The 288,358-nt window shown below is 43.3% G+C and overlaps 2 protein-coding genes across 2 annotated transcripts in view; both read left to right on the plus strand.

Annotated features, from left to right (window-relative positions):
• The first annotated feature begins 75,689 nt into the window (after positions 1-75,689).
• RAB3B (RAB3B, member RAS oncogene family) lies at positions 75,690-237,530 on the plus strand. The gene is made up of 5 exons (XM_077453337.1): positions 75,690-75,956; positions 116,836-117,063; positions 215,589-215,707; positions 229,706-229,830; positions 236,668-237,530. The coding sequence occupies exons 2-5, from the start codon at positions 116,836-116,838 to the stop codon at positions 236,847-236,849; spliced, it is 654 nt and encodes a 217-aa protein (XP_077309463.1). The 5' UTR covers positions 75,690-75,956; the 3' UTR covers positions 236,850-237,530.
• A 30,372-nt stretch (positions 237,531-267,902) lies between these two features.
• NRDC (nardilysin convertase) overlaps positions 267,903-288,358 on the plus strand; it is an 89,860-nt gene continuing 69,404 nt past the window's right edge. The window contains exons 1-6 of the mRNA XM_077450241.1: positions 267,903-268,180; positions 280,031-280,277; positions 281,938-282,019; positions 283,513-283,666; positions 286,503-286,576; positions 286,672-286,767. Coding sequence (XP_077306367.1) covers positions 267,918-268,180; positions 280,031-280,277; positions 281,938-282,019; positions 283,513-283,666; positions 286,503-286,576; positions 286,672-286,767 — 916 coding nt within the window. The 5' untranslated portion in view covers positions 267,903-267,917. The remainder of the gene's footprint in view (positions 268,181-280,030; positions 280,278-281,937; positions 282,020-283,512; positions 283,667-286,502; positions 286,577-286,671; positions 286,768-288,358) is intronic.

Genomic DNA, 288,358 nt, shown 5'->3' on the forward strand with positions numbered 1-288,358 from the left:
ATAGCTTGAATCATAGACAGCCGCTTATTACATTTGTCCAACGATTGACTGCTATTGTTGGTTGTTAATTGCAAGTGAGTGAGCTTCTAAAATTCTCCTACATTAATGTCTGGTACATATACAATGAGATTATTGGGCGAATGATCGTGGGTGTTTTTTTTTTTTTTGTTTGTTTTTTTTTGCATGCTCATTTTCAGATTGAACCTGAACAGTTTACTAAAGACACAAATTCTCGTACGGCAGAATAAAAATTTGGAAGTGATGTAAAGTGTTGCAGTGGTATTTGTATTGCATTTTCGAATGACAACTGTACTGATTAAACAGAAATCATACGATCTGGCATCCTACAAAAAATGTTTGCATGTCCGATCGGATAATATCAGATGGACTGTCGAGATCGGGTCTTAAGAGCTTGATGGGAGATCCTGTACTAACGATTCGCTATATTAGTATAGCGATCTCCTCCTCTTAGCTATTGTGTTCTGACAACACACAGCAACAACACCATTGGCTGGGAGGGCTGATCAGATGCCAAATGATATTCGGCCCCGGAGTATGGCCCTTTTAGATCAGTGTTTCTCAAGGCGCCCCAACAGGTCATGTTTTCAGGATTTCCTTCAGATGAAATGGCTGTGATGATTACTAAGGCAGTGAAACCGATCGAATCACCTGTGCAAAATAATGGAAATCCTGAAACCGTGACCTGTTGGGGCGCCTTGAGGACTGGATTTGAGAAACGCTGCTTTAGACCATAACCCCCATCCAACCAAGACCTCCATCTCCCGTGCTGCTGTGGAAACAATGGCACCAATTGTTGGACCAGTTTTTCATACTTTCATCATGCTTGCCGAAAAAGACCCATGCTAGCCAATCGTGCTACAACAAAGCCATACAATGCTGTATGCACCATTAACATTCAGTTTTCAAAGGCTATATATCTACAGACCCCTGTTAAAATGTCAGGTTTCTGTGATAGTAAAAAAAAAAAAAAAAAAGACAGTACTTTTTCCACCTTTTTTTTTAATGTGACCTATTGTCAGGGCTGGCTTAGCCCTTCCTCCTCTGGGCTGGCCGCTCAGCTGTCGGCTAATTGCCAGCTCTCCTCTCTCTTCAGTTACCAGCTGTTCCCGATGATGCTCGTCTGGCCTGCCTATATAAAGTCTTCCAGCTCATTTCTCCTTTGCCTTCACGTTTGGTCACATCACTAGGAACCATCTCCTGCTGTTGTTTCAAGACTGGCTTGCTAACATCCCTCCTGGGTTCCATCCTGCTTGCAGTTGCTCTCCATGGATCCCTGGTGTCTGGACTGGCTGATTACCCGATCTGGTTTATGAACTTTGGACTGGCTGACTACCTGATCTGGCTACTGGACTCTGGCTTGCTTGACTATGCTTTTTCCTATTTATCTTTTTATTAATAAACAAGTGTGATTAGATTGTACTTCTTCCTTTTCTGTCTGTTTCATGGTTCCTGACACCTATAAACTATACAACTTAGTTGAACAACAAACTGAAATCTTTTAGGGGGAGGGAAGTAGAAATAAAATAGCATGGTTGCATACGTGTGCACACCCTTAAACTAAAGCTTTGTTGAAGCACCTTTTTGATTTTTATTACAGCACTTTTTTTGGGTATGAGTCTATCAGCATGGCACATTTTGACTTGACACTATTTGCTCACTCTTTGCAAAAACACTCCAAACCTGTCAGATTGTGAGGGCATCTCCTGTGCACAGCCCTCTTCAGATCATCCCACAGATTTTCAATCGGATTCAGGTCTGGGCTCTGGCTGGGCCATTCCAAAACTTTTTAATCTTCTTCTGGTGAAGCCATTCCTTTGTTGATTTGGATGCATGTTTTGGGTCATTGTTGTGCTAAAAGATGAAGTTCCTCTTCATGTTCAGCTTTCTAGTAAAAGCCTGAAGGTTTTTTGCCAATATTGACTGGTAGTTGGAACTGTACATAATTACCCTATCTCCCAGACATATGAAGAAAACGGGAGATTGTCACATGTACCAAACAGCCAGTACTTGCCAGATATTCCTGCAGCTCCTTGAGAATCCATTCACACAGGGGCAACTTTGGATACGACTTGAAGTCGTCCCAAGTTGCCTCAAGTCACGCAACATTATAAAATCAATGTAAGTGAATGGATTAATGCACACTACTGAAGTCGCTCTGACTTCAGAAAAGGTTCCTGTACTACTTCAATCCGACTTCTAGGCAACTTGTACCCATTGATTTCAATGGAAGTAGCCTCCAAGTCAGATCCCCTGTCTTAACTGAAGCAACTTTCCAGGAAGTAAAAAATGGTTTTCTAGGCAAACCCCTCCCTCCCACGGAGCTGATTATTTTGTGATTGGCCACAGGCAAAGTCCCATCCTGGAGGCAACTTTAAGTTGCCTCAAGTCATGCTGTGATTCATACTCATTCAAGTCATGTTCAAGTTGCCTCCCAAAGTCTTGCTGGAAGTCATGTTGCATGGACTCTGAATGTTGCTGTAGGCCTCTTGGCAACTTCCCCGACCAGGCTTTTCATCAAGTTTGGAGGGATGTCCAGTTCTTGGTAATGTCACTGTTGTGCCATATTTTCTCCACTTGATGATGATGACTGTGTTCCACGGTATATCTAATGCTGACTGATACCTTTTTTAACAATGAGATCCCTCTGATGTTTTGGAAGTTCTCTGTGGACCATGGTTTTTGCTGTAGGATTCAACTAAGAAAATGTCAGTAAAGACCTACTAGAACAGCTGAACTTTATTTGGGGTTAATCAGAGGCACTTTAAATGATGGCAGGTGTGTACTGACTCCTATTTAACATGAGTTTGAATGTGATTGTTTAAGTCTTCACACAGCTACATCCCCAGTTATAAGAGGGTGTGCACACTTATGCAGTCACATTATTTATTTTTAATACTTTTATTTTTATACTTCCCTCATCACCCCACTAAAAGATTGCAGTTTGTTTTTTAACTGAGTTGTACAGTTTATAGTACACATTAAAGTGGAAAAAGTTCTGAAATCTTTTAACTTTGTCTCTTTTTTTTTTTTTCATCACAAAAAGCTGACATTTTAACAGGGGTGTGTAGACCTGCTTTAAACAAAATTAAATATATATATATATATATAATATCTCCACTGTATTGTATGTGTATATATTATTATTATACAGATTTTATATAGCGCCAACAGTTTACGTAGTGCTTTACAACTTGCGGGTAGACAGTACAAATACAATAGGAATCAGAGGGCCCTGCTCATTAGAGCTTACAATCTAAGGTGTGTGTATATGTGCATATATAATAAATTGACATGGCCTATATCTGTTTAGAAGAGAGGAAGGTGGTATGTCCCTCTTCACTAACTTGCGCTGCAGTCTGTAAAATCTGATCTGCCTTCCATTTCTGTAAATTACACTGCAGAGCTCTAAAACAAAATAAAAAAACACCTATGCCTGTAAGTGGCAAACAAATATTTGTAAAAATGTCCATATTTACCTGATTAAAAGGAATTTAAAATTAATACAGCTTTTATTTTACCACTAAAAAATATAATACATTTCCATTACAGCCTAAGAAAATTTCATTCATAAATTAATTCATTCATCGTTGTCTTCGTTCCCAAGAGTTATTTTGATTTACCACCTAACCTAGCAATGAATTTATATTAAAATAAGGAAGGAAGCAAGTCAGTTGCTTGGAAACCTGCACTAAATCCCACACAGCTTGTGTACAAAAGGTCACAGGTAAGAGGCTTTTCCTGGAAGATCTATTTATAATCTTGTTTGTCAGTCGGAGTCAGTGTGCTATAGCGTCACCTTATGGGGGAGGTCACAATGCAGGATACACCTGTGTAATCGGCTGCTATTTCCACGCGTGAATGTACAGCCCGTTACACCTATTTATTTTTTTTCTTCCTGTGTCTTGTTTTCATTACATGGCGGTATGCAGTTTACTTTTCCAAATCCACAGCTAAAAACAAGAAAAGATGGGATATTGTTTTAAAATTGGGAGCTATTGTTATGAGTAAGTATGCATGTACACCTAATAGTACAACCTGGAATGCATTTTTACTACTAGCCTTGTGCCCCTCAACTTTTGGCTCTAGAAGGGTGTGTTCCGCTAAACTCAACCATGCCAACTCAAACATACTGTAGCGTGCAATGTTCAAGTTGAATTTAAAAATAACATAAACAATCCTGAGAACATGGTGTGAGTAGCTCCATGACTACGCTTTCTGGCAGGTACTCCTTCTGAAGACCCTCTTTTCCCCTAAATAGCCCAGAAGCAGGACCTTCCTACAAAAGACATACAGTTCCACACTTGGGAAGGGGATGGTAAACCAAAGGAGCAACAGGACTGGGTTCAGATATATGTGAATTGCTTTAAATTGAGCCGGTTTACAAATGTCCGGAGTGGCTGCGGCATGGTTTGAAAAAGCGTCCTGTCGGTTTTTGGGCCTGGTTCAGGTACGAATTCAGGGAAAAATACGCCCCTGAACCAGTGAACGGAAAAGCATGGGACTGCAAACAGGCGCTAGAAATGTGTGAACCCAGCCTTACACTTATTACACCCTGACAGACATTAGGGCCAATTCCCCAAGCTCTAACAATTGCTAATTGGCATAACAACCATTATTTTCAAGAACAACTTAAATCGATTATAGTTAAAGCAATCAACATGGTATAGAAATGTTAAAAAGTGCACATGGTCCACAGTGAGTCCCTAGTATTGTGCCACAATAAGATATAGTTCATAAATCTTCCAAAAAGATGTCTTCCATGAAATACACTTCACCACATGAGAACACACACACACCGCCACTACAACCAGCTTACCTTACTATTATGACCTACTCAATATTAGGTTGTTATGTGCCTGTCCCTTTAAGGGAATACTTGCTATATTATGCAGTTGGATTTGTCCCATCAGATCTCCCATAGATATATAAAATTCCAGAAGATGATGCTCAAAAATTAAATCTAAACAATCCTAGTGTCCATAAAATTATTGTTTACATTTAATTGCATCATCCTCTGAAATTTTTATTTCTCTGGGAGATCTGATGTCTTGATGAAAGCATTCTAACTGAATAATTCAGCAAAGTACTCCCTTTGGGACAGGTACATAGGTAATAGTAGGATGAGCTGCTTGAGGTGGCGGTATGTGTTCTCACGTAGTGAAGTGTATTTCACAGAAGACCTCTTTTCGGAAGATTTATGAAATGTATATTATTGTGGTACTATACTCGGGGGTCCTTTCACACTGTGCTGGAGAGATGCCTTTGCTATGCATGTCTAGTGCGTTTTGTGGTAGCCTGTGAAAAATGGACATGTGTGTCAAAAACACCAAATGCGGTGCAGTTTTACAGCGATTTCCATTCATTTCAATAGGACAACAGAGGGGGTGTGTCAGGGCTGGTCTGATCATTGGAGAGCACACTGAGTTCCCAGCACAGCTAGAGAACTGACCATTGTGTGCTCTCATGCCTAGTGTGGTCTGTTTTTATTAGGAAAGCAGAGGGACTGGCAGGGTCACCAGCAATTTCACGCAAAGGATGCAATACAAAGAGAACAAGATACTTTCTCATACAAGTACACGGTACAGCAGGCACATATCAGGACTATAAAATTTTGGGTTTACATACGCTTTAAGGGCTGTGCTACAGTTTTTGTATTTTTTTGTTTTTCATTATTTTCAAGAATGATAGCTAATGAATGGCTGAAAAGGACAGTTACGTGGCTCTGAATAAAGCATGAACGACAGGTTCGTATATTAAACTCTTGGTTAATGAAAAAGCTTGCCTGTGCTCTCCCCACCATCGTAGTGATGCTACCCCATAAAAAAAAAAAAATTCTTGCAACCCATCCATCATTGACATGGATAATCTTTACAAAATATGTCCCTGTTGATAGCAGATGGAACAGTCAACTCTACTTTGGTCATCTCTCCAGAATTTAATACATTTTCTCAGGAGGGTGACTTCTCAATGGTAGCTTCTGATTGGTTACCAGTGCAGGTCAACCAGACTCTTGTATTGTGCAGTCACTTTCTTTGGTGGCTATTTATACTCCGTTGTGGAAGAAATGCTGTCAGCAGCAGCAGTGATCGTGTTTAACATTCTATTTATTTCAGGTACGTATATAGCATTGTCAATTTACGCAGCGCTTTAAATATATACATTGTACATTCACATTAGACCCTACCCTCATGGAGCTTACAATCTAAGGTCCCTAACTCGCATATGGGTAAAGAATGTAGCGCTCAAAACAAATTCATATAGAACAATAAACTTGGGTGCCGATGACGCATGTTAATGACAAAACGTTGGGTGGAGCCACGTGTGACGCAGGACGCAGACGGATGTTAGTATAGCGGCTACCTTGTCGGTTAGAATCGATGGTCGCTTCTTTCCATTATGCCCATAGGATTTTACAAGATTTGAGTGTATTTTCATTTTCTCTAAATAAATGCTGAAATGATTTAGATGCTTGCGCAATGAGCGTTGTCTCTCTACTCTTTATATCCATATGATTATCGAGCTCTGGTTTGAAGCATTACCTGGCTCTATTCCTTGCTGAGAGGAAGGCTTCCACTATTCTGCTGTTTGGGTTGGAAGGATCATTTTCAAGCCATCACCTATACTCAATTTATGCACATAACCCATGCACTGACGGTAAGGGTCAGTCTTATTGGGTGAAGGTGACGGGTTCCTGTCTCATCTTTTCATCGTTTCTGCATGCTAATGGTGGATGGTGATTCCTTTCTAGCTGGAGGATTTTTGCTTGCATTATTTATAATTCAGCTTTATTCATTTGGATGAACTTTTTAGAGACTCTTTATTGTTCTATATCAATTTGTTTTGAGCGCTACATTCTTTACCCATATCCTGTATCCAGCAATATTGTGTAAGCAGCTTATCATACTTTATTTCTATTACGCACAACAAATCATTTGTTATATCCCTAACTCACATACATACACATACTAGGGCTCATTTTAGACGGGATCCAATTAACCTACCAGGATATCTTTAGAGTGTGGGAAGAAACCGGAATACCCGGAGGAAACCCATGTAGGCACAGAGAGAACATGCAAACTCCAGGCAGGTAGTGTCATGGTTGGGACATAGGGAACATGGGGGTGCTGAAGCAGGGCAAAGTGTATCACCGTTTGAGCACCTTAGGTTGGTATGACTTTGTAGGTGCTATAACTGGAGCAAGACCCTTTCATTTGGGGCTGCAAGCACAAGACCTCCTTACAATAACCTCTTCATGTCCGTGAAGCACGAACAAGCAAGAAATTCTGTAGATCAAAATTGGTATGACCGCTAACATGCTTACATGTAACAAAAAGTGTCTGACCCTTAAGATCTACTATGCTGGCAGTCATTTAGCAGAGTTAAGTGATTTAACCTCAAAAACTATGGGGGTTATTTACAAAAGGCAAATCCACTTTGCACTGCAAGAGCACGAGGAAGTGCAGTCGCTGTAAATCTGAGGGGTAGATCTGAAATGAGTAGAAGCTCTGCTGATTTTATCATCCAATCATGTGCAAGCTAAAATGCTGTTTTTTATTTTCCTTGCATGTCCCCCCTCAGATCTACAGTGACTTTGCTTCCAAGTGCACTTGCAGTGCAAAGTGGATTTTCCTTTAGTAAATAACCCCCTATATGTCATATATCAGATGTATAGCTCTTACAGCTCAATGTTCTATTAAAGAAGGATGCTTGGAATAGGGCATATTTTACAATGTTTATGATCAAATAAATGACATAGCTTTTATGCCCTCTTACAAAGCTGACAATGACCTGCAAAACAGGTTGGATTAGGTGTGTGCAGTCTGCAACCCTATGGTCCACTTAAAGTTTTACTAAACATACAACAGTAAAATCGATCTGTATATACAGTAAAGCATGCTGGTTATACTCTCTGTGAAACCTAAGGGGTTAATCCTCTGCATTGTGTAAAAAGGCTGTTTGATCCTGTCTTCTCTGATCCTCCCCTTTTACTGTCCCCAATCCATCTTCTGAAAGAACAGAATCCTAGGAGGCACTCTGCACATGCTCAGTTTGGTGTGTATGGCTAGAGAGCTTTTTTTTATTTGGTAAGAGTGCATGTGATCGGCACAGGGCCAATCAGCATTTTCCAAATGGAGGATCAGGGGTCATGCACCCTCACAGGACAGTCAGAGGAGAATTAAAACTCCTCCTACAAGCTTTAACCAGCCATTGATAGAAGTCACAAGACTGCTATACACTGCTGCTGAGACCAGGTATAGTAAATACAGGGTCCTGGGGTTAGTAACACTTTAAATTCTGATCTTTTTCTTCTCTCTTCCAATGTAATTTCTTCCAAAACCATGACATGCTTTGAAAATAGTATGGTGGTGGGTGCAACATTGATCTTAGGTGACCTCTAAATTTGCCACTCATTACCCTGCACTAGCCGTAAATAAAATATTGACCCACTACCTTTCTTGATTTCCCCCACATAAAACATGATTGTGATTGTAGCATTTGTAATTACATTAAGTTTGGATCACATCATAGGGCCTGTGTAGATGGATTCTGGGCTTGTGTGCGGGATCAGTCTGAGATCTTTCAGAATTCAGTGATGTGCAGTCTTTTGTCCGAGCCAGGCAGGTTTTGCATTTCCATATACTACCATGTGTATTTCAAGATCCCTGCCTGGCTTGGACAAAAGACAGTTGAGACAGCTCCTAAAGCACTTAGTCACAGTATTGTAAGATTCAACTGTTATTGTGGATTTATAATATAAATCCGCATTGTTTTGGCAGGTTCCATAATTTATTGACCTATGACCTATATGAATGACTGATCTGTGAAAGTCTGGCAGACCTTTCTGGAGTGTAAATTCACAATTGGCACATTCAGTGGAGTTTTTGATGTGTGGATTAAATGCCTAACAATTATACTGCCACTGAACCTTTGAATTCAGTTTGGATTTGAAAGCTTAACGCTAGGTACAGTGCCTTGAAAAAGTATTCATACCCCTTGACATTTTCCACATTGTGTCATGTTACAACCAAAAACATAAATGTATTTTATTGGGATTTTATGTGATAGACCAACACAAAGTGGCACATCATTTTGACGTGGAAGGAAAATGATCAATGGTTTTCAACATTTTGTACAAACAAATATCTAAAAAAAGTGTGGCATGCATTTTTATTCAGCCTCCTTTACTCTAATACCCCTAACTAAAATCAATTGCCTTCAGAAGTCACCTAATTACTAAATAGTCTACCTGTTTGTAATATCAGTATAAATACAGCTGTTCTGTGAAGCCCTCAGAGGTTTGTTAGAGAACCTTAGTGAACAAAGCGTCACAAAGGCCAAGGAACACACCAGACCGGGGAGGGATAAAGTTGTGGAGAAGTTTAAAGCGGCATTAGGTTATAAAAAAAAAATATCCCAAGCTTTGAACATCTCACGGAGCACTGTTCAATCAATCATCCGAAAATGGAAAGAGTATGGCACAATAGCAACCCTACCAAGACATGGCTGTACGCCTAAACTGGCAGGCCAGGCAAGGAAAGTATTGATCAGAGAAGCAGCCAAGAGGCCTATGGTAACTCTGGAGGAGCTGCAGAGATCCACATCTCAGGTGGGGGAATCTGTCCACAGGACAACTATTGGTCATGCTCTCCACAAATCTGGCCCGCATGGAAGAGTGGCAAGAAGAAAACCATTTGTGAAAGAAAGCCATAAAAAGTCTCGTTGGCAGTTTGCGAGAAGCCATGTGGGGAACACAGCAAACATGTGGAAGAAGGTGCTCTGGTCAGATGAGACCAAAATGTAACCTTTTGATCTAAAAACAAAGTGATTTGTGTTGCGGAAAACTTATGCCCCGTACACACGAGAGGGATTAAGTCTGACAGACCTCCAAAGGAGTTCCGCCGGAGTTCCGACGGTGTTCCGACGGAGTTCTGGCGGACTTTTCGACCGAACGGACTTGACCACACACCATCACACCAAACTCCGACGGAGTCGAACGTGATGACGTACGACTGGATTCGACGTAGGAAGTTCATAGACAGTAGCCAATAGCTGCCCTAGCGTCGGTTTTAGTCCGTCGGAGTAGCACACACACAAGCGAATTTTTCGAAGGGGACCGGGTCCGGCGGAGTTCCGTCGGGAAAATTTGAAGCATGCTTCATTTCTAAAGTCCGTCAGACTTTAGCGAAGCTAAAGTCCGTTGCAGCCCACACACGATCGGATAGTCTGACGGACTCAGTCCGTCGGAGTTTGGATGTCGAAAAGTCCGCTCGTGTGTACGGGGCTTAACACTGCACATCACCCTGAACACACCATCCCCACCGTGAAACATAGTAGTGGGAGCATCATGTTGTGGGGGTGTTTTTCTTCAGAAGGGACAGGGTAGCTGGTCAGAGTTGATGGGAAGATGGATGGAGCCAAATACAGACCAATCTTAGAAGAAAACCTGTTATGCTATATACACGAGTGGATTTTCTGTCGGAAAAAATCTTGGATTTTTTTTTTTTTACAGAATTCCGCTCAAGCTTGGCTTGCATACACACGGTCACACAAAAGTTCTCTGAACTTTCAACCATCAAGAACGCAGTGACGTACAACACTATGACGAGCCGAGAAAATAAAGTTCAATGCTTCCGAGCATGCGCCAAATTATTTACAAGCATGCATAGGAATTTTGCGCTTCAGAATTGCTACAGATGTTCAGAATTTCCAATCAAAACTTTTTACGACCGAAAAATTGAGAACCTGCTCTCTATCTTTTGCTGGCGGGAATTCGGCTAGCAAAAGTCCGATGCAGCATATACACAGTCGCATTTTCCGACCAAAAGCTCTCATCGGTCTTTTGCTGGCTGAATTTCCGATCGTGTGTATGTGGCATTAGAGTCTGCAAAAGACTTGAGACTGGAGTGGAGGTTCACCTTCCATCAGGACAATGGTCCTAAACATAAAGCCAGAGCTACAATGGAATGGTTTAGATCGGGGGTCAGCAAACAGTAGATCGCCGACAGGTGACTGGTAGATTTCGGTCTGGGCTTGGTCACCCACCATTCCAGAGCATCAAACAGAGTGCAATGTAGAGGAATTACTTGTAAAGTTTGAGCTGTAGTAGGGAGCAAGAACCACATAAGCTGATACCTCCTCTGGAGGGCTGGCTCCTGTCCCAAGCGGAGTGATACCAACTGCACTCCACCTCTTATCCCGGCTATCAGTCTCCAGAGTGGTGCCAGCACAGAAAAGAAGAGATCTTCAGGTCAGTGTGAAGCAATACACTGGGCATATTAGTATAGGGCTGCTTTCACACTGATGCACTGCAGTTTACCCACACTGCCAGTGTAGTGCAGTGTACCTGCAGCTTTCCTGCAGGTTTGCTGCTCTTAGCCATAGACTTCTATTATATCCTACTGCTTTACTACCACCAACTTTTTATGTGTGAACGAGCCCTAAGTGTGCCACTGCTGAATGCTACTAAGGGCTCATTCACAAGTGCAGCAGGTACTGCTGCTCCTCTGGAAAGTGATCCGAGTGTGTGTTGGCAATTGGTGAGGAGGCAATACGTTGCCTCCTAACCACCTGGTTTAAAAACCATGTTTGCCAAGCAATGTACGTGCTTGCGACATGGTAATACTGCAATTAAATCAGGTGATTGCCCAAGGATCTTTGACTTCTCCTGTGTCATTCAGGTAGATCTCCACCTCTTTAAGGCTGCCTACCCCTGGTTTAGATCAAAGAATATTCATGTGTTAGAATGGCAAGACTTGAAAATTGCTTTTTACAGATGATCGCCATCTAATCTGACAGAGCTTGAGCTATTTTGCAAAGAAGAATGGGCAAAAATGTCACTCTCTAGATGTACAAAGCTGGTAGAGACATCCCCATAAAGACTTGTAGCTGTAATTGCAGCAAAAGGGGGTTCTACAAAGTATTGACTCAGGGGGGCTGAATATAAATGCACGCCACACTTTTCACATATTTATTTGTAAAAAATGTTGAAAACCATTTATCATTTACTTTCCAATTCACAATTATGTGAACAATAAAAGGCAATTGGGAGTTCTAGATGTGCAGCCATTTCTTTCTTCTTTCCAAGTTTCCCATGGAGGTGGGCCGGGGCTGGCACTCTATTAGACTCCCCAATTAGTCTCTCATGACACACCTTGAGCGGCGGTTCTTTTTCTTGTATCACAATTATGTGCCACTTTGTGTTGGTCTATCACATAAACTTCCAATAAAATACATTTGCATTTTTGGTTGTAACATGACAAAATTTGGAAAATTTCAAAGGGTATGAATACTTTTTCAAGGCACTGTAGATATAAAAGACGCAAATAAATTCAGAGCTGAAGTAAGTACCTGAATCGCCCTCCTGCAGTCTCTATATTGTAAATCAGAAGTGTGAACGGAAGAAGAAGCACAAGGCTCAGTTCATGTGCTGACAGAAAGAGAAAGCAGAGAGACAGAGAGCTCAGCTCGTCACTGTGCTTCTTCTCCTTTCACTTTTCAGTCACAGGCTGGGTCAAGTCCATAATGACCTGGGCTCAGAGAAGGTGGGTTGAATGATGCATACTCCTTGCTGGCTTTCACGTGCATAAAGCCTAATGTAAACAAAATGACAGAGATAAGAAGTCTCTCACAGCTGCCAATCAAATTCAAACCTGCCTTGGAAGTTTGAATGCGTTTGGTGATGCAGGAAGCATAGAAATGGGCACTTCCAGTGACCATGTGAGATGGTCTCTAGGTTTGTGCTGCAGTAGATTACACAGATTACAGAAAACTGCAGAAACTGAGCAGTGTACTGATTGCTCCTACTTTTTGCTTTTGAGTGTTTACTTTACTAAAAATCAGACAGAGGTTCTAACCCTTCTCCATTTTTCTTTTGTTTCTGTCCCTGTCCCGATTAAAAAACATTTTCAATCACTTCCTATCCCAGATACAGGTATTAAAGTGAATCATCCCAATAGCCTGACAGTAGTTCTGACATTTCCCTCCAAATAAATAAATCATTTTAGATGTTTAGTATTTATAATGTGTTCATTCTTTACATGTGACCCACAGATTTTTGTTGTTTGGTTGGTTCAGAGTGGTAGAAGCTCAGAACCTGCCAATGGGTTGAGCAGCTGTTTAAGATTTAGGTTAAATATGGAAACCCCCTTTAGTATGCCCACTTCCCCAGTTTATTTGTAGCATCAAGTAATCATAAACTTGGAAAAGTGCGTAGAAACCTTAACGAACTGCACATACTTGTCTTCCTTCGGTCCATTTATAGATTTGTATTTTCAACACAGATTGAGTTTCCGGACTGCCAGAGCCTCCTATCTGAAATCATTAACACCAAATGCGTCATTGGCAATTTTCTCTGCAGTGTAGGTTTGTCAAATTATTTTAACACATTTATAGGAGCTACATTTGTTGTATCCCTTCACATTAGCTTTTGAATTTTGTAGTACATGAGCAGAGGAGTTGTTGCAGGGGTCACAACAGGCATGCCCAGTTGGGGGAGTGGAGCTCCTGCGTTACCCCCTACTCCAACATGTTTAGAGAACTCATGACTATTCTCACCCTCCAAATTCATGTATGTCTATTTACCTGTACTTTTTCTTTTCATCTATTAACCACTTCAGCCCCAAAAGGATATGTCCCTTTAATGACCAGGCCATTTTTTTGCGATACGGCACTGCGTTGCTTTAACTGACAATTGTGCGGACATGCAATGTTGTATACAAACAAACTTTATGTAATTTTTCCCCCACAAAGAGAGCTTTCTTTTGATGGTATTTGATCACCCCTGTGGTTTTTATTTTTTGCTCTATAAACAAAAAAAAGACTGACAATTATGAAATAAAAACAATATTTTTTACTTATTGCTATAATAAATATCCCCCCCCCCCCCCCCCAAAATGTAAAAAAAAAAAAAAATTCTTCATCAGCTTAGGACAATACATATTCTTCTATATATTTTTGGTAAAAAAAAAAAAAAAAAAAATCGCCATAAGCGTATATATTTATTGGTTTGAGCAAAAGTTATTGCGTCTACAAAATAGGGGATGTATTTATGGCGTTTTTATTATAATTTTTTTTTTTTTTTACTAGTAATGGTGGTGATAAGTGATTTTTTGTGGAACTGTGACATTGCGGCAGACAGATCGGACACTTTTTTGGGACCAATGTCATTTATACAGTGATCAATGCTAAAAATAGCCACTGATAACTGTATAAATTACACTGTCAGGGAAGGGGTTAACACTAGGGGGCAATCAAGGGGTTAAGTGTTCCCTAGGAAGGTGTTTCTAACTGTGGGAGAAGTGTTCTGACTGGGAGCAGAGAGAGATCGCTGTTCCTGATCACTAGGAACAGATGATCTCTCTCTACTCCCCTGTTAGAAAGGGGATCTGTTTGTTTATATTGATAGATCCCCATTCTGTCTCTCTGTGAAGCAATCATGGGTGGCTGGCAGACATTGCAGCCGCCGCCACCGGCATCACAGTGCAGTTGCACGTCCCTGCTATTGCTCTTAAAGCAGCCATGCCGACCTGCTGCAGTATAATGACCGCGGCTGGTCGGTCAGCGGTTAATCAAGACCACAGAGACATTTGAGTGACAGGTCAGGGGATTTGGAGCAGCTTTGGTGCTAATCGGGTAAGTATATGGAGAAGGTAACTGAGCAGAAGTGGTGTTGTGGGATGCCTTAGGTGAAGGAGTGGTCATCAGAGGACCAGATATTATTTTCATACCACTTTGACCCACCCATCAAAATATAGGCAGGCCCCAAATTGACAATATGGCGATTGGGCATCATGGCAGGTGTGTCAGCATTTATTTTGCAGCCTATATGAGCTACTACATGTTGCAAGCCCTCTAACAATACAATTTAGTACATTTAAAAGACCTATTTTAAGCACTCTTTGTATCCAAGAGCACTAGTATCCAAGCACTCTTTGTATCCAAACCTAAACATAAACCCTTTTGAAGAAAAAAAACATTCTGAGCCTCAATAATAAAGCAACACTGTGGAGTAAACACTGTCATGTCCAATAGGGAGCAGCATGTCCATTTTCTCCACTATAAACAGGCTCTATATTGTTTGTAGGGGCCCTTTTATTTTAATGGTCATATACATGTATGACTCAAAAGGGAAAATTAGAAACCCCACCACCTCCCTAGAATGTCATATTTACCAATGCTCGAGAAAGGCACAGGTACAGCACATCTTCCACTTTATCCCAATGGGTGGGAAGAGTCAACAAGTGATTCTTTCATCTAATAGATAAGCTATTATTTTTTTATTACACATCAAACCAGTCATATCATTATTTCTTCAGGATAATTTCCTTTTTTAAAACGGTTTATATAAATCTTTGAAAAAAATGTAAAATTTTAAAGAGACAATTCACCTTGCCCTGAATGGGCCAATTAACAAGGTCTTAAAAACCCACCCTTGACCCAATTATACTTACCTTCTTGACACTCCCTACCCTTCACTTCCTCTTTTAGAGCTTGGAGTAAAAATAGTGTAACCTCTGTATCTCATGGTGTTGGAGCATATACAGGATTGAGGACATCATCCTTATCATCATGGGCCTAATGATTGGCCTCTCAGGTCACAACACAGAATCCTTTAAGGTGGTCATATGCTCCCAATGCCCTGAAACTTTGGTATTTTTAGTATAAGTGTGTCAGGGACTTAAATAGCAGCAGATTCTCCTTAAAGTGGACATCCAGCCTATTCCTAACTAAGCTTAAATGAAAGGAAAATGTATATACTCTCAGTGCTGGCTCAGCCCTTCCTCCTCTGAGCTGGCCACTCAGCTGTCAGCTAATTGCCAGCTCTCATCTCTCTCCACAGTTAACCAGCTATTTGTGGATCTGCTTGTCAGTCCCGTCTACTTAAAATGGTGTTCCACACACATAAAAAAAAAAATGCTTAAAATTCCTTAAAAAAAATTTGGATTTTTTTTAACTCACCTCTAAATGTCTGTTGCTAGGGGATCCCTTCTAGTCTGCCTACTTCAGTGCAGGAAGGGCTCAGCTCCACCCCTCCCTCTTGTCGGTCATCTGGGACACGTGACATGTCCCAGATGACTGCGCGGCCAATCACGAGAGGAGGGGGGATGAGCGGGGCTTCGTTCCCCCGCATTGCTGGATCCTGGGACAGGTAAGTGTCTGATTATTAAAAGTCAGCAGCTGCAGTATTTGTAGCTGCTGACTTTTTTTTTTTTTTAAGGGAAACTCCTCTTTAAAGATCTCCAGCTCACTTCATTCCTGCCTTCACCTTGGTGACATCAAAAGAAACCATCTCCTGCGTTCCTGTTTAACCACTTCCCGACCGCCGCACGACGATGTACGTCGACAGAATGGCACGGGCAGGCATATGGGCGTACATGTACGTCCCTGCCTTCCCGCGGGTCGGGGGCCCGATCGGGCCCCCGCCCGGTGCCCGCGGCAGTCGGTATTCGTTCGGGAGCGATCCCGGACGAGGGGACGGCCATTCATTCATGGCCACCCCCTCGCGATCGCTCCCGACGAATAGAAAGTCTTCGTGACATCACTTCCTCTCCTGTAATGTAAACACAGGAGAGGAAGTGATGTAATCTCTCCTCCGTGTCGGTATTTTTCGTTCCGACACCGAGGAGAGAGGATCGGTGAGTTGCACCAACACGACACTACACAGTAGAACATGCCAGGCACACTCACAACCCCCCGATCACCCCCCCAATTACCCCTGCCCCCCAGTCACAGTGACACCAATGTCATTTTTTTTTTTTTGCATTGGTGTCATTTGTGACTGTAATAACTGTTAGGGCAGTTAGGGTTAGCCCCCTTTAGTTCTAATGTACCCCCCTAACCCCCCCAATAAAGGTTTAACCCCGTGATCACCCCCCGTCGCCAGTGTCACTAAGGCTGGGTTCACATTGCAGCGGTTTATGAGAACGAATGTGATTCGCACCGCACTGCAGTGCAAATCACATCCGATCTCTGTGCGATTCGAGTTCAGCCATTCGCCGCACCCGCCGAAAATTTGCACGGGACCCTTTTTTTGGTCCGCAGCAGAATCGGATCGCATGGGTGTTCACACCATGCGATCCGAGTTTGCAGATCGCACTGCGATATGCAAACTGATCTGGGGGTGTCATTAACATTTCACTGACACTCCCAGCAGTTCGCATAGGGCAGTGTGAACTGCCGCCGGGAGGCATGCGATGCGGGAACCCGCCGCGGATTCGTGGCGTTCCTGCATCACTCCAGTGTGAACCCAGCCTAATAAGCGATCGTTTTTCTGATCGCTGTATTAGTGTCACAGGTGACGCTAGTTAGGCAGGTAGGTATTTAGGTTTGCCGCAGCTTTTTATAGCGCCAGGGACCCCCATATACTACCGCATAAAGCCCCCTGATTGCCCCCTAGTTAACCCTTTCACCAGTGATCACCATATAACTGTTACAGGTGACGCTGGTTGGTTAGTTATTTTTTTATAGTTTCAGGGCACCCGCCATTTATTACCTAATAAAGGTTTGACCCCCTGATCACCCAGCGGGTGTCATTTGTGACTGTAATAACTGTTAGGGCAGTTAGGGTTAGCCCCCTTTAGTTCTAAGGTACCCCCCTAACCCCCCCAATAAAGGTTTAACCCCGTGATTACCCCCCGTCGCCAGTGTCACTAAGGCTGGGTTCACATTGCAGCGGTTTATGAGAACGGATGTGATTCGCACCGCACTGCAGTGCAAATCACATCTGATCTCTGTGCGATTCGAGTTCAGCCATACAGATAGTATGGCTGAATTCGTGTCGCACCCGCCGCAAACTCGCACGGGACCCTTTTTTTGGTCCGCAGCAGAATCGGATCGCATGGGTGTTCACACCATGCGATCCGAGTTTGCAGATCGCACTGCGATATGCGAACTGATCTGGGGGTGTCATTAACATTTCACTGACCCTCCCAGCAGTTCGCATAGGGCAGTGTGAACTGCCGCCGGGAGGCATGCGATGCGGGAACCCGCCGCGCATTCGTGGCGTTCCCACATCGCTCCAGTGTGAACCCAGCCTAATAAGCGATCATTTTTCTGATCGCTGTATTAGTGTCACAGGTGACGCTAGTTAGGCAGGTAGGTATTTAGGTTCGCCGCAGCTTTTTATAGCGCCAGGGACCCCCATATACTACCGCATAAAGCCCCCTGATTGCCCCCTAGTTAACCCTTTCACCAGTGATCACCATATAACTGTTACAGGTGACGCTGGTTGGTTAGTTATTTTTTTATAGTTTCAGGGCACCCGCCATTTATTACCTAGTCTCACTAGTGTACCCCTAAATTTAGGGGTGTCTACTTTCCAAAATGGGGTCATTTGGGGGGGGGTTTGTGCCATCTTGGCATTTTATGGCCTTCAAAACTGTAACGCCCTTAGAAAGCCTGAAGGCGGTGCTTGGTTTTCGGGGCCCCGTACGCGGCTAGGCTCCCAAAAAGTCCCACATATGTGGTATCCCCGTACTCAGGAGAAGCAGCAGAATTTATTTTGGGGTGTAATTTCACATATGCCCATGGCATGCGTGAGCAATATATCATTTAGTGACAACTTTGTGAAAAAAAAAAAAAAAAAAGTTTGTAATTTTCCCGCAACTTGTGGCAAAATATAAAATATTCCATGGACTCAACATGCCTCTCAGCAAATAGCTTGGGGTGTCTACTTTCTAAAATGGGGTCATTTGTGGGGGTTTTGTGCCATCTTGACATTTTATGGCCTTCAAAACTGTAATGCCCCGTACACACGAGCGGACTTTTCAACATCCAAAGTCCGTCAGACCGAGTCCGTCAGACTATCCGATCGTGTGTGGGCTGCAACGGACTTTAGCTTCGCAAAAGTCTGACGGACTTTAGAAATGAAGCATGCTTCAAATTTTCCCGACGGAACTCCGCCGGACCCGGTCCCCTTCGAAAACTCCGCTCGTGTGTATGCTACTCCGACGGACTAAAACCGACGCTAGGGCAGCTATTGGCTACTGGCTATGAACTTCCTTATTCGAGTCGGGTCGTACGTCATCACGTTCGAATCCGTCGGAGTTTAGTGTGATCGTGTGTGGCCAAGTCCGTTCGGCCGAAAAGTCTGTCAGAACTCCGTCGGAACTCCGGCGGAACTCCTTTGGAAGTCTGTCGGACATAAGTCCTCTCGTGTGTACGGGGCATAATAGGTAGTGAGGAGTGAAGTCAAATATTTACGCCCTTAGAAAACCTGAAGGCGGTTCTTGGTTTTCGGGGCCCCGTACGCGGCTAGGCTCCCAAAAAATCCCACACATGTGGTATCCCCGTACTCAGGAGAAGCAGCAGAATTTATTTTGGGGTGTCATTTCACATATGCCCATAGCATGTGTGAGCAATATATCATTTAGTGACAACTTTGTGAAAAAAAAATTAAAAAAAATTAAAGTTTGTAATTTTTCCGCAACTTGTGGCAAAATATAAAATATTCCATGGACTCAACATGCCTCTCAGCAAATAGCTTGGGGCGTCTACTTTCTAAAATGGGGTCATTTGTGGGGGTTTTGTGCCATCTTGGCATTTTATGGCCTTCAAAACTGTAATAGGTAGTGAGAAGTGAAATCAAAAATTTACGCCCTTAGAAAGCCTGAAGGCGGTGCTTGGTTTTCGGGGCCCCGTACGTGGCTAGGCTCCCAAAAAGTCCCAAAAAGTGTGGTATCCCCGTACTCAGGAGAAGCAGCAGAATTTATTTTGGGGTGTCATTTCACATATGCCCATGGCATGCGTGAGCAATATATCATTTAGTGACAACTTTGTGTAAAAAAAAAATATATTTTTTTTTTGTCATTATTCAATCGCTTGAGGCAAAAAAATAAAATATTCAATGGGCTCAACATGCCACTTATCAATTTCCTTAGGGGGTCTACTTTCCAAAATGGGGTCATTTGGGGGGGTTTTGTACTGCCCTGCCATTTTAGCACCTCAAGAAATGAGATAGGCAGTCGTAAACTAAAAGCTGCGTAAATTCCAGAAAACGTACCTTAGTTTGTAGATGTGACAACTTTTGCGCAAACCAATAAATATACAATTATTGACTTTTTTTTTACCAAAGACATGTGGCTGAATACATTTTGGCCTAAATGTATGACTAAAATTGAGTTTATTGGATTTTTCTAATAACAAAAAGTAGAAAATATCTTTTTTTTTCAAAATTTGCGGTCTTTTTACGTTTATATCGCAAAAAATAAAAATCGCAGAGGCAATCAAATACCATCAAAAGAAAGCTCTATTTGTGGGAAGAAAAGGACGCAAATTTTGTTTGGGAACAACATTGCATGACCGCGCAATTACCAGTTAAAGCAGCGCAGTGCCAAATTGTAAAAAGACCTCTGGTCATTTACCAGCAAAATGGTCCGGTCTGAAAGTGGTTAAAGACTGGCTTTGATGAAATCCCTTCTGGCTCCTTGTCCTACTTGCTGTTCCTCTACCAGGCCGTCCCTGCTTCTGCGCCAGTCTTTGTGCAGATACCCACCTTGAGTATTATCTCTGTAAGAGTTGTGTCTGGTTTTGCTCCGCTTCGCCAGCGATTTGGGGACAATCTAGTTCAATGCAGAAGGTTTCTCAACCAGGTTGAGATTTACTTTGAGTTGCTGCCCCAGGCATTTCCCACGGACAGAAGTAAAGTAGGTTTCATGATATCTTTGCTTTCTGAGAGAGACTTGGCCTGGGCAAACCCTCTATGGGAGACACAAAAACCTGTTGTCTTGAGTTACCCTGATTTTGTGGCCTCCTTAAAAGGGTATTTGACGTTCCCGCACGCTTCCGCTTCTGCTGCCAAGTGCCTCATGTCCATCAAACAGAGTACGAGAACTGTTGCCGACTATGCCATTGAGTTCCGTACTCTGGCAGCAGAGGTTTCTCAGAACAATGAGGCCCTCGTGGCTGCTTTTTCTCATGGTCTCTCGGATTCCATCAAGGATGAGATAGCAGCCCGAGATATAGCCAGTGAGCTGGTGAGCTTGATCTCGTTTGCCATCCTCTTTTGACTTGCAGAAGCCTCCTGTACGTTTGCCTCCGAGCTTTGCAGTCCCACCGGTGCCTCCCTCACCTCCCATGCCTCCTGGTACCGAGTCGGTCAGTGAAGATGAATTCATGCACTTGGGCTTCACGCGTCTCTCTGCGGAAGAGAGAGCCATTAGGAGGAGGGAAAGATTGTGCCTTATTGCGGCCAGGCAGGTCACTTTTTGAAGTCTTGTCCTACACGTCCAGGGAACGCCCGTACCTTGAAGGTCCTTAGGTGGCATTGTTTTTTTCCCCAGTTATCCAGAAGGATAAGCCCCTGGTTTCGGTCACCATTTCATGGGCTGAGTCGTCCATCGAGATACAGATTCTAATCGACTCTAGGGCTGCAGGCCTGTTCATTGATGCTGCCTTTGTATCGCAGCACTCGATTCTACTGCAGCTGCGTGACACTCAACTTGCCATTGAGGCTCTTGACAGGAGACCTCTACAGCCGGCCCATGTGACTTATGAGATGGTTCCATTGTCCATGGCCATAGGGGCTCTTCACCATGAGACAGGCATGTACTGGCCATCGGGACTACCGGGAGTTTCCCGGTGGGCCGATGGCTCAGTGGGCCACTCTGATGTAAGGGGGCTGGTGATGGGACACTCTGATGTAAGGGGGTGCTGATGGGACACTCTGATGTAAGGGGGCTGGTAATGGGACACTCTGATGTAAGGGGGCTGGTAATGGGACACTCTGATGTAAGGTGGTGCTGATGGGACACTCTGTTGTAAGGGGGCTGGTGATGGGACACTCTGATGCAAGTGGGTGCTGATGGGACACTCAAAATGTAAGTGGGCCGGTCTGGATGAAGTCCAGGGCCAAATTTCTGTCCCAGTCCAGCCCTGCCATGAGATATTCCAAGTTCTTTCCTTACCTAGGTTTCCAATGGTTATTAGTTATCCTTGGTTACAGAGAGGCACAACCCCTCTTTTGATTGGCTCTGTGCTGAGGATCTCTCCTGGTCACCACAATGCAGTAAGACCTGCTTCCAGAACTTAGCCAAGGTCCTGTGCACCTCTTCACTCTCCTCCCTGACGGAGGAGTACCGTGATTTTAGCGTTGTCTTTGACAAAGGTAGTTTGCCTCCACACCGGCCTTATGATTGTGCAATTGACCTTCAACCTGTCAGTCTTGGAGGATAAGGCCATGGAGGAGTATGTTGCAGATGCACTTTCTCACGGTTTCATCCGCAAATCCTTGTCTCCTGCTAGTGCTGGTTTATTCTTTGTGAAGAGGAAGAGGGGTGAACTGAGACCTTGGATTGATTATAGAGGTCTCAATCATTTCACGATTAAGAATGCCTACCCAATCCCTTTGATTACAGAGTTATTTGACTGCCTCAAGGGCGCAACGGAGCTTGATTTGAGAGGTTCATACAATCTTGTGCAGATTAAGGAGGGCGACGAGTGAAGAACTGCGTTTAATACCAGAACAGGCAATTATGAGTACCTCGTAATGCCTTTTGGCCTTTGTAACACCCAGACAGTTTTCCAGGAATTTATTAACGATGTCATCCGAGATTTGTTGCAGTTATGTGTGGTGGTTTATCTGGATGATATACTATATTTTCCAAGTCTCTGGAGAGCCATCACACAGATGTCTGTCGTGTGCTTCAGAAACTAAGAGAGAACAATCTCTATTGTAAACTGGAGAAGTGCAAGTTCCATCGTGAACAGGTTAAATTCCTGGGATGAAATTTCCACTGCTGGTTTTTCGATGGACCCAGAGAAACATTCAGCAGTTCAACAGTGGCCCTGACCCGTGGGTTTATGACCTCTGCAGAGTTTCCTGGGCTTTGCCAACCATTATCGGAAGTTTATTCTTAACTTCTCATCTCTGCTCAAGCCCCTGACTGATATGACCAGAAAGGACGGTAACCCACAGAGTTGGTCTCTGAAGTCCATTAAGGCCTTTGAGAGTGCCAAGGCTGCCTTTGTTTCTGCTCTGTGTTGGCACATCCTGATCCACCGTTGCCTTTTATCCTAGAAGTTGATGCTTCTGAGACTGGAGTTGGAGCCCTTCTGTCTCAACGTCCTAACTCTGAGAGCGCTATGCATCCATGTGGCTACTTTTTCAATAAATTGTCACCTACAGAGTGCAATTAAGAGATTGATGACATTTTATTTTTTTCATTGGTGATAATTTTAGCCCTGAAAGAATGGAGACATCTCCTTGAAGGTACCACTGTGCCGGTTCTCATTCTTACTGACCATAAGAATCTCACATTCTTGTCTGAGGCTAAGCGCCTCTCTCCCAGAAGGATGGGCTCTTTTCTTGTCGAGTTTTAATTACATTGTCTCATTCTCACCAGGTACTAAGAATGTAAGGACCAGTGCCTTGTCATGACAATTTTCCCCCACTTCCAGGTTGGAGTCAGTTCCGGTTCCTGTGATTTCTCCTGATCGTATTCTGGCTACTGTTTGCACCAGTCTTACTTCTCCTTTGGGTGACAAAATTCTTGCTACTCAGGTCCATGCTCCTCCCGAGAAACCCTGTGACCGCTGCTTTGTCCCAGAGAGTCTCCATACTGCCATGCTCCAGACTTACCATTCTTCCAAGGCAGCTGCCCACCCTGGGAAGAATCAACTTGTTTGGGCCATTTCCAAACAATTCTGGTGGCCTAGTCTAAGGGCAGCTGCCTTTCGTAGCTGCCTGTTCCGTGTGTGCCCAGAGTAAGACTCTAAGACACCTTCCAGTGGGCCTCTTACAACCCATACCCAATGGAGAGAGGCCCTGGACCCATCTGCCTTGGGAGTTGGGTAACTCCACAATGAAATCCAAAGTCAACACTGTTATGCTTATGGTGGTTGACCGGTTCTCAAAGATGTGTCATTGTATTCCACTTAAGAAGCTGCCCACTTCTAAGGAACTGGCTTCCATTTTTGCTCGAGAGATCTTTCGCTTACATGGGCTACCCAAGGTGATTTTTTCGGACAGGGGTAGTCAGTTTGTCTCCCGGCTCTGGCGAGCCTTTTGTGCACAGTTGGGAATTCAGCTTGCTTTCTCCCCTGCGTATTACCCGCAGTCTAATGGTGCTGCAGAACGAGCCAATCAGTCCTTGAAGCAATTCCTACGTTGCTATATATTTCTGACCATCACAACTGGTCAGACCTATTACAATGGGCTGTTTTGCTCAGAACAGTGCCTTGAATACTGCTTCCCGATTGTCTCCGTTTATGGCAAATTATGGTTTCCAACCTTCCATATTGCCTGACTCCTTTTGTTCCGCAGAGTAGTCCTGCGCTGGAGGAGCATCTCCGTGGTCTTCATATCACTTGGGCACAAGTCCAGGAGGCTTTGAGTCATGCTAATGATAGATACAGACTCCATGCGGACCGCAGACGTCTGCCTGCACCTTCTACCAGGTTGGGGACAGGGTCTGGCTGTCATCTTGCAACTTCCGACTTCGCGTTCCCTCACTGAAGTTCGCAACTCGGTTTATTGGGCCTTTCCGTATCCTTCGCAGGATTAACCAAGTGGCTTACGCAATGGACCTTCCTCTTAGTATGCGCATCCCAAATGTGTTTCATGTCTCCTTATTGAAACCGTTGGTCTGCAACCAGGTTTTCGCCTTCCTCTGGATCAATTGTGGGCATAAAATTGGGTATTTGGATTGTACGATTATTTTTTATTTTATTTATCTGTTTTTAAGGTTGAACTGGATGGACTTGTGTCTTTTTTCAACCTGACTAACTATGTAACCGCTTTACCACCTCGGTGCCACGTCCTCACCCTATACAGGTTGAGAACCATGAGAAGTATGAGGTACAATCCATTGTTGACTCCCGTAGGTTCCGTGGGTGCATACAGCACCTGGTGCATTGGAAGGGGTACGGTCCGGAGGAACGCTCCTGGGTCTCATCCTTGGACGTACATGCTCCCGCCCTCCTTCGTGATTTCCATAGACGTTATCCCCTCAAGCCCGGTGGTACTTACCTGTTCTGAGAGTGGTCCAGTCCTGTCATGTAATCTTTCCAGCAGCCAGGTACAGTGAATAAGAGAGATCGTCGACAATGGCTGCAGTGCCTGGGCACTGACATCACCCCTAGGCTTACTATGGGGCATCCACTGAGAGCTGAGCATGTGACTGGACCTGATTGCTCTCAGAATAGGTAAGTATACACATTTTCCTTTCACAACGTAGATAGACTGAGGTTTAGAAGGTGTGGTGGGAGCAGGTTTAGGCTTAGTTAGGAATAGGCTGGACTTACACTTTAAGGGCTCTTGCACACTGCAACTCAAAAAAAAGCTGCTTTTACAATCATTTTAACTTTTATTTCTCTGCCTCCAAAAGGATTTTTCTAGATTGCTACATAAAAAGGAAACTGATATTTATCTAATAATAGAGTTTTAGCTATCAAACCACACATTATTTATTATTTCCATTTCTCTATTGGACAAATGGAAATGGTGGTGCAATCCCAATACCAGATGGAATGGGAAAACAACAGTAATATGCTCTGCACACAATGGCCTGTTTCACATGTTCAGCTTGTATAAGAGCTAATTTTGAGGGACTCGTTAATGATTGAAATGGTATCACTGATCCCTTTTTAAATGTGGGCACCATGTTGGCCCTACATCAATCCAAAGTCTTTACCAAGTTACTATAGACAGTGGCGCTCCATCTATTAGGGGCAGACGGGCGCCGCTCCCCTATCCGTGTGTCAGGCCCCCTAATGCGGGGCGTCGGACACATGGATTCCAATGGGGCTTTATTTTTGAAGCACATGATTAAAGCCAGAGGCTCTAATAGGCTTCAAAAAAGGGTGGTCTTGAGGCGCAAAGCACTGAGCCCACCCAGTTGTGTGACAATAGCGAATGAATATTCGCTATTATCACACTGATTCTCCTCCCGGCCAATCAGGAAACGGTTCCTGAGATCCTTTTCCTGACTGGCAGAAAGAGAAACTATCCTATTGGCCTAGGAGAAGGAGGGAGGAGGTGACGCAGGGAAAGCCCGACCGACTGACCCTCCATCCGTCACAGAGGAGCGGGGTGGTCCACGCTCTATAGACTGTCATCCCCCTCCAGCCGGAGCTCAGTATGGAGCCAGGGATGCCTGTGTGCTGTGCCCGCTGTACCCATCCCCTGCCAGGGTAGACTTCAAGATGGAGGGGAGACAAGGAGACCGGGACATGGAGGAGGGAAGCCGTCGCCAGTGTGCACCCTTCACCCAGAGATGGCAGCATAATGGTTTTATTGTTCATTATGGAAATTGTCTCAGACAAAACATATTACCGTATATACTCGAGTATAAGCCGAGATTTTCAGCCTCTTTTTTGAGGCTGAAAGTGCCCCCCTCGGCTTATACTCGAGTCATCGCTGTCTGCCCGCTCGATCAGCGTGTCGAGCAGACAGACAGCGGCCATTCTATAATTCAAAAGCCGCGCCTCCGGCTCCGCCTTCGCCTGTGATAGGCGGAACACTGAATTTCCCAGCAGCCTGTGTTCCGCCTATCACGGACATCGTATCATCCTCGTACTACGGACGAGGATGATACGATGTACGTGATAGGCGGAACACAGGCTGCTGGGAAATTCAGTGTTCCGCCTATCACAGGCGAAGGCGGCGGCGCAGCTTTTGAATTTTACAATGGCCGCCGAGGCGCCGGGAGGGCACGGGACGGAGGCAAGGCAAGGCACGGCACGGGACGGGACGGGACGGGACGGAGGCAAGGCACGGCGGCGAGGCACGGAGGCAAGGAGGCTAGGCACGGGACGGAGGCTCGGGACAAAGGCTCGGGACACAGGTAGGCTGGACACACACACACACACACACACACACACACACACACACACACACACACACACACACACACGGATGGATACACACACACACAGGGATGGATGGATGGATGGAGACACACACACACAGGGATGGATGGATGGATGGATGGAGACACACACACACAGGGATGGATGGATGGATGGACACACACACACACAGGGATGGATGGACGGACACACAGGGATGGACGGACACACAGGGATGGACGGACACACAGGGATGGACGGACACACACACAGGGATGGACAGGCATGTCTTACCCTCGGCTTATACACGAGTCAATAAGTTTGCCAGTTTTTTTGGGGGTAAATTGGGGGCCTCGGCTTATATTCGGGTCGGCCTATACTCGAGTATATACGGTAGTTACAAAATGGTCATGGTGGTGCAAAGACTACCTGGTCACAGGGGTCATGTCACTAAAAAAATGGAATTCACCTTAGTGGACACCAGATAAGCCCAATCAAACTTATGGGAATTGCCATCATTTATGGTAGCACGCTTTATTTTACCACTAGAAATGTAAGGGAAGGCTAGGAATGTAAACAGATAAAGGCAAGAATATATTTTGATTTCTGAATGGTGACGTCCTTTTGTACATTTTATTTACCATACACCAGGCGATGATTAATATTTTTTAAAGAGGTTCTTCATCCAGGTTTTCAAAAATTAAAAATCAACACCTTCAAAAACTGTAGCTGCTGACTTTCAATAAACAGACACTCACGTGTCTAGGTATCCACCACCATCCTCACTAAGACTAGTTCTTCCCTGGGCTTCAGGTCCCTGGTGCCTACATGTTAACTGTGGGAAGCCAGCCCTGTGATTAGTCCCGCAGCCTCCTGGGACCTGTAATGTGTTCCAGAGGTTGTGGGCAGGAAGGGGGAAGTACCTGTTCTCCCCAAAAAAATATAATGCTGAAAGTTGAAGAGGACAGAGGTCGAGGAAGAGTGGAACTTCCCCTTTTGGGTGAAGCTCTGCTTTAACTACTGCTAGAATGCACTCGTGGAGGCAGCATAGGGACTGTTTTATGTGTAGAACTACTTATCAGCTGTATAGACCTCCAAACCAGAAAAAAAATATTATTGAATTTTTCTTGAACTGTACAGAACCTTCTGATTCGGCTTAGTGACTCCTGCATACCCTTTTCCCTTACCTTGCTATATTTATCCACAAAAGGCAATAAGAGAAGAAAACAAAGAAAAACGTGACTTGTACAAGTTGTACATTTTGAGGCGTGGTGCATTCCTCTCTAAACCTAGAAGCTGCCAAAGTGTTTTAAGGTAAGTCCATCCCTGGGCAGAGGAACTAAAAAAATTAAAGAAACAAAAAAGAGACCAGTGAGCACCACAAGATGCAGAAGGAACAGCAAGCTGTCTGGTGCGTGTATTGTTTTGTCTCACACAACCCACTCATACGTGCTTTGACAAATGTGATTTGACAGTCACTATCTCAGACCCACTTTAGCAGGACTGCCTTCCATGTCAATATCCAACTATGAGAGGAAGTGAATGCAAGAATCACTTTGATGGAAAAAAAAATAATGTTGACAGCCACTGAAGCTGGGACTGTCTCTGCCACATGCTGCTTATGCAGCAAAATGCTATTTTTATTCAAGTTAATTTTCACAAAATGTAGGAAAGAATTGCCTCTGCCTACCTGCATTGCCTTATAACGAAAATTAGACCTTCAGGAACCCACAGGGGACAGACATTACAGCTCGTGTTTATTGTTTAACTCAATAGAAATGTCATATGCCAAGCAACAAGAAGCACTTGGCACTGCTCAAAAGTGCATGCCAACAGCAGCCTTTAGGCACTCGTGTATAGAACTAGAAGCTTTTTCTTTTTCAAATTTTGGTTAAAAAAAAAAGGGATAATTATAAGTCCTGTCAGATTCTTTGCTATCTGTGTCCAATTAGGGAGATTTCCCTTCAATTTGTGTCCCATGGCCAAAGCAAAAACTAAGAGGAAATCCCTCTTATGCCGCGTACACACTATTGAGATTCTCATCGGAAAAAGCTCTGATGGTTTTCCCGACGGAATTCCGACGGAATTCGGCTCAAGCTGTCTTGCCTACACACGGTCACATCAAATTCCGATCGTTTATAACGCGGTAACGTACAACACGTACGATGGGACTTGAAAAAGGAAATTCAATAGCCAGTAGCCAATAGCTTCTGTCTCGTAGTTGAATCTGAGCATGCGTGATTTGTGGCGTGTCAGAATTGCATACACACGATCAGAATTACCGATAGAACGTTTTTCCGTCGGGAAAATTGAGAACATGCTATCAATGTTTGGCTGGTGGAAATTCGAACAGCTAAATTCCGATGGAGCATACACACAGTCACATTTTCCAGTGAAAAGCTCTCATCGGTTTTTTTCAGGCTGGAATTCCGATCGTGTATACGCGGCATTAGTCAACAGAACTAGTGTCACCATTGGGAGATTTCTCTTTATTCCTATTCTGGTGACAACCCAAAATTTAGGATTTTCTTTAACTTTTTGCATGTTTGTCTGTTTGGGCATTGTACAGTGTTCATAGCCTACTCATTTGAATTGGCTGCCTTAATGTAACAGATGCTATTACATTAGATGAGAATGCAGAGGTGTAAATAGGTCCTTACTGGTTTGTGAAGCAACATGTAAGCAGATGAAAGGTTCCTAATTTCTACATCACTTCAAACTTTGTGGGTAAACAAAGTTTAGGAAAAATTTACAGCAGCATGCAGCTGATAGCATATCAATACGTATTGATACTGCAGAAACTGCCACGTCAGCTCTGCCCGAAGCCTCCAGAAGTTTCTCCCCATCCATTCAACTGAGATTGCATTTCTTTTCTATGGTAATAGTGATTTTAGGAAAGTCTAATTTGAGACTTTGTGGGTAGTGGCAAGATGAAATCGTCTCTAGTAACAGGAATGACACCGTATGTAGTCATAATGCTTGTCAAGTCTCCTGAAATTTCACCCAATTTTGCCCTTTGCAGGACATAGAAGCCAGACATTCAACACTCCTGGAAGTTGGAACAGCTGCTGGAAAATAAGTATTCACAGTCTCTTTTTTTCAGTTATTGCTTGGCTTAGTAACGTCTCCTGAAAAAAATGGCTGCACTGGCACATTTTTTTTTTTTTTTTTTTAATGCCACATCAGCGAAACTTCATCTGAGACTGTAAATCAACTTGACGTTCATTATTGTCTCTTAAAATTAATCTTCACATCATTGTGGCTATTTTCTTATTACTTGTTTATAAAGTTTAATAAAAAAAATGTTTATAAGACTTTTATTTCATATTCTTAAAACTATTCTTACATCCTACTCCCAATTTTTCACTAAGGTTATACTACTTCCCCCCCCCCCTCCTCCCTTTATCCCCATGTCAGTAGTGTCCCTTCTTCTAGTAACCTAGTCTTTATGGTCTTAATTGCGCGGAGTAACTCCAGTCTCGCTTAAATTGTTTCCAACCTCTCCATTTTTTTACAAATGTTACCCTTTCCTCTTCTTCTCTCAAACTCAGGCTTTCCATATTATATATTTCCTCGACCGCATCTACCCACTCCCATGTTGTTGGGCACTCCACCTCTCGCCATTTTCTAGGGATCAATTTTTTCGCGGCGTTTAATAAGTGCGGGATAATTGTATCCTGATATTGTTTAACCCCGCCCTCCGTACCATGAAAAAGTACAATCCAGGGGTCTGATTTCAATGTTGTTTGAGTTATTTCTTTTATCATTTGGAGAATCTTTTCCCAGTATACCTTAATTTTGGCACACTCCCACCAAATATGTGTCATGGTACCTGTTTTCCCGCAGCCCCGCCAACACTCGGCGGTCCTGCCTTGTTGATATTTAGATAACTTATCCGGAGTATTATACCAACGGGAGATAAGTTTGTAGTTCATCTCAGCTGTTTTATTATCCCTTGCCGAACAGTGTGTCATTTTCAGTATTTTATTTATTGTTTCTTTACCCTTTTGTGACCCCAGTTCCCTTTCCCATTTATTTATATATGGCGGCGTTTCTTTCCAGCTAGTCCGCATCAATAGCCCGTATAGCTTTGAGATTATACCCTTTGCTCTGTCGGCCATACATAGTTGTTCCACGCCTGTCAGATCTTCTTCAGATCTAATCGGCTGGGGTAATTTTTCAATGAAACGGGTCAGCTGGAGGTATCGCCACCTATCCCTTCTCATAAATCCCATGTGCACTAAATCTTCATGTGGGAGAAGTTTCCCCTTTTTAATTATATCTTTTATTTGTGACCCCTCGAATCTTATCCAGTTCCCTCCTATCACCCTTCTACCAGGGGGGAAGTATTCGTTATCTTTTAAAGTTATCAACGGTGAATTATAGTGTCCATTTAATCTTTTGTACTCCTTATCCCATATCTTCAATGCAATCTGTGTTAACTTATTTGTGTCTATGTCTAGTGCCCTCTTATTTGGTGGATTCCATATTATCTTATTTAATTGTGCTTTACTATATATATATTCTAAGTTTACCCATCTTTTTTCCTCTTTTTTTTCCCTTTTCACCCATTCGACAATTCTTGATAGAACTACCGCATGATAATAGTATTGTAAATCAGGGACCGCTAATCCTCCCCTCCCTTTTTCTTGTTTTAATACCCCGTGGGAGATCCTGGGTTTTTTATTGTTCCATATATATTTACTCATTATTGATTTTAGTTTTTTGAAATAACTAGAAGGGATGTCAATCGGCAACATCTGGAGTTTATATACAATTTTTGGGAGAATAAACATTTTAAACACATTTATTCGACCTATCCATGAGATCGGTCTATTACTTGCTCTTCTAAGTTCAGTTTTTATTTCATTTAATAGAGGGATAAAATTTAAGCGATATATCTTATCCAGGGTATTTGCCAATTTTATTCCAAGATATTTCAGGTCTTTAGTCCATTTAAATTTACACTGTTCTTGGATTGATTGTATTTCCAGCGGGCCTACATTTATATTAAGGATTTCAGATTTTGTTTGGTTAACTTTAAAATTTGATAGTTTCCCATATTCCTCCAGGGCCTTTGTTATCTTAGGCAGAGAGACTTCAGGGTTACTTACATAGAACAATACGTCGTCTGCGTATGCTGCAAGTTTGTGTTCCTCCTGCCCTGCCTTAATTCCAATTATTTCCGGGTTGTTTCTGATTGTCGCGAGTAGGGGCTCTAACGAGAGCACAAAAAGAAGGGGTGAGAGTGGGCATCCCTGTCTGGTCCCATTTTCCATCTCAAAGGAAGAGGAGGGCAACCCATTGATGTTTACAGTCGCTGTAGGGTGATCATACATCATTTTAATCCATCTGACCATCCTAGGACCGATGCCCATTTTATCCATTGTCTGGAACATGAATTCCCAATCGACTCTATCAAAAGCCTTTTGGGCGTCCGTTGACAATAGCAGAGCCGGGGGTTCCGTCTTCTTCCTTTGAGATAGAATCAGTAAGGTTCTTACCCCATTATCCTTTCCCTCTCTTCCAGGTATGAACCCAGTCTGATCCGGGTGTACCAATATATTCATTACTTTTTTCATTCTTTTTGCTAGCACCTTAGCAAACAGTTTAATGTCCTCATTTAGGAGTGATATTGGTCTATAACTGGCACACTTGGTCTCATCTTTTCCCTCTTTTCGTATGATCGTTATTGATGCAGATAACGCCTCTTTACTCATAGCGTACTCTGTCCCAATCCCGTTCATATACTTACAGAGTTTCGGTATCAAAATATTCTTGAACCTTTTGTAATAGCTACCGTATATACTCGAGTATAAGCCGAGATTTTCAGCCTCTTTTTTGAGGCTGAAAGTGCCCCCTCGGCTTATACTCGAGTCACCGCTGTCTGACTGCTCGATCAGCGTATCGAGCAGACAGACGGCGGACATTAAAATTCAAAAGCCGCGCCTCCTTCTCCGCCTCCGCCTGTGATAGGCGGAACACTGAATTTCCCAGCAGTCAGTGTTCCGCCTATCACGGACATCCGTTCATTCTCATACTACGGACGAGTATGAGAGGATGTCCGTGATAGGCGGAACACAGGCTGCTGGGAAATTGAGTGTTCCGCCTATCACAGGCGGAGGCGGAGGCGCGGCTTTTGAATTGTAGAATGGCCGCCGAGAAGAGCGGCGATCCTGGAGCGGCGATCCATCGGCACGACACGGGACGGAGGAGGCACGGGACGGAGGAGGCTCGGGACGGAGGAGGCTCGGGACGACGGCGGCTCGGGACGGAGGCTTGGGACACAGGTAGGCTGGACACACACACAAGGCTGCACGGACACACACACACACACACACACACACACACACACACACACACACACACACACACACACACACACACACACACAGGGATGGATGGATGGATGGATGGATACACACACACACACACACACACACACAGGGATGGATGGATGGATGGATGGATGGATACACACACACACACACACACACACACACACAGGGATGGATGGATGGATGAATACACACACACACACACACACACACACACAGGGATGGATGGATGGATGGATACACACACAGGGATGGATGGACGGACACACACACAGGGATGGATGGATGGATGGATGGACACACACACAGGGATGGATGGACGGACACACACACAGGGATGGACGGACACACAGGGATGGACAGCCATGTCTCACCCTCGGCTTATACACGAGTCAATAAGTTTTCCAGTTTTTTGGGGGTAAATTGGGGGCCTCGGCTTATATTCGGGTCGGCCTATACTCGAGTATATACGGTAATTGTCAGACCATCTGGTCCAGGGCTTTTCCCAGGGGCTGATTCCGCTAGTGCCTCATTTATTTCTATTTCCGTTATGGGATTTTCTAGATATTCTTTATCAATTTCACTAATCCTGGGGAGTCTCGCCTTGTTTAGATATTTATCAATTTCTTTTAACTTATCTTTTTTATTTATTAAATTATTTTTTACCGCATATAAATTCCCGTAATATGTTTTAAATGATTCGGCTATTTCTTTTGAGGAGTATACTATGTCCCCGGTTTCTGTTTGGATTTTCTCTATGTAGTTCATGGCTTTTTTCTTTTGAAGCATCCTAGCTAAATATTTAGTGGGTTTATTTTCATCTTGATACCTTATTTTATTAAGCTGGTTGTAATATTTTTGGGTTTCTTGTTCCATTAGCCCCCGTAGTTCTTCTCTCCTGGTCATTAATTTTTGGTATAACTTTTTATCTGCAAACCCCTTTTTATGTTGTTGTTCTATTCTGAATATTTCCTCTCTGAGTTTATTACTCCTTTCTATGCGTTCTTTTTTTTTCTGCGAGCCTCGTGCGATCAAGATCTCTCGAATGTACGCTTTGTGAGCATCCCACAGAGCTCGCCCGGAGATTCCTTCGGTCTCATTAATCAGAAAGTACTTCTCTAATTCCTTACTCACTGCTTCCCCCCCCTCCTTATCTAGGATCAGCGTGTCATTTAGTCGCCACCTAGAGGCACACTTACTTTGTCCGGGAATCTGCATTTTCATTTTTATAGGCGCGTGATCTGACTGTGTTGTTATTTCTATGCTTGTTTCCAGTACCATCTCTAGGGCTCTGTGTTCTACTAGAATGTAATCAATCCTTGAATACGTCCCGTGTGCTGGGGAGAAGAATGTATAATCCATTATCTTAGGGTGCTGTGCCCTCCATACATCTACTAACTGGTTTTTCTTTAGGTTTTGAGTTAACCTTTTTAATTGAGTACTACTCCTTCCCTGCACTCGGGACGAGCTATCAAGTACGGGATCTAGGCAAAAATTCAGATCTCCCATAATGACTACATGGCCGCTTTTGAATTCTTGTATTTTGGTCAATATTCCCCTCATAAAATTTATAGGATTTTTGTTTGGGGAGTAAATATTAGCCAATGTATATCCAATATTTCCTAGTTTTCCTTTCAGGAATAAGTATCTTCCTTCTGGGTCTGCTTCTCTTCCTTCTACGGTAAATCGAATATCTTTCCCAAATCCTATCGCTACTCCTCTTGCCCTCTTTGAGATCGTATCCCCGTAGTACCATTTCGGATGGTCTTTAGAGTAAAGCCTACTCCTTGACGTATGTGTTATATGTGTCTCCTGAAGAAAAATCACCTCTGCCTTTAGCTGTTTTACTTCTACTAGGATTTTATGCCTCTTTTTTGCTGTGTTAAGCCCCCTGACATTATAAGACAGAAAGTTTAGTTCCATTTTCTTTTTATCTATATTCTCAATTCTGACCATATTCTCTTTTTTATTTTTTTTTTCCTCTTTTTCCCCCGCAGGGTTTCACTACTGACATCTCCCTCCTTTCCCTTCCCTCCCCTTACCCACTTTACCTCCCACTTCCCCATCCACCCCCCCTAACCCACTTTCCCTCCCCCACCCCCTCCCCCCCCTGTGTTGGCCATCCTACGGCCCTCGACTTATCAGTTGGCCTCCAATCTCTGGCCATTTCTAAGTCTTTGCGCTCTAAGGTGGGGTTCGCCTAATGCCTCCTTTCCCTCCCTACTTTGACGTATCTCCTTGTAGGGGTGGGAATGGGGCTGCCCCCCCGGCCGGTCCGACCTCACGTCTCCCCCCACCTCTCTTCCCCTCCCTCCCCCCCCGGTCTCCCCCAAGGTCCCCATCTCTTCCTCTTCTAATTTATCATTTAAGATTGGTGACGATTAGGGTATTTCCTCAAGCTCGTCTGTCCAGCCGGGAAGACTTGGAGTTTGAATCTCCAGTTTTTCACAGAATTCTCTTAATTCTTCAGGGAAGCTTAGTTTAGCTGTTATTCCATCTTTAAATGCCAACAGGCAAGCCGGAAAGCCCCATCTATATCTAATGTTCCGTACTCTCATCTGTTCCAAGAGAGGTTTCAGAAGACGTCTTCTGGAAAGGGTCTCAAATGCTAGGTCCGGGAAGATTTGTATTTCTGTTTCCACGTATTTTAATGGGGATTTTCCCCTTAATTTCCTCCAGATCTCCGCTTTATCTTCATAATGTTCAAACCTTACGATAATATCGCGGGATCTTCCCCTTCCTGTTTCTTCAGATCCCATCCTCCCGACCCGATGTACCCTCTCTAACGAAGGGAGTGCCCCCTCTACATTGTCTAGTGTGGGGCGAAGTATAGCTTTCAAAACCTCCCTTAAATCTTCTTTCTTGTTCTCTGGGACATTTCTTATTCTCAGATTTAGTCTTCTATTTCTGTTTTCCTGGTCTTCGAGTCGATAGAGAATTCTTCTCTGGTTCTGAGAAATTAATTTGACTTGCATCTGTACTTTGTTTAATTTCTGTTCTTGATTCTCAGTTCTTTCTTCCACGGCTTCAACTCTCGTTAGTAAATGGCCCAGGTCGCTTCTTAACATGCTAATATCTGATCTTATAGAGTTCTCCAATTTTTGGAGCATCTCCCTCATGGCCCCTTTTGTTATTCCCAGATCATCCATCCTGTGATCTTCACTTTTACTTAGTTCCAACTCGCTCTCAGTTGTCAATTCATCTCTAGATTGATCTGGGGTCTCCCCTGCTGTTTTTTCCGCCCCCCTATTTTTTCCGTGGTTTGGAGGAACCTTTTCCTTCCCTCCTCCTCTCGGGCTGGCTCCTTGAGTCATATACTGTTTTATAGTGCTTTCCATGGCGGCATTTTTTGGTATCTTGGGGCCCCCCTTAGCGGATTGCTTTGAGGCTCTGCTCATTTTACTTTTTTTTGTTTCCCGTGGTCGTCTCCCCAGTTTGTTGATCTCCTGACGTTCTCTTTCACAGCTAATAGTTTTACAGCAGAGATTTTCCTCCAATCTGCCCCTTAAGTTGATTTACCAGGGTAGTACCCCTTGGATGTAGTTGAACGGTTTCCTCCCCTGAATCTGTCGGCCTAATACTTCTGTCAATATTTCTCCTCCTAATTTGTGGTCAGTCAGGGGCAAATAATTTCTGACCCAGACCTTTTCTCTTTTTTTTTTAGAGACAAGAGGAGAGAGTCAACATTAAATTATGTGGCACCCCAGTCAGATTCTATCGAACCATTCAGAGAACCATTTAAGAGAAAGTAAACGCGGAGAGTACTGAGCAACTAAACGTATCCGTCCGGTGCGTTCCTCCTCTGCGTTTCCTGCCCTTATCCCTCCTGGTGACCTTAATGGGCATCCACCGGTTAATAGTCTACATGTGTTCAACTCAACTATTTCCAACACTTTTATCCCTTATGGGATTTCTTGCTTATTTCCGTTCACTCAACAGTTATTTCAATATAGGTCATATACAGAGAAATGAGAAAAATGCCAGGCTACTGCCCAGCTTATCTGTTCTAAGTGTTATTCCCCAGTTATTCCCCAGTATATCCTGGAGCTGTCCTCCTGAGTAAACACATATAGCGCATATAAACCGTCCACTTTGACCTTCACCAACAGCTTTAAATATAGGAAGTTTTACATACAATTTTATTATACTTGCTGTTCTTACTTCTTGCTGCTGGGATGGCCCTCCCTCAATTTATTGAGTTTTATGCAACTGATGGAAAAGAAGGAAGGAGAGAAGGAAATTAAATTTCCTGCCATTTGCTGCTTATTTTATCAATTGCATTCAGACATATGTTTCCTGTACATATAGAATGTATCCCACCGGACTACAGCCATCAAACTTATCTGTTTGTTCCAGAGTTGCCCAGCTCGTTTTCCGGTGTTTCTCTCCCTCCTAAGCTCCTGGCTTCTCGGCGTTCCTCCGGGGGACCCGTGGGGGGGGTAGCGGGGGGGGGCGGAAGTTTATCGTGTCCTGGCCGGCAGGCGGGCAGGTGCCGGAGTAGGCTCGTACATCTGTAGGCTCATGCTGTAGTACGTCGGAGCTTCCCGGAGCCTCTCACTCTCCGACCGTCTCCTATCTCTTCCTCCGCACGTCCTCTCCGGCCAGCCTCTTCAAACCCCTCCCTCCGCAGTGAGCGTATCTATGTCATCCCCCCAACCAACTTGGTGTTAAGTTCGCTGCACTGGCACATATATAAATGATATTAAATCACAACAAACACATAAATTAATAAAAGTCCAAAAGTGTTGGTTATAAGAAATCCACCGGGAAAATCTTTCTTTATGAATTCAAAATGCAGCAGCCACCATGTGAAAAGGAAAGCTACTGAGCAAAAGTTTAGACCTCACATTATAAGAGGTCTAAAACAGCATTTAGATTAAACAGGATTACATCTGGATGGATGGATGGCTCCAGACTGCTTGATCATAAAGCTGTCAATGCCTCAAATCTCTCTCATGAAGATACTATACCACAGGATGACTCAATCCCATCTCACCACCACAGGTACATACCAAGGAAAGACAAAAACATTTTATAGTGAAGTGCTGTATGTTATTTTATTAAAAACAAAACCAAAAAGGTACTCACAAATATAAGAGCATATGTACATTAAAAGACTGCACCACCAGTACTCAGGGCGGGCATGTTGACGTCACCGCTATTCTCCGTCCAGCATACGTTTCGTTCAGTGGAACATCTTCCTGGGGTGTCTAATGCAACAGCAGCTGTATGGAGGTATATGCATAGGCAATGTTTGCACTCACATTATTGCTTCTATAAATTCTACAGGCCAAAGAAACAGGAAGGAAGGCAGTCTGCTCTAAGTCTCCAGCGGACTCCTGTACACAGGAGGATGTGTTTTTAGTGGGTAATCTCCTGTCTTACACCCACAGGTTTCTATCGGAGGGAGGAAAGAACAGACTCCTTCCTCCAGCAGCTGTCAAGTTCCCTGCTCTGTCTCACTGGAATGATACTGCTGTCGCTCCCGTTAGTGAGGTGGCTGCAGTGCGCCCCTTCCTCTTCACATAATACTGTGCCCAGGGTTCCTTGTGCCCAGGGCGCACGTTCCTTGTGCCCACCCCTTGTCCCAGTTCTGGACCCAGGTACACCCAACTACTGTCCAGAGAAGTCTGGCCAGAAGTGGTCTTCATGGAAGAATTGGGGCAAAAAAGCCATACCTTTGACTTGGAAAAAAGGCTAAGCCACTTAACTATGCACAAAAATCATCTGAACTTGGGTGCAGAAAAATGGCAGCACGTGCTCTGGACTGATGAGACAAAATTTGAAATATCTGACTGTAGCAAGAGGCAGTTTATTCATCAAAGGGCTGGGGAGTAGTACAATAATGAGTGTCTGCAAGCAGCAGTTAAGCATGGTGGAGCTTCCTTGAAAGTTTTGGGCTGCATTTCTGCAAAATGAAGTTGAAAATTTGGTCAGGATCAATGGTATCCTCAATGCTGAGAAATACACATGTGATTAGCTCTAAATGTATTCTGTAGCAGAATAATGACAAGTGATGGTTTGGCCTCCACAGAGCGCTGTTATCATCATCAAGTCTGTCTGGGATTGCATGAAGAGATAGAAGAATTTGAGGCAGCCTACATCCAGAGAAGATCTGTGGTTAGTTCTTCAAGATGTTTTGAACAAACTTCCTGCCGAGTTCCTTTCAAAAACTGTGTGCAATTGTGCCTAGAAGAATTAATGCTGTTTTAAAGGGTGGTCACACCAAATATTGATTTGATTTGGATTTATCTTCTGTTCATTTACTTTCCATTTTGATAACTGATAAAAAAATAAATGGTTAACACTTCTAATTCTGAAAGCATTCTTACTTTACAGCATTTTCCACACCTGGCAAAACCTTTTTCACAGTAGTGTACTGTATATATATATATATATATATATATATATATATATATATATATATATATATATATACACACACTATTGCTGCATGTTGGGTGGTGATGTTACCGTTTAAGTTGACCTGGCAGTTATGGTGCCGTATATATATATATATATATATATATATATATATATATATATATATATATACTGTATATACACATATGTGTGTGTGTATATATATATATATATATATATATATGTGTGTAAAAATTGAATGTGGTTACAAAGCTTTCATCTTTTAGTCTTGTAATTGTTTTTATAGTTTGTAGGGTGCCATGGGTCACAATCATTAAGGATTACCACCATGGCCAGATTAGGAGTGGGGGTGAGTGGACAATTTCCCATGGTCTTTAATGTGAGGTTTCTAGAATCCTACCTGCATCTATTAATAAATCTGCCCCCCATCATATGAAAATACTAATTTAAAAAGAGTTGGGAAAAAGCTATCCTGGTCAGCTATAGCCAGCTAGGAGGATTAACTATATTTTATTGTGTAGAAAATGAATTAGCAGGCAGATGGAGGAAAGTACTGGGGAATACCCAGTTTGTGAAAGCATGTCAGTATTGAGACAGATGACAGTGACACTTTATGGTTTTGTGTTTCATCTTCTTGACTTTGTGTCTCATCCTTATACCACTGTGTCTTGTCTTCTTGGAAGGTTATGGAATGGCTCAGGCATAATTCCAAGACACTTTGGCACAGAACTTCTTGAGAAACTGAAGATTTTCTATGGCAACATATTTGAACAGCAGAGGGCATCTGAGTGTAATGGTAATTAAAAACATAAAACAGTGGACAATTGGCAACTCATACTATATTGAATTGAATTCTCTTTAAGCGCTTCAGCCCCAAAAGATTTTACCCCCCTCCGTGACCAGAGCACTTTTTAAAATTTGGCACTGCGTTGCTTTAACTGACAGTTGCGTGATCATGCGACTCTGTACCCAACGAAAATTTGCCACCTTTTTTTACACAAATAGAGCTTTCTTTTGGTGGTATTTGATCACCTCTGCGGTTTTTATTTCTTGCGCTATAAACAAAAAAAGAGCAACCATTTAAAAAAAAAAAAAATATATATATATATATATATATATATATATATATATATATATATATATTATTATTATACAGGATTTATATAGTGCCGACAGTTTACGCAGCGCTTTACAACATTGGGGTAGACAGTACAATGCAATACAATTCAAGACAAGGGGAATATTTTTTACTTTTTGCTATAATAAATACCCCCAAAAATGTTTTTAAAAAACAAATTTCTTTATCAGTTTAGGCCAATATATATTCTTCTACATATTTTTGGTAAAAATATTCGTAATAAACGTATATTGATTAGTTTGCACAAAAGTTATAGCGTCTGCAAACTATGGGAAAGATTTATGGCATTTTTATTTATTTTTCTTTTTTACTAGTAATGGTGGTTTTGAGGTACTGCGACATTGCGGCAGACAGATCGGACACTTTTGACACATTTTTGGGACCACTGACATTTATACAGCCATCAGTGCTATAAAAATGCACTGATTACTGTGTGAATGTCACTGGCAGGGGAGGGGTTAACACCAGGGGGCGATCAAGGGGTTAAATGTGTTTCCTAGTTAGTGTTTCTAACTGTATGGGGATAGGACTGACTGGGGTAGGAAGCATATCGTTGTTCCTACTTGCTAGGAACAGACGATATGCCTCCTCTCCCCTGAAAGAACAGGTGATTTGTGTGCTCACACACACAAATCCCTGTGCTGGCACCCGTGCCCGCCGACCACGCACATCGGATCCCCTGCCGTGCCGCCTCCGGCGGCTCTTAAAGGGAACAACGTACCCAATCGTTGTTTTGCGCAGCCATGCCATTCTGCCGACGTATATTGCCAAGTGCTTAATTAAAGTGTCCTCTAATGCTGGTAAGCTTACATCCTTAACTTCAAGGTGGTGGTTCTAACAAGAGGTAGTGGTGGTGGAATACTGGTCACTTATGTTCATATGGGACTTTGATGGGATTCTGCAAGTGAACTGTTCTTCGTGTGGATAATTTATGTATCGACACATGGATTGTGCTATTTGTTTTTTTCTTCTTTTTACACGTGTATTTGGTGTGTTTCCAATTTAGCATATGGCGTGTTATGAACTTGTTTAGCACAACACTTTGTTTATATATGTTCTAATACTATGACAAATATCTCATAGAGTCTATTATAATTTATAATTTTTTAAAATTTTTGTTATTTATTTTGGTAGACAGGCACGGCTTTCTTTTCTTTTATGCAGTTAGACATTTTGTCCATTCAAAACATGGGAAAATAAATAGTGTAGGGACAGAAATTGGGTAGAAACATCTTTATTTGGCATTCTTGGATCAAACTTAATGCCACCCTAAAAGTGGTCGTTGTTGCCACTGTACATGAAGGAAATAAATAGTGTACATAGTGGAATTAACTAAAACTTACCTGATCTGTTTTGGAAGTCTCTGACATGAACTTTAACCTGTTTAAATTGGCTAAATTGCTCGCCCTGGCAACGGAGGTGGTAGGTACCGCTACCTTTGCAGGTGGAATCGATGACTAATAAGCACTTTCCTTTGTGCAGTTGTGACATAAAAGCATGAGCACACTGAGTCTTCAGCAGTTCTTTGTTACAACAATGCAGGAAGAAAAAAAAAAACAGGTGTTTTCGGGAACCTGGATAATTGGTAGTCATTTTCTAGTGTTTGCTGGTTTGTGAGGTCTCGTTGCAGTGGAGTTGATTTACTAAAATTGGAGAGTGCAAAATCTGGTGCTGCTGCGCATGGTTGCCAATCAGCTTCTAACTTCAACTTGTTACAAAAAAAAAAAACCTGGGAGCTGATGGCAGTGGACAGTTTAGTACAAAGAACTTCATTTCTTCAGCGCACTGAAATATGAAAGGTTTGCAGTTCGTCAAACATCTTTCAATCATTTCAAATATATGTACTAGACATGTGTGGTTCGTTTCGTACGAATCTAAAATTCGTGCAAATTTCCAAAAATTCGTACATTCGGAAGCATCCGAAATACGAATTTCTATGCTTCCGAATTGTATACGAAATACGAAATTTGGTTGGGGAATTTCGGGTTCCAAATTCCGTTACAGCGGAAACGTGACTGGTGTTTTGTTGACCAATCAGAGGTTTTCTTCTGCTGCTGAGTGAGGGTTGGGAAAATTACCTTTTTTAATATGGGAGTGGGAGACTGGTACTGGTAATCGATGGGAGATTCAGAATCAGACAAAATAAGAATGTTCGTTAATATCCTTTTATTATTGTCATAATAATTATGGTTATTCGTTATGATAAAGCTAAAAATCTAAGAAGTGAGCACAGCACAGGGATGGTGGGAGCCCCTCATAATGAGCACAGCAGGGGGTAAAGTCCCAGGAGGAAGTCGGCACATCACAGGGATGGTGGGAGCCCCTCATAATGAGCACAGCAGTGGGTACAGCCCCAGGAGGAAGTCGGCACAGCACAGGGATGGTGGGAGCCCCTCATAATGAGCACAGCAGAGGTACAGCCCCAGGAGGAAGTCGGCACAGCACAGGGATGGTGGGAGCCCCTCATAATGAGCACAGCAGGGGGTACAGCACCAGGAGGAAGTCGGCACAGCACAGGGATGGTGGGAGCCCCTCATAATGAGCACAGCAGGGGTACAGCCCCAGGAGGAAGTCGGCACAGCACAGCGATGGTGGGAGCCCCTCATAATGAGCACAGCAGGGATACAACCCCAGGAGGAAGTCAGCACAGCACAGGGATGGTGGAAGCCCCTCATAATGAGCACAGCAGGGGTACAGCCCCAGGAGGAAGTCAGCACAGCACAGGGATGGTGGGAGCCCCTCATAATGAGCACAGCAGGGGTACAGCCCCAGGAGGAAGTCGGCAGAGCACAGGGATGGTGGGAGCCCCTCATAATGAGCACAGCAGGGATACAACCCCAGGAGGAAGTCAGCACAGCACAGGGATAGTGGAAGCCCCTCATAATGAGCACAGCAGGGGTACAGCCCCAGGAGGAAGTCGGCACAGCACAGCGATGGTGGGAGCCCCTCATAATGAGCACAGCAGGGATACAACCCCAGGAGGAAGTCAGCACAGCACAGGGATAGTGGAAGCCCCTCATAATGAGCACAGCAGGGGTACAGCCCCAGGAGGAAGTCGGCACAGCACAGGGATGGTGGGAGCCCCTCATAATGAGCACAGCAGGGGTATAGCCCCAGGAGGAAGTCGGCAGAGCACAGGGATGGTGGGAGCCCCTCATAATGAGCACAGCAGGGATACAACCCCAGGAGGAAGTCGGCACAGCACAGGGATAGTGGAAGCCCCTCATAATGAGCACAGCAGGGGTACAGCCCCAGGAGGAAGTCGGCACAGCACAGGGATGATGGGAGCCCCTCATAATGAGCACAGCAGGGGTACAGCCCCAGGAGGAAGTCGGCACAGCACAGGGATGTTGGGAGCCCCTCATAATGAGCATAATGAGTCGATGACTGCCATATTGAGAAAGGTATTTTTTGCTTTTTAAATTCATCATAACGAAAGTTCATAATTGTTGTGAAAAGTTAATGAACCTAATGAAAATTCGTATTTTGTATGAATCCAAATTGAATTTCAGACACGAATTACGAAATATGAATTATTGGCTATTACGAAACAAAACAAAACAAATTTATTGACAGCGCACATGTCTAATATGTACTGTATAGCCAAAACTTTTTTTTTTTTTTGGATAGATTAGGTAAGGAATTTAAACTCCTACAGTTTATTTCTTTTTTGATGTTTGTGTGTACCATTGGGCAGCATGAAATAAGAAGAAATCTCTACAAAGTGAGGTATAATCTCCTCTCAGACAACTCACACCACAAAAGATGTCCATATTGGAATTTTTACACGTATTTCTTGTTCTGGTGACACCTGCAAAATGTTGGATTTCCCATCACTTTTATCACAGTGACCACCAAGATAAATGGAGGGGCTGAATTCACCCAGGCAGGACCCAGACAGCTGTAAAAACCTGACAAGGGTTCTAAACTAGGGATGGGCTCATTCACCTCTGTCGCTATAGGCATTGTGGAGAAACATATGTTCAAAGGTCACAACAAAGGCATTGCAATCTCAACCTCTTAATGATTGCTTTTTATGGTAACAGAATCCAGGCAGTAGGGGCGTTGCTAGGTGGCAAAAGACCAGGGGCTTCAGTCCAAGCTGGGAAATGGAGGGGGGAGGGGTTATGTGGTGGTGTATGTGACGCAGGTTTTTTTTTTTTTTTTTGCTGAGCTGTGACCTACCTGACCTACTTACACTGACCTACCTGACCTACATACACTGACGGTAGTGACCTACATACATTGACCTACGTACATTGACGGTAGTGACCTACCTACACTGACCTACCAACATTGATCTACATACACTGACTGTAGTGACCTACCTACACTGACATACCTACACTAACGGTAGTGACCTACATACACTGACCTTCCTACAGTGACCTACATACACTGACCTACCTACACTGATGGTAGTGACCTACCTACACTGATCTACCTACACTGATGGTAGTGACCTACCTACACTGACCTACATACACTGACGGTAGTGACCTACCTACACTGACCTACCTACACTGATCTACATACAATGACGGTAGGGACCTACCTACATACACTGATGGTAGTGACCTACCTACACTGACCACCTACGCTGGCCTACATACACTGACGGTAGTGACCTACCTACACTGATGGTAGTGACCTACCTACACTGACCTACATACACTGACCATAGTGACCTACCTACACTGACCTACATACACTGACGGTAGTGACCTACCTACACTGACCTACATACACTGACTGTAGTGACCTACCTACACTGACGGTAGTGACCTACCTACACTGACCTACATACACTGACGGTAGTGACCTACCTACACTGACCTACATACACTGACTGTAGTGACCTACCTACACTGACGGTAGTGACCTACCTACACTGACCTACATACACTGACCGTAGTGAGCTACCTACACTGACGGTAGTAACCTACCTACACTGACCTACCTAAACTGACCTACATACACTGACGGTAGTGACCTACCGACACTGACCTACCTACACTAACATTTACATACACTGTTTGACCTACCTCAGCTCAGCCATGGTGTGCGATGTCACAGCAGGCAGTCAGTCATCAGAGGAGGAGCCGAGAAGGAGAGGAGAGCCACCCACCCAAACGCTGAGCAGGAATGTGGCGCGGCGACCGCATTGTAATTCCCCCCTTCTGGAGCCTGCAGCGCCTATGATGAACATAACACATCCCGCGGTCTCGGCATTGGACCAGTGGGACGTCCATCATAGGCATTGCAGGCTCCAGAAGCGGGGGCCTGCTATGGCACTCAGCCACACTCGGCAGCGCATGGGATCATATAGGTCCCGGCGCTCGCTGCTGGGGGCTAACAATGGAGAGCTGCATGCCTGAGACTCTGGGCTTTTCGGGGTCACATTCAGGGTTACTAATACTAATACTAATGTTACTTAGCAGATAGATGAAATAGCAGTTATAGACAAAATTTTAAAGTGGTGTAGTGCTATTTCTTACCCCTAGAGGGCCCAGCATTCACTAAAGAAGCTGCAAGCTGATGGTACTCTCTCCTATAAAATGAATGTACAAATAACCAGTACTATCATATGTATAGCAGTAAGTCCTATTGTTTGCCTACAATTTATGTCACTTTAAGGAGACACCATGATTAATTCTATATTAAAAAACAAAACTCTATTAGATATTTCAGAACAAACAGGCTTTGTCAGTGGTTAATGTGAGTTTGCTGGAAAAATTTAATTTCTATTAGAATCTTATGCATTTAGCCAGAACTAACAAGGCTTTTATGACATTATCCTGCTTCTTTATGCCTTGTGCATCCAATGCACACAAGGCCCGAAACTCCATTCACACCTGAGTGTCAGTTTCTTCTGGTGTTTTTTTTCAGCATCTGACAATTTAATATACAGTAACCTTACTTGAAAAATCCCCTTCAATGTTGTGAGTGCTGCCTGTCTGCTGGTTGCCCCTTTCCACAACTTCCTGGATTCCCTGTATGCTTTGCAGCTTCTCCTCTGCTGTTTACTTTCCATTGCTAAGGACTACATATCCCATGGTACAAACCTCCCAACATTTTGAGATGGAAATGAGGGACACCTATTAACAAAAATATGTAGGCATAGGGCACACCTTCTGCCATGCCCCCTTAACGACTTGCCTACAGGGCACCTATACCCCCTTCCTGCCCAGGCCATTTTTCAGCTTTCAGCGCCTTCGCACTTTGAATGACAATTGCGCAGTCATGCTACACTGTACCCAGATGACATTTTTATAATTTTCTTCACACAAATAGAGCTTTCTTTTGTAGGGACTTAATCACTGCTGGATTTTTTTATTGTTTCCAAAAAAAAAGACCAAAAAATTTGAAAATAAATATTTTTTTTCTTAGCTTCTGTCAGTAACTTTTGTAATTAAGTAATTTTTCTCCTTCATTGATGTGCGCTGATGATGCGCACTGATGGGCACTGATAGGCTGAAATGGTAGGCATTGATGAGGTGGCACTTATGGGTACTGATGTGGCAGTACTTATGGGCACTGATTAGGTGGCACTGATGAGGAGGCACTAATATGCCGCACTGATGGGCACTAATAGGTGGCACTGATAGGCGGCACTGGTGGGCACTGATAGGCAGCACGGATAGGCAGTACTGATTGGCACTGATGGACATTGATGGGTGGCACTGATGGGCGACACTGATGGGCATTGATGGACAGCAGTGATGGGCATTGATGGGCAGCACTGATAGGCGGGACTGATAGCCAGCACGGACTGGCATCACTAATAGGTACTGACTGGTGGCCCTTGTGGGCAGTAGTGGGTACTAATTGCTGGAAGCGGTGGGCACCGATTGCTGGCACTGGTGTGCACTCATTGCTGGCACTGATTTGTGGCACCAGTGTCGCTATTTTAATCAGGGCACTGATGATCAGTGCCCATTACATGTGTAGATGTCTCCTGTGAGGAGATGCCGCTGATCGGCTCTCCTCGCCACACACTCTATCAGTGTGAGGCGAGGAGCGCCGATTACCAGCATCTCCGTGTTTACATGTGACCAGCTGTGATTGGATACAGCCGATCACATGGTTAATGAGCCACGGACGTGGCTTTTTACCTAGCAACGCAGCCTGGCCGCGATCGCCGTTCTGCGTGACCCCGCGGGCGTGCGAGAGCGGCCATTCTGGAACACCGTCATATGACGGCGTCCCAGAACGAGAGCCGCACCACCCCGCCATCATTTGACAGCGGGTGGGTGGCAACTAGTTAAAGGAGAACTATACAAAAAAAAAAACGATTAGTTAAACCCACAAGTGCTTTTCTTTTTTTTTTACCACTACTATTAATTTATATTGGCTTTTGAAATTTACAAATGCAGCAATTTAGAAATTGGATGAAAGGTTTAGCGCTAGGAAACACTTTTTGAAAGATAAAAAGTGTATTTTATATACAAGTATAGAGATCAGACCAAAATGAGGGACAAGTGAGGAGGAAAGAGAGACAGAGGGACTTTGTTCCAAATCAGGGACAATTGGGAGCTATGCATGGTACATTGCTGCCTGCAAGCAGTGATTCCTGTACTAACTTCGCCTCCTGAAACGCCTTCTCTCAGCACTTCCGTGGTTCAGAAGGCAGACTCTGTGAAATGTGTGACACAGTTGTGCTACTCACAGGGAATAGTGACTACGTGTCACAGAATTCTAGACAGTAAATGTGTGGGAATCTTCTTTTGGTGATATTTAATCACCACTGGGCTTTTATTTTTTGCTATAAAAATGAAATAAGACCGAAAATTTGGGGAAATTTTTTTTTCTCTTATAACAGTTTGTAACTAAGTAATTTTTCTCCTTCACTGATGTGTGCTGATGGAGGGTCACTGAAGGGCACTGATGTGGTGGCACTAATATGCTGCGCTGATGGGCACTGATATATGGCACTGATGAGCAGGCACTGAAAGGCAGCACACTGATTGGCATCACTTATGGGCACTGATTGGCATCACTGCTGGGCACTGTTGAGGCTGCACTGATAACCAGGTCACTAATAATCAGTGCTCTGATTATCTGTGTAGATCCCCCGTGTGAGGAAATGCACCTGATCGGCTTTTCTTTCCTCACATGCTGTCAGTGTGAGGAAGGGAATGCTGATAACCATAATTTTCTTGTTTACCTGTGATCAGCTGTGATTAGACACAGCTGATCACATGGGTAAAAAGCCTCGCCATCAGTTACTTACTGCGATTGGTGATGTGCCATGTCCACTCCCAGGGACAGAGCACACCACAATAGCTTCAGTGCGCGCTGAGTGGGACAAAATCCTAGGGTGACGTCCCAGAACGAGAGAGCCATCACCCACCCGTCATTTGACAATATGGCAGGCTGGAAGTGGTTAAAGTGGTTCTTAAGGCAAAACATTTTTTTTACGTAAAAGTAAAAAACATTTTCCATTTTACTGTCCTCCCCCCACCTGCCGAAATACATACCTGAGTCCTCAATCAATCTAGTGCTGTGCATGAAATAAAAAACAGTGCAGCGCTAATCACATGAATAAAAAAAAAATCATATAAAGCAATAAGTACAATAAAAATTGTGACTATAAAGTGCTAACAAATATTGAGAACCAGTGTAGTAACACACATAGAACTATGAAAATAATGTCATTATGTAAATTGAAAAGACACAAATAATGTAAATAACTATGATCATGAACACGTGACTATCACACATGCCCACAAGGTGTGTGGGCTGGAAAAAAGTGCAGTCCAAAATGCAAAAAATTATATTTGTAGTGAAAAGGTCCAATTAAGCATATAGAGCAGATGGTCTAGACTCTAGACGGTAATCCAAGAAATGATGAAGAGGTTCCAAAAGACACCATAGAGGGTCACCACCGTGGAAGGGTCTACCACCAATAAGACATGAGGGGGCTTACCGGAACATGTGGACCTAATGGGCTTCTACCTAATGGGTCTAAACAGGCAGTGGTGTTGAACACCTGGTATAGACTCGCCATTCTGGACAAACATTAACCGCTTTGGGGGATAAGCGACTTCCACTGTAAAAAATTGCAGCAAGTCAGACACACAGCTATGCAGGACCATCAAAGTCGATTTCAGAAGTAGATAAAATCCTTTCACCATCTCTCTATTAACACATGAATCCAAGGAGGAAAACTGAAGACTCAACATAGTGTAATACCATATGGCAGGAGTTTAATTGAAATAATGTAGAACATTCACTTTTCAATAGATATAAAAGCGCACATCGGAATATTCCTTGTAGACATCAAGACAGGAGGTAATGGCATAAAGAAGACTTGGATCAAACGAGTTTCGTCTTAAACAGACATCATCTGGGGGTGTCAAACTGTCTTTGCCATTACATTTAAATAGGAAATATTTTAGAGCACACCCTTATCATCCTGTGCGGCGCATATTCCCCCTGTTTAGAACCCTGATATTTCACCAAATAAAAAAATGTTCTGCTTTTTTCTCCTAAATTTTTTTTAAAAATATTACTAAAAAAAATACAATTGTAAAAATGTATATAAAATAAAATAATACAAACTACTGACACCACCCACTGCACTAATGACACCAATGTCTGCCCTTATGACACCATCCACTGCTCTATTGACACCGTCAGTATATATACACATGCAAACATGCATATGGGTTTGAGCTTTGGGGTGCTCACCCTAATGCAATAATTGGCACACACATAGGGTATTAGGGTTTACATCTACTTTAACTAGGGATCCCATGAATAAGTCATTATTCATATTGGGATATGGTCTTTTTGAAGCCTCTGGCATCAGGCATGAAACTTGAAAACACTTCCAGGCTGACATTAAAGGTCTCACAGTTTAAAAGAGAAATTCTTTCCAAGCTTTGAAAGCACATGTAACAGGCTTTGTCATAAACCGACATGTTGGAATTTAACTCTCTGATCAGATTTGTATCTTCATAAACATGGAAATCTATATAAGCCACCTCGGTGATCCGCACACTCTCGTTTCTTTCCACTCCATACACAGAGTTTTGTTTTCATAACAGACTTATCCCATGTCCTGAAAAAACCCTCCTTTCCAATCCGTAATCACTAACTTCATCATTTGCACTTTTTCTTGCAGCTCTGAGTTGCCATTTTTTTTTTTTACACTTTTAACGAAAACAGCCCTGCCTTGCTGCTTTGGAATAAATTTTATTTGGTGCCCGCACTTCATAAATACCCAAGCTATTTTGGGAAAAAATCAACCACTTCATCCCCTTCCTGACCAGAGCACTTTGTGTCGCTTTAACTGACAATTGCACGGTCGTGTGATGTTGCACCCAAACAAACTTGATGTCTTTTTCTCCCACAAATAGAGCTTTCTTTAGGTCGTATTTGATTTAGATTTTTTGCGCTATAAACAAAAAAAAGCGACAATTTTGAAAAAAAAATCTTTTTACTTTTTGCAATAATAATAATGCCCAAAAAATATATAAATATATAAAAAAAACTAATTTCTTTCTCAGATTAGGCCGATATGTATTCTTCTACATATTTTGGTAAAAAAAACGCAATAAGCGTTTATTGATTAGTTTGCGCAAAAGTTATTGTGTCATTTTAATTTTTTTTTTTATTAGTAATGACGGCGATCTGCGATCTTTATCGTGACTGCGACATTATGGTGGACACATCAGACACTTTTAAAACTATTTTGGGACCATTGTCATTTATACAGTGATCAGTGCTATAAAAATGCACTGATTACTGTGTAAATGACACTGGCAGGGAAGGGGATAAACACTAGAGGGCAATCAAGGGGTTAAGTGTGTCCTAGGGAGTGATTCTAACTGTGGGGGGGATGGGCTACCACTGACATGACAGCGATCACTGCTCCCAATGACAGGGAGCAGCATATTCACTAGTCATGTCACTAGGCAGAACAGGGAGATGCCTTGTTTATCCTCGTTCTGCCGCTCCGTGACATGATCGCGGGCCCCCCGGCAGACATCGAGTCTGCAGGACACGTGGGCGCGGTCACGGAGTTCACGGCGGGCTCGCTCCCACAATGCCGCGATTTAAATGATACGTACCTGTACACCCATTTGCCCAGCCGTGCCATTGTGCCAACGTACATCGTCATGCGCTGGTCGCCATGTGGTTAATATATACCATAAAAATATAGTAGTTAATCAGTTGATTGTGTTTAAAATAACTGTATAAAAATTATCTCTATTGACAAAGTATACTGTAAATAAAGAGCAACCTTTTTTTTAGTTTCGTGTAGAGGGGTTAGAACAAATGTTAGGTTTTCATTGCTGTTTGTGTTCCCATTAGGGAGATTCACCCTCTTTATTTGTCATGTTTTCCATTATCATGGAAAGTAAAAGAAAATGCCAAATTTTGTGTTGTTACCAGAACGGGAATAGGGGGAAATCTTCGGGGGCAATAGATATTGTGACCCTGGTAATAACCAGAAATTTCCTCTATTTGAAGGGCTTTCCTCTCACTGTTTTAGCTATGGAACAGGACATGAAGAGAAATCTCCCCAATGGGACACAGATGACAAAAAAACCTGCCAGGGGTTTTAACCTTAAAAAAGTTTTTCAATTAGTTCTAATTTAAAGAATAATTCCAGACATCGGTATGTTATACAATTGTATGTTACATAGCTACATTGGTCAAGCTTGGACCAGTGTTGCCTAATGCCTGTGGAAGCTGGAAATTCCATAGTAGACACTGCTAGTGATCTCCACTCCTCTCTTGCATTGTGAACAAAAGAGGTCCCCTGCTCGTCACGGGCACCATTTAGAGAATGCTTTGCACTTTCTCTGACTGGATGAGGTGTAGACTGTGATGTCACTACCCTGCTCACTTGTGGGGGTGACCAAACTTGCTGCATCTGCCCTCCTGTGTATGACCTGGCTTGTACTCTCACTGATCTCTAGTTCTTGTCCTCCTGTTGTGACCATGGCCTGTGTTTTGGACTTTGCTTTCGGCATTCTGGTTTGTTACTTTGCTGCCTAGCTATTTTTGACCTTGGCCTGTATACTGACATCATCTCTGCCTTATGATTCTGTACCTTGCTGCCCAGCTTCTAATGATCTCAGCTTGTATCCTGACACTGTCTTTGTTTTCTAATTTGGTACCTCGCTGCCCAGCTGTTACCAACCTTTGCCACATGTCCTGGCTATGCTTCTGCATCCTGCTCAGGTGCTGTTGTGTACCTGCATCTGGTTCCTACCCAGTGGACTGCAGTTGTCCAGGAACATCTGAATAGCACTATGGGCCCCTGGGCAATGTAATGCACTGGGACCCTTACCAGCCTGCCCCAATGTATACACCTACTCTCAAAAAAGAAAGTATAAAAAGCTGATAAAATTAAACATATAATTATTAGTACTTTAAATCAAATAGATTTTATACAATAAGAAAACATGGCATAAATCAAAGACTAATCAACACAAAGGGCACAGTACAGAGGGGGAGACAGAAGGGCTCAGTGGGGGGGGGGGGGGGTCAGGAGAGTACAATGCTGAGATCAGGATGGTACAGTACAGGTTCCTAGGACAACTTTGTAAAAAACGTGACTGTCCCAGCAAAATCCGGGACAGTTGGCAAGTATTACGTAATGCAAGATTATCAGGGGGCTCACATGCACTTGGAGCCGCCCATGCATTAAGACAGCCTTGTAGTCACCTGACCCACATATCTGAAAGCCAGTACTACCTGCCACATCTAAGGGTTGTTGTGAAAGAGGTGTAAATAAGCCCCCCTTTCAGTTTTGTCTCCACCACATATGTGACAGATGCCATGGTGGAACTCCACTTATCTGCAGTTTCTTTGCAAAATCTGGAGAAAGTAAGTTATCTCCAACTCATAAGGTATCTGCAGAGCTGCAGAGTACAGATCAACTTTGCATGTGTCATAGAAGTGGGTCTAGGAAATCTTATGAAAATATATGGTATGATTGTTGGTAGAAGTTCTCATGGGCAGAGCCTGGTACCAAGCTGTTGGTGTGAAGTTCCAAAGAGAACAGAAACCCCAGAGTTGCAGGAGAACATTTGTGGTCAGCTGAGGTGGTTGGGCAGTGCTCACAAGTGGGCAGAATACATCCCTGGTTCTGTAGCTCTTTGAAAGTTAACTTAGCAACAAGAGAGACCTATGTGAGCAACAAAGGAGGGTAGAGTACTTTTGGGTATGTTTCTGTATAGGGATGAGCCGAACACCTCCCGGAACATGCGAACAAGCAAAAATTTGTGCGAACATGCAAACACTGTTAAAGTCTATGGGACACGAATGTGAAAAATGCTAAGTTTAAAGGCTAATATGCAAGTTATTTTCATAAAAAAGTGTTTGGGGCGCTGCCCCAGGGGGGAAAAAGTTTTAAAAACAGCCGTTTTTTCAGGAGCAGTGATTTTAATAATGCTTAAAGTGAAACAATAAAAGTGAAATATTCCTTTAAATATCGTGCCTGGGGGGTGACTATAGTATGCCTGTAAAGTGGTGCATCTTTCCCGTGTTTAGAACAGTCCTTGCACAAAATGACATTTCTAAAGGAATAAAAGTAATTTAAAACTGCTTACCTGCTTGCGGGTCCCGGCAATATAGATGAAAATCATTGAGAAAAATGGCATGGCCCCCCCACCAGCCCATTACCAGGCCCTTTGGGAACCCCGCACCCGCATTTAAAAAAAAGGCGCGGGGCCCCCAGGCCCTATATACTCTGAACAGCAGTATACAGGCGGTCCCCGGGTTACAAACAAGATAGGGACTGTAGATTTGTTCTTAAGTCTAATCTATTTGTAATTTGGAACAGGTACATTTTTTAAGTGTAGCTCCAGCCAAAAAATCTATTTTTAAGCTTTTTGGATAACATAGGGAAGGGTTATCACCCCTGTAACATTTGTTTAGCTGTATGTGCCACTGTTCAGAATATTTTCCTTCACTTTCTGTCCCAATGACAATTGGCTTTTGAAACATTTGTGTTATTAGTGAAGCAAGAATTGGTGATAAAGCATCAGTGGAGACACCTTTTTCCCATATTAACTCTTACAGGAGAGAATTTCCCTTCCTACGGGTAGATTTTCTCTCACGTTCTGTTATCTCCCGCCATTTGTAAGTGGGAGTCGTTTGTAAGTCGGATGTTTGAAAATAGAGGACCGCCTGTATATACTATACGGCCTGCCCTATACACTCTGTGGAAAATTGGGCCTTAGGTTGGGGTGGTTCTGGAACACTGTAAGCCCTCACAGTTACTCTAGGTGGGCGCTGGAACAGGCCCTGCTGTGAAATATTATATCAAGAATTGTAATTACATGCCCCTGTTAAAACAGGAACATAAAAATTGGGCCTGATGCGGTGGTGGTGGTGGCATAATACTGTAAAGCCTCACAGATACTTTTGTTGAGTGCAGCAACAGGCCCTGCTGTGAAATATTAGATCAAAAATTGTAATTATGTGCCCCTGTTAAACGGGCGGAAAAATTGGGCCTTAGGCAGTGGTGGTGGTGTCACAACAGTGCAACCCCTCACAGATACTCTTGTTGAGCGCAGGAACGAGCGCTGCTGTTAAATATTTGATCAAAAATTTTAATTATGCGCCCCTGTTAAACAGGGGCAGAACAATTGGACCTTAGGCGGTGATGGTGGCACAAAACTGTAAAGCCTCTCAGAGACTTTTGTTGAGCGCAGGAACAGGCCCTGCTGTGAAATATTAGATCAAAAATTGTAATTAGGTGCCCCTGTTAAACAGGGGCATAAAAATTGGGTCTTAGGCAGTGGTGGTGGTGGCACAACACTTTAAAGCCTCACAGATACTTTTGTTGAGAGCAGGAACAGGCCCTGCTGTGAAATATTAGATCAAAAATTTTAATTACGTGCCCCCATTAAACAGGGGTGTACAAATTGGGCCTTAGGCAGTGGTGGTGGCACAACACTGTAAAGCCTCACAGATACTTTTTTTGAGCACAGGAACAGGTCTTGCTGTGAAATATTAGATCAAAAATTGTAATTACGTGCCCCTGATAAACAAGGGTAGAAAAATTGGGCCTTAGGCAGTGGTGGTGGTGCCACAACACTGCAACCCCTCACAAATACTCTTGTTGAGCACAGGAACGAGCCCTGCTGTTAAATATTTGATCAAAAATGTTATTCACATGCCCCTGTTAAACAGGGGCAGACAATTTGGGCCTTAGGCAGTGGTGGTGCCCAGAACCAAAAATATTCTTAAAATCTATCATCATGAAGGAGGAATAGGATAGTCACTCAGCATAATAGGATAGTCACTCAGCAAATGGGATCCCACATCCATAGAAAAATCAATCGGTTACATCAGCATCAGGTGCTTGGTAGCTGGTGATCCAAGACTGATTCATTTTTATGAATGTGAGATGATCAACAGAGTCTGTGGACAGGCGCACTCTGTGATCGGTTACAAAGCCTCCAACAGCACTGAATGTGTGCTCAGAAAGAACGCTGGATGCAGGAAAGGCCAGTAGCTCAATTGCATATTGAGCAAGCTTTGACCAGTGGTCCATCCTCAAGACCAAGTAACCCAGTGTATGTTCTGTTGGAAAGGTCTCCAAGCCTGATCTTGCCCCTAGATATTCCTGCACCATGTAATTCAGACGCTGGCGATGGTTGCTGGAACCAATCAGACCTTGGCGCTGAGGACTGAAGAATTGTCTGAAGGCATTGGTTAGCTGGCCACCTTCTCCACTGCTCTTTTTGTGACTGAACGAAGCCTCAGCAACACATTGTCCAGCACCAGTAAGTTGTAACCTCCCAGGCTCTGGAAACACATTGCAGTGAGTGTCTGCCTCTCCTTTGTGGCCTTCCGGACATGCTGTAAATTTTGTTAAGCAAAACCACACTACACTGTATTGTGTACTGTGTACACCACCAGAAAATTAGTAACAACTGCACTAGGGGTGCACGGTATTGTGTACACCAACAGAAGTGTAATAACAACTATGGGTGCACTGTACTGTGTACACCACCAGAAAAGTAGTAGCAACTGCACTATGGGTGCACAGTATTGTGTACACCACCAGAACTCTTATAGCAACTATGGGGGAACTGTATGTATTGTGTACTGTGTACACCAACAGAAAAGTAGTATCAACTGTATTAGGGGTGCACAGTACTGTGTACACCAACAGAAGTGTAATAACAACTATGGGTGCACTGTATGTATTGTGTACATTATGTTGGTGTGCCTTCCTCATCGGGGATTAAGATCCACCTTTCCATATGCTCCAGGTGTTACCAACAGGAGAACCACAAGTGCATTTGACCCACTGCCCTATGGTACGTGTGTCCATCACCGCTGGTAAGTGTATCCTATCGTGTGCCTATAGTGTCTTGGGATTCAAGTGATACACTTCTGTCTGCACCAGGGTTCAGGAAGGGAGACTCCTATGAACTTTTTCACTATTTTTAACTATTGTTATACAGTATATAGTTATAGCACCCACGTGGGTGGGTGACTTTGTTTTTCACACATTTGTTGGATATTGTTTTACATTTATATGTATGATTTTCACTTCATTGTCATGTATATATGCATGGCCTTACTTTTATAAGCGCTACACATTTATGTTTCACATATTGGTTCTTTTCAACAAATGGTTGTCATAATTCCTCCTCCAAAAATGACACAAGTGTGGAAATGGTTTTATTTATTGTTTAAATACATTCTCAAAGGGAAAAAAATATAATTATTTTATATTGATGACGGTAATCTTATGGTCCTCAAAGGGTTAACAGTATAACAATACAATATACATACTATATATTGTATGTGCAATGGAATATCACCTGAATATCACCTGAAGCATGACCTATAGGACAATGAAAGGTTGCAGGTAGTCACACTCTAAAGGGGAACCCCAGGGTGGCATATTCAACCTTTAAATCCTAATGAGAGATCAAACAGAAATAGGATAGTGTAGGGCCCTTTAAATAGCAACAACAGCAATGTCCGAGGTGCAGGCCTGATAGTCTTCACCGGCAGATGGAGCTCATTAGATTATATTCAATAAGGCACAGGGTTATGGTACTCCTTGAAATAGTTTTAGGTAAAGGTGTCTATGTACAGTGTTCAAAAAGAAGTGCAGTAAAGTGTTCCCAAGGTAAAGGTGTCTATACACAGTGTTCCAATAAAGTACCCAGGACAAGATTGCAGAAGATGGGCAATCCTCTCACCAACAACTGGACCAAACTAGATGCCTTGCGATCATCGACCCGGAAAGAGACATCTGTTCATGAAACCACCAGCTATGACTCACAGGTGTAAAAGGTGGACAAACGTGATGTCAAGCTGCTGAGTGGGTGCCGTGTAGATGTCTGATGAACAGCAAGCAGGTTGTAGGCCCTCCGAGTCCGGGCTGGAATCAATTTAACACAGCGTGGTAGGCCGCAGCCTCTCCCTCCCTGTCATGGAGAGATGTGCATCACACAAGCCCAGGAAGAAGAGAACGCAAGGCAGATCTCCTGACTCCTTTACAGTCTCTCCCAGAAGTCTCCTCGAATGGTAGCAAGGACCCTGGGATGTGCAGTCCCGGTCTATGGTTATGCAATGGAGTCCCCGGCCAGAAAGACTATTAATCCCACAATCCATTGCGTTGGGCTCACAGCTATGATGACAGTCACTGGCGCCCAGCATTAAAGGGACACAGCTATAGATGAGGGATGAGAGAGCACATAATATTACACTTATAGTCTACCATCACTACATTGGCAACAAAGGACTTTAGCTGTGTAATGTGTGCTGAAACCGCCAGTTATTGTCCTCATTCAAAGCTGGTGTAATGGGTTAGTGGATAGAGCGTTGTCACCCTATGATAGGAAGTGACTAAACAAGGATGTTTATAGCAAGATCACCAGTTTTTACTTTTATGAAAGTTATGGATTTAAAAATATTGAAAAACTCTTTGTAAATTACACTAAAATGTTAAAGAATATAAGAGATTTTAATGACTGCATTGAAGTATACGTTAAAAATTGCTTTGCCTGTACCAGTTATTGCTAGCTGTAATTTTGTGAATTGGGTGACCACACAGGACATCTACAGGGGCCTCCACAGCTGTAGTATATTTCACGTACCACAGAATAAAATGATTTTCAACATACTGTGTATTGTGAGGCCACCTAGACCTATGAATGATCTCACAATCAATAAAGAGAGTACTGGGGAGGAGACAAGCAGCACTAACAGATGCTGCCTACACTGCTTATCTTATAAGGAGATAACAGTGATCAGGAAGGTTCCTGATATACTCTTCCTGAAGACAGAGTGTGTTTGGCATGGTCCTCCTACAAATGTGAGATAAGTGGCCAAAAACTTCATTTATGTCTGTCCATTATATGAATTCTTCAGCCTTTCTGATTTTCATTTGTGCCACTTACTCCCACCACATCCCTTCAAAGTTTTGGGAGCATGTTAAGTGGTAGGACAACAACGCAGTAATGCAGGTTGTATGCCCATATTTTGTTTTAATTTTTTATTATTAACTACAGGTTCTTTCAGAGTCAGACATGTGGATTGCTTTTCAGAGTGCAGTATAGCATTGTCTGACAGGAGTTCAGGAGGCGCTACTGTCCCACATCCCGATGCCTGTTTTTTTGTTTATTTTTTGTTTTTAATTCCTTATTTATGGAAGGTGAAAATACTGTACATCCACAAGTATATGCACAGAATTTCACCATATCAGAGGCATCATAACAATTGCAAACACGTTACAATCTGCAAAGTGACAACCAATACATCAATACTTTCACTCAATAAGTAGAGAATTACCCAAAGACAGTCTCTGAGATGGGAGGTCTGCATATGAAAAATATTATCAGCCTTGCCAGCGGGTGGGGGGTGGGTGAGTATGAAAATCGCACAAAAGTTATATAAGTGTATGAAAAAAAATAGGAAACCAGAATCACAGAAAAAGAATAGAGAGGAAGAAAGAAAAAAAAAGGGGGTGCAAGGAAGGCAGAGATGTGTCTCCCTAGACCGATGCCTGATGGGGAGGGACATGTGTCCAGAGTCTCCTATCAGAAAACTGGAATTGGGTCCAGTAAAACCGTGCTCCCTGCTTTCTCAAGGACCTCAAGGGATCCTGATGCCATTTCCTGCCCAATACTGTAAAAACATACATAAGAGGAAGCAAACGCCTAGTGCATTACACAAACCATTTATTAAAAACACACAACAGTGTTATACGCACAAAACTGGAATAAAATCAAGCCTGCCAAGTATATAGCTCCAGCAGGTGAGTCAGGTATCTCATCTGATGTCTTACGTGTTTCAGGGGACAGACCCCCTTCCTCAAAGCTATTTAATGAATGTTTTTTGTGGTAACGCACTAGGCGTTTGCGCTCTCTTGTGTATGTTTTTACAGTATTTGGAAGATCGCCCAGTCTGCATCCTTGAAATGATTGCCCACCATAGTCTTCTTTTAGGATTTCACTGGACTAAGCACAGGATGGTTTTCTATTCATTTACTGGCCTGACCCCCTGACCTACCATGGGGGTTAAATTGGGTTTCCAATTGGTTTGAATAAAAGTCCTAGCCGCATTTAGATGATGGATTACAAGGTAGTGACAATATTTCTGTTTTGGCAGAAAACTAAGATGTAAAAGGCATGCAGTAGGGTCATCTGAAAGGGATAATCCCATAACCAAAATATTTTTTGGAATCCCCACATCTCCAACAATTAGGAGTTTACTTGTTTTTTTTTTTTTTTTTTCGAACAGCAATTTTACATTTTGGGACTGCGCCTCAAATGCAAGCCAAGCGTTTGGCACTTGCAGTGTGACCTCGGTGACCTCAATGGGTGGTGCTGCCTGTCAATCTCTGCAACCCAAGCTAAAAATGCAGTGGCTGTGTACAGCCCTGTCAGGCTGTAATGTTAGAATTGGGGTGGGTGCCAGGGGGTTGTAAAACGATGGCTTAGCTACCTGTTTTTACCACCCCCCAGCCACCTGTGTGAAAGAGCCCCACAGCTCAAAAAAAGAAGCATATCAAACTTTTTACAGACACATCTTCATGACAAAATTAGACTGCCCAGAAAGATCAAATATTTCATATGTATCCAGTTTATTACAATTATCTGTATCAGTAGGATTTTGGAAATTATATTATGTATTAACGTAGATCGGAGGTGCTCAGCCTGTGGCCTGCAGACCTCCAAAACAGGGAAAGCACATGCTCGAGGTTGGCAACCTGTTGATTGTGATCTGGGCTTGTCGACCCGCTATCTCAGAGCATCAGAGTGTTAAGCTAGTGCCAGCAGTGGAGGAATCAGGTGGATGTAGATGGAACAATAAACCCCCGAATGCCGATGCTTCCTCTATAGTGCCGTCTACTGTCCCAGGTGGAGTGATACCAAATGCACTTCGCCTGGGATACTTCTAGCAGCCTGGATATGGGGAGCGATGCCCACAGAAGCTGGAAGACGAAAAGAAGGTCAGTATATTAAGCATCACATGCACTGTGCTTTTGCAATGGGAATATTAGCACATATAAAAGGGTTAACAACTTTTAGACTGCTTTCACACTGATCCGCGGGTGCAGCACAGTGCACCTCTGGATTTCCTGCTGGTTTGTTATAGATGTCTATTATATCCGGCGGGTTTGGTGCGCTTTCCGAAAGTGCGCCACACGCTGAAGATGTAATAGAGATCTATGGCAAAGAATATCTTACCCACAGGAAAGCTGCAGGTGCACTGCGCTGTACCCCTGGTGCAGGTAAACTGCAGTACATCAGTGTGAAAGCAGCCTTATAGGCTGCTCAGGACAGAAAGGGCTCAATTACATTTGCAGTTTGGGGGTTACAGTGTAGGCGCATCCCCATTGCTAGGAAGGACTTTTACTTCTTTTGGAGTTGGGCTTTAAATGCTCATTCACACCAGCTATGTTAGGCTGTGTTTAGGAGCAGACTGACTCATTGGGCACTCGAGCATGGGCCGAGGGCCCGTGCCACTAGGGGGCCCGTGATAGCCTCTGCATCTGCAATACATGCAGCATCTAGCAGGGATCATGACGCATCTGTGATAATACCTCTCACAGCGCGCTGCTCCTTGCCGGCACTTCCTTCCCTCCCGTCCACCCCAGGTGCTTGTACATGACATCATGTGGGACGGATGAGAAGAGAGGAGGTGCCGGCAGGGAGCAGCACGCTGTGAGAGGTATTTAGGCATCGGGTGACCGTGAGGCGCTGTTTTTCTTCGCTAGAGTCTGGAGGTACCATGGCCGCCATCATGGGGGTGGTTGGCAGACAGTACAGGTGGTGTAGGGGGCCCGGGCCTCAACAGGACCGCAGGAGGCCCGTGAAATACTCCCAGTCCTCCTGTGTCCTCTCCCCCTACAGTGTCCTCCAGACCTCCAACCACAGTGTCCCTCCACAGTGTCCTCCGACCACCCACCCATGTGTCTTCCACCAACCCACAGTGTCCTCCTGTGTCTTCCACACCCCCATGGTGTCCCCCTGTGCCTTCCCCCCTCCCCCCCGGTGTCCCTCCCCCGATGGCTGCCCTGAGAGACACTGTGCTGAGTCTGGAGGATCCCAGTGCTCTGCTGTGTGCCCTGTGTTTTGGTTTATGCCCTGCTATTTGGCCTGCTGCATGCCCTGTGGCCTGTGATGTGCCCCATGCCCTGTGATGTACCCTGCTGTGTACCCCCCGGAAGTGCCATACTGTGTGCCACATGCTCTGTGATGTGTCCTTTGCCCTGCTATGTGCCCCATGCCCTGCTGTGTAATGCCCCATGTGACCTACTGTGTGCCCTGTGATGTGCTCTACTGTGTATCCCATGCCCTGTGATGTGCTGTGTACTCCCTGATGTGCCCTACTGTGTGCCCCATGCCCTGTGATATGCCCTGCTGTGTACCACCTAATGTGCTCTGTGACCCATGATGTCCGCTACTGTGTGCCCTGTGATGTTACCTACTGCGTGCATCATGCCCTGTGATGTGCTCTGTGCCCTTCTGTGTACTCCCTGATGTGCCCTGTGGTGTGCCCTGTGCTTTGCTGTGTACCCCCTGATGTACCCTACTGTGTGACCCATGCCCTGTGATGTGCCCTGCTGTGTACCGCCAAATGTTTCCAATGATGTGGCCTGGGATGTGCCCTACTGCATGCCCTGTGCTCTGCTGTGTACCTTACTATGTGCCACATGCCCTGTGATGTGCCGCATGCCCTGCGGTGTACCTCCTGATGTGCCCTGTGATGTGCCCCGATTTATACCCCATGATGTGCCTACTGTGTGCCCCATGCCCTGCTGTGTACTCCCTGATGTTCCCTGTGCCCCCTGTGATGCACCATGCCATGCTCAATAATGTGCCCTGCTGTGTACAGCATAATAAACCTTGCTGTGTGCCCCGTGATATGCCCTGCTGTGTACCCCCTGATGTTTCCTGTGCCCCTGTGATGCACCATGCTTTGCTCAATAATGTGCCCTGTTGTGCCCCGTGACATGCCCTGCTGTGTGATCATGCCCTGTGCCCTGCTGTGTACCCCCTGATGTGTCCTACTGTGTGTCCTGTGATGTGCCTCATGCCCTGTGATGTCCTCAGTGCCCTGCTATGTACCCCCTGGTGTGCCCTTTGCCCCATGATGTGCCCTTTGATGTGCCCTTTGATGTGCCCTAGTGTGTGCCCCATGCCCTGTGTTGTTCCCTACTGTGTTCCCCTTGATGTGCCCTGTGCCCCATGATGTGCCCTGCTGTGCGCCTCATGCCCTGTGATGTGCTTGTGCCCTCCTGTGTACTTACTGTGTGCCCCAATGATTTATATAGGTGGGGCTTTGTGTGGGTGTGGCTTGCGTGTGAGTGAGAACACAGGGGGCCCCATGATCTACTATTGCCCGGGGTTGTCAGTCCACCCCTGACTGTGTTAAACAGTGTTGCCCGACGTGATCCCAATGCAAAGAAAAGACAAAAAGCCTTGCTTTGTATAGGGCCTGTTCGCATCAATGTGCTGCATTGGTGTGTGTTGCAGTAATATGATGCAGGTATTTATTACAAGTATTTATATAGCGTCAACAATTTACTCAGCGCTTTACATATATAGTGTATGTAGCACCCTGGGGTTTAGTCAGGTAGCTCCTCACAAATTTACTTGCCAGGAGTAGTTATCTTGGTCGATTGATAGAGATCTATTGATTTCTCCCTAAGTTTGGCCTTGCACTTTTCTCTTCTACCATTAGGTGGCGGGGTACTTGGTGGTACTAGATATGAGAAGGACAACCCAAGGTCAGGTTATGAGTATATAAGGTATCTCAGTCAATGGACAGGGGTTTTCTTGAATCCCTTGGCCTGCTGAGAGAACCTATATATTTGGCTGAGGTCAGGTGATTTATGTTCTGTGCCACCTGGACGGCTGTCTGGGTGGACGTGTGTTGTACACCCCGAGCTGCTAGGCCGGAGATTGGGCCTATTCCGGGGATACCTGGCTTCTAGGCTGTGTGAGGGCCTATCCAGAAGTAAAAAGAGCAGCACAGAGTTGGGATTGCGGCTTGTAGTCCAACCAGAAGTGACGATTCTGCCGATGGGAGAACCTGTCGTGGTCAGAGGTAGAGGGGAAGCTGTTGCCACAAAGGGACCAACCACCTTCACCAGGGACCACAGTGAGTAACTGAAGAAAGTACCGGAAACACATTCTCCATGAGAGGGCACGGTGGAGAATCTGGAAACTTCAGGTGGTGATCAAGTCAGGGACCCAACCTGTGGAAGAGACGCTTGCAGAGTAGCCTTGTGTGTCAAATCAGGGACCTTGACGGTTAGCAGGGGTGAAGCTTGAAAAGTATTTGAAGTGCCAAGCTAGGGACCCAGCAGAGAAGCGTGGGTGACGCTTGAGGGCATACCACCACAAACCTTGGAGGAGCTCAAGGGATTGAGAGTCAGTGAATCGGAGGGTCTAGTGAGAGACCGAGAGCTCAGTGTTAAAGAGCTACAAGAGGCAGTTGTATTGGAACTGAAAGGACTGTTACGTTTGAGTTAAAGAACTGTTAAAGACTATTACCACAGGAGAAAGCATTCCTTCATGTGCAGATGTGGCATCTTGCTGGGGCCTTTCCCTGCATGTCTGTCTTCCTATTGAGGTCTCACAGTCTGCCAATTGAATCTATAACTACTTAAGGGTGTCCTGGCTCTAACTCTCTTTCTACCAAAAATACAAAAAGCACTGTCAAAAGAAATAAAACCTCTTTTACATCCAAGAAGTGTCTGGCGCCCAATGACTTTCACCATCTTTGCACCCACTATGCCTCACAAACCACTATATATTGAAGGATATCTGCTATGTTTGGCCTTGGAGGTCTTCAGACTGGACAAGGCCGTAGACTTTGCTACATGTAAATTCCCTGCTCTCAAGGAGTTTACCATTAAAGTCTCTACCGCACATGTTACATTTTCTTGCAACCCAGCAAGTTACAATGAGTGGCAACATTTTGCAACACACTGCTGCTGATAGACATGAATGAAGTGTAATTTAAATAGATGCTTTAAAGGGAGATGCTTTATAAGGCAGCGCTTCACTGCCTTTCACCCTCTCTGTGGAGGACTTGGTGCTTGGAAAGTCCATATGTCTGTACAATAAGGTAGGCAGCTGACTGTCTCCGCTGTAACCAGCTTGGCTATTGATTCTATTTGATTTTTTATCAAGGTATTCAACAGAGCTAACCTGCGGTCCTTGCTTGTGGTCTGTTTTTTGCTTTTTACTTTTACTAGATCTGATATACCTCTTTGCACTGCAAAGTTAATTTGATTCTTGATCTGAGCGGCCGGGGGATACCTCTCCTCTCTCTTTATGAAGCCGCAGATCGGCTACGGCAGCCCCTGTCCCCTTCTTTTGGGTTCATTTATCCAATTGATCCTATCAGGTAATTACTTCAGATTATTTATGCATTTATGAATCCCATGAATAAGTCTGATATGACGAAACATGTCGGGGGCGTGGCTATCTGGTGAATATTGAGCTGACATACACGGAGCTGGGAAGGAGGTACAGGACTAAGTGGACTGAATCATCTGATCTGAAGGCGCCTTTTTCGAACGGACCTGCTGTGTGGGACCAGGCGGGACGCACGAGGAGGGGTGAGATCTAGCGATCCAGTATCTAATAAGTCCGCTGTGACCACCAATGCCCCGACGTACTCAGAATGTTGTTGTGGAGTGGATTTGTGAAGCAAGTTTCTTTATCCTTTTGAAGTGATTTTACCCTTTTTAGTTCATGTGAGTGCATAAAGAGTGCGATTTTTATATTAAAGAGTGATTGCAGTATTACACTATTGGGGTCTCCCTCTGTGATTTTTCTTTGAGGTATTTATATATACACATTGAAGTACGCAATTGGAGAAGATTAAATCGGATGTGCTGATATCTGAAATACATCTTGAGAGATCTGTTGCAAGCCCTTTTGCCTCACACGAGAGTGTAAGGCTTAGCATTTGGTGAGTTTTTTCACGAAGGGGGGCTATTGAGCACGGATGGTGTGGTGAAGGAGTCACGTGTATAAAGAAATTTAAACACTGGAGATTTGTTCACGCTTCTTTAAAAAGACTCTTTATTTGATATTATATGTTTTTTTTTGCTTTATCTATTTTGCTTTATTTTTATATATAAATTTTTTTATATATACTCTAGATTTTCTTATATTCGGTGGATGGACTATATTCACGTTTGTTCATTTTTGTCACTGTACACTTAATCTAAATGAAAATTTGGGTATCTATTTAAGTGTTTATTAATTATCACATTTTGTATGATGTGGGATAGGATTTTTTAGAAGATTAGGGAGTGTTGACTGAAAGGCACACAGGTAACAGCGCCACGTGCAACCAATTAGTTAATTGTATCTTTAGCACTAGTTTGTATGCACCTTTATATATTTTGATAGTTTGTAAGAAGTGGCAGCTAAGGTGTAGAATTCGTGTCATTTAAGCGCTGTGGTGATACACCTGGTAAAGGGTTTGGCGTGTGTGTATCTTTAATCATTTATGTATTTTGCATATATTCTGTTGAAATCGCTAAATTTGCGATTTCAAAGAGGAATATAATTCTTTATAAACTATAGGGGGTTTTGTTCCCTTTTTCTGATTTTGTACCTAGACTGATATTCTGAAGCGTTTCCCTGCAAGCACCTATAGCCCGCATGTTCCCCATCCACCACTGAGGCTCTGCATTTTTGCTATTATTCTATACAAGGTTTTTTTGATTGAATTATCTTGTGAATATACAGTGGGTGAGTATGTGATCTTCCAGCCCCTTTGACCCTGAACGACCTAGATGCCCTGTTTTTTGTGTATATATATAAACTTATATTTATGATTTTTTTGTAGTAATCATATCTATCTTTTGGCTTCTTTTTGAAACCTTGATTTTGAACATTGGAACATGCACTCTATATTCAACTAATTCTCTTTATGTGTTTATCCATACAGTATTACACTTGTCAATGATATTTAAAGCTCCTGAAGAAACTTGTCTATGAGTGAAACATGTTGAGCACCATATCACATTGACTGAGTTTGAAAATGATTCTTCAAAATCTCCATGTATTGTATGGATCTGTATTTGTGTCGATAGTTTTGTTTTAGCAAAATGTGTAACTTTTGTGTATAATAAATTTCTAAGAATTTTTTATTCAAAGTTCTTTTTGAGTGATTACTATGTGATTTTCTTTATTATATGTAATTTCTGATACCGTTAAAAGTCCCTTGAGGTTGGTTACCTCTCCCCATGCTTTACATTTTATAATGTAATTTAAATACAGTTAAACAAAAGAAAAGACAGCAAGCTCCACAATGCGTGTAACAGTGCAGTTAGCTCGCCATAACGCAAAAACAAAAGTAGTAGTACAAAAAAGTAACTATGGAACCTGTTCTTTTGTAACCTTCTGCTTTGTGTATAAATGACCTTGTACTGAGAGGTTCACTTTAAAATACAGTTTTCTGCTGTTTCCCACCCTTCTAGAATTTAGTGTTGCTGATCATCTTCAATCTCTTTCAGGACCTTTCTACCTACGTGCTCTCTCTACAGCATTAGCTGCACGTCATTGCTCTAGATCTCCATTCACACTTGTGCGACTTGCCATGCAACTTTGGACATCAAAGTCGCATGACAAGTCGTTCCCCATGTTTTTCAATGATAACCATTCATATAAGTGGGACTTAAAGTTGCAGCAACTTCAAAGTAGTTCATGCGCTATTTTGGTCCGACATTGCATAAAAGTCATACCTGAATGTTATACAATGCAACAGTTGTGCAACAGTTGTCCATTATCACTGATCAAAGCCAAAATTGTATCCAAGTTGCACCTATCCAAAGTTGCGTCAAAGTTGCATTAAAGTTGCCTTCCAAAGTCTACGCAACTTTGGAGTCCTACAACTGTGAATGGAGCCTAAACCTGCTTTCTGATAGAGACAATGGTGGATCAGATCTACACCGTGTATAGCTTGTTAGGGTCCTATTTGAAAGAATGACAACATAGAAGCACAAGTAGGAGATAGTTGTCACACCATAACAATGCCTTAACAATTCCTGTACTACTTTGGTCCGATTTTCATGCAACTTGAGGGCTATAGCCTTCAAAGTTAACCCTCAAACGCTGCATGAAAGTCGTACCTAAATGTTATACAATGCAACAGTTATGCAACAGGTGTTCATTATCACTGGTCAAAGCGAAAGTCATATCCAAGTTGCACCCATCCAAAGTTGCACCAACATTGCACTCCAAAGTCTGCACAACTTTGGAGTCCTACAAGCGTGAATGGAGCCTAAACCTGCTTTCTGATAGAGACAATGGTGGACCAGGCCTATACCATGTATATCTTGTTAGGGTCCCAGTTGAAAGGAAATGTTATTTCATGATATCGCTAATGTCATGAGGGGAGGTGTCGTGGGGGGGGCTTGCTGATTCGGTCGGTTTTTGCTGCTGGACACAGCTATATTATATGTAGGAGGGGGGTTTGTTCTGGGGGGTCTGAACTAAAATGGAGGGATGGGGGGTGGTTTGTCCTGAGGGGGTGTCTGTACTAATGGAGGGAGGGGGGTGGTTTGTCCTGAAGGGGGGGCGTCTGTACTAATGGAGGGGGGGTTGTCCTGAGGGGGGTCTGTACTAATGGAGGGTTTGTGGTTTGTCCTGAGGGGAGTCTGTACTAATGAAGGGGGGTAGTTTGTCTGGAGGGGAGGTTGTCCTGAGGGGGGTCTGTCCTGGGGAAGGGTCTGTATTAAAGGAGGGGAGGGTTTGTCCTGAGGAGGGGGGTATGTACTAATGGATGGGGGTGTTTGTCCTGAGAAGGGTCTATACTAATTGAGGGAAGGGGTGGTTTGTCCTGAGGGGGAGTCTGTACTAATGGAGGGAGGGGGTGGTTTGTCCTGAGGGGGGTAGTCCTGAGGGGGGTCTGTACTAATGGACGAGGGTTTGTCCTGGGGGGGTCTGTACTATTGGAGGGGGGTTTGTCCTGAGGGTGGTCTGTACTAATGGAGGTTTTTTTTTTCCTTAGGGGGGTCTGTACTAATGTAGGGGGGTGGTTTATCCTGGGGGGTCTATACTGATCAGGGCCGTTTTTAAGGCAGGGCAAAAGGGGCAGCTGCCCTGGGCCCTGTCATTGTTGTGGGGCCCAAAGCAGCTGCTTCATACTTGCCAACTATCCTGGTTTAAATTCCCTCGTCTCTTGAGGTTTTAGTCCTGTGCTGTGTCCCGATATCTCTGTGTGAAGTGCTGCTACTAATGCTGCCCAGCTCTGCCTTATTGTTGTGTAAAGATGACTCACCTTCAGACCCTGTGTTTACATGTAAATTACCGGCATTCATATGTAAATAGGGGCAGCCAGCGGCATTGATATGCATATCATACCCCCCTGAGGTCATATCCACAGTAATCTCTAGCAACCAATCAACAAGCAGAAATCATGTGCTGTAACCTTTAGCAACTAATCAGTGAGCCATAATGTGTGCTGTAACCTCTAGCAACCAGTCAGTGAGCGGTAATGATATACTGTAACCTCTGGCAACCAATCGCAATAGCTGCCTTATCTGATTCAGTAAACCTATTTTGAGTCTAGCTGCTATTTATTGTATGTCTCAGAGCAGGTAGAGAGCAAAACTGCATGGGGGGGGGGGGGCCCAAGAAAAGTTTTGCCCAGGGTCCAATCAATTTTAAAGACGGCCCTGATACTGATGGAGGGGGAGTATGTACTGAGCGGGGTCTATACTGAGGGAGGGGGGTCTATACTAATGGAGGGAAGTCTGTACTAAGGGGGGTCCATACTGGGGGAGGGGGTCTATACTGATGGAGGAGAGTCTGTACTGAGGCTGGTCTATACTGATGGAGGGGGGTCTATACTGATGGAGGGAGGTATATACTGATGGAGGGGAGTCTGTACTGAGGGGGTCTATACTGATGCAGGGGGTCTGCACTGAGGGGGTCTGTACTGAGGGGGGTCTGTACTGAGGGGGGTCTGTACTGAGGGGGGTCTATACTGAGGGAGGTAGGGTCTGTACTGAGGGGTGTCTATACTGAGGAAGGGGGTCTATACGGAGGGAGGGGGGTCTATACTGATGGAGGGGGGGTCTGTACTAAGGGGGGTCCATACTAAGGGAGGGGGGTCTATACTGATGTAGGGGGGTCTGTACTGAGGGGGGTCTGTACTGAGGGGGGTTTATACTGAGGGAGGTAGGGTCTGTACTGAGGGGTGTCTATACTGAGGAAGGGGGTCTATACTGATGCAGGGGGATTATACTGAGGGAGGGGGTCTATACTGATGGAGGGGGGGTCTGTACTAAGGGGGGTCCATACTAAGGGAGGGGGGTCCATACTGATGTAGGGGGGTCTGTACTGAGGGGGGTCTATACTGATGGAGGGGGGTCTGTACTGAGGGGAGTCTATACTGATGGAGGGGGGGGGTCTGTACTGAGGGGTTCTGTACTGAGGGGGGGTCTATGCTGAGAGAGGTAGGGTCTGTACTGAGGGGGGTCTATACTGAGGAAGGGGGGTCTATACTGATGCAGGGGGTATAGTGGGGGGGTCTGTACTGAGGGAGGGGGGTCTGTACTGAGGGGCAACTATATCTGGTGGATGGGGGATGACACCATGTTTTACTGCACTGGGTGACACGTGGGCAGGTTGGATTTAATTTTAATCAAGTAAATTTAAATCACAATTACAAGAGCAACTGTCATCTCTGTCCCACAGCTGCTCCTCCTCTGAATCGCTGTTGACTCACTAACAGTCCCATTCACTTTAATGGGACGGCTGGTGATGCAGCAGTGACACAACAAGTTGAGGGACGTGGTGGCAGCGGTGAATGGGATGCCCGCTAACAGATGCTGCCATGATAGATCTGAAATGACAGGTGCTCTTTAAATGTAAAGACTCATTCTTGCTGGTAGATAGAATCTTTAATATTTTGCAAACAAACCTAAGGTTTCCTATTTAGAATAATAAGCTGTCGACTTAGTAAAACAGCGATATCAGAACCAATTAGATCATACAGTTTGTAAAATACTGTATCCGTAGATTTGCAAAACAATGGAATAAAGGAATATTCTTGAACTTTTTTTTATCTCACGATTACTGGATTAATGTGCCATTGTGTGAATGCATCAATGCTATCTCAGCTTGCAGAGCTTGGATTTATTGAATGAGTTTACCAAAAATTTAAATATTGCAGAATATGCAGCCTCATGCTACATAACTAAGCTCTATTCCATACTGAATAAACTAAATTATGTATTTATCATAAATGGAAAACTATCTTTAAATTGACTTTTACTCCAAAAGCATTTTATTGAAATAAATTTGATAAAAAATAAATAAATAACAGATTTAAACAAAAAAATCTACAATTTTTTTATTTCATTTCATCCATTTTTATCCATACTGATCCTGGGACAGGTAAGTGGCTATTTATTAAAAGTCAGCAGCTACAGTTTTTGTAGCTGCTGACTTTTAATAAACAGCCACTTACCTGTACAATTCCACTTTAATATCACTATAAGATTAGCATTTCATTGGTTCAAATCTATTAGTCTTAGAAACGATTTCCCTGTATGATATCTATGCAACATCACTGTCAGTGGTCACAAAAAACATCTTTGCCTTTAACAGACTGGATTTGTAAATGCAATCTGCAGAAACTACTATCAGCAATTGAATGTGTATAGTTCAGCTTTACATTTTGTTAGAACAAAGCTATGGGAGCGTTGGGGTCACTTTACACAATACAACCTGACCGTCCAATTTTTGTACAACTTTTAGATTTACCAAATCCAAATAATAAGAAGACCTACAGTGGGGATCGAAAGTTTGGGCACCCCAGGTAAATATGTGTATTAATGTGCATAACGAAGCCAAGGAAAGATGGAAAAATCTCCAAATGGCATCAAATTACAGATTAGACATTCTTATAATATGTAAAAAAAAAAGTTAGATTTTATTTCCATCATTTACACTTTCAAAATTACAGAAAACAAAAAAATGGCGCCTCCAAAAGTTTGGGCACCCTGCAGAATTAATATCTTGTACTGCCCCCTTTGGCAAGTATCACAGCTTGTAAACGCTTTTTGTAGCCAGCCAAGAGTCCTTCAATTCTTGTTTGAGGTATCTTTTCCCATTCTTCCTTACAAAAGTGTTCCAGTTCTTTGAGATTTCTGGGCTGTCTGTCACGCACTGCTCTTTTAAGGTCTATCCATAGATTTTCAATAATGTTGAGGTCAGGAGATTGTGAAGGCCATGGCAAAACCTTCAGTTTACACCTCCTGATGTAATCCCCCGTGGATTTTGAGGTGTGTTTAGGATCATTATCCATTTGTAGAAGCCATCCTCTCTTTAACTTCAGCTTTTTCACAGATGGCATCAAGTTACCATCCAAAATTTGCTGAAATTTTATTGAATCCATTTTTCCTTCTACTCGTGAAATTTTCCCTGTGCCACTGGCTGCAATACAACCCCAAAGCATGATTGATCCACCCCCATGCTTAACAGTTGGACAGAGGTTCTTTTCATTAAATTCTGTGCCCTTTCTTCTCCAAACATACCTTTGCTCATTCCGGCCAAAAAGTTCTATTTTAACCTCATCGGTCCACAGAACTTGTTTCCAAAATGCCTCAGGCTTGTCTATATGTTCATTTGCAAAGTTCAAACGCTGATTTTTGTGGTGAGGATGTAGAAGAGGTTTTCTTCTGATGACTCTTCCATGAAGACCTTATTTGTACAAGTATCTCTTTATAGTGGAATAGTGTACCACAACTCCAGTGTCTGCCAGATCTTTCTGGAGGGATTGTGCAGTCAAACGTGGGTTTTGAATTGCTTTTCTCACAATCCTGTGAGCTGTTCTGTTTGATATTTTTCTTGGTCTTCCAGATCTTACTTTAACTTCCACTGTTCCTGATGACTGTCATTTCTTAATTACATTCCGAACAGAGGATATTGACATCTGAAAACGCTTTGCTATCTTCTTATAGCCTTCTCCAGCTTTGTGAGCGTCAACTATTTTCAGTTTCAGTTTTCTAGGCAACTGCTTAGAAGAACCCATGGTGCTGATTGTTGGGGCAAGGTCAGATGAGTCTGGCCATTTAAAACCTTTGAGATTGACATCACCTGGTCTTCCCAGACGATGATTGAGAACAATCCATGACACTGGCAGGTCTCAGCTTTGCAAAGGGGGCAGTGCATGCTATAAATTCTGCAGGGTGCCCAAACTTTTGCAGACACCATTTATTTGTTTTCTGTAATTTTGAAAGTGTAAATGATGGAAATAAAATCTAACTTTTTTTGACATATTATAAGAATGTCTAATCTGTATTTTGATGCCATTTGGAGATTTTTCCATTTTTCCTTGGCTTCGTTATGCACATTAATACACATTTTTACTTGGGGTGCCCAAACTTTCGATCCCCACTGTATGTACTCATCCAAATCAATTTATATCCAATCAGACAAGCCCTTGCACTACATAGTTGTTGGTAGGTCTAATGGAGATTGTACAACCAGATTGTGACCAGTGTGGTAAACTTAATGCCCTGTACACACGGTCAGACTTTCTGATGGAAAATGTGCGAATTTCCAACACACAAAGTTTGAGATTTGGATCTAAAATTTTCCGACAACAAAATCCGATAATTTAAATTCCAATCATGTGTAGACAATTCCGACACACAAAGTGCCACGCATGCGCCGAATAAATTACGAGACGAAAGCTATTGGCTACTGGCCCGTATATAGTCCCGTCATACGTGTTCTATATCACCTCATTCTGAACGATCGGATTTTCTGACAACTTTGTGCGACCGTGTGTATGCTAGACAAGTTTGGGCCAAAATCCGTTGGAAAAAATCAGACGGATTTTGGTATCGCAATGTCCAACCGTGTGTACAGGGCATTAGACATACAAAGATGATGTAATATGAACACAACCCTAAACAATTAATTGCATTTGTAATAAATCAGGCAGACTCTATAGTTGCTGGTAGATCTAAACGAGATTGTACAATCAGATTGAGCCCCCATTTTCATTGGCTGCAGCATTGAAATTGTGGGACTTCATCTGAAATCGCACTTATTTAAAGCCGCACTTCTGGTGCGACTTTGGAGACATCTGTGCTTCATGCAGAGATGTCTATTGAAGTTGTACCCAACCCCAAATCACCAAAAGTAGTGCATGTACTACTCTTTGAAATCGATGCAGCACCTCAAACACTGTCATTGCTGGAAATAGGATGTGACTTGTCATGCGTTTTGACCTGTCAAATTGCATGACAAATCGCTCCAATGTGAGCGGGGGCTGAATAGTGTATGCATACATTTAGGGCTTGTTTACACTTGCTTTACTTCCTGAAGAACGATCCACGTTCGCATCACTCTTCAGAGAGCATTTGATTGGCGGTGTGGAGGTGTCGCATCGCCTCCTCCCCACCTGTGTTACCCCCCCCAATGGCTAGACTACCGCGCCGCAACTGCATGCGTGCCACTTGCAATGCGCCTCTTATGAGGGGGTATCGTTCTTGCCATGGCCGCCAAGCAAGATATTGTGGCTGCAACATATGTACACCCCGATCACTGCTTCTGCGGTTAAAGGGGGGAGTGGTTGAGGGGCATTAAAGATGTGGCTCAACAGCAGGGTTTTACTGCCCCTCCCAACTGCAAATGTAAATGTGTCCTTTAAGAGGTGTTGCCATTTAAAAAAAAAAAATAACAGCTTCTGACTTTTAATAATCAGACACTTACCTATCCCAGGGTCCAGCGATGTGGGGGATTGAAGCTCCGTTCGTCTCCCCCTCCGTTAGGCAGCGCCAGAATTGTAACTGTGGGCGCCCGGCTGTGTCTTCACAGCCAGGCACCCACTGCACATGCGCGAGCGGCGCCGCGCCATGATTGGCTGCGCAATCGTCTGGGACCTGTCACGTGTCCCAGATGATTGACAAGAGGGAGGGGGTAGAGTTGAGCCCTTCCTGCGCCAAGGGGAAATGATGCCACGAGCCCAGGCACTGAAGGAGGCAGACTACGAGGGACGCCGTAGCAACAGCCATTGATAGGCGAGTTAAAAAAAATTCCAAATTTTTTTTTTTTTTTTTTGGGTGCAACTCCACTTTAAGCCTACTACATTACAATCTGATTTTACAATCTCCTTGATACCTACCATCAGCTATGTAGTACAAGTGTCTGCCTGATTGGATACAATGTGATTGGATAGATAAGGTAGATCCTTATGTAGTTTTGGTAAATGGACAGTCATTGTACAAAGATTGTATGGTCAGATTGTAACGACTATGGTGACCCTTAAAAAAACTAGTTCCATACATGAAGTGTAACATCAGTTGCTGTGGCCACAAGAAATGTAAAACAGATTCTTTTTCTTTATTACATTTAGCACAAGGAGCAATAATTCTGGCAGTGGCCGCAGCTCCTTTGTAAGCCACTGTAGCATGCACCTTGCACAGACAGGGTTAATTGTGGCAGCTCTCCCCCTGGGATGCAGAACTGGGTGGCTTAGATACACCCTTCTGACGTCATGACAGCTGGCCACGCCTGGAAGGGTTTGCTCCTTGTAAACCTGAGCTGATTATATGAAAGGGGATTTAAACCAGAAGAGAGAGAATGGAAAGTTGCGTACGAGATATGGCCAGGGCTGATCACTAGGAGGCTGGGATCTGACTGCTTGCAGGGAGAGCTGGAGCTGGCAGCATTACAGTAGGGTCAGATAGACAAGACTAGAGGGGGGATTCATTTCACACCAAGGTGGGCTCAGAGCAAGACAGACGTGCCTCTCAGGAAAAATAGAATCCACAAGAAGGCTCCCAGGAGACCAAGGTAAGAAACTTTCCGGACAATCTGTAATAGCTGCTGGGGAACTACAACCCCCAGCATGCACATACTGTTCTGCAGGTCCCTGAGTCCTGCTTTATTCTTGTTAAAAACTTAGCTTTTTCTATTAACTGATCATTTACCTGCACAGTGCATAAGATATGGAATTCTCTTCCACAAGCATTGTTATCAGCATCGATCATTTCCAAAAACTATTAGATGGGCACCTTAGGGACCACAACTTACAGGGGTATACAATGTACTATTAACATATAAGCAAATAATACAGGTTGGACTAGATGGACTTGTGTATTATTTCAACCTCACCAACTATGTAACTATGTAAGAAGGAGTTTGCTTAAGCCCCATCAGATTTTCTACTGATTTTTTCCTTCAAATTTACTAAAACCTTAGGAGTTTCAATTTGTATGCAATCAGGCAGGCCCTTGCACTACATGGTTATGGTAAATCTGAAGACAAAAATCGGCAGAAAATCTGATCGTGTGTATGGGGCTTTAGTCTATCCTAATACATCACAAAGGTGTTCTATGAAGCTCATCACACACATTACAATCTGATTGTAACATTTCTTTTAGACCTGTAGGGATCTGCCTCGTATTACATTGTTTCGGTAAATTTAAGGTTGATTGCACAGAAATTGTATGGTCAGATTGTAACATGTTTGGTATCCCTGACATAATGATTTTAAATTTATATTTCTACACTAATTATTGTAAATGTTTGGAATGTGGCTCTGCGTTCATGCTACTTATGTTGCTTTGCTGTGTTTTGCTAATCTAACACAGTTCATGTATGTATATAAGTCATTAATCTGGGTTGCCAACCGCCATTAAATTCACGGACAGTCTGTAAAATATGTGATTTTCACAATAAGCGTATATTGATTGGTTTACGCAAAAGTTATAGCGTCTACAAAAGGGGATAGTATAGTTTTATGGCATTTTTATTATTATTATTATTATAATATATATTCGTTTTTTTTTATCATGGCACTGTTTTGGGACCATTGTCATTTATACAGCAATCAGTGCTGTAAAAATGCACTGATTACTGTGTAAATGACACTGGCAGTGGGCAAGGGGTTAACCACTAGGGGGCGATGAAGGGGTTAAGTGTGTCCCAGGCAGTGATTCTAACTGTGGGGGGGAGGGGCTACCTAGGATATGACAGCGATCACTGCTCCCGATCACAGGGAGCAGTAGATCTGTCATTACACTAGGCAGAATGGGGAAATGCATTGTTTACAAAGGCGTCTCCCCGTTCTGCCTCTGCACACCGCAATCGTGGGCCGCCAGAGAACAATCAAGTTCCCGGGACCCGTGGGCAGGCACTCGCAGCGTGCAGTGGGCGCACACCCGAAAGGTGGAAAAAATTTAAAGGGACGTACCTGTACGCCTATTTGCCTGCCTGTGCCATTCTGCCGACGTAGATCTGTGTGCGGCGGTTGGCGAGCGGTTCAATTTCATGACGGTTGGTAACCCTGCTATTAATTACTGTAGTCCAGACTTTCTCGACCAGAATACCTCCAGAGCAGCCTTTCTCAATCTTTTTGCCCCAGGGGAACCTTAAAAATGTAAAGCTTTTAGTTCTTGGGGGATCCCCTTCTAAAACAAAAATTACCGTGGAACAGTGGGATAATTGTGCTTACATTTGGTGGCCAATGAGAATACCCCCCTTTATAGTGGTGGTCCAATTTTCCACTCTTACAGGCAGGTAAAAAGATTATTGGTGCCATGTTGCTGGCTCTGCCAACTGGCATTGGCCCCAGAACTATGCAGGCACCATCAAATGGGAGGGCAATGAGCCACAGCTCAAGGAACCACTAGAAACCTCTGGAGGAACCCTATGGTTCCACTGAATCCTGGTTGAGAATGGCTGCTGCTGGTGTTGGGGCCCTTTTACAATGGCTTGTCCATTGATTGATTCCCCTGATCCCCACTGAGCAGGCAGATGGCAGGTCCGTCTCCGCTCACTGTGCAGAGACAGACCTGTCAAAGCCTCGCTGTCCTCTATGGAGATCGGATGAAAACAGACCACCTGTCAATTTTCATCCAATAGGGTTTCCATCCGTCTGGATTTCACAGACAGGATCGGATCTGATATCGATCGGCGGATGTCAGCGAACATAAAGAGACATGGAGCGTCTGATCAGGTCCACCTGAAAAACTGACAGGTGGACATGATGGAGCGCCCATGTGAAAGGGGGCTTAAAGGTTCTTTGAGCTGTGGCTGATTGGCTTCTCATCTGATGATGCCTGCACAGTCTCAGGGCCAATACCACTTGGCAAAGCCATGAGCATTACGGATGGGTTAAGACACAAGTCCAAACTCGCATGAGCTATCCTACCAGGAAGCTGTCACTGCAGACAGCCAAATATAAGTGGCCGGGGCATTCCTCTCCCCACAGCCCCACATACATAAAGGGCGGGGAATGGTTCCACTACATTTGATTGGCTGTCCACAGTGATCGCTTCCTGGCAGGATAGCTCAGGCATATTCAGACTCTGAACATGAGCTCATCCCTGATGAGCATGACGCCCATTCTGACTACCATTGTAAGGTTACATTCACACAGGCAATGGGGGTCAAATAGTATTCTGCGTTCAGAGATAGTAAGGACGCTGCAGCCTATGGACGCTGATGCACTTTGTTCTATGGCCGCATACAAACTGGCTGATTAGCTAAAACCAATTTATGTGCAGCAAGAAGCTCCGCAGAAACGTGTCTAGGGTCAGTCAGAGCCTCTATTTGCATATAACCCCTCAGATGAGTGGCTACACGCGCCACCAGCCATTGGTTTGTACAGAATACAAATCTGACAGCTGTTGCTGTTCACACACACACACACTGTATGCATGCAGCCTTTAGAACCATGCCAACAATCTACTGATTATTGCCAGCGGCTGCTCATGTTAATGTATGTCACAGGGGTAATTTTCACTGGCCACCAACATAAGGGGCATTTTCCCAACAATCCCCAATGAACTTATTTTAGCAGGGGTTCCCTGGGACCTGAACATGATTTTAAGGGCTCCTCTGTGACAAAAAAATAAAAATAAAAAAGTGGTTGCCCTGGCCATTATTGGAAGTAATGAGATGAATGTGTACTACAGTCTTACAGCTGTAGAACAAACATACGATCAATTAAAAGTGTTCCTGTACTGCACAAAGAAGTAATTATCTAAGATGAGGAGGTTGAGCATTTCTGGTCTGCTTTCTGGAGGCACTGTTGGAGCCTCTGAAGGTTTTCTGCAGGCTGTGACTTTCTGAAAGTCAGTATTTGCATAGACTAAGGTGTGTCCTCAATGTACCCTATGTAATAGCACCTGGACTTGTAAGTAAATCACATTGTGGAATAGGGAAGTTCAAGTTGAGACTCCTCTATTTACACCAGTATCTCTGCCCGCAGGCTGGTTGTGATAAGCAAAATACAATTCAGACAAGATCAATACACTACTGCTCCAGGCTGGTCCATCATGTCCGCACGGCAACGGGTGCGCATCCAGCTCATTGCTGAGATAGTAATAAACACGATATGTGGAAGACCGAAATCCAGTAACAAAAGACTTCTTTATTGGTACAAATCCATTAAAGCCAATACAACAGGAAAATTGAGACTTCTATTGTAATGGTTTTAATGGATGTGTACCAATAAAGAAGTCTTCTTTTACTTTAGTGTGGTCATCCACTATCTTGTTCAAGGTAGGATACAGCACATTATAGTACCCAGCATCCACCACTTAGCCTAAATATATTTTGTCTTTTTTTTTCTTCCTGCTTTGTATATAGTGAATTTTATGTATTTCTTTTGAAACTGGTGTTATGCACTTACAGGGATATTTCTGTCAAATTAAGCCAACATGATTGGAGCTTTAGATAATCAATCGTCAATCGTCTATATCTGTGGTGCAGCAGTCACCCCTCTCCCCAGTACAGGCATCAGGAACCTGACCGTCCAATGAACATGTGTGGAGCTCTGTGAATTATGACTGCAATGCATTGAGATTATGGAGAACCGAACAAGCTTACTAAGTTTTTAGCACATGTGCAGCACTTCCTGGTTAACTACAGATCACTGGTTGATCTGTAACTCAGTGGATGAATTAGACATTATTGCAGCCCCCCCCCCCCTCCTAAACAATGTAACAAAATATTTTTTCTTCTTTTAGTCTGCCCTTTCTCCCCCATCCGCCAATCTTGTCTAGGTGAGAATGGTGTCTCGTCTGTTCTGAAGCCTCTTGGGATATGCACATCATGTATCCCAGGATACTTCAGGTTCCATACAGTGGGCCGTAGAAGGACGGACCCGGCTGTATGTCTTCGGGGAGGACCGGGCTGCCTGATCCAGGAAGAGGCAGCCAGTACCTGGTGACATCAGCAATGAAGAGGGCAGAACAAGACATGGCTTGTGACAGAGGCATGGTGGATCATAGCAGGACATCACTGGATTGGCTGGGTAAGTATGAGATTTGGGCTTAACACCAGGTATAGAGGCAAGAGGCATGTAAACCTTTTTTTAACCACTTCCTGACCTGCGTACGCCGATGTACGTTGGAAGAATGGCATACCCGGGATTGTCTCACCGGGAGGAAGAACGGGATGATGCTAATTTAAACAAGCATCTCCCCGTTCTGCCTATTGACAATGTCACTGATCTCTGCTCCCTGTCATTGGGAGCAGAGATCAATGACGTGTCACACACAGCCACGCCCCCACAGTTAGAAACACTCCCCAGGACACACTTAACCCATACACTGCCACCTAGTGGTTAAACCCTTCACTGCCAGTGTAATTTACACAGGAGTGGCACTGGGGTTGCCAGAACTAAGTTGTTTGAGCTTCAAGATTACATTGAATTAAACTCTCTGGTTTTCAGATTAAACATCAAAGGATTATATGCAGGCACCTGATGTCATATGTTGTTGTCTGATTATATTTACAGGGTTACTATAAAGTGAAGCTTTCATGATAGCGATATGGGAGCTGCCATTGGAAATGGTCCAAGTTTTGATCAAAAGTCTATGGACCCAAGCAAAGATCAAAAGTTCAATCAAAGGTCCAAGGTCCAAATCAAAGATCAAAAGGTCCACGTTTTGATCTTGTCATCCTGCTTTTAGTGAGTCCTGTCCTGACTTTACTGGCTGCATACTTTTTTTTTTTTTAAAGTAAGTGCTTCATGAAGTAGACAGCAATGGCAGTTACCTTATTTCTCTTCCGACAGGTCCTGATGGTGATGACTTTGAGAAATGTCAGCATATACATAGGGGATATGTAAATCCTATGTAAATGCTGATGTTCTAGTAAACTCCTCTTGCTGTGTGCTGGAACTCCGTTTAGCTCAGTGGATGTTGTGTGACAGTACCTCAAGGTCAATGTGCAAATGCAGCTTGCTTTCAGATATATTTGAGATCAGATTGCGACACTTCTCAGATCATTCAGGGGTTCATTAACAGGTTTATTTCATCTGCATTTGTTAGCCTTTTATCCATTTCCTAAGCTGCATAAGTCTGCTTCAAGCTGCTTTTCCATTCCTTATGGACTTGTATAAATAGAGAGGCAGTTCTGATGACATCAAAAGGCCATTGACACAGTCCCTATACCTCCTATTCCATTAAAGTTGGGTTCACACCATGTGGCCCCCAGTAGGGTTCTGGTGCATCCTGGTTCACCGTTTCACCATTTCAGGTTCAATTTCAGCCAGAATGTTTGGCTGAATTAAGACCTGAAAAGGACCAAAAGACGCAAATGTAGAAATTTACACCTGAGCCGCAGCGGAGATATGCGAACCAACTCCATAGAGAGCTGGTCAAAATCTCCTTCTATTGTGAATTGGATGGTGTGAACCTAGCCTAAAACGCTGGTTCATATTATTTTGTTGTCTAATGACAGGTTCACTACTAAATATATTTAAAAGGGAAATTCAGGATTAAAAAAAATTGAAAAACATTTATACTCACCTAGGTGGATGCAGCATTGATCTGATTCTGCATCTGTCCCCCACGGGTTCTGCAGTGAGAACTGAGCGATCAAACAATGCTGATCACTCAGTTCCCCCCTCCGCTCTGAGTAGAGAGTTGTGGCTCTCTGCTCTCCTCTCCATTGCTCACTGGAGCGTTGGGCTATAGAGGGGGCGGGAGGGGCTGGCTCAGTCTCTCAGTGGATCACTGAGAGAGGATTAGTTGGCTGGTCCAGGCTTCTGAGTGGATCCTTGACCATATGATTGGAATCTTTCCTGAGCCTGAACTGGCTGAGTGACATCAGCCAACAGCGGGCTTTAGCCAGCTGTCGGCTGAAAACCGGTCACAGGAGTGCAGAACGAACTGCACTCCTGTGATGCATATCCAATACTTTGGCCATACATCTCCTTTAACAGAATTCTATAGTCACAGCATATACTTTAATTTTATACATTGTAATAAAAATACAAACAATAGTTATTTTGATAATCCCAGTATAAACGTACTTGAAAAATCTCCTTTCATGTTGTAAATTGTGCCTTGTCTGCTGGCCGTCTTCACAGCTTCCTGGATTCCCTACATGCAGCTTTTCCTCTGCTGTTTACTTTCAACTCCTAAGGGTTCATTAAGACGTGTAGGAAATATGAGTGCCCATTAACGCACCCAATGCATCAAGATGCGTTAACGGCATGTTTCTTGTGTATATTTGACATTTTTGCACCACGTTAAAAAAACTTTGCCAGACAACCCCCCGTGTTAGTTTTCTATTGTATGGACTTTTGCATTATCATCTCGGCTAGTAACGCTTTCTTTATTATTATTCTTTATTAAAGGGAAAGAAAAAAGTCTCCAAACATTATAACATACATATCTTAGTAATAATAGTAATTCATTCCTATCCTACAAGATAAACAATATTATTCAACAATATATTCTTCCATATCATCGAAATCAACATATTAATCTGGGTATGTTAACCTTCTCAGTCATGAACTCTTGAACAAACGTAACCTAATCCCAGTTTCTTAATCTAGAGTTAGTACAGGCATACCCCACTTTTAAGTACACAATGGGGTTTATTTACTAAAGCTGGAAAGTGCAAAATCAGGCTCACTTCTGCATAAAGAAACCAATGAGCTTCTAACCCCAGCTTGTTTAATTACGCTTTTGTACTAAAACCTGGAAGCTCATTGGTTTCTATGCAGAAGTGAGCCTGATTTTGCACTTTCCAGCTTTAGTAAATAAACCCCATTGTGTACTTAATAGTGGGGTATGCCTGTAACGCTTTCTAAAAACATCTCAAATATGTTGTAAATGTCATAGAGGCATTTGTTGCACATTTGCAGCATGGTTGAGGCACATTTACATTTACATCAATAGAAGTGTTTGGGAAGCACGTGATGGTAATGCGACCATGTGAACAACACTAGGCATTGCAATTCATACAATTTTGACAGGCGTTCATGAAGCTTCAAAAATGCTTAATGAAATACCTGCTTTTGAAGCTAGTGTAAACTTAGTTGAAGAACTACATATCCCATGGTACCATGCTGTCCAAAATCAGTGATTCCTATATTGACTCCGCCTCCTGAATCTCCTCCTCTCAGCACCTCTGTATTTAAGAAGTGTGTGACACAGCAGTGCCTTCTCACACTGACTGAGTCACAGAATTCAAGGAAGTAAATGTTTGGAGATCTTCACAATGCATTGCTCCCAACTGTCCCTGATTTCGAGGGACTGTCCCTGATTTGGCGCAGTGTCCCTCTTCCCCCCTCACTTGTCCCTCATTTTGATCTGATCTATATAGATGTATATAAAATGCACTTTTTATCTATCAAAAAGTGTTTCCCAGTGCTAAACCTTTCATCCGATTTCTAAATTGCTGCATTTGTAAATTCCAAAAAGCCAATATAAAGGAATAGTAACGGTAAAAAAGCACTTGTGGGTTTAACCAATCTTTTACTTTTTGTACAATTCTCCTTTAAGGGCGTGTCCTATGCCTGCATACTTTTGCTGATGGGTGTCTCTCATTCCCATCTCAAAAAGTTGGGAGGTGTGATAATGTACGTTTACAAACTTCAAGATCCTTCAGAATAATGTGATTAAGCAAGAAATAATCAAAGTACAATGTGGAAATAAATGAAATGCTTTATTAACCACTTGCCGACTGCCCTTTAGCAGTTTTACTGCTACAGGGCGGATGCTATGTGCAGGATCGTGTGTGTGTGCGTGCTATATATGTATGTATATATAGATATATATGTATGTATGTGTGTATGTGTGTATGTGTGTATGTGTGTATGTGTGTATGTATGCAGGTATGTGTGTGTGTGTATATATTCACACCATCCTAGCCAATCAGTGGGTACTGCAAACTCTGTGTGCTGGCACCTGCCTATCATCCTGTAGAGAGGTAGAATGTCAGCCTGCCTATGTAAACAAGAAAAATTGCCGTTCTGACAGGAAAAAAGGCATGGATCCCATATTCCTGCAAAACAGGGACATGGATCCATGTCTTGCCCCAGTAGAAGCACTCCCCCCCACTGTAATAAAACACAGGCTAAGCACACAGTTAACCCTTTATTTGCCCCTGATGTTAACCCCTTTGCAGCCAGTGTCATTAGTAAAGTGACAGTGCAATTTATTTATTTATTTTTTAGCAATGATGACTGTATTAGTGTCACTGGTTCCCAAAAAAGTGTCAGTTAGTGTCCGCTTTTTTGCTACAATATGGCAGTCCCACTATAAGTTGCTGATTGCTACCATTACTAGTAAAACAAAAAAAAAAATATCATAAATATATTGCATAGTTTGTAGACGATATAACCTTTGTGCAAACCAATATACGCTTATTGGGATTTTTTTTGTACCAAAAATATGTAGCTGGATACATATTGGCCTGAATTGATGAAGACATATATATATATATATATATATATATATATATATATATATATAATATTTTTTTTAATTCTCAGTCTTTTTTTGTTAATAGCTCAAAAAATAAACGCAGAGGTGATCAAATACCATAAAAAAAAAAAGCTCTATTTTGTGGGAAAAGAAAGACATGAATTGTACAGAGTTGCATGACAACGCAATTGTCAGTTATAGTAGCGCAGTGCCCTATTGCAAAAAAGTGGCCTGGTCATGAAGTGGGGGGGTAAATCTTCTGGAGCTGAAGTGGTTAATCAGGTACACTTGTTGCATTCATCTAACTCTGTCCTGATGCCACACTGGCACTTGTCTCTCCTCCTCCTTCCTTGTTTCTTATATGTGTAATCTCGGGGGAAATTGCCACATGAGGATGACGCTTGTTACTGTAGGGTGCTGTAATGTATATTCCTACATTCATTGAATGTGGGGCTAAAATGGTTAACTAAGAAGTCTACAAGGTGAGCGTGTTGGTGATGGCTGACATCAGTTAATGAGTAAACAGCATGGGGGATTTAAAGGTTGTATTTACCAATACTTCAAAGTAATAAACAGGTGATGCTTTCCCTATACTGCAATAATTAAATACTCTGTAGAAATTACACTCACCAACGTTTCTGAAAGTAACATTTCTTGAATGAATCGGTCTCATTATTTATTATGTCTAAATACCGCTAATCAAAGGCTTTAAAGTGAAGTGCGTGTGCTGGAAGTGACCTGGAAGTTTGCAGATTTCATAATACATTTCAGGCATACTGGCATTAAAAGTAATTATGAATCCCTCTGTGCCTCGTGTACAGTGAAGTCAGCTTGTTTTCTAACTTGTTTATATATTATTTTTTAGACTTTGATTTGTAAATGCAGAAAAAGGCAATCTTGTGTAGGTCTCCGGGATATTGGCACTATACACTGAAGATCAACATTAGAGAGCAATCTACAATTTCCTAAATTTCAAGGTCACTGCCTCGTCCTGTTTGAAATGATCTAAACAGGAGTAAAAGATCAGTTTTGTTAAAGGATCACTAAAGGCAAATATTTTTTTTAAAGAACAAACATGGACCTGATCTTTCCAGCGACGAGAACGAGCACAGCAGCTCCAGCCACTGTCTCGGGTCCTCATTGGATAGATTGATGGCAGCAGCCATTGGCTCCCGCTGCTGTCAATCAAATCCAATAACACAGGGGGCGGGGGCCGAGTCCTGCTGTCTGTGTCAATGGACGCAGCAGCAGGACTCGGGAGTGCGCCCCGCACGGGCGCCTCCTTGGAATGCGGGTCCCTCAATGGGCCACTCAATGCGGGGAGGAACCAGGAGCGCAGCTGGGGGAACCCAGAAGAGAAGGATCACGGCCAGTCTGTGCAAAACCCTTGCACAGAGGAGGTAAGTATACCAGGTTTGTTATTTTAAAAAAAAAACACCTTTACCTAGCAGCCTAACTATCCACTTTTCTCTGACTTTAAAAGCTGGTGAGTCGTTCTAAAGTGACTGAAACCCTCCAGCAGCAGGTTGTCCAGATGAAGGCCAAAGGGGTGACCCTTTCCACCATAGAGATGTTTGTCATTCCAAATCTGTGATTTCTACAATATTGCTTTTTTCCAACGTCACTCATTCAAGTCCCCCAAGAAGGCTGGTCGTCCACGAAAGACAAATGCAAGAGAAGACAGGATAATGCGGAGAATCTCAATAGGCAATCAGTTCAACACTGCAGCTGTGATTGCTCGCCAGTTCAGTGCCCAACAGAGTAAGGATCTGTCTCGTCATACAGCGTCTCCCCGTTTAAGAGACTTTGGATTGAAAGCCCGCTATGCAGTGATCAAACCTCTCATTAGCAGACAGAATCAAAAGGCTAGACTAACCTTTGCATGTTGTGTGGACAGAGACAAACTGGTCCAAAGTTTACTTTAGTGATGAAAGCAAGTTTAATTTATTTGGTTCTGATGGGGAAACATTATGTTCGTCGTTAAACTGGGGAAAGGCTGAACTCAAAGTGTGTAAAGAATCCACGGAAGGATGGAGGGGGTGAGTCATGGTTTGGGGAATGTTTTCTGCAGCAAGAGTTGGGCCTCTTATACAGCTACATAGCAGAGTGAATACAAATACAGAGCCCCACCCCCCCATTTTGAGGGCATGCAGCCTGGTAAGGTTCAGGAGGGGGGGGCTTGCTCGTCCCCTCCCTTTCCTGACCTGCTGGGCTGCATGCTCAGATAAGAGTCTGGTATGGATTTTGGGGGGAACCCCACACCATTTTTTTGGTTTTACAATCAGCTGGGAAACTCGCTGACAGCTAATGACTCATTGGTTGTTCAGGACGTGGCGGCCGACTTTCCAGCCCCCTCCTTGGCAACCAGCTAAATACAGTGTAAAAAAAAATGTCAGTGTTTCTGCAGTGCTTTTTGCGGCACTGGCCGTCTTTTTGGACATGCAATTTTTTCCCGAAAATTGCCTGTCCAAAAACACGGCAAGTGCCGCAAAAAGCACTACAGAAACTTTCAAAAGCAACATGCATAGATCTGAATCGAGCCTGAGAGACTCATGATGTCCAGTCATTCAAAGCAAGGACCTGTAGTCATGGGTGTCTGCAGGTAGGGGCAATGGAGGTCAAGTCCCTCCCCCCTTCAATCAGGCATTGAATCGGCACTGTTAAATTTAGCACATTGGCATCGCTATGGGGGTGCGGGCAGCCCACACCCAGGTGCCACCCGCCAATCAGGTGACACCATTGAGGTGCTGTCAAGCCCCCCCCCCCCCCATCAGTGTAGTGTGACTGCAGTCTCTTTTCTCTGCTCAGTCCAGCAGAACTTGGCGTAGCTGTGACAGGAGAAAGGCGAGCTGCGGGCTGTCAGAGGTTCTCCCCCCTTCTCCTGTCAGGGAAAAGAAACGGTGGCTCTCGCTAGGTTCGCCACCCAGCTTCCTGCCCACTCTGTTCCTTCCCCTTTGGCCATAACTGAGGGCCAATCAAAGGAGACTAGGAGAGCATCATGGGGTATGTAGTCTCGAAGATTGGCGGTTCCATTTTTCACAGGGAGGAGCCACACTGCCGAGTGCCACCAGAGAGAGAGCCGAGCACCACCAGAGAGAGCCACACACCGCCCAGCGCCACCAGAGAGAGAGAGAGAGAGACTGAGCCACTGCCTGGGTACAGACATGCTACACTACTGACCAGAGTCTCCCCCGGGGAGCCCAGAGTAAGCGATCGTCCATCCGGAGGGATCACTGCTCTTGTTTCGCTGGGACTGGTAAAAGGGCCATATCGGCCATTATCTATAACTTATCCTAGGGACTGTACTACATCTGCAGTCTCTGACCATGATAATGTGATAATGACATTGTCGAAAAGGGGCAGCACATGGGTGACCCTAAAATGATGCTGCCCCCCCCCTGAAAAGTTCTGCGGATGCCCATGCCTGTAGTATCTACCACCCCACCCCTAGCATTCTTCCTAGGTAATCCTAATTTTCCTCCTGCTTTTAGAAATTGTAACCCTTTCCCTCTATGGAAATTATATAACCTCACTACTTTCAAATCTCAGATAATAATAAATTTCGCTCTTTCACTGAACTATGTGCAGTACATAATCTCCCACTATCAGAATTACCGAAATATGTTCAAATCAAAAAATTGTAGCACAAATTCTATTCCCTAACTCTACAAACTCCTTAACTCTCAATTTGAGCAAATATGTATTTCCTCACCAAGAGATAGAGGATTGATCTCTCGCATTTATATCATTGTTTAAATCAATTCTCCCTCTCAGAAAAATCAAAACCAATGCTTCAATGGGAAATCGACTTCAATATCAGATTGGAACACCATGATACAGAACCTATTAAAATATACCCGGTCAATATCAGTCAAAGAAACAGCCATCAAGCTGCATAATACCAGATAGTATCTAACCCCATATAAAAGAAACTAATTTTACCCATCTGCTTCACCCACATGCTTCAGGGGATGTCCAGATCAAAGTACTTTTACACACTTTTTTGGAACTGCAAAGTTCTGAAACCCATATAGCAACAAGCAGCTACCAAAATTGAACAGATAATGGGCAAAACAATTGCCCTCACCCCTCAGATGTGTTTATTGTTTGCATCTCTACCAGATTTACCCACACACAATCGATTGATACCCACCTTGTTCAATTCCATTCATTGGACAATAGCTTTTAATTGGCGTTCAACAACCGTTCCATGGCCTCAGATGATAAACAGAATGGAACAAATAAAGCTCTCGGAACACATCCACCATACACTTTTTGACACCACGCACATTTTTTTTTTTTTAAATGGATCCCCTGGGACATAACATTACCTTAAAGTGGTTGTAAACCCTTACAGACTACTTTGTGCTACAAGTAAGCCTATAGCCAGGCTTACCTGTAGCTACCCAGGATACCTCCTAAGCCTGCATGGTTTAGAAGATGTCCCCTGTAATCGTATGTGCCAACGTTATTGGGACATGCGCACTGACACAAACTGAAGCAATGGCCAAAAGTGAGTGTGCCGTTACCACGCACATGTGCGGGAGTGACATCATTGCGAGCCCCGATACCCGGAAGTAACCCTCGGGAGTGAAGTCGCCGGCCGGTGCTGTGTACGGCCACCGCAGCCTTTGATCTCAGGTGAGTATTACCTCAGGTGAGTATTGATCTCAGGTGAGTATTACATAATGAGCTAGTATGCTATGCATACTAGCTCATTATGCCTTTGTCTTTCAGGTGTTAGGTTTTTTGTTTTTTCAACATGGGTTTACAACCACTTTAATATTTCTTGATATATTCTTATTCCAAATGTCATAAAGAGAACGCTATAATAATATACAACCTTATAGATGACGCACAATATATTTCATTCCCATTGTTCCGCTGTTCTATTGTTGCTCTATATGTACGCATGCCTAAATTTGAAATGCATATATATATATATATATATATATATATATATATATATATATATATAATATATATATATATATATATATATATATTATTTGTATTCTTTTTATTCTTTTACAGTAATAGTTTGTAAACAAAAAAGCAAGGGCCTGTAGACTTCCTACTAATTGAGTGTTGTAACCTTTAGAAATGTTAATTGTAATCCTTCTCCGTGCTACAATCATTGCTGTTCTCTAATTTTCATCATTGTGTTTTCTACAGAATGAAGGTTTTTTTTTTTTTCGTTTTTTTTTCTCTAAGTATATTGGTTATTTTGAAAAACCCTGTTCTATTAGCATGATGTAGCCACAACAAAAATTCCATCAAATGGTGAACAATGAAGATTCTATTATTTCAGAAGAAAATAGTGTTTATAAATTGTTCTCTAATTTTGATCTCCAGTGTAGATACATAGTTCCAGTGCATCAGATGCTTCTTCAGTTTGTATTATGATCCTTAGTAAACACAAGTTTCATGGGCCCTGTTCAGCACACAGTGCAGACTGAACACAAAGAAGTGCACTGGTGCTGGAAACCACTTACCGTCTGCATCAAAGCCCGCATTTACAACCACCATTTCAAAAAGGTTGGGACGCTGTGTAAAATCTACATAACAGAATACAATGATTTGCAAACCTCATAAACCCATATTTTATTCACAATAGAAATTAGAAAACATATCAAACGTTTAAACTGACAAAATGTACCATTTTTTTAAGGGAAAAATTGTAATTTTGAAATTGATGAGAGCAACACATCTGAAAAAAGTTGGGACAAGGCCATGTTTAGCACGGTGTAGCATCTCCTCTTTTAACACTCTATAAACATCTGGGAACTGAGGAGACCACTTTCTGGAAATTTGGGAGAAGAATGCTATCCCATACTTGCCTGATATATAATTCTAACTGCTCAACAGTCCTGGGTCTTTGTTGTATTTTTCATTTCAAGATGTGTCAAGTATTTTCTGTTGTTGAAAGGTCTGGACTGTAGGCAGGCCAGTTAAGCACCCGATGAAATCATGCTGTTGTAATAGATTCAGTATGCTGTTTAGCATTGTCCTGCTGAACAATATCCAAGGCCTTCCCTAAAAAAGGTGTAAACAGGATGAGAGCATATGCTGCTTTAAAACCTGGATATATCTTTCAGCATTGATGGTGAATTTCCAGATGTGCAAGCTTCAAATCCATACGCACTATTGCACTTCTATGCCATCAGAGATGCAGGCTTTGGAACTGAACACTGATAAAAAGCAAGAAGGTTCCTTACTACTTTAGTCCGGAGGATGCAGCATTCATGGTTGTCAAAACTGTCAAATTTTGATTCTTTTGGCCACAGAACAGTTTTCCACTTTGCAATATACCATTTCAAATGAACTTTGGCCCAAAGAAGACAGCGGCATTTCTGGATGGTGCTCAGATATGGCTTCTTCTTTGCATGGCCAAGCTTTACCTTGCATTTTTGGATGGCACTGTGAACTCACAGACAATTGGAAGTATTTCTGAGCCCATGCAGTGATATCCATTACAGAATCATGCCTGGTTTTTAATGCAGTGCTGTCTGAGGGGCCCGAAGATCACAGGTGTCTAATATTGCATTTCAGCTTTATGCACAGAGGTTTCTCCACATTCTCGGATTCTTCAGATGATATCATGTAATGTAGATGATGTTATATATAAGGTCTTTGTATTTTACGTTTGAAGATTTATTCTGAAATTGTTGACAATTTTTAGACACAGCTTTTCACAGATTGGTGAACCTCTATCCATCTTTACCTCTGAGACACTCTAGGGCAGTGATGGCAAACCTTTTTGAGCCCAAGTGCCCAAAACAGCGACACAAAACCAACTTATTTATTTCAAATTGCCAACACAAAATTAAACCTACCAGCGGCTCTGTACAGAGGATGGGACTGATCATCCCTCTGAATGAGCCCTAAGGGACCAAAAAAAGTACAATTCTGCCAGAATACAGGGTTCAGGAATGTGTTTTGCTCAGAATACAGGGTTCAGGAATGTGTTTTACTCAGAATACAGGGTTTAGGAATGTGTTTTGCTCAAAATACAGGGTTCAGGACTGCGTTTTGTGCAGAATGTATGTTGCACTGTGCAACATAGACTGACCTACCTGACACATACTTCCTGCACTACACACACACACACACGCGCGTGCACGCGCACGCACGCACACGCACACACACACACACACACACACACACACACACACACACACACACACACACACACAGTGCAATGTAGATCAGAGGATCCATCCTCCTCCTTACCTCTCCATGGCCTCATCATCCATCACATCAGTGCTCTCCCCAGCACCGGTCAGGCAGTATTGCAGGAGTCCCCACCATCCAGCTGCTCCTTGGTGTCCCAGACACCGGGAGGTCAGCTAGCATCCACTGCTCCTCTCCCATGGCCATGGCTGCTCCGGGCACTGCCCCTCCCCCTCCGCTGTTTTACAGATCGCAGTGCATTTGCCAGAGGGACAGGTTGTACAAAAGTAGTCCTGGGGCAGGGGGAGCTGGAATCACCAGAGATGTAGGGGTCCGGGGGAGGCAAGTAGCACAGACCCTCGCGATGGCAGAGGAAAATTCTACACCCCCCTAAATGTTGCAAAAGTGACTGCCTGGGTGGGGGATTTCCCCCCTTATGCTGGCGGCATGCTGCGTGCCCACAGAGAAGGTTTGGCGTGCCAGCTATGGCATCACTGCTCTAGGGGAATTTACTAAAACTGGAGCAGCCAGAATCTGGAGCAGGTGTTCAAAGCAACCAGCCAGCTTCTATCTTCAGCTTGTTCAGTTAGGCTTTGAAAATGAAAGATAGAAGCTAATTGGTTACTGTGCACAGCTGCTCCAGTTTTTAGTAAATTTCCCTCTGATTCTCTAAGATGCTCTTTGTATACCTAATCATGTTACTGCAAAATATTCTTCCAGCTTTTTCTTGTTAGCACCACTTATTTTGCCAGCTTTTTGTTGCCCTGTACCAAATTCTCTGAGACATGTTGCTGTCATCAATTTCAAAATCATCTTATTTTTTTTCCTTAAAATTGTATATTTTCTTAGTTTAAACATTTGACCACCACCTAAGCTGCATGAGCCGGCTTCAAGCTGCTTATGCATTCCTCGTTGACTTGTATGAGGTGAGAAGCAGTTTTAATGCCATTAAAAGCCTATTTACACAAGCCCCATACCGTCCCTCCTATTCCATTTAAAAAGCTGGTTCATATTGTTTTATCTACTGACAGGTTCACTACTAAATATATCCACTTCAGTTCCGTCACATTTTTCCCCTTCATGGCCAGGCCATTTTTTAATTACTTGCCACTGCGCTAATTTAATTGGCGATTGCACGGTCATGCAATGTGGTCCCAAACAGAATTTATATATTTTTTTTACACAAATAGAGATTTATTTTGGTAGTATTTGATCACCACTGGGTTTTTGACTTTTTTGTGAAAAAAAAAAAAAATTGGAAAAAAAAACAACAATATTTTTTACATTACGCTATAAAAAATTTTTTTTATAATAAAAAAATAAATCCCAATAAGTGTATATTGATTGGTTTGTGTGAAAGTTATAGCACCTAATACTATGGTGTATGTGTGTGTGTGTGTGTATATTTATCTATCTTTTTTTTATTTTACATTTTTTTTTTTCTTATACTACTAATGGTGGCAATCAACGATTTATAATGGGACTGTGATAGTGCAGTGGGCAATCTGACGCTGGGGGGAACTTACATCACCAGTGACATTAATACAGTGATCAGTGCTAATACTATAAACTGTCACTGTACTAATGACACTGGCTGGGAAGGGGCTAAGATCTAGGGCAATCAAAGATTAAATATGTGCCTAACTATGTATAAAGTGTGCTGCTTTTACTAATTGACCTCTAAGTTTCTCATGCGCACCCTTAACAGCAACACAATGCTAATGGGACCATGTGAGCAACACTGGGCATTACTATTCTCTCAACTTTGGTAGGCGTTCATGGAGCTGCCAAAAATGCTCATGGAATGCCTGTGTTCCCTCAGATTAGGTGACCCATCAGATTTGGTAACGGAAGTGATGTTACCAGCAAAAATGCTTATTGCGCATGTGCAATGTGTTCCACCATGGCCAATATGTGTTCCAATAGGGTTCCTATTCTGACACACGAAAGTGGCAGCGGACATCTTGTTACACCCAGTCAAGTCTGGAATTTCACTCTTGTTTTAGCAGTAAAGTCAGCTTATATAGGGGAATACAGTATTGTAAATCTGTGATGCTGTTTTCGCGTTAAATTTGAAAATCCGGGGCAAGGCTGCAGTCAGAAAGTGGTGATGGCCATCTTGGTACACCCTCAGTCAGTTGTGTTGATATAGTGTATTCCAGTATATGTAAACTCAGTTTTAATGCTAAAATAAATGTGGCATTCAAGACTTGCTTGGGTGTAACAAGATGTCCGCTTCCACCTTTGTGTTCTGTCAGATTAGGAAACCTATTGGAACGCATAGCGCAGTATGCATATTTTGTGTTAACATCACTTTCGTTATCAAATCTGAAGGGTCGTCGCATCTTCAGTATCAAATCTGAAGGGTCGTCGCATCTTACGGAACACCTGCTTTTAAAGCTAGTGTAAGCTTGGTCTAAGAACTACATATCCCATGGTACTTTACTGTCTGCAAGCAGTGAATCCTGTAGTGACTCCGCCTCCTGTAGCTCCTCCTCTCAGCACCTCTGTAGTTCACAAGGCAGGTTCTGTGCAATGTATGACACAGCAGCGCCTACAAACAGGACATAGCGACTACGTGGAAGTAAAGGAAGTAAATGTGTGGGGAGCTTCACAATGTATGTTTACAAACCTCAAGATCCTTCAGAATGAGTAGGCAAGACATAATCTAAATACAATGTGGAAATGAATGTAAGATTTTACATTTTGACCATAGATGCACTTTAATAATCAGGTACACTCATATATTCATCTATCTTTATTGTGATGCCACACAGGCACTTGTCTCTCCTCTTTCCTTGTTTCTTATGTGTGTGTAACCTCGGAGGAAATTGCCACATGAGGTCTATGCTTGTTATTGTAAGGTGCTATAACGCTTATTCTTACAGCTGCAGTGATTGGTGAACTATATGCGGCCTGTAAATGCACAGCCCTGGCAGATGGATCACACGACACCTCAGCACTGAGTGGCCTTTCACTTTTATGAATGCCCTTCCTTCCTTCCTAAAGGTAGATATACTCACTCAAGTCCCCTCTTTAGGTCCCTTGTCATCACCAGCCCTGGGTAGGGGGACCGCTGATCCAGTTCTGCGTTTGCCGCCAACCCCCCAAAACTGTCGATCCTGCATGATGATGTTGTCCTCTTTTGGATACTGAGAGAACCTCACTGCTGGACAGCCATGTCATGTCAACTGTCCATATCATGCAGGCACTGATTTGGATACCTAAAAAAGGACCCTTCCAGGAAGTAAATAGAAGAGGAGAAGGCTCAGTGCTGCAGCGCCACGTGACTACCACTTAAGGTATATAAAGGGCCTTTAGCTAGAGAAATTACATTTTTTTTTCTTTACAGCAATCAGATAGAGGGGGGTGATAGGTGAAACCCACCTCAGAGTGGAGCTTTGAAAGGTAAGTTCACCTTAACCAAAAAACGGCCTATATCAGTAAGAGGCCCCTCTAGATAAAAACAAATCGTGCAGCTTTGACCAAAGTTAAGCTGGCCATGCACCATACAATTTTCTTATTCAATTTCCTTTAGATTTACCTTTAACTGTGTAGTACAAGGGCCTGCCTGATTGCACACAGTGTGAAAGTGTTCAGATTTGACCTCATATTATATGGTTTTGGTAAATCTAAAGGAAATCTATAGAAGAAAATTGTATAATGTATGGCCAGCCTTAAAGTGATTCTAAAGGTTGCAATAAAAAAAAAAAAACAAAAAAAAAACAAACATGTTATACTTACCTGCTCTTTGCAATAGTTTTGCACAGAGCAGCCTTGATCCTCTTCTTTTTGGGTCCCTCAGCGGCGATCATGTCTCCACTGAGTGCCCCAAATAGCAAGCCTATTGCTATGGGGGCACTCGAGCAGGCTCGCTCCCGACATTGTCAAATCACACACAGCGTAGCTCGGCCCTGCCCCCAGCTCTCTCCTCATTGGCTCACTAGCTGTGATTGACAGCAGCAAGAGCCAAAGGCTCCTGCTGCTGTGTGAGCCAATGAGGAGTGAGAGACCCAGGCAAGATGCTGCTCTCATGCACATCGCTGGATCGAGGTGGGCTCAGGTGAGTATAAGGAGGAGCTGCACCCAGAAGATATTTTATACTCTAATGCACAGAATGCATTTGATGTAAATTAAAAAACAAACAAAAAAAACCTGCTATAGAACCACCTTTTTATTGCCCTTGCTATTGGTGTAGGCCTTTTACCTCCTGAAGCCTAACTGAAAAATTCACAGAAATGGCATTATCCTATCCTGCATGTTGCTAGGGTGTTACTTCTGTCGTAGTGGCTCTGACCTCAGCAAAGCTGTGATGGAGGAGATGGTGGATCACACAAGTGCAGGAACTTAAAGCAGAACTTCAGTAATTTTTTTTTCAACTTTCCAACTATTAAATCGTCTGCCCTTGTTGTTTTAACTTTAATTTTTTTTCCTGTCAGTAAATACCTTATACATCCCACTTCCAGTTTCTTGTCTGCTCTCTCTCTCACTCTCCTGAGAGTTTGCCAGGAAGGGAGGGGTGGATGAGTCATGAGAGGGCTAATGAGAGCTGCAGAGCTGGAGGTGTCTGTGAAAATCCAGGAAGTGAACAGGCATCAGCTTCAGCTGCCCACAATTAAAGTGGTTGCAGCCAGACTCAGTGAAAGGAGATCTCTGCAGCATATTTGGCGAGTACAAAATCACAGTATTTATTAAATAATATGCAAAGTGGTTGGAGGGAAAACTACTTAAAGTGTATCTAAACCCCCCGCCCCCCGGAAAAAAAAAAACGTAATGTAATGCAACTTACCATTTATGAGATGTTGTGGCTGCATTCGTTTTCTTTTTTCAGTTTTGTTTCCATTATTTTCCATTGGTCATCTTGATGGCAACACACTTCCTGTCCTAGGATGACAAAGGTTTTTCATTGTACATATTCTCATGGTTTTTAAGATGGGAAGCACCTCTGTCAGGGTCCCACCCAACCTCATGTCCTGGTTGGTGCTACTCTTGGCCTTTTGAGATGTGCCTTGCAGCAACCTATTGCAAAGCCATGGATGGCTCTGAAGTACACCAAAGCTATCTGTCATATCACAGTTCACCCACAACCCTTCAGTAGAAAAAAACTGTATTTAACTTGTTTGGCTTAGTAAGTAGAAGAAATTGGCCAAAAGCACCACTGCATGTATCTTATTTCACCATCATTATGCCAGAAGTCCACAGTAAGGGTGAGGCGCATGTGATCCTCTCCCCACTATCACTCAACCGAGTGATGGGCGACAGCAGAAGAACGCTCTTCCAAGCAGCTGTTTGGGGGTTTCCTGTGGTCATATGAGTGACCTCTGGAGTTTTTTTCTTCTGGGTATTATTTGGCTCCAATAGTTCATCTCTCCATCATGCGCTCAGCAACACACTGGTTTCCTTTTCCCTCACCACATATGTACTGCAGCTTTGAACAATTGCTCCATTCCTGTCTCTTCCCACAAGTTTAACTTTGTAGTACACATGCGGTGGTAGCACAAGACCTTCCCGGTGGTGATTAGGTCTGTGGCAACTTGAGTCAGGGAGGGTCCTTGGAGTTGGTCCCTTTTTAAGAATGTGAAGATTTGGCTACCCGAGACAAATTTTTGAAAAAAATGTTCTATTGGCACAAATTTACTTATTCTGATGAATATGGATCCATCCTGGAGCATTCAGAGATGCCGTTGTCACCGGATGGGGATAGGCGCCATTAAACTCCTTAAACTTCTATTTCCCTCTCTCCTCTTTCACCCTTCACTTCACTATCCTTTTCTGCTCCTTTATTTTTATTTTATTTTTTGTTGTTGTTCTGTGTCTTGGGTGCTATTGGGATACTCCCTTTTTATGGTATGCTTTTTGCATACATCCATATTTTTTATTTTTTTTCTGTTTCTTTTCCATTTTTCTGGTTGGAAAAAACGAAGAAACGGAGAGTATATTATACACACCTGCTTGGCTTGATTGTACTACTATTCTATGTATTTAGGAATGTGTTCTGTTCTCTCTACTGGTTGTGTACACCCTAGCTAGCTCATTTCAGGGGATTGGGGCTCCCCCTTCTTCAAGCTCTAATAGTGTTAGATTTCTTAGTCTAGGGTACTGCAGTCTGTGTCCTAATATGATAATGGTGTTTTTGGAGTGTCTGCTGTGCCTGCAGTCACAAAAAGCCAGCTGTGATATGGTGCGCCAAAGCTGGCTGTTTGTCACTGCAGGCACAGCAGACACTATGGAACACCAAACTCAGCCCAGTACTAATCTTTTGACATTTTGGTCTATTTAGGCTGTACCATATCCTTAGCTGAAGGAAGTATGTACTCTGCGTCTCTTGTATGTAAGCCCTTTATGCTGAGAATATCCAGGGTTCGCCTGTCTAAATGTATCCTGTGACACCCCATTTTTTTCACACCCTCCTAATTAAACTCCCACCCACCCAAAACAGTGTTTTAAGCTGCCAGTACTATAACAAAAAATGTTAACCTGTAAGAAACAAAACGCACATTTTGCTTATCTCTGTTTGTTTAGTACTAAATAAAAGTGTCCATATCGTGTCCAGAAATATTAGCACTTGGTTTTCTGGTATAGTGATTTACCATGGAAAGGAATCAAGAGTTGACACTGTGATTATTAATATTGCATAGTTAGTCAGGTTGAAAAAAGACACAAGTCAATCTAGTTCAACCAAAAAATAAAAAATACAATCCCATATGCACAATCCTTCACCCACAGTTGATCCAGAGGCAAAGCATGATCCAATTTTCTACAGCAGGGGAAGAAATTCCTGCCTGTTGCCCCGAGAAGCAATCGGATTTTCCCTGGATCAACTTTACCTATAAATGTTAGTACCCAGTTATATTATGTACATTTAGTAAAAAATCTTTTTTTTTAAAAACAATCTACTGAGCTTGCCAAAACCATCTCCGGAGGGAGTCTATTCCACATTTTCACAGCTCTTACTATAGAGAAACCTTTCTGTATTTGGAGATTAAACCTTTTTTTCCTCTAGACGTAAAGAGTGCCCCCTAGACCTCTGAGATGACCTTAAAGTGAATAGCTCAACACCAAGTTCACTATGTGAACTACTTCTGTATTTGTACATATTGCTCATATCCCCCCTTAATCTCCTCCTCAAGAGGAAATAGATTCAGTTCCTCTAATCTTTCCTCATAGTTGAGGTCCTCCATGGCTCTTATCAGTTTGGTTGCCCTTCTTTGCATTTTCTCCTGTTTCCCAATATCCTTTTTAAGAACTGGTGCCCAAAACTGAACTGCTGTCACAAGAGCCACATACCTGATGTGAGACCGATGTAGTGGGGAGGCTTCCCTTACACCTCGAGTTCTTGAAGCCTCTGGAGATGGAAACAGAGACTTGGTGGACACCAAGTGGCATGGGTGCCAGGGGTGCGGAGCACCATGCAAGCCTTATGCTGGCCATACACTATACGAAAAATCGGCCGAACTTCAGCCATTAGACCGTTCATTTGTTTTTTCAGGCAGTTAATGGGCACAAAATCAATACGAAGGACGAGTTTGGAAATTTTCTGGCGAACGAACAAATAAATTGAAAGGTTAATGTGTTTCCCGTCCGACCTGTCTGCACTAGGCATAGGCATATGTAAAAAAACAAACATAAAATTTATTTATGACCACTGAACGATTTATTGGTCATTACATGATGGCAGCATCATTTGCGCTCAAGGCCGAACGTTCGTTTTTCAAAACTGGGTTTGCACGATTTTTCGTATAGTGTATGGCCAGCATTAGTCCGAGATCCTAGCCAAGGTCAAGTACAGTTTGGCAAGGAAGTGTAAAAGGGTTAATCAGAAGAAGAGTGGTCGAGATCCAAGCCGGGGTCGGTTCCAATCTGGCAGCTGAGTACAAAGAAGTGGAATGGTCAAGGTACAAATCCGGGGTCAATGGTAAGCAGCAATCAAGAGTAGTCAAATAGGTTTCCAGGTCACAAGTTCAGACAGATCACATACTAGCACAGGAACAAGGGGGGACTGAAGATAATCCAGCAATTTGGCAGTGTCTGGGCTGGGCTGGGTTTATATAGGGATGTTTGAGGTCACTTCCTGGGCATTTTCCTGCCTTTTTCCATCAGGTTGAGGTCACTTCCTGTGTACCTCCTGGGGATTTTCCCGCCTTTTTTTATTAGGTTGCGGTCACTTCCTGTGCGCATCCTGGACATTTTCCTGCCTTTTTCCATCAAGTCTTCTGCGCAAGTGTGGGTTGGCTCACTGAGGCATCTTTGGTGCATGCTCAGTTGGCACGGATTTCCTCTTGCGGCAAAGCACCATTGGTGCATGCGTAGTAAGCCCTGGACTCTCACAACTGCACATTCCAGATGAGGTCTTACTAATGATTTGTACACAATGATATAAATCTCGCGTTGGAAACCGCAGCTTGGCACTGAAATCCAGACGGATGGAGACCCGATTTTTTTCATCTTCCTGGATCAGATGAAAATGGACAGACTCCGTTTTCATTTGATTTCTCCTTAGAAGAGAGCGGGGCTCTGACAGGTCTGTCTCTGTACAGTGAGCGGAGATGGACCTGTCATTCACCTGTTCAGTGGGGATCAACGGATCGATTCCCCCGCTGAGCAAAACGGAGTCCTCGCAGGGATCTCAAACTGGTGGCCCTCCAGCTGTTGCAAAACTACAAGTCCCATGAGGCATTGCAAGGCTGACAGTTACAATCATGGTTACCACAAGCAGAGGCATGATGGGACTTGTAGTTTAGCAACAGCTGGAGGCCCGCCAGTTTGAGACCCCTGCCTCAGAGTGTACCTAATAAATCACTATACCGGAAGTTGATGTGTGGATATTTTTGGACACTCATTTTTTGTTTAAAGGATAATTTGTTGCCTATATTTGGCACGGGTGTATATACTGTATATTTACATTTTATATATGGTGAGATTGCATTTTGATAGACAATGTATAACAGTTATATAAGAAATATTTTATTTAGCTCCTGTCTAAATATATTACACTTTACTCTTGGATACTGGAATTTTGACACTGAAAATTGTACAGAGATTGCCTGTACAATGTAGAATTGACAAGCTTGTGCTTTCATGCATCAATCAGCTCCCGCTGTACACAATATTGTTAGTTGCTTATTGCAGGTGATTAACACAGAAGCATTTTCAGCTTCCCATCTGGTGTCTGTAGAGCTGGATTTATTTCCAGTCTGCTGCTAGGTAAGCAGTAATTATATCAGTTTAGTTCAGGCTGCTTTACAGCTCTGTCATGTATTTGAGCTCATCAGTATAAGGAAGCATTTTATTTAGGGCCCCTTTAGTGGCTCCAGGTATTGAAGCAAGAGACAGCCAGGGGACTAGTATTTTGAAAATCAGCTCAGCAATGTTAGCCTACATATTTGTTTCCTAGAACGTGTTTCTTTTCAGATTTATATTTTTGACGTTTTTTCCAGAGTAACATTTTGACTGCTCTTTAACACATAGGAGTGTATGTTGCTTGTGTAATCAGATGCAGTGTCTTCCCACCAGTTCTCTTGTCACTTTTAATGTTGCAGGAATTTTTGTTTGCCATAACTCCGGGGCTTCTTGGCGTTGTCACTGTTTATTCTCATGAACTACTGTAGTTGCATAAAGAATCTGTTCTAAAACCTAAAAGCCTGTTCCTGTATTTGATTCATGCAGTAGAAATAATGCTGTGGGGTGAAATGACCATGAAATGGCCCCTAAAGGGTCATTGGTTGACAGGCATGGTTCTAAAAAGCCATGAGAGCCATAGGCAAGTTTGGGAAAAGGTCATCAAAGAGCAATGCTTCGGGAACCCAACTGAAGAGAGAAAGCACTAACTCTTCCTTTTCATGGATATTTATAGGATCAAATACTGTAGATAACAAAATTCTATCCTCAGTTCTGTTTGAGGGCGTTTGTTTGGGACCAACGCTTTTGTATTGCTCTGGTCCTTTGGCTCTGTTTCTTGCTTGCTATAAATATACAGTTAAGCCCCATACACACTATGTCCTTGTACACACGGTCAGAGAATCCGTCAGAATGTGTCCTATCGGACCGTGTTGTCGGATAATCCGACTGTGTGTGGTATGCATCGGACTGTTTCCGTCTGAATATCCGTCGGACCAAATTTTCAAACTTGCTGGAAATATTTTCCAACAAACTGGTCCGATCAGACACACTCCGATCATGTGTAGAGAATTCCGATCGGACAAAGTGCCACGCATGCTCAGATCAAATTCCTACATCAAAGCTATTGGCTACTAGCCTGAACGTAGTCCCATCGTAACGAAATTACGTCATCACGTTCTGAAAGATCGGATTTTTCCACAACTTTGTCCGACCGTGTGTATGCAACAGTTTCGGTCAAGATCCGACAGACAAAATCCGACGGATTTGGTTGTCGGAATCTCCGACCGTGTGTACAAGGGCTATCAGTTTTTCTGCTGATTTTTTCCTTCAGGTTTACCAAAACCATGTAGTGCAAGGGCCTGTCTGATACATACAAATTGAAACTCCTAAGGTTTGACCTCATATTATATGGTTTTGGTAAATCTGAAGGAAAAACTCAGCAGAAAAACTGATAGTGTGTATGGGGCTTTAAAGATTACTAGCTTTCTATTCTTTTACTAAACAGTCAAGACCAAAATGTTTTTCTTTTTTTATATATAACAGAGCAGATAAGCCTTTCCTACATAAGAAATTCTTTAAGGTTTGGTAATTGATAGTAAGTTCCCTAGGCCCCTGAAACTTGTACCTTCAAAAACCTGTCACCAGTGGCAGAAATTGCTCACCCAACAGCCCCTGTGTGAGAACACATTTTGAACCCCCATTTAATTGCTACCTAAGTACAAACACTTATTTGTATTGATGAATAGATAGACTGATGTAGAGTAACCTGTATGATAGAGGGAGAGGGTCCCAGCACCTGCCCAATTCCTATGTACTGTAGTATAAATAGGCTGTTGAGTCCCAAAGGGCCCTTTTTAACTTATCATGGTTTTAAAGGTATCTTACTTAACATACTGATCTTGTAGTGTCTATGAGTATTTCTTTTAATGTGTGGACCCTCTTGAATCTTAGGCTAAGGCCGTACACAAAACTTCTGCCCAAGTTGACATAAATCCTACTTCCTTCTGACAAAGTGTATCTAAACCTAAGAACAAAAATGACATGACTTGCAGCCTGCCTTTGCTTAGATACAGTGGCTGGATTTTTTTTCCACAGTCTTTTTTTTTTTTCTTTATTTCCACCTGATGATCCTGCCAGGAACAGACTTTCTGTCCTAGGGTGACAACCATACATTGTCTAGGAGGAGCAGCAATGTAACTCTAGGAAGAGGGTTAGGACTGTATAACACATCCCCCACTCACTGCTACAGTATGTTACATCAATCTAAATAAATACAGTATCTCACAAAAGTGAGCACACCCCTCACATTTTTTGTAAATATTTTATTATATCTTTTCATGTGACAACACTGAAGAAATTACACTTTGCTACAATGTAAAGTAGTGAGTGTCCAGCTTGTATAACAGTGTCAATTTGCTGTCCCCTCAAAATTATTCAACACACAGCCATTAATGTCTAAAACGAGGCAACAAAAGTGAGTACACTCCTAAGTGAAAATGTCCAAATTGGGCCCAAAGTGTCAATATTTTGAGTGGCCACCATTATTTTCTAGCACTGTCTTAACCCTCTTGGGCATGGAGTTCACCAGAGCTTCACATGTTGCCAGTGGAGTCCTCTTCCACTCCTCCATGACGACATCACAGAACTGGTGGATGTTAGAGACCTTGCGCTCCTCCACCTTCTGTTTGAAGATGCCCCACAGATGCTTAATAGGGTTTAGACCTGGAGACATGCTTGGCCAGTCCATCACCTTTATCCTCCGCTTCTTTAGCAAGGCAGTGGTAGTCTTGGAGGTGTGTTTGGGGTCGTTATGTTGGAATACTGCCATGCGGCCCAGTATCTGAAGGGACAGGATCATGCTCTGCTTCAGTATGTCACAGTACATGTTGCCATTCATGGTTCCCTCAATGAATTGTAGCTCCCCAGTGCCGGCAACACTCATGCAGCCCCAAACCATGACACTACCACCATCATGCTTGACTGTGTACAAGATACACTTGTCTTTGTACTCCTCACCTGGTTACTGCCACACATGCTTGACACCATCTGAACTAAATAAGTTTATCTTGGTCTCATCAGACCACAGGGCATGGTTCCAGTTATCTATGTCCTTAGTCTGCTTCTCTTCCCTACTCTGTGTCCATCAACTGTTTGCAGGCTTTCTTGTGCATCATTTTTAGAAGAGGCTTTCTTCTGGGACGACAGCCATGCAGACCAATTTGATGCGGAGTATGGTCTGAGCACTGACAGGCTGACCCCCCACCCCTTCAACCTCTGCAGCAATGCTGGCAGCACTCATACGTCTATTTCCCAAAGACAACCTCTGGATATGGTGCTGAGCACGTGCACTCAACTTCTTTGGTCGACCATGGTGAGGCCTCTTCTGAGTGGAACCTGTTCTGTTTAACAGCTGTATGGTCTTGGCCACCATGCTGCAGCTCAGTTTCTTGTCAATCTTATAATAGCCTATGCCATCTTTATGTAGAGCAAAAATGCAAAAAATGTTATAGTATTTTTTGTAATGATTTTTTTCTAGCAAAAACAAAAGATCTATGAAAGAAAACTGTAGAATAATAATAAAAAAAATAAAAAATTTGGGGGAAAAAGTATAAAATGGCGCACAGGAAAAAAAAACTGCATATAATATACTTTAGGGAACTGACCCTAAATTCATAAACAAAATGGTGTTCTATGCTGAGTGGGTATGAAAAGTATGCAAAGTCCTCTTTCGACATCACATTTCACAGCATGAATTTCTTATTGCGAATTACTGGAGATTGTGAAAACGCAATATGACACAATTCTTATTAGCAATTTAAAAGCTGCACTTATTTCACAAGCTTTGTGTGAATTAAATGGAAGAAGTGTAATGCCGGTTCATCAGGAAGGTTCATAATCCATGCAGGTCTGCTTCTAAGATACAAAGGTAGATGTGCTCTGTAGTTAATGAAGTATAAAAAAAAAAATCCAGCCATGTTTCATTGGCATGACAACTGGTATGGGCAGGCTAGTCTGGTTTTAGAAGCATGATCTTTAAATGGGGGTCTATGGAAAAGGTGAAAAACATAAAAATAGAGGGCTAGCATTTGTATCCAGCTGAATTATTAATTTGACAACGGCATCCTTCTAAACTGTTCCTCTAATGTTCGTGGCATTTTTTTTTTCTTTTTAGAATTTTTATTTTGGCATCTTTTTATATGAAATTGTTTGTTGAGCGTATAGTCCAGTGATTATGAAAGGATAAATCTGTACTGCTTACATCTTTTATATGAAAAATAAATTGCTATTGCGGGGCTTAAAGTGTGTTGTTGTGTGTACTTCCAGCCGCTGATTTAATCACTTACTGGGTATGCAGCTTCTTTAACTTTAATCCTTGCCTATGTTTCAGTTTAGGTTGGTTTCCTGTTTCAGGGTGGCTCCTTTCTCTGGCAGCATCCTATGGGGGGGTCACCTTTGCATGCAGAGTTCCATCTCCCTACTCTGTGTCCATCAATAGAAATACACAGCCCCATAGCCTGGGATCGCAAGGCCCTCCCCTACTCCTCCTGCCCCTCCCTCTTCCTCCTCCCCCTCTTTTTTACAGACTAACAGACAGACTCCAGGCTGCATTGTCCATGGTTAACTAATTTTCTGTGACTGGAAGGTTAGGGAAATGGCTGTATAGTGCAAGTGCTGGGGTAAGAATTTTAGCAAATGGTTTACTGGGAAAAGTTCATTATATTGTGCTCAATGTGATCTGCTAGATAACCCTGAGGGTTTAATACTACGTTATAGAGTATTTTAAAATCATTATAATTTCCACATTGTAGTTTATTTTTTTTCTAGCCTGCTCAAAATTAATTTGAACAACAAAAAGAATTTAATATAACTTGTGTTACTAAACCCAGGACCCTGCATCCACTATATCTGGTCTCCCACAGTACACATAACATGGAAATGCAATACTTTTAGTGAATGCAAACTGCTAAATACCTATTATCATCAGCAGTGTATAGCAGTCTTGTGACTTCTATCAGTCTCTGTTTAAAGCCTGTAGGAGGAGTTTTCATTCTGCTTTGACTGACCTATAAGCCTGCAGGACCCTCAGTGGACAGTGCTGATTGGTCCTGTGCTGATCAGAAGCACCCCCCCCCCCCCAAAAAAAAGCAATATACACCAAACTGAACACATGCAGCTTGTCCTAGCCTCTATCAGGAGATGGTTTGGGGGCTGTGGGAGAAGGGGAGGAACAGAGAAGGCAGGGTTAAAACTTCCTTTTACACAATGCAGAGGATTAACCCCTTTAGGTTCCACACTGAGTAGAACAAGCATGCTTTACTGCCTATGCAGACGGATTTTACTGTTGTGGGTTTAGTAACACTTTAAGTTTTATTTCAGAGTAAATTTTTCACTTGGAGCCAAACTACAGGCAAAACTTTTTGCATTTCTTTTGTATACAGTGGAGAGGGGTTGTAACACAGGTTACATAGTAAGAATAACCGTCTAAAGGGTTAGATTTTTGTTTTAACATTTGTAGAAATCTTGTTCGTCAAAACATTATTCTTTCTTTCCATTATTGGATCAACTAATGTCAGGGATCAGGTTTGGAGATCAGTAGCTATAGCAGTAGAAAGTTTTTCACTGACCAGTAGGATAGGTATCGTGGTATTCTTGCAGGCTCATCTGAGGTGTGGGGTCTAAACACTAACTGGTATTCACCAGAGCTCCTAATGTTGGAGATGGGTTTTGCTGCATGTTAATACCAGGTCGTGTTCCTCAGGATTGCCCTACAAGGAGGTGAGAAAGCCAGGGTCCAGTAGCAGATATAGCAGGTGGGGATCAAGCAGAAGAGTAGTGAGTAAACAAGCCAAAGGTCAGTAACAAATGGTTGCAGGTTGTGATCAAGCAGAAGCATATTCGAAGAACAAGCCAAAGGTCAGTAACAAGTGGAAGTGAAGATCATGACAGCTGTGGGTATACTGGGGAAGGTACAATAATCTGTCAAACCGTGCAGAGACATGACTTAAATTATGAAGTTCTTGGGAAGAGCGAAGAGTTCAAGGTTCAAGAGAAACAAGAGATAAGGCAAGATTGTCCTAAGAGATCAGATAGGGAGCTGTCCAGCATCTCAGGTGGCACAGAGAGAAGAGCTACAGCTGGATTCTTCTATCATCCTTCATTTTATCGTTTTGACAGATTTCATAATAAAAATCAGCACATTAAAATAACCAGTTTTGCAAACAGTATTTACATCCTAGCTTGTACAGGATTCATGTTCATCTTCTTTACCCAGTGGGAAATGTTAAAGTGACTGTCACAAGAATCGATATTTAAGTTAAGGACTCTCTCTAAAGGAGACATGTTTCTTGCTGCCTGCACTGTTTTCTCTACACCACAGATAAAAATTACGCAGAACCTGACATTTCCAGGGGGGTTGGACTCTTCACCCCCTGCTGCGCTCTGTGGTTACTCTCACTGACCATTTCATCACTACAGGATACAGTAGTGATGTAGGGGCCAGCGGATCAAACCATGGAGTGCAGCAGGGGGTGAGGAATCTGACCGTTCCCAGAGTGTTGGGTTCCTAGTTCCCCTCTACACTTTAGTTTGTTCAGGGTCTACAGCCGGTGGTTTCTCCTTACTTCTGCAATGGTCAATGGCGTGGGCAGCAGGAGATGTGATTCCATGTCTTCTTTGCATGAGGTTCTTTAAATTTAGCCACAGAATCACTTTAAAATGTTGTGCGTTGCTGACGAGGAACATGAAGAGTTGTTGGCTACTATTGCTGACTTGTTTTGGAAGCGCAAACTCCACATCTGTCACTATTAGGAGTCGGTGACCTAAATAAACATAGATTTATCAGATGTGGTTATCTGGTGTGATGTTACTTCTTTGTTGTTCCACAGCACTGTCCAGTAATTTGGGCTTTGTTTGCACAACATATACAGAGAAAATTGTTCTGGGAGTGCTTTGCCAGCATTGAGAGTACTTGTCCCTTATTCAAACTGATCTTGCAGTTACAAGATTAGCATTCCTTTTGTTTCCTCCTTTCTCAGCTAAAGGTTTTTGGGCATGATCAAAGATTTTGTTTCTTTTTAAAGTAAACCTGTTGATGGACAAATACATAGACTACCACTGCTTACCTGCAGCAGTTAAACTTGCTGCCTGGCTGTTATTTTAGGCCACTGCGGCTGAGTTGTTGACCTAGAGCAGACATCCTGATCAGTAAAGGCTCAGAGTACTTATCTGCCACCTGTTACAGGTCTGTGACTCCAAATTTTGAAGTTAGAGAGTTAAAACTATCTCTCTAACATATCAATCTCTTGCCACTTTTCCTATCATTTAACTTGCTAATAAAAGCATTCTGATACCCTACCAGTTTCATTATTGCTACCATTCCTGGAACCAAGCCAGGTTGGGGGGATATATGGCTACTGTCAACCGTCAAGAGCTAAGTTCATACAGACCCACCATTTGTAGGAGAGCTAGGTGTGAATGCCACTTGTGTTCTCAGAAGAGGGTTGGAAGAAAGCGGGAGCTACAGAAAAAAAGATAGAAGTATTTAGCTTTGCATCTTCTTCCTTATGTAACATTTTGACAGCCTGTCACAGTCCCAGTTGAGAATATGCTTGTGAGGGGGGCCTCCCTTGGACCTCCAGCTCAAGCACTCCTGGGCATGAAATGGCTTGGAGAATAGAAAAACCAGAAGCAGCTGGGGCCCTGTCAGTGCAGAGATGTCAGTGTCTGATTATGTTTAAAATGGTGGGTACAGAAATTGGGTTTGGCACATGTCAGAGGCAGAGCTGAGTTATGGCAAAGTCTGAATACAAGCCACGGTCAGCAACAGGCAGGCAGAGACTGCATAAAGATGGCAGATGAGGACATAGGTAGGTTAAGGTCAGGGCCTGCATCGGCTAGGCAAAGATGGTGCCATCTTACCTATATTTATAGTATATTTATATAGAATATATATATCTATATCTATATATATATATATATATATATATATATATATATATATATATATATATATATATATATATATATATATATATATATATATATAATTATATCTGATCAGCCGTGACCATTTGAGGGCTTGAAATATTGGCAGATAACAACTTTGGTATATTTTATTAAATCCCATGAGAAAAAAAAAACTCTTGCAATCCCAGTTAATTTCGTTGACTAAAATATTTTTGGCAACTAAATTAATACAATTTTAGTCGACTAAAATACAACTAAAACTAAAATGACATTTTAGTCAAGACTATGACTAAAACTAAATTAAAATTTGACATCAAAATTAACAGTACACTAGCACATATGAATAAGAAGGGGGCATCTAGGCATCTACTAAGCTGCTAAAAGAAAATAAAAATTAAGAAAGGCATATATATATATATATATATATATATATATATATATATATATATATATATATATATGGACACCAGGTCATGGGTAGAAAGAAAAGATCTAAGTGCTCACCGCTTAAGTATAAGATTTCCTTTTTGTGTTCAAACACAAACTACTCACATAAATATGATAAAAACACAGCATGCAAAGCCGACAATCATGTTAGTTCTGTAGGGCAGCAGCGGGTGACGTGATGCGTAACTCCTCCCCCGTACCCGTTACATTCAATCAGATCTTCGACGTCACTGGACTCACCCCCCTTCCCTTTGTTAGCAGATGGAGGCACTTGGGGAAGGGGGAGGAGTCCAGTGACTTCGATGTCCGTGACGTCACCGGATCTCCGACGGAACCCCTTTATTCTAGGATAACCTATAGATAAAAGACAAACAAAAGGGTTTACAACCACTTTAATGCCTGTTCCTGTACCTTCAAGGCGTAACAAGTATTTGACCCTTGCAATATAGAGGAGCCATACTGCAACAGTAGATTATTTTTCCTATTCCCTGGAGTTGGTCTTGAAAGATTTAATCACATTTCTGAACATTTCTAACTTTCTTTTGGGAAAGCGTTAAATCAGTGGGTTTATTTCCACTTTAAAGCAGAACTAAAGCCACGAACACTTACTTCTTCTCCAGCAATCAGATGTATTAGATCGACGAACAACCAGGCATCTCCTCCCTGGTTTCTTTGGCCGTCTTTATCAGTTGGCATGGGATAATGTACCTTCTGCGCATGCACAGGAATTTATTCATTCTGGCACTCATGCGCTGTGCCAAGAATGTACCTTGAGTTACAGAAGTGCAGCCCAATGTACATTGTAAAGGAGATTGTGAACAGGAAGGTAAGTTTATCTTATTGCTGAAAACACATTACATGTCTCTTCTGTGATAAATGGCCTACCTGCTCTTAATTTGTTTTTACACTTTAGTTCTGCTTTAAGCTTCTGCTCCCTGCTCCACAATTTTGTTTGACGACTGGGTCCTAAAAGTGACTTACAATAATTTTTACCAAATTATTCCATCCCTATAATCCTGTATGCATTCTGCTGTAGTTAGAGGGTTAAATGACACCTTCATCAAATCATAGAAATTAGATGTTGATTAGGGCTGGAAGCTCTATCGAGCTCATGAATATCGCTAGATGAGTAATCATGAGCCAACGAAGCTCATTAATGAAGCTGCTGTTTTTATTAAATGGCAGCACAATTGCTACTTTGGCCCCGGAATGTCTCACATTAACTCTTTCACCCCCTGAAATGATGATGCTGTGCAGAAGTGTTCTGATTTGTTTTTTTGTGATTTAATACTTAAAGTGGTTTTAAAGGCTAACTTTTTTTTACCTTATTGCATTCTCTGCAAACAAAAACAAAACCGATGTTGTTGAAATGATAAAAATGCTCTAGTATACAGGAGCGGACTGACCATTCAGGGCCCCGGGCCACTAGGGGGCCCCATCAGGGTTGCCAGCCTCAGTAAAACCAGAGACAGTATGTAAAAATCAGTGTTTTTTTTTTTTTTAAATCTGCCTATGAAATTTCCCTTACCGACGTCCTTTTGGTCTATCTGTGTATATGTGTGTGTATTCCTGAGATGTGTCATTAAGGTTTTGAGGCTGATGTTTGGTAGCTCGAACCTTCAGCTCCCGCCACATATTTTCTATGGGATTAAGGTCCAAAGACTGGCTAGGCCACTCCAGAACCCTAATGTGCTTCTTCTTAACCACTTAACAACCGGCCCATAGCCGGCCCAACGACAGCTACAGGGCAGTTGTTTAACTCTGGGAGGCCATCATATGACGTCCTCCCAGAATTCCGCTCTCGCGTGCCCCCTGGGGCGCGCACACGAGAGCATCCGTGACCGCCGGGTCCACAGGACCCGCCGCATCACGGATCACGGTAAACGGCCGCTCATCGCGGCCATTTACCACGTGATCGCTCCGTCAAATGATGGAGTGATCACTTGTAAACAAACCGGCGTCATGTTATGACGCCGGTTCCTCCCTCCCCCTCTCTGTACCAATCGGTACAGCGGAGGGGGAAGAGATCGGTGTCAGCAGCGATGTGGGCTGCATCTGCAGTGCCCACATCGCTGCTCACCGAAATTTAACCCCTCAATTCCCTGCCAATACTCTGCAATGCCAGCTAATACTCTGCAATGCCAGCTAATACTCTGCAATACCCACCAATACTCTGCAATACCCACCAATACTCTGCAATGCCAGCTAATACTCTGCAATACCTGCTAATACTCTGCAGTACCCTCCAATACTCTGCAGTACCCTCCAATACTCTGCAATACCAGCTAATACTCTGCAATACCAGCTAATACTCTGCAATACCAGCTAATACTCTGCAATACCCACCAATACTCTGCAATACCAGCTAATACTCTGTAATACCCGTCAATACTCTGCAATACCCACCAATACTCTGCAATACCCTCCAATACTCTGCAGTACAATTCCAGCCAATACTCTGCAATACCCTGCCAATACTCTGCAATACCCTGCCATAAATTGCCATACCCGGAGATACCCAGCCATACTCGGAGATACCCAGCCATACTCGGAGATACCCAGCCATACTCGGAGATACCCAGCCATACTCGGAGATACCCAGCCATACTCGGAGATACCCAGCCATACTCGGAGATACCCAGCCATACTCAGTGATACCCTGCAATACCCAGCCATAGACATCCCCCCCCTCCCGCCGCCCTCCAGTGCTTCTACCGACTCGCCAATACGATCAAAGCCAGAATCTTTTTTTATTTTTTTATTTCAGGCTTCCCAGCTTAGAGGTGAGATATGGGGTCTTATTGACCCCATATCTCACTGTAAAGAGTACCTGTCATGCCATATTCCTATTACAAGGGATGTTTACATTCCTTGTAATAGGAATAAAAGTGATCAAAAAATTAATTTTTGGGGAAAAAAATGTCAAACTAAAATAAATAAAGTAAAATGAACAATAAAAAAAAAAAAATGTTTTAAAGCGCCCCTGTCCCCATGTGCTTGCATGCAGAAGCGAACTCATACGTAAGTCCCGTCCACATATGAAAACGGTGTTTCAACCACACATGTGAGGTATCACTGCGAACGTTAGAGCGAGAGCAATAATTCTAGTCCTAGACCTCCTCTGTAACTCAAAACATGTAACCAGTAAAAAAAATGTAAAGCGTCGCCTATGGGGATTTTTAAGTAGCAACGTTTGGCGCCATTCCATGACCATGTGCAATTTTGAAGAGTGACATGTTGGGTATCTATTTACTCGACGTAACTTCATCTTTCACATTATGCAAAAATTGGGCTAACTTTACTGTCTTTTTTTTTTAAAGCGCAAAACAGTTTTTTTTCCAAAAAAAAGCATTCGAAAAATTGCAACGACCATCATTGTATTCTCCAGGGTGTTTGCTAAAAAAAAATATATAATGTTTTGGGGTTCTATGTAATTTTCTAGTGAATAAATGATTTTTACATGTAGGAGAGAAATGTCAGAATTGTCCTGGATGCTCCAGAACGCCTGATGGCGCTCCCTGCATTTTGGGCCTCTGTATGTGGCCACACTGTGTAAAAGTCTCACACATGTGGTATCGCCGTACTCGGGAGTAATAGCAGAATGTGTTTTGGGGTGTAATTTGTGATATGCATATGCTGTGTGTGAGAAATAAACTGATAATATGACAATTTTGTGAAAAAAGTAAAAGTAAAATAAATCTTGATTTTGCAAAGAATAGTGGGAAAAAATGACAACTTCAAAAAACTCATCATGCCTCTTACTAAATACCTTGGAATGTCTTCTTTCCAAAAAGGGGTCATTTGGGGGGTATTTGTACTTTTCTGGCATGTTAGGGTCTCAAGAATTGAAATAGGCCGTCAGTACTTCAGGTGTGATCAATTTTCAGATATTGGCACCATAGCTTGTGGACTCTATAACTTTCACAAAGACCAAATAATATCCACCAATTTGTACTTATTTTTACCAAAGATATGTAGTAGTATAAATTTTGGCCAAAATTTATGAAGAAAAATTACTAATCTGCTAAATTTTATAACAGAAATCAAGAAAAAATCTTTTTTTTACAGAATTTTTGGTCTTTTTTCTTTTATAGCACAAAAAATAAAAAACCGAGCGGTGATTAAATACCACCAAAAGAGAGCTCTATTTGTGTGAAAAAAAGGACAAAAATTTCATATAGGTCCAGTGTTGCATGACTGAGTAATTGTCATTCAAAATGTGAGAGCACCGAAAGCTGAAAATTGGTCTGGTTATTAAGGGTGTTTAAGTGGTCAAGTGGTTAAAGCAACACCATTGTTGCCTTGGCCGTGTGTTTTGGGTAATTTTCATGCTGGAATACCCATCCATGACCTATTTTCAATGCTCTGGCTGAGGGAAGGAGGTTCTCACCCAAGATTTGATGGTACATGGCCCAGTTCATTGTCCCTTTGATCCAGTGAAGTTGTCTTGTCCCCAAAGCATAATGTTTCCACCTTCATGTTTGATGGTGGGGGATGGTGTTCTTGGGGTCATAGGCAGCATTCCTCCTCCTCCTCCAAACACGGCGAGTTGAGTTGATGCCAAAGAGCTTGAATTTGGTCTCACCTGAACACAACACTTTCACCCAGTTCTCTTCTGAATCATTCAGATGTTCATTAGCAAACTTCTGATGGGCATGTACATACACTTTCTTGAGCAGGGGTATTTAAGTCCTTTACAGCATAGTGTGTTACCAACTGTTTTCTTGGTGACTATGATTATCCCGTGTAGATCTGGGTTGATTCCTCACTGATCATCGGGACTCCATGAGGTGAGATCTTGCATGGAGCCCCAGATCGAGTGAGATTGACAGTTATTTTGTTTCTTCCATTTGCAAATAATTGCACTGTTGTCACTCTCTCACCAAGCTGCTTGGCGATGGTCTTGTAGCCCATTCCAGCCTTTTTGTAGGTCTACAATTTTGTCCCTGACATCTGTGAACAGCTCATTGGTCTTGGCCATGGTGGAGAGATTGGAATCTGATTGATTGCTTCTGTGGACAGGTGTCTTTCATACAGGTAACGGCTCGTTACCTGTATAAAAGACACCTTGGAGCCAGAAATCTTGCTGATTTGATAGGGAATCAAATACTTATTTCACCCATTACAATGCAAATCAATTTATAACTTTTTTGAAATGCTTTTTTCTGGATTTTTTTTGTTATTCTGTCTCTCACTGTTAAAATAAACCTACCATTAAAATTATAGACTGATTATTTATTTGTCAGTGGGCAAAGGTGCAAAATCAGCAGGGGATCAAATACTTTTTTTCCCACACTGTAGATAACACAGCCTGTCAGGACACACAATATAGTTCCGCAGTGCTTGGAATGATGCAAGCTGCAGATTATGGGCTTAAAATAAAAATGAACCCAGTCACTAAAATGTCATATAAGCTTTAACATGTAATTTGTGCAGCTCCTCTATAGATACAGCGTGATGATTGAGCGTTGTCACTCCAAGACAGGAACTGTGTTACTGGCAGGATCACCAGAAAAATAAAAGGGAAATGAGCATAAAAAAATTGAATACAGCCACCTCATCTAAGAACTGGTGAGCTGCAATATAGTGTAGCTATGGGGTTGGGGTTGCTGAATATTGTGGTTCACCTGTCACCCTGCCCGGCATCCATCTCCCAGACACTTGGAGATCTAGAACAGTCCATAAGCTTTGTTTTTTTGTTTTATTTTATTGAGGGGACTGAACTTGGATGGGGAAAGGGAATTTTATGGGATGCCCAAAACAATTCAGTTTAACTTGCTTGGGACTACTATATACACTCCTGTATATATATACTCCAGTCTTCTCTCCAACACAACTCTTGCTTAAGACCTCTTTTTCTCATTCCTCCAGCACTTCACTTGCAGCAGATTCCCGGACCAGCTAGCACCACATGGTTAGGCCTGACACTAACTCAGCCAGGCCTCAGTGAATTGCCCTTTGCAGGCAGAGGCCTTGGGCCCCTATGATGTAGAAATATTTCCGGTGCTAACTGTCCTCTACTCAGCTACTGATCCCAGTAAACCCTCTTCAGGCCCTGCCAGCCCTCTTGCCTGCAGCTGCCTCTTTCCACTGCCCTTCCCACAGTCCACTCTTCTGGTTCTGCACCCATCTCAAACTGCAAACTCCCAATTCTCTCAGGTGTGCCTCCCCAGTCCTCCTGACTGTGCTTCACTCACCAGCCCTCCCTAGTGCGACCAGTTGTCCTTCCTGAAGTCTATTAGCAGTGCTCCCTCTCTCACTGTCCTCTCCATGCTCTCTCATGTTGTGCCTCTCCTCAAGTATCTCTTCTCATCCTGGCTGCACCTGAGCCCAGGCCCAAGATCACCCCCCAGACTGTGGACCTCCATGTGGGCCCCGACAGTATCCACACTCTCACTCCCAGATTTTCCACTTGACAACTCCTACCCAGCTGGGTTGACCCTGAGTATTTAAGGAGGCCTTTCCCCTGCCAATCCCAGTTGGGGATTGGTCAAGGCTCTTCAGAATATCCCAGACAGCTCCACCTCTCCCCCCTCTCTTTCTAGCACTTTCTAGAAAGAGGGAGGTGACAGTGATGCTACATGTAAGTCACCCAGCCCTGTCCTGAGACACTCCCAGCCCAGAATGAAAAGAAACAGGCCTAGCCACCAGCTAGGCCTGCCTAAATTTTCCTACTCTATGAAAAAATCTAATCTCTAGCACAGGGGTCTCAAACAGGCGGCCCTCCAGCTATTGCAAAACTACAAGTCCCATGAGGCATTGCAAGGCTGACCGTTACAAGCATGACTCACCCAGGCAGAGGCATAATGGGACTTGTAGTTCCACATCAGCTGGAGGGCCACCAGTTTGAGACCCCTGCTCTTGCACCTACCTAACTAGAAGGTGCTACAATAGTAAATCTTTGTTCTTGGGTTTATATATACACTTTTAATGTTTGCCACTTCCTAAACATGAATGTCAACTGGTTTCCAAATGTTGCAGTAACAATACCTTCATATGTGGTTTTACCAGAATGGGCAATATTCACTTCAGTATGCCTTTGACATGGTAGAATAATAGAAGGTATTCCAATGTTTTTGTATAGATGTAGCTGGGCCGTGTAGCGCATTTCTCTCACTCCTGTGTGGAGATCTGCACCCTACATGAGGAATGTCTTGGCATGCTTCAGTTACTTTGTTTAGCCCTCCCTTTAAACCTCACCTCTCATTACAACTTTCATCTTCTGTAGTTGTTGCTTTCTGTGCAGAATTCATAGTTCCCCAGCCTGTGATTTCTGACTTTGTGTGTTGCAGATGGCCTCAGCCACAGATGCGAGATATGGACATAGAGATGTCTCAGACCAAAACTTTGACTACATGTTTAAACTTCTGATCATTGGAAACAGCAGCGTGGGGAAGACCTCCTTTCTTTTCCGGTATGCCGATGATACGTTCACATCTGCCTTTGTTAGCACGGTGGGAATTGACTTTAAGGTGAAGACTGTATACCGAAATGACAAGAGGGTGAAGCTGCAGATTTGGGTAAGGATATACTTTTTAATGCATTTTTTACCTCAATCTTTTTCTTTTATGTAAAGAAATGGGAAAACGACCTCTGTCAGGTTTTACTGCTTTGCGGGGCTTCCTTTTGAGAATTTTCCCTTTTTGCTTCTTTTTCTGTAGATAGTGTTTTAGCAGGCAGAAAGTGAGGGAAAATCTGCAACAGGGGAAAGGATAACAATGAAAAGCTGACGGGGTTCTAGCATTTACATAAAGCCTAAGTTTACCTTAAATTAAAAAAATCAGCACAAGGGACATGACTTGCCTTCATTGAGATGTGTCCATTATGCTGCTGAGTCCTCCTTCCTCCAATGACCCAGATCCCCCTCACTGCTGTAATCTGCCATTGCAGCGGGGAATAATAGAACCAGGGGGTTCAAGAGTGCCCAACTATATGCTCCCTTTCTACCCAGCTGCTTTATTTATAGAAGCTGGTGCTTCAACTTCTATGTATAAAACACAATCTATGAACAGAGGGGCAGACCTATCGTTCATCTGCCTGTCCTCCATTCATAGGTCAGGTTTAATTCATAGAAGTGTTTGTAATTCATAGAACTGTAATAATAGCTTCTGTGAATGGAGCGGCCTGGTGGAAAGGGTGAGCTCATCAAGAGTACACCGGTATCTCTTGATGAGTACCTGTGATAGCCACTTAGTTCTGTTAACCCCTGCTGCACCAGAATATTACGGTGGTGGGAGTCATCAGAAGACTTCAGCAAAAGGAGGACACAGCAGCACAATTAAGTGAAAAATTGGTGTTGCGCTCCCAAATAGTAAAAGGACTACTAAATACGAAACATAACTTTCAAGTGGATATCATAAATATAAATAGTGTGAATAAAAAGCTAAAAACAAAAATCAAAGTGCACATGTGCATACCATATCTATCTAATGTTAAGATCAAACATAAATAGAATAAATAGATAAATAAAGGAGTAGTTGATGTGTCAACAACAAAATAAACAATCGTGCTGTGGTAAAACAGTGATCCACAGAAATAAAGTGCTAAAGTGCATATAACAAATCAACTTCAAAAAAACAATTCTGTTATTCAGGGTGACCAATGAATAGTCCAAACGTGAATAATACAGTGAAATATCACAACCAATAATAAGGTTAAATGGTACAATTGTGTGTTCACAGTGCCAAGCCAACTCTCTCCATTTGGGTGATCTCCACGTGTTTGAATGGGCACACCAGGTAATTACCTTACTGCTGTAAGGTATACAGCCAAATAGCCTCTAGCAAGGGACACTTGGATTCAGGAAAAAAGGGGCTTCACACTTCACTAGCGTCACCGTCATCCATCAGATTCCTCCGTGGGTAATATCAGCATATACACTCAAGGATTAGATAGAGCCCACCATAGTGTAGTAAATTAAATAAAACCAAGATTATTAAACAATATAAAAACTACTCACAAGGCTAGGGCAGATAGAACGCACAGCAAACAAGACAGCAAACCAGACTGCGAGCGTACCGCTCGGGTGTAGACGTCACTTCCGGTATTCAGCAGCACAATTGACACATCTTAATGAAGGCATGCAATTTCCTTTGTGCTCATTTTATTTTGTTTTAGGTAATATTAGTATTTAAAGTTTATCAAACATATTTTTTTCGTTAATAGATTAGGTGAGGGTCTTTTTTTTGCCATCTGTGTCCCAGATTTCCACTCACTTCCTGTCCTGTAGACTAAATGGGAAGTGAGCAGACACCTTTCCAATGTAAGAAAAGTCCCCTCTTACTTGTCATGGGAACAAGTGTTCACATTGAAAGAATTGAAATTGTTTTTTATGTTTGTTCCCGCTGACATTGGTGATCAAAACAATTCGGAATATTGCTGGAAATACATATCATGTTGTATAATTGTGGGGAGGTGTATAGTCCCAACGCGAAGTGCAAAATCAAACATATCAAACGATCAAAAGAGAATTACTGTTCATACGGATGGAGGCCCATCAAAGACACACAACGTGGAGCCAAGGACAGGCACAGACCAAGAGGAGAAACCGTGCCTAAAAGGAGCAGCCCAGGGCACACAGGTGATATACACGAGGGAGAAGGAATAAGACTCGCAGCCCCTGATATCTCCACTGTTCTATACAAGAAATGCACTATAGCGGTAGGAAGGAAACATCCAAGTTAATCCCCGTATGTGTAGATATAGGAGAATGGCATATGTCTTTTGTTCAGCATAACACCTGCGCCTGTTTCCCATACCAGCCTGGCAGTAACTGGTCCACCCCTGTCCTTGGCTCTGTGTTGTGTGTCTTTGATGGGCCTCCACCCATATGAGCACTAATTCTCTTATAATCGTTTTTGCATCCAATTCACAATAGTGTGAACCCAGCCTCCAAGTCTCATGAATTAAGCCCCATGCACACTATCAGTTTTTCTACTGTGTTTTTCCTTCAGATCTACCAAAACCATATAATATGAGATCAAACCTTAGGAGTTTCAATTTGTATGCAATCAGGCAGGCCCTTGCACTACATGGTTTTGGTAAACCTGAAGGAAAAACTCAGCAGAAAAACTGATAGTGTGTGTGGGGCTTTAAACTATTTTTGTACACAATTAGGAATATTATATCTCCTTAAAGCGGTTGTATACTGTTTTTTTTTTTTTTTGTTTTTTTTTTACTTTTACCTACAGGTAAGCCTATAATAATGCCGCGTACACACGGGCGGACTGTATGGCGTACTTAGTCCGTCGAAACACATTTCAGCGGACAGTCCGCTCGTGTGTGGGCTTCAGCAGACTTTTTCAGCGTGCAGTCCGGCGTACTAAGAATTTCGGATTTTTCGAAATTCTGTCCGTCGTACTTTGGTTTCAGCGGACAATCCGCTCGTCAGTATGCTAGTTCGACCGACTAAGAATGGCGCATGCCCAGAAAGGATTTACACGGCGGAAGGGTGCTTTGCTGTGTATTGGACTTCCTATTTCTAGTCCCGTCCTACGCGCTGTACACGTCATCGCGCAAGCTTTCGACGGACTGTTTGGGTATCCGTGTGTGGTCAAGTCCGTTCAGTGGAAAGTATGACGGACTGTCCGTCGGATTGTATGACGAACTAAGTACGCCATACAGTCCGCCCGTGTGTACACGGCATAAGACTTACCTGTAGGTAAAAAAAATATACCTTTATGGTTTAGGAGATATTCCCCTCGCACAGGGGATTTTCGGCTGAAAACCCTGCAGACGCCGGACTTTGCCAGAAAGAAATCTCCCGTGCACATGCGCGGGAGTGACGATATCGTGGCTCCGGCAACTCACAGAGCCAGAGCCCCGAAAGCCATGCTGAGGGGAACATGTCAGCTCCCTCGGCGTGGATCGTCTGAGATATCAGGGCCTCGTTCTAAGGTAAGTATTTCATAATGAGCTAGTATGCGGTGCATACTAGCTCATTATGCCTTTTCCCTTGCAGGTCAGAAAAAAATAATAATTCAGCGGGTTTACTCCCGCTTTAATAGGGATACAGACAGCAATAAAAAACAGACAAAGGTTTTCTCCCTTCAACACGCTATTCAAATCTTTTACAGTAGTTATAGTATAACTTAAAGCATTTTACTTGTCTGTGTTGCTGTCGCTTTTTGTCCTAGGGACAACTTTTTTTTTTTACCAGACAGTAAGTGAACCCTCTTCAGCTGAGCCTACAATAGAAGTAAAACCTGACAGGGCTTCTAGTCTTTGAATGAATGAATAACTTGTAAAGCACTAAACAAATGCGAACTTAATTGTCTCAAGGCGCTAGATTAGTCCTGTGTTGTCAAGCAACTGAGAAGAGGTGGATCTTGAGTTTTTTCCTGAAAGCCAGATGGTTTTCTTCCATGTGGATGTGGGTCAGTAGGGCGTTCCATAGCCGTGGTCCTTGGACTGCGAATCTCCGTCCTCCCCTTAATTTTTAACGGGATTTGGGAATGTGGAGAAGGTTTTGGTTAGATGAACGAAGGCTGCAATTGGGTGTTTTTTATTTTCTCACGTAGGTATTGAGGAGCATCTCCATATGTGCATTTGTGGGTGAGGCAGAGGGTCTTAAATGTGATCCGATTTTTTTTATGGTTAGCCAATGTAGGCTCCTCAGGGAAGGGCAGATGGACTCCCAGGGTTTTTTTCCTGTTATCAGTCTTGCTGCTGTGTTTTGGATGAGTTGTAAGCGCGCAAGTTGATATTGGGGAAGCCCTATGTAGAGGGAGATTGCGTAGTCGTGAAATAATGACTGTTCCAACTACCGCTGCTTTGTCCTCTTTAGGAATGAAGGGGATGAGTCTACGTAGCAGGCGGAGGAGATGGTGGGATCTGCTGACTACTGATCCTATTTGTGCATCCATTGACATTTCAGGGTCAAAAATGACTCCAAGACTATTGGCCTTAGTCCTTGGAGAGATGGTCTGTCCAAAGATGGTAGGTAGTTTTGGTTTGCGTGTAGGATAAGAAGCTCTGTTTTCGATTCGTTGAGTTTGAGGGAGTTAGTGGTCATTCAGTCGTCTATCAAAGTGAGGCATTTTCCTAGTTGCTGATGATGGTCTTTTTGTCCGGTGATACGAAAGTAGAGTTGCGTGTCGTCAGCGTATGAGTGGAAGCAGAGGTCTGATATTCTGATGATTTTGAGTGGGCGGATGTATATGTTGAAGAGCACTGGTGACAAGGGAGATCCTTGAGGGACTCCGCAAGAGATTGCCCGGGTTTCAGAGGTGAATGCTCCTAGTGTCACTGTCTGAGAACGATTTCCTAAGAAGGATGCGAATCATTGTAGATCTGAATCTGTGACTCCTGCTATTTCTATGAGGCGGATGAGTAGATTATTGTGGTCCACTGTATCGAACGCTGCACTGAGGTCCAACAGTACCAGGAGACATATATCTCCGTCATCTGCTTCTTCGAGGGCGTCGTCTCATATCTTGAGGCGTGCCGTTTCTGTTCCATGGCCTGGGCGGAAGCCTGATTGCAGCGGGTCCAGGAGTTTGTGTGTGTCCAGGTGGCGTTGTAGCTGTTGTACTACCGCTTTCTCCATAATCTTGGAGATGGTGTTAAGGCTTGTTATCGGTCTGCGGTGGTTAAGGTCCTGAGGGTCGAAGTTGGGTTTCTTTAGCAGGGGTTTGATGGTGCCTTGTTTTAGGGCGCCTGAAACCATCCCTTTATCAAAAACAACAACGAAAAATAATTTTAGCTACAGATAAACTATCAAAACTACCATAATAGACTGTCAATCAGTTTTGCATTTCTAATGTGCTATTGTAAATAGGAGTGGAAAATTAGAGATGAATGTAGGCTACTGTTGTGGACCCCTTCCTATGAAAATGCTAGTTTTGCCTGGCCATCAAGCTGAGAATTTATCTTCAAAACAATTCAGAGTCATTCACCTGAAACAAGTACAAAGACAGTATGAAATTACTTTTATAGCTTTAATTTGCCGCATGTGTGTAGCGGGTTTGTGACCAAGAACTGATGTAGCCAGACATAGCCAGATAACATTTTTCTTTCTGACCACCTGGACATGTTTCCATTTGTGTTTCATCAATGGGATTAAAAAAGCAATTGCAACCTCACAGAACCCTTCTCTGTACATATGAGCAGACAGTTTATATGGCCTATGTGTACTTAGAATCTTAGGAACCATATCCACTATTTCCTTACCCTAAACTTTTTAGAAAACTAAATTTTAAATTTTACCATTATTCACAATTAATACTTCTAGCACTTGGCAAAAAACAAAACAAAAAAAAAACACACACAGCAGGTGCTTTCCCTATGAGCACCACCCATTTTATTTTTGAAACAGGACACCAAAGATGCTGCATGCAGAACTTTTCAAAATGCACTGCACCCGCAGTGTACTGATGTGAAGAGTTGCATGGGATTTAAAGGGAAATATTTTCATTGTATTTTTGATGCACTTTAAAGCTGCGTTTTAGAGCAGCAAAAGCGCATCAGTGTGAAAGGGACCTGATGGGTTGCTATAGAATAGGGTGGCTTTATAGCTGAACTCCATCTTTTGTTATACTTTACATAGTTTGTTTGGGTCAGCTTGGCCCAAACAAACTATGTCCCTCACTAACATGTGAAGCTGCTGGATGTGCGGTATAAACTGTATTGAGCTGTGGCTAAATACAGCATACCGCACTGTGTTCTGGGTTCGAGCCAAGAATTCCAGTCTTGTACCCAGAAAAGCGGCAGAGTTTTGATGTCACAGCCTCTCTCGCCAGTCAGAGGAAGCTTTGTATTCATTGATAGAATACATCACTTTCTGTGAATGGCTGATCGCTGCTGTTCTGCCATTACTAGTGTAAAAAAAAAATTTAAAAATTCATAATTGTATACCATAGTTTGTATACGCTATAACGTTTTCATAAACCAATCAATATACGCATATTGTTTTTTTTTTGTTTTTTTTTTAACAAAAACATGTAGCAGAATACATATTGGCCTAAATTTATGAAGCAGGATTTAGTTGTCAGAATGTCCTACCGTGTGTACAAGGGCTAAGGCTTGCTGAAAGATTTGCAAATACTTTCTACTGAAGCCCATATGTACAAGGCCTAAAAGATATGAGTGTGAGCTTGCCAGCAAAATTCCAAAACTGAAAGTCCAGTATTGGCTCGGTTTGCCCTTTAACTCTATAGTAGGCAAGTATGGTGACCATGTGCCTCACATTGTATATATGGAGGATGTCCTGTGACTGAACCTGTAATAAGAAAATGCTGCTGAATGGCACTTGCTCATGAGAATGTATGGATGAGGCCTGGTTAATTGTCAATTCCTTTTTTAACCCATTGTGGGGCCAAGCACGCACCAGCATGTAAAGAGCTGGTTGCATCTTCTATGTTTACACTTTGCTGAACTTCCTGTAGTATCTGTTTTATTTCTACTCCAGGCATGTTATGTCAGATTGGATTTGGTTGAAGAATCTGTGTTTGCCTTATATAGGCCTGCTCAGATCTGCTGACTTCACTAAAACTGAGATGTATCCTTGTCAAAGGCGAGTTCACAGCAGAAAGTTTTTCTAATAATTCCTATGACCTCATACCCTGCATTCACTTCAGATACAATGTGATGTTTGCTGACAGGCATTTTCCTATTTACAGCTCATCTCTAGTCAAAAATGTTTTCAGTATTGGATAGAGTAGTAGGAAAAGCTTTTTGGTGACCATTGTGACTGGAAGAGAAAAATGTGAAATCCAGAATTGTATAACTGTAACTATAGAAGGAGGTACCGTATATACTCGAGTATAGGTCGATCCGAATATAAGCCGAGGCCCCTAATTTACCACAAAAAAATGGGAAAACGTATTGACTCGTGTATAAGCCGAGGGTGAGACATGCCTGTCCATCCCTGTGTCCATCCCTGTGTCCATCCCTGTGTCCATTGCAGCCTACCTGTGTCCTGTGCATGCCTCCGTGTGCCAATCTGCAGCCTCTGTGTCCTTCTGCAGCCTCTGTGTGCCATTTTGCACCGATCTGCATGTATAAAAAACATACGGTGGCCATGCCAGGATTGCCGCACCTCTCCTCCTCGTCTGTGACAGACGGCGGCCATTCCACTGTTCAAAAGCCGCGCCTCCGTCTGTGATAGGCGGAACACTCAATTTCCCAGCAGTCAGTGTTCCGCCTATCACGGACATCCTCTCATCCTCGTCCGTAGTATGAGGATGAGCGGATGTCCGTGATAGGCGGACCACTGACTGCTGGGAAATTGAGTGTTCCGCCTATCACAGACAGGGAGGCGCGGCTTTTGAATAGTGGAATGGCCGCCGTCTGTCACAACCACTTGAAAACCACTTGCTTCTGGGTCCACTCAGTATGAGCGCCATTCAGGGTATGCATTGCATTATTCTCTGATTGGACAAGATGGAGAGCGTTAAGTCATCACTCTGCCTCTCCACCTTGTCCAATCAGAGAATGCTTTGCATTCATTCTTAAAATGCTAAACATTCTCTGAATGGCAACCATGCTGAGTGGCCGACCTCTTGTATTCACAATGCATCAGGCCAGCCACTCAGCACGGGATGCGGATCAAGTGGACATCACTGGAGTAGTGATATCTACTTCAGTGATTTCCATCTTCAGTGAGGCATCAGCCAGGTATCTCATATACATAGATGCATTGGTCCAAAGGGGACCAGTGTAATATGTATAAAATATCCATACCTGGCAACCCTTTCTCATTCAATAGGCTTATGGGACCCTTCCTGTAGGAGATGGCCCTTTTGCTCCCCCTATATCCCGGTCGCCCCCCCCCCCCCTTTAACAACCGCTTGCTTCCCCCAGGCCTACAATCTCATCAGTTTCGATGGTGGAAGGACAAGGGACTATAGGGGCAAATACTACCCCCTTGAAAGTTTTCATCCACAACAAATTCTACATTACTTACTCTCTTTGAAAATTGAGTGCTGATCTTGCAACGCAAATGGTGTTTGAGAATAGAATGTTTGCAAGCCACATTGCAACGGGTTGTATTTCAATGATGTACAGACTCTTTGTCGCCCCATCCTCCAAATTGCCCTATCACTTGGCATGGGAGAAGGATCTTAACTAAGTCTGCCGATGATGCGGATTTGTAGACCTGAAACACTGGTATACATAAGGGTATGAATGTAGCACTGGTAGAGGCGAGCTTTAAGGTTTACTCCAGGTGGTATTTAGTTCCAGAATGCCTCTCAAAAATGTTTCCAGGTTCTTCATCTTCGTGCTTTCAGGGGGTTGTGGGCAGATGGGGACACCCCTTCATATATGATGGACATGCCCTAAGGTTAGATGATTTTGGGGACATGTCCACTCTTTGATATATTCCGTTACATTGGTTAATATTGTTAGGGACACTCGGATTGCACCGTTGAACATGCCAGTGGATAACATTCCAAGACATAGCAGAACCTGATTTACTTTATATTTTTAGGGTCCAAAATTGCCATTGCAACAGCTTTGAAGAGCCAATTAATCGACTTTGTCCTGTTGAAACAAAAGTTGTCCTTGCTTATACTTAATAAACAAAAAATGTGAGCATCCTACTGGATAAACAAGCACTTTTTGATAAGATATGGAAGCCCCAGCTTTCTTATTTACAAGTAACAGATGTTTAATAGCAATATGTGGTTGGTAGGGAGCTTCTGGATAGACAGGGTTTTTCCTTTTTTCTCTTTCACTTCTCTTTTCTCCTTTTCCCCTTGTCTTTTTTTTTTTTCCTCCCTCCTCTCTTTCTACTTTCTTTTTATTTATCAACAAAGCTGCTTATTGTGTAGTCCTATTGATACACCTTTTTGATGGATGAATATCCTCACTTTAGGTATACCTGTTAGGGCAGCCACTCACAAAAACTACCACTATCTGGTCCTGGCGTCATGGTTAGCTGCTCCGACTAGACTACTTTATGTTTCTTTAGCAGGTTTTATGTCTATTGTTTTCCTTTTATATATTGACCATGGGATTATCGATAAGTTTAAAAAAATGGGAGATTGTATACCTTCAATCTATTTTTTTCATACTGGGTGTACACTAAGCGCTGGTTACTCATAACAATTTCAGGGTGCTTTTTCTTTTCCAGTTCTCCTAACTATATTTCCAGAATGTGCTGGATGTATGAAAATATATTACAGTTGGTTTCCTATTTTGTAGCTCTTTATGATATTTTTCTGTTGAAAAAAACAAAGATTTAGCTTTAACTAAATCGATTACAACAGAAAATATCCATACCTGGATTCCTCTTAAACCTTCCCTACTCTATCTAACCTATAAAATGTAAAATAGAGATAGACTTTAATTGATACCTCCTCATTAAAATAAATTGAATCTGCCATTGATGACTCCCATCAAAGCTAGTTGCCTGGCTGTGTCTGGCTTCAATATTTGGACTTTCCAGATCTGTGTGCTTATTTGTATCTCAGAGTAAATTTTGAACTCCTAACTAGCATACTTGTTCTCAAAGGACTTGGAAAGCACTGAAGTCATTGTATTAGCATGAGAGCCAAGGAACTTCACTATAGTCTTTTTAAAGCTGAACTCCAGGCAATCTGATAAACAGTGGAACTTCTTATACGGGTATCCGTATTACTAACCAAAGGATTTGTATTTCTGTTCATCCAGTTCTGATATTTACAGTGCTCTGGTACACAGCACAGCCCTCTCTGAAAAAAGATCTGCCTTTTCTCTTCTTCAGTTAAATTAGCATGGTGTACTCTGCAAGTGCAGTTGCTCCAGAGTTTAACAAATGAGGGAAAGCTCTGCCAAATTCCATCATCACGTGTAAGCAAAAATTCAGTTTTTTTTTTTTTTCCTTGTATGTGATTAGGTATTCTTTGCAAACTGAAACTTCATCTCATTTACTAAGCTCTAAAGCAACTGCACTTGCAAACTGCACAGTCTATTTGCCTTTAGTAAATACAGCCCATTGTCTGTACATGGAGTAGTGAAAGCAAGAAAGCAAATGTTGATTTATAGTTTTAACTAAGCATTGCAAAATTGTTTTGGCAACTTTGACATATTGCCTGGATTCAGATAATTAGCTCAACTTAGATTATGGCATAGATTTGTGAATCATCTGCTAATATTTACTTCAGCTAACTGGATATTGTATTATTTTAATCCTTACATTTGAAGGACTATGAACTATGACCACATTTGCCTCCTGCCTTGCTTATACTGGTATATGGCATGGGTTATGTTCAATATGTCATCCTTCATTGTATTGCCCACAATGTGGTGTTTAATGGGGTGCTGTTTCGGATCAACTTTTTGCTGCCTGCAATTTGTGTTTTTATTTTGTAATATGTTTACATTCACACTTCTATAGTTATAAAGAGAAATTCTGCATTGCAATAGTCTCCCCATATGCTTGGAAACAATGCTACTTGATGGCCAGCAATGGCAGTGTGTGGGGTTGAAGGTGGGGATTCAGATCCTAGAGACTGCTGTTGCTGTTGTTTGTTTTTTTTTTTTTGTTTTTTTTTTATTTAATGAAGACCTCCATTATAGTTAATGGTGACCTCTTCTTTCAGAAGAGAAGAATTTTGAAACACATCCAAATGCTATCCATGTATTTAAAGCAAACCTGTGCTCATTCAGGTCAGGGCAACAAATTTGCTTTTATGTCCCCAGGTCTGTATTATGAGCATTTGTCCTTGAACGCATGGGGCCTTAAACACGAGCACCACTCAGTTCAGCACTCAGCTCTGTCCAACCACAGCATGCTATAGACTTTGACATGGTACAGGTGGCAAGGCTAACACTACACTTCTCCCTCCTGGAAGCACTAAAATGCCAGGAGGAATGCACACAAGCTAGAAGACCTTGTGTCCATGGAGCTTATGTGACAGCCCTTGGAAAAATCCTTAAGCACGAGTGCTGTTACATGAGAGGAAGGAAAATTTGTTACATGCTCTTTCATACCTGGAAGTACTGAGTATTTTCTTCGCTCCTGGTGGCTGAATGGAGCTGTAGCCAAGTGAAGCAAAGGAGAATATAGGCTACTGGGAGGAGTTAATTAAAGCAAGCCTTCACTCTAAAGGGCATGTTGGGCTGCCCTGCTTCCTCCCCCATTCTCATACAAATGGAATTTAAGTGCTTTATTTGTGCTGCAAAGAAACATTTCTACAATTCTCGCCTAGGCGATAACTTCGCCCTGTCCCCTGCATGTGCAGTTGTGCCACAAGGCTCCTGAGAGCCCTGTGGCACATCTGTACAGGAGGAGAAGGAGTATAGCGCCAGAGCATGAGAGGGGGTATTAAATAGAAAGGTTATGGCGCTAAACCCAATTAGTGGTGTGTTGAATTAACCTATCGCCACAAATTAGTGTTGTTGAGAAAATGCTGTATGCAATTAAAGTGCAAATGCTTCCTAAAAAATACAATCAGTATTAAATCAACATATGTATCCCATCATAATTAAATCCAAAACCATGAAAATACAATCAATATTGAGTCATCATATATGTGTCAACATACTATAAGTGAAACCAAAAATATAATAAACATTCACTTAGGTCATTGCAGGTATACAAAATGATAAAAATTCTTTCAGACAGCCTAAGAAATACTACTGGTATCCTTCAGTGTTCTTATTCAGAATAAAGAACTGTGCAAATAAGTGCAAAGAAAGTGCAAAAAGGCTAGGGATCAGAAACCAGGTTCAGCCAATAGTCGCATAAAGATGCATGTGTGTCCAATATGTGTCCAATGTTAATATTTGGCTGATAATACTGCCACCGCAGACTACTGCTGTAATTGATACGTGAAATCAATAGGGAACGTTTCATCCACTAATGCAAACAGTGCGGGTCTTCAAATAGAAACCTTCATCCCCGGTGCGCCACTCAGTGCTGTAATATGTAAATGCTCTCACCAGAATTTATGCCCCTTATGGGGCTAGATGGACCTTCACAATGTAAGCCACTGTGTATCGCTCTCTGGCTGCTGCTGCTGGTGCACTGGGTGAGGTTTCACTGTTCCGTTCGTATAGTCTCCAACGTTAATTATACATGAGGAAAGACATATCCATAGTGTAATACGTTCATAACCAAATCGTTTGTTTATTTGTATTAAAAAACGACTCACATTTAATATTAAAAGCATATGCATGTAAAAAACTCCGCCGTTCGCCTCTATCCGTTCAGATGGGTGCACGCAACGTGGCCACGCCCTACGCGTTTCGTCACTCTGACGTCCTCTGGAGCGGCCATATTGGTGCACCTTACGATCTAAATAGGGTGCAGTGCTCCACTACGCCTGCGCTGAAATGACAGCGCCATTTTAGATGTGGAATGCCCTTAATCTACTAAACCTGAATACAATTCCTTCCCCCTCCGTCCGTAACGCCCTTGGGGATATTAACAAATTAAATTAGCCTCGGAGCACTGCAGCCTACCTTTGTTTATACCTTTATAAACCGTACCCAATATTATTGACATCCATTAGCATTATCCAATTGCTATTGTTCATATTTTAAAACCTAAACTTAAAACTCTATTCGGGAAAAAAGTGTATAATTGCTTCTGCCTGGGGGAGACCTAACTAATAACTCCCAGGTAAAAAGGAAAAAAGGCAAGGGGAAAGGAGGAAAAAAAGGGAGAGAAATATTTGGATCAATGACGTCCTGTTGACTAGTTAATATTAAAAGGGGACTCATAAGAATTCTAAAGGACTTGTATAACATTACTTAATAAAACATATATAATAAAATATATATGCAAATATGCAAATTTGAACATGAAATAGAAGATGTATAGACTATAAAGGTTTATTAGGAAAGTTTTTTAAGAGGAAGTTTTTTTAGAAGGAAGTTTTTTAAAAAGTTTTTTTTAGAAGAGGGAACCTTTCAGTAAGCAGGGGACTTTTTATGCATGTATAAGTGTGGGGAAGGTCTATTTGAGACTTTATTATTTCCTCACCTATGGTAATTGTGGTACTTTTGACTATGTGTTGCCCAGCTATAGTCGATTTTGAATCCGAATAGGGAACCTTTAGATTATTATTGCTCCTAATTAGGGATTAAGGGCAATTCTTACTTAAAATATGTCCAATCGTTTGACCATACTATAAAATTTAAAATTTAAATCAAAGGTATGTCCTAACCCTCAAAAATATATATATATTGGGGTGTTCATGTACCTGATGTGTTTTTTGTTAATGTGTGACTAGCTTATATGGCAGACACTGTTACTTATCCATGTCTTGCTGTAATTCTGACACATATAATGTATTTGTATGAATAACATTCGACCCAAACCGAAAATTAAGAAATGAAGCTTGTAAATTGTCTAGTGTTGAGGCTAGATCTATATTCATTCCCCCTGGCTGGAGAGTGTCTAAGTTGAAAATCCATTTTGTTTCGTTCCTGGATATTTTAATTGTTTTGTCCTCCCCTCTCCAGTGGCCTCTAATTTTATCTATTCCATAGAAAATCATTTGTCCGGGGTCCCGATTATGGAAGTCCCTGAAGTGTTTGGAAACACTGTGTTTCTGGAAGCCCTTCTTAATATTTGCGATATGTTCCCTTATCCTGATCCTTAACTCCCTAGTAGTCCTGCCCACATATTGCTTGTGGCAGGGGCACTCAATAACATAAGTGACGTGGGAGCTATTACAAGTGATCAATTCTTTGATCTTATATTCTTTTCCATTCGAGGTGGATTTAAAAGTGGTTTTCTTTTTCTCGGTCTTTTTGCTGTTTCTGCAAGGGAGGCAATTTCCACACTTATAGAATCCTTTCAAGGTCTCAGAGATTCTTATTTGTTTTGGTGGGTCCACCACATTTTTCACTAATTTATTTCGGAGTGTTGGGGCCCTTCTGTAGATGAACCGTGTTTTTTTCGGCAGTATAGCCTGGAGTGAACTGTCTGCCTGTAAAATCGGCCAATGCTTTTTGATGACATGTTCCACATCTTTGTGTTGCCTATTATACCCTGTAAGGAACGCGATACCCTGAAAATTTTGCTTTGGTTTTTCCTTTTTATCTTCTAGCAATTTTTTCCTATCCATACGTGTTACTTCATTTTTTAATTTTCGGAGGTTTTCTTCCTTGTATCCTTTCTTCTTAAATCTTTCTATGATGGTTTCCGCCTGCTTGTCAAATTCGTCACTTTTGCTGCAGTTCCTGTACAGTCGTAGAAGCTGACCCTTGGGTATATTCCCTAGCCACCTGGAATGATGGCAGCTATTTGTGGGAATGTACCCATTGCGATCTGTGGCCTTGAAGAAGGTACGGGTGCCGAGGTTTCCTTCATGTTTGTAAATTTGGAGGTCCAGGTAATTTACGCTCTGAGTGTTATATTTTCCTGTAAATTTGATGTATATGTTATTATTAATCTCTTCAAAGAAGTCCTGCAGTTGTTCTGGCGTGCCTCCCCATATCAATACGATATCGTCTATATATCGACGGTATAATTTAAAATTTTGCCTGTGTACTCCATAAATTTGTTCTTCCTCCCATCGGTTCAAGAACAGGTTCGCTACACTCGGAGCATACTTTGCCCCCATTGCTACACCTTTCGTCTGTGTGTAGAAAGTTCCATTATACCAGAAGTAGTTAGAAGTCATTGCCATCCTTAGGCCTTCAATAATGTATTTTATCTGCTCCTGTTTTAAATCCGATAGTTGTTGCAGTGCCCACTCGACACTGCTAATGCCACCCTCTTGTTCGATGTTTGTGTATAACGATTCTACATCTATTGTCACCAGTATGTCGCTTTCGTTGATTGGGATTCCATTTAAATCCCCTAGTAATTGCTTACTGTCCCTTAAATATGACCTTCCTTTTATTACCAGGGGTTGCAGAAAACTATCCACATACGCCCCTAATCTGGAAAACAAAGAATCAATCCCACTTATAATAGGTCTCCCAGGTGGATGAGTTTTATTTTTGTGGAACTTAGGGACATAATATATAACTGGGGTCTTTGCTGCCTTTGGGAGTAGATATCTTGCCTCTTTTTTATTCAGAATGCCTAAATTCTTACCCTTTTTTATATATTTCTTAAGTTTGGTTTCATATTCTGATTTTGGATTTTTCTTCAGCTTCTTATATGTGTTAGGTATATTCAACAAGTTCTCCATTTCTTTCTCATAGTCTTGTCTATCGAGTATGACAAGACCCCCTCCCTTGTCTGCGGGTCTAATAATAATCCCCTTTCTTTTTTCTATTTGTTTAATGGTTTCCCATATCCTTTTTCCTTTAGTTTTCCTGACCTCTACGTTCTTTAGGTCATGTTCAACCATCTTCTTGAAGACCTTAATATTTTCATCCTGTTGGACTTTGGGATTAAAGGTTGAGTTGTTTCTTAATTGTGAGTGCTGGTAAACTGTATTGTTATCTTCCTTTGTATGGGAGTTCCTGGTTGCAAACATTTTTTTGATGTTAAGTTTCCTCACGAATCTTTGGAGGTCTATGTATGTTTCAAATTTGTCCAATCCCTTATCTGGGGCAAATTTTAAACCCATATCCAGCACTCTAAGCTCTTCTTCCGTGAAGGCCGCCTTACTTAAATTATAAATGCCCTCCCCTACTGTTCCCTTCTTCTTTTTCTGGAGGCCTCCTCTCTTTCCTCGTGTACGTTTTCTGCTCTTCTGCCTTGTGTCCTGTATATTTCTTCCCCTCTTTGGTTCCAGTGACGATCGTTTCCCCCATAGTTCCTCCTCACGTTGTCATCTCTGGTCCATCTCGGGTTCCACCCACCATTTCTTCTGGGGGGCCCATATTGTTGGTTCCTTATTGGATATCGGAAAGGTCTCCATTCTCTCTGAGGGCCATGTCTCGTATCTCTCGGGCCCGGTGGTCTGTGTTCCTGTCCCCTGTGAAAAAAATCTCTTTCATATCTTCGGTTTCTAAATGGGGTATATTGTGGGTATTCCCTTAGGGGGGAATATCTGTTATGGTGTCTCGGAATGTTAGGTGTGTAGGGAGTATGGTTACCCCTGTATATATCTTGTTCATATTCCCCTGGTATCCTCCCTTCTGGCCTCCTATACACTGGTGTATGGGGGATATCGGTTCTTGTTGTTCCATCCTGTGTTTGTGTGGGTTGATCCCACTGTTGTTCAATATCTTGGATTGGGTTTTCCCTGGATTCTTCCATTATGGATAGTTCATTGTCTTCCTCATTATAGTTACCCTCTATTTGCCATTTATAAACCTGCTGGTTTTTATAGTCCAGCACGTCCCTCTTGAATTTCTTTTGTTTCCTTTGTTGTACTTCCTTGTCATACTTCTTTATGTGCTCAATATATTCTGCTGCTTCCTTAAATGGTATAAGTTGGTGCCTGAGTTGTGATATCTCAGTTTCTATGTTCTTTAGTTTATGTTGGTGTCTGATCACTATTTTCTGTAGAAGTGCTGTCTCGTGCTGATTAAAAAACTTGTACCACTCTTCCATTAAATGCCTATAATTTATTGCATCGTTTGGGGAGACATCCCATCGTAACCTTCTAGGTGTTATTTTTTCCGCTATATACATTTCTAGAATGGCCACATCCCACCATACTCTCAATTGTTTCTCAAGACTGTGTTTCAGATGTTTAAATAGGCTATCCAGGTCCTGCTTAATGACCACGTGTTCCTGATTAAATACCTCCACAAGATTTACCGTTCTACTAGTAACATATTTAAAAATATCCATTGCTGCAACTTGAATTGGGGCCTATTAGGCCCCCTTTGGTGTATATAAATAAATAAGTAAAGTCGCGCTATGGAAAAAACACCCTAATTGTATGAAAACAAAAAACTCCAATGTGATAAGAAATTGTGGTGGGAAAAAATGTGAAAAAAAGTGAAAAAAAGTTTACAGGGTTAGAGCTGCCTATACCTGAAGCCCTCACTTCCTTAATAGGGAGGGGAGGGTATGGTGGGATGTGGCCATTCTCGAAATGTATATAGCGGAAAAAATAACACCTAGAAGGTTACGATGGGATGTCTCCCCAAACGATGCAATAAATGATAGGCATTTAATGGAAGAGTGGTACAAGTTTTTTAATCAGAGCGAGACAGCACTTCTACAGAAAATAGTGATCAGACGCCAACATACTCAGGGACCAACGTATACCATTTAAGGAAGCAGCAGAATATATTGATAGGGAAAAGGCTTTACAAGAGCACATAAAGAAGTATGACAAGGAAGTACAACAAAAGAAACAAAAGAAATTCAAGAGGGACGTGCTGGACTATAAAAACCAGCAGGTTTATAAATGGCAAATAGAGGGTAACTATAATGAGGAAGACAATGAACTATCCATAATGGAAGAATCCAGGAAAAACCCAATCCAAGATATTGAACAACAGTGGGATCAACCCACACAAACACAGGATGGAACAACAAGAACCGATATCCCCCATACACCAGTGTATAGGAGGCCAGAAGGGAGGATACCAGGGGAATATGAACAAGATAGATACAGGGGTAACCATACTCCCTACACACCTAACATTCCGAGACACCATAACAGATATTCCCCCCTAAGGGAATACCCACAATATACCCCATTTAGAAACCGAAGATATGATCCCTCCGCACGCCAATACATCAGTCCGGTCGCACATTTCGGCATCGCCGACATCCCAGCGCATCGGCGGAACACTGCCAGCCGAGTGGGATCCACCGCTGCTACGATGGACAAATACTTAGTCCCGCTGCAGCCTCCGGCCTCCACGCCGGATCCATCCAAGATGGCGCCCGCGGCCTCCGGCGCTCCAGGACATGCGGCGCAGAGAGAAGGTGAGCGGATTGCTATACAGGGACACGACATGCCTCCGTTCTCCCCGCCGAGTGACTTGTCCCCGTGTCTACCCCGCTCACTTTCCATGGCCTCGCTGGACAGCCCGGACCACAGCAGCCTGCCACCCTGGTTCCCTCATAACTCCCAGCTGTCCCAGAGACCCTCTCGCAGTGGATGCCTCACCCCCGGACCGCACGACCAGGCTGCTCACGCCTCAGCCACACAGGGGGCCACTCCGCTGCCTCCTACACAGGCATTATTGGGGGACAAGACCATTTTGACTTTACTGCAAAACCTTCCCACTAAAGATGACTTTAGCTGTATGGCAGCCAGGATTGAAACGACCTTGCGACATGAAATCGCAGGGGTCAAACGTGACGTGTCGGCTACGAACGAGCGGGTGACCACCCTGGTATCGGATGTAACCTCCCTGACCACTAATGTTACTGACCTGAAAGTCGCTCATGATACCCTTGCTGACAGAGTCGCACAGTTGCAACTCCTAGTTGATGACCTTGAGAATCGCAACCGCAGACGCAACATCAGGATCAGAGACTTGCCCGAAGCCACGGGCCAAGCAGACCTCAAAGCCACAGTTACAGCTATATTTAACGCCTGTCTGGACCGCGCTGCTGACACAGTAATAGCCATTGATAGAGTCCACAGGACCCTGGGTCCCAGGAACCCCACAGAGAACCGGCCACGTGACGTTTTATGCTGTCTCCACAATTACTCGGTTAGGGAGGATGTCCTGCAAGCGGCGTGGCGCAAAGGCAGCATTGACTTTGACGGGGCCCAAGTCACCCTTCTGCCGGATATTTCCCGCAAGACCCTCCAGATGAGACGCTGTCTGCGACCCCTCCTGGAACACCTAACTGAACGGAGGATACCGTACAAGTGGGGTCATCCGTTCCACCTCATAGTGCGCAGAAATGGGAGGCCTCTTGCGCTACGCCACCCTTCAGAGGTCCCGTCCTTCCTGGAGGCTTTGGACCTGCCCTCGGTTCATGTCCCCAACTGGTTGGCTCCAGTTGTTCCCCAGGGAGCTGTGGCCCCGACGAGCAACCCCTCAAACAGGCCGCAGAGAGTGAGACGCCACCGTCGATCCCAACGCCAGAGATCGCAGGCCCCTCAAGATCATGAACCCTGAAAGAATACAGTAATCTTCCGCTGTTCCTGTGTTATACCCTTTTTTTCTTTATTGTTTTCTTTTTCTCTATCAATATAGGTGGCTGGAGCATCCAGCTTTGTGTTATATACCTTGCAACGGGTCATTGCTCCCAGCGACCCCACAGGGGGAGAGGAAAGACATTGCAAGACCAGTGATGGATGCGGCGCTTCCTGGACGAGGCCCTGGGATACTGGCGGTACTGTTTACCATTCTAGAAACTGTTTATCTACAAGTGCCCTAGTCTCGGTGCTCTTTTTGTTTTTGGACTGCCTGGGGGTGCCTCCCGGATGCCCCTGGACGGCGTTCCTGCTCCCTCCCCTTCTCCTTCCCCCCCCTCCTTTTTTTTTTTGGGGGGGGGGGGTGCCTGGGTGGTATAAAGTTATCTATACTCTGTGTTGCAAAGTTCACTATGTTGGTCTAATTATGCATTGTTCTACTGTTGTTGACTGCCTGATACTAGCTGCGGTGATGTTCTATGATGTGTTTGATGTCGTAGTTACGATGCCAAAGAAGCTCCGTGCACGCCCGACTGCGGCTGCATGGACCATGGGCTGCTGGAGGGGTACTGCACCGACGAGTTCCTCCCACTGCAGTGCCTTACCTCTTCCCCCACTAGGCCCTTCTGCCCTAACCGGCAGGTTCTCTCCGATAGGAGCATTAGCAACTCCCTGATCTATCCTCCCCCTTCTACCTTCTCCCTCCCTGCTAACTACTGCTTTTCCTCTTTCTCCTTTTCTTCCTCGGTGTTTGAACTCTATTTCTACTACTGACTCTGGTGGGGACCTCCGGCCGGGTACCACTGCTGTCATGGCCCTGAAGCTGGTTTCCTGGAATGTGAAAGGGCTGAATGTACCTGAGAAAAGGTCCAGCTGTCTAACAGAATTGTGGCGGATGAAGCCCCAAATAGCTTTCCTCCAGGAGACCCATTTCAGGACAGACCAAATACCCCGGCTTTATAGTAAGCACTTCCCACTGGCCTATCACAGCACGTCACCTACCTCCAAATCGAGAGGAGTGTGTGTTCTTCTTGCTAAAAACCTGCCGTGGCGCCTGTTAGCTGTCCAAGCCGATAGTGAGGGGAGATTTCTTTTCATTAAGGGAACTCTCCATTCGCAAACCTTTACTCTGGCCAATCTGTACATGCTGAATGTGGACCAGCTGCCGGCCTTGGAAGCATGCTTGGATGCTCTGGCTGCATTCTCAGAGGGTACTTTGATTGTCGGAGGAGACTTTAACCTCACCCTAGACCCCCGCAGAGACTCCTCTTCGGGCACTTCTGCGATATCTGCGAGAACACGTTCCCACATAAGAGATCTGCTACACTCTCACCGACTGATTGATGTGTGGCGTACGCTCCACCCACAGGATAGAGACTATACGTTCTTTTCCTCCGCTCATGGTTCTTACTCACGTATAGATATGTTCCTAGTCGCCCACAATGCTATCCCGGCGGTCACAGACGCTCAGATAGGCCACATAGCCCTGTCCGACCATGCTCCGATCTCTTTGATGCTGAAGCTGCACCAGGAGTCCCGTGGTCAGTCCTGGTGGAGACTGAACAAGTCTCTCCTGAAGGACCCTGAGACCCATGCAGACCTACTTAGGGAAATAGAAAGTTACTTTGAACATAACCGTGATTCTGTTTCCAACCCCCTCATGTTATGGGCAGCTCATAAATGCTACATTAGGGGCATTCTTATTAAACATGGTCATAGACTTAAAGTGGCCAAAACTGAGGCTCTCTCCAAACTTATTGCCAAGCTACATGCGTGTGAACAACGACACAAATCCTAGCCGACTGCTGCGTTGGAGGTGGAGGTGAGGGATCTTAGAGAACAAATCAGAGATTTCTCTCTCTTTCAGGCTAGAACCAGACTTATGTGGGTCCGCAGGACGTACTATGAATATGGAGACAAGTGTAGTAGGTCCCTAGCGAACTCCCTGCGTACCCAACGCAACGCGTCCTTCGTTCCGACCATAGCTTCCCCCTCGGGGGTTAAGCTTCATGATTCCAGGGAGATAGCAGAGTGCTTCCGATCTTTCTATGAAGCCCTTTATAACTTGCACCCCCGGGACTCGGGAGACGCCCCCCAGGCCAGCACAGCGGCCATTGACGAATACCTAGCTTCGGCAAACCTCCCGTCGCTGACACAGGAAGAGATAGAGCTTCTCTCGCAGCCAATCTCCCCGGAGGAATTGTCGGCAGCGTTAAAAGACTCACCAAAGGGCAAGGCACCAGGCCCAGATGGGTTTACGGTCCCTTACTATAGGGCCTTCCTCTCTCTGTTATCCACGCCGTTTGTGTCAGCTTTTAACGCCCTATTGGAGGGCCAGACCTTCCCGCCAGAGCTGTTGCAGGCCAGCATCTCGGTCATACCCAAACCGGAGAAGGATCCACTTCTCTGCGCAAACTACAGGCCCATCTCCTTATTAAACTGCGACCTCAAGCTCTTCACTAAGATACTGGCGGAGCAGTTTGCGCCCATTCTCCAACGCCTGATACCTCTGGACCAGGTAGGGTTTGTTCGCAACAGGGAAGCCCGTGACAACACGACCAGGACAATCAATGTTATAGAACGCGCCAGACGCCTTAAACTGCCGATTATGCTGCTCTCTGTGGACGCAGAAAAAGCGTTCGACAGGGTGAGCTGGCCTTTTCTGCTAGCCACCCTGCGAAGCCTGGGTGTACCTCCCCCCATGCTTTCATGGGTTACAGCTCTTTACTCGTCGCCGACGGCGGTGGTTAGGGTCAATGGATTTGCCTCGTCGCGTTTCACTATTGGCAATGGAACGAGGCAGGGGTGCCCGTTGTCCCCCCTTCTGTTTGTCCTATCGCTTGAACCCTTGCTACACCATATCAGGCAGAACATAGACATCAAGGGACTGGACACCCCTTCGCATCACCACAAGGTCGCAGCCTTTGCTGATGACCTCTTGTTTTATGTCTCGGAGCCTCACATTACATTGCCGAATCTCTTAGCGGAAATAAGACGATATGGCACCCTGTCAAATTTTAAAATTAACTTACAGAAATCGGAGGCACTCAACGTCTCCCTGTCTACCAACGCCCAGACGAGTTTAAGCTCTAATTTTCCCTTTCGTTGGGCAACCGAGGCTATACAATATCTAGGTACCAAGGTTCCACCGGACCCGCATCTGATTTTTCAATTGAATTTTCGGCCGCTCCTAAAAAATTTTGCCGTAGATCTAGAGAGGTGGTCAAAGTTGGCGACCTCTTGGTTTGGGAGATGTAACGTGCTCAAAATGAATGTAATGCCCAGACTCTTGTACCTCTTACAAGCCTTACCGATAAAAATCCCCCAATCATTTTTTAAAGCCATGCGCACCATCTTTATTCGCTACGTATGGCAGGGCAGGCCTCCAAGACTCAGCCGAACATTACTGCTCAGACCAAAAGACAAGGGAGGGATTGGCCTCCCAGACCCGGCATGGTACTATACGGCGGTACACATGAACAGAGTAGTCGACTGGTGCAGACACCTGAGGGATAAGCTGTGGGTTCGTCTGGAACGTGAATCCGTACCATTTCCAATTGAGGGTTTGCCCTAGAGTGGACCGGGCTGGTCGGGAGCAGCACGGGCGCACCCTCTCATTGAGCCAACGCTACAAGAGTTGGACAGATATTTTACGCTGACGGGCGTACCCAGTTTCCCTTCGCCCATGACTCCTATTATTGGACACCCACGCTTTGAACCAGGCATGACGGAAAAATCTTTCCGCCTCGACCCTGGCCAGGACTTTGTGCGGGCCTCTTCTTTTCTCGGCCCTGGGACGTGGACAGCAGTCTCCACTATGTAGGAGGCGTTAGCAACCACGGCCCTGGGACAGTGGAAACTTGCCCAGCTCTCCCACTTCTTGAAATCCTTGCCGAACAGTGGCAAGTTCCGCAGACCCCTAACATCGTTTGAGGAGATGTGCTCAGGAGAGGGACCGACCCGAGGGTCTCTTTCCCTGTCATATCGCATCCTACTGGACCAACTCTCCCGGGGTAATCTGGTGTTCTTGGAAAAATGGGAGCGGGACCTTCGTATCCGGCTCTCGCCAGACCAGAGGAGCCGCGCGCTTCTATTTGCGCACAAGTCATCCCTATGTAGTAAATACCAGGAAATAGCTTATAAGATTTTGACCCGATGGTACAGGACCCCCACTGTCCTGGTGGCTATGTTTCCCGGTCACAGCCCTTTGTGCTGGAGATGCGGTGAACAGGCCAGCACGTTACTACATATTTTCTGGGAATGCCCACAACTGACCCATTTCTGGAGACAGGTTCTCAATATCATTTTTGACCTCACAGCTGTCGATCTCCAGAACAACCCGGCGGCGATCTTCCTCAATCTGACCCCACTCTCGAGCAAGAGGTACCATAAGTCTCTCTTAAAACATCTTCTGAGTGCGGCCAGGGCATGTATACCTAGCGTGTGGAAGCAGCAGGCCGCTCCAATGGTGTCTCACTGGTTTGCGAGAGTTAGCGACATCTACCGCATGGAACAGCTCACTTCGGCGTTGGGCGACAGGGAGGAGGAACACACTGCTCGATGGTTGCCCTGGAGCCTGTTCAGGTTTTCCGACGCTTACAGATCCTATCTGTAGGCTCTGACACGTATACAGGGGGAAGGCCCCGGCCGTGGGAATCCATCGGAGTCCTCCTTCTTTCTATCCCTTCTCGTATTCCACTCTGGTTCACTCTCCCCTCCTGTCTGCTCCGTAGCACTGTTCACCCCCTATAACTTTCACTCTTTCTACCCCCATCCCCTTCTCCTGACTGTTTGCTCCCCCCTCTTTCCCTATCCCCTAATTCCCAAGTATAATTAAAATACACGGTGATTGCAAGGATCTTTCCGTTTTTTTTTGTCGGTTTCCCAGCCAGGGGTTGGTGGCCCTCGGGAGGGTCCCGGCTGAGCTCTCTGCCCAATAGAATGAGGGTGACCGTTGTTAGAGGCCCCTCGGCCTGGGCCTGGAGGGGAATCGCTCCGGGGACTGCCCTGATTTGTAAGTGGACACTGGGGTGCCGGATCATTAGATTGAGATAACGTGGTGGTTTAGCCACGGCTGGGGCTACTGCTGTCACAAATTGATAGGTTTCCCCAGATCCCCCACAAAGTATTGACTATATATTTTTGTTAAACTGGAAAACTGAGTGATCTATGTCTTTTACAGTTTATCTATGTATTACCTGCAATCCGTAAATAAAGAATAAAAAAAAAAGAAACCGAAGATATGAAAGAGATTTTTTTCACAGGGGACAGGAACACAGACCACCGGGCACTAGAGATACGAGACATGGCCCTCAGAGAGAATGGAGACCTTTCCGATATCCAATAAGGAACCAACAATATGGGCCCCCCAGAAGAAATGGTGGGTGGAACCCGAGATGGACCAGAGACGACAACGTGAGGAGGAACTATGGGGGAAACGATCGTCACTGGAACCAAAGAGGGGAAGAAATATACAGGACACAAGGCAGAAGAGCAGAAAACGTACACGAGGAAAGAGAGGAGGCCTCCAGAAAAAGAAGGGAACAGTAGGGGAGGGCATTTATAATTTAAGTAAGGCGGCCTTCACGGAAGAAGAGCTTAGAGTGCTGGATATGGGTTTAAAATTTGCCCCAGATAAGAGATTGGACAAATTTGAAACATACATAGACCTCCAAAAATTCGTGAGGAAACTTAACATCAAAAACATTTTTGCAACCAGGAACTCCCATACAAAGGAAGATAACAATACAGTTTACCAGCACTCACAATTAAGAAACAACTCAACCTTTAATCCCAAAGTCCAACAAGATGAAAATATTAAGATCTTCAAGAAGATGGTTGAACATGACCTAAAGAACGTAGAGGTCAGGAAAACTAAAGGAAAAAGGATATGGGAAACCATTAAACAAATAGAAAAAAGAAAGGGGATTATTATTAGACCCGCAGACAAGGGAGGGGGTCTTGTCATACTTGATAGACAAGACTATGAGAAAGAAATGGAGGACTTGTTGAATATACCTAACACATATAAGAAGCTGAAGAAAAATCCAAAATCAGAATATGAAACCAAACTTAAGAAATATATAAAGAAGGGTAAGGATTTAGGCATTCTGAATAAAAAAGAGGCAAGATATCTACTCCCAAAGGCAGCAAAGACCCCAGTTATATATTATGTCCCTAAGGTCCACAAAAATCAAACTCGTCCACCTGGGAGACCTATTATAAGTGGGATCGATTCTTTGTTTTCCAGATTAGGGGCGTATGTGGATAGTTTTCTGCAACCCCTGGTAATAAAAGGAAGGTCATATTTAAGGGACAGTAAGCAATTACTAGGGGATTTGAATGGAATCCCAATCAACGAAAGCGACATACTGGTGACAATAGATGTAGAATCGTTATACACAAACATCGAACAAGAGGATGGCATTAGCAGTGTCGAGTGGGCACTGCAACAACTATCGGATTTAAAACAGGAGCAGATAAAATACATTATTGAAGGCCTAAGGATGGCAATGACTTCTAACTACTTCTGGTATAATGGAACTTTCTACACACAGACGAAAGGTGTAGCAATGGGGGCAAAGTATGCTCCGAGTGTAGCGAACCTGTTCTTGAACCGATGGGAGGAAGAATAAATTTATGGAGTACACAGGCAAAATTTTAAATTATACCGTCGATATATAGACGATATCGTATTGATATGGGGAGGCACGCCAGAACAACTGCAGGACTTCTTTGAGGAGATATAATAACATATACATCAAATTTACAGGAAAATATAACACTCAGAGCGTAAATTACCTGGACCTCCAAATTTACAAACATGAAGGAAACCTCGGCACCCGTACCTTCTTCAAGGCCACAGATCGCAATGGGTACATTCCCACAAATAGCTGCCATCATTCCAGGTGGCTAGGGAATATACCCAAGGGCCAGCTTCTACGACTGTACAGGAACTGCAGCAAAAGTGACGACTTTGACAAGCAGGCGGAAACCATCATAGAAAGATTTAAGAAGAAAGGATACAAGGAAGAAAACCTCCGAAAATAAAAAAATGAAGTAAAACGTATGGATAGGAAAAAATTGCTAGAAGATAAAAAGGAAAAACCAAAGCAAAATTTTCAGGGTATCGCGTTCCTTACAGGGTATAATAGGCAACACAAAGATGTGGAACATATCATCAAAAAGCATTGGCCGATTTTACAGGCAGACAGTTCACTCCAGGCTATACTGCTGAAAAAAACACGGTTCATCTACAGAAGGGCCCCAACACTCCGAAATAAATTAGTGAAAAATGTGGTGGACCCACCAAAACAAATAAGAATCTCTGAGACCTTGAAAGGATTCTATAAGTGTGGAAATTGCCTCCCTTGCAGAAACAGCAAAAAGACCGAGAAAAAGAAAACCACTTTTAAATCCACCTCGAATGGAAAAGAATATAAGATCAAAGAATTGATCACTTGTAATAGCTCCCACGTCACTTATGTTATTGAGTGCCCCTGCCACAAGCAATATGTGGGCAGGACTACTAGGGAGTTAAGGATCAGGATAAGGGAACATATCGCAAATATTAAGAAGGGCTTTCAGAAACAGTGTTTCCAAACACTTCAGGGACTTCCATAATCGGGACCCCGGACAAATGATTTTCTATGGAATAGATAAAATTAGAGGCCACTGGAGAGGGGAGGACAAAACAATTAAAATATCCAGGAACGAAACAAAATGGATTTTCAACTTAGACACTCTCCAGCCAGGGGGAATGAATATAGATCTAGACCTTAATTGCTTCTTAACTAATTTCTAATAGTTGGTAGCCTGCTAGCCCCAACACTAGACAATTTACAAGCTTCATTTCTTAATTTTCGGTTTGGGTCGAATGTTATTCATACAAATACATTATATGTGTCAGAATTACAGCAAGACATGGATAAGTAACAGTGTCTGCCATATAAGCAAGTCACACATTAACAAAAAACACATCAGGTACATGAACACCCCAATATATATATATTTTTTTATGGGGTTAGGACATACCTTTGATTTAAATTTAAAATTTTATAGTATGGCCAAACGATTGGACATATTTTAAGTAAGAATTGCCCTTAATCCCTAATTAGGAGCAATAATAATCTAAAGGTTCCCTATTCGGATTCAAAATCGACTATAGCTGGGCAACACATAGTCAAAAGTACCACAATTACCATAGGTGAGGAAATGATAATGTCTCAAATAGACCTTCCCCACACTTATACATGCATAAAAAGTCCCCTGCTTACTGAAAGGTTCCCTCTTCTAAAAAAAACTTTCTAAAAAACTTCCTTCTAAAAAAACTTCCTCCTAAAAAACTTTCCTAATAAACCTTTATAGTCTTTACATCTTCTATTTCATGTTAAAATTTGCATATTTGCATATATATATTTTATTATATATTTTTTATTAAGTAATGTTATACAAGTCCTTTAGAAGTCCCCTTTTAATATTAACTAGTCAACAGGACGTCATTGATCCAAATATTTCTCTCCCTTTTTTTTCCTCCTTTCCCCTTGCCTTTTTTCCTTTTTACCTGGGAGTTATTAGTTAGGTCTCCCCCAGGCAGAAGCAATTATACACTTTTTTCCCCGAATAGAGTTTTAAGTTTAGGTTAAAATATGAACAATAGCAATTGGATAATGCTAATGGATGTCAATAATATTGGGTACGGTTTATAAAGGTATAAACAAAGGTAGGCTGCAGTGCTCCGAGGCTAATTTAATTTGTTAATATCCTGAGGGGGTTACGGACGGAGAGGGAAGTAATTGTATTCAGGTTTAGTAGATTAAGGGCATCCCACATCTAAAATGGCGCTGTCATTTCAGCGCAGGCATAGTGGAGCACTGCACCCTATTTAGATCGTAAGGTGCATCAATATGGCCGCTCCAGAGGACGTCAGAGTGACGAAACGCGTAGGGAGTGGCCACGTTGCGTGCACCCATCTGAACGGATAGAGACGAACGGCGGAGTTTTTTTACATGCATATGATTTTAATATTAAATGTGAGTAGTTTTTTAATACAAATAAACGAACAATTTGGTTATGAACGTATTACACTATGGATATGTCTTTCCTCATGTATAATTAACATTGGAGACTATACGAACGGAACAGTGAAACCTCACCCAGTGCACCAGCAGCAGCCAGAGAGCGATACACAGTGGCTTACATTGTGAAGGTCCATCTAGCCCCATAAGGGGGCGTAAATTCTGGTGAGAGCATTTACATATTACAGCACTGAGTGGCACACCGGGGATGAAGGTTTCTATTTGAAGACCCGCACTGTTTGCATTAGTGGATGAAACGTTCCCTATTGATTTCACGTATCAATTACAGCAGTAGTCTGCGGTGGCAGTATTATCAGCCAAATATTAACATTGGACACATATTGGACACACATGCGTCTTTATGCGACTATTGGCTGAACTTGGTTTCTGATCCCTAGCCTTTTTGCACTTTCTTTGCACTTATTTGCACAGTTTTTTATTCTGAATAAGAACACTGAATGATACCAGTAGTATTTCTTAGGCTGTCTGAAAGAATTTTTATCATTTTGTATACCTGCAATGACCTAAGTGAATGTTTATTATATTTTTGGTTTCACTTATAGTATGTTGACACGTATATGATGACTCAATATTGATTGTATTTTCATGGTTTTGGATTTAATTATGATGGGATACATATGTTGATTTAATACTGATTGTATTTTTTAGGAAGCATTTGCACTTTAATTGCATACAGCACTTTCTCAACAACACTAATTTGTGGCGATAGGTTAATTCAACACACCACTGATTGGGTTTAGCTCCATAACCTTTCTATTTAATACTCTCAAAATTTCCCTCCCCTCCCTATTAAGGAAGTGAGGGCTTCAGGTATAGGCAGCTCTAACACTGTAAACTTTCTTTCACTTTTTTTCTAATTTTTTTCACATTTTTTCCCACCACAATTTCTTATCACATTGGAGTTTTTTGTTTTCATACAATTAGGGTGTTTTTTCCATAGCGCGACTTTACTTATTTATTTATATGAGAGGGGGTATACTGGATTGGATAGGCGAGTGTTTGTGTTTTTTTTTGTAAACAATTAAAATAGTTTTTTTGGGGGGGTTTGGCTATCAGTATTACATACCACTGCATTAGCTGGTCAAATGCAATACCCAGCAAACTGCACACTACTGATTTCTTATGATGTTATCTGGATATTTCTGAAACATTTAATCTGACCCGTAATATGGATCCTGTATGTGCAGATTATACCCTGAAGGGGTTAATGATGAAAATTTTGTTTTAATAAAAGAACTTCATGTCTTAAAATAAAGTATTATCATATTCTGCCATTTGCAGTCCTTAATGACTATACATTATCTCAGGCATATAATGAGCATTGTGATTAAGCCAGGGATCACCCGTATCCTCACCTCTGCCGTCCAGTGAGGGGGTGTCTGCTCTGCCATTATTGCGTCACGCTTATCTAATCATTTTCTTTGCTTGATTAGTGAGTGATTGTGTTAGTCCCCCTCATATAGCACAGACCATCACCATGTCACAATGGTCAAAAGATGCTGCTGTAAAACATTTACCAGTCATATTCCTTCTGCATTTCCAGTATCTGCTGTGATGATCCTCCTTTTAACATTTGTTATATCTTTAGAGGATTGCAACTTGAAGGACAGTAAGAGTAGAGATCATCTATTACAATGTTTAAAGAAGCTCTGCACATCTCAGAAAGACTAGTCATATTGGGGTTGGTTTACTAAAACTAAAGAGTGCACTGGTGCAGCTATGTGTGGTAGCCAATCTGCTTTTAACTTAAGCTTGTTCAATTAAAGGGGTAAAGGTAAATGTTTTTTCACCTTAATGCATTCTATGCATTAAGGTGAAAAAACATCTCACACTGCCTGCGCCCCCAGCCCTCCCGTTTTACTTACCTGACCCCTCGAAAGTCCGGCTCTCGCCCCTGCCGTCCTCTTCACCGCTCAGCCTGGCCACTGATTGGCTGGAGTGGATGGATTGACAGCAGTGCAGCCATTGGCTCGCGCTGCTGTCAATCACATCCAATGATGCGGAGCGCCGGGGGCGGGGCCGTGTGATACAGCGAGCGGCTATAGCCGCCGGCTGTATCACAGGAGCGCGCCCATAGGTGCTTCTCGCCATGCGAGGGAGCTTGCATGAATGTGAGAAGTACCTGCTGGAGGAAGCGGAGACAGCCACCGAGGGACCCCAGAAGAGCAGGTTTGGGGCCACTCTGTGCAAAACAAGCTGCACAGTGGAGGTAAGTATAACATGTTTGTTATTTGTTTTTGTTTTTTTACTTTACAATCCCTTTTAAGCTTTGACAATAAAACCTGGAAGCTGATTGGTTTCTCTGCAGAGCTGCACCAGATTTTGCACTTTCCAGCTTTAGTAAACTACCCCCTTGGGTGTCAAGGTTATAGCAAGCCGGGCTTGTACTTTCACAAGTGTGAACCCTAAGGCAACTTACAAATGGGGGGTAAGTCTGAAGAGCTCGTAACACTATTTTTCTAAAATTTGTTTTTCATTGTTCACATTTTTTTTATGCTATAAGTTAATACTAGGCAAGCCATTGCTTCAACTATAGTAATCTTTGTTGCCAATCTCATACTCTGCCTACTCTGACTTTCTAGTTTTACCATAGCTTTTGTCCTTTAAAAAAAAAAAATGTGTGGTGTGTGTGGTATATATATATATATATATATATATATATATATATATATATATATATATATATATATATATATATATATATATATATATATATATATATATATATATATATATATATATATGTGATAATAAAAACAACAATCAATAGTGGTTTTTGACAATCTAATATAAGCTTGCTTGAAATATCTCCTTTAATGTTGTGAGTTCCGTCTGTCTGTCGGCTGTTTCTTTACACAACTTCCTGGATTCCCTGCATGCTTTGCAGCTTCTCCCCTGCCGTGTACATTCAATTTCTAAGGATTACATATCCCATGGAACCTTGCCGCCTGCAAGCAGTGATTCCGGTATGGACTCCACCTCCTGAAACTACCTTTAGCTATGTAGTTCAGAAGGTAGGCTCTGTGAAATGTGTGACACAGGGCATATCACAGAATTCTAGGAAGTAAATGTGTGGGGATCATCAAATATTTACAAACTTTAGGATTGCTCACTTTATAAATTATTGTTAGTACCTTGAATTGTATTTGTTGGGTGAGTGGAAGCCAGTGGAGGGTTTGGCAGAGAGTGGTGGAGGACACTGAATGGTTGGTAAGGTGGATGAGTCTTGCAGCGGCATTCATTATGGACTGAAGGGGGGATAGTCTATGTAGAGGTAATCCAATGAAGAGGGAGTTGCAATAGTCGAGGCAAGGCGAGAGATAACCAGGGAGTGAATTAGAAGCTTGGTGGTGTCATTAGTTAAAAAGGGGCATATTCTAGAAATGTTGCGGAGGCTAAGGTGGCACGATTTGGACAGGGATTGGATGTGGGCCTGAAAGGACAGTTCACAGTCTAAGGTTAACTCTAGCTACCTGGCATATGTGGACGGACTGATGGATGTGCCACTGATCTTTACAGAGACATCAGGGGAAGGGGCACGTGGGAGAGGAAATATTAAGAGCTTGGTTTTAGATTCAGATTCAGTTTGAGGAAGTGGTTTGACATCCAGGCCAATGTGTCTGTTAGTAAATCAGTGATGCATGAGGAGACTGATAGGGTGATCTGAGGGGCAGTGAGTTGGGTAGATTTGGGTGTTATCGTCATAAAAAATGGTAGTGGAAGCCATGGAAGGCTATCAGCTGACCCAGGGAGAACTTTAAGATCGAGAATAGTAGAGGACAAAATCCCAATGGTAAGAGGAGTTGGAGAGGAAGAAGTGGAGTTGTAAGTGACACTGAAGGTGCGGTGAGATAGGTAAGATTCGAGCCAACGGAGAGCACAGCCATGGAGACCATTATTGAAGTTGGCTAGGGATTAGGGTATTATTGGATGTCCACTTGATCAGAATAGTGTAACTCGGGGACACAACTATATACAGTCTGTATATATACTTCTCCCCTACCTCCAGCACAATCTTGCTTGTAGAACAACAACTCCGAGGACCAGCTGGCACTGTATGGATGGTCTGACAAGAGCACAATCAGACCATAGCAAATGCCCTTTGCAGGCAGGGACCACGGGCCCCTTTGGTAGTGTAGCAAAAAATCCTAGTGCCCAGCATCACCTCCTCAGGCACTGCCAGCCCATCTGGCTGCAGCTGCCCCTTTTCCTAGCCCTCCACAGTCCTCCTAGACTGACTCTGCATCCATCCCAAACTGCTTTCCTCAGTCCTCTCAGGCATGCCTCTCAGTCCTCTGACTGTAACGCTCACCAGTCCACCTGGCTGTCTTCCTCCCTGGAGATTTGCTCGGCAGTGTTCCCCTGCGGTCTTCCTCCTGTTCTCATGCCTCCGATCAGGACACCTCTGTATGTCCTGAAGAGGGTCCCTTCCACACCCGAGCCCAGACCTGAGGTCCCCACCCCCCCTCTCCCCAGACTAGGGGGCTACCCTCAAGGGCCACCGACAGCCTAACACCTGAAGTCCACTGCCCTGCCAACCCATCTGGGGATTGGTCAGGGCCCTCAGAATACTCCAGGCAGCTCCTCCTCTGCTTCTCTCCCATCCTTCTAGAATCTTCTGTAAGTTTCTAGAAGTAGGGGGGTCCCAGAGATGCTGCCTGAGAGTCACCCAGCCCTCTCTGAGTCACTCAAACCCTGACCTAAAAAAACACACAGGCTTGGCTGCCAGCCAAGCCTGAACAATTTACCTACTCTAACCAACAGTACTATTCTAGCACGCTAGAGGTGCTACATATATGCTATATTTTTTATTTGCTTTTTTTTTTCTACGAAAGTGGAAGTCCCATTTAAAATAAAAATTCCTGCTTGTGTCTCCACCACCAGTGAAAAAATTGCCGCTCACCTCTGAGATTTAACCCCTACATTTCCAGAAAGGTCATAAAGTGCTTGTCCCCTTCAAGGGCTAAATCTCCTGACGTTCACTACGTAGCCTCTCTCATTGTCAGCACAGGTACATGCATATAAAGATAGAGAAAAGCAAGACCTAGTGTTCTCTATTTAAATTTTAGTTTAATCCTGCTGAAAATAAAAATCCAGAATAAGGAACAACACATAACCGGCGTCTTGCTGGGAGCTAAGATGACCATGGGTTGTGTCATGCCTTTGGCTACACTCCCCTATATGCATTATGTCCAAGGTGGGGACGTCTTCAGTAGCTTTATACAGTAACTATGAATGGAGAAATCCAAGAGAAATGGGCTCAAATATTACCTTTTCCAAAGAAAGTGCTGCTCCATGTTCCCTTCTATGTTGACACCAGATCTAAAAGTGTAGTCATTTGCGTTCTATACTAAAGGGGAGGATTAGTATAATAAGGCTCTGCCCGAATTCCGACAAATTCCTGATGTGCATCCGTGGTACACCCATGGAATGCTTTACCTACATCAGCCATTTACAAACGGCGCTCTCAAAACCTTTGACACACACACTGTGGAATTTACACTTCCCAGACATATGCACCTGCAAATCAAACACGCAGCTCGTACACAGTTTGCCTCCTCCCCCCGCCACCTACTCCCAATGTCATAATGGCAATAGTTAAAAACACGGATCCCCAAAAACGAATCTCAGCATTTTACAATACACTCACCTCCCCGACGGCTACAAAACTAGCATATGGTCTCAAACCCCGCTGGGAAAGGGTGGTGGGTCCAATGGAGGATGAAGAATGGGAAGAAGCATTGGGAGCGTGTAAAATAGTCTCCCGTAAATTGTTTGACAGACTCACCCAAATATATATACTCCACCAAGCATATCTCACTCCCCTCAGGGTGGCTAGGTACAAGAGCTCACAGTCGACCTCATGCCTGATGTGTGGGAGGGAGGCAGGTACATTTGCTCATCTCATATGTTCGCATCCTACAGTGCATGGACTATGGTCCCAAGTTGTGATGTTTCTTCACAACACCATGGGCTCCCCAGCCACACTTGACCCGAGAATGTGCCTTCTCGGGATACTACCCAATTCAGCTGACAAACACACAAAGGTGTTGCTCTGGGAGGCCCTGTTCTCGATGCGAAAGGTAATGACCAGGAAGTGGATGAGGGCTTGCCCACCAAGAATCACGGAATGGAACGCAGAAATAAACAATGCCCTCCCATACAAAAAGTTTATTTACATTAATAGAGGATGCCCAGACAAATACTACAAGATCTGGAACAGATGGCTCCAAAATTCTGATACTTGTACATGACCCATTAGTGGCACTACCAGACAGCCCTACAAAGGGCACTAGGTGTTATAGAGGGACACATGCTCCCACCAAAGGTTGTTATATGTTTATCCCACTCTTGACACCTGATACGAGAATAGGAACCTATGACATAAACAAACATGCACTTTGAGAATTGTTGTGCTGTGTACCATGTCCATAACAGTGTACCATAAGCTGTATGTACTTGTGTTAATAAAAACCTGTTTGATTGGAAAAGGAAGGATTAGCCAATCTGAACTCTGATTTCCTTCTTCAATAGAGATCACATGCCCAAATGCATGGGGTTTCAAACACAAGGCCAGCACTGGAGAGAGTCTGGAGAAGCATTTTCTCCAGGAAAGGCAAATCATTTAATCCTTCTGTGACAGTTTATTTATCCATCACCACAAGACTGCTAACTTAGCTTTAACATCTAAATATAGGTCCACTTTAATTCCCTAGCTGCAGTCCCCATCTATACAAATCACAGATCTTAGAACCAGAAAAAAAGCATCTCTCACTGAATTCACGTTTCCATCCATCTGCTAGGAGCTGATAGGGCTTGTTGAAATAACCTTTCATTTTTTTTTATTTTGGGCAGAAGCAGAAGGTTTTTTGTACTTTTTATTATCATTTCTTGAACAAGATCTACAAATCTTTCCCATTTACAGCCATCAGAGTGGCATCTTCTTTACGTCTAAATCTAATATTTCCCTTACATGTTTAATTCCAGAATGATGTTTTTTCCACCTCTGGTGTTATGTGTTCAAGTTAAATAAATATGGAGACAAGTTTAGGAAACGATGAACCATCCAGGTGCACATGTTCTGCTGGAAGAAGAATTATGATGGCTTTATAAACTGCGTAGGTTACATCTCTGTCCTGTGTTTTTCTAAGGAGTACAGAAATAAATTGACATAATTACATGTCATAGAAATACAGACGTTTGTGTATGTTATTGTCATTATTATCTTCCATAATGACTTTCGTTATGGAGCTGTCTGTGGTGCTGATTGTTAGATGTGTCTGCCAGTTGCTTCAAGCAGAAATTCTAAATCATTTTTGTCCCCAAGGTTTCATGTGCTTGTCACTAGTGAAAACTTTGCTGTATCTATTTAAAAAATATATGTGTGAAACCTAAAACTAAGGGTAGAACTTAAATTAAATATGAACATTTTACATTGTATTTTTTTAAAGTACAACTGAAGATCAAACCTTTTGGATAGTGTAAAAGAGATTTGTAACCCCTGTCATTTTTTACCATCTCTGTCTCGTTGGGGAATTTTACCTTCATTTTCCATTCTATAGCCAAAACAGGAAGTGACAAGAGATGTCTCCAAAGTGAGGGAATTCCTGGTTGTCACCAGAACTAGTGTCCCCAATGGGGCAAATAGGGAGGTTCACCATCTCCAATGGGGGTACAGACATCAATAAAGACCTGACAGATGTTCTAATCCCTCTCTGCTCTATCTAAAAAACAAACAAGTGTTGCTTTTAGTTATAGTTAAAGGTGTATCCCAGGCCAAAACACTTCATTTTTGGATAGAGTGCCAAAGAGACCCTCCCAGGGCACAAAAAGGTTCCCACCAGTTGTGTGGCTGGTTTCATGGAGCCTTTTCTCTAAGGAGCTCATCTTATGGTTTACATTCCTGCCTTCTCTATGTTTAACACATTTCTGCTGCCGCCTCCACGACCTTTACAAAGTTGTAAATGCCAGGAGGCAGAGGGGGGCATGTCTATCATGGACAAAACGACTTTACAGTCAAAGGTAATGCCTATACCATTGATGATTTTTACTGTTGTTCCATGGATCAAGTCATATATTGTTTATCCTGTCCTTGTGGCCTCTTTTACGTGGGTCACACTATCCGCCCTCTTTGGAAAAGACTTGGCGAACATCGCAGCTTTATCAAGGAGGGCACGGATACACCTAGCGTACCTTGTCATTTTCAAGAATTTCATGATCAGTTTACAGAGGGTCTGGGTGTGTGGATCATTGAGGCTATTCCCAGGGGTCTCCCCGAGGCAGAACATTTCCAGCGGCTCTGTCAATGGAAGACCTACTGCGCCTCAATGAGGAATTGGATGTCAGTCATAGGCGTGCACACGGAGTGTCCCTGGGCACACCCTAATCACCCGGTGCAGTCTCCCAAGATCTGCTGTGAAAGAGTTGCATCCAAGGAGTGTGTAGCCCGCGCTGCTGTGAGGGATTTCATGATCAGTTTACAGAGGGTCTGGGTGTGTGGATCATTGAGGCTATTCCCAGGGGTCTCCCCGAGGCAGAACATTTCCAGCGGCTCTGTCAATGGAAGACCTACTGCGCCTCAATGAGGAATTGGATGTCAGTCATAGGCGTGCACACGGAGTGTCCCTGGGCACACCCTAATCACCCGGTGCAGTCTCCCAAGATCTGCTGTGAAAGAGTTGCATCCAAGGAGTGTGTAGCCCGCGCTGCTGTGAAACAGTTTCACATTCAGCAGATCGTAAGACTTGCCAAAGCCGCTCAGTGTGTGAAACTGTCATTAAAGTTCATGTGCATGTAAAGGCAGGCATCCCAATATTTCTGACCACATAGTGTATATTAGAACAAAGTTGTATCTGGACTTCTTAGCAGTGATGTGGAGCTTCAATTTCCATTTTTAATATATTACACTACAAGCCAAGGGGACTGTGGTGATCCTCTGGGGTGTAGAAGCATCCTGCCTGGGATCCAGATTCATTACATCAACATCAGTAGTTAAAAATGGCAATACCAATAAGAGAACATTACAGGCCCAACACTATTTTTCTACTTTTTTCGCTATATTTCTGACTTAGGCAAGGATGACATTTTTTGGGTCCTTCCACCCGCAGCCTTCTGGTATATGTCATACATCTCAGGAGACTCCGGGTCAGGCTTCTCCAATCCATGTATCTTGCGCATGCACAATGGGGAGTCAGTTGTAACTGATAAGGAATCACTGCCAACACCCTAATCCAAGATGGTCACACAGGACCAAAGACAGTGCTGAAGGTTTCAGGTTGTACCAAGACAGCGCTGGAGACCATAGGCTGGTAAAAAGCTGTTTTCTTAGAAAGTCACATTACTTGTAGCTGCTAAGTTTTACTTTTTTGCAAACCTGGCTGAAGTTTCTCTTTAAGAACTACTAATCTCTGTGTCCTGGCTAAGAGCACAGGATAGTACATCCTAATCTAGACAAGTATGATTGGTCATGTGGAGTTTTACCTGCCAGGATCATGACCACTTTTATTATCAACAGTAACATGTGACATACGACTTTATACAGTGCCTTGCTAAAGTGTTCACCCCCCTTGGCATTTTTCATGTTTTGTTGCCTCACAACCTGGAATTAACATGGATTGTTGAGGATTTGCATTATTTAGTTTACAGAACATATCCACAACTTTGAAGATGTTGTTTTTTGTTTTTTATTGTGAAGGACAAAATAACAGAAACAGTAAATGTGCATAACTATTCACCCCCTAAAGTCAATACTTTGTAGAGCCACCTTTTGTGGCTATCACAGCTCCAAGTCGCTTTGGATAAGTCTCTATGAGCTTGCCACACCTTAACACTGGGATTTTTGCCCATTCCTCCTTGCAAAACTACTCCAGCTCCTTCAAGTTGGATGGTTTGCACTTATGAACAGCAATCTTTAAGTCTGACAGATTTTTTATTGGACTGAGGTCTGGGCTTTGACTAGGCCATTCCAACACATTTACATGTTTCCCTTTAAACCACTCAAGTGTTGCTTTAGCAGTGTGTTTGGGGTCATGGTCTTGCTGGAAGGTGGACCTCCGTCCTAGCCTCAAATCACACACAGAGTGGTACAGGTTTTGCTCAAGAATATTCCTGTATTTAGCACCATTCATCTTTCCCTCAAATCTGACCAGTTTCCCAGTCCCGACTGCTGAAACACATCCCCACAGCATGATGAATGAATGAATGAATGAATGAATGAAATACTTGTATAGCGCACAATGTGAACTGAATCGCCTCTAGGTGCTGTGGCGAGCTTTGATCATCTGCTAAAAGAGGAAGGTCTTGAGTTTTTTCCTAAAAGCCAGGTGATTTTCTTCCAGGCGGATGTTGATTGGTAGAGCATTCCATAGCTGAGGCCCTTGGACAGCGAATCTCCGATGCTACCACCGCCATGTTTCACTGTGGGGATGGTGTTCCTTGGGTGATGTGATGTGTTAGGTTTGCGTCAGCTACACAGCATTTTCCTTGATGGCCAAAAAGTTAAATTTTAGTCTCATCAGACCAGAGCACCTTCCTCCATACATTTTGGGAGTCTCCCACATGCCTTTTCACAAACTCAAAACGTGCCATTTTTATTTTTTGCTGAAAAGAATGCCTTTCTTCTGGCCACTCTGCCATAAAGCCCAACTCTATGGAGCGTACGGCTTATTGTCATCCTATGTACAGATACTCCAGTCTCTGCTGTGGAACACTTCAGCTCCTCCAGGGTTACCTTCGGTCTCTGTGCTGCCTCTCTGATTAATGCCATCCTTGCCCGGACTGTGAGTTTTGGTGTGCGGCCGTCTCTTGGCAGGTTTGCTGTTGTGCCATGTTCTTTCCATTTAGTTATGATAGATTTGATGGTGCACCTAGGGATCATCAAAGATTTGGATATTTTTTTATAACCTAGCACCGCCTTGTACATCTCAACACCATTGTCCCTTACTTGTTTGAAAAGTTCCTGGGTCTTCATGGCAGTGTTTGGTTAGTGGTGCCTCTTGCTTAGGTGTTGCAGCCTCTGGGGCCTTTCAAAAAGGTGTGTATATGTAAGGTTGGAAATGCAATTCTTAGTTCAGATGTAGAGGAATAAATCTGAATTTGGCAATTGAAATTTCTTTTGAAGTGTAGGAAATGGTTTGATCACCCCATTATCAAGTAGATCAGATAGATATTTAATTCCCTTTTCTATCCATGGTGTAAATGAGGTTGTCTTCATGAAATTATGTAGAGTATTTAGCGGAATTTGGACTTGGTAAGAAGAGGGTGTGAGGAAGTTAGATGCAGAAATCGAACCCAGGATTTAAGTGTTGCTAATATTGTTGGGGAGATGCGAGAAGGTATCTTGGCTCCAAGTGCCATGGAAGGAATCCATATTGATAGATTATTTCCTGGGATCTTAGCAGTTTCCATCTTCCCCCAAATTGTAGATGGAGGAGAAAGAAACCATTCCTTAGACTGTGTGAGACCTGAGGCTAAATAATAATCTTGAAAATCCACATACCCTGTTCCCCCAGCTTGACGTTTCTTCACTAAGTTTGAATGAGCACATCTAGATTTTTTACCCTGCCAGATGAATCTAGAAAACAGAGTCTGAAGGGATTGGAAAAATTTTAATGGAATTGGAATCGGGAGAGTTCTAAAAAAGTATAAAATTTGTGGAAGGTGAAGCATTTTAAATGCTGCCAAACGTCCCATCCATGAAAATTCATGGGATGCAAGTTTAGTGAGATTTTCTTGTAATGCATTACGAAGTGGAATATTGGAACAGTGTTTTACATGAATTTGATAATTGAATACCCAAATATTTAATTGTACTTTCAGTCCATGTATAAGGGAATTTTAATTTAAGATGTTTAGTAGTATTTTCATCTATCCCCAAGTTCAATATACAAGATTTATTCGCATTAAGCCTGTAATAAGAAACTTTGCTGAACATATTTAGTGTTTCCTGAATTTCCGGTAAGGATTTCACAGGATCAGTAATCATAAGAGCAACATCATCTGCAAAAAGGTTGATTTTATGTTCTTGTTCAGCAATGGTAACTCCTAGAATTTTTTTGTTGGACCTAATACTCTCAGCTAGGGGTTCAATAACAAGGTTAAAAATTAGGGGGGATAAGGGGCATCCTTGTCGTGTACCATTTGTTATTGGGAATGGAGGTGATAAAGAATCCGTAGTATACACTCGAGCCAAGGGGACAGAGTACAGGGCTAATATTGCTTTGTTGATTTGACCTGTTAAGCCAAATTTAGTCAGAACTGATGACAGGTATCCCCAATGAACTCTATCAAACGCTTTTTCAGCATCAAGCGACAGAAACAGGGATGGCGATTTGGTGAGTTCTACATAGTGTATTATATTTATCATTCTTCTAGTAGCATCCGATGCTTGTCTTCCTTTGGTGAACCTCGATTGATCTCTATGGATAAGAGAGGGTAACAAACTATCTAGTCTTTTGGCTATAAGTTTCGCATAAATTTTAACATTTAAATTGAGTAAGGAAATTGGTCTAAAAATATTAGGTGAAGATGGTTCCTTATCTGGTTTTGGAAGAGTTACAACAAGAGCATTCAGCATTTCATTGGGAAATGATGAAGAATTGGCTGCTAAATTATAAATGTCACATAGTATAGGTGCTAGAGTACTTTGACATTTTTTTAAATATTCCCCTGTAAAGCCATCTGGACCAGGTGATTTCAAGTTAGGAAGAATACGGATAGTTTGTAGAGTTGAGGGAGAATTGAGAAATTCTAATTTTTGTGGGGAAATAGATGGAAGTTTGACACTCTCCAAAAAGGTGTCAATCTCCTCCTGAGAAGGTTGATGGGTATCGCCATCGTTCTTAATGTTACATAAATCATTACAATATGAGCTAAATGCTTCAGCTATTGAAGAAGGCTTAAGCAATTTTTCATTAGTGTGAGGATGGTAGAGGAATGGAATTTTAGTCTTAGATTGATAACCTTTAATGCGTAATGCCATTGTTTTCCCTGCTTTGTTCCCTGTTGCATAAGTCGTAGCTCTGAATTTTTTATAGGATTTCTCATGTGTCTCTAGAAGTAGGGTTCTTAATTCATTACGTAACTGGAAAATTTGTGTTTTAATGAAAGGAGAAGGATTATTTTTATTGTGTTCCTCAGCCTTGGCTATCTCCTTAGTAAGTTCATCCATTCTCTGAGTTCTCTTTCTTTTAGCTTTAGAACCTAATTGCATAAACACCCCTCTCATAACAGCTTTATGAGCATTCCATAATATCATTGGGTCAGATATAGACATCAAATAAATTGAAAAGAATTCAGTAAGGTGTTGTTGGAGTGTTGTGGAGTAATTTTCATTTTGGAGAATATAGTTATTAGCTCTCCATATATATGAATTTGGTTGGGGTGATGTGGTTGTTATAGACATGCTAATGGGAGCGTGATCTGACCACGTGGCCGTATGTATATGGGAGGATGAAATCTTGTCAAGCAGCCATTTATCTGTCAAGAATAAGTCAATTCTGGAGTAGGTATTGTGCCGTGGTGACAAATATGTGTAATCCCTTTCATTAGCATGTCCACATCTCCACACATCAAATAAGTCGTTCGAAGTTATGAACTCATCAAGGGGAGAAGCATAGCGTTTGGACTTAGCAGAAGAATCCATATCATTGTTTGGAATCAAATTGAAATCTCCACATATCAGGAGGTGTCCTTTTTGAACTATCTTCGCCTCCTCTATAGTTTTTTTTATGAAATGCATTTGCCTCATATTCGGAGCATAAATAGATACAAGGGTGTATTGAATATTGTTAATGGTACAAATCAAAAAAAAATAGCGACCTTCAGGGTCAGTGATACAATTATCTAATTGAAATGTAATAGTATCTCTAATAGCTATTAACACCCCTCTTTGTTTTTTGGAGAATATTGTTTGAAAAATATGAAGAAAATGTTTGTTGACATTATAGAGATGCATCTTTAGCAAAATGTGTCTCTTGAACATATAATATGTCACAATTAAAGGATAAAAGATATCGCTATCTTTATTATCCCTATTATAATTGAGATAATTAATATGGTTTTCTTTATATTATATTTTTTATTATTTTTGGATACTATTATCTATGTATCTAAATACTGTAACTGATCTGTTATTAAGTCATAATTTCTGTCATTTGTCTTGATAAAAATGTAAACTTTAATAAAAACTATTGATTAAAAAAACGTGTGTATATGTAATGGCAGATCATGTGACACTTAGATTACACACAGGTGGACATCATTTCACAAATTATGTGACTTCTGAAGGTAATTTGTTGCACCAGAGCTTTTTATGGGCTTCATAACAAAAGGGGTGAATACATACGCACATGCCAATTATCAGTTTTTTTAATTTCTAAAAAATAGTTTTATGTATATATTTTTCGAATTTTACTTCACCAACTTAGACTATTGTGTTCTGATCCATCACATATAATTCAAATTAAAAAAACATTGAACTAAAGGCTGTAATGTAACAAAATGGGTAAAAAGCCAAGGGGGTGAATACTTTTGCAAGGCACTGTATGAGTGGCAAAGAGAGGTCCTGACAGTTTGTCTCTGATGTTGTATAAAATCTTATAGGACATGCTCTGCTATATAATGGACAGTCTATCATCTTAATGTAACTTATGACTCACTTTCCTGTGGGAGTACTTTTTTAGCCTCTATTAGATTTACCATTAGGACTTATAAAATAGAAGGAAGAAAGAACAGTACATGTTGAGTATATGATCTATTACCAGTGAAAATGTCGGGATTCTGAATGTTTATTGTTAAATATCTGGTGATGAGTTCAATGTTGGGTCATGGGGGCTCATGAGGAACATGATGGCCTAGTACAGCACATAATTAAATGTTGTACTTCTAGTATTAGCTTGTATTTTTTTTTTACTTTATTGAAGAGTCACATGAGTCTCTGCAGCTCTGACAGCTGACATTTCCTTTGTTCTCTTGATTTTTGTTACCTTGCATAGTACCTCTGTATGAAAACTTGACACAGCATCAAAATCCAATTATTGGTCTTTGGGGATGAGCTTTCTGTTTGGGTCAAACATGAGTTCACCTCGAACATTGGCTGTTCACCTGTTCATGGAAAACCAAACATTATGGGCTGTTCGCACCAAAGTGGAGCGGCACATAATGGCCCATAAAGCACTGCGGGAGCACAGTGCATTGCTGTATGATGATTGGCCAGAGCATGCACCATGACCTGCATGCTTTGGTCAGTCACAGTGCCCTCAGCTAAGAGAGCCATAATTGGCCAAAGGCAGATGCCTTTCGCAAATCATGGCTCAGGGGAACTAAGACCACACCCACACTATATAAAGCTTGGCGGCATGGATGGAGAGAGAGTGTAATTTAGATTAAGCAGGCAGATTATTCAGTTAGCTGCAGTGTAATATATATATATATATATATATATATATATATATATATATATATATATAAATATAAAATCTCAATCCACTGCATACAGTTTAGCTAGATCTCACTGCAGGCAGGCAGGTGATTCCGTGATCTGCAGTGCATAATATAAAAAAAATTATATATATATATATATATATATATATATATATATATATATATATATATATATATATCCACTGCATTCTAGTCTAGCCAAGCCTATATCTGACCGCAGGCCATTCCCGGTGTACTTTTTCTAGTAAACTTCAGGCGGTGTTTTGCTAATAAAATTTTACAGCATGTCTGGAAGGCTACCGAGGAGAAGTAGATGCTCACAGGCCACTAAAAGAGGGCAAGCAGGCTCTATAGCCAACAGTGCTGGTCATGGACACAGTGCATCCTCAGCATGTGGCGTGGAGCATGCTTGTCCTTTTTTTTTGGCAGCTGCCCATGTTGATCCACAACATGCAGAAGAGTTGGTAGAGTGGATAACTAAGCTGTCCTCATCCTCTGTCACCCAGGCTCAGAGCAGTTTGCCTGCCAATGCAGCTGCCAAAGTGGCCTATTCCATTTGCTTAATGTCATCAGTCACTCCTTCCTTAGCCCCACCATCATGCAAAGAGGAGTCCCCCAAACTGTTCGACCACAGTGTCGGGTACATGATGCAGGAGGATGTGCAGTGTTTTGAAGGCTCCGATGATGGTACCCAGGTTGAGGAAGGCAGTAACGTGAGCCACGAGGATGGTGATCAGTGACAGTGTATGCATCAGTGAAACTGTTCCTCTTGTCTTCCTGTGGAATAATGGACAGGGCACTTGAGGCAGAACAGAGGGAGGAAGAGGAGGACTTCCTTACCTCTCAAGGCCCCCTTTATCCAGACAGTGTTCCTGCGAGCCTGCCAATCACACAGGAAGAGGAGGAGGAGGATGAAATTATCCATAAATAGTAGCTTGTTGTTTTGGTGTGGGAACACCCTCATGTTGGCAGCTGCCTGTTGATTTTTTCTCCTATTGGTTTGCGCATTGATCTCCCCTTACTTACAAATATTTTATTTTCTCACTTCAAGAATTATTAAAATTGCTGCTCCCGAAAAAACAGCCGTTTTTAAAACTTTTTTTTTGTGTTGATACATGTCCCCTGGGGCAGGACCCAGGTCTCCAAACACTTTTTAGGACAATAACTTGCATATTAGCCTTTAAAATTTGCACTTTTGATTTTTCACGTTTGACACCCATAGACTTTAACGGGGTTCGCATGAATTTTTGGTCTGTTTGCATGTTTGCCGCAAACTGAACTGGGGGAGGGGGGGAGATTGGTTCGCCTCATCCCTTTTGGTCTTTATCTTTCACTGATGTGAATTTAGTAAATAGGCACCTGTGGCTCCTGTAAAGGAGATTATGGCTAATGCCTATTTGAGGTGGGGTCTACTGCATAAATCCTGAATTTACCCTATCAAAGGCTATTTCTCAATTGTATTTTTTTTTATGTATTTTATGGAGAGTTCAGAGAAAGTACATCAATATTTTAATGGAAAAATATGAAGGGTTGATGTTTTTTTGATGAGGCAGAGCTGCTATTAGGACTGTCTGGGGCTTTTAAAAAGGGTCTTTGAGGCGACTTTATGATTTTTTATTTTTTGCTATAGTTTTTTTTAGAACCCCCAAACATTATATATATATATATATATATATATATATATATATATATATATATATATATATATATATATAAATATAAATTTGTTAAAGCAGAGGCCCTAGAGAATAAATGGGTGGGTTTTGGCATTTTTTATGTCACACTGTATTTGCGCAGCTGTTTTTCGTAGTAATACTGTGATGTTCGTAGTAATACCTCACATGTGTGGGACAATTGCTGTTTGCCTGGGAGTCCCATCCCACTGCATGTAAAAGTGATCCAGCAGCTAGTTAGTCGCTAGTTAGTCGCTCGGATTGCTTTTACAAGAGAGCAGACAATCGCAGGGCTAAATGTAATAAATAACTTGCTGCCCAGTGCCTGGAACTGCATGTCCCGGGAATGCTTAAGCCAGGACTTTTTTTTCACAGTTGGAGTTAAAACCTCAGGCAGGTTTATTGTCATCTCTGTTCCAATGAGGAACAGGACGTCAGAGGAAATCTCTCCAGAGTGAGAAGAAATCCCCTCCTAGACAGCTGTCACCAGAACAAGTGCCCCTATTTGAGGATTGCATGTTGGGTGTGATCCCCGCATCACTGGAAGTAGCTCTCTCCCTCTTTAAAGTCTCACACATGCGCAGCGTGCTCTCCCTCACCTGTCACAGCAGCACTGAGCATTGACAAGGGGGCACTGCACATATGCAGGTCTTAAGAGTGGTGCTGGAATGTACCCAACGCACAGGGCATGCCAGATCACAGGTAGGACAGTGTTGCTCTCTCCCATAAATAGTTTTTCAGCCACGAAGGGCTTACAGGTATGACCCTTATGTTAAACTCCATTTTTTTAAATTACTGGGGTCCAATGACTGCGTAGTGAATTTTGTTACAATGGTGAACTTGGCCTTTAATGTTTTAAAGATCAGTGAAATGAAATTCACTATAATAGCCAATTAAAAATCAGCTTAACAAATTGGTATGTAATAAAAGTGATTTGATTGGTTATTATAGCTGACTGTATTTTTTTTAATTAAAGATCATGCATCAATGCACAACGTCCCAGAACCTAGAGTTAGTATTTAGTTGACAGCACAGGCTCTGCTCTTATCTTGTGTGCTTTCCTTCTTTCCAGGAACATTTAGCTATCTCCAGGCTTAATTACTGCAATGGGTTGAAAACAGAGCTTGTATCTCAGGAAGAATAATGAATATTTCAATTTATAAATTGACATGTGCAAAAGGCGTTCATTGGCTGCGTAAACCACTGGCCTCTGCTGTTAATTGAAATGCCAGCAAATCTAAGAAATGGGTTGCTTTTAATAAAAGCTAGATGTTACATCTGCTGTGCAACTGCCTTAAAGGTACACTCCAGACAACAGGGCCAGACTGGGAATAGAAACCAGCCATTGAAATAATTTCATACCAGCCCCATAGCATTATTATACCAGCCCAACAGCATAAGATCATTATTTTCTTGTTCATAAAAGGGAAAACCATGCATTTTAAAACACATTTGAAGAATTTATTATATATAGATAAGATATAAAAGCACATAGGGATATATATATATATATATATATATATATATATATATATATATATATTCCTATATTCCTAATGTATAATATTACACAAATTGTGGTTAACAGTGCGGACATGGTACAGGAGGTGGTCATAGGCTCTGCAAACATGGTGCAGGAGATGTCATAGGCTGTGCAGACATTGTACAGAAGGTGGTCAGAGGCTGTGCAAACATGGTACAGGAGGTGGTCATAGATACATATATATTATGTACTGTATATGCTAATATGCATTTATTTTAATATGTTAGGTGGCTTAGCATTGACAGTTCATGAAGGTATAGCTTCTTTAGTTATTCTCCCTAGGGTAGGTAAGCCATCTGGTAGCATTCTAGGAGAGGGTGGCTGTTTTTTGTTTCTTTAATCCTCCTAGAAAAAATGTCTGATTACTAATTTTACAGACCCAATTTGAGTTTGAATTTGATGCTCCTTCAATAGTTCCCAGAAATGGGGGGGGGGGGGGTGACTACCCACAAAGATGGCCGCATAAGCTGAGTGCTTCACATGCATGCCAGGAATTGAGCCCTTAACCAGAGGCAGCACACTCCTGCACTGCATCCCACAAGCCCTTCGGGCCTCTGAAGATCCTCGCCATGCTGTGCCACTGAGAGCCTCCACAACCGCAGAAATGGTAGGGTTTCTTCCGGACAGAGAGCCGATGGCTAAAACAAAATGGCGGCGATGCCCAAACACTGCAGGCCACTGTTGGACCGTTAGATTGGCGATCGGGGGGATTTCCAGAATATGAGGCGGTCGCAACCACAGCTCAAAGCGGCCCCAGGGCAGGCGGCCTATCGGAAAATTTCCCGGGAGGCCAGTTTGGCCCTGCTAGACAAACATGGAAATCAAGGCACAAAGTGAACACAACCTACCTGTCCAGGGCTTCTGTCTCTCCTACAGACTGCTGTTATGTAGCAAGCCACCCTGTTCTGAAAGGTGTCGCTTTGACAGTAATTGTGTATTCTGGTAACGCCACCTCACAGACCAGTTGAGTATTCCTAATTCTGTTCACCTTGTTGCACTGGAGATGCGTCACAATGCTGATGATCTCCTCACCCAACCCACTTTCCTGTCTGCTCTCCTATTTCCTCATATCATTTCACTCTTCTGTTCTGTTCTGTGAATTCTGTATTATGATTATGTGATCACTTATAAAAAAGAGAAAAAAGTTTTAATTTTTTTTTATTTTTTTATATCTATGAACAAAAGTTTTGCCTTTCATTTCTATTTTAAACTGAATAGATTGTTTTTTTTTTTTACAAACAACGTGGTGGTTTATTGAGAATACAAAAAAGAGAATGTACAGACATTGGTCAATACAGAGATCACGACAGCGGGAGAGTTAGAAGAAATACATTCTGTGTGGCAGGGGGGGCGCAGGTCCCCAATATACCAATATGAGCAAGAAGCTGAAAGAAACTAATAAAAAACATACATAAATAGCAGGGGGAACAAGTCCACAAGGCGAATCCAAGGGGACACTACATCAGGGGATCACAAGTTTTAACATTGCAGTGTCATCATTGCGCAGTGCAGTCCCGACCCTCTCCGGTCCAATTATGCAGGATCACTTAGCCCCTGCGAGGGAAGCTCATCGCATGTGGCGGCCTCATTCAACCATGTGTCCCAAACTTTAGCGTATTTAGAGTGACAACCCCTATGGGCATATAGTTCTTTCTTATATGGGAGTACTTCATTAATCGCAGCCACCCATTCCTGAGGCGTGGGGGGCTGGACTTGTAGCCACTTTCTCGCCACCAGTAACCTAGCCATAAATAGAGATTCATGCAAAAATATCTTGTGGTACTTGTCCGAGTCCGGATCAGGGAAAACACCCAAAAGGCACTGTTTGGGGCATAGCGTCAGAGGCGATCCCATTTTGTCGTGGATAAATCTGACAATTTGAGACCAGAAACACTGGATCACCGGGCAAGACCACATGATATGAAAAAAGGTGCTTTGTAGGCTACCACACCTGGGGCAAAGGGGGCTGTAATCAGGTTTATATTTAGCAATGCGTGTCGGTGTCAAGTAGGTTCTATGTAGAATATTCAGGTGGGTGAAGCGATCTGAGAGTTTAGGTGAGACCTTTTTACCAGTGTCCAGGGCTTCTTCCCATTCGTCCTCCTCAAGTCCCCCAACATCCTCCAACCATCTCCCCCTAAGGGCCTCTGTCAATGCAATCGCCGGGGGTCTGATCAAAAGGTTGTATATACTAGATATCAATTTGCGTGGGTCCTGCCCCAAGAGCACATCCACTACCGCCAGGCTACTCACCCCAGGTGGGGATTGCCCAAATTGCGCCTGAAGAGCATGGCGAAGTTGGAGGTACCTGTAGTGCATGGAGTTCGGGAGCGCAAACTCCTCCTTGAGCTCTTGAAACGATTTCAGCACCCGCTCTCGATATAAGTCAGAAAGATAACTAATCCCATGTATGAGCCAGATCGAGTATCCAGGAAGCAGGCGCAATTCGCCCAAGCCGGGGTTATCCCAAAGCGGGGTGTGGGAGTGGGTCTCAGGAAAAACCAACTTCTTACCAACCACCTCCCAGATCCTGCAATGTGCGTAAAGGAGTCCCCTGCGATTCCCCCGGAATTCCGCTGAGGCACAGGCTCTAAATATCAATTGGAAGGGATGGGTGATCAAGTATCCACGCTTGGGGCAAATAAATGCCAAGTATCTATCCCTGTCCTGTTTGTCTAAGTGGTAGAAGTGGGACACCTGGGCCGCCAGGTAGTACAGGGCAAAGTCTGGCAGGGCCGCCCCCCCCAGATCCCCAGGGCACTTCAATACTTGCCACGATAGTTTGTGTCGCTGCGAGCCCCAAACAAAGGAGTTTAGCAGGGCTTCTATGGATTTAAACAGCCGTAGGGACAAATAAACAGGGGAGTGCCAAAACGCGTATAAAAACCCCGGTAAAATAACCATTTTTACCAGGTTTATTCGGCCCAGAACGCCTAGAGGGAGCTTAGCCCACGCCTTAATTTTGACCTTCATGGAAGCCACCAGGGGATCTATATTTAGCCTGGTGTAATCCTCGGGGGATCTGGTGACATAGATACCCAAATATTTTATCTTACTTACCCGTAGGAGGGGAGCAGAAGCCTCAACTTCGGAGGGGACACTCAGATCCATGGGCAGAATTTGGGATTTCTCCCAGTTGATTTTAAGCCCCGAGTGTGCTCCAAATAACTGGATCGTCTCAAGAGCCGCCCGGAGGGAGGGGCCTGTATCCGCCAGATACAACAGCATATCATCTGCATACAGGCTAATCCTCTCCTCCAGGCTGCCACACTCAAGCCCCCTGATATCAGAGTGCCCCCTGAGAGCCGCCGCAAGCGGTTCCACCGCTATGGCGTACAACAATGGGGATAAGGGGCAGCCCTGCCTAGTACCCCGAGAGAGAGGGAAAGGGGACGATACCCGCCCATTAACCAAGATCCTGGCACAAGGGCCGCTATACAGGAGGCAAATCCATTTAATAAAACGGGGTCCGAAGCCAAAGCGCCGTAGACAGCTCCACAAATACCTCCACTCCACTGAATCGAACGCTTTGGCTGCGTCCAGAGACACCACCGCTCTAGCCCCCACCAGGTCATGCCGCGCCTGTAGGTTCATGTAGAGCCTACGCAAATTATAAGCCGCATTTTTGGATGGCATGAACCCCGTCTGGTCGGGATGGATAAGGTCTAGGATAACCGCATTCAGACGGATAGCCAGGACCTTGGCCAGGATCTTGATGTCCAACTGAAGCAAGGAAATAGGCCTATAGGACTCGGGGAATTCCAAATTTTTCCCGGGCTTGGGGATGAGGACTATGTAAGCCTCACGCATTGAGGGAGGAAGAGATTCCGACTCGAATATGTGAGAGAACAGTTCTTGCAGCCTAGGAGTCAGGGTATCAGCATATTTTAGGTAAAATTCGAGGGGAAGCCCATCCGAACCAGGAGCTTTGGACAAGTTTAGCAGGGACATCGCCTCCGCGATATCATCGGTGGTAATAGGGGCCTCCAGGAGCGTTACCTGAGCTAGCGTAAGCGAGGGTAAGTCAAGAGTTTCGAGAAGCCCATCCACCCCGTCCCCAGCATTGGTGGCTACCGAGGAGTACAATGAGGCATAAAATGTTCTGAACTCCTCAGCTACCGCGTCGGGATCAGAGATCAGCACTCCATCAGAGCCACGTAAGGAGACCACCGTGGGGGGCCGCTGGTCCACGTGCGCCAGGTAGGCCAGCAGGCGACCAGCCCGCTCCCCACACTCATACACCCTTTGCTTGATATGGAATATATTTCTCTCCGCCCGCTCAATATGCAAGCCGTTCACCACTCTAGATTGCAACTTGAGAAAATCAGCCTTACTCGGGGATGGGTCTCCAACGAACTCCCGTTCAGCAACAGACAGTTGGTGCTCTGCCTGAAGCAACGCCTCGGCAGACGACCGACGATATTGCGAAATTTGGTGGGCCATGAACAGCCGAGCATGTGCTTTGAACGAGTCCCAGACCAGCGTAAAAGGGGCCGTACCGCGGTTCGTATAGAAAAATAGTTCCCATTCCGACCCCCCATCCTCCAGTCCAGGGGTCACCCCCAACCAGAAAGGATTCCGTTTCCAGGAATAGGACTGCGGAGGGCCTGGGAGACGCAGCACGACCCAGTACGGGGCATGATCCGAAAGCACCCGCGGATTAAACCCCACCTCCCCCAAATAGGGGAGAAGGGGGCGGGAAATAAAAATAGAATCAATCCGAGACATAGTAGAATGCGACGCCGAAAAACAGGAGTATTGTTTGCCCGTGGGGAAACTGTCGCCAGGTGTCCACCAGAGCAAGCTCCAGGAAGAACCTGCCAAACCTTGTAAGCCCCGGTGACAGCGCGGGTGGGGGAGTCAACACAAGCCTGTCTAGATCTCTGTGTGCGACATTGTTGAAGTCCCCCAGCCACACCGCCGGGACAGTAGGGAATTGGGACATAAGCGCTAAGCCCTCGTTTAGGACAGTAAACTGAAAGGGGGGGGGGTATATAAATAGCCAAAAGAAGAAGTTCCTTACCATTAATTCGGGCATGTAAAAAGAGAAACCTCCCCTCAGGATCTGATTTGAGCAGGATGAGTAAAAATTGCACGGATTTGGACACCAGCAGCGCTACACCCCTGGAGTTAGCAGAGAACGGGGCCTGGTATACCCAGCCCACCCAGGGTTTTTTAAGCGTCAGTAGCAGGTGGCCAGTAAGGTGAGTCTCCACCAGGACCACTATGTCTGCTTTCTGAGCTTTGAGATAGGTCAGGACTGCACTGCGTTTCTGTTTCGCCCTGATCCCCCTAACATTCCAAGTGAGGCATTTCAGGCTACCCATTACAGAAATCTCATAGATGTACTAGGAGAGAGGAACCAGCACCCCCTCCCGCCACCCACAACACAGAAAAAAACCAACAGAATACCCAGCCTACTGTCACAAAAATACATCGACCAACATTCAATTGTCATAAACGGGCACAGCCCATACCACCATAGAAAACTTAAGAAACTAAGCATGAATAGATATACAATATAACATGCACCGGGCCGTTCAGCGCGGCCCCGGCCCGACCAAAAGGCCAAAGCCAGGGGCCGACACCGCCCGGCCCGGGGAAACCAAGCTTGAAGCCCGAGCCTGCAAACCTGCGGCTCACGGAACCCTGTAAAGGCCCCATTGGAACATAAACCTAATGTGACGGTTGTACTCTGAAGAGCGAGCAACACCGTGAGGAGCATGGCCCCCGGGTGCATCCGCGGATGGTCAAGTGGCTGCGGAATGCAACATGCAGGCCAACGTCCCGCGTCCGTCCGGGGTGCCATGAGAACTCAGAGTCCGCTGGAAAGACACAAATCAGTCAGTAGGCAGACAAATGATGGAACATCCTTGGCAGGAACACAAATAAACCTGGAAAGTAGCGGCTTTTGCAATATGGAGGGGGGGAAGGGTGGGGAGGGGGGGCCGGGGGGGAGAAGGGGCCCAGGAGAAAGAGGATCGGGGAAGTACACCAGGGGTTTGGGATGGGATCCGGGGGGAGGAGGTCGCCAGTCTATCGGCAAGGAAAACATCCGGACCAGGTCATCATGCCACCGCAATCGACGGGGCGGTAAAAAAGTACAGTACCTTGCCAAAGAACAAATGCAGTCCGGGAAACAGGATCCAGTCCGCCTCGCACCCCCATTTCCCCATCAAACATATCGTCCCGACATCCAACAGCAGCACGAAGGTCTAGGCTGCCTCCCGCTGCGGTGCCGCCCTGTTCTCCAGCCAGCCGATCACCACCTCCGGGGTATCAAAAAAGTGGGCCCTGTCCTCTCCCGCGACCCGGAGCCGGGCCGGAAAAAGCATGGCATAAGAGTAGTGATGTATGCGCAGCTGGCGCTTAGCTTCAGCGAAGAGTGCCCTCTTCTTTTGAACCTCGGCCGAGAAATCCGGGAAAACCTTGATCTCGGTGTTGTGGTAGGGGATGTTGCCCTTCAATCGCACCAAGCGCAGGATAGCATCTCTGTCCCGAAAGTTCAAAAACTTTGCAATAAAAGTCCTGGGGGGAGCCCCCTGCGGGGGGAGGCTTTGCGGGCATTCGATGGGCCCTTTCCACCGCAAAAGTCTGCACGGCCAAAGGAGGAGGTCAGCAGCTGTTCAAGAAACGCGGGAGGATCGTTGCCCTCCTCGCCCTCGGGCAGGCCGACAAAGCGTAGGTTGCACCGTCTCAAGCGGTTCTCCATATCGTCCTGTTTCGCCAGGACCGTGGAGAGCTGGTGTTGCAGTCGCTCAGTAATCGTCTGGAGCGGGGGGCAGGTCGTCCTCTACACGGCTAATTCGGGTCTCCGTCTCGGTCACCTGTTCCCGCAGCTTCTGCATATCTTGCCGGAGGAGAGAAACGTCCACCTTTACCTCCTCTATTTTCCCCATGAGAGCACTCTTACAGTCCAGGATAGCTTCCAAAACTTGAGCATCAGGGTCAGGCGCGGCAGAGGAGGAGCGGGGAGACGCACCATCCGCGGCCATATTGCCCTTCTCCGCGTGGCGGAATTTAGCCAGTTTAGCCGCCGCTTCCAGCTTCGCTTTAGAGGGAGACATGTCCCCTGCGTGTCCGGGATGTTCAGGGTTTCGTAGCAGCTTAAATAAAAGCAAGAAATAGCCTCAGGATAGAAGTAAACGGATAGCAATCCAGCGGAGCTCACTCACAATGCTCCTCACGCCATGCCGGTCCAGGCCACGCCCCTGAATAGATTGTTTTAGTGGGTGATTGTACTCTTTAAAGCCCAATTCAATCCTGATTATACAATTAATCATCTAAAGATGCTCCAAACATACATTCTAAAATGTGGATGTATTTCTGCTCCATCAGCAGCAGAACATTTTTAGACCTGGGTGGCAAGCTGCATATAATGTCCCTACTTGGGTGGGAACAGTGGTCTCTCTGCTGTGGTGTCACACGCCTGTGCCGAGTCACACCTGAAGCTGTGCAATTAGCAGTGGATGTGAGCCAGGGTTATTGCAGAGCTCTACCTCTGACTTGGTACACATGGAGTTTTTTTTATTTATTTATTTTTTCATTCAACCCAGGGGGCTCAACGATAAACAGAAAAAATCGCTGTTTTAACACAAGTTATTGGTTTAAATAATTTTTGGACTATATGCAACAAATGAAAGTGGTATATAGAGTTGTATTATTTAGCAACTTGTTTGCACTGTCACTTTATTCAGTTTTAAGGTCCAATATAGATATGTCACTATGATAGATATACAGTATCTCACAAAAGTGAGTACACCCCTCACATTTTTGTAAATATTTTATTATCTTCATGTGACAACACTGAATAAATGATACTTGTACAATGTAAAGTAGTGAGTGTACAGCTTGTATAATAGTGTAAATTTGCTGTCCCCTCAAAATAACAGCCATTAATGTCTAAATCGCTGGCAACAAAAGTGTGTACATCCCTAAGTGAAAATGTCCAAATTGGGCCCAATTGGGCCCTTCCTGGTGTCTCAGGTGTGAATGGGGAGCAGGTGTGTTTAAATTTGGTGTTATCGCTCTCACTCTCTCATACCGATCACTGGAAGTTCAACATGGCACCTCATGGCAAAGAATTCTCTTGGGATCTGAAAATAATATTGTTGCTCTACATAAAGATGGCCTAGGCTATAAAAAGATTGCAAAGACCCTGAAACTGAGCTGCAGCATGGTGGCCAAGACAATACATTGGTTTAACAGGACAGGTTCCACTCAGAACAGGCCTAGCCATGGTCGACCAAAGAAGTTAAGTGCACGTGCTCAGTGTCATATCCAGAGGTTGTCTTTGGGAAATATACGTATGAGTGCTGACAGCATTGCTGCAGAGGTTGAATACCATACACTGCATCAAATTGGTCTGCATGGCTGTCATCCCAGAAGGAAGCCTCTTCTAAAGATGACGCACAAGAAATCCCACAAACAGTTGAAGACAAGCAGACTAAGGACATGGATTACTGGAACCATGTCCTGTAGTCTGATGAGACCAAGATAAACATATTTGGTTCAGATGGTGTCAAGCGTGTGTGACAGCAACCAGGTGAGGAGTACAAAGACAAGTGTGTCTTGCCTACAGTCAAACATGGTGGAGGGAGTGTCATGGTCTGGGGCTGCATGAGTGCTGCCGGCACTGGGGAGCTACAGTTCATTGGGGGAACCATGAATGGCAACAGGTACTGTGACATACTGAAGCAGAGCATGATCCCCTCCATTCAGAGACTGGGCCGCAGGGCAGTATTCCAACATAACGACCCCAAACACACTTCCAAGATGACCACTGCCTTGCTAAAGAACCTGAGGGTAAAGGTGATGGACTGGCCAAGCATGTCTCCAGACCTAAACCCTATTGAGCATCTGTGTGGCATCCCTCAAATGGTAGGTTTGCGGAGCACAAGGTCTCTAACATAAACCAGCTCCTTGTTGTCGTCATGGAGGAGTAGAAGAGGACTCCAGTGCCAACTGGTGAAGCTCTGGTAAACTCCATGCCCTAGAGGGTTAAGGTAGTGCTGGAAAATAATGTTGGGCACACAAAATATTGACACTTTGGGCCATATTTGGACATTTTCACTTAGGGGTGCACTGACTTTTGTTGCCAGCGGTTTAGACATTAATGGCTGTGTGTTGAGTTATTTTGAGGGGACAGCAAATTATACAAGCTGTACACTCACTACTTTACATTGTAGCAAAGTGTAATTTCTTCAGTGTTGTCACATGAAAAGATATAATAAAATATTTACAAAAATGTGAGGGGTGTACTCACTTTTGTGAGATACTGTATTTATTTAGATTGATGTAACATACTGCAGATTTTGAAAATTTTTGGCGTGGTCATAACTACTGATATCGATCTCCCCTGCTGAACTATTGTGTTCTGACAGGGGGGACTGCCCCCCACCAGAACAGTGATAAGCACTCACAGCCATTGGTTTTCCAGAATGCCTTTTCCCCAGTCCTTGGTATGGCTACCCTTTTTATTTTAGATAGATAGATAGATAGATAGATAGATAGATAGATAGATAGAGAGATAGAGAGATAGAGAGATAGAGAGATAGAGAGATAGAGAGATAGAGAGATAGATAGAGAGATAGAGAGATAGATAGATAGATATAGAGATAGATAGATATATATATTTTCATTTATTTTTTTTGGATGGCGCTATGGTAGGTTCCTGGCTTCTTCTCTCTCTTGGTGCTCCAAAAATGAGATTTCCTAACAATACCTGGATTCTGTTTCTTTCTGCTTGGGAATTTACTGTGTTCCTATTCCCTACTTCAGCACTTTGCATTGCATTCTCAATAACATGGAATGCAAAACCCAACAGGAGAATAAGAACCCCATTTTTGCCACAGTAGGTGTACAGACCTCCACGCAGGTGTCAAGAACTCCATTCCTACCTATGCATTTTTTAGTGTATAAGTTAACCTTCCTGGCGGTATTCCCGAGTCTGGCTCGGGGTGGAGATTTTATACCAAAAGCGGTAACCCCGAGCCAGACTCGGGACCGCATCGCTGAATCCAGGGAGAGTTTACTTACCTTGTCCCCTGGATCCAGCGATGTCCCCCCGCTGTATGAGCGAGCCGTGCTCCGCTCGATCTATCACAGAGCCGATCTCCGTTCCCTGCGACCGTTGAGACGTACGGGGACGAAGAACGGCGCCAAATTCAAAAAGTGAAACACACACATTACATACAGTATAATGTAATCTTACAGATTACTTTGCTGTATGTAATAATTTCACATCCCCTTTGTCCCTAGTGGTCTGTCCAGTGCCCTGCATGCAGTTTTATATTATAAATACTGTTCTTTATGCCTGGAAACTGGAGATTGTCCATAGCAATCAAAACTGTCCCTTTACATCAAAAATGATTTTAGACCAGCTAGAAAACAGCGATAATAAATTAGAATCACTTGCAGAATTGAGCGATAGCGATTTGTGGGGAGATCCGTCATCAAATACTGAAAAGTAATGACAGTGACAATTCTGCAACTGAGCAAATGTCAGTGTTTTTGATTTGATTACAATATTGAATCATTTTTATTACTGTTATATTATTATTTGGTATAATTATTTATAGTTATTTATTATATTATAATTTATGATTTCATTTTTCAAACTTTATTATACCTGGGATGTCTGCTACAGATTTGGACAGATTTAAGTGAGTTATTCCTAAGAATTGCAGGCCTACAATATAAAACGCCAAATTTTCATGCAAAATTGTACCGCTTTCAGCACCTAAAATCTGAAATAATCATACCGCCAGGGAGGTTAAGTGTTTTCGTTTTCAGATTTGCAGAAATACACTACAGTCCATTTAACATGGTTTCCTATGGATGTAGTTCACATCTGTGCATTTTATAGAAAGGGACAGGGATTTGTTTTTGGTCCCCTAGGCTTCAATGAATCAAAAGCGTGTATTGAAAAAATGCAAAATGCACCTAAAATCTGCAATCTGCAACCTGCATAGATGGGAATCAGGCCTTCGCACTTGTTTACACCAACCTGGTTAGGCTACTGCTCAATGCAATCTGAATGGAAAGACAAAGCAAAGAGACTTGCTTTGTATGCGCTTGTTCACACTAATGCACTACGATAAATTGGTGCAGTACTACATTTTATCGCCATGCAGAACATAACTGCAATGCAACAAGTTACATACCCATTCATTTTTCTTTTTAATTTTATGTGCAGTAAATGTAAGTGTGGAATAAATGGATTCTGCATGCTTGCTGGGAGTGTGTGAAATATAATCCCTCGTGTATGTGTGTGCTTTTATAAGGCTTATTTATTTTTATATTTTAGGGTCCCTGCACACAGGCCAATCCCTTATTAAGCATTCCCGAGACACCGGTTACTAAGAGACAAATTGCAGATTTACACCTGCAAGCCATCCTGCTCAACCACTCTCTGCGTAGACCTGTCTGTTCTCTTATCACAGATTGTGTTGTGCTAACTTTTTTTTTTTTTTTCCACTTAAACACATTCGGTTTTCATTAATTAGAGGATGTGCACAAAGAAATGGAAAAAAATAAACATTATGTCTACATAGATTACACATTATAATCTAAAATTGACAGAACAATATTGTAAAAAAAAAACTGGCTCTGCTCTTCAGTTGCTTCGGATCTCTCTAGCCAGTTACCCTATTACTGTCAATTTTTTTTATATTCTCTATGAGCTACCGTATATACTCGAGTATAGGTCGATCCGAATATAAGCCGAGGCCCCTAATTTACCACAAAAAACTGGGAAAACTTATTGACTCGTGTATAAGCCGAGGGTGAGACATGCAGCAGCTACTGTTACATCCCTGTGTCCCGTCCATCCCTGTGTCCATCCTTGTGTCCCGTCCATCCCTGTGTCCATCCTTGTGTCCCGTCCATGCCTGTGTCCCGTCCATGCCTGTGTCCCGTCCATGCGTCCATGCCTGTGTCCCGTCCATGCGTCCATGCCTGTGTCCCGCCCATGCGTCCATGCCTGTGTCCCTTTCATGCCTGTGTCCCGTCCCTCCCTGTGTCCATCGCAGCCTACCTGTCTCTTTGCCTTCTGCAGCCTCTGTGTGCCATGCCGCGCCGCACCTCTCCTCCTCGTCTGACAGACGGCGGCCATTCCACTGTTCAAAAGCCGCGCCTCTCTGTCTGTGATAGGCGGAACACTCAATTTCCCAGCAGTCAGTGTTCCGCCTATCACGGACATCCTCTCATCCTCGTCCGTAGTATGAGAATGAGCGGATGTCCGTGATAGGCGGAACACTGACTGCTGGGAAATTGAGTGTTCCGCCTATCACAGACAGGGAGGCGCGGCTTTTGAATAGTGGAATGGTCGCCGATCTGCGTGACTCGAGTATAAGCCGAGGGGGGCACTTTCAGCCTAAAAAAAGGGGCTGAAAATCTCGGCTTATACTCGAGTATATACGGTATTTGCGTTGTTGAAATTATTTTGTGAAGTATTGTTTAATTAACATACGTACTGACAACAATGCTTTATGTTGGTGGTAATTTCTTACAAGAATTAAGTATTCATCTTGAATTTTTAGAGGATAAATTAGCCAAAGCTTTTTTGGCTATAAGTCACCTATGGATCATAGGAGTGCAGTTTGTTCTGCACCCCTGTGACCCGTTTTCGTTTGACGTCACAGAGCCAGTCGATCCTGACTATATGACTGGGATCCATTCCACCCAGAAGCCTGGATCGGCACCTGGCTCAGCCTCTCAGTGATCTGCCGAGAGCCTGAGCCAGCCCCTCCTGTCCCCTCCACGTGCCAGCGCTCCAGTGAGTGCTGGAAGGGCAGAGCAAAGATTCCTTTCCTTCATAATGCTACCAATACAAATAAAAACAATATAAAAGAAATCATCCTGACTAGGGTTCAGACAGGACAGTGGTTCTAAATCCTTCTCTACTGCAGTATATTCAAAGGAAAAATAGGTTTGGCTGAGATTTTACTAGTGCTCTGGGATTCCTTGGCTGACTATCATGTGACCAGATGGCTAGACATTTGGTCACATGATCTTTGCTGAAGGCAAGGATTGTCTAATCTGAGCTCTAAACATATTAAGAAGAGATTACATGTCCAGAGGCCAAAGTTCATCATGGATTTGTTTAAGATTAAGAGGGTGGGAGATTTTATTTGGATGAAAGGTACAGTATGCTACTGTACATTCTGTAAATGCATTGAGCTTTTGTTCAGATGTTCCTCTGTTAAAGTTGCACTATGCACCTTTTTCCTATAAACGCCAACTACTTCTGGATAACTAATTTTAAGGCTGGGTTCACACTGGAGAACGCAGAGGCTCACAGCAGAAGTCCTGTGCATCTCCATTCACCGTTTCATGTCTGATTTCAGCCCGAATTTTGGGCTGAATTTCGGACCTGAAACGGACCAAAAGACGCACAGGGCTTCTGCACAATTCGCACCGTTGCTGCGGAGATGTGGGAACCGGCTTTATAGAGAGCTGGTCACAAGTTCCTGCTATTGCGAATTGGATGAAATGCACATCGAATTCGCAATAGTGTGAACCCAACCTTAAGATCTGGGGATTCGAGGTTGAGAAACTTGGGAGTACATGTAGAGGAAGTATCTTATTATCTGTAACTCAAGTCTGTGCCCTCAGCTTAATTGGCCCTATAAAAAATAATTAAAATTCAATTTATTAACCACTTAAGCCCCGGACCATTTTCCAGCTAAAGGACCAACCCCTTTTTCGCAATTCGGCACTGTCACTTTAACTGACAATTGCGCGGTCCTGTAACATGGCTCCGAAACAAAATTGAGGTCCTTTTTTTCCTACAAATAGCAGTTTTAATTTTTTGCGCTATAAACAAAAAAAGAGTGACAATTTTGAAAAATCGCATTATTTTTTACATTTTACTATAATAAATATCCCCCAAAAATATATAAAAAAAAATTATTTTTCCTCAGTTTAGGCCGATACGTATAAGCAATAAGCGTTTAGTGATTGGTTTGTGCAAAAAGTTATAGCGTTTACAAAATAGGGGATAGTTTTATGGCATTTTTATTATTATTTTTTTACTAGTAATGACGGCGATCAGCGATTTTTATTGTGACTGCAACATTATGGCGGATACGTCGGACAATTTTGACAAATTTTTGGGACCATTGGGACCAATTAAAAATGCACTGATTACTGTAAAAATTTCACTGGCAGTGAAGGGGTTAACCACTAGGGGGCAGTGCAGGGGTTAAGTGTGTGTGTGTATGTGTGTGTGTGTGTCTGTTTTTTTAACTGTATGGGGGCGTGGCTTGGCGTCTGACATCATTGATCGTCTTTCCCTATATCAGTGACAGCCTCAGTAGGAAGCACGAGGAGAGGTTTGTTTACACTTACCTCTCCTCGTTCTTCAGCTTTGTGACCCAATCGTGGGACACTGGCGGCGATCGGGTATGCGGGTCCCACGGCCACGGTCACGGAGCTCAGGACCGGGTCGCGAGTGTGCTGCCGCCGGCACGCTCGCAACCCACAGCTGCGCACTTAAAGAGCAACGTACAGGATTATGCCCAGCTGTGCCATTCTGCCGACGTACATTGGCGTGGGGCGGACCTTAAGCGGTTAAAGAAGGTACATTTTTGTGCCTCCTTGTCCTGTGACATCCATGTCCATCTTTTCTGCAGCTGCTAAGTTGCATTGTAGGAAAAAAAAAAAAAAACTAAATTGTATTTTTAGTCTTAACTAGAACCACTATACATTTGCTAGAAATAGTTAGTCTCCATGCATACTTGGAGTGTAACCCTGATGCATGAAGCTTCGGCATTTAGCTGTGGGCAGAGGACACAGCTGCACCATCCAGCCCTGCTGGCCGGAAGCCTGTCAAACTCTTTAAGAGCCTACCAGCTGCTGGGTCTGGATGTTACTCCTACTGGTACTCACATTTTAGGGCAATGTGCGCCCAGGGATGAATACTCAGAATTCAGACTGAGTTATGAATATTTGTCCCTGGGTGCTTACTCTCCAAAGTCAAAGTTCCACTAGGTGCAACAGTGTACGTACCTGGTGTGACATAGTACAGTGTTAGCCTCTTGTTGTGCCTGTACAGCAGAGGCGAGGGGGGGGGGGGGGGGGGAGAAAAAGCAGCATAAGAATAACCAGGTGTGTTGTAGTACAATGGGGCCTGTTGATAGTAGAATAGACTTTCCACCACTGCCATTACTATGGCAACCTGTTATCAACAAAGTGCGCCACGCAGTGGCATTATTGTGCAAGCACAAGATCAAGAGGTGCATGCTGGGTAGCCAGCTGCACGGAATCCCGGAAATCCATAGGAGAGGGTTTCGGATGCCCACATCTTCAATGGCCGCTGCCTGCCACCCAGGGGCATGTAGGACACCAAAAATTGGCAAGTAAAAATTATTTGGAGAGCTACAGCAATATCCGAATTATATGCTGCGAGTGATAAGGTTTCCCCTTTTTTAATAAGTGATCACATTTCCTCTGTTCTTAGCTGCATAAGGAGCTCAGGGAAGAGACACAGCAGCATACAATGATCTTCACAGTGGCTTTACAGGGGAAGTGTGTCAGCAAAAGTCTGATCTTTGGAGGAGAGCAGACGAGTTCCCAGCACAGCTAGAGTACTGACTATGGTGTTTTCCCCTGCTTAGTGTGGTCAGTTTTTAATAGGAAAGCCAGATAGACAGGCAGGAACAGCAGGGATTTCAAACAAAGGAAGCAATGCAAAGAGAACAGAATACTTTTTCATACAAGTACATGGTACGGCAAGCACAGATCAGGAATATGAAATGTTGGGTTTACATATTCTTAAACTATACCATAGAGACACAAACATGTATTGTTGTATCGCAATCCTAGCTCTGATGAGTACAGACAGAATAATGGAGCGTGGACAGCTTCAAATGTGGTGGCGCAGGAAGGGTTAATGGATACAGCTTTCCACCTACAAAGTGATTCATAGTTAGTGACCTGTATCTGTATCTCACCTGTCTAGCTGAGACCACAGCTGACGTGATAACCAGCTCAGCCAAGTGGAACTTTTTCATTTCAGTCTCCCGGAGACGCTTCCTGGAAACCTGAATAGGATAACGAGCTGAATGCTAGCCATCTGCATTTTCTCCTTTCCTGTCTTACTCTGTGATTAGCTACTTCCTATACTTCTCCTTTCCATGATCAACATTTATATGGGGGGGATTGGAGGGATAGTTTCAGGGACGATGTCAGTGCTGGGATTGTAAATGAAAGAATTTGTATTCCAGGAATGTAGTCGATCGGTATTTTAGGATTGCTGTACAAATTTTTTCTTTAAAGGCTTACAAAAATTAATCTGTCATGTTTCAATTTGTAAAATCTGTTATTTTATTATGTTGCACCGTGGAACATTGTGTAAATAGGCGTTTTAGCGCTAGAAATAGCACCTGTAAAGCACCTGAAAACTGTCCCCATTCATTGCAATGGGTGCTTTCACACCCGGGCGGTGGGCTTGCTAGTTAGTGCCCATTGCAATGGCACCTGAAAAGTGCTTTTAGAAGCACCGCAACACGGACGTTTTTAACCCTAGCGGCTGAAAAGAACCGCTTAAACAGTGGTAAAATGCCACTAAAACGAGCGGCGCTTTACCGCTAACGGCCGGCGCTTTCAGTGTGAAAGCAGCCTTGCTGACAATTGTGCAGTACCCCAAAAAAACAAAAGAAAAAAATGTCCTTTTTTTCCCCCCACAAATAGAGCATTCTTTAGGTGTGTTTTTTTTAAGCCTTTTGTGGCTTAATGTAATCCTTTAGTTGACTCTCTCACTCATTCTTTCACCCACTCAATACATATTGAAACCACACAGTGTATCAAGGTAGAAAGTACAATGCATGGTCCTGACCTAGTCTTTAGGAGGACTATATATGAGAGCAAACTTAGGGTTTAGCCCATTCCTCCTTTTAAGATGCAATATCGTGAGAGATCCAGATTTGCCATCAGCATCTGGAGACCTATAATATATTGTATGTAGAAAGATTTCACAAGGAAATAAAGTGGCTGCATTTGTAGGAAGATTAAGCAGGCTTGATCCCAGATAAGATTTCAGACATAAAATGGTCCTAAACTCTTCTTCTTTGTAAGTTATTGAGGATGGAAAAGGATCTGGGGGTCCTAATATATGACCGGTTTAGCAATAGCATGCAATGCAAAGCTGCAGCAAGCAAGGCCAGTAGACAATAAGCATGCATTAAAAAGGGTATTCACTCAAGAGATAAACCTATAACTACTATTCTACAAAACTCTAGTTTGCCCTTATCTTGAGTATGCCATCCAGTTCTGGTCACCAGTCTTCAGGAAGGATGTGATGGAATGGGAGAGGGTCTGGACAAGGGCAACAAAGCTAATAAGGGAGCGATGAGGATCTCAGTTATGAAGAATGGCTACACAGAGGGAACTTAGGATGAACATCTTAGTGTACACAATATACCGGGATATGAGAAGTGGTAAAGACATACATACATACACAAACCAACACCCACCAGGTTGAACTGGATGAACTGGTGTCTTTATTCAACCTTACAAACCATGTAACTATGTTAAAAGCGAACTAAGTTCAGGGTTTGGGTGTGCTTCATAAAAATACTGATTCATTAGAGAAGCAGGGTACAGAAAAATTTGATAATGGGGAACTTCCTGGCTTTCACTTGGGGACTTCAGAAAATTAGTTTGATTGTTGGGTATCTGGTCCACCTGGAGTTCAGCTGCTGATGCACTGACCGAAGTAGTGAAATCAATGACACTGCTTCTGTCATTCACCAGCTGCAATTATTATAATTTAGTAGAGCTGGACGGGAGTGTGAGTTCTCCTCACTTCTCCTTCTGGCCACTGAAGACACCAGAGGGTGCATGGACATAGATGAAATATTGGAGTAAATTAATGGATTGGATTGTCAATTTTATTTTATGTCAATGCCACTTACTGTCATGATTTCCCATTTGTTGCCCACGTTTTGTCATGATTGCTGATTTTTTATCGCCTGCATATTGTAAGGATTGCCATATGTCTACATATTGTAAATTCAACGCTGTTTTAACCACTTGCCGACCAGCGCACACCGATGTACGTTGGCAGAATGGCACGGACAGGCAAATGGGGGTACAGGTACGTCCCTTTAAATTTGCGGCCATGCTGGTCGAACCTACATGAGTCCGATCGCGGGTCCCGCAGACTCAATCGCCGCGGGGATACCCCCGATCGCCTCACGGGGAGGAAGAACGGAGAGATGCTAATGTAAACAAGCATCTCGCCGTTCTGCCTAGTGACAGTGTCGCTGATCTCTGCTCCGTGTGATCGGAGCAGATCAGTGACATGTCATACACGGCCACGCCCCCCACAGGACCCACTTGACCCCTACACTGCCACCTAGTGGTTAACCCCTTCACAGCCAGTGTCATTTACACAGGAATCGGTGCATTTGTACAGCACTGATTGCAGTATAAACGACAATGGTCCCAAAAATGTGTCAAAAATGTCTGATGTGTCCACCATAATGTTGCAGTCACGATAAAAAATGCTGATCGCCGCCATTACTAGTAAAAAAAAGAAATACATATTAATAAAAATGCCATAAAACTATCCCCTATTTTGTAAACCATATAACTTTTGCACAAACCAATCAATAATCGCTTATTGCCAATTTTTTTTACCAAAAATATGTAGAAGAATACATATCGGCCTAAACTGAGGAAAAAAAATGTTTTTATATATATTTTTGGGGGATATTTATTATAGCAAAATGTAAAAAAATAATGCGTTTTTTTTCAAAATTGAGGCTATTTTTTTGTTTATAGCGCAAAAAATAAAAACCACAGGGGTGATCAAATACCACCAAAAGAAAGCTCTATTTGTGGGAAAAAAAGGACATCAGTTTTGTTTGGGAGCACAGGGCTAATCGGCCACCGATGATGAGCACGGAGACCTTTGCTTGTACTTGCTTGAATCCAGAGTCAACCTAAGCCACTGGAAGCTGAGCTATACTAGCTATAAGCAAAGTTCATCAGTGATGGTACTACTAACACAGGCATTGTCTGATGTAAGGCGTGTTAAACAGCAAGAGGAGTGTTAGATGGGTGAGTGCCTCAGTAAATGGATTTATTTTTAGCCCCGCCAGCTGCTTCCAGCACAGAGGGACCTGTACAGATGAGCCAAATGGATTAGCTGGGACTCTAAAGCCCGCACATTGTATAAAGTGATAGATGGGTCTCTGATAGTAACTTTCTGCAATCATAGTCGCCAGGCTGACGTCAGGGACGCTTATCAGCACTGAATAATCAGTAGCTGCTCCTGACGGCAATAACACCCAGGCACTAAGCCATCTGTAGCTGAATGCTGTAGCTCTGACCTTACAATGGTAATACAGTGAGGCCCATCCATCAAACTGCTACTTTAGAGAGATGTTTACAGTTACAAGCTACCCAAAAAGAACATTGCAGAATCAAAATTATAAAAGAAGACTCTAAATGGGGGGGGGGGGGCTTAATAATGTTAGATGGCACAGAGATGGCTTCTGATGCTGCTGACTAGCCTGAAAACCCGATAGTGGGGAGCTACATAAAGGGTAGATGGTCCAAAGTGCCTTCCACTCATTGCTGATCATCTGCATTTTACTGTTAAGACTGCACCCTAATAAGAAAGCTTCAATCGTTTCAGGGACAAAAAGTGCAGTCATCTTTTTGTTTTTGGATACCCTGTTTGTACTTAAAAAAAAAAAAAAAAGACATATGAAGAATACGGGAGTGTTCCATAAAGTTTTTCTACCCAAAGAAAAAATAACGCCTTTCTTAAGTCCCATACACACTATCAGATTTTCTGCAGATTTTTTCCTTCAGATTTACCAAAACCATATACTGTATTTATCGGCGTATAACACGCACTTTTTTCCCCTTAAAATTAGGGGAAAATCGTGGGTGCGTGTTATACGCCGATCCCCGCCGATTGTCAGCTTCTCTGCCGTTCTTGTCTGCTTTCGGCTATTTTCGGCCGCACTCTGCGGCTTTCGATAAAAACCGGAAGCCGCCGAGAATGGCTGAGTGAGGCCAAAAATAGGTGAAAGATGCTGAGAACGGCTAAGAGCTACCGAGCGCCGCCGAGATACACAGGACATCTGCTCTGTATCTCGGCGGTGCCATTTTTAAACAGTAAGCCGGCAAAGACACTGACAAGGCTGCAAATGACTGACAAGGCTGCAATGCAAGGCTACAAATGACTGACAAGGCTGCATTGATGGACATTTAAATGTAAGTTTTTTTCCTTAAACTTCTCTCCTAAAAGTTATTTTCTTAAAAATTTCCTCCTAAACCTGGGGTGAGTGTTATACGACAGCGCGTGTTATACGCCAATAAATACGGTAATATGAGGTCAAACCTTAGGAGTTTCAATTTGTATGCAATCAGGCAGGCCCTTGCACTATATGGTTTTGGTAAATCCGAAGACAAAAATCAGCAGAAAATCTGATAGATAGTGTGTATGGGGCTTTAGACAACGTCATCGATTCGGTGGGTCCCAGTCAATACAGTAGGCATTGCTGGCAGTGCAACGTGTTCCATCACTGAATCAACACCGCATCTGCTTTTCTTGATTTGAAGAAGGTGATGTTTAATGCTTCTAAAGGCTTCTCAGCTTTCATTGTATGTGCTGTTACATATCACAGCCAGAAAAACAAGAACCATAATGTGATAATTTGTAAGTTTACTGGTAAACCATGTGCTGAATGGATTTCACAGGGATGACGCAGGCCTCAGCCTAAACAGGAGTACAAAACACTTGTTCTAAGGAATTCCATATTGAAAAGTTTAAAGAGGTTATTTCTGAGAATGATCTAGCTTGTGTTGGAGACCGTACTGTACTGACTGGATTGGTCACTGGTCCTGAATGGGTATTTGTTGGGGGCAAAAAAGGAAGAAATGGCTTCCAATGGATAATGCCCAGTGATGGATGGTGGTAATGGACCTTCTCGAGCAATGGGCTTCTGCCTTTTCTGTGCCACCTCAAGGTTGTTTCAGCATGTAGACATAGATAAAAGAAAAGGAGAGCCTGTTGTCCAGAGAAATGTGATATGGTTTGTAGACATTTATTAAAAATTAGCAACATGTATATCAAGCCAATGCGTTTTGGGGGAATAGACTCCCCCTTTTTCAGGGCAGTAACCAGGAAGGTAGAATGCCGGCCTTAGTTGTAAAGGAAGCATTGCTTGTATAGGCATTGCTGCCTATACAATTAAAGCCGGCATCCTGCCATCCTGGTTTCCACCCTGATGAAGGTCGAGTCTATTCCCCTGAAACACATTGTCTTGATGTACATGTTGCTACTTTTTAATAAATGTCTATGAACCATATTTTAGAAGTCACATTTCCCTGGACACGAGTGCTCCTTTCTTTTTACCAATTTCTAAGAATGAGGGATGCCTGGCTCCATCTGTTCTCTGTACAAGCATGCAACAAGTGAAATTATGTGTAGTGATTGGTATACTTGTTTCAAGTCAGTGTCTTAAAATCTGCTAAAGTTGGAGGATCTGCCTGCCTGCCAGACAACTAATAATTTCAGAAAGCGAGGTCACCAGTGGCAGCCTGTATGTTTCTATCAACCATTGTCCTTTAACAACAAAACGCTATGTAATCTCCTAATGTACAGTGGATATAAAGTCTACACACCCCTGTTAAAATGTCAGGTTTCTGTGATGTAAAAAAAAAGAGACAAAGATAAATAATTTCAGAACTTTTTCCACCCTTTAATGTGACCTATAAACTGTACAACTCAATTGAAAAACAAACGGAAATCTTTTAGGGGGGGAGTAAAAATAAAAAACTAAAATAATGTGGTTGCATAAGTGTGCACACCCTTGTATAACTGGGGATGTATCTGTGTTCAGAATTAAGCAATCACATTCAAATTCATGTTAAATAATGATCAATACACACCTGCCATCATTTAAAGTGCCTCTGATTGACCCCAAATAAAGTTCAACTATTCTAGTAGGTCTTTCCTGACATTGTTTTAGTCGCATCCTACAGCAAAAGCCATGGTCCGCAGAGAGCTTCCAAAGCATCAGAGAGATCTCATTTTTATAAGGTATCCGTCAGGAGAAGGGTACAAAAGAATTTCCAAGGCATTAGATATACCATGGAACACAGTGAAGACGTCATCATCAAGTGGAGAAAATTTGGCAAAACAGTGACATTACCAAGAAATTGTAGCCCCTCCAAAATTGATGAGAAGAGAGGCTGCCAAGAGCAGGGCCGTTTTTAAGGCAGGGCAAAAGGGGCAGCTGCCCTGGGCCCTTTCATTGTTGTGGGGCCCAAAGCAGCTGCCTCATACTTGCCAACTAGCCCAGTTTAAATTCCCTTGTCTCTTGCTGTGTCCTGATATCTCAGTGTGAAGTGCTGCTACTAATGCTGTCCAGCTCTGCCCTATTGTTGTGTACAGATGACTCACCTGCAGACACTGTGTTTACATGTAAATAACCAGCATTCATATGTAAATAGCAGCAGCATTCATATGTAAATAGCTGCATAGATATGTAAATAAAGGTGGCATCCATATGTATAGCATGACCCCTGGAGTGAGGAGATGATGTGCTGTAACCTCTAGGAATGAATCAGTGAGCAGTATTGCTGTACAGTAATCTCAACAAGCAGAAATCATGTGCTGTAACCTCTAGCAACTAATCAGTGAGCTTTAATGTGTGCTGTAGCCTCTAGCAACCAGTCAGTGAGTGGTAATGATACACTATAACCTCTGGCAACCAATCGCAATTTCTGCCTGATCTGATTCAGTAAACTGATTTTGAGTCTAGCTACTATTTATTGTTTGTCTCAAAGCAGGTGGAGAGCGAAACTTCATGGGGGGGGGGGCCAAGAAAAGTTTTGCCCAGGGTCCAATCATCAGGAATATCTGGCAAGTACTGGCTGTGTGGTACATGTGACAACAATCTCCCATATTCTTCATATGTCTGGGCTATGGGGTAGAGTGGCAAGACGGAAGCCTTTTCTTACCAAGAAAACATCCAAGCCTAGCTAAATTTTGCAAAAACACATCTCAAGTCTCCCAAAAGCATGTGGGAAAATCTGTTCTGGTCTGATGAAACCAAGTTTGAACTTTTTGTCCATAATTCCAAAAGATATGTTTGGTGCAAAAACTTTGCACATCACCAAACGAACACCATACCCAGCGTGAAGCATGGTGGTGGCAGCATCATGCTTTGGGGCTGGAACAGGGGCCTTAGTCAAGATAGAGGGAATTATGAACGGTTCCAAATACCAATCAATATTGGCACAAAATCTTAGGGCTTCTGCTAGAAAGCTGAACATGAAGAGGAACTTCATCCTTCAGCATGGCAATGACCCAAAGCATACATCCAGATCAACAAAGGAAAGGCTTCACCAGAAGAAGATTAAAGTTTTGGAATGGCCTAGCCAGGGCCAAGATTTGAATCTTATAAAGTTATGATGTGCAATGCTCATACCCAAAAAGACTGAGTGCTGTAATAAAATCAAGGTGCTTCAACAAAGTATTAGTTTAATGGTGTGCACACTTATACAACCATATTATTTTATTTTTACTTCCCTCCACCTCAAAGATTTCAGTTTGTTGTTCAACTGAGTTGTACAGTTTTTATAGGTCATATTAACCACTTTAAGACCGCCCACAGCACATATACTGTGGCAGGAAGGCTCTATTGCGCAAAACGACGTTCCTGTATGTATTTTTATATAATAGCTACTGTGTGCGGATACAAGGCAGATCCCTGTTCTGACAGGGGACAACATTGAGATCTGCTGTTCCTACTGCTCAGGAACAGCGATCTGTGTTGTCCCCGTGAGCCCAGCCATCACACAGTTAGAACACACCCAGGGAACACAGTTAACCCCTTGATTGCCCCCTAATGTTAACCCCTTCCCTGCTAGTGTCATTTATACATTGATCAGTGCATTTTTTTAGCACTGATCACTGTAATAATGTCACTGGCCCCCAAAAAGTGTCACTTGGGGTCAGATTTGTCCATTGCAATGTCGCAGTCATGCTAAAAATCGCAGATCGTCGCCATTACCAGTAAAAACATAAAAAAAATAAAAGTCCATAAATCTATCTCCTATTTTGTAGACGCTATAACTTTTGCACAAACCAAACAATATACGCTTATTGCGATTCATTTATCATTTTTGTTTTTTAATATGTAGCAGAATATATATTTGCTTTTTTTTTAATTGTCTTTTTTTGTTTATAGCGCAAAAAATAAAAACTGCAGAGGTAATCAAATACCACCAAAAGAAAACTCTATTTGTGGGAAAAAAAGAACATTCATTTTTGTTTGGGTACAACGTTGCACAACTGCGCAATTCAGTTAAAGCAACGCAGTGCCGTATCGCAAAAAATGGCCTGCTCATTAAGAGGGTAAATCCTTTCGGGGGGCTTGAGTGGTTAAAGGTGGAAAGTTGTGAAATGATCTTTCACCTGACATTTTAACAGGGGTGTGTAGACTTTTTATATACACTGTAAATACTATACTTAAGATTTATTTGGAATCATCCTTTGAATTTATAGCTAATCCATGTAGGGCAGTGCTCTGCTAGCCACACATCTAGGAACACATATTCAATATCTGGTAAGGAATAGACTTGTGTGATCTGCAGAGAATTATTATTATTATTATTATTATTGTTCATACAATTCCTGAATCTTGATTGTGTTCATACAATTTTTTTATTCAGTGAACAAGTTGGGGTGAATCATTACTTGCCAAAAAAAATTGAATTGCCATGGCCTTCTAGCATTGGTGATTATCTCTTAAATTCTTAGGTCTTCACACCTGCAATGGCCAGTAGGATGAGGGTCGGCTGCCCTCGTTTGATGTTTAAAGCAACTACTATTGTTCTGTTGTGACTCAAAAATTAAGATGACGGTTTCCTGTAATAGAAGTGCTCTTATACTCATCTCTCCACCAGTCCCTGTGTTCTAGTGATATAGCCTCTGTCAGCAGTGTGGTAGGGGTCAGAGGGTAGAACACAGGGGCCATCAGAGAGCCAAGTATAAAAACACTCTGCATCCGGGGTTGTGTGTCCATGCCCATGTTTACACATGTATTGGCATATACTGTACCTGCATATAGCCCAATTGCCTTCACTTTTACTAGTTTGTATTAGAAATACAGTTTTTTTTAAAAAGTTAGTCGCATATCACTGTCATCCACCTACAATTAGTTTACAATAAAGAATGTTAATATACAGTAAGACCACGTGCATCTCTTCATTGGTAGCTAGGCAAGTGAAAATTCTGACAACTATTGAGAAAGTGGTCTGCAGTAGGGTCTCTGTAATAGAAATAGAGCGAGTAGGTTAGATAGATAAGTAGAGAACTAAGGGGGACCCAAAATAGGAAATAAAGCTTTCAGACTAAAGCAAAGCATGGGCGTATTGGATCCAAGTGGACCATAAGTCAAGAATTTCTCATGGGTATCCATGAATATTCTTAAAAGATTCTCTTTCACAAAAAATATATTGAGGTTTTAAGGGAATGGGTACAGTTGGCTGGTAAATAGTACAATAAAGCAAAAACAGGGTAATAATAAGCATAAAATTGTAAATTGCATGAGCACAACTCTACTTGAATTTACAAAAAGTAAAACATATTTGCTTGCAAACTGGTCTCCAATATCAAAGCGGTTCCAAGGCAGAAGTAAGCATGGTATGTTACAGGGGGTTGGAAGAAGACCAAAGGAAGAACTCTACGCTGCCCATTCAGGTAGGATATTTAAAAGGATAGATGTTAGGGGACATCTGATGAGGAAGCCAAATACCATAAAATGATTTTAGAACATTGACACCAGAGGTCCAATAATTCCACCTATACGTTTCTCATTAATGAAAAAAAAATATCAACGCGTTGCTTTTTTTTTTTTTGGGTGGCGGTACGCAGCAGTAGTGTCTTCCGGGGGAAGACTTTTCACAGGTTCTGTATGCTCTCAAAACTATACCAATCGAATTAAATTCTTCAAAGACCCATATCATACAAAACGTGTATATAAAAGTTGTGAGGAGTTTCCAGTTCATATCTAACTATTATATCTAACCAATCCAATAAAAATCTGGCTCAGACTCTACTCCACAGTCTCCAAAACAATGTGTATGTACAGTCCCCACGTGGCAGTGTGGATGATCCCTTAAATTTTGGATGTTTCTTCACTCTCTGTCCTGATTATAATGATCACCAGAACAGTTAGAGGAGTGAATCTCCCCAACGGGGGACACAGGCAACAATAAAAACTTGAAAAAATTAAAACAATAAATTCATACATTACCTTTTCATAAAATTTAAAGGCAAATGAAGACTTCTCATTCTCAAAATGTTGGTTGCCTTCCAGTCAAGCTAAACTTTGACATCAATACTACGAGTTCCCCAATCAGAAAAAGTATGCAGAAAGTGATTTCTGAATTCACTTTGACGTTCCTGCTATGTACAGTGGTTACGGATCAGTGACCCAAAATGTACTGAAGCCGGAAGTTGAGAAAGAGCTCAGGAAGCTAGCATTTTCAGAAAGTGGTCAAAAGTGGCAGCCCACATATTTTTCTTGGGAAAACATTTCCTTTATTTGCAACTATTGTAATTCTCTAACTTTGACTTGCTATTAGCCTCCCGCAGCAGTCAGACTGGTAGAGGAGTGCCAGCACTAGTAGCCAATTGGGTGTGTTGCATACACATGTGCTGAAAGGAAATTGATACCAGAAGGGTAAGAGCAGAGGGATGAGCTCTTCTTCCCTGTGCTGCTGTTGCATCATTAACCAGTCCTCAATCATGGAGGTGTGGTTTGACCCCGTATTCTTAACCGAGCTGTGCTGCTGCAGGTCAAAGATCTGTCTGGCAAGGAGTACCTGAATCACAAAACTGTCTCCACAGAGTTACAGATACAGGAACAGTGGCTCCCACTTATATATCAAAAATTTGTATTTAGCTGCTTGCTGGAGGTTTGGCTTTAAAAATGTTGGTCTAGATCCAGGAAGTGGTCCCATACCTGCACTTGTTATGCGAAGCATCCTTCACTTCTATCATGTATACACACTTGTCCTTCTACCGCTCATTTCATATGTATGTCATTAGTATTCTCAGCAATCTCTCCGCTTGGCTGCTGTTCATCCCTCTCCCAAGGGTTCTGTCATTTTGCAGTTATTTCTGTCTGGAAGTTTAGAGATGATGGGAGGATCGGCATCAATTCTTGATTTTATTTGACAAGATCGGAGCAGACTTGTATTAAGGCGTCATATATCTGATGGTTATTGTCAAATACCCCTGAACTGGTGCGGCTGAACAGATGCTAGGATAAATAATGAGATGTTATATTCATGCCGGTTTAACCCTTTATATGGTTCATTAACCACTTTTTCATATCTGCAGGCTTCCCACCCTTTCCATTCAGTGTGCATTTTAATTCTTTTGGAGCCAAGTCCGTTTTGCACAAAATAATAATTTTGTTTTTAGGAACCCCAGATATTTATCTAAAATGTATTAAGCTTTTTTGCAAAAGCATTTGACACAGTCCCCCATAAATGTTTACTGTACAAAGTAAGGTCGGTTGGCATTTACCATACGGTGAGTACATGGATTGAAAACTGGCTACAAGGGCGAGTTCAGAGGTTAGTACTCAGAATCGTCAGGGGTGGGAAGTGGGGTCCCCCAGGGTTCTGTGCTGGGACCAATCCTATTTAATTTATTCATAAATGGCCTGGAGGATGGGATGAACAACTCAATCTCTGTATTTGCGGACGATACTAAGCTCAGTAGGGCAATAACTTCTCAGCAGGATGTGGAAACGTTGCAAGTAGATCTAAACAAATGAATGGGAATGGCAACTACATGGCAAATTAGTTTTAATGTGGAAAAATGTAAAATAATGCATTTGGGTGGCAAAAATATGAATGCAATCTACTCACGGGGGAGGGGGCATTGGGGGGATCTAGGATGGAAAAGGACCTTGGGTTCCTAGTAGATGATTAGAATTAGAAGAAAAGAGGTTTAACCTTAAATTGTGTAGAGGGTTCTTTACTGTAAGAGCGGCAAGGATGTGGAATTCCCTTCCGTAGGCGGTGGTTTCAGCAGGGAGCATCAATAGTTTCAAGAAACTATTCGATCAGCACCTGAACGACCACAACATACAGGGATATACAATGTAATACTGAAATAAAATCGCACACATAGGTTGGACTTGATGGATTTGTGTCTTTTTTCAACCTCACCTACTATGTAACTATTTGTGACTGATTCACCTTCAGCCCAGGAAATTCCGTGGAGTACCGGAACACAGACCAGGAAGTCCAAGTGAAAGAAAATTGCTCCTCTTTTCCATTTTCTTGGGCCAACAGACATTCCAAGTAGGGGGAATCCCTGATCTAGTCACGGCTAGAAAAGGTCACAGTACATCTTTTTTTGTAGTTTTGAGCTTTTGGTGTTTTTATATTTTTTTTATTTGTTACCATGGAAAGGGGAAAAAAGCTTTCTGTTGTAAAATATTAGAAAATACAAAAAAAAATTCAAAATCCAGGATAGTAATAATACCACCAAAATGTCCCTGTTTTGGAAAATTGACATTCCAAGCTGATCTCATTTTTTGCTGCAATTTTTGGAAGGCTTGCTTTTTACTTAGTATGCAGGCATGGAAGTAAAGATTGTTTAATTGTTGTTTTTTATTTAATTTTTTATTATGCTTTTAACACATGGCCCTTACTGTCTGTCGTTGGTGACAACGGTTTAACCAGACAGGAAGTGAGAGAAAATCTGCAACATCAATGGGGAGGACTAGAACCCTTCAAATTTTTATTTTCTGTCACTGTCCATGTTGCAGATTTTTTACTAAATTCCTCTCTGGTGAAATTGTTGTCACTGTGACAATACGTGAGGGGAAATATTTCTAAGGATGACCAAACATATACTGTAGTGTATAATTATTAGAAAATTAATCTAAGTATGGACAATCATAAATGATTAATTGTCGATTTTAAAATATTAAATGATGCAAAACACACACACTGTATTGTCTCCTGCTTTGTTATCAAGTGAAAATATAGATTAAAAATATGACTAGTCATGAATGTAAATGATCAAGGAAAATTGATCGTCCAATCAATTAGCATTATGGTCAGTTCTCTAACTTGCACATGGATATTTCAGTGCTCCAAAGTGATCCGCAAAATGTAGCCACAGTCAAAATTTACCAAGAGCTCTCTAAGGCCCCTTTAACATGGACGCAGTTAAAAGCATACAATTTGATCTGTGAAATTCAAGACTCAGCTGCATTTGCACAGTGTGATTACATGCGGTTGCATTTTTTATTTATTATTTTTTCTTGGGTCACTTGAATCTACCCATGATGCATTCCGGTCCTCTGCATTTCAAACCATCTATTTCCATCTATATCTTTTTTTTTTTTTCTCACGCTGCTATCCGCAGGTGAAATAGTACACTGCGATTACCTGCAGTTATGTGCAGATAGCTGCGCTAAATAGCTCCTGAACGCAGTCAATTCTATTTTTTCTATCCGCACCAAACTGCATGTAACTAAATCGCAGCTAAACGCAGTGTGTGAATGGGGCCATAGGAAAGCATTTGTGCTTTTAGCTGCGGTAGAAAACTATAAAATCCACAGCTAAAAGCACAATTCTATCCACCCGTGTGAAAGGGGCCTAAATTGATCCAATGGAGGGTCTCTGGTTTGTAACCTTTTGTTCGATTTGATCAATTCTGCTGCATTAAATGAATTGAATCAAAAGGGTGTGTCCACTTTACCAGAGCCCCGGATAGCAGTAAAACCCTCCTTGGAGTTCTTACTCTTCCCCCTTTATTCAACATTTTTTAAACATTAAGACCCTATTTACATTTAGCGTGTGCGTAGACAGGCACTTTTAAGACTTGCAGAACAGGAGTAGAATCACAAACATTTGGTCCCATAGACTTTAATAGGATTGCTCCGATTAAAGTCTATAGACCACAAACTCATATTTATGCCCCAAAGGAGGTCATGTGCATTTTTGAGCATCACATGACAGGCAACAATAGACACAACACTGTGTGAACAGGCCTATTGAGGATAATGGGATTCTTCCGCTTAACACCTGTTGTGGTTTGAGAATTGCCCGGGAAAAAGCTCAGGTGTGAGTGACAACTCAACATTTTGGGTTTTCCATCACTTTTCATCCCGGTGACAGTGATCACCAAGACAGAGTTAATCTCCCTTGTGGGGGTATGAATAGCTGTGACATCCTAACAAGATTGCTAGCCCTCTATCCAAAACTAAAACATTTACATTGTTGATTTAGATATACTTTGTGGTTGCAATGCTTAAAGTGTTACTAAACATGTATGCTTCTTATACTCACTATGGAACCTAAGGGGTTAATCCTCCGCATTGTGTAAAAAAAGGCTGTTTGATCCTGTATTCTGATCCTCCCCTTCTTTTACTGTCCCCAATCCATCTGCTGATAAGACAGAGCCTTTGGAGTCACTCTGCAAATGCTCAGCGCTGTCCAGACAGAGGGTCAAGTGTCCTGCAGCCTCATAGGACAGTTAGAGGGGACTGAAAACTCCTCCTGCAAGCTTTAACCAGACACTGATAGAAGTCACAAGATTGCTATATACTGCTTATGAGAAAAAGTATTTATCAGTTTATATTTACTAAAATGATTGCATTTCCATGTCCTATTTACTGTGGGAGACCAGATATTGTGAATGCATGGGGTCCTGGGTTTAATAACACTTTAATGCTTATATTGCTCCTTCTGATGGTCTCTGCTACCAGTCCTAAAGATTTTGTAGAACTTTACACAGAGTCTATCGCAATAAACCATTAAGTGTTTTTTGTGTATTTTGGGCCACACAACATTATAAGCCTTCTTCCATCAGATTGTATTCCAAATATATTGTGATGCTACATATTTAATTCTGAGGGATCAAGACAAATCCTAACAAAAAAAACATTTTCACCTTTTGCCGGAAAACCCATTTAGCAGCCAGCTGCCATCCCTCATGGTGATTTATCCTATTTTTTTTCATGCATTTTGTGAAAATAGTTCATCACGGATGTGCTAGCACAATACTGTATTTAGTATTTACTCCTTGGGGAACAACAGCAGCTGTCCAAACATCATATGGCTTGTCACAGTAGCACTATTTTCAGATCAAGCACACAGGATCTGCATACACACAGCTGCTCTGAAACCTGTGACATGTACAGATGTCAGTCTAATAAGACTGCCAATGGGTCTGACTCGATGACTAATGTGAACACTTTGTATTTTTTATAAATAAATCAAATTTGTGTTTTTAAATAATTTTTAATCACTTCTGTATGCTCTGAAAGCAAAGCTAAAAATAATGTATAAGCACTTGTTTTATTTGCTGGAGAATTTTTGATGTATTCAGCCAGTTTGTAGATGTACACAACGCTGCAAGAAAGCTGACCTAACTTTTCTCTACAGCAGTTGAATAAATGCAGCCTGGTCATCATGCCTCCAGCCTGTGATTGGACAGCGAAGGAGCAGCAGCAGACTGATGAGATTATGTGGGTTATTTACTAAGGCCCCTTTCACACTGGGGCGGTGCGGGCGTCGGTGGTAAAGCGCCGCTATTTTTAGCGGCGCTTTACCGTCGTTTTAGCGGCGGTCTGCGGGCGCTAGCGGGGTGGTTTTAACCCCCGCTAGCGGCCGAAAAAGGGTTAAAACCCCCCGCATAGCGCCGCTGCAGCGCCGTTTTGCTGGCGGTATTGCCGCGCTGTCCCATTGATTTCAATGGGTAGGAGCGGTTTAGGAGCGGTGAATACACCGCTCCTTCACCGCTCCAAAGATGCGGCTAGCAGGACTTTTTTCACTGTCCTGCCAGCGCACCGCTCCAGTGTGAAAGCCCTCTGGCTTTCACACTGGAGTGAAAGGGGCTGGTTTTTTTCAGGCGCTACACAGGCGCTATTTTTAGCGCTGTTACGCCTGAAAACCGTCCCAGTGTGAAAGGGGCCTAAAGGAAAATCCACTTTGCACTGAAAGTGCACTTGGATGTAAAGTCGCTGTAGATCCGAGGGGGACATGCGCGGAAAATAAAAAACAGCATTTTAGCTTGCACATGATTGGATGATAAAATCAGCAGAGCTTCCACTCATTTCAGATCTACCCCTTAGATTTAGAGCAACTGCACTTCCAAGTGCACTTGCAGTGCAAAGTGGATTTGCCTTTCATAAATAACCCCCTGTATGTCTCCTTATGTCAGCAAGTTTATGTTGGAAAGCCTGATTGGCTCAGATAGTTGACCCTCTTGTACTTTTCTGGGTTCTATTGTTCAGAGGTCAACAAAGGCTGATAGCAAGGCAAATTCTGATACTTGTGATAAAAATAAATGTAATCATTTAAAAAAAAAATAGGTGGATTAATTAATTGTATACCTGCTGTAAGTCTGGCTTCTTGTTTGATTCATTAATTTTATTTTGTAATATGTCCCTTTTTATAAAAGCGCTAAAATCATGTTTGTTGTACAAAACACTTTTTTTTTTAAATTTGGCACTACAAACAAGAGCAAGTGCAAATTTTAAAAAATTGCATGCAAAAAAATAAATAAATGAAAAGGCAAAATAAAAAATTCTAAGGAAATAAAGGAGTTAATAAAAAAAAAGTAGGGTTCCCAAACTAGGCTAAAATGTTTCATTAAAAAGTTGATAAATTGCACACAACAGTAATTTATGAATAAAAGCTACAGCAGTAGCTTTCATTTATAAATACCGAACCGGACTAGAGCCATCAAACTGATGGCTCAGTTCTATAAATTAGACAGGGAGAATGCAGCTCTCCCTGTGTAATCACCTGAGCACTGTGACAGCTGGACCCCATGCCCTGGTTACCCAGGGCACCACAGAGCAAGCGGCTGTCACATTGATAGTAAAGCAGAGTGCTGCCGGTTATACAAGGAAAGCTGCTCCACCAGTGTCAAATTGACAGCTCAAACTTGCACAATGCAGGACATCTGGGTGATGCAGAGGCAGCTGTGCCTTCTGTAGCACAGCACCCAGGGTGGATGATCATTTTGCCTCTACCTGGCTGTACCTCTCCTTCTTGCAGCTGGGTCTGGAAAAGTGTTTCGATCCCAGCACTGATAACATTTAGGTTTCTGCTCTTTCTATCTTGTTTCAGATACCACTGGCCTCTCACTCCTTGATCAAGACCTTTTTACAGTCTCCCAAATAGCTCCTGCTGTTTGTTCCCTTGTGGCTCCCTCTGAGTGTCTGAACTGATGGCCTTATCCTGCAAGGAACCCTTTTTGATTTTGCATAGGGAAAAAGTGGTCTTGAGGCCCAGGTAGTTTCTGATTTTCACTTCCACCAGGACATTGTTCACCTGTCTCTCTGCCCAGCTCTAGTTCACCAAACGGAAATTTCCCTTCTTTGTCTGTCTGGTTGTGGTTCAGGCTGCTGACATTTTTCTCTCAGCCACTGCATCTTTTAGAGAGACAGATTCCCTCTTGGTCCCCATAGGTGTATGTTGGCTTCTTGTTTTACCTTCTCTAGATTTTTGTACTCACTGTAAAATCCTTTTCTTGGAGTCACTTGAGGGACACGGGTCCCACCTCTCATGCCCTGATCTGGCCTACAATTTTTATTTTTGCCAATTTCTATTCCTTCTGTAGACTGCAGTATAACCCAAAGTTGAAAGGCTTCCTTTGTCTTTTGTATCCTTTTTAGAGATTTTATAATGAGTACAAAAAAACACATTTTTTTTCTAATATAGTAGGAATGGGTTAGAAACTCATTCAAGATTTCATGGCTGTCTGTGCCCTTTCAGATAATGGATATCAGTCAGAATAGAAATGAAGAAGAAATATTAAGGGGAACACAAACCGCATTTTAACCTAGCAGAGGTTCTATTTCAGTATTTTATTATGTTTCTTGAATAGGTATTATAAGAACTAGAGAAAACCATAAACATGATTGCCAATATTGGGCAACACTGAGCCATAGGAATGGCAACTGACGACAATCAATAAAAGGAAACCGTGACCCTAGGGCATGTGGATGTGCGTTGAAGAGCAGAAATCCAGTGCTTCAGTTGAAAAAAGCGAGATTGTTCCTTCACTGGGGCTTCATGTATCTTTCTAAGGACCTCCTAGGTTGTAAAATATCAGGAAGAGAGAAAGTAATGCACCTTCATAAAGCCGCAGGATGTCCACCAAGAAAAAGCTTGGAGTTCTTCCAGGCCCGGGGGGAAAAGGGGATTGTGGGTGATGGATAGTAGCAGCAAAAATGGGGACATCAGGTTGGCCAAATAGTGGACCGAGTCCCATACCCAGAAGCTATGCATTATCGAGGGGTTCCAGGAGGGTGGGCGTAGTTTGGGTGAAAGCCAGAGTAAAGCCTGAAGAGCAGCTCAAGAGATATTGGTGCAGGCAGCACTGAACTGTGGGAGATGTGGTTGAGAGGAGGGATCCTGCTATTGTAGTCAATAGACCAATAGACTACAATTCCCAGGGAAAGACTATAAAGAGGAAGAGGAGAAAGAAGCTGAATTTCCCATGCTGTGGCATGGAGAACTTCTTGCTGTGAGGAGATCAGAGGGTGCACATCACTGTTCCTGTGCGCACATCAGCCAGCTACAAATAGCAGTCCGAGACAAACAACCGGAATTCTGATAACCTGTGTGCTGAGGACCGAAGTTACCTCGGGTGCAGAGCCAGTTTAGTTACTGACAGCTGAGTGTCTGGATCGGGGACTGGTGAGTGGCTGCTGTTCCATCTACCTAGTAGCTTCTAATCACTCCATACAGAACTTCAAGGGACTGTACTCATGTGCACCACCTTAACTACTTCAATATCAAGCACTTCCCAGCTTCCTGTCCAAGCCAATTTTCAGCTTTTAGCACTGTTGCACTTTGAATGACAATTGCGTGGTCATGCTACACTGTACCCAAACAATTTTTTTTTATCATTTTGTTCCCACAAATAGAGCTTTCTTTTGATGGTATTTGGTCACTGCTGGGGTTTTTATATTTTTTGCAACAAATAAAGACCAAACATTTTGAAAAAAATGTATTTCTGTTATAAAATTTTGTAAATAAGTAAGTTTTCTCCTTCATGGGTGGGCACTGATGAGGCAGTACTGACGGGCACTGATAAGGCGGCACTGATGAGGTGGAACCAATGAGGTGGCACTGATGAGGCACTGATTTGTGGTACTGGTATGCTGCACTGATGGGTACTTATGGGTGGCACTGATAGGTGGGCACTGATGGGCGGCACTGATGGAAACAGATGGCACTGATGGGCATCACTGATAAGGAGGCACTGGCAGGCATTATTACAGGGCACTGACTGGCACCATTTAAGGGCACTGATTGGCATCCCTGGTGACCATGGATGGCATACCTGGTGGCCATCAGTGGTGGCAATCCCTGGTGGTCCTGGTGGCATCCCTAGTGGTCTGAAGTGGGCATCCCAGGGGGGCTGCGCAGATAATCACTGCAGATCCCCCCTGTCAGGAGAGCAGCCGATCGGCTCTCCTCTACTCGTGTCTGTCAAATGCGAGTGAGGAAAAGCCAATTTCCTGTTTACTTCGTGATCAGCTGTGATTGGACACAGCTGATCACGTGGTAAAGAGCCTCCGTCAGAGATCGGTGTTGCAGTGTCATGCAGACTAACACACCGCACCACCGTTCGATGGGGCACGCGCCGGCTGTTATCCTGAAAAACGTCATATGACGTCCAGTCAGGATAATGGAACCACCGCTTGGCCATCATTCTGCTATAGGCCGGGATGGAAGTGTTTAAGGACTGGGCCCGAACTTTAGCCAGCTGAAGGTGTAGAGCTTGGAGCTACTGATCAACTAACTGCCACACAGAGACCTTGCCTTAATTGCTTAAAGCCAGGAGGTCCATTTGTAATAGCTATTGTTTTCCAAACAAAACAAAACAAAAAATAATAAAAAAAAAATGCAATCAATATAAGAACTGCCTTGTAAATATTGCTATTATCCATATTTCAAAATTGCATTCTTGATATAAAGATATGCAGATTTCCCAATGCAGATAGCAACAGTCCCTCAGCTGGGCCTGTCTCTGGGTGGTGTCCTATCTCCTGCAATATACAACAAATGGATCTATTTCCGGGAATACTACAGCACAGACTATTTAGACTTTAAACCAAGTTTGGCGTAAACTGGTCTACCATATCATTATATCATAAAATATAAGTGACAGCTAAAAGATTTTGTGTGTGTTATCTGTGTGGTTTCAGCCTTTTAGTACACTAAGCTCTAAGAAAATAGAGTTTCAGTATAGAGGAACTTGGCCAATCAGATGTTGGGATCTGTTCTAAACTGCAGTGGGAAGTGATGGTGGGGTGTAAAGCAAACACTTTCCTTGCTAATTGTAAATTGGACCTTACTTGACCCCATAATAATGCCCATAGTTTAGTAATGTGGCCTGTCCCATGTACAGTATGTCTAATAATCTATAACATTATTAACTTGCCTCTGAAACTACATTGCAGTATTTGCCCAGGAATTGTCCAGATATTAAAAAGCAAAAGGGGAACATATACATCACTACACTTCTTATGAATATCTGCAAACACATTTTTACCTTTTCTTAACCATGAGTACATTGTAATAGATAAATATTAATCAATAAAAACTGCCTCTCTCCCCCACCCAAATATACACTCTAATCTACAGTATAATACCTTATAACTAATTACTAAATGTGACACTATACAAATGATACAGTATAGTATTATCCATAAATTAATAACAATATTGCCCCCTCCCAAATCACACTCAAACAATACGCTCTAATTTATAATGAGATTATCTTTTAATTAATCCACTAATTTAATGGCACTAAAGTGATAATAAATTATAGTATCATATAAAAAATAAGAATAAGAAATAATATTCCCCTCCCCATATTAAACTGTAATCTATAATGAAATTTGCCTTACACAGTAACTTATCACTAAATGTAATGCCACTTTAGAGATAATAATTCCAGTACTCGCTATAAAATAACAACAAAGGCCTTCCTCCCCAAGCCCCCCTCTGATATTAAACTCCAAACTTTATGTGATTACCTTATAAATAACTTACTAATACATCTAATACCACTACAGAGATAATAAATTATGCACTTTCAATTTAGTAATATTTTTAGGATATCAACTTTATATATGAAGAGAGTCACACTACAAAAAATTTAAAAAGCAGCAAAAAAATTTAATGTTGTGATTGTTACCAGCAGCATGATCTAAAAGTATACTATTACAGGATTAAATAAATATATAACGATCATAAACAAAATGCTCAAAAACTTTCCAATCATCAATAAGTCAAAGTATAATTCAGTGAAAGAAAATGTAGTTCTCTCTCTCTCTCTCTCTCTCTCTCTCTCTCTCTCTCTCTCTCTCTCTCTCTCTCTCTCTCTCTCTCTCTCTCTCTCTCTCTCTCTCGAGAGAGAGAGAGAGAGAGAGAGAGAGAGAGAGAGAGAGAGAGAGAGAGAGAGAGAGAGAGAGAGAGAGAGAGAGAATATATATAATATATATGTGACACTACCACCTTGCATGTGCATGTGGTCTCTCAACTCCACCTAGATCGCGGTATGGTATCCCTATAGGGTCCCTTTGGAGATAGATGTTCGTGCAGTGATACTCATCTCCATATTATCCCCACAGGCTCATCCTCAAGGACATGAAAAAGATGCTCCACATAGTATAAAACCTTTTACGATATTACTAAAAATATAAGATTGCACTTACATCCATACAATGCAACAAACGCCTTAAAAAAAAATCCTCACTGGCCGGCATAGAGCAGACAATCTGCACTTCCGGGAAAAGAGACACTCAATGACATCAGCACTTCACTCCGCCCTACATGTTATGTCACAGGTGAGGTCATCCGGGGCACAGGCGCCATGCTCAGGTGACGATTTACATCTAACAGATTGATTTTTGAGTACACTTATATGGTTAGTTGTTTTGTGGATTATATAAATAGCCATGAGTGTGAGTATATTCACTCTGTCTTGTGTTTTGATTAAAGGCACATTGCCGATATAATTAGATGCTGTGATGTTGAGGCTTGGTTAACTTCCTTGCTAAATGTGTTCCAGTCTTGAATAGATGAGTCTGTTATTGAGGTTTGGTTGTAGTTTTGAATGGCCAACTTTCATGAGCAAGGGTGTGAAATGCGTTAAGTACAGCTGATCTTTGTACCTCCGTTTGCTGCATGGACTATGTTTTTATTTAATAAAGGTGATTGTATTGGAGTGCGGCTGTCCAGGTCTTCCCTTTGCTCGTCAACTTGCGACTCAGATTGAGGCTTGGTTACATACTGTGTACATATACAGCAATGGTGCTCGTGCCCCGGACTATGTCACCTGTGACGAAACGCATATGGCGGAGCAATGTGCTGACTTTTTTGTATTGCGACTCTTTATGCTAAGTTGAGTCCCACTGTGCCAATATCTCACAGCAGAGTTGCTGCTTTTTCACTCTGATTCTTTTTTTTTTTTTTTTTTTTTAGGGTTTTGATTGTAAATCTTTCTTCAAGCGCAGTTTCTTTTTTATTTTTGTTAACTTATATATATTTAATAGTAGTTATAGAAATCAACCCCCCGCCAACTGTAAATACAACCCACTTACCCTGACAACCAAAATGTGTGCTAAAATCCCATTATAATGTACACTTAACTATAAAAATATTACAAAGATTGATTTTATTATTTATAAAGTAATATAACAAACTGAATGAAAGCACTCCCATTCCCTACACGTCTCATAGATCTCTAAGGTCAATTATGGCTGGACAACGGATTCCCGTGGCGAGAATCTGTGAATTCCTGCTTCTGGAATCACAGGTGTGTGGGAACAGCTGTGGCCACTCAGCCTGTACAAAGCAATGACAGGCTGACGGGAGCTGTGGTTGTCTGCTACTGTTTTCATGTGACTTGCCGTGGACATAGACAGATTGTACCTGAAAGCAGTAAATACCTGAATGTGAACTGGTATAAGAGTCTTTGTACAGCAAGGCTGGAGGGTGAGAGGAGAAACAGCACTTGTTTGTTTGAAAGGAACATGCTGGTCACTATGTTGCTTCTCCTTTCACAGGCTGGGAGAGGTCAAGAACAACCCAGGTTCAGAGAATGTGTGCGTTATGTAATGATGGCCATTAGACTAGTGCCAGAAAGAAAAATACTGCAAGGGAAATCTCTGCATTGAAGGTGACTATTGTAGCAAAAGCTGGTTTTGTAATTTTTAGCGTTGTATTATCTTGTTTTAGGCTAGAGTTCTGCTTTAAATGTTTCTTGCTAATGCATACAGTATAGCAGTTCAGAAACTTTTCGTAGGGTAAATTTATCTATTTCATAGCTCCAAAAATAACATAGTAGGTGAGGTTGAAAAAAGATACAAGTCCATCAAGTCCAGCCTGAGCCATGACCACACAGGACAACATCTAATCTGGTAACACTTGTAATATTAATACTTCTGTGTCATTTGCAGAATTAAGGTATTCAAGGTTTCCTGAGTGTGACGAAAGAGGATGAAACACCTAGTTTATTTTTATCGTGAGAACACATGTACCTGTTGCTTTCATCTGCTTTAATATTATTCTCTGTGTTTAACAACTTAAAAAAATACAGTTTAAGACAATATTGAATAAAGCCATTGAACTCTGTCATCGTTAACAGCAGCCAATCAGCATACCTCCTTAACTGATCTCCCTTCCACCCTTCTCGAGATAAAAATGTGGTTGTTAAACTATATGGTCAAACATTTGCAGATTCCTGACCATCCTACCTATACAGGCGGTCCCCTACTTACAAACATCCGACTTACAAACGACTCCTACTTACAAACGGAGAGAGACAACAGGAAGTGAGAGAAAATCTACCCCTAGGAAGGGAAAGTCTCTCCTGTAAGAGTTAATATGGGAAAAAGGTGTCTCCACTGATGCTTTATCACCACTCCATGTTTCCCTAACAGCCCAAAATTTTCAAAATCCAATTGTCATTGGGACAGAAATTGAGGTGAAATCTTCTGAACAGGGGCACAGACAGCAAAACAAATGTTACAGGGGTGATAACCCTCCCTATGCTATCCAAAATGCTTAAAATAGAGTTTTTGACTGGAGCTACACTTTAAAAATTGACCTGTTCCAACTTACAAACAGATTCAACTTAAGAAAAAACCTACAGCCCCTATCTTGTTTGTAACCTGGGGACTGCCTGTATGTGCTTGTTGTTGGATAACCCACTCAAAAAACATGGGCATTAATATGTAGTTCACCCCCCCCCCCCCCTTCCCAGTCACTTTAACTATAGTCCCGCTCTTCTGGAAAAGCATGACAGATAGGAATGTTTGGCCATTCAGCCAAAAGAGCTTTTGTGAGGTAAGGTACTGATACTCAATGAGAAGACCTGACTTGCAGTTGGTGTTCCAATTCATTTTAATGGTGTTCAGTAGGTTTGAGGTCAGGACTTTTGCAGGACACTAGAGTTCCTCCATATCAAACTCATCAAATCATGTCTTTATGGAACTGGCTTTGTACACAAGATTATAATCATGCTGGAACCTTCAGGCTCGGTTCACACTGCTGTGACATGGTATACGATTTGTAAGACCCCAAGTCGCATGACATGTGAAATTTAATTCCCTATTAGTCTTAACTGATACTACACAAGTCGCTCAGACTTTAGGAAAGGTTTTTGCACTACTTTGGTCTGACTTGGGGGCGATTTCAGCCCTTGTACAGGCTCCTAAATAGCATACAAGTCAGATTGAGTCGTTAGGAAGTTTCAGGGCAAAGTCGTACTACTTTGCCATTGCAGCAATGTGAACTGAGCCTAAAAAGGGCATTCCTAAACTGTTGCCACAAGCACACCTCTAAAATGTTTTTATATTGTAGCATTAACAGAACCCTTCACTGTATACACCTGAACTCAATCATTTAGAGGGGTGTCCACATACGTTTAACCATATAGTGCAGCTGTGATGGTTAGGTGCCCAGAAAGGTTTGGCCGTGTAATGTTTGTTACTGCACTTTGCACAAAATCTGTTTGCGCTTAATGAGCAACTCCTCTGGACATGGGGTTGATTTGCTAAAACTGGAGAGTGCAAAATCTGGTGCAGCTCTGCATGGTAGCCAATCGGCTTCTAACTTCGGCTTGTTATTAAGCTTTGGCAAAAAAACTGGAAGCTGATTGGTTTAATTGCAGAACGGTATATTGTGCAGATTTTGTACTTTCCAGTTTTAGTAAATCAACCCCATAGTCTATTTTGGTGTAAGTGGTAGGACGTGTTTGAGTCTTCAGTGCCGTCCGGGATCTCCGTTCAATCAATGCATCATTTTCTCTACATGACAGACTGAGATCTTGGCTTTTATGCCAGGCTACATAAATGACTGACCAGTAATGTCTCTATATACTCCAACGTAAAAGCCACCTGAAAGAACGTGAGGAATATGACCTACGCCCTATAGTGAGTAGGAGGAACATTTTTATTTTTTTTAAATGATTTTGCTGACCATTGACCACTTTTAATAACTCTTTCACCTACAGATTGATATCCCATTTGAAACAGGATGTGTAATTATCTTTTATTGAGTAAGCATAGCTCATCAGTATACACAGCATGGCAAAGTGTGCCGGATCTTCGATGTGAGTGTGTCTGTGAGATAAGGACCTGATGTTTGCAAGTTATTCCGAGCAATGCCTGAGAGGTGCTTTACAGAAACAAGTCACAGAACACTCTTTATTTTGCAGTTATCTTCAATAGACCAGTCATGTATACCACTGGCACCGGCGTGACGGAAATCAAAATGGGTTTGATTGTTCTTTGCTTCTGCTGTCATTTGTTACTTGAAAGCTAGAGGGTATTTTGCCATCATGCTGCCTTGGGCGTACACGATGACACCATCCTTTTGTACAGGCTCATTTTTGTCACTTAAATTTTTTTTCAAAATAGAATGTATTATTGAGAACGGCGTATTGTCTGTACAGATTGGCTACACAAGAGAAGAAATTGTTTGTTATCTTGTGGACCTTGTCTGCTACCTACTATGCTTTATTTGGATTTAGTCACAGATGTCTAGAGGTGGCCAGGGGAGGGAAAAATATTTAGGATGAGTATATTGGGACAATGCATATTTCTGTTAGTGGTGCATCAAAATTAAAATTTTGGTACCGAAAGTTCAGGATGCACTGAAACCAAAATTGACGGTTTTAAAAAATATATATTTTTATAAATAACTGTATTATATTTGACTTTGTAATTAATAAGATGCATTTAAATGAATATGAATATATTATTGGCACCTTTTGAAGCCAAGTTAAAAATCCTGCTTGCTGCATTTTTAGTGTATATTTCACAAACCGCACCAAAAACGAACCTCCCCATTGAAATGCAATGAAAACGCAGGAAGAACATCACATGACCGATGAAAAACACATCATAATCAAGGTAAAATTGCATCAAAATCATTGCGCTTTCGGCAACCATTATTGGCACTTTTTTTTTTCTTTTGGCACAACACTGAAAAAAAATATTTTTGAGCGATAATTTTCAGCAGCCAAAATTTTGGTGCATCACGAGTTTCTGTTTCTGTTTGGCAGTATTCTGTCTAAAAAGACATGAAAGCTATATTAGTATGCTTGTAACAGTGAAATCATTGCTGGTCGCACTTTCTAGTTCAAAGGTGACTCCTTTCCTTCACATTGACCTATGAACCTCCCTTGGGTGCAAGCCCCCAGCTGGCACTACAACTGAACATATATGCATGCATCCATACAGCAGCACAGTCCACAGCAAGCCATGTTCCTACTCCTTCTCCCTCCAAACACATTGATGGACAGCTACTGGCACCCGCAGTGTCTCTTAAAGTGATTGTAAAGGTTCCAATTTTTTATTTTTTTTAAATAATAAACATGTTAAGGTTACCTGCTCTGTGCAAGGGTTGTGCACAGAGCAGCCCTAATCCTCCTTTTTCTGGGGTGCCCTGATGGCTCTCCTGGCTCCTCCCCTTCATCAGGTGCCAAGGAGGGCTGCTTTCCATGGGGGCAACCATGCGGGCGCAACCCTGAGTCCTGCTGCTGCCTCCATTGATACAGACAGTGGGACTCAGCCCCGCTCCCCACTCCTGTGTCACTGGATTTGATTGACAGCAGCGGCAGCCAATGGCTCTCGCTGCTATCAATCTATTCAATGAGGACAGAGATAGCGTCTGGAGCCTCTGGGCTCTTGCACATCGATGGAACGGATGGGCTCAGGTAAGAAAAAGGGTGTGCTCTGGGGGCAGCTGCAGCACAGAAGGTTTTTCACCTTAAAGCGGAGTTCCGTTGGAAAAAAAAATTAAAAGTCAGCAGCTACAAAAAGTGTAGCTGCTGACTTTTAATAATTGGACACTCATCTGTCCCATGGTCCAGCGATGGGGGCGTACAAAGCCCCGCTCCTCTACTCCTCCTCTGCACGACAAATGTTGAGTGTGGGTGCCTGGCTGTGGGCTCACAGCTAGGCATTAACTGCGCATTTGCGAGCCGTGCTGCGCACTGTGACTGGCCGGGCAATCTTCAAGGACCTGTACCTGGTCCCAAAAAATTGCAAGGAAGGAGGGATGGGGGAGAGGTGAACTTCCTTCTGGTGCTGCGGAGCCCTGGGAGGAAGTGGGAGCTGGATGCCTTTAAAAAGAGGGTATCCGCCCCCCCCCCAAAAAAATGACATGCCAAATGTGGCATGTCAGGGGGTCACCTTCACTTAAAGTGGAAGTTCCATTTTTGGGTGAAACTCCGATTTAATGCATAGAATGCATTTAACAGGTACTTGCTCTCATTTCTGGCTCAGATTGTCACGATGAACTAAGCCGGAAGTTCGGCCTCTTTCCCCCGCAGTCTACTGGGACACATCAAAGGTCCCAGAAGACTACGGGATAATTTACAAGGCACAGCGCGACTCTTGCATGTGCAGTGGGAAACCAGCTGCAAAGCCACAAAGCTTCACTGCCTGTTGACCTCACTTCAGATGCCAGTGCCTGCACCCGAAGCCGATTGAATTTTAAGCTCGGGCAAGCACTTTGCTGGATCCCTGGACAGGTAAGTTTCTGTACACTAAAGGTCAGCAGCTACAGTATTTGTAACTGCTGACTTTAAATTTTTTGTGGGGGGAGCCTGGAACTCCTCTTTAGTACCCCTATTAATTATACGTAAATTCAATTACATTTCATATAAGCTTTAGCATGTCGTAAATGTAATTTTAAAAGTAGCTAATATAAGTCTACCACCTTCATTAAAATAATACGTAATGATCTTGCCATTAAGGTCTTTGTTTGGACACTTCCTGTTATAGGGTGACAATGCTCTGTCCCTGTCTCCCGGTTGTGCTCATGTCTTGTTACCCTCATGTCTTGTTACCCTCAACATACATTACGAAGGCATGATCCACTGTTATCACTATGCAGAAAATCACCTTGAGAAATTCCATGCAGCCATTGCTGGAGTCCATGAAGCCAGGAAAGGAATGCAAAGAAGCTGCAGATCAGCAGTATTGAGATGCAGCAAAGGATGAAAAAGTAGTGTAAGATTATTTTATGAATAAATTATACTTTTTCAATGATAGATTCTCTTTAACTATAAATTGCAACAGATATTTTTGCAAAACCTCTTCTCTGTAAGGACTTGCATGAGGACAAGTCAACAACCATTATCCTCTCTGCATTCTGCCTAGATACTTACGTAGCTGTTTCACAATCATAGTTGAAGAGTTCCCAATTCACTTTCCATCCCATAGGTACAATTTGATGCTGTGGAGGAGTTTGAAAGAGTGTGTAACCTTCTCATGGAAAGTGCTCATTTTACTGATGCCGCTAATTGCTGTGCATAATCACTGGATATGTATAAATTGCTCTGCTCAGCTGCAGGCAAATGGATCAGGTCATTAGCAAAATGACTTGTCATCAAAGATCGACTTGACCTGCACTGAAATACAGACGGACCTTTAGAGTGTTTAAAAGGACAGATCTGCTGTGGTGAAATGGCAGCTTTTAACCTGCTAAGCTGAGAAATTTAGACACCAATCATAAAATCTTTATTTAAATATATATTGTGTTACTGGCTTATAACTTTTGATGTAAGAAAGATAATGATTGAGGATTATAGATTAACCGTAGACTCTTTGGAATGCCTAATTTAAAGCTGCAATTTTTGTGACCTTCTTTTTCAAAATACAATTTTTGAAGAACTGCTATCATAATAAATATATATATTTTTGCATCAATAGTGTGTGGGCTGTCTGTCAGCGCAAATCAAGTAGCTACATCCCAAACTTGTATAGAATATAGACATAGGAATGTATTCTAGAACAATGGTACCAACTCTCTATGTATGGAATTAAAACACCGATTATTTTCACTGTTTTAAATGGGTACTAGCCCCCAACACGTGTTCAACCCCCCAAATAGGTTTTAACCACACCACTTATACTAATATTACTATATTACTAACAAATATAACGTATAACAGATTCTCATGTGCCATGTGGTTGGTGATGGGCATTGGAAATTTTTACATGTTTTGTAGTGTTGCATCAATACTTAGTTACATAGTTAGACTCGTTAAAAAAAAAACAATAAAAAGGGGAAAAAAATAAAAAAATCTATTTATCTATCTATCGCACCGATGCCACTTTTTTGACACCAATTATGAGTACCGATACTTTACATCATGTACTTGCCGATAGCAATTACTGATACCTATCGCCTACAAAGAGGGGTGGTTTGGGAGCCGGGGGGTGGCAGGGGAGGGGAGAGTGAGGGCAAGGTAGTTGAGGGTGGGGTGAAATAGTGATTGTGGGGTGGGAGAGTTTAGATGGAAAAGGCTGTGATCGCTGGGGGGGGGGGGGGAATAGGAGGGTTATTGGGAGACATGGGGGCAGAGGTGACAGCTGGTAGAGGGAAGGAGGAGACAACAGACAGAAGTGACTGCAAGCATGGTACAGGAGACAGTCAGAGACTGCAGGCATGGTACAGGAGACAGTCAGAGACTGCAGGCATGGTACAAGAGACAGTCAGAGACTGCAGGCATGGTACAGGACATATACAATTATTATTATTTATTTTTTTAGGCGACTCATAGCACACAGTTATTTCTTATTATTTCATACACTAACAGATGTAATGGGTCTACCTGCCCCCTAAAGTGGCATTTCATTGGCTGGGACCAAATAACCCCACCTTGTGGACTGCCACAGTGAGACTCACTCCTGCTGCACATTCTGTAATAAAAAAAATAAAACATTTAGTTTTTATAAAAATCCAACACAAGGCGTAAGACCTGCTTGTAACTGTTGAACACAAATACCTTAGTGCCTGCAGAGGGGACTCATCATATCATTGTCTCTGATTCCAGAACCTCAGAGCTGACAGCCGCCATCATGAAAGTCTTGGCCCTAGTCGTCATCGCCATCAGGCGGAGAAGGCACTGGAGGGGAGGAGGGTGGATCGGGAAACCCAAAAGCCAATCCAGCGCTGGCGGCAGCTAGGCATAGAGATTAATGAAGGAAAGATCATCTCTAGGGCTCCGGAGGGGAGGAGGAGGCGGTCTGCTCCCAGGTGATGTCACTTCCGGTTTCCAGTATTGGAGCATTTTCGCGAGTAACGATACTCTCGAAAATGGCTAGTATCGGCACAGATACCGGTATCTGTACATCCCCAATATATAATATATATATATATATATATATATATATATATATATATATATATATATATATATATATAGCGAAAGAGAGAGAGAATTTTTATTTTTATGTTTTTTTTCAAATAACAATTTATTTAGTTTTCGTGGTCGCATAACAAAAGTAATAGTACAGGCATACAGCAATGGTAACATGGCTCCCAAAATACAGGAGGCCCATTGTAAATAGACAGTGCAGAAGAATACAGTACTGGGAAATGCAGCGGGATCAGGCCAACAGACCCAGGGTGCACAGCAGGACGGAAGACACCAAAAGTCAGTTATCCGTGCTGGAAACCAAAAGGCCACCCAGGGTCTGCTGCCTAGCTTATATGCCAAACTTAAAACAAAACAAGGACCATCAGTAGTATGAGCAAAAAGAGTGGAAAAGAGAAGAAGAGAGAGAAGGAAAGGAAGAGAGAAAGACATAGAAAAGGGAATAGAATGCCAACGGTCCACATCACCATGTCCACACCGGTTCACCATCAATCCTCCAGCAGCCGCCATCTCCCCCAGACCAGGTCATGCTCCTCAAGCCTATCCCTCACCCTGGCAGTCATTTTCTCCATGAGCTCAACATCCTTGATCCTGGAGTAAAGGGCCTCCCTAGACGGGGGCAATGGATTTTTCCAGTTAAGGGCTATCAGGCAGCGGGCCGCTGTCAGGATGTGCCTAAGGAGCTTCCGGCCCGGCCTAGTCAGAGCAGGTTGGGACAGGCCCATCAAGAAAAAGTTAGGGAAGTGGGGTACAGGAACGTCGAATAGACGCTGGAGCAGCCTACGAGTCGTAAGCCAGTATGGGGCAATCAGGGGACAGGCCCAGTAGATATGGAACAAGGAGCCCCGCTCCCTCAGACATCGCCAGCAGCGATCCGAGGTAGAGGGGTATATCCTGTGAAGAATATCCGGGGTCTGGTACCAGAAGAAAAGAATCTTGTAGAAATGTCTTCCTTAAGTGGGAAGGAGTGGATTCTGCAAATAACGTCCCTGGGTTTGGAGGCCGGGCCTTTGGGTCTCAGGGCCCGATGGGCTCTGTCCATTTCTATGTGCTTGTCCGGATCTTCCCCCAACATCTCGTTGAATAGCGTTTGCAGCGAAGTCTGAAGGTCCTCGGCGCCCTCCGACTCAGGCAGGCCGCTAATGCGGATGTTGTTTCTGCGACCTCTATTGTCGAGGTCTTCCACGTGGCGTTGCATATCCCGTAGCAAGAGGCGGTGGTCAGAAGTCTCCACCTGAGCACGATGGACCGCCAGCTTGGTCTCCTGGACTTCCTCTTCCACCATCTCCACACGGTCAGATAGATGTTTGAGGCCAGTGTGCAGGGACTGGATCTCAGCACGGCAAGTGGCTTGCACCTCCGTTATAAGCTGTTTAAAGTCCTCTTTCGTCGGCATAGATTGCAGGTACATCTGCCAGTCAGGGCGGACGGCTTTATGGCGTCGGGATGAAGGCGAGGAGGGCGGAGAGTGGAGAGGCGGCTCATCCCGCTGCAGTCCCCGGATAGGAGAGGGGGGCCATGATGGCAGAGGTCCCCTGGGGTCAGCCCAGGAGGTAGCATGGGGGGGCAGGGTGAGGGGTCCAGTTTGGCAGTTCCTCGGAGGCGGCCAGGGGCCCGGGCCACCTGAGCATAGGAGGGGATGGTATCTGAGCGGTCCCTGACATCACTAGAGTCCCGAGAACGGGGGGGCCTCTGCGCCTTAGGGGAGGCAGGCTGCGGCCATGCCACCTGAGCCCCCCCCACAGCCGCCAGGGGCGTTCCAGCATCCCCACCAGGGAGACAGTCCAAGCGCTCCCGAGAGTCCTCCATAACGCCCAAGGATGTGGGGGACAGAGAAGAGCTGAGGGCCGTGCTCGGGAGAGGAGCTGTGCGGAGGAGGCGGGGGAAGGCCTCTGAGCACTGGGTATGCGGCAGGGAAGGTGGTGGATCCATGGCCTGCTCCCCCCAGAGCACAGAGGGGGGGTGGGAGATGGGCAACCCTGGGTGGCCACTCCAGTAGGTTGCCTGCCCTGCAAAAGGTCCTGGGGGAAGGCTGACAGGGACAAGGGCTGTGCGGTTGCAGGCAGGGGGGAGGGCTGGCGTACCTGAGAAGACGCTAGGCGCCCGATCCGCGCCATCTTGCCGTTGCGGCCTAGCGCAGGAAGAGGATCCCTGGCCAGCCCATCCGGGGCCTCCCGACAATCCAAAGCAGGGTCCGGGGGGTGGTAGAAGGCATCCCGCTCCCCCGCGGTCTCCGGGGGGAGCGGGGGCTGATGTGCGGCATCCGCCCGGAGGTCAGAAGGCGCCGAGGGAGTCCGGCGGTGAGGCTCCGCCCGGCAAGGCCTCGGGCGGCTGGAAGTAGTTTTTGAAGGCCGCGGCGGGTCCCGGCGGAGGCTGAGGCGTGCCCCGGAGTGAGGAGGAACGTGTGGCCCGTGATCTCTCCATGAAGTGCAGGTGGGGTCCCCGATTAAGGCCTTGTAGCGGCGGGCTGAAGGAGAGCACTCACACTGTGCGTCCTTCCAGGTCGGCTGCCGGACACGCCCCCTATTTTTATGTTTTACAATCCTATATACACAATCCCATACCCATAGTTGATCCAGAGGAAGGCAAAAAAAAACATCAAAGTATGATCGAATTTGCTTCAGCAGGGGAAAAAAATCCTTCATGATCCCCCAAAAGTTATATTGTGTACATTTAGGAAAGAATCCAGGCCTTTTTTTTAAAAGCAATCCACTGAGCTAGACAGAACCACCTCCGGAGGGAGTCATTTTGACAGCTCTTACTGTGAAGAAACCTTTCCTTATTTGGAGATTAAATCTCCTTTCCTTCAGACATAAAGAGTGCCCCCTTGTCCTCAGTGATGACCTTAACGTGTAAGTAAACCCCCCTATCATTTTCAGCCAAGGAAGCTGCCATCTTTGCCTCTGTTTGATCACATGTGCACATCATCGCAGTTGTAGAATAAACAGTTATGACACCAGCCATTGGATGGTTTGACAGTTTGGTTGAGAGCACAATCAATTGGGAGTGTTACATTTCCGGCACGTGTCGGAAATGAAACTTTTATGGATGGGTTTACTTCCTCTTTAAAGTGAATAACTCAACACTAAGTTCATGCTATGGACCACTTATGTACTTATACATGTTGATCTGATGGCACGAGTATCTGTAATATCTCACATTTGTTAGCGAGTCCAGTTTAAGTGGTGTGATTGAAGTCAATTTGATGTGTTGTAGAGATGTTGAGGGCTATTACCCATTTAGTTTGACGTATCTCGCTTAGGGGCAGAGAGAGAGGAGAGGCCTCATGAATCCTGTAAAGACATCAAGGTCCCAGCAAGACAGATCGGGGGGTTAGAGGCAGCTGTGAAGAAACTCCAGTATTCTGGGACTGCGTGAGTAGCTACTCCCGCTATACAGTGGAGAAGTGACTATGGGGAGCTTAAACATAAAAGCTGTGCAGTGCAAGCCTGCTTAAGAGCCAGAAGCTGCACAATAAAGTCAGGAGTTCTACACGTTTAGCCAATAGATAGTACAGTGCAATCTAAGGTTGTGCCTTACGCCCAGAATTTTGTACAGAGAAGCTAGAAGCCTATCAATCCTCAATATCTACTTGGTTTACAATTCGGGGTATCCTATGCTCCCAGCCCTATCCAAATTGATTGTTCCTGTTCAATAAAAACCCTAAAAAGAAACCCCTGGACGGGTTCTTGAGCCAGAGGAAAAATGTTGAAAATGTTGCATCCCTGGCTGTGCATGCTGTGAATGTGGGAAATAGGCCCAATTATTAGTGCCTCCTGTGGGGTAACGCTACATAAGTACCAATCTTTCTTGCTTACACAGGTAATCATAATAGGTGTTAGGAGGGAACAATTTTTGGAGTAGATAGGTTTGCCTGGATTTCTTGCTTAGATGTTACAACCTCTGGAGCCTTTCAAAAAGGTGTGTATATGTAATGACAGATCATGTAACACTCAGATCGGACACAGGTGGACATCAGTTCACTAATTATGTGACTTCTGAAGGTAATTGGTTCCACCAGAGCTTTTTATTGGCTTCATAAGAAATGGAGTGAATACATACGCACATGCCAATTATAATTTTTTTATTTCTGAAAAATAGTTTTATGTATATATTTTTCTAATTTTACGTCACTATTTTAGACTAATTATGTTCTGATCTCTCACATATAATTCAGATTAAAAAAACATTTGAACTAAAGGCTGTAATGTAACAACCACAATAAAAACGTAAAAAAAAAAAAAAAAAATAGACTTTAGTATCACTTTAAGCTTTTTTTTTCTTTCCCTTAATTTACACATGGGTCCCCAAAACACTACAGGTAATAAAAGGAAACAAACAGCACAGCAGAGCAGCTTGCTTTGTAGCTTCATCTGCCTGATAGAAAACTTAGATTGAGGTGTCTGATAAGGAAAGAGTTAATGCACTAATGACAGTTCTATGAAGAAAAGTGATTCTTTTAGCACAGACCGAGGGTTATGAAATTAAAACATTAGAGTGCCACCTTCTGGTAGGACATAAGATTACATAATATTAATATGTAATATGTCATATTAACTGACCTAAAAAATTTATTTGAATTCCGGGGTAATATAAAGAGAGAAATAATATATACATCCACTATACTTTCCTTTTAAGTACATTACAGAATTTAAATTCTTTCTTTAATTTTTTTCTAGGATACAGCTGGTCAGGAGAGATACAGGACTATCACAACTGCCTATTACAGAGGTGCAATGGGATTTATACTGATGTATGACATCACAAACGAGGAGTCCTATAATGCTGTCCAGGACTGGTAAGTAGATTTCAATATGGAGCTGCAAGATAAATGCTGCAGGAATGTCAAGTGCACAGTTCAGTTTTATCCAGCCGTGGTCCTTACCACATCTACTAAATTGAGTGATTGGAAATCAGTGTTGATCTGATTTGTATCTTTCAGTGCAGATAATAACAATACTCATAACCAATACTAAAATAAAAATAACTTGATATTATTTACAATTACTGGATATCTTGATCCTGACAGACGTTTTCTGACTTGGATGTAAAGCCATGTTAACATACTTGCCTGGTGAGGCAGAATAATAGACAAAATAAATATATTTCCTGGAGAAAATGCTGCTCTAAGCTCCTTTTAGTGCTGAGCAACATGACTCCAAGCCATTGTGTTTTGGTCATGTGATTTGTTATTAGGGAAATAATCAGATTTCACATTTGCTGATCTCTCACTTCAATAGAGGTTACTTGACCAAAGGCCAATGCTTTAGATGGCAGCATGTATCTAAGAAAAGTGAGCTTTGAAGCCCTCCTGTTTACTTCCTATGTTGCTATTCCAGCTGAACTACTAAAATAGCTTGGGCTGTAACTGTGGGAAGGCTATAGAGTAGACAGTGGCTGCCCAACCCGCGGCCCGCTGTTGCGGAACTGCAAGTTTCACCATGCCTCAGCCTTTGGGAGTCATGCTTGTAATGGTCAGCCTTGCAATGTCTCATGGGACTTGAAGTTCTTCAACAGCTGGAGGGCTACAGGTTGAGCGCCCATGCTACAGACATTCAATTATTTTATGGCTGGGAAAATTAAAGATTAATTCCTCGATTAATCATAAAATTTTTTGATCAATAAAAATTCTTTTGATCGGTACTCACCTCTCCGCCGGCTTCCGGGTCTTCAGGGAGTTCCGTCGGAGATGGACTCCTCCCCCCTTCCCCAAGTGCCTCCTTCTGCTAATGAAGGGAAGGGGGGAGGAGTCCGGTGATGTCCATGTCTGTGACGTCACCGGACAATCTGGACAGTGATGGTAAATATGGATGTGGTTAACTGGGCTAATTCAGTCAGCTAAGTGTAGGCAAATTTGATAACCTCAGTTTTTAACATTGTTGTAAAAAACAAAAACAAAATGTAAACACTCTGGTATGTCTGCGTGACTGGCTAAAGTGATGCCTACTTGCCTACTATAAAGTGACTGACAGTTAATATACTAGATAAGTTTTATAATTAAAGTTAAACTAACTTTCTACATTTTTTCTTAAAGTTTAATTTAAAAAATTACTTACGTCAGTGCTGCAGTTTGAATTTAAAACATAATTGTGTGAACTGTGACGTTAAGTCATGGACTGTGGAAACTAACTAGTATTGGGTGATTGTATATAGTGTATACCACATTTACCACTGACTAATGCAGAGTTGCAATGTAAGGAGATCACCTAAAAGTAGTTGGATCTGTATGTGTGTTATAATTAATCAAAATTAGTCGATTAATCGATTAAAAAAAAAAAACACATTCTCAACAAACAGTGAATGAGCTTTAAAGGATAAGTTCACCTTTGGAAAAATGTTAGTGCCCTTTCACACGGGATGTCCGATCGGGTCCACCTGTCAGTTTTTCAGGCGGACCTGATCGGCCCCTATATTCACCCCTATGGAGATGTCAGCGGTGACATGTCAGATCAGATGAAAATGGACAGGATATAGAGGAGAGCGGGACTCTGACAGGTCCGTCTCTGCACAGTGGGTGGAGATGGACCTGTCATCCGCCTGTTCAGCAGGGATCAATGGAGGCACCTGTGTGAAAGGGGCCTTACATGTTCCAACCCGTTTTAGGGTGAAACATGTAACATGTTCCTAGTGCTGAAGCCGCCACCTGCTGCAGGAGTGAAGGGAGAAGTTCCCCGTACCAGCTGCCACTGTTAAAAAAACAGCTCTGTGTGTCTGAACTACAAGCCCCGACATCCTTAGTGGCTGTCAGCTTGTAGTACTTGATGAACTACCATGGCGCTGTGGTAGCTCATTGAGTGATCCTGTTAGGGAGTATCAGCTTACCCGTATGTACCTGGATGTACTGGTAACCTGATATGCTGACAGTCTTCTTTCCAAGCTCTTGCAACAAAAAATGTGCATTTATTTTTTCTGAAAAGGTCAACTTATCCTTTAAAACAAGCCATTGTTGACACCTGTAGCTGCAGGCATAGTGTAGCAATTCTTCCTAAGGCTAGGTTCAAACTGCTGTGATGTCCGAGATCGGATGTGATTTGCACCGCACTGCAGTGCAAATCACATGCAATCTCTGTGCGATGCGATTTCAGCCATACAGATAGTATGGCTGAATTTGTATCGCATCCGGCCCAAACTTGTACAGGATCCTTTTTTTGGTCCGCAGCAGAATCGGATCTCATGAGTGTCCTGATTTGGAGGTGTCATTAACTTTTAACGGACACTCCCAGCAGTTTGCATATGGCAATGTGAACTGCCACTGGGAGACATGCAATGCGGGAACCCGCAGTGGATTTGCAGCGTTCCCGCATCACAGCACCCCCCCTCAGCGGGAGATGAGGACGGATCACACCCCCCCGGGAGATGGACATTGATGCGGGGAACACCCCCCTGCCACAGGAGATGGGCCTTACCTTAGGAGGCAGATGTCCTGTCTGGGATAACTCCGACCTGCTTCCTGATTGGCTGGGAGGAGAATCAGAGTGAGAATATCAAGTATTCATTCTCTGTTATCACACAACTGGGTGGGCTCAGAGCACAGTGCTCTGCTCCCCGAGCCCACCTTTTTTTGAAGCCTATTAGAGCCTCTGGCTCTAATCACGTGCTTAAACAAAACACTGCCACCATTGGAATCCATGCATCCGGTGCCCTGTATGTAGATTAGGGGCCAGACGCATGGATGGGGGGCGGTGCCCGATTTACATTTTTGGATTTTCTGCATCTTGAAAAAGGAATTAAAAAGGCCAGCAATCAGGTTCCTATCTTCACATGTTCACTGTATTGGGAAAGTGTCTGAACTTTGGAAGCTGTGCCCAAACAAAATAGCAAGCAGAGGGCAAACCAGAAACTCCACCCTGATGCATTTCGTCCAATCAGACATTACCAAGGAGTAATATCCCTTTGATAATGTCCAATTGGATGAAATGTGTTGGGTGGAGCTTCTGGTGCTGATGTCACACCACTGTGTGATCCCGGGTCTGCAGCGGCCATTACTGTGAATTGTTTGCTATTTTATTTTGGATGTTTTTATGTATAATTTTAAATAAAAATACTGCACTATTGAATATATGTAGCTCTTGGCAAGCTTTATTTATCATATCTGGAGAACTTTGAGGTGCCACAGAGGACAATTGATGCATGTGATCTGGGAGGACCTTATATGCTGTTATATATATATATATATATATATATATATATATATATATATGCTGTTGTTATGACAGCCTTTTGTTCCGGTGAGTTTTGATTTCACACAGAGGTGGTGATTAGTTCTTTAATGAAAAGAAGAGTGAACATACATAGGAAAGTAGTGGAAGACTTTTTTTTATTTTTTGTCCACAGTGGAACAGTGTGTAGGACAGGGGTGCCCAACCTTTTGAAGAGCAAGGGCCACTTAAGAGACTGGATTGGATTGGAGATAGGCATTTGTAAACGGACACAAGACCATTTACATCTTCCACTTCTTAGAGGTGAATGGAGGGTCTGATTGAGTTGGACTGATCATGTGAAAGGGGCCTAAGGCTGCATTCACACTGATGCACTGTTGTTTACCCATATCACGGGTGCAGCACAGTTCACCTGTGGCTTTCCTGCAGGTTAGCTGCACTTTGCCATAGACTTCTATGCACTTTCAGAAAGAACACCAAACTCGCAGGTAATAGAAGTCTATGGCTCAGTGCAGGTAACCCACGGTTGCACTTCTCTGCACCTGCAGATCAGTTTGAAAGCAGTCCAGTAACTACTGCAGAAAAGATATGCCCAAATATACACTGTGATTTTAGTAATAAACCTACTTTTAATAACAGTATTCTATTTTATTCCATCCCAGAGCAGGGGGTTGCAGGTCACATCATAGGGCTCTGCTGGCCACTGGTTGGGCACCCCTGGTGTAGGACTTTCTTTTTGTTTGTAATAGCATTTGGACATTATTATCGTTACATTATTTTGTAAGGTGGCGCTATACAATTTGCTTTTATTTGTCAAACAATTGCTTGGATTATTCCTAGTTTTCCACTGTGCAATCCTGTTTCCGTTTGTATGAAAAACGTAATTACATCATATGCTGCTGTCTGAGAAACCAGTGGACATGTAGCTTGACAGCCAGGATTCTAATATACCAATAAGGGCATGCAAATTTTAATATGGACAGGATGTGATGGATTAACAGTTCTTTACTGGTAAAACCATTGCATGTACCTGGAGTTTGGTTTTAAAATGACATGAAGTCAGGGTTGGCTTTTTAAGTGGAGGACAGAGTTTGATTACCTGCCTAGTCATTACTGCTGCCCATGTCCTTGACTAGGGAGGGGAGGGACTCTACATCTCTGACAATACCAACATATTAAATTAGTTGCTGTTGTCATTAGCCCAAGTACATTCCCCAAGTATACTTATAGAGAAGACACCTGGACCATTGATATTAGTAGCTCATTTGAATTGAGAACATGTATTGGCCCTTAGAAGAGGATAGAAATCTTGCTACTGGATGGCAGTGAAGGCACAGTAATGGATTCCCCTTTGGGTTACGAGGGAGTGGGTTCAACCCTGAAAAGCACAAGAGGATATATTGCATAGCTGGTCAGGGTAAAGTAGACAGGTTCAACCATTCAGTGAAAGATGAGAAACCCTTCTAAAATGAAGTTGTTCCAACAAGGGAAAGCTATTTCATAACCTTTAAAGCGGAGTTCCAAACAACTTTACAAGATGGTCTTAAACTAAAAACCACCCCTTCACCCCTCGTTTTTGGATATATATATTTCTTACTTTCCCACCTTTTAAGAAGTACAAAATGTACTTCCGCCCTAGCCGGGCCACGGCCAAGTACATAATTTACTTTTCTGCCGCAAGCTCTCTGCCTTCTTCCCCGCTGTCTTCTGAGACCTGTGTATGTCCCAGAAGACAAGATGTCTATTCAGAAAGCTCCACGCTACTCATGTATTCCCAGTAGCAAACCGGCTGTGAAGCCTGAAGGCTCCACTGCCGGTTTCCCTTAGTTGTAATGGGAATCGGCCTCCACGGCCTTAGTTGAGGACAAATCGGCCTTGGTGGGCCGACATCGTGGGCTCCCTGGACAGGTAGGTGTCCTTATTAATAGTCAGCAGCTACAGTACTTATAGCTACTGACTTAAAAAAAAAAAAACTTTTTTGAGGCTGCAACGGGGCATTAAGTGGGGTAGACACTATAAGAAAATTTTATTTTTCTCGTTGTTTCACAGCAAGTCGGAACCCAGGAAGGAACTAATGTTTGAAAATTCTCGTATGATAAAAGGCTTTTGTTTGTTTATGGTTTCAGATCATGTGCAGTCTTTTGTTTCAGATTTTTCTCATATGCAAATCGTACAAAAACAGTACACTTTCAACAACAATCGTCCCTTCTGGTCCATAGGAAAAAAAAAATTGGAGTGTGTTACTTCAGAAATTTTCATTCGGAAGGTTGGAATCAGCTGTCGAAAGTTGTGTACACACTATCAGAAAATCGTACGATCGTTCGTCAGATGAAAATGTTGGCCCGATTTTCTTATTGTGTACAAGCCTTTAAAGGCAATTGGTAACTCCCTAAAACAATGCTCTATAATGTTTTTTTTTTCCAAACAAATATTACTAGCCATTTATATTTTGTTCAATTAGAAACATGCATCCCTTTTTTAAAGCAATCTATTGTCTTAGGAAGATTATGTGTTCACAGCTCCTTCAGTAAAGAATCCTGAAATATGCCTTAATTAAGCCTTTTTTTACCTCCCTTGCACACATAAAGCATTGCAGCGTGCAGAAAAATAAAACCGTGTATTGCAAATAATAAAATGATCACATTCTTTAGTCCTCTTTCAAGATTTTAGTTTCCAAATTTACTGGTGATTTAACCTGAGTGCTAAATGTTATAACGTTTTATTTTCACTTTCCTTAAAGTGGTTGTAAACCTCTGGAATGAAAAATGAACAGAGCATATTGTTATATAGTCTATACTTTCCTTGATCCAAAGCACCTGCTATCTATCTGATCAGTCATTCCTCTGCCATTTGCATGAGTCACTTCTAAAAGTCTACCTTGGCACTCCAGACATTTTGAAACTACTTTTCCATGATGCTCATGCACTCTGCAGTGTGGTTGAGCATCATGGGAAATGTAGTTCCAAAACATCTGGGGTGCCAAAATTTGCCATCATTGGTCTATGCCAACACCAGGGAATCCTGGGAGATGCCCTCCTCCCTTCCTCCCCCAGCTCGCGGCAGGTGAATGACAACCTCGCTGTGCATGTTTTCCTTTGAGACTGGGTTGAGGAGACAGGTGACCGCTTTCTCCACTCCAGTTCTCAGAATACACTCCGATGCCTGTTCTATACTGTGCTGTGTGACATCAGATCCCTGCCTCTGCCTTCTGGAGCAAAGTAATGTTGTGTAAACTGTACACTTTGAATGGATGTAAAGGAGAGAGGGCGTCAGATAAACCGGTACAACTAATGTGGGAAGATTTGTTTAAAAGAGAAGTTAGGGGTTTTTAAGAAAATATACTCATCAATCCAATGTTGCATCTGTCCTCTTTCGGGACTGGTCACTCAGTTCTCCTCTCTGCTCTGGGCAGAGAGCCATGATTGTCAATCACCGGCTTTCTGCTCTCCCCTCCAGTGCTCACTGGAACGCTGAGCTGTGGAGGGAGTGGGGGGGGGGGGCTGGCTTAGGCTCTTGGGCGGATCGCTGAGAGGCTGAGCCAGGTGCCAGTCCAGGTTGGACTGGCTTTGTGACGTCAGCCGACTGCGGGTTTCAGCCTGCTGTCTACTGAAAACAGGTCACAGGAGTGCAGAATGAACTAAACTCATGTGATCCACAGGAGAAGTATGACCAAAATAGCTTTGGCTATGCTTCTTTAATCTTTGTGTATTACCTGTGGCTTAGCTGGGTATAAGTGTTTACGATAATAATGTGCTACTTTTTATGGACAGATGTACCATGGCATTAATGTATAATTTTATATCTTTTCCTATGCTTGAATACATTGCAGTGCATTTGTATCTATGTTGCACATCTTGTTACAATAAAATCTTTGTAAAACAAATTGGAGATAATGGTAGGCAAGGAGCACTTTTTCTAGACAAAGCAAATAAAGTCTCTTTGTATTTCTTGGTTTGAACTAATTTTGTGATGTCCAAATTGCTGAAAGATTATCAATTGTAAATGTTCTAGGAAGAGTCGCATTTTATAAATGTCACCAAAATAGATCCTGACTAGTAACCAATCTTCCTGCACTTTCAAGCCATTTATTGCTGTGACCTTTCGCAAAGCTACTGTAAGGTTTCTCCAAATGATTTAAAAATAGATTAAAAGAATCTTGGCTATAGTTATACCTTAAAGTGGAGTTCCACCCAAAAATTTAACTTTTTTTGAGGGGGGGGGATACCCAGTTTTTATGGGTACCCAGCTCTCACTTCCTCCCCAGACTACGCGGCACCGGAAGTAAGTTCACTTCTCCCCCTTCACCTCCCTGCAATCCTCTGGTACGTGTCACAATGCAGTCTGGTTGGACACATTGGGTACCAATCTTCATCTCAGAGCCAATCAGTGGGCACATTTGTCTCACTGAGTAATCCGGGAGAGGGTACTTAAGGTGCCAAAGTCACGTGGTTCTGAGTACTGGTCCAGAAGTTGTTGCTGACTCCGTGGTCCTGGTCCTCCTGACCAGCCCCCAGGGGCCCTCATGGCCTGGGGTGCGGATCCATCCATTTCCGAGCCTCAGAACTGGCTAGTTCGGGGCGCAGTAACCGGAAGGAGGATTCTTTGGTAAGAGAGCCATGCACAAGGCTAGCTGCTCGGTAAGAGCCTGGAAGCTGAGCTGCCATTGACATTGACTGAATCCACAATTCTTACAGTATCGCCGGACCGGCTGAAAGATTCTGGTACAGTAAGAAAGGTTCCTACTGCTATTCTTCCAGTTATAACTAAGTTTCCAACCAAGTCTGTGTGAGAGACTTTGAAAAGCTAGAATTACCTGTTGGCTGCTAAACCCAAACTTAAGGATTTATCCAACAGTTAAAGAATACAGTTGCGAGTGGCTATTCCCTGGATTGTGTACAGAGAGACTTTTAATGAAGTCAGCAGTTCCAAGCACCTGAGCTAAACTTTACCCTGATACCCTCTATTCCCAACTTAGAGACTGAATTTGTTCAACTGTTTTATGCAAAATAAAAATCCTAACAAGGAATTCAAGCGTCAGTCTCTACACTTACTGGGTCATCAACCCTGGGAACCCCTAGACAAGAACGAGTGCGATCTGGAGGAGGTAATCGGTAAGCCCAGAAAAATTCAGCAGATCCTTCGGGGGTTAGTGCTACATATACATTACCGTATTTATCAGTGTATAACACGCACCCCAATTTTAGGAGGGAATTTTAAGGAAAAAAACTTTTAGGAGGGAAGTTTAAAAAAACTTACATTTACATGCCCATCAATGCAGCCTTATCAGTGTCCATCTGCAGCCTTGCCCATCCATCTGCAGCCATGTCCAGTGTCATTGCAGCATTGTCAGTGTCATTTGCAGCCTTATCAGTGTAGCCTTGTCATTTGCAGCCTTGCCCCAGTGTCATTTTTAGCCTTGTCATTGCAGTCTTAAAGTTTAAAAATGGCGTCCTGTGTACCTCGGCGGCTCTTGGGTCCTCTAAGCGGCTCTCGCGGTGTAACGATCTATTCGGCGACCCATCGCAGTTTGCTACGGAAGTGACGTTCCGTCGCCGCCATCTTGGTACTCCCCACACTCGTCCACAGTAAGGATACACTAAGAAGGGGTAAAGCGGACATGTTGTTACACCCACCGGAGTTTTGCATTTTACACATATTTATAACAGTAGTCAGTTTATATAGTGAAATACAGGACTTAGAACTCCGTCTGACTACTTAGATCTTGAATTTTAAAAGCAGAGGCAACCCTGCTCATCTCACAGGTTTGCTAATCTAACACAAGTTCTCTGCTTTTAAAATTCAACATCTAAGTAGTCAGACTGAGTTGTAAGTACTGTATTTCACTATATACTAACTTTAATGTTATAAATATGTCTAAAATGCAAAACTCCGGTGGGTGTAACAACATGTCCTCTTTACCCCTTCTTAGTGTATCCTTACTGTGGACGAGTGTGGGGTGTAGCAAGATGGCGGCGACGGAATGTCACTTCCGTAGCAAACTGTGATGGGTCACCGAATATGTTACAGCGGCTCTCGGGTCCTCTCGCAGTCCTGAGCGGAGCCGAGAGTAGCCGAGTATACTCGACTTGGCTCACGGTCACGCCCAGTCCCGTGTTATGTCCATCATAGGGCGGGACTGGGCGTGACTGTGAGTGGAGCCAAGCCGAATACACTCGGCTATGTATCTCGGTGGGGCACAAAGGGGCCCCCTATTGGGGGGGGGGGGGGCTCATGGGCTTGAGCTCAGTCAAGCCCAATGGTAAGTCTGGCCCTGGTCACAGGTCCCAGAAGATTGTGAACAGCAGAGGTTATAATTTTATCTAATTTTTATAGAACTAGAGTTAGTGGGTTTGAAATTATTGTATTGTATCTCATCTGAGAAGGAGTCATTATCTCCTTAGGGTGGTAACTGGATTTCTAGGATCACTATTTGAGAGACAGGATAGGTCATAGAATAAGTTGATGTATTATTGGACTTATTGGCATTATCGGGGTTTCCCACCAAAATACACTCTCTTTTTGGGATTTTGGAATTATGTTATGTTAGTTTTTTAAATAAGAGGTAGCGCCAGATACCCCAGTTTTTTAGGTTTTATTTATTGCTGTGGAAACCCCTTGTGGGGACTTCCTTTGGTTTGGGGGGCTGCAACCTAAAAAATATACATATATATTTTTTGAGTTTTTTCTGGTTCTGTCTATCCTATACCTAGAACGCATTAGCGCGGTTTCTCCAATATTTATAACAGGTCCCAGAAGATTGCCCGACCATTAACAGCACGGCTTGCGTGTGAAGCCATAGCCAGGTGCCCACAGTTAGATTGTCGGCGCTTTGGAGAGGAGAAGGAGAGGAGCCCATATTGCTGGACTGTGGGACAGGTGAGTGTCTGATAATTAAAATTCAGCAGCTACACTTTTTGTAGCTGCTGACTTTTAAATGGGTGAAACTCTGCTTTAACCACTACAATACTGGGCACTTTCGCCCCCTTCCTTCCCACACAAGTTTTCAGCTTTCAGCACTCTCGCACTTTTAATAACAATTGCGCAGTCATGCTATGCTGTACCCAAATGAAATTTTGATCATTTTGTTCGCAAAAATAGAGTTTTCTTTTGGTGGTATTTATTCACGACTCCGTTTTTAATTTTTTGCGATTATAAGTGAAAAAATAGCAGAAATTTGGGAAAAAAAATAATATTTTCTTCTTTCTATTTTTAAAGAAATCCAATAAAATCGAATTTTGTCATAAATTTAAGGCAAAATGTATTCTGCTACATGTCTTTGGTAAAAAAAATTCTGTTAGGTGTATAATAATTGGCTTGTGTGATCACACAAATGTTCATGTACAGATTCTTTGCAAAATAGCTCAAGCTCTGTCAGATTGGATGGAGAGCGTCCGTGAACAACAATTTTCAAGTCTTGCTACAGATTCTTAATTGGATTTAAGCCTGGGCTATGACTGGGCCATTCTAACACATGAATATGCTTCGATGGAAACCATTCCATTGTAGTTCTGACTGTATGTTTCGGGTTTTCTGCTAAAAGGTGAACCCCTGCCCAAGTCTCAAGTCTTTTGCAGACTCTAATGCTGCGTACACACGACCGGACTTTCCGAAGGACTTGGTCCGGCGGACAATTCGATGGACTTTGCAGCTGAGTCTCAACACAAAGGTTAAAGAATTGGAGCTTTGGTGATGCTCAGACGGCAGCACCATCTTATCTACAAGGGAACAATGGCAGTTGAACAATGTTTTCTAGTCTATCTATCAGATAATGGTCCGCTAGGGCGATGAAATGTAATTTCAATGGGTAACATTTGTTTTTAAGTCAAACATTGTAAATATCAAGATATAGTAATGCTGTGGGGGGAAAAGCTAGACCTTAATGCCGCGTACACACGAGCGGACTTTTCAACATCCAAAGTCCGACGGACTGATTCCGTCAGACTATTCGATCGTGTGTGGGCTGCAACGGACTTTTGATTCGCCAAAGTCTGACGGACTTTAGAATATGGAACATGCTTCAAATTTTTCCGCCGGAACTCCGCCGGACCCGGTCCCTTCGAAAAATTCGCTCGTGTGTATGCTATTCCGACGGACTAAAACCGACGCTAGGGCAGCTATTGGCTACTGGCTATGAACTTCCTTATTCGAGTCGAGTCGTACGTCATCACGTTCGAATCCGTCGGAGTTTAGTGTGATTGTGTGTGGCCAAGTCCGCTCAGTCGAAAAGTCCGTCAGAACTCTGTCGGAACTCCGGCAGAACTCCTTCGGAAGTCTGTCGGACATAAGTCCTCTCGTGTGTACGGGGCTTTAGAGTCTCTAAGGCAAAAAGGGTGAACAAACTCACCGAAAGTTCATGCTTAAAGTGGTATTAAAGCCAAACATTTATTATATTGCAGCTTACCAATTCTTAGATGTTATGGTTGCATCAGTTTCCTTGTTAGGCTTTCTTTCTTCAATTTTTCATCTGGTGATTCAGCCAGCAAGTCTGTTGTTTTTCAAAGCTCTCCAGCAAAATGAATCAGTTTACATGGATGAGACAAATTACTTAAAGTGGTTGTAAACCCTTACAACACACTTTGACCTACAGGTAAGCCTAGATTAAGGCTTACCTGTAGGTCCAAGAAATATCTCCTAAACCTATACGGTTTAGGAGATATTTGCCCGAAGACAGGCGCACTGAGCGTGGCATTTCCAACGACGGAGCTGCCGCGCGTGTCGGCTCCTGTGTACATGCGCGGGAGTGACGTCATCGCGACTTCGCCGAATGACAGCGGTGGAGCTGCGAGACCCCACCGGGAAGATGCATGCGCCGGACTACAGGGGACAGCGGTGACTTCGCTGGCTCCTGTGTCAGGTAAGTGACACATAATGGACTACTATGCGATGCATAGTAGTCCATTATGCTTTGACTTTGCAGGGAATGAAAGAGGAAGTAAACTCATCAGGGTTTACTTCCTCTTTAAAGAGGAACTGCAGTCTGCTCGCATAATTTTTAAGAAAAACATCTTTGCCATTCTGAAGCTTCCCTACAACCACTCTGCATATTATTTTATATATACTGTGATTCTGTACTTGCCAAATATGCTGCAGAAACCTTCCTCCACTGACCCTGGCTGCAATCTGGCAGCTGACTGTTCACTTCCTTTATTTACACAGCCACACACCTCCAGCTCTGCAGCTCTCATTGGCCCTCTTATGACTTATTCCCCCCTCCCTTCGTGGCAAACTCTCAGGATAGTGATAGAGAGAGCTGTGCATGATGTCATCAGCCTAGGCTTTTTTTTACAGACAAGAAACAGGAAGTGTTAAAACAACAGGGGCAGAAGATTCAATAGATTGAAAGATGAAAAATGACTGAAGTTTCACTTTAACACTAGCAGGGGTGAATAAAATAATTGTTTTTATTTATGCTAAATCTTTATCTCAAAGTGAAAAAAACCTGTTTGCTGTAACTGATTATAAAGTGTTGGCTGGAGTTTGGCTTTAAAGCAGTTGTATACTCTGCTTTCACATTTTTACCTACAGGTATGCCTATAATAAGGTTTACCTGTAGGTAAAATGAATATCTCCTAAACCTGTATGGTTTAAGAGATATTCACATTGCATGCAGCCACTGACATCAGCGGCGCACACGCTCTGAAGGTCCGGCGCATGCTGCCAGAAAATTGGAGCTCCTTGCTGGAAAGAGGACTCCTGCGTGCAGGAGGTGTGTTACTGGCCAGATCAGCAGGTGAAAAGAGGGAAAAGCCAAAAAAAAAAACAAATGCAGCAACCACATCCAATGATTGGTAAGCTGCAATATATTACATTTTTGGTTTTGAGTTTATACCGCTTTAACTGGAATGTTAGTGGATTTGATTATGCAAAGATCTACTTAGACAACTCTTAAAGCGGATCTTCAGTCATTTTTTTCAACTTTCCATCTATTAAAATCCCCTGCCCTTGTTTTATCTTTGGATAGTAAAACATTTTTTTTTCTGCCAGTAAATACCTTCTACAACCCACTTCCTGTTTCTGCCTAGGCTTATGACATCATGCACAACTCTCTCTCCCACTCTCATGAGAGTTTGCCAGGAAAGGATGAGTCATAAGAGGGCCAATGAGAACTGCAGAGCTTGAGGTGTTTGTGTATATTCAGGAAGTGAACAGGCAGCAGCTTTAGCTGCCCACAGTTAAAATGGTTGCAGCCAGACTCAGTGGAGGGAGATTCCTGCAGCATATTTGGCAAGTACAGAATGACAGTATATATAAAATAATATGCAAAGTGGTTGGGGGGAAGCTTCAGAATGGCAAAGATGTTTTTATTACAAATTATGTGAGCAGACTGCAGTTCCTCTTTAAGCTAAAATTATGAACAAGACAAGTTAAAAATGTTGTCATTGTATTATTGCACCAAATCAAATATATTATCTCAACTGTTCATTTTCTAAATGCCAATGGAAGTTTCTTTCCGTATATGAATTGATATGAAGTGACTCCCTGCAGGAAAGTTCTAACATGCCACCAAGCTTTCTTGGATAGTAAGGTGGAATGTTTTTTGGCACCTGTGTTGAGACTCTGCAGGCACTGTCTAGGGAATCTATACAAAAGTCTAATGATTGATTCCTTAAACTATGTTGTCTTCTTTTTTTTTTTAGGGCTACACAGATAAAAACCTATTCCTGGGACAATGCACAGGTCATTTTGGTTGGAAATAAGTGTGACATGGAGGATGAGAGAGTGATACCTGCAGAGAAAGGAAAGCACCTAGCTGAACAACTTGGTATGTGTTGTGCTGCAGCACCCTCTGCTGGCATTCACACAAATTTTAAAGGCACTTTTTGCTAAGTATATTGTCTCTTGTGTAGATTTTCCTCTTTTTATGTCCTACCCAGTGAGATCAGTCCTAAATTTATATGGCTATTTTTGCAAAATTTCACATGCCCACTGATATACTGTTAGTTATTACTAACTTGCTCAAAAATAATGGATTTTATACCCTTACAAATGATTATGGCAGCTGGCGACACTGAAAGATGATAATAATTACAGCAGAAGATGATGCTAGAATGGAAGATTGCTTACAAATGAGGATGAACGATGATTTGCAGCAGAATGCACTGGAGTACATTGGAAGCAAACATTGATAAAGTTTTGCCAAAAAAGTGAAGTTGGTAGTTTTGTGGCAAACTGAATTTCCCAAAATTCTGCTGCGAATCCCCAGTTACAGAAAATGCATATTTGGCATCCACCCAGCCTCCTTGTCCCATTCAATTATCTGATTCAGTGATGCTACCTCCTATTTTAGCATCCCCATACATTGGACAGAGGTGATAATGCTTGGTCATCTGGCTAGAGTCAAAGGAATTACATATTTAAAGCTGCATTGGTGAAACGAGAAGTCATCTGCCTGTCTCTCTGTGCAGGGTTATAGAGGTGTAAGATGGGCTGAACAGAATTACAATCTCTTTAGCAGGTGAAATAGTAAAAATATATCTATATCAGCTGTTTATGCCCCCTGGTGCCCAACCCATGGTCCATGACACTCTTTGTGCAGCCTTTAGGGCTCCTGCAGAGAGTAATCTGTGCTTCCCTACTGCCCCGTTATAGCAGTGATTTCTAGCAGTCTCATGTAATATGTGTCCTGAAGCTTATCGCCAGTCTACAACAACTCCTATTAGCAGGTTCTCGGCCTCTGACAATCTCGTGCATTAATCTAACATCATATCTGCAGTCTCTGATCATCTCATGTATCATATTTGCTGTCTGACCATTTCTTGTATCATGTCTGCAATCTATGACCATCTTTAGCATCATGTCCACACTCTCTGACCATCTCTAACATCATGTCTGCAGTCTCTAAATATCTCTAGTATCACGTCTGCAGTCTCTGACCATCTCTAACATCATGTCCACACTTTCTGACCATCTCTTGTACCATGTCCGCAGTCTCTGACCATCTCATGTATCATATCTGCAGTCTCTTTTTCTTATATCATGTCTGCAATCTATGACTATCTCTTGCATCATGTCTGCACTCTCTGACCATCTCTAGCATCATGTCCACAGTCTCTGACTATCTCAAACATCATGTCCACACTTTCTGACCATCTCTTGTCCGCAGTCTGTGATCATCTCTTGTATCATATCTGAAGGCTCTGACCATTTCTTGAATCATGTCTGTAGTCTCTGACCATCTCTTGCATCATGTCTGCAGTCCATGAATGTCTCCTGTGCCATTGCCTGCAGTCTCCAACCATCTCTTGTTTCATGCAGATAGTCTATCCTGTTGTGTATCTGCTGTTTCTGATGCAAAATATTCACTGAATTTTATCTGGAGCCATTTGGTGATGTTGAGGACCACATTTGAAACCCACCATATTGAGAAACTTGACCACCACTGCTCCATCATTTGGCTGTCAAATGTCAGAGCCTGTATTGATGATTAAGGCCTTGCATTTGACAGTTACATGACAGATGAAATTGAGAATCCATGTACAGACTGGGTTTTAGGATTCCAGGGGCTCTAAGGGGTACATAGCTCAGTTTCAAGACTAATGCAGGTATTTGCAGGCATAACGATGCACTTAAAAACGAAGCCATTGGTTTTAATAAAATTAACGTGACCTAGTTATAAAAGTTTTAAATGGATTTTAAACACCCTTGTGCACCTTCCCAAACCTTCAATTTTTTTTTTAAGGCAGACCTGAACTTTCATTTTAGATCAGCATTTAGCAGACACCCTACATGATTTTTTCTGACCTGTACCGAGCAGAGGATATGCATGATGCTTGCAAAGCAATCGTCCCAGGATTTTATCTTTCCTGGAGGGAGAATCTACAGCCCTGTTTGGTGAATTAAAAAAAAAAATTCTGAAGGAAAAGTGCAAGTCATATTGTAGAAGTGGGGTAGACCAACTCCCGTGGTGCCTGAATGAGCCCTGCTGCGACTCAGGTTTCTTGCTATAAGAGTATGCTATACCACATGTCCCCACGTTCTACCCATCACCCTGCTGCTCCGATCAGCACTAGAGGACAATGGCCGCTGATGGTTTTGCAAAGAAGTCACAAGTACAGCAGCATCAGCTGAAATCCATGCTCCTCTTTGTTATCATTCCAGCTGATTGTGTGCATTGTAGTGTTGCTCTATAGAACATCCCTAGTCATCAGTCTACATTGTCAACCTGCTGTATAGCTAGCAGGGCCATCCCAGCTTCTGATCCAGACTAGATAGGGGCAAAACATAACTATGCTCTATCCATCTCTACTGAAACTTTTTGTGTCCAGCCACTAAAGTCTTGTAAGATTTATTTATTTTTTCTGTTGATAAGCATGTCATAAAGCTCAAGAAAATTGAAATAATAAAAAAAAAAAAGCAGATCATATTTGGCAGATTCCTTGATGAGAACCAGTTATGACTGGGCTTATGCAAGAACCATAATGTCGGTGCCTCCCGGCCCTTTAAGAGGTTTCTGATGCTGGGAGGTGGAGCAGGGTTTCTTATCATGTGACCACTGGGATTGGCTGTCACATGATCGAAAAGTGGCGTGCTCAGCTCTGTTTACATTCTGGTAAACATATATGTGGCTTTTCGCCGAGAGACCGCATATATGCGTACCATCGCGGTGAAGGGTTAAAGTACATTTTTTTTTATGATTTGCCATCTTTGTCCAATTGGGAAATAAACCTTTATATCCTGTCCAAAAACCAATTGGGGAGCAAGTGTAAATTTCTCCAAAGTGGGGACATCCCTGGTTGTCCTCAAAACATTTGTGTCTCTATTAGAAGACTTCCACTCTTGCTGTTAACCCAAAATTTGGGATTTTCTTTTACTTCACTTCCAAGAACATGAATCTCCCCAATGGGGAACAGACAGCAGTAAAAACTGAAAGGTGTTTAATCTCTCTCCACTCTATTCAAAACTAAAAAAAATTGCCTTTAGTTATTAAAATTTAGTAAATTTAAAGATTTAGATTCGTCCCCCATCAAAACACTGGAAAGTACTTTTGTCTTTTATGTCTTGTGTTTATACACCACTGACTTATTGCACAGTTCTTTACAGAGAACATAGAACAATTTACATCAGTCTGTGTGCACTGAAGGAGCTTACAATCTAATTTCACTATTACATTCACAAGGGCCAATTTGGGAGGAAGGCAATTAACTTATCAGGGTTGCCCTATGGACAGGTCATTTTAGGGCCCATTCACATCAAGGCTGTTGCAGTGCATTTAACATGCATTACATTACATAATAACATGCTTTGCATAAAGACAGTCTGTTCATCTAAACAGGCTGCCTAATGCACCACAATGTAACAAAAATCACACTTCTGCATTTTTACTAGTGCAATGCCTGCCAATGCATTGCAGTGCCTTACTTTGCATTGTAGTGCACTGTAACACAAATGTATTGTGGTGTCATTGAGAGTTAATGACACTGCAGCACTCCAACACATGTAATCTGTATTACAGCTAAACACATTAGCCCCTATTCACACTGGAGTTTTTCTTCTCATTTCCCCATGCCTGACTATGTTTATTATGCAGATTTCTAATTGTCCCGTATACCCCTGTACACTCAGTTGGCCTATGCTCAAAAAATACATGAGTTTTTTTCTTTTTTTTTTTTTTTTTTTGTATATTCAGACATTTTTGGCCTCATAAACTTCAATGTCAGAGCCTATGATACGCATGAGCACATGATACACACGTTGTTACATGTGAAAAACTCCTTTCCTATAGAACTGCTCACCTTCTCTTGCCCAGCCAAGAAAACAAATGCCTGAAGTTTAATAGACATGCAAAAATGCCCAACTGCACCCTTAGTTGCCTCTTTCCCTATGGAAACAACTCATCAACAACAGCCTACCTCTTTATAAAGATACGTATGCAAATAGAGGTCACCCCCAACAAATATGACAAAATCTGGTCTAAATGGCTGGCAGAACCCTCCTCTGCCTCAGAGTTCTAACAGAATCTCCGCACGGTGGCTTTCGAGTGGGTGCAAACTGTGCACAACAAGTATAAGCCCTTGTACACACGGTCGGAGATTCCGACAGAATGTCGGATATTCCGACTGTGTGTGGTCTGCATCGGACTGTTTCCATCGGAATATCCGACGGACCAAGTTTTCCAACTTGCCGGTAACATTTTCTGACAAAATGCTCCTATCGGACATACTCCGATCATGTGTAGCCTACTCCGACGGACAAAGTGCCACGCATGCTCAGATCAAATTCCTAGACCAAAGCTATTGGCTACTAGCCTGAACATAGTCCCATCGTAACGAAATAATGTCATCATGTTATGTACAATCTGATTTACCGACAACTTAGTCTGACCGTGTGTATGCAACATCATTTCCGGACCTCTTCCGGAATTGATCTGTCGGAATTACTCCGACGGATATGGTTGTCGGAATCTCCGACCGTGTGTACAAGGGCTTAGAGGTGTCACCCTATCATATACAAGTATGAACTACATTACCTAGTGACCCATTGATCTGTGCTTTTGTACATGGTATCACAATTCGAGCTTCATGTGTGCTGTTTATTTATGACAAGACAAACATGAAGTCCTCACAGGGGCCATATCGTTACCTTGTAAGACCAATGTATGTTTAACTGTTTCTTTTGTTCTTCTCATTGCAAACCAATAAAAAAGATTATTTTTTTTAAATGCCCAACTGCAGCAGTTGCACCAATTTTTTTCTTGACTCTTAAAAAAATAAAAAAATAAAAATATGTAAGCTGTATTAACAAAAGCTGTACACACTGAATTGGGCACTCCAGGTTCGCCCCATTAATAACATGTATATTTTTCATACTTAATGGTAAACTCCTCAAATCAGTGGGAGTACATCGGTAAGGACCATTAAGCAAAAACTGATTTGACTCAACCACCAGTAGAAAAAACAGCATATGCAGTGCCTTGATTTTTTTTATACCCCTTGAAATTTTCCACATTTTGTCAAGTTAGAACTAAAAACGTAAATTAATTTTTTGGGGATATTATGTGATAGACCAACACAAAGTAGCACATAATTGTGAAGTGGAAGGAAAATTATAAAATGTTTTTCAACATTTTTTACAAAGAAAAATTTGAAAAGTGAGGCGTGCATTTGTATTCAGCCCCCCTGAGTCAATACTTTGTAGAACCACCTTTTAGTGCAATTACAGCTGCAAGTCTTTTTGGGGATGTTGCTACCAGCTTTGCACATCTAGAGAGTGATATTTATGTCCATTTTTCCTTGCAAAATAGCGTAAACTCTGTCAGATTAGATGGAGAGCATATGTGAACAGCAATTTTCAAATCTTGTCACAGATTCTCAATTGGATTTAGGTCTGGACTTTGGCTGGGCCATTCTAACACATGAATATGCTTTGATCTAAACCATTCCATTGTAGCTCTGGTTGTATGTTTAGGGATGTTGTCTTGCTTGGAAGGTAGGTGAACCTCCACCCTAGTGTCAAGTCTTTTGCAGACTATTAACAGGTTTTCTTCCAAGATTGCCCTGTATTTGGCTCTATCTTCCCATCAACTCTGACCAGCTTCCCTGTCCCTGCTGAAGAAAAGAATCCCTACAACATGATGCTGAAACCACCATGTTTCACGGTGGGGATGGTGTGTTCAGAGTGATGGGTAGTGTTAGTTTTCTGCCACACATACTTTTGGTCTCATCTGACCAGAGCACCTTCTTCCACATGTTTGCTGTGTCCCCCACTTGGCTTCTCGCAAACTGTAAACAAGACTTCTTATGGCTTTCTTTCAACAATGTCTTTCTTCTTGTCACTCTTCCATAAAGGCCAGATTTGTGGAGAGCACAACTAATAGTTGTCCTGTGGACAGATTCTCCCATCTGAGCTGTGGCTCTCTGTAGCTCCTCCAGAGTTATCATGGGCTTCTTGGCTGCTTCTCGGAGTAATGCTCTTCTTGCCCAGCCTGTCAGTTTAGGTAGACAGCCATGTCTTGGTAGGTTTGCAGTTGTGCCATCCATCCATTTTCAGATGATGGATTAAACAGTGCTCCATGAGATGTTGGGATCATTTTTTTTATAAGCTAACCCTGCTTTAAATTTCTCTACAACTTTATCACTGACCTGTCTGGTGTGTTCCTTGGCCTTCATGATGCGGTTTGTTCATCAGGGTTTTCTTACAAACCTCTGAGGGCTTCACAGAACAGCTGTATTTATACTGAGATTAAATTACACACAGGTAGACTCTATTTACGAATTAGGTGACTTCTGAAGGCAATTTGTTTCACTAGATTTTAGTTGGGGTATCAGAGTAAAGGGGCCTGAATAAAAATGCACACCACACTTTTCAGATATTTCTTTTTAAAAAATGTTGAAAACCATTTATCATTTTCCTTCCACTTCACAATTATGTGCCACTTTGTGTTGGTCTATCACATAAAATTCCAATAAAATACATTTACCGTTTTGGTCGTAACGTGACAATGTGGAAAATTTCAAAGGGTATGAATACTTTTTCAAGGCACTGTAAATGTATTTTTTTTTGTGTATACAGTAGTTCCACCTAATATGCCTAATATATTCCACCTAAATGTGCCCAATATATACCGACTTCAGTCCTTAATCATATTTTTTTATGCACACAGGTTTTGAATTCTTTGAAGCCAGTGCCAAGGAGAATATTCAGGTGAAACAGGTTTTTGAACGCCTTGTTGATATCATCTGCGACAAGATGTCCGAGAGTCTTGAAAATGAGAATTCGGCAGCCAGTGGAGGCAAAAACTTGCGCTTTGACTCCAATCCCCCACAACAAAAGTGTTCATGTTAACCCAATTACCACCTTGTCTGGAACCAACCAAAACCCCTTGAACTCCAAACCATGTTAACATTTTCATTGGAGCCACTATACCAATACTTAGAACTCTCCCCAGATAAAAGGGCTGGGATCTGATCCCACAAAGCAGAATATCAATCCCTAGAAATTAGCTGCTGACCTCTGTGTGCAAAAGAAGGGTAATTCCTGTGTGTCATATTATGCTTTAAAATCAGCAAGGGCAACCTACAATATACATCCCAACTGTCCCAAAATTGACCAGTCATGATCTTATGTGACAAAAACACATTTTACCAAAGGTGGGCAATGGTCTCAACTACATATGGTCAAATTTGGGACAGGCTTTTGGTGGAAGTCCACTTTTTCACTGAGACTTAAGAATTAGCTGTTCACCAGTTGATGAAATATAAGTTCCAGCATGCCGTGCCAACTATGTATGCTGAGTCTTGAAGGTGGCAGCATGCCCTTGCCCACTTACAGTGACTACATTGTCTTACTTGTGTGATTTGTGTTAGTCTTTGTTCTTAAACTTGCATTTTTATTACTGTTGAAATCTTTGTGTCTTCAATGTGTTTGCAGGTATTTTTTAATGTTTTAGAAATGTACATATATAAATATATTTTGATGTTAAATCTAAAGACATTGCCATTAAAGTCATTCTTTGTTAGGAATGAATCTTGGTTGTATGTTTTTTTTCCCCCCATTTTTATATGTAATAAGTGTCAACAACGTTGAACAAAATTTTGGACAGATCAAGAACAGAGAATAAAAATCAATGAAAATGATTGCATGAAAATAGTGTTACACTCAGAAATCAGCACCCTTCTGTATTCTACCAAACCAGGACTCTTACTACTATCTTTAGCTAGTATAGCCTAAAGAGACCTTGTCGCTGCACATCTACGTAAAATGTTAGTTCACCCTTATGCCCCGTACACATGTTCCGATTGTCGTAAAACAGATTGTTCACATTTTGTTGCATACAACTAAGATCGAATACAACAGTGCAAAATGTGTGTAAGATTTTTGTCGTACGATTCTGTAAAAATCTTCTGTTGTGCGTAGCTACGTATTTTAAATGATGTAAAATATGTGTGACCCCTGTGTCCTTCTGGTTTATTTTCGTGTTTCCAAGCTTGCGTGGTGTTTGTCGAACAACTTTTATTGGACGCATACTGTACTGATTACACGATTGTCATACGATGGGCTGTCATCCGACCAAAGTTTTCCTGTTTGTCCCTTCGGATTTGGTTGGACGGACTGTCATGATCGGCTGTCGAAATCCGCGTACTAACGATCAGATTATCAAACGATCTGTCCGAAAGCGACTTTTGTGGTCCGATAATCGGAACATGTGTACGGGGCATTACAGAAAAAAAATGAAGAAGTGAACACTGGACTAGCTACCCTCCCCCCCCCCCCCCCCAATTGTTCTTACCTCCAGCTATGCTGAGCTGTCAGTGCTACTGCAGCTGGTCCAGTGATTTGAAATCCCTCTTTTCCCTCTGTGCAGCACTTCCGGCAGAGAGATTCTTTGTGCAAGATCAGAATCTTTCTGGTCCACCTGGATGCGATGTACAGAAAGGTAGGGGGGAGCATGGATTTCAAAACTCCGAGCTACTGGACCAGCTGCAGGAGCCCTGACAGCTAAGCATCCTCAGAGGTAAGTACAGGAGGACCAGGGGGTGGGGAGGGTGTACTGTACAGTGTTATTTTTTTTACCTTTTCATATTTGTTTGTAAAGTTAAACACTTTAAAAAAGAAGTATGGATTTTTCTTTTTGCAGATTCATACTTACCTGGTGGGTGGATGCTGCATCTGTCCTCCGCTGGGGACTACTGAGATCACTTGGTTCTCACAGCTTCCTGAGCAGAGAGCTGGTACTGTCAGTCACCAGCTCATTGCTCTGCCCCCTGCGCTCACTGGAGCACTGGGCTGTGGAGGGGGCGGGAGCAGCTGGCTCAGGCTCTCAGTGGCTTGCTGACAGGCTGAGTCGGGTGCTGGTCCAGGCATGAGGATGGATCCTGACTTCATTGTCGTGATCTTGCTCAAGCCCAGCCTGGCTCTGTGATGTCAGCTGACAGAGGGCTTCTGAGAGCCTGAGTCGGCCGCTCCCACCCCCTCCACAGTCCAGCGCTCCAGTGAGCGAGGGGGGCAGAACAGAGAGACAGTCACCTGCATTCTGCTCAGGAAGCTGTGATAACCGAGTGATCGTGTGATCCACAGGAGAAGTATAGCCAAATGAGCTTTGCCTGTACTCCTTTTAGCGATTGTGAAATATAGTTTTCATGAAATAATTTCTTTCTGCATTTTTCAGCCTCCTTGTAACATCCCCCATGAGCTCCCAACCTCTTCTTTTCTCACTCACTTCCACTTGGAATGAGAAGTGCACATTAGTTGTGGTCATGTGTATGAGGATGAGATTGTGAAGTCACCACCCGCCTCTCCACCTGTCCAATCATGGAGCAGTATGCTAAGTACGACACGTTTCCTGAATGGTGCCCGTGCCGAGTGAGCAACCTCCAGCAGCGCAGCGGATCCAGCAGTTAGTGAAGATCAATGTAGTAGCAGTGCCTCCTACAGTGAAATCCAGCATCTAGAGGGATCCCACAAATAAGGCACATACACATACACTTACATTGGCCCAAGCTTTAATTTTTTTTTTTTTTTTTTTTATTATTATTAATTATGAACACATAGGCTGTTATCAGCAGTTTTTGGCAGGGGCGTTTTCTGCCTGGGGAAAAAAAACCCACAGAATTAGTGGGTTTTCAGATGAGTTTTTCAGCTTTAAAAACTCTAACTTAAAAAAAAAAAGCTGAAAATAGTTTAAAAACACTGAAGAACGTGGCTAGTTTTTGAGCCATAAGCTTTTATAGGAGTATAGTTTTGCTAAAAACACTGAAAGACTCACTCTACAGTTACAGCTTTCTACAGCTAACGTTACTGTTTTTTTTTTTTTTAATAACGTCCAGTGTGCATGAGGACATGTGAACCTGTTTTGTTGATGCCAGGCAATGCATCTTGTTTCGTGCAGAACCAAGGCTACTATGACACTGCATGTGAAACTAATCCTTAATAATTTCAACCTTTTCCCCATGTTTAAATTGCTGATTTTAGGTGGATCCAGAGACAACATGTGAAATTTGTTTCCGTCTGCTGTGATGTCTCTCTTCCGCCTAATATTATCTGATTAGAATAATCCCTTCCTTATCTCCACATGACAGCTAATCTATTGTCCCACAGTCATCTGTGTATCTGCTTTTCATATCAGGCATCGTAACTGAAGGGGAACGACAAGTTGCAGCATGCCCTGTCTTCTACTTTTTAGCAGGGAGTGATTGTCCTCATAGAGAACCTGAACAAGAGAAAGAGAGTGGGACTTTATATGAGGCATGCATCCCAGGAGATAACATGATAACAATGAAATTGGCAATTAACTAAAGACATTAACAGCTTAAGAACCGCCTCCTGCACATATATACGTTGGCAGAATGGCACGGCTGGGCACAAGCACGTACCTGTACGTTGCTCTTTAAGTGCCCAGCCCTGGGTCAGGAGCGCGCCGCCGGTGGCGCGCTCCTAAGCTCTGTGACCGTGGGACCAGTGGACCCGATCACCACTGGTGTCCCACAATCGGGTCACAGAGCTGAAGAACAAGGAGAGGTCTGTGTAAACAAACCTCTTCCCGTGCTTCCTACCGTGGCTGTCGCCGATCGTCTGTTCCCATTTATAGGGAAAGACGATCAGTGACGTCACATGCCAGGCCACGCCCCCTACAATAAAAAAAAAAAGCATAAGGTCACACATAACCCCTCCTCGCCCCCTAGTGGTTAACTCCTTCGCTGCCAGTGTCATTTACACAGGAATCGCACTGATTGCTGTATAAATGACAATGGTCCCAAAAATGTCCGATGTGTCCGCCATAATGTAGCAGTCACAATAAAAATCACTGATCACCGCCATTACTAGTAAAAAAAATATATATATATTAATAAAAATGCTATATAACTATCCCCTATTTTGTAAACGCTATAACTTTTGCGCAAACCAATCAATAATCGCTAATTGCGATTTTTTTTAACCAAAAATATGTAGAAGAAAACGTATCAGCCTAAACTGAGGGAAAAAAAATGTTTTTTATAGATTTTTTATAGCAAGAAGTAAAAAATATTAAAAAAAAAATCGCAGAGGTGATCAAATACCACCAAAAGAAAGCTCTATTTGTGGGAAAAGAAGGATGCCAATTTTGTTTGGGAGCCACGTCGCACGACCGTGCAATTGTCAGTTAAACGACGCAGTGCCGAATCGCAAAAAGGGGCCTGGCCCGGGGCTTAAAGTGGTTGTAAACCCTTACAAAGCACTTTGACCTACAGGTAAGCCTAGATTAAGGCTTACCTGTAAGGTCCAAGAAATATCTCCTAAACCTAAAAGGTTTAGAAGAGATTTGCCGAAAGACAGGCACTGCTGTCTACGGTGCATGCGCCGTAGACAGCGGCGCGCAGGCGCAGTGAGCGTGCCGCGGTCAACGGCGATATGCCGTGAGTGGCGGCTCCCGTGCACATGCGCGGGAGTGACATCATCGTGGCTTCACCGAATGACAGCGGCGGAGCAGCTAGACCCACGAGAAGATGGATGAGCCGGACTACAGGGTACAGTGGTGACTTCGCTGGCTCCTGTGTCAGGTAAGTGACACATAATGGGCTACTATGCGATGCATAGTAGTCCATTATGCTTTACCTTTGCAGGGAATGAAAGAGGAAGTAAACTCATCAGGGTTTACTTCCTCTTTAAGTGGTTAAATAAAGGCATTGCATAACATCAATTGGCATTCAATAGTTTAATTGTATATAAAGTAAAACAGTAACAATAGCATTATAGAATAACATCGTTAATTCATACTGTAAACGTTGTAAAGGATCAATTTCATTAAGGCATATCTCCACAATAAATAATTATAACCCTGATTAGCAAGTATATTCCAATTGATATACAGTGGTGTGAAAAAGTGTTTGCCCCCTTCCTCATTTCCTGTTCCTTTGCATGTTTGTCACACTTAAGTGTTTCGGAACATCAAACCAATTTAAACAATAGTCAAGGACAACACAAGTAAACACAAAATGCAATTTGTAAATGAAGGTGTTTATTATTAAAGGTGAAAAAAAATCCAAACCATCATGGCCCTGTGTGAAAAAGTGATTGCCCCCCTTGTTAAAACATACTATAACTGTGGTTGTCAACACCTGAGTTCAATTTCTCTAGCCACACCCAGGCCTGATTATTGCCACACCTGTTCACAATCAAGGCATCACTTAAATAGGAGCTGCTTGACACAGTAAGGTCCACCAGAAGATCCTTAAAAGCTACACATCATGCCGAGACCCAAAGAAATTCAGGAACAATTGAGAAAGAAAGTAATTGAGATCTATCAGTCTGGTAAAGATAAAGCCATTTCCAAAGCTTTGGGAATCCAGTGAACCACAGTGAGAGCCATTATCCACAAATGGCGAAGACATGGAACAGTGGTGAACCTTCCCAGGAGTGGCCGGCCGCCCAAAATTACCCCAAGAGCGCAGCGACGACTCATCCAAGAGGTCACAAAAGACCCCACAACAACGTCCAAGGAACTGCAGGCCTCACTTGCCTCAGTTAAGGTCAGCGTTCATGCCTCCACCATCAGGTAAAGACTGGGCAAAAATGGCCTGCATGGCAGAGTTCCAAGGAGAAAACCACTGCTGAGCAAAAAGAACATCAAAGCTCGTCTCAATTTCTCCACAACACATCTTGATGATCCCCAAGACTTTTGGGACAACATTCTGTGGACCGATGAGACAAAAGTGTAACTCTTTGGAAGGTGTGTGTCCAAGTATATCTGGCGTAGAAGGAACACTGCATTTCATAAAAAGAACATTATACCAACAGTAAAATATGGTGGTGGTAGTGTGATGGTCTGGGGCTGTTTTGCTGCTTCAGGACCTGGAAGACTTGCCGTGATAAAAGGAACTATGAATTCTGCTGTCTACCAAGAGATCCTGAAGGAGAATGTCCGACCATCTGTTCGTGTACTCAAGCTGAAACGAACTTGGGTTCTGCAGCAGGACAATGATCCTAAACACACCAGCAAGTCCACCACCGAATGGCTGAAGAAAAACAAAATGAAGACTTTGGAGTGGCCTAGCCAAAGTCCTGACCTGAATCCTATTGAGATGTTGTGGTATGACCTTAAAAAGGCCGTTCATGCTCGAAAACCCTCTAATGTAACTGAATTAGGACAATTCTGCAAAGATAAGTGGGCCAAAATTCCTCCAGGACGCTATAAAAGCCTCATTGCACGTTATCGCAAACGCTTGGTTGCAGTTGTTGCTGCTAAGGGTGGCCCAACCAGTTATTAGGTTTAGGGGGCAATCACTTTTTCACACAGGGCCATGATGGTTTGGATTTTTTTTCACCTTTAATAATAAACACCTTCATTTACAAATTGCATTTTGTGTTTACTTGTGTTGTCCTTGACTATTGTTTAAATTGGTTTGATGTTCCGAAACACTTAAGTGTGACAAACATGCAAAGGAACAGGAAATGAGGAAGGGGGCAAACACTTTTTCACACCACTGTATATAGTAGGAATGCAATTATAATAACAACAGGGGGTCATCTATTGGCTCCTAACCCCATAACAAAGTTAGTTCATATTGTAAACATTGTAAAAAACAATTGGAATATACCTACTAATCAGGGTTACAGTTATTTATTGTGGAGATATGCCTTAATGAAATTGATCCTTTACAATGTTTACGGTATGAATTAACAATGTTATTCTATAATCCTATTTTTACTGTTTTACTTTATATACACTTAAACTATTGAATGCCAATTGATGTTATGCAATGCCTTTAATGTCTTTAGTTCCATTATTTTAGTTAATTGCCAATTTCATTGTTATTGTGTTATCTCCTGGGATGCATGCCTCATATAAAGTCCCACTCTCTTTTTCTCTTGTTCTATTATTGGGGATGGAGATGCCCTGCGCCTCACATAAAGTCCCACCTTTTAGTTGTTTTTAAAAAACGTTTCTCTGATAGAGAACCTGAAAGTGTTGCGATACGGAAGCTGTTTTTGCTATGGTTCTGGCATTGTTACCCACGGAGTCATTCACATGAAGCAAGTATATAGGACAGGAGCTCTGCCTCTTCAGACGTCACTGGCAGCAGTCTTGTTTTTGTTTAGTGCCAACTCAGTTTTAAAATTGGAACCAGAACAACCTTTAAAATTAAGTCAACAATGGAAGTTTCCAAATTTTTGTCTTCACAGATTCACTTTAAAATGAAATGCGTCACAAGAAAACATCCTTGGACATGTATCAGCTCCCGATTAACCCCTGCATTCGCCCAGTCTGTAACTTTCTGGATTAAAGTAGCATTCAGAAGTGTTATTTCAGATACAAAGGATAGAACTTCTATTAGGTTTTTATTGCTGTGTCCTCGTGGGGATATTTCCCTGTACTTTCTGTCCCTAGACACAACAGGAACTAAATAGAAATCCCACTACTTGCAGTAATTATTCAATAAGTGTCCCATTTAGAAGTTTTCTCTACTCCTGTTCCTGGGATAACTATATAATTTCAGAGTTCCCATCACTTTCAGCCCTGCTCTGCACTACAGAGCCTTTATCCCCTTTTGCACTGCTCATGCGCATCGTGAGGCCCATTCACTCCTATGGGAAAGCCATACTTATGGTGGCCTCCAGCCGATGCTCAGCATACAGATTTCCTAGGGGAATGATCAATCAGAAGAAACAAACAGTGGACCGCAATCCATGGACTTTATAGGCAGAACACCAAATGTGTTAAAAGTGAATACAATCTTGTTAATGCACAATTAAAAAATTAGGATCACATTGAAAATAAAACTTAGTAGCATCCTGCACCCTTATGTCGGTTATGGTGGTGACCCCTCATTATGGTAAGAATTCACACTCATACACATATAGATCAAAGATACAGATATGATTGTCCAGGAAGTGCCACCATCCATTCACATAAAGTTCGCATATTGCTTCCTCAAGTGCAAAGACTGGACTGCTACACGCAGCACGAGCCACAAGGGATAACCTTCAACTATACATCAGGAATGGGGCAATGGTGGACTCAGCTGGATCTTTTATACTGCACAGCTGTTTGGAGAAATGAACTTGGGCTTATACCTTTATAATGCATCATATTGTCTTCTTATGTGGCTGACGTTTGAGTCTGCCACTAATGGCGTGACTCAAGTGCACATGTGCTTGGAGTTATATGGTACATGCTCTCGGCCTCATTCCCCATATCTTGATAGAAATGTACACTGCATTGTGCATACATTACAGGTAGAGCAATCAAAATAGCAAAATTGCCAGGAGCAAGAGGAAGAAGTTTTGTTTGTTTGTTTTTTTGCCATAAGTGACTTTGCATGTCTCTTCTGCAAAGAACCTCTACCACCAAGCCTAAACCATCATTTAACTATCAAACGCCAATTTTTTTAAAGACAAATGAAAATTGTATACAAAATCTCAACCATCAGGGTGCAGCATAAGAACATAACACCATTGTCTTAGCTGTCATATCAGTATAAAGATGCTTGCACTGCCACTAACAGAGCCTTAGCCCCTTCAGTAACATGTAGCTATGGAATGTTGCTGTCTCTGCAGAGGCCCCATACACCCCTTCTTTAATCAGGTACAGTTAGGTCCATATATATATATATTTGGACACACACACAATTTTATTTTTTTTCAAGTATTTACCAAAACATATTCAAGCTATGGTTATATAATGGATATAGGCTGAAAGTGCACACTTAGGTTTATTTTGAGAGTATGCACATCCAAATCGGAGGAAGAGTTTAGGAATTACAGCTGTTAAGATTAGCCATCCCCTCATTTTCAAGGGACCAAAAGTAATTGGACAATCAAATCAAAAGCTGTTTCATGGCCAGGTGTGGGCTACTTCTTTGTTTTTTTTCATCAATTAAGTAGGTAAAAGGTCTGGATTTGATTCTAAGTGTGGTATTTGCATTTTATTGTTGTGGACCTATATAATGCGTTAAAAGGAACTATCCATGCAAGTAAAACAGGCCATTGTAAAGCATCAAAAACAAAACAAATCCATCAGAGAGATAGCAGAAACATTAGGAGTGGCCAAATCAACAGTTTGGTACATCCTGAGGAAAGAAGAACGCACTGGTGAGCTCAGCAACATAAAAAGGCCTGGATGTCCATGGAAGACAACAGTGGTGGATGATCACAGGATCCTCTCTATGGTTAAAAAAAAAAAAAACCCATTCACAACATCCAGACAAGTGATGAACACTCTCCAGGAGGTGGGAGAACCACCTCCTGGAGAGAAGACTTCATGAGAGCAAATACAGAGGGTTCACCACAAAGTGCAAATCATTCATAAGTCTGAAGAATAGAAAAGCCAGATTAGACTTTGCCAAAAAACATCTAAAAAAGCCAGACCAGTTATGGAAAAGCATTCTTTGGACGGATGAAACTAAAATGAATCTGTTCCAGAATGACAGGAGGAAAAAAAGTTTGGAGAAGGCTTGGAACAGCTTGTGATCCAAAGTACACGTCATCTATAAAACATAGTGGAGGCAGTGTGACTGCATGGGCATGCATGGCTTCCAGTGGGACTGGGTCATTAGGGTTTATTGATGATGTGACAGAAAATAGAAGCAGCCTGATGAATTCTGCAGTGTTTAGAGATATACTGTCAGCCCAGATTCAGCCAAATGCAGCAAAGTTGATTGGACGACGCTTCAAAGTACAGATGGACAATGATCCAAAACACACTGCAAAAGCAACCCAGGATCTTTTAAAAGAAAAGAAGTGAAATATTCTGCAATGGCTGTGTCATTCGCCTGATATCAACACATTTGAGCATGCATTTCACTTACTGAAGGCAAAACTACTATAGTCTGAAAGTGTTCTGTGTTTATACCTATGATAATTAAATGTGGTAGTAACTATAAGTGCAAATACAAAATGTGCATAAAATAATTGGACAATTATAGCTGACTGAGTATTAAGTCCATGGTACTCAAACTGGCAGTCCAAGGTTTAGCCTGGTATCTGGCAGTTCAGGGGTTAAAAGCAAAGTATAGGGGCTGATCAAAAAGGCGGCTGCTGTCCTCAGAGAGCTGGCTCTGTAGTAAGCAAGAAAAGGGTAAAATGGGAAGCGCCACCTTACTTATGATAATGTGTATTGTACCTTCTGAGCTTGAAGTTGGCAAGTCTGACCTGCAATTAAACCTCTTAGTCATCCAGGTGGCTAATTAAAATAATGTTTATAGTATATGTCAGTTGTTGTAATTATATTCCTGGTTGCAGTTTTTATTGTTAGGTTAATATGATCGGGGGGGGGGGGGTGTCCTCCTGTGGTGTATAAAAGCCTGTATTCTTGCTCAAATAAACAGATTGTTTTGTGTTTGGGAAGCAATGTCTTGGCGGAGAGACCCAATCAGGGTGTCCGGGTTCTGTCACATTTGCTTGGCAGCAGTGGGATGCTTCCTGAAGTCTGGGAAATCCAAACCTTCACTGGGATCCAAGATCGGGATAGCAGACTTTGGTCACCCCAGCAGAGTAATGGATCTGGTATCATAGTTCCCTGGGCTGCTGCAGATCGACCTTTCAGCATACTCCTGACTGTCTGTGGATGAATACCTGGAGCTCAGGCAGCAAATTCGAGTAGTGCTCTGGATTGGAGTCCTCCAGGTCGCTGGTATACACCAGGGCAGGTGCTTTACAACCCCAGAGCAACAGGCCAGTGACCAACGATATTCCTGGGAGAGTGGCCCCAGGGGCAATGGGTGAGTGAGTTGGACAGACTGGTCAAGTGGGAGATAGAGCTGGACAATCGATATCAGGCTATGCAATGGCATGCAGTGCAGGAATATTTAGGGGAGACAACAGAATGCTCTCCGGAGGGATATGACTTTGGCAGCCCTGGATTGCTGTGGGGGAGCCTTACAAATGTTTTTTGTTTGGCGATGAAGGGGAACCTAAACTTTGAGGACCTGCAAGAATACAAAGAAGCTATGGTCTGTCTTGTAGGGGACTCAGAGCTTAAACCTGATCTGGCATATTTGCTAAGGAAAGAACAGCATCTGGAAAAGGAATAGAGGAAACTGCTAGAACATGTTCAGCAGCATGCCTCAGAAACGGCAGTGGAAACTCCGGTGATTGCTGTCCCCAAAGCTGAAGCACTGACAACCAGACAGAGGGTCCAAGACCTCTGCCCCACCCTGTGGCAGTTCCAGAGGCCCAGGGTAAGAATCTGGCGGCCTCTCAGGGGAGAAGGCAGAGGAGGTTGTTCTTCCTCCCCAACAGTCAGCCAGGTTGGAGGAAATTGATCTTCCTCCCCAACAGTTAGTCAAATCAGATTATGTGGGGTCCCCAGCAGAAGTGCTGCCAACAGGGAAGAGTGCTACCAAACTCTCCCCAGCACTGGCACCAACTACAGCGTTCCAGAGAGAGTCAGGGCAGTTGGCTCCTCTCCCCAGCGACAAGCTGATGTAGTGAAGCTCCTACCCCCAGCCTAGCAAAAGGGCAGAGCACTGCTGGTCTCTGCCCAGCACCTTCAGTGTCTCCACAACTTCAGGGAGTTGTGGCGATCGGCCCCTCTCCACAGCAGCAGACCAAGCCACGGGATGGTAAAAACCACCCAGCTGAATCGCTGGCAGCTGGACAGTGTGAATGCCCCACACCTACCGATGCCAACTAATCTGTTCAGTGCAGGAGTCGGTCAGTCTGCTACTGGGATCTGCTGCTATTGTCTGAATGCGGTCTGTGTTTATTCTTATGATAATGAATATTGTACCTGCAATGAAACCTCTGAGTCATCCAGGTGGCTAATTAACATAATGCTATAGTATATGTTGGTTGCTGTAATTATATTGCTGGTTGCAGGTAGTATTGTTAGGGTAATATGATCAAGAGGGGGATGTCCTCCTGGGATGTATAAAAGCCTGTATTCTTGTTCAAATAAACAGTTTTTTATTCTGCTTTACTCCAAAACTGGTGTTGCCTCGTTCTTGTAACTATAGCCAGATTCACGAATCTCGTTTTCCAGAGTTTAGGAAGCGATATACTGATGGAAGCACTCAAGTGGAGTGTGGGAAGTGGTTCCGTCACAGTAATGTCCATGGGTTCCAAACTTCAGACAGTCATTGCTAGTAAAGGATTCTCAACAAAATATTAAAAATGAACATTTATGATTATATTCATTTGTCCAATTACATTTGAGCCCATGAAAATGAGGGGACTGTGTATAAAAATGGTTGCAATTCCTAAAATTTGTACTTGACCAACATGTACATGTTCAACCCCTTGAAATAAAGCTGAACGTCTGAACTTCAAATTCATTTGGATGCTTTCATTTTAATTATATTCTGGTGGCATACAGTGCCAAACAAAAGTATGAAAATTGTGCCGATGTCCAAATATATATGGACCTAACTGTATATATACCCAAAGAATTACTCAGCCTCAGGACTAACACCACAATAACAGGTTGGTCAATGACACCCTCCAGTGCTAGTCGATAAGCTTCGCTGTGCAAGGACCTAACATGTTCTCCGAATTTATGATAGTTATGTTATATAAAGTACTTAGTAGAGTTTATCTTAGAATAGTGTTTTGGGACCCATGACTGCATCTTTAAATTATGGTATGCTCATTCAGATAAACTTTTGATGCATACTGAAAAAAAAAAAAGCATTAGACATTAAGGCGACATACAACTTAGCCAAGGACAAGGCTTTAATTTCCCTGGAAGTCTTGGCCATGTCACAAGGTCAGTCTATGTTCCACATGTATCCAGAAGAACCTTGCTGCCAAGAGAATAATAATGAAAACTATGATAATATTTTAAATGTGAAATACTGTATGCTGCAAGAAAAATGGAACAGGTTTTTAAAGAACCCCCAACATTACACATTAAAGGGGATGTAAACCCTCTTTTAAAAAAAAAACAAATATGTCATACTTACCTCCACTGTGCAGTTCGTTTTGCACAGTTGCCCCGATCCTCGACTTCTGGGGTTCAGGCCCCGCCCCTGCATCATTTGATTTGATTGAAAGCAGTGGGAGCCAATGGTTGTGCTGCTATCAATCTATCCAATCAAGAGCCAAGACAATGGGCAGAGAGGAAGAGCGTGTCTCCATCGAGGGAACAAACGGGCTCAGATGAGTAAAACGGGGGGCTGGGGGGGGGCGGTCAGGGTCAGAAGTTTTTTCACCTTAATGCATAGGATGCATTAAAGTGAAAAAACACGAGGGTTTATAACCCCTTTAATGTGGATTCTGCAACACATATAAGATATCCCAGTGCATGCTGTAGGAATTCTAGGGCCATTATGTATGGTTAGCTGTAAATTGATGAGCTGTAAAAGGTATTGTATTCTTTAGGCAAGTTATATTTTGGGGGAGTTTTAAGTACATTTTCATGTCAAGAATACACATTTTAGCATGTGAGTGAAAAATAAAAAAAATGGTCATGCAACAGAAGGATTAAAGAGGAAGTAAACCCTGATGAGTTTACTTCCTCTTTCATTCCCTGCAAAGGCAAAGCATAATGGACTACTATGCATCGCATAGTAGTCCATTATGTGTCACTTACCTGACACAGGAGCCAGCGATGTCACCGCTGTCCCCTGTAGTCCGGCGCATCCATCTTTTCGGTGGGGTCTCGCAGCTCCACCGCGGTCATTCGGCGGAGCCGCGATGACATCACTCCCGCGCATGCGCACGGGAGCCGACACGCGCGGCAGCTCTGTTGTTGGAAATGCCGCGCTCAGTGTGCCTGCGCGCCGCTGTCTACGGCGCATGCGCCGTAGACAGCGGTGCCTGTCTTCGGGCAAATATCTCCTAAACCGTATAGGTTTAGGAGATATTTCTTGGACCTACAGGTAAGCCTTAATCTAGGCTTACCTGTAGGTCAAAGTGGTTTGTAAGGGTTTACAACCACTTTAAAGGATAACAAAACCCAAGAACAATAATATAATATATTGCAGCTTATAGTCATTAAATGTGATGACTATTAATTTTGTGGTTGTAAAGTCATTAATCACAAATCCTGGAATACCCTCTGTTACAGAAAGATATACTGTGCAGTGTCTGTTTTTTAAAAATTATGCAGGGAAATACCTTATTTCAGAGCGCCAATGTGCGCTCATGGATTTGGGATTACTGATTTTACAGCCATAGCGGCGGTAGGGGAGGAAATGGCTCACACACACTTCCGAGCTGACAGGCAGGTAAACTGACCATGGTATCATGGATCAGCAGCCATGTTTACTGTGGTCAGCACACTAAGGGGGACACAGGAACAGGCAGGATCAACCAGGTATTTTACAGTACAGAGAGGGACAAATGACAATGCACAAGCACTATGCTGTATTTTTTTTTTTAGGGTTACAACTACTTTAGCCGTGGAAAGATTTACCCCCTTAATGACCAGGCCATTTTTTGCAATACAGCATTGTGTCATTTTAACGGCTATTTGTGCGGTCGTACAACGTTGTACCCAAACAAAATGTATTTCCTTTTTTTCCCACAAATAGAGCTTTCTTTTGGAGGTATTTGATTACCTATGCTGTTTTTATTTCTTGCACTATAGACAATAAAAAATGTCTCAGCCATGCGTTTTTACCAGCTGCAGCCTTCATTTAGAGCAGAGAGGCCTTGACGAGGCAGTGTGACTTGCATACAGATTTACATATATATATATACCTAAAGCACTTCTGCTTCATTATAATGGAATCAGTTCACTAATGGTCATTGCATGAGATTTGTGTTTTTTTTGGGGAATATCGCAAGCAATAAGAAAGAAGTTGACTCATCAATGGAAAATATCACATTTAGCCCCCCGTTCACACTGGTGTGAATTGTCATGCGACTTGACAGTTTCAATAGCAAATACTGGCAATAAAATGAATTGCTGCGACATTATGAAAAACTTTCATTCACTACTTTTTACTGATTATATTGCGACTTCCGTTGTATGAAGTTGCAATGAAATGGGCAGTGAAAATTGCATTGCTGTGCGGCTTTGAAATCACGCTGAATTAGTGTAATTTGTTCTAAAAATATTGGTCAATTTGCATTAAAAAAAGAAATAAAAAAAATAAGCCGCACATGTATTATTTATCTCATGGTACAGGCAGTTAACCACTTGCCGTCCACGCTATAGCATAGCTTGAGCAGCCTGCGCGCCCCCTGCAGGGCACGCACGCGGCTCGCTCTGTGATCAGTGAGTCTATGAGACTCGCCTGATCACAGATCTGAGTAAGGGGTCGATCCCGACCCCTTCCCACATGATCAGCTGTCAGCCAATGAAATAAAAATACCAATAAGCGTATATGATTGGGTTGTGAAAAAGTTATCACGTCTACAAACTATGTGATATTTTTATTTATTTATATATTTTTACTAGTAATGGTGGCGTTCAGTGATTTTTTTGCGGGACTGCAATGGTGCGGCGGACAAATTGGACACCTGACACTTTTTTGTGAACCGGTGCCATTATTACAGTGATCAGTGCTAAAAATATGCACGGTTACTATACTAATGGCACTAGCAGGAAAGGGGTTAACATCATGGGGCGATCAAAGGGTTAAGTGCGTCCCTAGGAGGTGCTTTCTAGCTGTGTGGGGGATGGACTTACTGGGGAAATACAGAGATATGGGTTCTTGCTTAGCAAGATCACTGTGTTCGCCCCTGTCAGAACAGAGATATACCAGGTTTATACAGGCAGATCGCTGTTCTTACTCTCTGGGGAACAATCAGCAGGTCCCGGCGGACAATCTGTTCGCTGGACCCCGCTGATTGGCTCCCTTTCTGGCCAATCATTGTGCACACACGCCCTCGCTGTCTATTGCGCAAAACGACATACAGGTATGTTGTTTCACACAATAGAGCCGCCCTGCCGCAGTATATCTGCGGTAAGCGGCCTTTAAGTGGTTAAAGAGGAAGTAAACCCTAATGGGTTTACTTCCTCTTTGTCTCCCTGCAAAGGTAAAGCAAAATGGACTACTATGCATCGCATAGTAGCCCATTATGTGTCACTTACCTGACACATGAGCCAGCGATGTCACCGCTGTCCCCTGTAGTCCGGAGCGTCCATCTTCTTCCGGGCATCGCTGCTCTGGCCCCTCACAGTGCCGGAGCAGTGATGACGTCACTCCCGTGCATACGCACGGGAGCTGCCACTAACGGCATATCGCTGTTAGCAGTGGTATGCACCTTAGACAGCTGTGACTGTCTTTTAGTAAATACCTCTTAAACCGTGTAGGTTTAGGAGATATTTCTTGTAGGTTTAGGAGATATTTCTTGTAGGTTCTTGGACCTACAGGTAAGCCTTAATCTAGGCTTACCTGTAGGTCAAAGTGGTTTGTAAGGGTTTTACAACCACTTTAAATACTGCATAAAAAGGCATTAAAGTCAATTCACAATATCGCTTAGTGAATTGTGCCCAAGGACAAATGTTTTGATTGCAGACTTCTTACATTCCACACATTCGTCCCTGGGCACATACAGCCATAAACAAAGTACCACTGAATGCACTATCCAGCTACAATAGAACAATTTCTCTCTGGTGGAGTGTTAATCTGTGAAAAAAATGTGCTAAATTTATGTGGTAAATATTGCAAAAAAATAAAAAAAAATAATATATATATATATATATATATATATATATATATATACATACATACATACATACACACACTGTATTTTAAAAAAGTGAGTACACCCCTCACATTTTTGTAAATATTTTATTATATCTTTTCATGTGACAACACTGAAGAAATTACACTTTGCTACAATGTAAAGTAGTGAGTGTACAGCTTGTATAACAGTGTAACAGTGCAACGTTTCCTGTCCCCTCAAAATAACTCAAAACACACAGCCATTAATGTCTAAACTGCTGGCAACAAAAGTGAGTACACCCCTAAGTGAAAATTTCCAAATTGGGCCCAATTAGCCATTTTCCCTCCCGAATGTCATGACTCCTTAGGCCGCGTACACACGGGCGGACTGTTCGCCCAACCTTGTCCGCTGAACAGTGTTTGGGCGGACAGTCCGCCCGTGTGTGGGCTTTCAGCGGACAGTTGGACGGACAAAGTCTTTCGGAAATTCCGAAAAACTGTCCGCTGAAACTGTCCGCCCGTGTGTGGGCCTGTCCGCTGTACTTTCGAAATGAGCGGACTGTTCCCGCTCGGAAAGTCCGCCCATTTCGAGCGCGTGTACAGGTAGGCGGGGCCCGCGAAGGAGACGTCGCGGGCTCCGCCGCCTGGAATGGGCTTAAAGGGGAACCCCAACGCCGAAAAAAATCGGCGTGGGGGTTCCCCCCAAGTCCACACCAGACCCTTGTCCGAGCACGCTACCCGGCCGGCCAGGAAAGGGGGGCGAGCGAGCGCGCCCCCCTCCTGAGCCGTACCAGGCCGCGTGCCCTCAACATGGGGGGGTGCCTTGGGGAAGGGGGGCCGCGCGGCCCCCCCCACCCCAAAGCACCTTGTCCCCATGTTGATGAGGACAAGGGCCTCTTCCCGACAACCCTGGCCGTTGGTTGTCGGGGTCTGCGGGCGGGGGGCTTATCGGAATCCGGGAGCCCCCTTTAAGAAGGGGGCCCCCGGATACCGGCCCCCCACCCTATGTGAATGAGTATGGGGTACAATGTACCCCTACCCATTCACCTGTGAAATAAAGTACAAAAAAAAACACAACACATGGAAAAAGTATTTTATTGCACAGCTCCGGGGGTCTTCCGTCTTCGGGGGTCTTCTCGCCGGACTCCTCCGCTATGTGTGTGTAGCTCTTTTACTAGCGGAGGAGTCCGGCTTTCTTCCTCCCCGCCGCCGGCCTCTTCTCCCGACTTCGGGGGTCTTGTCCCCCTCTTCGGTTCTTCTGCCGGGCCACCGCGCCTGGTCCGGTGGCCCGGTCTTCTGTCGCCGTCTTCCGTTCTTCTGTCGCCGCCTTCGGTTCTTCTGCCGGGCCACCGCGCCTTCTTGTAGCTCTTTTACAGGCGGTGGCCCGGTCTTCTGTCGCCGCTGTCGTCGTCGTCGCCGCCGCCTTCCGTTCTTGTTCTTCTTCTTGTTCTTCTTCTTCTTCTCCTGGAGATGTTGACTCGACGAGCTCTCCGGCCGGAATGCCAGAGCCGCGCTGTGCGGTCACTTATATAGTGACAATGGGGCGGTGTCACATGGTATATGTCACATGGGTTGGTCACATGGTGACCCCGCCCCCTTACGATGTCATAGTCCCCATGTGACATCAACCCATGTGACCAACCCATGTGACATATACCATGTGACACCGCCCCATTGTCACTATATAAGTGGCAGCGGAGCGTGTCCCTGGCATTCCGGCCGGAGAGCTCGTCGAGTCAACATCTCCAGGAGAAGAAGAAGAAGAAGAACAAGAAGAAGAACAAGAACGGAAGGCGGCGGCGGCGACGACGACAGCGGCGACAGAAGACCGGGCCACCGCCTGTAAAAGAGCTACAAGAAGGCGCGGTGGCCCGGCAGAAGAACCGAAGGCGGCGACAGAAGAACGGAAGACGGCGACAGAAGACCGGGCCACCGGACCAGGCGCGGTGGCCCGGCAGAAGAACCGAAGAGGGGGACAAGACCCCCGAAGTCGGGAGAAGAGGCCGGCGGCGGGGAGGAAGAAAGCCGGACTCCTCCGCTAGTAAAAGAGCTACACACACATAGCGGAGGAGTCCGGCGAGAAGACCCCCGAAGACGGAAGACCCCCCGGAGCTGTGCAATAAAATATTTTTTCCCTGTGTTGTGTTTTTTTTTGTACTTTATTTCACAGGTGAATGGGTAGGGGTACATTGTACCCCATACTCATTCACATAGGGTGGGGGGCCGGTATCCGGGGGCCCCCTTCTTAAAGGGGGCTCCCGGATTCCGATAAGCCCCCCGCCCGCAGACCCCGACAACCAACGGCCAGGGTTGTCGGGAAGAGGCCCTTGTCCTCATCAACATGGGGACAAGGTGCTTTGGGGTGGGGGGGCGCGCGGCCCCCCCTTCCCCAAGGCACCCCCCCCATGTTGAGGGCACGCGGCCTGGTACGGCTCAGGAGGGGGGGCGCGCTCGCTCGCCCCCCTTTCCTGGCCGGCCGGGTAGCGTGCTCGAACAAGGGTCTGGTGTGGACTTTGGGGGAACCCCCACGCCGATTTTTTTCGGCGTTGGGGTTCCCCTTTAAGCCCATTCCAGGCGGCGGAGCCCGCGAAGTATCCTTCGCGGGCCCCGCCTACCTGTACACGCGCTCGAAATGGGCGGATTTGCCTCCTTACGTGGGCGAGTCCGTTCATTTCAAAAGTTGAGCGAACTGTTTGCCCAACCTTGTTCGTCAAACAGTCCGCTCGTGTGTGGGCAAGTCCGCTCATGCAAATTTTGAGCGGACTGTTTGCCGAAACTGTTTGACGAACAAGGTTGGGCAAACAGTCCGAGCGTGTGTACGCGGCCTCAGTGTTACAAGGTCTCAGGTGTGAATGGGGAGCAGGTGTGTTCAATTTGGTTTTATCACTCTCACTCTCTCATACTGGTCACTGGAAGTTCAACATGGCACCTCATGGCACAGAACTCTCTACATAAAGATGGTCTAGGTCAGGGATGGCAAACCTTGGCACCCCAGATGTTTTGGAACTACATTTCCCATGATGCTCATGCACTCTGGAGTGTAGTGGAGCATCATGGGAAATGTAGTTCCAAAACATCTGGGGTGCCAAGGTTCGCCATCACTGGTCTAGGTTATAAGAAGATTGCTAAGCCCCCGAAACTGAGCTACAGCATGGTGGCCAAGACCATACAGCGGTTTAACAGGACAGGTTGTACTCAGAACAGGCCTCGCCGTGGTTGACCAAAGAAGTTGAGTGCACGTGCTCAGCGTCATATACAGAGTTTGTCTTTGGGAAATAGATGTATGAGTGCTTCCAGCATTGCTGCAGAGGTTGAAGGGGTGGAGGGTGAGCCTGTTAGTGCTCAGACCATATGCCGCACACTGAATTAAATTTGTCTGCATGGCTGTCGTCACAGAAGGAAGCCTCTTCCAAAGATGATGCACAAGAAAGCCTGCAAATAGTTTGCTGAAGACAAGCAGGCTAAGGACATGGATTACTGGAACCATGTCCCGTGGTCTGATGAGAACAAGATAAACTTATTTGGCTCAGATGGTGTCAGGCGTGTGTGGCAGCAACCAGGTGAGGAGTACAAAGACAAGTGTGTCTTGCCTACAGACAAGCATGGGGGTGGGAGTGTCATGGTCTGGGGCTGCATGAGTGCTGCCAGCACTGGGGAGATACAGTTCATTAAGGGAACCATGAATGCCAACATGTACTGTGACATACTAAAGCAGAGCATGATCCCCTCCCTTCGGAAACTGGGCCCTAGGGAACTATTCCATGGTAAGGACCCCAACACACACCTCCAAGATGACCACTGCCTTGTTAAAGAAGCTGAGGGTAAAGGTGATGGACTGGCCAAGCATGTCTCCAGACCTAAACTCTATTGGGAATCTGTGGGGCATCCCCAAATGGAAGGTGGAGGAGCGCAAGGTCTCCAACCTCCACCAGCTACTTGTTGTCGTCATGGAGGAGAAGAAGAGGAATCCAGTGGCAACCTGTGAAGCTCTGGTGAACTCCATACCCAAGAGGGTTAAGGTAGTGCTGGAAAAAAAATGCTTGCCACACAAAATATTGACACTTTGGGCCCAATTTGGACATTTTCACTTACGGGTGTACTCACTTTTGTTGCCAGCGGTTTAATGGCTGTGTGTTGAGTTATTTTGAGAAGACAGCAAATCGTTTTTTTACGTAGCGTTGCGCCAATACCAATATTGGTGCAGATACTAAGCATTTGCATAACCTCGTACTCGTGCAGATGCTCCAATACTTTTTTGCAATTTCATCACGACTTGCATTGAATTCTGTTAAATGAAGTTACAAGCTGCAATGAAGTCAGGGGTCCAAATCGCACTGATCTACAGCTTTTTAATTGCACTACTTAAGTGCAATTTCAAGGCCGCAGATCAGTGCAACTTGGACTTCCCATTTCATTGCGACTTAATTTAACAGAAGGCAATGCAAGTCACAGTGATGTAGCACGATTACAAAGCCGTTCGGTATGATTTGGACCAATGCAGCTTGGGACTTCATTTAACATAAGTCAATGCAAATTGCAATGAAATTGCAACAAAGTAGTGCACAAACCTTTTTCAAGGTCGCTACAACGTGAGTCACAATGATTTAAACTGTTCCATTGCAGACAACTTATGTGATTTTGAACTTTCAAATTGCACTGGTGTGAACCATGAAAAACAAAATGCATCCAAGGACAAAATAGGTATCGGTAAATGGTGTCAGCAAGTACTTAAGAAAAAGTATCGGTACTCATCTTAAAAAACTGCTATAGATGCATCCCTAGTTTTAAGATTACTTAGGTTTAGACTGAAATTCTACTTTAACTGAACAAGTTGTAGCTAGAAGCTAATTGGCTATAATGAACCATTGCTCTAGAATAGATTCTGTCTGTTCTAGTTTGTTAACCCTTTCATGACTAAGCCTATTTCTGACATTTGGTGTTTACAAGTTAAAATCCCTATTTGTTGCTAGAACATTACTTAGAACCCCCAAACATTATGTATTGTAGCAGAGAATCTAAAGAATAAAATGGTGATTGTTGCAATATTTTATGTCACACGGTATTTGAGCATTGGTGTTTTAAAAGCAACTTTATGGGAAAAGGGATACTTTCATGAATTTCAGAAAAACAAAACAGTATAGTTATCCCAATTTTGTTGTATAATGTGAAAGATGATGTTACGCAGAGTAAATAGATACCAAACATGTCACGCTTTATAATTACATGCACTCATGGAATGGGGACAAACTTTGGTACCTAAAAATCTCTATAGGCGACTCTTTAAACTTTATTTTTAACGGTTACCAGGTTAGAGTTACAGAGAAGGTCTAATGCTAGAAGTATTGCTCTCGTTCTGCCGATCGCGGCAACACCTCACATGTGTGATTTGAACACCGTTTACATATGCGGGCGCAACTTTCGTATGCGTTTTCTTTGCTGCACGAACTCGCGGTGACGGGGCACTTTGAAAAAAAAATCTTATTTATTTTTATATTATTAAATTGTTTTTTAAAATAAAGAAAAAAAAAAGATCACTTTTATTGTATTTTATTTTAGTAATGTAAACATCCCTTGTGACAGTAATAAATGGTGACAGGTACTCTTTATGGAGGGATCGGGGGTCTAAAAGACCCCAAATCCCTCTTTTGCACTTTAAAGTATTCAGATCACTGAAAACGGTGTATCTGAATACTGTATATTTTTTTTAAATCTGGAGCCATTGGCAGCCAAGTAAACAGGAAGTGACATTGCTTCCATATTTACATCCAGGAGACTGGAACAAAGCCGTTTCGAGCTTCCTGCCAGTCTGTCACTAGCGGATCACCAATCGGGCTGCCCGGTGGGACGGGAGGCCAGGGAAGAGCGGGGGGGGGGGGGGGCGCTCCTCTGGAATAACAATTGAGCAGCTTTCAGTCAGTTGTTATCCCTGGAAAGCTGATCACCTGCTCTAAAAAACGGTACTGGGATGATACCTGCAGCTGCGGACGTCATCCTGGTATAACCACCGAAAGCCGAGTACGCACATCTGTGTACGCTCGGTGGGAAGGGGTTAAATTCCCCCAATATATAGTGTTCTGGGAATATGTCCTCGAACACACATGGCCCTAAATGGGAGCATCACTCAGTACAGCGTCCAGCAACACCTTTGCCTCCCTGGAACATGAAAATGCCAGGATTTGATGTGCAAAGCCTCATACACACTGGACTTTAAAAAAAAATGCCACTTTTAACCTCTTACGGACCGTGCTATAGCCGAATGACAGCTACAGTGTGCTCGCATATTTCTAAGAGGGCATCTATTGACGTCCTCCCAGAACCCGGGCATGCATAGGGTGCGCTCTGTGATCACTGTGTTCTTCGGACACAGCTAATCACAGATGAAGGAAAAAGGTCCTTTACCATGTGATCAGCTGTGTCCAATCACAGCTCATCACATGTAAACAAATGCCGGTTATCAGTGTACCACTACCCCCAAGGGAAGCTGCTTCAATAAGTTTGGTTCTGTACTCTGCCTCTCAACCTAAGAACAGTCTCAGCCCCTCTGACAATAGTGTAAGTGCAAGGACCAATGAGAAACACACACATTATGATAAAACACAAAAATGGTCTTTACTGCAATATTTCTGTGGAAAAAGTAACAAACAGTAACCATATATATTCAAGTATCGCAATTGGAAAGCAATAACTGAGATTAAGAGCAATATAGCTTAATACCATATTCAGGCTGCTTTCAGGGGATTCAAAACCTGAGAATAACCCCAAGAGCAGAGGCAAACACTTCAATAACAATAAATCACAATATGGAAATTTGTACCAGATTGGTTACCTTTCCTCAGGTTGGCTCTATGAGTAGAGGCGGGAGGAGAGCAGAGGAATGAACCTCTTATGTCCCCTGACACCACAGGCCCAACTTTAAACACTTTATTCAAATCAACATGTAATGGCTTAACTTCTGAGATAAACTGTCCCACACACCCACAGGCCAATGGTGTTTGTATACAGTGTCCCTGGGAATGGATGACCTTTTTCTTTAGCACTGTGGCACTACAAGTGTCAGTTAGATGACTAACAGCAATGATGTCTGTATACAGTGTCCATTTAACTTCTGTGGCGCAGTGACCCTGTTTCCTACAAATGGGCAAAATCTAATCTTGCGGTCAAGGCCCAAACGAACATCCTGGAATAAGCAGGCTCTCCTGGCGACCCGACTGGTCACTTCACACTGGAACGCTTCACCGTTGGTGCAGGTGCGCCTGGACGTGCACCTGGGATCCCCTGACTGGCGGTGGAGGCCTAAATCGCATGGTGAAATCACCTAAGAGGCAGTCTGATCTCTTCCTCCTCCTCATGCCATCTGAAAATCCCTCAAAGCAAGATGGAGTCTTTAGTTCCCCTTCTCCAGAGCATGTTGGCTCTTGCAGTTCCATACAGTTCAATCTGAATGTGAAACTTGAGTCCTGGAACTACAATTCCCCTTATGCATTGCTCCCAGTTGGTAATCACTCTGCTGACACAAAGTCTTAGCTGGCACTAGAGGGAAACCGTCTCACTGAAACAATGTTGCAAAGTGTCTTCTGATACAGCAGGTAAGATAGCCAGCTCCCTGCTACATCAGTATTTGCTTTTTCTAAGCGCTCTCAGTGTGACAAGGCATATTTACATTGATAATCAGTGCAGCATAACAATGCCACATATCAGTGCCCACCAGTGCAGCCTCATCACTGCACATCAGCAAAGAAGAAAAATGACTTATTTGCAAAATTTTACAACAGAAACTAAGAAACACATTTTTTTTTTAGATTTTGTTTAGCAAAAAATAAAAAACCCAGTGGTGATAAAATACCACCAAAAGAAAGCTCTAGCTAAAAAAAAATGATAACAATTTCATAAATATAATGTGTTGCATGATCATGCCATTCAAAGTGTGACAGTGATGAAAATAGGCCTGGACAGGAAGGGGTTGTAAGTGCCCAGTAGGCAAGTGGTTAAGGGTGTGTGACTTGGTGTCCATGCACACATTGGCTTTTAGCCCCAGTTCATACTTGTGATGCAGGAATCAGCACAATTCTAGTGTGGGCTCCCGCATCTCATCTCCCTCGCAGGCAGTTCACAATGCTCTCTGCGAACTGCTGCGGTAGGGATGTTGAAATTAATCGCCGAATCGATGCATCGGCATTCGACCGTCCATGATGCGGCATCGATGCTGTAGCTTTAAGTAATCGATTATTGAGGATGACGTCATCCTCGCGCCATGCCGCCGCACCTCCGAATAGAATCGAAAGCAGCCGAAGCTTTCACGCCATTTTCTCCTGCCTCCCGCCGAAGTCATCCCCCTGTGTCACGGCTCAGAGAGAGGAGAAGAAGACACCGGCCCTGCAGTCTGACCTCCTCCGAGTCCCAGTTCCCCCCCAGAGCTTTCCTCCCAGTGGGCTGCCTTCCTCCCCAGGCCAGCACAGAGCACAGCACACCACAGGCTGCCGCTGTTACAGGGGGAGACTGAGAGGGAGACGGAGAGGGAGACCGACCGACCGTCAGTGCCGTCGTCAGGCCCGCCATCACCCGACTCAGGAGGACACAGTGACAGGAGTCAGGACTGGGAGAGAGACCCGAGCTAGGCCGCGCTGTCCTCACAAGCAGCAGGAGAGGAGAGGAGAGAGACCAGCTCCGTCCACAGTCCAGACGGAGTGCAGAGCACCTGAGTGCCACTGCCAGTCAGACACAGTGCCACTCAGCTCAGAGTCAGTACCATCATCAAATCAATCAGGTAGGTAACTGACTGTGTCATTGTCATTTGTCATGTTAGTGTCACTATCACACACAGACACACACACACAGTGTGGAAGAACTACAGTCAATAAACTTGTCATTCTTCTGTCCTGTCCTCTCAGATTCCAGTCCTCACTCACAGGCAGCAGCAGGAGAGGAGGAGAGAGAGACCTGCTCCAGCACCAGAACAGCACTGCGCTCGCTCAGCTCACTCATGGTCATCATCATCATCACAGGTAGGGGTAACCAAACTCACTGTCTGTCTGAGTGTCTCTGTCACACACACTAGTCTAGTACTAGACTAAAAGGGGTGGTAGGGTAGGGTATGGTACTACTACTACTTACCAAAGTTATTTAATATATATATATAATCTAAAATAATAAAAATATCAAAATCTAATCTGTATCTGTCCGTCAGTGTAAATTTAATATAAATGTCAAATTTTCACATTATACAAAAAAATTGGGCTAACTAACTACTTTACTGTTTTTTTTTTTTAAATACAAAAAAACATAATTTAATGAAATGGGGGCAGGAGGAGGATGTTGGTGGGACACAGGGACAATGGGACAGTCACAGCGTGAGGTAGAATAGGATTTTTGTCAACTATTTGTTTAACATATCAGTATCAAGTTTACTCTACTAGTATGATGTATGTATGTAATTGTATATGACTTGACATATACAATTACATACATCACATACTGTGGAGGAAACTTGTTACTTTTCTGGTGATCTTGTTGTGGCAGGCTGGCTTTAGGCATAACCACTTAAAAATTATTATTATTATTTTTTTTTTTTTTAATACTGACAGAGTTTGTAGACATTGTCATCACCCCTGTCACAATTACATGGCAATGGCATGATGCTAGACTAGTAAAAATGGCAGAAGGAGACCAAAAAGAACGAGAAATAAAAAACGCACCTAGCTTTTTAAAAGCAAACATCTGGGCACATTTTGGCTTTTATGAACATGAACAAAGTGGGAAGCACGAGTTGGATAAGTCATACGCTGTGTGTAAAGCCTGTCACACAAAAACTAAATATCTAGGGAATACTACTAATTTGAGAAACCATGCTACCCGTTTTCACTCAGAGATGCTAAAACCTGCCACCACCACCAGTGCCAAGGAAAAAGACCGAGCTCAGCCAAGAATTGATGCAGCAATAATCTCAACTTTGCCGCCCAATTCTGAAAAGGCGAAGAGAATAACAAAAGCTGTAGCAACTTTCATAGCTAAGGACCTGCGCCCTTACTCTGTTGTGGACAACACTGGGATTCGCTACCTGTTGAAGATGATAGAGCCGCGTTACAAGATCCCGTCACAAAGTCACTTTACAGAAAACGTTATACCTGCACTCTACCACGAAACCAAAGCTCAGATAATTGCGTCAATGAGCCAAGCAAGTCGAGCCGCAATAACGTGTGATTCATGGACTTCAGTCACAACGGAGTCTTATGTTACAATAACAGCACATTACGTCAGCAAGGACTGGCAGATCATGTCGCATGTGCTACAAACGAGAGCCATTTATGAATCTCACACGGGTGCTCATCTGGCAGACCTACTGTCTCGTGTTGTGGAAGAATATCAACTGTCCGATAAATCTGTAGTGCTTGTGACCGACAACGCATCAAACATGATAGTTGCAGCTCAAGTTGGGAAATTCCCCCATGTGAAATGCTTCACCCATACACTAAACCTTGCATCCCAGCGAGCACTGAAAGTGGCCACACTCTCCAGGCTTCTTGGCAGAGTGTGACGGATATCCACATTCTTTCACCGCAGCACTGGAGCAAGCCACTGTCTAAAAGAGAAACAGAAATGTCTTGGCCTGAACAATCATAAGCTGATAACTGATGTGCCAACAAGATGGAACAGTGCATACAACATGGTCGAGAGGTTCTTAGAACAACAACCTGCAGTCTGTGCCACCTTGCTGTCTCCAGAAGTCATAAAAAGAGAGTCCGATCTCTGCACTCTCAACGAAACAGATGTGTCAAATGCAGAGGACGCTGTGAGTGCATTAAAGCCAATGAAGGATGCAACCATGCTGATGTCAGAAGAGCGCAATCCAACAGTTTCTCTCATTGCCCCTCTAAATGCACAACTCCTCCAGAGCATGACAGACACTATGGGAGACACACCCATGATCCATGAGATAAAGAATGCCATCAAAACAGATCTCCAGAAGAGGTACAACAGTGAGGCAGAGAAGAAGATCCTTCATACAGCCTCTGCCTGGATCCTCGCTTTAAGGGACTGCCTTTTATCCTCATTGGAGATATACAAAGGAGTGACTGAGGAGGCTGCATCCTTGGAGGTAATTAAACTTAAAGTGGGGTACCCCCTAAAAAAAAAAAAATTAAAAGTCAGCAGCTACAAATACTGCAGCTGCTGGCTTTTAATAATCGGACACTTATCTGCCCCAGGGTCCAGCGATGCGGGGGAACAAAGCCCCCCCCTCGCTCCCCTAACGGCGCTGTCATGCATACTGTGGCCACCCGGCTGTGGCTTCACAGCCGGGCACCCACTGCGCATGCGCGAGCGGCACAGGGCGCCGTGATACGCCGTACAGTCACCTGGGACACATGACAGGTCCCAGGTGAATGTGCGGCGCGAGGGGAAGTGATGTCACCAGCCCGGGCAATGAAGAAGGCAGACTACGAGGGACCCCCTAGCAACCGGTATTTAGAGGTGAGTAAAAAAATTTTTTTTTGCCAATTATTTTTTTTACGAATTTTAAGTAGTTTTATTTTTTTGGTGGCAACACCACTTTAATTAGAATTTCATCATGTTTCTTGAAACAAACTGAAACTGTGTGGTGTGGTGTAACTTGTAAGCCATGCTTCTGAATCTGATGTGGTGCGGGAACTGCACCGTCCGTTTCCTGTGCTTTTTCATCACCCCATCAGAATCATAGGCAATTGACAATGTGTTTTATTTTATTTTTTTCTATTCTTTTTTTGTTCAAACACAGATTACATCTAGGACACATGATGAAGAGGATGAAGTTGAAGTTCCTAGAAGAAAAGAAACTCTGGAAGAAGAAGAAAGTTCACCCATCGAGGACAACCATTCTCCGTTTTCCTCCCAAAAGAAAGAGATCGCTGCTCATGACTTTGCTCGGACAGTCTTTCAATGACACTGAAGGTACAATAGAACCCAAGACCCCCTATGCCAAGGCTGAAGAGGAAATGGAAAAATATTTAAAGCCCCATCTCTGCCTCTCACCGAGGACCCTTTGAACTGGTCGTGTGAGCATGAGGTCACATTTCCCCTCCTTTCTCAGCTGTCAAAGCAATACTTGTGTATTTCAGGCACAAGCGTGTCTGCAGAGAGGGTTTTTTCCACTGCAGTAGATGTGGTAACTGCAAAAAGAAGCACCCTCAAACCAGAGCATGTGGATCAGCTAGTGTTCTTACAGAAAAATCTACACATTCCCAAGTGCTAAGCTAAGCAAGCAGCATTGCTTGCACCCTTGCAGTGATCCATTTTTGTTTTTTCTGTCATTTTTTTGTGATGTTGGTCACATCCAGGAAGTGATGCTGTACTGTTGTTACGTATCTGCCTGCCAGTGCCCCTGCCCTGCCCAGTGCCCACTGTCAGTCTGCCACACCAGCGGTGTTAATTGTATATATTTGTTTGTTTATAGCACTGTCTGCCATTGAGATAATGATTTTGTTTTTTTGCAGATTTTCATTAAAAGGCCCCCTTTCCCTATTTTCCTTCCCCCTTCCCCTCTCTCTCTCTCCCCCCCCTCTCTCTCCTTCTCCCCGCCTCTCTCTATCTTCCTCTCTCTCCCCTTTCTTTCTGTCTGTCTGTCTTTCTCCCTCTTTCCCTTTCCCCCCTTCGCCTTCCCCTTTTCCCCTCTCCCTCCCGAGTCCCTAATCTATTCCCAATCCGTTATGCCACTCTAGTCTAGCGAGCCTCCAATGTCAACGCAGCCAGTCACACTGTTGTTGACTCAGACTTACTGGTGGTGGCAGGCTGGCAGCAGACCTGCCGGCAAGGTGGCTGTGGCAGTGGCACTGGCAATTGCAAACAAACAATGATGATTGATCACAGTGAACCTCAACCTGGAGTATTATATGATATTATAAATTATATTTGTTAGAACTTTTCTAGCACTGGAGGAGATGGAGAATGGTTTTCTTATTTTCTAGTTCTACTATTATTGTGTGTCCAACTCCATTTTGAATTTTTAGTTTCGTGTCGTGTAACTAATGGCATGTTTGTCACACAGTGTGTCTGTCATGCTCTGTGACTGACTGTCTGTCTGTTTTAGGGGTTTAACCTTCAACCAATTCTATATTTAATTTCAGACAACTGACGCCCGCCAAGCCACCAGAGGAAGGCAAATCCTTGAAAGAATAAATTTAATCTTAAAACCTGGAGTAAATCTCTATTGGATTTGGATCACACCAATACAAAAAGAAAAATCACACACCATCTGACCTGACGTGTGTGTTTTTTTTCTTTGTGGTATTGTGTGTATTTCTGATCCCATAACGGTTTTAAGCTTCAATTAATAATTTATTCTGTCAAGCATTTTTGGGCTTCCTCTAATGGTGGCATGGCTTGGCTTCAGTTACAGGTGTATCGTGGTAGAGTGCAGGCATTATTTTACTGAGTGACGACTTGAGTGTCAGTCAACAAGCTTTTCTAGCACTGGGGGGAGATGGAGGGGGGGGGGGGGGCGACAGGTACCTGTTTTTGACAGGTGCCGTTCCCCACTTCTGGGAGATGGGGTCTGCAGCCCGGTCTCGCGGAAGTTCAGCCCCCTCCTCCTTACCGATCAGAAAGCGATGCGCGCTTCCCGCATGCGCAGTAGGAAATGGCTTCACTGCTAGGTTCCCTTACCAGGAATGGCAGCGGCAGCACCTGGTCTGAAGATGGGCTGGGGCGCCGACATTGCGGGCACCCTGGACAGGCAAGTGTCCATATATTGAAAGTCAGCAGCTGCAGTATTTGTAGCTGCTGACTTTTAATTTTTCTTGGGGGGAGTGGATTTCCACTTTAACAATGCTTTTCTCCTGCCAGGAACAAGGTGTTCAGAAGAGCCGGGCAACCCCCCGAAGTGCAGGGGGCCCGACTGTCCCATGGGGGTCACTGAGAGAAGAAGTGTTCCTACCCGAAGATTTACCACTATCTGCTGTGTGTTTACTACAACACTGGGGTAGGTTTACTAAATATGGTGCAGTTGTGTATGGCAGCCAATCAGCTTCTAACCTCAGCTGGTTCCATTAAGCTTTAGAAATAAAATCCAGAAGCTGATTGGTTTCTTTGCAGAAATAAGCCTGATTTTGCTCCCTCCAGCTTTAGTAAATAAACCCCATTGACCGGTGTTGCGTCCATCCCCCTCCTCTGTCTAAACAATTCAGCCAATACAGTATTCAGTTCAGTATGTAAGTACACCTCCTTCCATAGTATCTGTACTACAATGAAAGCAGAGAACATCAGGTCCCCTCCGTACTCCTCCCCTCCTCCATCCACTACACTGCACTCACTATCCCCACACCACCACGTGTACCTACTTCCGCATCCATGTCACGTGGCCACCTCCCCTCCTCTCGCCCTCAGCCCCGCCCTCGCTCCCTGTTGGCAGAGGATGAGCAGGTCACGTGCACTTCTCGTAAGCCTCCGATTGGCCAAGGCTTTCACCCCCGGCACTGCGAGGCCTGGGATACCGGCTGGCGGAGAACTCTGGGCACCGAGACAGCGAGACATGCCCGCCAGGAACTCTCACAAAGCCGCCTGCCCGTGCCCCGCCGCTCGGGGTGATAACACCGGAGGCAGGATGGAGTCTGAGGCAGGAGAGAACACTGAGGACGCGGATATCATCAAATCTCCCAGTGACCCCAAGAAATACCGGTGAGTGTCTGACGTCACTGCCCTACTCTCTGACGTCGCTTATTAGCCTCTCCTGAGGATATTCCTGTTCCTGCTTCATATTCCTCCTCATATTCTAACATCTCTACCACCCTCTGACATCATCACCGACTCCTCCCTGCCCCCAATCTGACATCACCGATTCCACCCTCTGACATCACTGACTCCTCCCCGCCCCACTCTGACATCACTGACTCCACCCTCTGACATCACCGATTCCACCCTCTGACATCACTGACTCCTCCCCGCCCCCTCTGACATCACTGACTCCACCCTCTGACATCACTGACTCCACCCTCTGACATCACCGATTCCACCCTCTGACATCACTGACTCCTCCCCGCCCCACTCTGACATCACTGACTCCACCCTCTGACATCACAGACTCCACCCTCTGACATCATCACTGGCTCCTTCCCACCCCCATTCTGACATCACCGATTCCACCCTCTGACATCACGATTCCTCCCCGCCCCCATTCTGACATCACCGACTCCACCCTCCGACATCTCTGACATCACCGACTCCTCCGCGCCCCCACTCTGACATCACCGACTCCACCCTCTGACATCACAGACTCCTCTCCACCCCCAATCTGACATTACCGACTCCACCCTCTGACATCACAAACTCCTCCCCGCCCCACTCTGACATCACCGATTCCTCCCCACCCCCCACTCTGACATTGCCCCCCCCCACCCTCTGACATCACTGATGTCACCCTCTGGCATCACTGCCTCCTCCCCGCCTCCCACCCTCTGACATCACCACTTCCTCCCGCCCCCTACCCTTTGACATCACCACCTCCTCCCTCTGACATCAAAGCCTCCTCCCCACCCTCTGACATCACCGCCTCCTCCCTGCCTCCGCCCTCTGACATCATTATTATAAAGCCACAGATTTTCATTGTGCACCATTACGACCTTCCAGCCACTGGCGTCCTACCAACCAATGACATTATCGGGCTGATAAGGAGGTCGTCAGGACCGTCACGGCATCCTTGTTTGACCCTCCCCCGCTCCTCCATCAGCAGTGGGGTGACATTAGCTGAGTGATGGAGAGGAGAAACATTGGAATACTAGTCAGTACCAGTGCAAAAGTGTATATGCTTTGGAAGAATAAATCACCTCTAATGTTGGGTGTCCCAAGTCTGTGTGGAGTTTCTGCTTTATGTAAAACTTAGTTTAGCTTTTTACATTCTAGAATGGTGGGCAGAGGGATTGTGCGGAATTTTTAAGGGTGCCTTGACAGAAAAAAGGTTGAGAAACACCGACCTGGAGTCACCTTCCTTCTTCAGATGTTACTTTGTTCTTTTATCTCTAGTTCATGCATCTCACAGTGTGAGTTACATAAGAGATACAATGTATCTGTTCTGTATATTCCCTTGTATTGTTTCTTGTAAGTCTCAGCAGGATGAAAGTGCATCTCAGCGGCTGCATGAATAGCAGTCTATGAGGCAACTGCTGATTGGATGTTGAACACATTTATGCTCAGCTATTCGCTGGTACAATGTAATTGCTTTGCATGTTTTTGTGCCTGGGATGTACTGGTGCTACATATAGGCACCTGTAGACACTAAGACCCCTTTCACACTGGGTCATTTTGCAGGAGCTATTGCACTAAAAAATAGCGCCTGCAAAACAACATGAAACAGCCGCTGCTGCATCTCCAGTGTGAAAGACCCGAGGGCACTCGCACTGGAGCGGTGCGCTGGCAGGACGGTAAAAAAAGTCCTGTTAGAAGCATCTTTGGAGTGGTGAAGGAGCGGTGTGTACACCGCTCCTTCGCCACTCCTGCCCATTGAAATAAATGGGGCAGCGTAGCTATACTGCCGGCAAAGCGCTGCTGTATAAGTGTATAAGTGTCCAGTAGGCAAGTGGTTTAACCACTTGGGATCCGCGCTATTGCAAAATGACGGCAATAGCGCGGACCCACATTTCCGGGACTACGTCTATTGACGTAGTCCTGGTTACGAGCGGCCTGCGCGCCCCCTGAGGGGCGCGCGCGGCGCGCTCTGTGATCGGCGAGTCCGTGAGACTCGCCTGATCACCGATCCGTGTAAGGGGTCGATCCCGACCCCTTATCACGTGATCAGCTGTCAGCCAATGACAGCTGATCATGTGATAAAACGGAGCCGGTAATCGGCTAGTATTCCTCCTCGCGCTGACAGCGCGAGGAGAAAAAAAAAAAGCCGATCGCCGGCGGCCGTGTTCGGGACATCAGTCCCGATCACGGCCAGCAATATAAAAGGACACCTGCCCCCTGCCAGTGCCCACCTGCCACCCGCAGTGCCATCCTGAATAAAGTAAGTGCCCCCCTGTCAGTGCCACCCAGCAGTGCCCATAGTGCCCACAGTGCCACCCAGCAGTGCCCACAGTGCCACCCAGCAGTGCCCACAGTGCCACCCACAGTGCCACCCAGCAGTGCCACCCACAGTGCCACCCAAAATCTGCCTCAGGTGCTGCACCCCAGTGCCGCCCATCAGTGCCCAGCAGTGCCGCCCATCAGTGCCCAGCAGTGCCGCCCATCAGTGCCCAGCAGTGCCACCTATCAGAGCCACCTATCAGTGCCACCTATCAGTGCCCATCAGTCCCATCTATCTGTGGTACCTATCAGTGCCCATCCGTGCCACCCATCCGTGCCACTTATCCGTGCCACCCATCCGTGCCATCTTATCTGTGCCCATCTTTGCCCATCAGTGCCGCCTTATCTGTGCCCATCGGTGCCGCCTTATCTGTGCCTATTAGTGCCGCCTTAACTATGCCTATCAGTGCCCACCAGTGCAGCCTATCAGTGCCCACCAATGCAGCCCATCAGTGCCCACCAATGCAGCCCATCAGTGCCCACCAATGCAGCCTATCAGTGCCGCCTAATCAGCGCACTTCAATGAAGGAGAAAAATGACCCGTTTGCAAAATTTTATAACAAACTATTAAAACATGATTTTTTTTTTTTTTTTTTTGCATCTTTTTTTGTTTGTTTAGCAAAAAATAAAACTCCGAGCTGTAACTAAATACCACCAAAAGAAAGCTCTATTTGTGGGAAAAAAATGATAAAAATTTCATTTGGGTACAGTGTTGTATGCCCGCGCAATTGTCACTCAAAGTGCATCAGCGCTGAAAGCTGAAAATTGGTCTGGGACTGAGGGGGGTTTAAGTGCCCAGTAAGCAAGTGGTTAAAGCAATTTCTACAAAAAATTTTGTCTACAGCATGCTGATCAGAATTTTTTTTGGGGGGGCTTCCCTGAGATCTCAAACTTTTTGCCAAGGGTTCCTCCAGGGAAAACAGGTTGAGAAACTGTGGGTTAAACTAGAGCTGCATAATTAATCGTTAAAAAAAATCGTGATCTTGATTCAACCCTTGACAATCTCCAATGCAGAGTTTGCAGATTCTTTTATATAACAAGTGGAGAGACTTATCACCTATCAAAAGGAAATATCTGGCAGTCTGTCAAGTTTTTAACCAATTTAAACATTGTAACTAACACTTCCTTCTTAGATCAAAGGGATAAACTTCTGTGTGTAAAAAAAAATCTGGGCAGTCTGCCAAGTTTGTAACACCATGAAACATTGTGATGAACTTCCTTCTTAGATCAAACTTCTGTGTGTAAATGCAGGAAGTTTAACCACTTAAAGTGGTTGTAAACCCTTACAAACCACTTTGACCTACAGTTAAGCGTAGATTAAGGCTTACCTGTAGGTCTAAGAAATATCTCCTAAACCTATATGGTTTAGGAGATATTTACTAAAAGACAGTCACCGCTGTCTATAGCACAGCAGCGTGCAGACGCACTATTGCCGTTAGCAGCATGCCGTTAGTGGCGGCTCCCGTACGCATGCGTGGGAGTGACGTCATTGCTGCTCCGGCACAGCAATACCCGGAAGAAGATGGACACTCCGTACTACAGAGGACAGCTGTGACTTCGCTGGCTCCTGTGTCAGGTAAGTGACACGTAATGGGCTACTATGTGATGCATAGTAGCCCATTATGCTTTACCTTTGCAGGGAGACAAAATAAGTAAACCCACCAGGGTTTACTTCCTCTTTAAAGTCTAAATCTTTTCCTGGCATTTGTTTCTTAAGTTAAAATAATTTTTTATTTTTTTTTGCTAGAAAATTATGTGGAATCCCCAAACATATATATTTTATCAGAGACCCTAGTGAATAAAATGGCAATTGCTGCAATATTTTGTCACACTGTATTTGCCCAGCGGTCTTTCAAATGCAATTTTTTGGGAAAAAATACACTTCAATTAATAAAAAAAACAAACAGTAAAGTTAGCAACGATTAATCGATATTATCGATAATAATCGATAATGAAAATCGTTGTCAACGATTTTCATTATTGATTAGTTGGTCCGCACCTTCCGCCTGTCCGGTCGTGGAAAAAAATCCCCCCCTCCTATGTAATCCTTCCTGTGTCCTCGGCGCTGCTCTCTGTGACCAGGCACGTAATCGGCTCTGCACGTCTGCGGCGCGCCTATCCTCCTTGCTGATGTCACGTCATTCACACAGATCTTCTCAGCCCCGCCCGCTGCTGCCTCGATGGAACAGAGAGGCAAGGGCGAGAACCTGTGAGGAGACTGAGCCGAGCTGCACACAGTGACAGTGCGAAAAAAGGTAGAGGCTATCGGCTAAAAGTACCCACAGTAAAAACCACACACAGACACAGTACAACATTCAGTGCCCCATCATCATTGGCTTTCCTGGGAGGAAGCGGGCAGAATAGTCATAGTGCCCCATTGGTGTTCCTGGGAGGGAGGGGGGGGGGAATAGGGGCCAATTGGTGTTTCTTGGGGGGGGGGGGGGGGAATAGAGCCACATTGGTGTTTCTGGGGGGGATAATAGTTCCCCATTGGTGTTTCTGGGGGGGATAGTGCCCTGTCATAGGTATCAGTGGGAGGAATAGCGCCCCGTCATTGGTGTCAGTGGGAGGAATAACGCCCCGTCATTGGTGTCAGCGGGAGGGATAGCGCCCCGTCATTGGTGTCAGCGGGAGGGATAGCGCCCCGTCATTGGTGTCAGCGGGAGGGATAGCGCCCCGTCATTGGTGTCAGCGGGAGGGATAGCGCCCCGTCATTGGTGTCAGCGGGAGGGATAGCGCCCCGTCATTGGTGTCAGTGGGAGGGATAGCGCCCCGTCATTGGTGTCAGTGGGAGGGATAGCGCCCCGTCATTGGTGTCAGCGGGAGGGATAGCGCCCCGTCATTGGTGTCAGCGGGAGGGATAGCGCCCCGTCATTGGTGTCAGCGGGAGGGATAGCGCCCCGTCATTGGTGTCAGCGGGAGGGGTAGCGCCCCGTCATTGGTGTCATCGGGGGGGATAGCTCCCCGTCATTGGTGTCCCCGGGAGGAATAGTGTGTCAGTGTGAGGAATAGCGCCCCATCATTGGTGTCCTCGGGAGGAATAGCGCCCCGTCATTGGTGTTGAATAACAGTGCATAGAAATATTGAAGAATCACTTATTTTTATAAAACTGTGCAATACATACATAATATTACACCACGTACTTTTTTTTTTTTTTTTTTTTAACTAGTTGCAAATTTTTTTTTAAAAATGGCAGAGGATGCTGCTGACACAATGACCTCAGAAAAGGGTGTGCGACTCAAATCTTCTAAGGGTCCATTCACACAGGGGCAACTCAGATCCGGCCTCAGGTCGCACAACATGTAGAAATCAATGTAAGTTAATGAGAACCGTCTTAATGCACACTACTGAAGTCGCTCCGACTTCAGAAAAGGTTCCTGTACTACTTCAATCCGACTTGTAGGCGACTGGTACCCATTGATTTCAATGGAGGTCGCCTCCAAGTTGGATCTCAGTTTATACGGAGGCGACTCTTATAGAATTATCAGCTCTCAAAAGGAAACTTTTAAATAAATTTGGCGTGGGTCCCCCCTCCGAGAGCATACCAGGCCCTTAGGTCTGGTATGGATTTGAAGGGGAACCCCCTACGCTGAAAAAACGGCGTGGGGGTCCCCCCAGATCCATACCAGACCCTTATCCGAGCACGCTACCCGGCCGGCTAGGAAAGGGGGTGGGGACGAGCGAGCGGGCCCCCCCCTCCTGAGCCGTACCAGGCCGCGTGCCCTCAACATGGGGGGGTGCCTTGGGAAAGCACCTTGTCCCCATGTTGATGAGGACAAGGGCCTCTTCCCGACAACCCTGGCCATTGGTTGTCGGGGTCTCATAGGGTGGGGGGCCGGGATCCGGGGGCCCCCAGATTCCGATAAGCCCCCCGCCCGCAGACCCCGACAACCAATGGCCAGGGTTGTCGGGAAGAGGCCCTTGTCCTCATCAACATGGGGAACAAGGTGCTTTGGGGTGGGGGGGGCATGCGCCCCCCCCATGTTGAGGGCACACGGCCTGGTAAGGCTCAGGAGGGGGGGCGCTCGCTCGTCCCCACCCCCTTTCCTGGCCGGCCGGGTAGCGTGCTCGGGTAAGGGTCTGGTATGGATCTGGGGGGGACCCCCACGCCGTTTTTTCAGCGTAGGGGGTTCCCCTTAAAATCCATACCAGACCTAAGGGCCTGGTATGCTCTTGGAGGGGGAACCCATGCCGTTTTTTTTATTTATTTTTTATTTGGTGTGGAGTTCCCCCTTGAGAGCTCATTCTCTGGCCACGGCAAAAGTCGCCTGGCCTGGGGTGACTTAAAGTCGTGTTGTAAGTCGCCCCAAGTCGTGTCCAAGTTGCCTCCAAAAGTCGTGTTGCCCCTGTGTGAACCGAGCCTAAGGCAGGGCTTGACAAATTTGCTTGGAATCTAGGAGCCAGCTAAAAAAGTTAGGAGCCAGGTCCGTAACGGCGATCTGGACCTGTCCCTAGCCTGACATGGAGACGAGTGAGGGGAAGATAACTAAGCCCCCCCGCCACCTGTCTCCAAGTCATTGCCCATAGCTCTTAGAGGGACATTTTATTTATTTTCAAGTGACCATTTTTTTTTTAAATTGCATTTTAGTGTAAATATGAGATCTGAGGTCTCTGGCCCCAGATCTCATATTTAACCACTTCCCACCCGGCCAATGCACATATACGGCCGGGTGGGAGCCGTCTACTCCTGATAGGACGTTCAAGAACGTCCATCAGGAGGAGCGGGATCGCGCGCGTGCCCGCGCAGCGGCGCGATCCCGATGCGCCCGTGTCACCGGGACACGGCACATCTCAGATCGGCAGGAGGGCTCTGTGATTGGCCCTCCTGATCACATGACGGCCGTGTCCAATCACGGCCGTCATGTGATGTAAACAAACAGCCGGTTGCTAGGCAATCGGCTCCTCCTCTCCTCACACAGAAGTCATCGCTGAGAAGAGGAGAGCAGATTGCTGCAGCCGGCTGATGATCAGTGAGTATGAGCTGTTTTTTACAGCTTTTTACTCACTGATCTTCAGTCTAGTGTAAACACACAACACACCACACAGTGTAAACACAGTCCCCACATATGTCCCCATAACACACATGTCCCCAAAACATACATGTCACCAAAAAATAAAAACACATGTCCCTAATAATAAAAACATGTCCCCCACATATGTCCCACTAAAATCACTTGTCCCAATGATTATGTGCACACATATGTACGTGATCACCTGCACACATATGTACATGATCATTTGCGTACATATGTCCGTGATCACACAAACCAATTATTATACACTTAACGGAATTTTTTTTACCAAAAACATGTAGCAGAATACATTTTGGCTTAAATTTATGACAAAATTTGATTTTATTGGATTTCTTTTAAAATAGAAAAAAGAAAATATTGTTTTTTTTCCAAATTTCCGCTTTTTTGCGCTTATATCGCAAAAAATAAAAAACGGAGTCGTGAATAAATACCACCAAAATAAATCTCCATTTGTGCGAACAAAATGATAAAAATTTCATTTGGGTACAGTGTAGCATGACCACGCAATTGTCACTGAAAGCGCTAGAGTGATGAAAGCTGAAAATTGGGCTGGGAAGGAAGGGGGCGAAAGTGCCCTGTATTGTAGTGGTTAAAAGGACCTGTCATGCTTTTTTCTATTACAAGGGATTTTTACATTTCTTGTAATAGGAATAAAAGTGACACGATTTTATTTTTTTAAAGAACAGTGAAAAAAATCAAAATAAAAGTTAAAATATGGAAAAAAAATTTTAAACGCGCCCTGTCCCGCCCGCATATGAAAGTGGTGTTCAAACCACACATAGGAGGTATCGCCGTGATTGGTAGAGCGAGAGCAATAATTCTAGCCTTAGACCTCCTCTAACTCAAAACGTGCAACCTGTAGAATTTTTTTAAACTTCGCCTATGGAGATTTTAAAGGGTAAAAGTTTGTCGCCATTCCATGAGCGGGCGTAATTTTGAAGCGTGACCTGTTGGGTATCAATTTACTCGGCGTAACGTTTTCCCAATATAAAAAAAATTGAGCTAACTTTTCTGTTGTCTTATTTTTTTTATTAAATAATTTTTCCCCAAAAAAGTGCTCTTGTAAATCCGCTGCGCAAATATACGGTGTGACAGACAGTATTGCAACGACCGCCACTTTATTCTCTAGGGTGTTAGAATAAAAAATATATATAATGTTTAGGGGTTCTAAATAAAGGGAAGGAGATAGGCAGGCAATCAAAAGAGGCTGGTTGTCATACCAACGGCCACCACAAGAGGGCGCCAGATTCCAGAAGGAATCATAGGACTGCAGAAGGCCTCAATTACCGGCGGAATGGCCGGACGCAATCACGCCGGGGGGGGGGGGTCCACGGAGACAGGATACCCCCAGCTGTGCTGCCCCAGGCGCCAGGTCAATAATTCTATCTTCCTGGCTCCCGGGTTTTGTCGAGCCCTGTTCTAAGGCATGGGAGTATTTTAATTTAAATGCTGTAAAGAAGGTGGTCACCTGCAAACTTTGTAAAATGGAACTTGCATGGCACAGAAGCACAACGATGAACGAGCACATGAAACTGAAACGCGTGGGGTTCACAGTGGAAGTCTAAACATCGGGACGGTAAGTTAAACCCAAAATGATATATAGAGTGAGTTACACAGAAATAGCTTTTCCTGCATACTAATCATACATATTATCTTGATCTTTGCAGAAAGAAACAGCGCACCATGACAGAGTTTGTGCAGCAAAATCGTCCCTGCACTCCCCAACAATCAGCAGTTATAACAGATTCTGTCATGAAAATGCTAGTCACCGACATGCGGCCACTGTCCATGGTTGAAGACCGAGGATTTAAAAGCATGATCGGTGTACTGAACCCTGGATATACTTTACCATCAAGAACCCATTTTACCAAACTAGTGGAGAGAAAGTACCAGGAGACATTTCAGAATGTGAAGGATGCCATCAGCGCTAATGAAAGCAGAATTGCCATTACTGCAGACATATGGACAAGTATAGCGACCGAGGCTTTCCTTGGCATTACATGCCACTACATAGCGGAGGATTGGAAGATGATTTCTATCTGCCTCACTACCATGCCTCTGGAAGACAGACATACAGCAGCAAATATTGCAGAATGGTTGGAGGAGGTCACTGAAAAATTTGAAATTCCGGTTAAGAAAATAATTGCCATTGTGCATGACAATGGAGCAAATATTGTGGCTGCTGCAAATAGCCTGGAGGACAAGCATGGCTGGGCCAGTATCCACTGCACTGGCCACACCTTGCAGCTGGTGATCGGTGCTGCGTTTAAAGAATTCTGGAATTGAGAGAGCCGTTAATGCTGCAAGAGGACTAGTTGAACATTTAAAAAAAAGTGAGCTAGCCAGCAGCAAATTGAAGGAGAAACAAAAGCAAATGGGTACATCTGAGCACAAGCTTCTTCAAGATATAAGCACAAGATGGAATAGCACTTACTATATGGTCGAACGACTCATTGAACAAAGGTGGCCGGTAACTGCAACTCTGTCTGACCCATCAGTTACACAAAGAGGCAAACGTTATCTGGACTTAAAACCAGACCAGTGGAGTATTCTTGAAGAACTTTCCACTGCTCTTAAGCCCTTTGAATGCTGCACTGTATTCATGAGTGGCCAAGAATATGTCACCCTATCATCTGTGCCAGCACTGGTAAAGGGGCTATTGCGGTCCATTGAAGGTGCTTCTTATGAATCCTCTTCACTAAAGAGCTTCCAAGCTACTGCAACAGACCAACTTCAAAGCAGATGAAAGGGGATCCTTGAACACGTCCCAAACACCGTAATCCTTTCCTCTGCCCTGGACCCACGATTTATAAGACAACATTTTTTATCACCAGAACAGATCATAAACGTGCAGGCAAAAGTACAGACAGAGGCACTTGCTTTAAGAAGGGAGATGCTGGTGCAGCAGCAAATGACCACCATGTCGCCTGTAAGTAGAGATGCTGAGCCTTCAACATCTACAGCGTCAGCATCTCATTCTCTACTTGAGATACTCCTTGAGTCTGGGGGCAGCAGCGAAGAGGAGGAGGGGCAACTTAAGGTGGATATTCACACACAAGTCCGAAATGAAGTTCAGGCTTATTTTGCTGAGAAGCCGCTTCCAAAGGAGGGAAACCCTTTGAATTGGTGGAAGGGTAACCAAGATAAATATCCTACTTTGGCAAAACTTGCAAAATCATTCTTGTGCATTCCAGGCACCTCCACTCCATCGGAGCGCCTCTTTTCTGCTGCAGGCAACATCGTTTGTAAAAAGAGAGCCAGCCTTAGCCCTGAGCATGTTAACATGTTAACTTTTTTACATTCAAATGCAAAGTTTCTTGAACAGTTATAGTTCACCTCTTTTCAGAACGTTTTTGTACTGCTGCAAAGTTGTGTAATGTTAAACGTTTTTTATTCTGCAGTTTGAGTGTAACACTCAGTTTTTCATTACTTTTCAATAAACGAAAAAATTGAACATTACGTTTTTTTTAATGATTTTATCCAATTAATCGGCCGATTAATCGATTATGAAAATAATCGTTAGTTGCAGCCCTAAAGTTAGCTTATTTTTTTTCTTGTTTGTTTTAATGTGAAAGACGATGTTACATTCAGAATCGTGATTGTCATTTTAGCCAGAATCGTGCAGCTCTAGGTTAAACTATGATTTTGTTTGCTTGTGCTCCAAGATAGCCCTCCAGGGCAAATGCTCTTCCTCCTATCAGTGAGCCCCAGGTGCTGGCTGATACAAACGCAATAGGCAGGTAGGCAGGACAAAACTCTGGATGGCCACACACCGGAAAAAGACTTAAAATCCTGTATTTTATTGAAAATCTTAGGTCACATCAAAGGGTCCACTGCAAAGGAAAAGGGTGCAAAAATCTTGACGTGTTTTGCACTGGAATCAGTGCTTACTCATAGACGTACAGTTATCTCACAGTTAGCACTGATTCCAGTATGAAACGCGTTAAGATTTTTGCACCCCTTTCCTTTGCTGTGGACCATTTGATATGATGTGACCTACGATTTTCCATAAAATACAGGATTTTAAGTCTTTTTCTGGTGTGCGGCCACCCAGAGTTTTGTCCTGCCTATGATTTTGTTTGTGACAGTAAAGTGATGGCTTTGTTAATGTGTGCTCTATACACCTGGGATAGGCAACTAGCGGATATCTAGCTGCAGTAGAAATACAACTCCTAGTATCTCTTTCCAGTTGCATGGCTGCTCTTATATGTATTGCATTGACGCAACACGTTAACATGAATGCGGTAATGTACCACCACAGTCTGAATAGAGCCTAAAAGGGAAATTGCCATTTTTTTAAAATCTTTTCTTTTACATAAAAAAAAAACCACAACATCTTTACTTAATATAAGCAGGGTGCAGTAACCCACAGAGACCAATTAACAGTGGTAGTATTACGTATGTATGTAACCCGTTTGTGACCCCCCCCCTCCAGGTTTATACAGCTTGACAGTGGCCTTAGGGTTCTGCTGATCTCTGATATGACATCTCTCGGTCACATTGCCTCCGATTCCTCTGATGATGAAGAAGAAGAAGAAGAAGAAGATGATGATGAAGATGATGAAGACGACTCGGAGGAAGACAGTGAAGGAGAAGAATCTGAAGGTGATGAGGAGGAGGATGAAAATGAGGAATCGGACAGCTTGCATTCCAGAGACAAGAAAGGCTGTACAGAAAAGCTGGTACTGTTATTGTGTGGCTGTGCTGTGTGATAATGTTGGTGAAGGGTCTCATTTATTCATGTTCTCGTATCGCTGGTCATAGTGGGGGAGATTTACTAAAACTGGAGAGTGCAAAATCTGGTGCAGCTCTGCATAGAAACCAATCGGCTTTCAGTTTTTACTGTCAAAACCTAATTGAGCAAGCTGAAGTTAGAAGCTGATTGGCTACCATGCAGTGCTGCACCAGATTTTGCACTCTCCAGTTTTAATCAACCCCAGTTAGTCCCATTCAACTGGACTTATTGCGGTTGATTTACTAAAACCGAAGAGTGCTGATTTTTTTTCGTCTCCAAGCATCATTAAACAAGCTGAAGTTAGAAGCTGATTGGCTGCCATGCACAGCTGCACCAAATTAAGAACTCTCCAGTTTTGGTAAATCAACCAAATTTTGTAGCTGACGATGCCAACGATGCTATGCTGCTTATCCACGCAGGTTCTTCAGTTCTAATGGGTGTCTGTTAATGTATATGGGATAGAAGGAAAATAGCAGCCCACCGACGTAGCGAGTACTTTTATCGAAGTCATTGCGAAAATACACAAAGGTACATGACACACACCACAAGTGCAGCAGCCGGGGCAGAGGTTGACGCGTTTTACACAACTACATTGTGCTCACTCATAACTGTTATGAGTTGTTGTAAAACTTGTAAAACAATCCGTTCAGTTTAAAATAGAAATGAAAGGCAAACCATTTAGTGTATTGATATAAAAAAACATTATAAATAATGTTTCCCTTTTTTTTTTTTATAAGTGATCACATTTCCTCTGTTCCCAGCTGCATAAGAGCTGGGGGAAGGAGAAACAGCAGCACACTGGTCTTCCCAGTGAAAGGCTGTGCAGGGGGGATGTCAGGACAAGTCTGATCATTGGAGGAGAGCAGGCTGAGCTCCCAGCATAGATAGAGAACTGACCAGGGTGTGTTCTTCTGCTTAATGTGGTCAGCTTTTTATTAGGCAAGCAGGAACACCAAGCAATTCCCACAAAGGAAGCAATACAAAGAGAACGAATACTTTTTAATACAAGTACACGGTACAGCAAGTACATATCAGTAATATGGTTGGGTTTACCTCCTCTTTAACTAAACCCAAGACAAAAATGTACTGTATTGTGGTGTACCAGTCTTTTAGATGTGATGGCTGTACTAAGCTGGACAAACACTGAAAATTTATATTTTCATTCAGTCTGGATTTGTTGAGTCCCCTGCTGTGCCTATTTTGGTAGCCAGCCCTATTCGTTTTTCTATTTATTGTGTAAAAAAAAAAAAAAAAAAAAAGACTAAATTGAAAAATATTGTAAAGTTTGCAATGCTTTGTACCATAAGTTGAGGGTCCTTTTAACCACTTCAGTACAGGGAATTTTCACCCCCCTCCTTCCCAGGCCATCCCTGTCCATGCTACAGGACAGGACGTAAAGGTAATTCTACCTAATGAAACACAGGTGGCAAAATACCTTACCTGGGTTTAACCAATCCGTACCCTATCCAAAATATAAATACTTTTTTTAGATATGCTTAAAAACTTTATTGCTAGTTTCTTGGGACATGGCGGTTTGGGCGGGCCCCTGGGACTCATCCCATAAGCGTTTTCTGAAACCTCTTGCTTCGTTTTTCCTTTCTCTTTAGTCTGCAGCTGCACTTTGCATTGGAGTGGGAAGTTTCAGTGATCCGGAGGACCTGCCAGGATTAGCGCATTTCTTGGAACATAGTAAGTGCTGCATTAAGTTGTCCACATATGATGGTACTGTACATTGGTGGTTAGACTGAATCAACAGGGAAAGCAAGCTTACAACCAGTGGTGAAATTGTTGTGCGTGGGTGTCCATATTTTTCCAAGTTATGCTGTTGGGGTATTTCCCTTTTATGCTATGTTATCTGTTTTGCTGAAAAGGGCTGAAACTTTTTATTTTTTATTCTGGAGAAAATGCTGCTCATGGTTTTCCCTGGTGCTGCTCACATAACCAGTGGCCTAGACATTTAAATTTGCAAATCCTGTTGAAGGGGAAAGATCAGATTTCTGATTGGCTAATCCTCATCTTTATGTGGCCAGTGGGCTACAGGAAAGATGTATTTACCATTTTTTTTTATAATTTGCTGTCTTCCAAGCAAGACTACTAACCTAGATTAACAATTATAGGCAAGCTTTATTTTATTTTATTTTCAAGTTTTTTATAAAAAAAACAAAAGGATTTTGCGTTTTTAGTTCTTTTTTGTTTTTTTGATCAAGTAAGAGAGGGATATAACTCCTGTAAGGTTTATTTTTGCCATCTGTGTGTCATTGGAGAGGTGTCCCTTCACTTCTGTTCCCACATACAACAGGAAGTTAGAGAAAATCTCTCCGAAGTGAGGGAATCCCTGGTTGTCACTAAAACTTGTGTCCCCATTGGAAGATATCCCCACTATTCCTGTTCTGGGGACACCATAAAACTTGCGATTTTGTTTACCTTCACTTTCGGTGATTATGCTAAACGTAACAAATGGGGTGAATCTCCCTAACTGGGACATAGACAACCATTAAAACCTGACTGGTGTCAAAGCAACTTTGTTAGTTGACTCTAAATATGTGCATTCTGTGAAATAAGATGATTAATACTTACCTTTCCAGCAGTTGTTGAGTTCAGTCTTTGCTTTCTTGCAGCACTCTGGCTGCAGTTGGTATCTGTACACACAGCGGGAGACACAGCAGTGCTGAATAGAGGGCAGGAGTTCACTTTCCAAGTTAACCAGCAGGTGATTGGTTGTTAGGTGGTCCTAGCAATCAATCGCCAGTTTTTTAATATGAACAATTAACTCCAGCAGCTCCTGCCCTCTATTCAACGCTGCTGTATCTCCCGCTCTGCATGCCTGCCTAAGGTAGGAAAGGGCAGAGCTGCGGAGGTTGTGTAATGTGAAGGAGAGGGGGGGGGGAGGGGATAGCTGCAAGGGGCTGTGTAATGTAAAGAGGTCCAGAGGTGCAGGGGAATGTGTAGGGTAAAGGGGGGCTGTGATGTGAAGGAGTCCGGAATTTTGTTTCTTTGGCTCGCTTTCAGAAAAAGGGAAAATAATTAGTGGAGGGAGGGAGGTGACACCACGTTTTACCACATCGGGTGACAGGATGTTTACATTTAATGTTTTAAACCTAGTGTCAAAAGCACTTTATCTTTTTTTGGTATTATTGCGGTCCTACAGCCCATAGCGGTGTCTGTGCTTTGTCTTTTTGTAGTGGTGTTCATGGGCAGTGAAAAATACCCAGATGAGAATGGCTTTGATGCTTTCCTTAAAAAACACGGTGGCAGTGACAACGCCTCCACTGACTGCGAACGCACCATCTTCCAGTTTGATGTACAGCGGAAACATTTCAAAGAGGCTTTGGATCGGTATGTTTTGCTTTAACACCTTTTAGCAAAGTTCTGTTGAAATACCAGCTCATATCAGCTGTTCTTTCTCTTTTTTTTTTTTTTTTTTTTATTTCTTTTTTAAATAATGTGACAATCTTAACAATGTGGAACCATATTTTAAACCTTGTACTGACAAATGGGGATCGAATGTCTGATGAGTTGAGGTGGGAGAAAATTTGGGTTCTAGTGATCACCAAGGTCTTTTGGTTTGATATTAAAACAAGAACTGAAACATCATATACAAAAACAGTTTTAGATTTTAACCACTTTAGCCCCTAAAGATTTGGCTGCTGAATGACCAGGGCATTTTTTGCGATTTGGCACTGCGTCGCTTTAACTGACAATTGCGCAGTCATGTGACACTGAACCCAAACAAAAATTGACGTCCTTTTTTTCCCCACAAATAGAGCTTTCTTTTGGTGGTAATTGATAATCTTTGCAGTTTTTATTTAGTTTTTTTTTTAAACAAAAAAAGCGTACATTTTGAAAAAAACACAATATTTTGTACTTTTTGCTTTAATAATAAATATCCCCCCTTTTTTAACAAAAGCTCTTTTTTTTTTCTTCGTTCAGGCTGATTATGTATTCTACATATTTTAGGTAAAAAAAAAAAAAAGCGTATATTGATTGGTTTGCGCAAAAGTTATAGCGTTTACAAAATAGGGGATAGATTTATAGCATTTTTATTATTTTTTTCTACTAGTAATGGCGGCAATCTGCGATTTTTATCGGGACTGCAACACTATGGCAGACACTTTTGATGCATTTTTGGGACCATTGCCATTTATACAGCGATTGGTGCTATAAAATGCACTGATTACTGTAAAAATGTCACTGGCAGGGAAAAGGTTAACACTAGGGGGCGATCAAGGGGGTTAACTGTTCCCTATGTGTGTTTCTAATGGTAGGGGGAGGGGACTGACCTAGAGGAAATGGCAGATCGTGAGTCCTAGGTATTAGGAACTCGTGACCTCCTCACAGAACAGGGATTTGTGTGTTTACACACACACACACGTCCCTGTTCTGCCTCTCATGCCAGCGATTGTTCGTGGCTGGCAGTCATCGCGACCGTTGGCCACGAGCATTGGTACGCCATGCGCATACCTGCTATCCTGCTTAAAGGAGCTGGCGTATAGGTACGACAGCTCGCGGGATTGTGCCGTCCTGCCGCAGTATAATGGTGGCAGCTGATTGGCAAGCGGCTAAAAGGACAAATTTTGCTGAAATGGGGAAATTTCTAAAAAAATAACTGAAAGGTTGGAATAAAATAACAGGAGTAAGTAGTCAGTGGGCACTATTAGGTTGCATTCACACCTGAGCATTTTCAGTTCGTAAAATGCCAGAAAAAGACCCAACAAGCAAAATCCCATTAATTTAAAAGGCCCCTGTTCACAACTAAGCATTTTGTAGCCTGAAGCAAAAATGGCTGAAGATCAAAACAGTACATAAGCTGCTTTTTGGGCAGAATACCGGTGTTTGTTTTTTTTTTTTTTTGTGCTTTTTACATTTTCATTCTTCCCTTTTTTTTTTTTTAATTGTAGCGCAAAAAATAAAAACCCCAGAGGTGATCAAATACCACCAAAAAAAAAAAGCTCTATTTGTGGGAAGTAAATTATAAAAATTTTGTTTGGGTACAAGGTCGCATGACCGCTCAATTGTCATTCAAAATGTGAGCGCGCTGAAAGCTGAAAATTGGTCGGGGCAGGAAGGTGTAAAAGTGCCCTGCATTGAAGTGGTTAAAGATGTCCGCTAAGCAGTATTTACATCTTAACTGGCCACATAACCCCAGTGATGTTTATATTTTGACACATTTTTGGGACCATTGGCATTGATTACTGTAAAAATGTCACTGGCAGTGAAGGGGTTAACCACTAGGGGGCAGTGTAGGGGTTAAGTGTGTGTGTGTGTGTTTTTTTTACTATAGGGGGGCGTGGCTTGGCGTGTGACGTCACTGATCGTCTTTCCCTATGACAGGGAAAAGACGATCAGTGACAGGCTCACTAGGAAGCACGAGGAGAGGTTTGTTTACACTGACCTCTCCCTGTTCTTCAGCTCTGTGACCCGATCGTGGGACACCGGTGGCCATCGGGTCTGCAGGTCCCGCGGCCACGGTTACGGCGCTCAGGATCGGGTGGTGAGTGCGCCGGCGGTGCGTGAGACCCATGGCTGGGCACTTAAAGGTTAACGTACCTGTATGTGCTTGTTCCCAGCCGTGCCATTCTGCTGACGTATATCAGCGTGAGGCGATCCTTAAGTGGTTAATGAAAGAAACTTCACGTGAACCTGATCCAAAATGTTTCTAAGGTTTTTGTGGGTGACTACAAGTACCAGTGTTAGCCTTACACTCTGTTGGCTCTAAACCTTGCTGCTTCCATTGTGACAGCAGGCAGGGGATCTTCTCCCCACACTCGGCTGCATCATTCATTCACAGCGTTCTGTAAATGGGGGAACTACAACTACCGTTAGCCATTTTGGCTGATGGCTTGTAGTTTTCAATGAACTCTTAGGGGCCGATGAGCGCTCTAGGTAGTTCATTGATGCTTCTTGTCATCCAGTAACTGCCTTCTTGTATGAGGTATGGGCAGACAGCTACACTGACAGTTTGCAGGAGCCTGGGATTGCACCCAGGATCTGCTGATCACGGGTGAAATTCTCTGCAGGCTCCTAATAAGAAAAAACAATGCACATTTTTTTTTTTACCTGCAAAAAGATGTACATTTTATTATATAATATATTTTTTTTTTTTACAAAGATTAACTTATTTTTTATGCATGTCAGTATTTAGACCTTTTTATATCTCCACATTTCTCCTCAGATGGGCACAGTTCTTCATTGCACCATTGATGGTCAGAGATGCCATTGACCGGGAAGTGCAGGCTGTGGATAGCGGTAGGATAGATTCTCTTTGTCATTTTTTTATTTTTTTTGTCCACCAGTAAACTTGCTATATACAAAATATAAACATTTGTGTGTTATTACTTTAGAATATGAGCTTGCTCGGCCTTCAGACTCTAATCGTAAGGAGATGCTTTTCGGAAGTTTGGCAAAGCCCGGTCATCCAATGAGCAAATTCTTTTGGGGTGAGTGAGTTCAACTCTTTTAATTATTGTCTTCATTTCCAAAATCTAAATTTTTCAAAAAATGGTGACAAAAAAAATGCAACTTCAAAAAAATGTATCTGTGTGTGTGTATGTATAATATATATATATGTGTATGTGAACCTCTGCTCCAGTCAAGTCTTTTGCAGAACTCTAATGCCTTGTACACATGGTCGGAAAAGGTCCGATCAGATTATATTGTCGGAAAATCCGATTGTGTGTGGGGTCTATCGGACTTTTTCCTTCGAAAATTTGAGAGCAGGATCTCAAGTTTTCCAACAAAAAAATCAGATCGGACTTTTTCCGATTTGTTTGTAGACAATTCCGGTTGGACAAAGTGCCACGCATGCTCAGATCAAATTACGAGACCAAAGCTATTTCCTACTAGCTTCAACGTAGTCCCATCATAACTACTGAAAGTCATCATGTTCGAACGATTGGATTTTCTGACAACTTTGTCCGACCGTGTGTATGCAACACCAGTTTCGGACAAAATCAGTCGGAAAAAATCTGATGGATTTTGTGGCTGGAATTTCCGACTGTGTGTGCGGGGCATAACAGGCTTTCGTCTAAGATTGCCATGTATTTTGGCTCCATCCATCTTTCTATTAACTCTATAGGTAGTAGAGAGCAATTCGCACAAAAATAAACTAGACCCCCCTAATTAAAAAAAATATGCAAGCTGAACATTGATGATTAAACACAAAAATCAAATAAAGAAATGTATATAGTAGAAAGTACAGCACAAATACATAATGAAAAATCACAAAAGAACAATAAGGATGGATAAATAAATATAGCAATAGAGCAAAGAGTCCAGAAAAAGTCCTTATTAAAGCTGGTGGACTACAAGTCTCAGAAGATTCACCATAGAGGCTCCACCGGTGACTATCACAACAACAGTGAGTAAATGTCGATAGACCCTCCGCCTCTGGTAGTATATCTACACTCACCTCACTGCATGGACTCCTAAACTAACAGGCAGTCAATGCAAGCAGATCCCACACAACACGGTAGGAAGCTGCTGAAACAATAGGACAATTCCTCCAGGGTTTTCACATCAAACATCGATATTCCAGATATAAATGAAAAAAATGGAAGGATCTAAGTGCTCACTGCACAATCATGGTAATACATTTATTAAAAGACCACACATAGGCTACTCACAGTGCAGATAAAAAAACAGACTAGTAGGTTTGCAGTTGTGCCATACTCTTTCCATTTTCAGATAATGGATTGAACAGTGCTCCATGAGATGTTGGGATTTTTTTTTTTTAATAAGCTAACCCTGCTTTAAATTTCTCTACAACTTTATCCCTGACCTGTCTGGTGTGTTCCTTGGCCTTCATGATGCAGTTTGTTCATCAAGGTTCTCTAACAAACCTCTGAGGGCTCCACGGAACAGCTGTATTTATACTGAGATTAAATTAAACACAGGTGGACTCTATTTACTAATTAGGTGACTTCTGAAGGCAATTTGTTTCACTAGATTTTAGTTAGGGGTATTAGTATGACTAATAGTTATTCTGTGGACAGATTCTCCCACCTGAGCTGTGAATCTCTTCAGTTCCTC

Source organism: Lithobates pipiens, unplaced genomic scaffold, assembly GCF_037356315.1.
Source record: "Lithobates pipiens isolate NorthernLeopardFrog02 unplaced genomic scaffold, aLitPip1_a1.2 Scaffold_23, whole genome shotgun sequence".
Classification (NCBI taxonomy): Eukaryota; Metazoa; Chordata; class Amphibia; order Anura; family Ranidae; genus Lithobates; species Lithobates pipiens.

Excerpts from the sequence above, each read along its gene's own strand:
- RAB3B (XM_077453337.1), top strand. The coding sequence starts at position 116,836 with ATGGCCTCAGCCACAGATGCGAGATATGGACATAGAGATGTCTCAGAC. Across the intron at positions 117,064-215,588 it reads GGGTGAAGCTGCAGATTTGG|GATACAGCTGGTCAGGAGAG; the intron begins GTAAGGATATAC and ends ATTTTTTTCTAG. Across the intron at positions 229,831-236,667 it reads GCACCTAGCTGAACAACTTG|GTTTTGAATTCTTTGAAGCC; the intron begins GTATGTGTTGTG and ends TTATGCACACAG.